The sequence below is a fragment of the Ursus americanus genome, chromosome 2 (genome assembly GCF_024610735.1).
Source record: "Ursus americanus isolate L20-20 chromosome 2, mUrsAme1.1.p, whole genome shotgun sequence".
NCBI lineage: Eukaryota > Metazoa > Chordata > Mammalia > Carnivora > Ursidae > Ursus > Ursus americanus.
The window spans coordinates 45705476-45978321 of NC_142128.1; the positions used below are offsets into that span (position 1 = coordinate 45705476).

Below are 272846 nucleotides of genomic sequence, written 5' to 3' on the forward strand. Positions count from 1 at the left end.
AGAGCCCAACGCGGGGCTCAACCCCAGGACCCTGGGATCATGGCCCAAGCCAAAGGCAGACCACCCAGGCACCCCAAGTGTCTGACTCTTGATTTCAGCTCAGGTCGTGATCTCAAGGTTGTGGGATTGAGCCCCACATCAGGCTGTATGCTCAGTGAGGAGCCTACTTCTCTCCTTCTCCCTCTGCCCCTCCCCTCTCTAAAATAAATAAATCTTTAAATGTTAATCTCATCCAAAATTCTTTCATAGAAACATCCAGAATAATGTTTAACCAAATATCTGGGTACCCCGTGGCCCAGTCAGATTGACATAAAAAATTAACCATCATAATCAATGACCAAACAATCATTGTGATTAATCTGTCTATTGGTTGGTTTTAAGAAAGCAAAACTTTATAATCTAAATATATTATGCAAGTGAATTACTGCAACTGTTTTTAGAAATAATAATCCATTTTTATTTTTTTAATAATAATTTTTCATTTTAAAATTCCTTTAAATTTTAAAATATCCCTACTCATTGACACAGTATTATCCAGTGTTCCCAGTCCAGGGCTCATCTTACTACACAGTCTGCTTTTTCTTGTTCTTTAGAAAAAGTGGAATATGCTAATCAGGGTCTGCACATTGATCTTTGCTTCCGCCCGTCCGAGTTCTGGAGTCCCACATTCCCCTTTCTCCTGAGAGGGTCGTCCTCCAGCTGTTATCTTTAGAACTCTGAAGGATATAAATAACGGTATGTCTTCAATCACCAAAAGTATTACAGTCACTGCTTGTGGGGCACAGTGATAGGTGATGATGAGGCCAAGGAAGAGTATAAAAGTTGGAGGGCTGCAGTGTGAGAAACAAAATTGAGCCTAGGGTGCCTGGCAGTCTCAGGCAGTAGACCATGCGACTCTTGATCTCAGGGTCATGAGTTCAAGCCCCACCTTGGGCATCAAGCCTACTTTAAAAATAAATGGATGGGGCATCTGGGTGGCTCAGTCGGTTAAGCGTCTGCCTTCGGCTCAGGTCATGATCTCAAGATCCTGCCCCACGTAGGGCTCCCTGCTCAACAGCGAGTCTGCTTCTTTCTCTCCCTCTCTTTCTGTGATCTCTCTCACTCTCACTCTCTCTCAAACAAATAAATAAGATCTTTAAAAAAAATAGATCAATCGATAGATAGATACATTTGAGCCTGCTGGAATGGAAAGCAGAGGGAATGGAATGTGTCAGCTAAAAGATGGTAAGGGAAGGAAAGAAGACTGGAGGAAGATTCATGACTCCAGGGGAATGAGGAGCCTGGGTTTGTACTAGATATAGGACCATGGAGCAATGTACTTCTGCAGTTCAGAGAAAGACCTAGTGTTTGTAAGGGCTGTAAGAGGAAAAGATATGAACCACAGGTGACAAAAACTGAGTCCTCATTACCCACTATACACTCCATGTTAATTATCTCATTAATTGCTCACAAAAACCTTGAAAGATAAGTACCATTAATATCCCCATTTTTCAGATGAGAAAACCAAGTTATAGCGGCACCTGGGTGGCTCAGTCAGTTAAGCAACTGCCTTCAGCTCAGGTCATGATCCCAGGGTCCACGGATAGAGCCCCACATCGGACTCCCTGCTCAGCGGGGAGCCGGCTTCTCTTTCTCCCTCTGCCACTCCCCCTGCCTGTGCTCTCCTGATCTCTCTCTGTCAAATAAATACACAAAATCTTAGAAAAAGAAAGAAAGAAAGAAAGAAAGAAAGAAAGAAAGAAAGAAAGAAAGAAAGAAAGAAAGAAAGAAAGAAAGAAAGAAAGAGGAAACCAAGTTACAAGCAGAGCTGGGATTTGAACCCCAGACTGAGCTGAAAGCCTGAGCACTAAACCATTAATCATGCAAACAACTGACCACATCAAAGGAACAGCTTGAAAATAAGAGCATCTTTTATCTACTTCTGCTGAGAAAATCAGGGGAAAGGAAAGAAAAAATGGGAGCAGGAGGCCTGAAGGGAGCCATTCCTTATCTTGCAGGCTTCTGGCAAAGCTTCCTAAGTGCAATGGGCCTATGGTGTTCATGATCAGGAGTAATGACTCCCCCACTAGAAGTCCCGTCTCCCGGGCTTGCTGAGAATCTCCACGAGAACTAGAGAAAACTCCGTGGAACCTGTTGACGAAATGCAAGAGTGAATCCCAGAGCCAGCGATAGCGGCTGAGCTGGATGGAGCTCCAGGCTTGTTTTCTGAGGACCCAGATCCATAAATTAAAAGAGATGCCAGGCTGAGATGCACAATGAAACTATCCTATGGGCATCCAGGAGACAGCAGGTGGGCACCTGGGTGGCTCAGTTGACTCTTGGTTTTGGCTCAGGTCATGATCTCATGGTTGTGAGATTGAGCCCTTGTCGGCCTCCATGCTGGGCATGGAGTCTGCTTGAGATTCTCTCTCTCCCTCTCCCACTGCCCCTCCCCCATCCTCTAAAAAAAAAAAGAGAAAGAGAGAGAGAGACACAGCAGTGAATACTCCCGGTTGACACTTAGGTGCTCCAGGTCTAGGGGTGACCGACTGACCACGATCAACGCCTAAGGCTCCGTAACCAATGAGTAATGAAAAAACGTCTATCTTTGATCCGCGGATGTCTGAGCCATCTGTGGACTTCTTCCCAGGATGCAGAGCCATCCAGGAGCGTGTCCAGGAAACCGGCTGTAAAGGAGGGATTGGAAAGGGTGTTCAAAGACCACCGGTGAGCAGCCAGTGAAAGGGGAAGTTCTAGTATAGGACTCCAGGAAAACAGGAAACATTCTCATTTGAAACTGCAGAAGAAAAAGAAAGCAGTAGTCACTAAATGAGAACTCATTGTCTTTGTTTCCCAAGCACCTGAGCAGTGTCTGGGCTTCTGAAGGCAAGCGTGGGGGGTGGGGGAGGGTAACAAGTACAGTCATTATTCTGGGCCGTTTTCTATCGGTCTTCCTCAGAAAGGCTACAACATTGCTTCTCCTTCTATGTATATGTATCTTCGTTGGGCCTTCCGTGCCAGAAGAAAGTCATTCAATTGTTCTTTATTTGTTGGCTGTGATGACTTTCAGGTTCAGGTTAAACTGAAGGAGGGCGATATTCCCACCAAGAAGATCGAGCCTTTTAAAAGCAATACATAGGACAGCAAATAATCTGCTGGAGCCCCATCTGAGTCAAGGACCCAAGCGCCAAAGAGTGCAATCCATAGCAGGGCTCATCTCAGGAACAAGGAACCCACTATTCTGGCTGCAGTGTGGAGAAGTAGCTTTAACAAGCAGAGAGCGGGAGGCTCGCTCCCTGACACTAGCAATGTGGTGTAGGAAACGGGGATCATTCTCTGCTTCTCTGCGCTGGAACAAGATTTTCTCCAGGGGCACTCGGCTGTCTCAGTCCGTGGAGCATGCGACTCTTGACCTTGGGGTTGTGAGATCGTGCCCTACATTGGGTCTAGAGATCACTTAAAAAGAAAATCTTTTTTTTTTAAAGGTATTTCTGGGGCACCTGGGTGGCTCAGTGGGTTAAGTGTCTGCCTTCAGCTCAGGTCATGATCCTGGAGTCCCAGGATGGAGCCCCAGATCGGGCTCCCCGCTCCGCCAGGCGTCTGCTTCTTCCTCTGACCCTCATCCCACTCGTGCTCTCTGTCTCTCTCAAATGAATAAATAAAAATCTTTTCTAAAAAACAAAAATTTTTAAAGGTGTTTCTACAGAAAAAAATGAATGATGTTTTCGCGAATCACAGGAGAAATGCATCAGTGAATTGTTTTATGCAATTGAAAGATAATTAAATATGAATTTGTCTTATTCATTAGTATCTTTTACTGTATAGTATAAATCAGAATCAGATTAGTAGCAAATTAAATACTGAGATTCTTATATTTGACGTATTAATATATCAAAATGCTTTGCAAAAAGGAAAAAGAAAGCAGAATGACTTCCAGGTGCCCTGACACCTTGTTTGTGAATTATACCTATTTTGTGAATTATAATATAGAAGATCAAAATCAAGGCTTTAACGATAAGGTGATTTGTTCAAGCCCATGTTCCCTCTAGCTTTTCAGATTGTGAGACATTGGCACCTCTAAAAGCACGGGCATGTGTTCACAGTTCAGTATTGTAATCCAAAACTTAAAACGGAGTCGACTTATCCTTTTAACGATATGGACATTCATATCTGACCATAAATCAAATTGTTTTGACACGGCAAACCTTCATCCTGGAGGATTTTATTCTATTTCACGCCATTGTCTGTCTTGTATAATCTGTACCAAAGTCGGCGATTCCCCTGCTTGTGTGGGCACACCTACCACACGGGCTGCACATGCCCACGGACCCACTCAACGCACCACAGAAGATGAAGAGCCTACATTGAATTTCCGGTTCCCCTCGGAGTTTCCCTTTTTCTTCCCCAATCCTGTCCCTCTCCCACCTCCCTACATAACTATTCTTGCAAAGTTCTCCGAGTCTTTCTGGTAGACCTGCCTTTGTAGGTGTCTCTGACGTTGCTCCTTAGCGCACCTGTGTGCTTTCTTCTTGCAAGAACGGAGCCCTGGAATCATACCTTTCACCTGCCCTTGCTCCACTCTCTTCCCTGATGCTTCTCTCGTGTCTTCCATCCCAGCCGTACAACCCAGCACAAGTCCAGGCAGTTAGATACACTACTAAATGTTGAAAATAGACCAACGTCATTCCAATGGAGGCTTTCAAAGCATCAATTCAGGTTTATAAGTCCTTAGCAGACACTTTCGTTGCCCTGTGGTTTGATTTTAGTAATTCTTCTCAGCCTCTATCAAAGGCCAACTTTTGGGTCTTGGACCCTAGCAATGTGACTCCCAATCCCTTTTTCTAGTCATAAAAATAACAGTTTATCTTTCACTTCTAGACACTTGTCTTTTCTAAATGCAGTAATTCCTCCCGCCCTGTTCTTCTTTTTGCTCTTAATTTGTCGAATCTTTTAAAATGTTGCTTCTCCTGGCTGCAGTTCAGCTGCCAATTCTGCATCCACATTTTTTTTAAGATTTTATTTATTTATTCGACAGAGATAGAGACAGCCAGCGAGAGAGGGAACACAAGCAGGGGGAGTGGGAGAGGAAGAAGCAGGCTCCTAGCGGAGGAGCCTGATGTGGGGCTCGATCCCATAACGCCGGGATCATGCCCTGAGCCGAAGGCAGATGCTTAACCGCTGTGCCACCCAGGCGCCCCCTGCATCCTCATTTTTTAGCACAGTCGTGTTTGTCACGTATCTAAAATACTTTTTTGTACATACGTAGAGTGTGTGTGTGTGTAGTGACACCAGCCCACACAACAGCAACACTTGCATAATTACTTAAAACCTTCCACCCCACTTGGAGTCCCACTAGCCTAAACCTCTAGATACTACCGACGAAATAACATGATCAATACACAGTGCTTCGTGAAAGACAAATGGAATTCTTGTTTTTCTATCCTTCCAACCATTACTGACTTTCCAAGACTTAGTTGTATCTAGAATGGAAGCCATTGGGTTCTTCTCAGAAGAAAGTGCAGAGAAACCGTGCAAGAGACAGAAACACAGTCTTCATGGCTGAGTTGTTTTTCCCATTCTTGAGGGAATTTGCTGTGGGGTCCTACAGTTACTCACTACCTTGAAATTTCAAGATAACGTGAAGAGAGATAGTAACCCTTTCACTCTCCTTCTCAACTTCCCTATGATCCCAAGATCTCAAACTTTCTTTAAATGTATTTGGCATATCCAAAAATAATAATAATAGTAGTAATAGTAATAATAATGAATGAATGAATGAATGAATGAATGAATGAATGAATGAATGAATTTGGCATATCCATTACAACAGTTTCACCAACCTCGTTTCTCTGAATAATCAAAATCCTGAGTGAACTGCTCTGACAATAAGAATTTTTCATAGTAAAACTCAGCTATTTCCAGCAAAAGGTCCTGAGCATAGGAAATATCCACAACGAATACAGACCACACACTTTGCTCATTTCCTAACCCTATGCTAATCATAAAAGGAAAGACCAGAAAAATCTTTGAGAGTTCTTGTTCCTCAAAAAATGCCATCGATAAGTAAAAATAAAAGATAGTACATTGAGAGAATATATTTGCAACACATATAACAAAAGATTAGTGTCAATTAATACTAATATATAAAGCATTTCTATTAATCAATAAAAAAGAAAAAGATAATCCAATAGAAAATTTTGCAAAATATATCGAGCACTCCACAGAGAAAGAGACACATATGGCCAATAAACACATGAGAACATATTCAACCTCCCTAGGAATGGAGAAATGCAAATTCAGAGAGTGTAATTGACAAAAATAAAGAAGCTTGATGTTACCAAGTATTCAACAGCATATGAATCGATTGAATAGTTATATATTGCTGATGAAAGTGTAAATTGGTACAATTTTTTTGGGAAAAAATGTGATGTTATCGTGTAAAGTTGAATATTCATAAATTCTAATGATCCAGGAATTTGACTTCTAGTCACATCCTCAAAAGAAACTTGAGCACATACGTACCCAGAGACACACCCAACAATGTCCCTGGCAGCATTGTTCTTCACTGGGGGGAAAAAATCTGGAAACAAAACAAATGCTCTAAAACAGGGTAGCGGAAAAAACGTGCTGTATTCATACAATGACGTACGTAAGTAGTATTGAAAATGAACGCATGAGGGGCGCCTGGGTGGCCCAGTAGGTTATGCGTCTGACTCTTGTGTCAGTTCAGGTCATGATCTCAGGGTTGTGAGATCGAGCCCCGTGTTGGGCTCCATGCTCAGCGGGGAGCCTGCTTCTCCCTCTCCCTCTGCCGCTCCCTTCCTTGTGCTCTCTCTCTCTGTCAAATAAATAAATAAAATCATTAAAGAAAAAAAGAAGAATTGAAAACAGACTCAGATACTACACACCAGTATTTACTGCAGCATTAGTCATAGTGGCCAAAACGTGGAAACAACCCAAGTGTCCCTCAGTGATGATTGGATAAATGTACTTTATACATAACAGTGGATAAGCAGGAATGAGGTTCTGATAGACACCCCAACGTGGAGAAGTCTTGAAAACATCACGCTAAGTGAAATAAGTCAGACACGAAAGGGTGAATTTGTAGGATTCCATTTATATGAAGCACATAGCAGAGGCAAATTCATAGAGACAAAAAGCACCATGGGCTGGGGGATGGAAGGAATGTGGAATTATCGCTTAATAAGCACAGAGTTTCTGTTTGGGGTGATGAAAAGTTTGAGAAATAAACAGTGGTGATCGTTGCACAACACTATGAACGTGATTCATACCACGGAACTATACACATAAAGATAAGATTAAAATGGCAAGTTTTATATTATATATAGTTTACCACAATTTTATTTTTTTTAAGATTTTATTTTATTTATTTGACAGAGACAGCCAGCGAGAGAGGGAACACAAGCAGGGGGAGTGGGAGAGGAAGAAGCAGGCTCCTAGCGGAGGAGCCTGATGTGGGGCTCGATCCCAGAACGCCGGGATCACGCCCTGAGCCGAAGGCAGACGCTTAAGGACTGCGCCACCCAGGCGCCCCAGTTTACCACAATTTTAAAAAATAACCTCCCAGAGGACAAAAACCTGATTGTCCTGCCTACTTTTTTTTTTTTAAGTAGGCTCCACACCCAGCATGGAGCCCACCATGGGGCTTGAACTCCCAACCCTGAGATCAAGACCTGAGCTGAGATCAAGAGCGGATGCTTAGCCAACTGAGCCACCCAGGCGCCCCTGCCCTGCCTATGTAAGCTCTTCACCACTCACCATGTGCCCTCTGTCACCCCTTTTTGATTTCCTTGCAGCCTGTGGGCAGAGATGGAGATGGAGAAGGATGGGCCACGTCTCGGGTACAGTAGTGACCGCAGCCAGCAAAGATGCTGTTTTGGTCTTCCTGCAGATTTGACCCAAGAACCAGCCTCTCCTTGCTTCTAGCCCCAAACCAGCCCACCTCTGCAGCAGGGCCTGAGTGGTGAGGCCTGGAGATAGCCAGCGTCGTGTCCACTCAGGCCCTCCAACACCGTGTCCAGCATAGACTGACTACCTGCCCCTTCCCGTACACCCTCACGCTTCCGCGAGGCCCTGCCCTGGGTACCGGGCCTCCAAGGAAATAAAGAACTCACATCCAGAGGGAGTTGCTGACAAGTCAACAGCAAATTATATTGAGAAGAATAAGTGATAAAAGACAAGCCCAGGAGAACAAAAGAAAGACTCTGAGGTGGGACAGGAGAATGGGGAGGCCACACGGGGGGCAGGTGGTTAGCCACATCTGAGCTTCAGTTCCCTCACACCTGAAATGCTAATAAACACGCCGTTGTAAAGCTCGAGTGAGGTGATATTTAGAAACACACTTTGTTCTTTAAAAAAACAGTGAATACAAGTCTTAAAATGCCATTGTTATTCTCATTGTGGAGAGAGCATTTCTGGGCACAAAACAGACCATACAGCTCCCTCTGGAAGTCCCAAGGCCAAAGTCACGGACGTGGGGAGTGGCTGGGAGGGGACACAGTTCTTACCAAACCTCCCCCCACCTCCCCCACCCCCCTCCCGGGCCGCACAGAGTCAGAGTCTGGACCCATTACAGGTGTCAGCCAACACCCTGACGACTACAGGCCAGACAACACGGGGGCAGGAACCAGCACGCAGCCTACGTGCTGGTTCACAGCAGGACGAGGCCTCCGTGTGTCTCAAAGACATCCGCTCTGGCCCAGGGGAGACCAGGACTGCGGGAGCTTGTTCCTCGACTGGGGGATTCGTGGACCTGAAGATCCCCAAAAGAAAATAGATGAGAAGACCAGGAAGAGCTGATATTGTTTGGGGGGGGGGTGTGTTTTTTTTTTCTTTGAAGATTTTATTTTTAAGTAATCACTACGCCCAGTGTGGGGCTTGAACTTGTAACCCGGAGATCAAGAGTCACACGCTCCACTGAATGAGCCAGTCAGGTGCCCCTTTTGTGTCTTTCTTACAAAATAAAAACATTCTGGGGTGTCTGGGTATCTCAGTCGGTTAAGCATCTGACTCTTGATTTCAGCTCAGGTCATGATCTCAGGGTCCTGAGATCCAGCCCCACATCAGGCTCCACGCTCAGTGCAAAGTTGGCTTGGGATTCTCTCTCTCTCTTTCCCTCTGCCCCTCCCCGTGTTTGTATGCTCTCTCTCTCATTCTCTTTCTCTCAAATAAATAAATAAATAAATAAATAAATAAATAAATAAAAATCTTTTTAAAAAGACAACAAAGTAAAAACACTTTGTTAAATTAAATATCTACCATCATTATCATTTTATTTAAAAAAGGAAATTTGGGGGCACCTGGGTGGCTCAGTTGGCTACGCGTCTGCCTTCAGCTCAGGTCATGATCCCAGGGTCCTGGGATCCAGCCCCATGTCTGGGTCCCTGCTCATCGGGGAATCTCCTTCTCCCTCTTCCTCTGACCCTCCCCCCTGCTCGTGCTTGCTCTCTCTCTCTCTCTCTCTCAAATGAATAAATAAAAAATCTTTAAAAAATAGAAAAGGAAATTTTAACAACAAAATAAGAACATGATCATTTCAGAATAAATATAAACCTTTGGTTGAATTAAATTTGGCTTCATAAAAAGACCCCATTTTGTCCTTAATTCCCTCATTTTGCCGCAAGCTGGTGAAAATCTACTACAGATGAACACCAGGCAGGAGACTTCATTTGAGAATAAGTCAGCACAAACCATCCCCCATGCCTCTAGCCTCTGCCCCACGGTCCTCCCTTCAGCTGCAAGAGAACTGAGCAGTCCCTCCACAGTGACACCACATACATAACCGTAATGTTATTAGAGCACTGATAATACTGCAATTCTTAGGGAAAGGTTGTCTCTTTTTTGCCAAGGTATTATTTTCTATCTTTGTAGGCTCTAGGTACTGATTTAAAGAAAATACATACGTTGATAAAAGAAAATAGAACAGAACCCAAGAAGAAAAGCTCCGAAGAAAATTGATGCCTCCTTTCATCCTTTTATTGATTCTAAGACACATTTTTTTCATGTTTTGACATCTTTAATATCATTGTGCATTTCCTCCTTAGTGGTACAATCGTGGAAAAATCCACATGGACAGTTGATGGCGCCTGAGAGTCCGGGAAAATGGCCGCTCTAACCTTAGGGTCATTGTCGCTTCTGATCCCTATCATCCAGCCACAACCCGTGACTGCGTCCCATTGATCTTACCTCCTATTTCCTCTTAAATCTGTTCCCCACACCACCTCCTCCAAATCCCACCTCCCTGACACGAATTTGGCTCAGGTCTGGGTCAGTTAGGATGCTTCCAGCTGTAATTAATAGAAATCCCATCTCAAAGTGGCTTAAACAAAAAGGAAGCAGATCTCCTCATGAGATGGGAAATCCAGAGGCACGGCAGCTCAGGCTTGATCTACTCATCAGCATGGCGATGTCTTCAAGGACCCTTTCGTTCTCTCTGCCCTGGCTTCCGCATCTGGCTGAGGGAGATGTCTGCCAGAGCTCCCAGCATCACCTACGAATCACTTCGCCAGGGCTGCTCTAACGAAATGCCCAGACTGGGGCCTTGAACAACAGAAATGCATTTTCTCATAGCTCTGCCTGCTGAAGTCCAAGATCAAGGTGTCGGCATGTCTGGTTTCTCCTGAGGCCTCTCTCCTTGGCTTGCAGATGGCACCCTCCTCTCCGTGGCCTCCCGTGGTCTCTGCACGTCCCTAATGTCTCTATGTGCCCACATTTCCTCTTCTCTTAGGCACACCCATCAGATTGGAGCCGCTCCCACTCAGATGGCCTCATGCTAACTCAATCACCTCTTTGCAGACCCTGTCCCCAAACTGAGTCACATTCAGATGGACGAGGGTTAGGACTCTGACATATGAATTTGGGAGAACGCAGTTCAACCCGCAACAATCTATATGTCAGATAAATGTCCGGAGGGAAGAGGGATCCTCTCTTCCTGTGGCTCCTTTTTAGAAGAGAGGAAGCTTTTCCCAGAGGCCCCAGCGTACTTTTCCTCATGTCTCATGGGCCAGAAATGGGTCAGATGCCCACTCCTGGGGCACCTGGCTGGCTCCGTCGGTGGAGCATGTGACTCTTGATCTCAGGGTCGTGAGTTACAAGTCCCATGTTGGGCATAGAGCTTGCTTAAGAAAAAAAAAATTCCCACTCTTGAACCAACCTCTGGCCAGGACGGTGGAACCACCCTGATTGCTCCATTAATCATCTGGGCATGGGATTCATGCTGGTGAGCCCTCTGACAAGGCCCTCGTGGCCCCCATTTCTGAAATAGCCTCCTGACCATTTCTAATCCTCTTCTGTGTCCAGTATTGGCCCACCTCCGCCCCTTATCCATACAGCTGTCCACAAAGATCCTTATAAAACACAAACCATCTCTACGGTCCCACTAAAACATCATGGGCAAGGGCACCAGGCTCAAACTCTACACCAGAGAGCACGTATCAGTGACCTATTGCCACATAACAAACCACTCCAAGACTCAGTGGCTTAAAACAGCATTCATTTCTTCCTTTTTTTTTTTTTTTGAAGAATTTTATCTATTTGAGAGAGAGAGACCATATGCATGAGTGGGGGAGGGGCAGAGGGAGAGGGACAAGCAGACTTCCTGCTGAATGCAGAGCTCCACGATGCGGGGCTTGATCCCAGGACCCCGAGATCATGACTGAGCCACCCAGGTGCCCAAAAACAGCAATCGTTTCTTTTTGCTCACGAGTCGGCAATGTGAGCAGAGCTCGGTGGGATGGCTTGTTTCTGGAACATGTGAACACCTTCCCTTTTCTTCAGTCACTTCTCCATCTTCCTCTCCTTCCTCCATGACCCTTCCCCTCAGCACAACTTTGCCACTCTCCCTCCCTTCCCTTCCTCTTCTGCTTTTCGCTTTCTTTATCTGCTGACCCTTCCCTCTGGCACACCCCTTCCTCTCTTCGCCCACAGTTGTCCCTGTTCCTCATACTGCAACCGCTCTCAGCCGCTCTCTCCCAGGCTGGAGATGCGCCACGGGACGTGGGGCAGACACTTCTCTGTCTCGGCCTCCACACCCTTGAAGGACCGGTGTAAAGAGGCAGTTCAGGTGACCACAAATCACGCAGTTTCTAATCGTGTCTCACCTCTCTTCCCTCCTTCTCTCATCCCCACCTCCCAGAATGTGCTCCTCTCAAGTCATGTTTGCACGGCAATCTTAGCCACAGGCTAAGACATATAGTACCAGAGACGGCTCTGGAAACAGGCTGTCAGGGTGGGATTTGGGAGTTCAATTGCTCACATGTCCAAAAGAAACAGCGGCCCCATTGCTGCTGGTCCATGGGATTCCTTTAACACCTGACGCTGGCCCTCCTCACCTTCCTCTTCCCCACTTTGGGCCTTTTATGCATTTTTTTAAAAGATTTTATTTATTTATTTGTCAGAAAGAGAGCACAAGCAGGGGGAGCAGCAGGCAGAGGGAGAAGCTGGCTCCCCTCCGAGCGGGGAGCCCTATGTGGGACTTGATCCCAGGACCCTGGGGTTATGATCCGAGCCAAAGGCAGACGCTTCACCAACTGAGCCCCCCAGGCGTCCCCCTTTTATGCATTTTAAGATCAACTCCTCTGATCACTGAACTTCCACGTGCACTGGAAGATGGGGGTCAGGGGGAGAAGTTAGGAGGGTAACAGGAGAACCAGCAAGGAATGTCACCGCGCTGGCCGTGAAGAGATGCTGAGGGAGTCAGGGAAGGGTTAAGGGGTAGCAACTGTAGCCAGCTCGTCTCCCACTCCACACCAGCCTAAATGCGGTGGCAGGCAGAGTCTGAGGCTGGGCTGTGGGTGCTGACAAGCTGGAAAGGGTCGGGACGTTGGGGAGGGTTGGTAAGAATGTAAAAGGAGGAATAAATAATTGGTTTTGAGAGAGTATTGCTTTCTGTGGCCAGTCCATGTCAAAATAACGCAAAAGGTGCTTGAGGCAAAATACTTCATGGTAAGTGTATGCCCTGAGAGGGAAGAGCATGGAAGAAAGTCTCCCCACAACCTCACATCCAGCCTAGCATCTCCAAGTATTTGTTTATGCCTTGCTGTTAAAAAGAAAACTTTAGGGCGCCTGGCTGACTCAGCTGATTAAATGTCTGTCTTCAGCTCAGGTCATGATCCCGGGGACCTGGGATCGAGCCCCACATCAGGCTCCCTGCTCAGCTCCCTTGCCCTCGGCCACCCCGCCTGCTTGTGTTCTCTGGCTCTCTCTAGTTCTCTGTCAAATAAGCAAAATCTTTAAAACGGCCATAGGTTTCTAAGGAAAAATTGCCATTGTGTTTGACATAGTCTATTACCTGTGCCACGTGTTTTCATGCACCACCTCGATGCCTCCCAGGAGAGGCCATTCTCAAGGCCCTGAGGACACGTGCAATTTCACCGTGATGCACCTTTTGAGGCACAGCTGCCTATTATTAACAGTAACACTGGGTTTTCTTCAATTCCTGACTCTTTCATACAAGTGACTGGATCCTGGCCTCTGGAAGTGGAAGAAAAATGTTCCCCCCTCAAACAGGGCTTAGCCAGGTCTTCCCGACTAGGATAAGAACTTTCCCTCTTTTGTCAGGAGAAGATAGAATCAGCTGAGGTGGGATACCTAAGAGAGACAAGCATCGAGACAAGCAGAGACCTATTGCCTAATACAGGCCTTCTCTGGACCTTGGAAAGCTGGCCGGCCTCCCTGCCCCCGTGCTGCAGCCGCAGCTGTGATTCCGGAAGAGAGACCATTTACCTCTATAATTCTATAGTTAGTCTGGCTCCTCTTGAGCTGGTATTCAACAAAACACACCTTGACCTCAACATTTTAAATGTTACCAGATAATTCAAAAGAGCTCCAACTCTTTCCTTGCTTAAGATCAAAAATCGTAAAAAATACTAAAATTGAATTAAAGACAAAAATAAACAAAGAGTAGAACCAGTTCAGTGTGATGTTTTGGATAACGACAAATTCCCAAGATGTTTTAGGGAGACAGAAGCTTCTGGATATGAACTTAATTTCATAAGACAAATGGGAGACATTTTTCTTGATTTAAAAGTAACAGTTTGTGCCTTGAATGAGGACAGGGAAACAGGTCAGAAAATGCCACTTTTTGCAGCTTATCACTCAGCACCTTCTCTCAGAGGATCTTTGCTACTTAATCTACGTTTCTTCATGTGCCAAAGAGCTCTTGTAATCCAAAATTTCATGATAACAAAAAGTATAGCAGTGATTATCTCTGGGCCGGAGGTTAGGGATCTGGGGTCAGTGTATATAGGGAGGGGCACTGGGAAGCTTGTGGGGACTGCTCAAGGCCATTTGTCAGCCACCTTCCTCTTCTCAGGGAGGCTGTTCCAGCACAATTGTCCCAAGGGGTGAGTGGGTGGCTCAGTCGGTTAAGTGTCTGCCTTCAGCTCAGGCCATGATCTCAGGGTCCTGGGATCGAGCCCCGCATCGGGCTCCCTGCTCAGTAGGGAATCTGTTTCTCTCTCTCTCTGTCTCCCTCTGTCCTCCCCTTGCTCACATTCCCTCTCTCTCTCTAAATAAATAAATAAAATATTATTAAAAAATAACAAGATTTTCTATGTAAAAAAATAATTTAAAAAAATTAAGTTAAAAGCTTGTTGTTTCTCGACCAGCCCAACGTGCCCACTGCGGGATGGACCCCCTGTACGCACAGGTGTCTCCTGGCCCTCCCCATGTCACTCTGCTGGAATTGGGACTCAGAACCAGCACAAGGCAATGCAGATACTCTGGCTGCTGCGAATGGCAAAGCCGTTTGTCCCAGTCTCAGGAATCTGCGTTCTGCCAGCATCCAGGAGACGGTGACAGGCTGTAACCCATTAACCCAAAATAGGGGAAAATCTCAGACTCACCACAGCTCCTGCCACCACCGTGAGTGTCACCAGGAACACGGCTCTCTCCCTGGGCTCAGGCCATGTCTGCTGTGGCTGGGTGGGTCACGAAAGCCTCAAGATTCCCACGAGAAACCTCCTCGGGTAGAAGCTGGAGCCAGAACAGACTCAGACCGTAGCGGCAGGTGCATTTCCCCCCCCACCCCCGGACCCCAGGACCAGCGCCATGACTGTGGCTTCAGGGAGAGGATGCTGCTTGGTTTAAGACTCACCACCGCTCTTCGGCAACTTTCGTGGGCTTCTTTGCCGCTTCTAGGGGAAGAAAGGGAAGAGGCACAGGCTTTGTTCCCCTGGGACACCTCATGAGAACAGGCTACTGCTAGAGGATGTGAGAATACATTTCGGTAACAGTCTGGTGCCTCGGATATCATCCCTCCTGGCCACCAGCTCCCAGCGGCCGTCCCCTCATCAGTCCACCTGGAGGCCATGAGGCCCCCGAGGTCAGCGCTCTCTCTGCTGAGGCTATCTGACCTACTCTCGAGCACAGGCTCAACGCCTGGATTTTCCTGCTCAACCAACTAAAGATGAAAACTATCAATATGCCGATTGTGAGAAATGGAATTGGCAAGATGGGGACCAGAGGACTTGAGGATTTGCCTGGATACATCACTGACCATGCAGCTCCCTCTGGAAATCCCTAGGCTAAAGCCTCAGGAGTGGGAATAGCCGGGAGGGCACCCAGATCTTACCATCTCACCCCTGAGCCCCTCCACAGCCACACACAGAGGCCCCAGGACACGCCTTAGCTACCTAACAGCCTGACTGCTTCAGACCCCAGGAGAGGCCAGTAGGCAACATCGAGACCAATCTCAAGCCGGCCGCCAAGTGCAGCTTCTGGGCATCTCTGCGACCGCTCCGCTGGCCCAGGACTTCAGCATGCAGCCCAGCTCTGCTCCCTCCACTCCCCTCCACCCTGAGCTCTCTCCACTCCCCTGCACCCTGAGCTGGTGAGTGACACGCCTGCACTCCACCTTCTAGTGGCCACAGGAACAGCAGGAAGCCGAATCTGGCCATTGTCCTCCAAGGGGAACGAGATGCCCATGGTCACTGGCTGGATTGTCTTTTCTCTTCCTCCCATCTTTCTGTGGATGGTTGTAAATCTTTTATATATTTTGCAAATGCCAAAGCCATGTTTCCACAACCATTCAGTGTTTACTTCAGTCAAAATTACATCGGATCCTCATTTGTACGGTTCTCTCTGTACACTCCCTGAGTTCAGTTATTATAATCTTGGCAGGAGACTTTAACCACAACCCCCAGCACCAAAGAGTGCTGTCCTTGGGCTACACCAGGGAGCCCCTTCCCCAGGAATGCCCCGCAAATATCCTTTTCTGTGTGGGCCAGGATGCAAAGGTTTGGAAGCCCTGACCCAGCAAGATTCAAAAAAGCGTTTTGAATTCAATCAAGTAAGAGTCCGTGAATGCATTAATGAATGAAATCGAAGTACCTGTTTTGTCTCTTAATAACTGCAAATCACCAGCCTCTCCAAGCCTTGATTTTCCAACTTCGAGAGAGAACAGGGCTTATTTTACAGGACTATGAGGATTACTACCAAGGGATGACGTAAGTAAAAGCTATAAAGCATTATGCAAATTTAATTACTAGCTTTGACATTAACAGTTACGCGACCAGTTCCCTAACTGCCCACTCGCTTCAACCTCACCTCTCTCCCTGCTCTCATCAACTAACTATTCTTCAGATGCCTTTGCCCCCCAAAATCACTCTCCACGTTAAAAATGTCGGCAGCTCCCCTTCGCCTACTCAGTCAAGTCTAAAGTCCCGCCACAAGGATCTCGGTCACCTGGCTGTCACTCCCTCTGTTTTCCGTGAACCCAATGGATGGGGGGCGGGAGGCGTCCGAGTCCAACCTGTCGGGTACACCAGCCACTAGGGGGTGTAAGGTCCCAAGGTTAGGCTGTATCAGGCAGAAGTATACCCAGAGAAGTCAGAAGCAACAGCACGAAGGGGCAAATTCAAAGGATGAAGCAGGGAGGCCAAAGTCAGAGCTGCAGAATCGGCATCAGAATTGGATTTAGGTGGGGCATCTGGAAGGCTCCGTCAGTGACACGGCTGACTCTTGATCTCAGCTCAGGTCTTGATCTCAGGGTCATGAGTTCAAGCCCCACTTTGGGCTGCATGCCCAGCAAGGCGCCTACTTTATTTAAAAAAAAAAAAAAAAAAAAGAACTGGACTTAAGGGCAAGTGAAGGATATAAGCCATGTATTTTAATAAGGATGGGATCAGTTACACTGTCCGAACAACCAACCTCCAAACCCCAGTGGCTTAACACAACAGAGATTTATTATTTGCTAATGCAAAGTCAGCGGCAGGCCTGGGGTGGGTGACAGGTGACTGTCTTCCATGGGGCAGTCTTGGTTGCAGAAGGGATGATACATCTGGGGGACGGTGCAGGCTTTTCTTTGCTTCAGCCTGGAAGAGAAACCTGTCACTTTTGCTCATACCTCGCTGTCCACAATTAGTCAAACCGCCCCACTGTATTTCAAGAGGACTGGTAATGTGGCTACGCTGGATAGAATCCAAAAATGTCACCCACTGGGGGATGGGCTAGATGGGGGATGGGCATTAAGGAGGGCACTTGTCATGATGAGCACTGGGTGTTACATGTAAGAGATGAATCACTACATTCTACTCCCGAAACCAGTATTACACTATATGCTAACTAACTAGAATTTAAATAAAAATTTGAAAAAAAAAAGTCATCCACAATCCCTCCCCTCCGTCTACATGGAGGTCACTCCTCCCATCAATAGGGCAGCCTGCTTCCACTCTCCCTAAATCTCGGCTGGCATGGTGACCTCCTTTGACCAAGAGAATGTAGCAGAAATGACAAAGGTGCAGCCCTAAGCCTAGCACCTTCTGTCTCTGCTGTCTTGGAACCCAGCCTCCAACACAGAGAGAGACACAAGGAGGAGAACTAAGGAGCCCTGTCGGAGTTCCCCGCTGAGTGCAGCGGCAGAAGTCATCTGTCTGACGGCTAATGATTTGCATTGCTCAGTCAACACCTGGAATCCAGAGAAACAACCCAAATGTCCATCTGTCACCAAACTGGCCCTTCAGCTCGCGGAGCGATAGAAATGGACAAGAGGCTGGGGCGCCTGGGTGGCTCAGTTGGTTCAGTCTTGATTTCGGCTCAGGTCATGATCTCAGGGCTGTGCATGAGATGGAGCCCCAGGCTGGCCTCCGCATTCAGTGCAGAGTCTGCCTGAGATCCTCTCCCTCTCCCTCTGCCGCCCTCCCCTCCTCACCCCCGCTCTCAATAAATAAATAAATAAACTCTTTCAAAAAACAGAAAAAAAGAAATTGACAAAAGGCCAATGGGTGTCCCAGGCAAGGCTTTCTTGGGGCTTCTGCTTGAGCCCAAGGGAGGCAGCACAGAGAACCCTCAGGCGGACTCCCTGAGGAGGTCAGGGAGAGCTTTCTAAAGAAACTTAGGTGAGGGGAATGCTGTCCATTTCTGTGTCAGGAAGGACGTTGGGTTTGAGGCTGGCATGGACGAGAATAACCACCGCCGGTTCCCAAGTTTAGATGAAACCTCAGAGGCGAGGCCATCTGGCCGAGGCCCTGTGATTTCACATTGTTGGAGCATTCGCTGTATCCCTGGGGGTTGCAACCTTCTCCAAGTTTGCTGTGGCCAAACCGAGAAAGAAGGGCATATATAGATTTCTGTAGAAATGATGGTTCCATGAAAGATTTTGGGGAGATGAAGAGCTGGTATCTTTCGGAGTGCAAAGCTATTCTGGAATGTAAAGAACTTCTTTGGGTTGAGTTCCATTGAAGTTTGTCACTGACCCAGGTTCCTGAACTATGAAATACGGATACTGGGTTATGGAATAGTTTCTCTTGATAAATAAACAACTAACAAATACTGTGGGCAGAACAGAAAAACAAGGAAGGAAGGAAGGAAGGAAGGAAGGAAGGAAGGAAGGAAGGAAGGAAAGAAGGGAAGAAGGAATGGAGGGAGGGAGGAAGGGGGAGGGAAGGAAGGAAGGAAGGAAGGAAGGAAGGAAGGAAGGAAGGAAGGAAGGAAGGGAAGAAGGAATGGAGGGAGGGAGGGAGGAGGGAGGAGGGAGGTGGGGAAAGAGTGACATGGAAGCACATAGATGTGGGGATTCATTAGCCCCTTAGCGCTTAAAGGTCATGCCCCTTCATGCATCTTCATGTCTAACTAGCATGTTAAATCTCCACCCTTGACCATGATTTTTACTATTATAATGAGGGGGAAAGTTGGTGAAAGGTCAGCAGTGGGGTCCATCTGGGTGCAGACTGGTCTGGTCCCATGTTCTCCAGTCTTTGTAGCCCACACGCCCCCCTTTCAGTAGCATCCTCCCTTTGCCCTCCCCCAAGATGCAACTCAAGAGATACCGAGTTTTAGCTTTTTTTCTTCCTTACGGAGGCAGCCACAGAATGCTGGATTCCGTGGTCAAGGTTGAGGGGACCTGAGTCCAGTCCCTGCTCTGTCTCACATCAACTGATGATAGATAAATAAAATATGGCAAATCCACAAAATGGAATATTATTTGGTGATTAAAAGGAATTACTGATACATGCTACAAAATGGATGAACCATTTATACAAAACGTCCAGAAGAAACAAATGCATAGAGACAGAAAGTAGATCAGTGGTTGCTTAGGCCTGAGGGAGTGGGAGGGGAAACAGGATGTGACCGCAGTGGGTATGGGTGTTTTGGGGGGTGGTAGAAATGCTCTAAAACTGACTATGGCCATGGTTACAGGACTCTGTGGATATACTAAAAACCATTAAATTGTACATTTTAAATGGGTGGGTTGTACGATCTGTGAATTATACCCCCCAATAAAGCTGCTTTAAAAAAAAAAAAAACAAGGTTGGGGTGCTGGCTGGCTCAGTCCATGCAGCATGCAACTCTTGATCTTGGGGTTGTGGGTTTGAGCCCCAGGTTGGGTGTAGAGATTATTTAAGAATAATTAAACCTTTTTTTTAAATTAAAAATAAAATAAAAACCAGGGGCAGGGCGCCTGGGTGGCTCAGTCATTAGGCGTCTGCCTTCGGCTCAGGGTGTGATCCCAGAGTCCTGGGATCGAGCCCCACATCGGGCTCCTCCGCTGGGAGCCTGCTTCTTCCCCTCCCACTCCCCCTGCTTGTGTTCCCTCTCTCGCTGGCTGCTTCTCTCTCTGCCAAATGAATAAATAAAATCTTTTAAAGAAATAAATAAAATAAAATAAAAACTGGATAGTTTTCAGTTACCGGGGAAGTTTTAAGTACGTCTTTAACTATGTTTGGAACAACTTTTTCAACTGAAAATTTTATGAAATCTAAATGTAGATCAACAGTTTCTGGTGAAAATTTAGCCTACAAATGGAGCTGAGCTGTGACTGTTAGATACACACTAGATTTTGAAGAGTTAGCAAGAAAATAAATTTTTTGTATTGACCACATGTTGAAATGATACTACTTCGGCTACACACACAAATGTATTAATTTCATGTGCTTCTTTTTATTTCTTTTGATAGAGTTAGTAGAAAATATTAAATGCATATGAGGTTGGCATTTTGCTTCTGTTGGACGTTACAATGTACATTGTTTGATTTGCTCATCGCCATTAATAGGCCTCAACTCTAAAGCTACATGTTAACTTATACATTTTTGCCCAGTAAAAATGCAAATGACCGAAGTCTACCCCAAAGGTGTATTGCACGGTTTGTCTCTAACTTAGTTGACTTACTTCATCATGCCATTCCTGACGCTACCAATCTCTACTCTGCAAATGCTCTTCGTTTGTTTTTTTTAAGATCTTATTTATCTATTTATTTATTTATTGATAGGGGAGGGGCAGAGGGAGAGAGAAAATCTCAAGCGGACTTTGAGCGCAGAGCCCACTTCAGGGCTTGATCGCCTGACCCTGAGATCAAGACCTGAGCCGAAGGCAGATGCTTAACCAACTGAGCCACCCAGGCGTCCCCATGTGTCAACTTGTTAAAAATTATATTTTGACAAGAGCCCACTGGTATGGTCTGACGTAATCAGATCATTTCTTGAATATAAAAATTATAATAAATATTTCAAATAAAATGTCTAAAAGAAAAAGCAATTCACAGCTTTGCTGCCTTAAGAAAATTGTGTATTCATTCTCGGCATGTCTCAATTTTTGACTATAACTTTTTTGGCACCGATGTCATTATAAAACGGATGCTGGGGCGCCTGGGTGGCACAGCGGTTAAGCGCCTGCCTTCGGCTCAGGGCGTGATCCCGGCGTTCCGGGATCGAGCCCCACATCAGGCTCCTCCGCTCTGAGCCTGCTTCTTCCTCTCCCACTCCCCCTGCTGTGTTCCCTCTCTCGCTGGCTGTCTCTATCTCTGTCAAATAAATAAATAAAATCTTTAAAAAAAAAAAAAAACGGATGCTATCTTGCATCCTCAATCAGTACATGCATAAAAATCATAAACATTATGCATGTTTTACATGTTCTTCATAATTATCATTTTTAATAGATGCATAATATTTCGTTGGCTTTTGTGTCCTAACTTAACAATTTGCAGATTGTTGAGAATTTGGCTGCTTTCCAACTTTTTACTCTTACCAAGCATACTCAGTGAGCACCTTCCACATACATATGTCTAGGACCTTTTGCTTCTGTATCATTATTTCCTTAGGGCAGATTCCCATGAGACGGATTACTGAACTTCAGAGTGTGAACAATTTTACGGTCATTGAAAGGTGCTGCTGTAACGCCGCCAACAAAAGGTTGTGACACGTATGGGACCACCACCAGTCCACTGATGGGCCGGTTTCCCAAAAAGTCCCCATCAGAAAAAGTGTAATTTGGGGTTTGTGTTTTGCTATAAACTAATCCATGCAAAATAGACTCTCAATTTAAATGCTACTTAAAATTTCCTGTTTTCTATCTGAAGAAAAACAGGCGCACTGGGGCACCTACACAAGGATTCCTCCCACGTTGGAACTGAGGGGCCCCCCAGTGGGAAGTAAGCTGCAGACTTCCAGAGCCAACCGCCTTTGCTGTCGAGAATTGGAGGAGCCCCAGCAAGGCCGGCCTCCCAACACAGCACCGGAGCGAGACACCGGCGAGTGGGTAAAGTCAGACTGAATGGAAACACGGAATACGGCTAGAGTACTTTTCCCGTAGAAGTTAAGAATGCGCTGCGTAGACACCACCCTTAAACACGCGGCAGTTTGCTGGAGCGGCCTGAACAGAATACCGCAGACGCGGGAGCTTAAACAGAAACTCATTTTCCCCCAATTCTGGACGGAGGCTGGAAGTCCAAGATCACAAGGTGTGGGCACGTGTGGTTTCTACCTGGGCTCTCTCCTTGGCCTGCAAACGGCCCCATCTAGCGGTGTCCTCACAAGGCCATCCCTGGGCCTGCATTCACGTCCTGATTTCCTCTTCTTACAAGAACACGAATCACATCGGGTTTGAGTCCGCCCTAATAATTGCATTCACCTTAATTACATCTTTGGAGAACCTATCTACAAATACAGTCATTTTCTAAGGGTCTGAGAGGTTAGAACTTCAATTTATGAATTCATGGATGGGGGAGGGGGCGACACACACAATTTAGCCTATGGCAGTAGTTTCCTGCTATATTTGCCGCAACTTTGTAGGCATAAAAGCTTAAAAGTTGGTAAGGTTAAGTGCCTTGGAGGGTCGTATTTAGAAAAACACAATTAAATAGAAACAAAATAATTAGAAAAAACATCCCTCTTTACATTGTCCTGCAAAGAACGGTAAAAGGAGATTAATCTCAGGAACTCTTTTCGTAATCCCCTTTTCTCCCACCACTCTCCGTCCACCTGCAGAAAGCCACCTGCGCACCCAAGTTCCCAGGCTGCTTCCCACCCTCCGGCCCCGGCGTTTTGTAAGGTGAATTCGGGGAGCTCCTCACGCTCCCAGAGCCGCCTTTCCGGATGGGCCCCTTCGGTACCGCCGCACGGCCCAGCGCAGAGCCGCGGGCCGAGGTGCACCGCCGGGGGGCGGCGGCAATGGGGAGCGGCAGGTGTCGCAGGCGCCGGAGGCCAACGGGCGGGAGGGGGCTGGCAAAGGACCGGATCCGCCCCGGAGGCCCCCGCCCCCAGGAAGCCGAGCATCCCGGGCGCTCCCGCCGCCTCCCAGGGGACCCGGGGGCGTCACGGGCCGAGCCCTCCTCCCACGCAGCCCGGAGCCCGCACCTTCTCTGTGAACAGATCCCGTTCGCGACTGTTGTCGGCACCGCGAGGAAAGGAAGCAAGACAAGCGGCCACTAGATGTCCCCATTGTCCCATCACAGCAGCGCAGGGCGCGGCCGGCCCCCCAAGTTTCATTCGTCCGCAGCTGTGGCCGGGGACAGGCTTGGCAGCCACGGGGGTTCTCCATGACCCACCCCAGCCGAGTGGAAGCAAGTTTGGGGGCGAGGCGTCCAGCGCGAGCCCCACATTGGGTGTAGAGAGTACTTTAAAAAAAAGTAAATTTTTACAAATAAATAAATTTGTTTTTTCTATTCTCATTTGAACCGGTTATAATGCCTGCTTGATTCTCCTCTATGAGTAAAGTAAAATCTTTAACCCGGGGTTGTTTTTAGATCTGTATGAGATTCACGATTTTAACTTTGTTCTGAAAATGATCTTTCAACAATGTTAAGAGGCAGATTCACTACAATGTGTAAGAAGTTTAAGCTTCAGGACCTCTTCCAAGGCCCTGTACCTAATGCATTATTTTTCTTAAAGAGCCCCCCCAACTTGCATAAACTTCAGGTGCACCAAATCTATACCCCCTCCCCCCCGCTGCTGACCGCCAGCTCCCTCAGCCCACATTAGGTAGTTGAAAGATTTTTATCTTTTTTAATTATTATTTTTTTAAGTAATCTCTACACCCAGCGTGGGACTCAAACTCACAACTCCGATATCAAGAGTCCCATGTTCTACTGACTGAGCCATACAGGACCCCAAAGATTTTTTTTTTTTTTTTAAGATTTATTTATTTGAGGGAAAGAGAGAGTGGGGGAGGGGCAGAGACTCTGAAGCCGGCTCCCTGCTGAGTGTGGAGCGGAGGAGGGGCTCAGTCCCACCACCCTGAGATCATGACCTGAGCCAAAATCCAGAGTTGGTGGCTTAACCGACTGAGCCACGAAGGCGCCCCGAAAAGATTTTTTTTTTAAGGTAAAATCATGATTCCCAAATATAAAATGAAAAAAAGAAAGAAAGGAATATAAAATGACCATGTTAACTACTCATTAATTAGTCCTTTAAAGCAAAAATGTAAGTTATGGAAATCACCTCCTTTCTACAGAGGAGAACCCAATCAGATCGGTACAAGACAAAAATCATTTGCATTTCTATAAACACGGACCATCTGCATTACCATCAGACTTCCCAGTTACTTCTTTCCCTACAGAGTTGCAAAACTGTCACAGGTAATAAAGACTATAGACCTCTCAGAATCCGAAAACTCCAAGTGTCCTCTAGTCTAGACAAATCCTAGTATTCCACTGGGAGGGATGCTCAGTATTGGCCATTTCAAAGTCCTTCACGTTTTTTCCTTAACTAATAGCAAGAATTCGGGTAGCAAAAGTCACAAGTTGTTTATTTCCTGGGTGTATTGCCTCCCACTGAGCCTCCCTCCCAGCCCTGTTCCTCTGTATCCTGGTGGCTGGCAACTTGTGGAAAAATTTCCCAAGGCCTCCAAAGCAGGGCTTGCTTTTGCCTGGTTGCAGATGCAAACGGGGCCACAAATCCTGTCCCTGTCCACCCATCACATGCTTGCTCTGGGGCCTTGACACCGCACTGCCCACAAGGGCCAGGTCATGAAGACGCTCTCTCTGACCAGACTACTGTGAGATACTCCCGAACCCGTGGATTGCTTTCTAGTGAAGTAGGGGACATCGAGTTCACTACTAAATTGTGTTTATTTTTGCCACTTGACACTCCTTACTTTCTAGTTTTTTGCTTCTCTGTTCTCCCTGGAGAAAGAAAAACCGAAGCCAGCACCTTCGAGACAAAAGGTCTTGGGGGACAGTCAGTTTCAGGAGGCGACCTAGAGAAGCACAGTAAACAAGAGTGAGGTTGTTATGCAGATTTACCTTGTGGCCTCTCCATTGGGAAGTTTCTAGAGATTAGGTCACCCCCTCTTCCTGGTACAGTGAGGGAGACGCCCTTACAAATGGAGATTTCCCTTATAAATGCAAATGTCTCTTACAAAAGGGTCAGTTTTCACAGCTTCTCTTCTGCATCCAATTTCTTTAAAAATAACCACTTTAAAATAATCAGTATGCCAGAGGCATACTTTGCGGTGGGGTATTCTGCTTCCCTTCAAAATTATTTTTTTTACCGTTGCATGGGATTTCATTGTGTGACTGTATCTAGTTTATTGAACCAAATTCTATGTATCTGAACTTTGGGGGGTGGTTTGCAATATATTGCAATTGCAAATAATGCGGCAATTGAATAACTTTGTGTACATGTATTCTTGAATCGTTGGAGCTCAAGCTTCAGGATCAGTTCCTCGACATGGGGTTGCCACGTCAAACGTTAAATGTGTACGTCGTTTCGTTAAGATACTGCCAAATTGCTCTCCGTCAGAGTTACACCTTTCTGTATCCCCACCAACGACTTGCCTCTGCGGCAAAAGGATTATCTCGAGCTGGACGTTTTAAGGAAACAGTGTCCGGGAAAAGCTCTGAAAACCAGGTAGAAGTAATCCTTTGTTAAGAGATATTTGCATTTATAAGGGAAATCTCCATTTGTAAGGGTGTCTCCATCACTGTACCAGGAAGAGGGGGGTGACCTATTCTCTAGAAACTTTTATCTCTGGAGAAGGTAAAGACTTAAATCTCCATAACTTCATCGCCCTGGATTGCAGAGCTTTACCTGAAAACCTCCTTTAACTGGCTCTCCCCCACCCCAGCATCTGTGTCTTTAGCTAGAGACATTATTCAAGATGATGACTCAGACCATTTGGGGAAGTTACTCAGTTTTGCTGGGTATCTCAGGCATACAGGAAGTATACATGTTATTAAACTTGTTTTTCTCCTGTTAATCTGTCTTCTAGTAAATGAGAGTCTCTGCCAAGAACCGACAAGGGTAAAGGAAAATTATTTTTCTTCCCCTACACAAACATTTTAACTTTTGTCTATCTGATGGGTGAGATGAGCTATTTTTATTCCCTCACGCTTAACTACCTCCAGCAAACCCGGCCTGTAACTTTGGAAGCCTTTGGAAGCGCCTTGTCAGACGGTCTAGCTCCACCTGGTGGTGGCGGCATCTAGTTGCAGGAAAAGTACCCTTTCTCCACCCATACCTGCCCTTGCTCTTTTCCTTACCTATTAAATTTCCTGCCCTTTCTTCCCTAATAAGGCTGCATCCTAATTCCTTTCCTTTGGGCGACAGCTCGTGCCACACTCCAAACTTTTTGAGTTGAGTACTAAACCAATCTACACTTTGACAGAGGACAAGGTGAGGACAAAGCACAAGCTGACACCCCTCGACCCCACCCCGACTCCCAGGTGGGATCTGTGACCTTCCTCAGGCACTCCTGGCTGCCCCAAAGCTAAGGAAAGGGAAAAACAAATGGTTAACTTAGATCACAGTCCAGCAAGACACGAGTCTCCCTCAGTTTACAAAATGTCTTAGCGATTTACAAGAAAATCTTATCAATAACCTAATTTCCAGAAGGAAACTCCCAGCTGTCTTCATTTTAATACTCTATGTGAGGGAGGGACGCCTGGGTGGCACAGAGGTTAAGCGTCTGCCTTCGGCTTAGGGCGTGATCCCGGCGTTATGGGATCGAGCCCCACATCAGGCTCCTCCGCTATGAGCCTGCTTCTTCCTCTCCCACTCCCCCTGCTTGTGTTCCCTCTCTCGCTGGCTGTCTCTCTCTGTCTAATAAATAAATAAATAAATCTTAAAAAAAAAAAAAAAACTCTATGCGAGGGAAAAACAACTTTAACTTGACAATGGCAAGGCCTCCCATATCTTGTAGGTCCTCCATAGCATATAAAAGGTCTTTTGAAAAACCTCCCTTCTTCCTTACCCTCAACTCCCAACTATATAGTCAGTCACCCCTCACCACCCCGGGGGCAGCAGCTCCCCCTGCTTGTTCTCCCTCTCTCTCTCTGACAAACAAATAAATAAATAAATTTTTCGAAGATTTCACTTACTTATTTGTGAAAGAGAGAGTGAGCCCAAGCCGAGCCGGGTGAGGGGCAGAGGGAGAAGCAGACTCCCTGCTGAGCAGGGAGCCGGATGTGGGACAAGATCTCAGGACCCTGGGGTCATGACCTGAGCCAAAGGCAGACACTTAACCGACTGAGCCACCCAGGTGCCCTAAATAAATAAAATCGGAAGGAAGGAAGGAAGGGAGGGAGGAAGGGAGGATGGATTTAGGACAGTGCCCAGCACTAACTGGACTCCAGGTTAACTAGTATTCCGGAAAGCACCGAGCAAATACAGCTTCGAGCTCCTGCCCTCCGACCACATTGTTGCTCCCCGTGGAACAGCTTCGGCTACCTCAGTTCTGTGCTTCCTAAATTCGCAGCTCCACACAGGGAAGATAGAAGATGACCACTTTTCACCTAAATCTGCTCATCTCAAGCTCTAAAGACTATACATCTTTTTCACATCTTTTTTAAATCTATGATGGTTTTTTTCTTAATATTTTTATTTTTTTAAGTAATCTCTACACTCATCATGGGGCTTGAACTTACAACCCTGAGATCAAGCGTCACATGCTCCACTGAGCCAGCCAGATGCCCCAATCTACTATGGTTTTTTTTTTTAAAGATTTTATTTATTTATTCGACAGAGATAGAGACAGCCAGCGAGAGAGGGAACACAAGCAGGGGGAGTGGGAGAGGAAGAAGCAGGCTCCTAGCGGAGGAGCCCGATGTGGGGCTCAATCCCAGAACGCCGGGATCACGCCCTGAGCCGCAAGCAGACGCTTAACCGCTGCGCCCCCCAGGCGCCCCCCAATCTACTATGGTTTTAACCTGACACTTAATGCCACCCTTCTCAGCCCGGACATCCTTAAGGATTTCAACCTGTGTTTCATGGAGTACTCCCCTCAAAAAAAAAAAAAAAAAAAAAAGACATTGAAGCATGGCAGAATATGCCACCCCAAATGATGCCACGTAGGCATATTGATAATTTTGAGCTGAAGGCAATGAATAAGGTGATACAAGAAAAGCTCTCTGCCCTTCCCCTATCAACCTAAAAGCAGGACATCAGTTTGCCAAGGCGTCTGTTCCATCTTCTCTACCAGGTAGGACAGAAGGTAATCACCCATGACAGCTCTAGACTCTTAGCCCAGAGACGGCACCAGAAGAAGCTACCTAACAATCCTCACAAAGTAGCCCTTCCTGGGGCTCCTGGCTGGCTTAGTCAGTAGAGCGTGCAACTCCATCTTGGGGTTGTGAGTTCAAGCCTCATGTTAGGCATAGAGATTACTTAAAAAACAAATAAGTAAAGTGATTACATAGGGAAGAAGAAAAAACTATTAAAAAAAAAAGTAGCCCTTATCTTCCATTCATTCTCCACATATATTTATTTTCCCACAATTTGCTCCCCTAGAAACTCCTTTTCCTTTGTCTCACCACGTCTCTAAAACTGTGTTATTCTTTTGTTAAGATGCTACAGAAGTCCAAGTTCTTTTTTTTTTTTAAGTAATCTTTTCACCCAACGTGGGGCTCAAACCCACAACCCTGAGATCGTGAGTCACATGCTCCACCGACTGAACCAGCTGGGCGTCCCCTATAGAAGCCCGAGTTACCGCTGCTTTGAGTTACTCATCTCAGAGTGCTCCTGTGTGATTTTGTGTTAATATACTTGTTAGTGGGGGGGCGCCTGGGTGGCTCAGTCGCTTCAGGGTCGGACTCTTGATTTCAGCTCAGGTCATGATCTCAGGCTCATGAGATCAAACCCTGCGTCAGGCTCTGCGCTCAGCAGGGAGTCTGCTTGAGATTCTCTCCCTCTCCCTCTGCTCCCCCCACCCCCACTCATGCTCCCTCTAAAGTATATATATTTACTTGTTAGTCTGTCTTTTGCATCTGAGTCATGGGTCCCCAACCTGAGAACCTAGGAGGGTAGATGGAAAAAGACTTTTGCTTCCCCTACCATAGACATCGACTGCAGGTGTTCTGCGTGCAAGTAATTAAAGTCACCAGCCTGTTTGGAATGTTGCCCAAACATTGGTGGAAAGGGATGAGGAAGGCCTGGGGCCTTGGGAGTCGTCCTTGCTCCGCTCCCCCCGCCAGCTACGCTGCCCCTGCCAAGCTCCTTCCCAGGGCAGGTAAAGAGATCTCATTCTCAGCACTTAGCTGTGTGTGTGTGTGTGTGTGTGTGTGTGTGTGTGTGTGTGTGTGTGTGGGTTGTCTCCCTGGGGAGTTTCAATGTGGTCCTTACTGGCCACTTCAGCGGGGTTCAGAGGTAGGAATAGCACTCGATCCGGGAGCCCAGCCACCTAGAAAGCACTCAGCATACCAGAGAGAAGTAAATGAGTCCACTTCATTCTTTTCTTGGCCCCGCACCCTGTTCTGCTGACTCCACTGCCCACACGCCAAGAACAAAATGTTCGTGGTGCCAACATTTAAAAATGCAGGGCCTGGGATCCTCTGTCCACCATTCCCCTTCTGCTTATTTTCATTTGGCGGCACACAAGTAACAAGAGGTAAGGACACGGACAGCCAACAGAACAGCTCCTTAGTTATCTCAACTTACCTCATTCAAATTTTGGAATGTGGTACTTAACCATTCACCATTTATTGATGGGCACAATGTACCGGACACTGAACACATACAATACCACGAGCTCCCGCCCTTACGGAAGTTGGTGACATCACCTAAGGATAGATAATAATAGATTTATGACTGAAAACTATTGCATTATTTCCACATAGTTTATTTGATTTTTTTTTAAGATTTTATTTATTTATTTGACAGAGAGAGAGAGAGAGACAGCCAGCGAGAGAGGGAACACAAGCAGGGGGAGTGGGAGAGGAAGAAGCAGGCTCCCAGCGGAAGAGCCTGATGTGGGGCTCGATCCCATAACGCCGGGATCACGCCCTGAGCCAAAGGCAGACGCTTAACAACTGAGCCACCCAGGCGCCCCTCCACATAGTTTAATAACCAACTAGGAATCAACGAGGAACAGAAAATGGATATAAGTGTTGGTTCTAAAATAACTTAGGTGGCCGGGCCCCTGGGGGCTCAGTCGGTGAAGCAGCTGCCTTGGGCTCAGGTCATGATCCCAGGGTCCTGGGACTGAGCCCCGCATCGGGCTCCCTGCTCAGCAGGGAGACTGACTGTGCTCTCTGTCTCCCTGTGTCAAATAAATAAATACAATCTTTTTAAAAAAATAAATAAGATAAGATAAAATAAAATAAAATAAAATGATTCAATGGGTATGGATCTCCACCAGTTAGTTAGACTTTCTTCCCCCATCACTTCTCACTGGCATACTGGTTTTCCCTTCACCCCTTTCTCTCCTGCACCCTCTGATGATTTCACTTTACACTCGTCCAGCTGCTACCACCCACTCTGTCTTGAGTTCCTTTCTCCCCAGAGAGGTTACAGACCTGGACCAAAGGAATCTTAAAACCAAATGGAGTTAACACAAGAACTGAGTGATGTATAGAAGTGTTGACTCACTGTATCGTACACCTTAAACTAATATAACACTGTATGTTAACTATACTAGAATTAAAATAACTTAATTAGAGGGGCGCTGGGTGGCTCAGTCAGCTGTGTCCAACTCTCGACTTCAGCTCAGGTCATGATCTCACGGTCCTGAGACTGAGCGTGGGATTCTCCCCATCTCTGCTTGTGCATGCATGCGCGTGCTCTCTCTCTCTTAAATAAATAAATACCTAAATACCTAAGTAACCAAAAATCATTTTTAAAAATAATAAATATGGGGCGCCCGGGTGGCTCAGTTGGTAAGTGTCTGCCTTCAGCTCAGGGCGTGATCCCAGGGTCCTGGGATTGAGCCCCACTCCCTGCTCCGCTGGGAGCCTGCTTCTTCCTCTCCCACTCCCCCTGCTTGTGTTCCCTCTCTCGCTGGCTGTCTCTCTGTCAAATAAATAAATAAAATCTTTAAAAATAATAATAAATAAAATGACTTACTTAGAAAAAAATGGGGTTAGATGCTTTCATTTAACTTCGAGTAAAATACGAATTGCTGGCCCATCACCTGTTTTTGTGCAGCCTGGAATCTAAGAATGGTTTTTACATTCCTAAATGATTGGAAAAAATCAAAAGGCCATTATTTCATGACATATGAAAAGTATGAATTCACATTTCAGTGTCCACAAATGAAGTTTTAATGGAACACAGCCACGTTCATTCACAGTCTATGGATGCTTTCTTGCCATACCAGTAGTTGTATAGAGACTGTATGTCTAAAAGTATAAAAAAATTTCTTTGAAGGTATCTTTGAACTTGCCAGGTAGACCCTCATCACGAGTTCAAAAAATTCACGGGCAAGAAGTTATCATTGAAATTAAATGGTAGCAGCTATGTCTAAGGAATATTGTGACTTGAGCCCTTTACGAATGTTGTGATGGATGAGCCTGTGGAAGGAGCAGCCCGTGGGCGACAGAGCAACATTGGAATGGTGATAATAGGAGGAAAGAGTATCATCACCATAGAAGCTTCCAGAGAGTATGAACAACAAAACCAGAATATAAACCAGAGAAATCCATGCTTCCGTGTCCTCTCTCAGAGCACGTTTTAGCGCAATATAAAAATTAGGTCATGCACATTTTCTTATTGAAACTTTTTGCTGAATAGACTTTTGTAATAGTAATAAAAATTGTATTTTCTGCTCATTTACTGTAAGTCTGCCAACCCCTGGCCTAAAACATCCAGTTTGAAAGCCATGGTGCACAGCTCTTGTGTGAGGTGACATAAGGTGCTTTCCAGATCTTCCCTCATTTGCTTCTAAAAACTTCATAGGGTGGGTACTGTCATCACAGGTGACAAGAGACTGACAGAAAACATTTTGCCGACATCAAAGACTGGAGTCAAACAAGGTCTGCGACTCTAAAGCTGGCCAGGTCTTTCCAGGACACAACACGCTCCTGAGAGCTCTGAAGGGCACAGTCTGAATTATAACCAGTCTTCTTTGGACATCCATCCATTGGTCCTAATTTTCTTCGTTGAGGCCATCCAGTCATCTTTAAAATATCCACAGGCTGTAACTTTGGATTCCTGGAGTCTTTGACTCTTAGCTGGACATTGACTCTCTTAGTCTCTTCACCACCCACCATGTTCATGAACCATAGAACCAGTTGGTCTATGGTCTAAGATCTTCCCGTGGGGCACCTGCACACCCTGATACAGGGGGCAGGAGCCATCCGCAGACCGCCTGTCTGGTTCTAGGTGTTCCACATCTTTCCATCTTCATCCATCATCGGCTGACTTTTTAGACCCAGAGGCAGAATCTTGCACTACTGAATTCTGGTAAGATGGAGTGTATCATTCCTGCCTGTTGAGATTTTTTTAGTTTTAATTCCGGTGTAGTTAACACACAGGGATGTATTAGTTTCAGGTGCACAAGATGATTCAGCAATTCCATGTATTACTCAGTGCTCAAGATAAGCAGACTCTTAATCCTCTTCACCTGTTTCACCCTAACCCCCCCATCCATCTCCCCTCTGGTGACCATGTTTGTTCACTGAGATGCTTTTGAATTCTCATTCCGCAGGCCGATGAGGTTGCTCTTCTCTTTGCTGTCCACAAATGCGTGTATGCCTTCTGATTTTCACCTGGGTCACTGGCGAACATGCAGTAGCTTTACCCTTCCTTCCTGAAGGCGGCACTCATAGGCCACTCTGTCCTGTAGATCCTGTTGGGATGGCCTGTTGGGATGACTCAAGTGACAGTCACAGTTGGGGGAGAAACCCAAGTGGACATATTACTTTCAACGCCCTCTCTCCTAACACCCACACAGCCACTTCTACAAAGAAAGTGAACTCTTTCCAGCACCTCCTCCTCTTTCTGCATTCTTTCCCATTGGGAACCTTCTCTCCCAGCTTTCTTGAATCCCAGACCTTCCACTTGCCTAGTACGGGGTGTGAATTTGGGCTTAGCTTTTGTGCCTCTTTTCCCCATCTGTGGAACAGGGAAATTAGTAATACCCAGGACATAAATTAATGGATGAAATTATCATTCAACAAGCTACCCCTCAAAAAAGACAAATTTCCATTTCAGTACGTTTTTACAGCTAATATCAAAGGGGTAATACACCAGAGGAGCTACAGAATTAGTTTTCTCCTTAAAGTTGCATTTTCTTCATTTATCCGCCTTAAGTTGTCCCCATCCCCCATAAAATATACTTGTCCCTTCATTCAGAAATGGACCAAACCTATTTCCTTCCCTCATCCTTGATCTGTAGATCCTGTTGTGGGTTTTTCTGTTTTTTGTTTGTTTGTTTGTTTGTTTTAAGTAGGCTCCACACCCAGCATGGACCCCACCTCAGCTTGAACTCAGGACCCTGAGATCAAGACCTGAGCTGAGATCAAGTCAGTCACTCAACCGACTGAGCCACCCAGGCGCCCCCAATTTTTTTGAAGATTTTAAGTAATCTTTACACCCAGCGTGGGGCTCAAACCAACAACCCCAAGATCAAGAGTTGCTTGCTCCAACAACTGAGCCAGCTGGGCACCCCCATCTGTAGAATCTGTTAACACATCCTGGGGTACCTGGCTGGCTCAGTCAGGTTAGCATCTGCCTTTGGCTCAGGGCGTGATCCCAGGGTCCTGGGATCGAGCCCCACGGCAGGCTCCCTGTTCAGTGGGAGCCTGCCACTCCCCTGCTTGTGTGCTCTGTCAAATACAATCTTTAAACACACACACATCCTTGACAATCATTTTATCCCCAGTCACACTGGGTTCATGTCTCAAAACGCGTCTCCATAGAATTGCTTCCCCCAGGTGTTACTTCAATGCAAGAAATGTCCATTTGCATCAACCCCATTCAGGCACAGGCCAACAGCAAGTTTAAGAAACATTATCAGGCTCTGCGGAAGGATACCTCATATCTCTTAATAAGACTATAAAGATTTTGAATATCCTTACACTCCGGAAGTCCCTCTTAACACAGACCTTCAGGATTTAAACAAACTCAATGTGAAAAATAAACATTTATTACAAAAATGAGTTTTGACATTTCAAAATGAAAACAGACAAGGTGTTTTCCAACTCAAAGGGGCTGTGGTAAGCTGCAGAGGTAAATTCCGAGACTGGTCATAAGGACTCCTACTCACCTCACCACAGTGACTGAGGGAGTGAGGCACCATTCACCTCAGACTTGAAGGAACAGTGAATCACCCCTGCTTCCCTGCGGTGTTTTCTCTACATCCCTCCCACCCCATCTCCCAAGCAGGATACAAAGCTGAAACATACTTTAAAAATCTCATTCTTACTGAACCGTTTCATAATCTCCACTTTTATTGTTTCATTAAATTTTATTTCCATCTGGAATATTTATTTTTTAATTGGTGCATGACCCTTAACTGGTGGTTTGGTTGGTTTTGTTTTTCCTTTTGGATTCTTTCTAGAACACTCGATTCTGTTAGGGATTTCCAGATAAGGGAATAAAACATGGCAAGTGGGGCTCAGCGTCCTCCACAGAAAGCAAGCAGCAAAATCTGCCCTAGAAAACCCCTCATTTGCCCTCTTGCTAGTTAATAAATAGACTGGGGGCTGTGATAGATGGGGAACACAGAAATCTAAGGGCAAAAAAGGGTCCAGATGGACAGAGGAAAGCAAGGAAAGGCAGGCCCACCTTGCTTACTCCTGCTCACTCCCATGCAGACCTGGTCTCAAACTGTCTTTTCCTTAAATAGCACCTTCCCCCTCCCCCCACCCCGCTTTAAAATATAAAGTAGTAATTCTTAAACTACCACTAAAGAAGGAGTTCTCCGAAGGGTTTGAGGAATCCTCCTGCCTCAGGCTCCGGAGCAGTTTCCCCACAGCCTTAGAGAAGTCTGCCAAGGCATCTGGTTGGCAGAGGTGGGAGGGCGGGCACCTTCTCTTGCTCCGTGTATCAGACCAAGCAGAACCCCTGAGCACAGCCTCAGCTGGGGGGGGGGGGGGCCTCCTCCAGAAGGCTCTCCTCCTACCGCCAAGAGGGCTCTAGAATGAGGGTCCAATGCTCAGACGCTCTACCTTGAGACAGGAACCAGGAAGGGGTGGGACACGGAGCCAGGACCAACCCAGGCTGCAGGGAAATGGAGCTTCAGGCATCTTCCTGTTTGTACAAAGGAGCCCAGAAACCTCATTTCCCCCACTTCCCACAACAAGAAGCTTTGACAAACCAAGTTTTTATTTCCAGCAACATCCAGCTACATACAAACACACACCAACAAAATCTCACCGAAGAGCTAAGAAGCCCTCCGACACACACTGGATTTCAGCAGAACTGAGACGCGAGGACACCACACACACACACACACACACACACACACACACGCTCACGCTCAGGAAAGAGCTGAGACCTACTACACACACTCGCACAGCCCTGCAGGCGTCCCTCCAGTGGTTCCAGCCAAGGGTGATGGTCTGACACCAGCTCCAGCTTCCTTTGCTTTAGATCAGCGGTTTTAAAACTCTTCTGCTCCGTGTCCCCCGAAAGCTCACTATGCCCTCCCTCACAAAAGCTCCTGGGTCTTTTTTTTTTTTTTTTTTCCCTACAGATGCAGCTGGTGTCAGTCTGCTTGTGTTGAGGACCGCGCAAGAGGACCCCGGCGGCACTTCCCATGGGAAGACAGAACAAAGTGGGCTGCAGAGGCAGGAGAGACTTGGCGCGGTCCCCAAACCACCTTTTCAGCTGCCTGGGCTCCAGTCCCCACTCCGGAACAGCTGCCACCTCCTTAGCATGGGAGGAAGGGGCTGAGGGACGACGCTCAAGATCAGTACTCAGGGCACGACTCACAGGGCGTGGGAGTCAATGGGTGGCAGTCAGGACTCCCGCCTGATCCCTCCTAGGGATGGGGGATGAAAGCTTTAAACAAGTCCCAGGCCACTCAGCAGTGGTCGGAAAGGAGGGGAGGGATGCAGGAGGAAGGGGTACACAGCCGACGTTATTAAAAAACACATCCTAACTACGAGAAAAGTGGGGACCGCTGTGGGGGCTAGAAGAGACATAAGGCGTCCTGTGAACGTACAGACGTCGTAGGCCAGAGTCTGGTAGCACCAGCGTAAGGCAAGCACAGGGGACAGGAGACGAGCCGGACCAGGGTCACACCAGGAATGACGAGGTCTGCCTGAACTCCCCCTGGGGAAATAAAAATGTCCAGATCAACCCTCTAGCCTCTTCTTTAGCTGACCATCTCCCGTACCTGCAGACACAGGCTAGAAGCCCCCTCCTCGTCCCAGGGTGGCACACTCACTTCGCTGCGAGCCGTGGGCTGGCTGTAAATCACCTTCTTACTCGAGGTCCTGCAGACAAGCCAGAAGACGGAGATGCTCAGTCCCTTAGTGCTCTCCTTAACCTCTGCTTGCCAACTCTAGGGGCTGGACTCAGAGCTTTACAGAAGCAGAGTGCCAGCAGGGACGTGTGGGTGGAGGGAGACAGGACAAATGCAAGGCCACAGGGAACAGGGAGAGGTAGAAACCCGGACGTCCACCCAACCGGGGCTGCCTCCACCTCCAACCCCTTCCCCTGGGCCCATCTCAGCTTCAAACCACAGCATCCATGTTCTCCAGCTCAGAGGTCCCCAGGACAGCACCTCACTCACCCTTTCTTTGCTCCTGAAAGAGAAGAAACGGGACCGTGAGTGTGAGCAGAACAGAAGAGAGCAGGGCACGGAAGGGTGGGGGCAACAGCACGCAGCACGTTAAGTGGTGCTCTCCCAGGAGATAACCCCGCACGTGTGGACTCCCTATCAGGCCAGTACTCAGATGGCACCCAAGAACCGTGCCCTGAAAGGAGGACAATAAAAAGGAGTGCCTTTGAGGGCAAATACTCACTGTCAAAGTAGCCTCGTCTATAGGCGAACCAGATGCCCAAAACCAAGACTCCAAGGAGAATGAGTGTGACGAGGACAGCCGCCACGATGCCCCCTACATTCAACTCCGCTATGAGACACAAACGAGAGGTCAGTCCCCTGACGGTTCACTCACACTGCTCACACCACCACCCAAGCCAAGATGAAAAGCAGACCCCCAATCCCCACCCCAGGTCTGAGCTCAAGCCCTGCTCCGCACACCCCTGCTCACCGGCTTCCATGTGCACAGCATCTGACCTCATGGGGGAACCATACCCATTCTGCGCCTGACACATGTAATCTCCAGTATCAGAGGCCGACACGGGATCGAAGACCTGAAGGGAAGAAAACAGTTGGCTTCCTGCCTGAAGAAGCCAAGTACCTTTTTTTTTTTTCAGTTAGCTCTACACCCAACGTGGGGCTTGAACTCACGACCCTGAGACCAAGAGTCGCACGCCCCCCTATTTTTGTTTTTTAATTGCACTAGAGTTGACATATACCATGTTACTTTCAGGTGTACAACATAGTGATTCAACAATTCTATACATTATGCAATGCCCATCCTGATGAAGTGTCCAGGTATCCATCTTTTGTCTCCTGACCCTGATGCCAATTCACCTTGTTGCTGTTCTTCTTCCCCACCTTCAAAGATTCTCTAACTGTGCCCCCCCACACCTTTCCTTGCTACCCCATCCCTACCAGCTCCCCTGTCTTGTGATCCAGGCTATAGGAAGAATTGCTGAAGGCACGGTTGCTCTTGGGCTCCGTAGGCATCAGGACCCCGTCCTTGAACCAGTAGAACTCAGAAGGGGGAGAGCCGTCTTTCTCTGAGCAAGTCAGCACTGCCCGACTCCCAATGGTAGCAGAGGAGGGGACGTTGACCGTAGGCTTGGATGGAGGCACTGTGAAGGGACAGAGGGACTGAGCACAAGGTCAGAGAGCGCTGCCTAGAGGCTAAGCTGCTGATACCCCCATACCTCAGCTCTAGCCTCCAACCCTCACCATGCCCTCAGCTTCCCCCTACCCAGGGGCTCATCCCCTCTCTGCCGGCACCGTGACTCTGAACCCCCAACCCATGAGCGTTCTCGCCATCACTGAGCTCCGAAGCTTAGCGGAGCCCGTGAGGGCTTAGGGAAGCAATGAATTCCGAGACCACACAGAAAAAGCGTAGCACATACCAAGCACAATGAGCTTGACGGTGACCTCCCCATAGGTGTTCCCGCCTTCGTCGGAGACCATACACGTATACATCCCCGTGTCTTTCCGGGTCACGGAATGGAAAGTGATGCCACTGTGTGAGAAGGTAACTCGGTCCTCATAGGAAGCTACCGGGAGAGACAGAGGAGAGGCTGAATGAGCTGGAGAGCCAAGAGAAGCTGATGACGGTGGCAGGAGAGGCCACGGAAGTCCACGGGACCGGAGCCCCAGGATGTGCCTCTCCCCTGGAATCCAGGCCAGTCAATCCCTCCACAGCCTAGGCCATGAGGAAGGAAGTGGAGCGACTCACCTGTGATCTTGTTGTTATAGCAAACGAGGCTGGTGACGTCCCCTTGGGCAAACTTCCACTCCACACGGGGAGAGGAGAAGCCGGAGTAGGAGCAGGACAACTTGGCGGCTGCAGACAGGACAGAAGTGAACACGAGGAAGGAGCAGCAGCAAACGGGAAGGGGAAACGGCCCCCACCGGCAGTCTGCGCTGGATGCCGGCCTGCACCTGCTCCCGCCGGCCCCAGACACCCCCCTCCACAGCTGCCCCGCACTCACGTTTGTTCTCAGCAACTCGGACTTCAGGTTCCGAAGTGTACACGGCACCCCTGCCCAACGCCAGGCAGCCTGAGGAGGACAGAGGCAGACCCATCAGGAGGGGACAGAAGAGCATCCCCGCTGACGGGACATCTGAGGCCGGGCCCCTCCCATGGCTGCTCCAAGGTGAAGAGATTCAGAGATCCGAGCTCCTCCTGGGTCTCATGCTCTCTCACCAATATCCTAAATATTTTCTTCCGATGCTTTTTGCCACAACTGCAGGCCAATACTTCCATTATCAATGGAAATAAAATATCTCTTTCAAATCTAATTTCTTTCACTTTTTATGCTTCCCTCTGCAACTCCCAATAATCTTTTTAATTTTTTTAAAGATTTTATTTATTTATTTGAGACGGAGAAAGAGCACAAGCAAGAGTAGCTGCAGAGGAAGAGGGAGAAGCAGGCCCCCCCCAAGAGCAGGGAGCCTGATGCAGGGCTCGATCTCAGGACCCTGAGATCATGACCTGCGCCAAAGGCAGACACTGAACCGAATGAGCCACCCAGGCACCCCTGCAACTCCCAATAATCGAATTAGATTCCTACTATTCCAAGAACAGCTTCCCAAATGACATTTCATGGTTCAGAGAAAGCTTCTCAACAAATAATTAATTGCAACCACTTGTCAGACACTCCTGGCAGGAAGCCAGCAAAGCTGGAGGCCAGGGAGGCAGGGAGGGAGGGAGGGTGTAAGGAAGGGGAGGGAGGGAGGCAGAGGGGGGAGCAATAATGAGGATAATAATAACACTCGACATTTGTAGGGCATTTTGTGCTTTTTAAAGTGTTTTCACATACATTACTCTGTTTGATCCTTGAAACAAGCCTGACAGATCAGCAGGACAAGTGTTATTATCCCAGTTTTACACGAGGAACCAAGCCAATGAGAAGGAAAGAATCGTGCCTAAGATCACACAGCTGGACCAGAACTGGGCTAGATCCTCTCCTGAGAATCTCCTCCTGCCCAGTGGGGAAGGGAAGGAATGGGTGGTGTGTACTGGGGGCAAAGAGATGGGCGAGGGGAGGCAGGGCTAACTGAGGGCAGCGCTGGGCGGGCGGGAGGGTCCAGCATTCGACAATAAACACCAGTGACAGGGCTCCGGGAGAGCCAGACTGCGCTGCAGACCCACACTTGCACAATCACCCCCATTCATGCTTTCCACCCTCAAATTCACCAAGTGTGCTTTATCATTCTAAGAGCCCGTGTTCCTTAGATTAACACAAGCCCGTTTTTCCTTTACGTAATGACTCACATAACAGAATATGGTCTTGTGACCTCTGAGGCTCCCTTTTCTCACCTGAGACATGAAAGGTTTGAACTAGATGTTCTCTCAAGTCCTTTAGAGTTTTTGGTTTTGTTTGGCATTAATATATTTTTTAAGATTTTATTTATTCATTTGACACAGAGAGAGAGAGAGCACAAACAGGGGGAGCGGCAGGCAAAGGCAGAGGGAGAAGCAGACTCCCCTCTGAGCAGGGAGCCCAATGTGGGACTCGATCCCAGGACTCCGGGATCATGACCTGAGCCAAAGTCAGTTGCTTAACCAACTGAGCCACCCAGAAGCCCTAGCATTAATATTTGAAGAGTATATTTATACAGGGGCGCCTGGTAATTCAGTCAGTGGAGCCTCTGCCTTGGGCTCAGGTCATGATCTCAGGGTCCTGGGATTGAGTCCCACATCGGCTCCCTGCTCAGCGGGGAGTCTGTTTCTCCCCATCCCTCATGCTCTATGTCTCTCAAATACACAAATAAAATATTTTAAAATAAATAAAATTAAATAAAAATTAAAAGTACTTTCATACATTTATTTCAATTGGACACAACAGTGTGAATTAGTCCAGGTAAGTACTCTCTGCCCCATTTTACATATGAGAAAATTAAGTGTCTAAAAAGTTAAGGGGCTAGCCCATGTTTTCATAGCTACAAAACAGCAGAGCTCAGATTAGCACACAGGTTCCCCCGATACCCTCTTTTTATTTTTTTAAGACTTTTGTATTTTTATTTTTATTTATATGAGAGAGAGACAAAGAGAGAGCTGGGGGAAGGAGCAGACGGGAAGGGACAAGCAGATTCCAGGCTGAGCTGGGAGCCTGACAGGGGGCTCGATCTCATGACCCTGAGATCATGACCTGAACCAAAACCAAGAGTCCGACGCTTAACTGAGCCACCCAGGCACCCCTTTTTCCTTTTTTATACCATACTTTTTTTTAAAAAATATTTTATTTATTTATTTGACATGACAGAGACAGCCAGCGAGAGAGGGAACAGAAGCAGGGGAATTGGGAGAGCAAGAAGTAGGCTCCCAGCGGAGCAGCCTGACATGGGGCTCGATCCCAGACGCTGGGATCACACCCTGAGCCAAAGGCAGACGCTTAATGACTGGGCCACCCAGGCGCCCCTTATACCATACTTTTATAAGCCATGCTGTTTCTCAGAAAAGCCGTGGCTTAATAGGGGCAGACTATGCAATAAATGTCATTCTTTTAAAAGTCAGGTCCATTTTACCTATGAATTATTTCTAATAGTACTGCATTGTATCTGCGTATTTGACATTACATTTTCCTGTCAAATTTATAACCAAATGTAGTAACGTAAGAAATTAAATCAAATAGCCCTTACTTAATTGAAATGTGAGCACATGGACATCTCCCACTCAGCTGTTACTGGGAATGCTGATAATGAAATGCTTTGATTTTTGTCCCAGTCAGCTTTTTCTGCTTGGATGATGGGAACTCCGTTTTTTTAAGATCCTCAAATTTTACAACTTGCTACCTTTGATGGGCAGCGTGAAGCTCGAACCAGATCTCCCTTCAGGAATGAGGGACTTGTTTTCCAGCTCCTGGGACTTCTGCCAGACAAAGGCCCTCAGGATCAGCCCTTTTGAGGACAGACCGAACACTGCCTGGCCCAGGGGCATGCCTTCCACCAGGGAAGGGGCAGGGGCAGCTGGTATCCAATGCCTCATCAATGAGAGGAGGACGGCAGCTCCAGGGAGCCCCAGCTCTACTGCCCCAATGCCCCAACCCCCCAACCTGGGACAACACATAAAGGCTGTTCCCGCCCCAAAGCTCCCCTGGGGAATAGGCTGAGGGTAAAATGCAACTCAATTTCTCCCTCCGCCCAATCCTGCTTCTTGTCCCTTCCCTGCCCTTCCCTAGGTGTGGATCCCAAGAGCACTTCCTAATAAGTGTCTTGGAACTATAATTGACATCTCAGAGTCAGCTTCCTTAGAACCCAACCTATGACACGACCCAAATAAAGGAGAGCTTCTAATCAAACTAGAAACTATTGTCTGGAATAAAAGGCCACCAAAAAAGAAATCACAGCATACGAATCTGGGGATTGTTTCTGCATCACTTCTTTTGCTGAAGTTCTTTTGAGACCTCTCAGACCTTGAGATCTAGAACATTCAAGAATAGGGGCACCCAGCTGGCTCAGTCAGTAGAGCATGTGACTTTCAATCTCAGGGTTTTAAGTTCGAGCCCCACATTGGGTGTAGAGATTACTTTTTAAAAATATTTTTTTTTTAATTAAAATTAAATCTTTAGGGGGTGCCTTTGGTGGCTCAGTCAGTTAAGCAGCCGACTCTTGATTCTGGCTCAGGTCATCACCTCAGGGTCATGGGACTGAGTCCAGCTCCGTGTACGACCAGGAGTCTGCGGGACAGTCTCTCTCTCCCGCTGCCCCTCCTCCTGCTCACACTGTCTGTCTGTCTCTCCCTGTCTCCCCCTCTTAAATAAATAAATAAATCTTTAAAAAATTAAATCTTTAAAAAATAACTTAAAAAATAAAGACAACATTCAGGAATCCCATCCCGAGGCACCTGGGTGGCTCAGTCGTTAAGCATCTGCCTTCGGCTCAGGGCATGATACTGAACGTTCTGGGATCGAGCCCCACATCAGGCTCCTCTGCTGGGAGCCTGCTTCTTCCTCTCCCCCTCCCCCTGCTTGTGTTCCCTCTCTCGCTGGCTGTTCTCTGTCAAATAAATAAATAATAATAATAAAAAAAAGGAATCCCATCCCATACAAACACAATCGTGCTGGGCTACAGCCAGCCTCCCCGGCTCCTCGACCGTCCTGACCTCCATGGCCTAGTCCAACCTTCTCCTGTTTAAAACACAGGGTCTACCCCCCAGTGCCATCCCACGTCCCTCGGCGGCAGGACTGCGGCTGACTGACTGCCTGTGGCCTGGGGGCCACTGCTCCAGCGCTGCGGTGCCTTCCAGTCCCTGCGTGTGGCCAGCCCCACCTCCCCAGCACACCCTCGACACCTCACCATCGTGGTCCACATTCCCCCCATCACTCCTGAACGAGCCTCCGGAACCAGGCCGCCTGATTCACATCCCAGCTCTGCTACCTCCTAGGCTGAGGGACCGGGGCAAGCTGCCTGAGTCACTCTGAACCTCGGTTCACCCATCTGTAAAATGGAGATAATAACAGTTCCTACATCAAAGCCCCATGGTTGAGAGTTAAAGGAGCTAATACAAATAAAGTGCCTACAACAGGAAGCACCAAGTAACTATTACATCTTCTTCTTATCATCATCAGCATCATCATCTGCCCATAGGTCCTTCTGTACACACTTATTTTTCTGACTTCAAAGTTTTCTTCAATAAGACATATAAATAGGGACACCCAGGTGGCTCAGTCGGTTGAGCATCTGCCTTCAGTTCAGGTCATGGTCCCAGAGTCCTGGGATCGAGTCCCGCATAGGGCTCCTTGCTCCACAGGGAGCCTGCTTGTCCCTCTACCTGCCACTCCACTTGCTTGTGCTCTCTCTCTCTCTCTCTATTTCTGACAAATGAATGAATAAAAATTTTTTTAAAAGACATATAAATAAATATAAATAAACTCTGCTTGAAAAATGCTTCTATCCCAGCCCACCAAACCACTATCCTCTCTCATGGTATCTGCCTTGGAGAGGCTAATTCTTTTCTAGAACCTTCACAGACAGACCAGCAGAGTGGAGAGCTTTCCCTCGCTGTACCCCATCTCCACCAGGACACCCACGGTCTCCCTGCCCACTGTCCTCATCTATTTTCTGTTTCCCTCACCTCACGCCCCCACCCCTTCGCGCTGAAGCTTGGACCTCTCCTTGTGTCACAGCGCACACAGAGACGACCCACTCACACACGTGCTAAACCAAACTAGAAGGAAAATTCATCCTTGTCACGGCGACACTTGATTTACTCTAAGTTCCCAACAAGAAAAGCCACAAAGTCGGAGGCATCAACAGATTTTTGGCGCTTTCACGTCCAGAAAGCCCGGCCTCCACACTGGGCTCCTCTGGAGCAGGACTCCTCAGGGTTTTCAGCCCAACACACTCACTCCCCGCTCAGCCGACTGCAGGTGCTTGGCGCTCACCCTGGAATCAGAATTGCTTTTACTAAGATCACCAGTTACTGCAGCCCTCAATTCTAAGACGCCCTGATTATAGGATACACATCCACGTAATAACAGCTTCTTGGGGGGACATCATATTAAATGCATACCTAGGCTGTAAGTGGCATCCCAATTTACAAAACACTGAAGTAGTCTTAGAATTAAGGATGTCCACAATTTGCTCTTTCAGTTCCCTTCAGTGGCTTCTGTTGACGCCAGGCCCCGCAGGCCGCTGCCTTCCTCAGAAGTCACTCGGGGGGCAGCTGGGCCACTCAGTCGGTTGAGCCCCCGACTCCTGACCTTGGCTCAGGTCCTGATCTCAGGGTTGTGAGATGGAGTCCCGCATCAGGCTCTGTGCGGACTCTGCTCGAGATTCTCTCTTTCCCTCTCAAAGTAAATAAATAAATAAAATTAAATAAATTTAAAGAAAGAAGTTGTCACTTGGCCCCTAGGTTTCTGTGTGCCGCCCTTCTGGTCGTCCCCAACGCCTGAGTTTTCTCATTCTCCTTTTTGAACCTTGCTTCCTCTGTCAACCCCTTAATATGTGTGATCCCAGCATTCCATCTCAGGCCTTTTTTCTTTTCTTTTTGTTTTTTAAGATTTTTAATTTATTTATTTGACAGAGAGAGACAGCAAGAGAGGGAACACAAGCAAGGTGAGTGGGAGAGGGAGAAGCAGGCTTCCCGCTGAGCAGCAGGGCTCGATCCCAGGACCCTGGAATCATGACCTGAGCGGAAGGCAGACGTTTAAAGGCTGAGCCACCCAGGCGCCCCCAGGCTTTTTCTCCTTTCCACATTCTCTGTAGGAAATTTCAAACACAGCCCGAAATTCCTGTGCGCGCACCCAGGGCCAGCTCGGGTCCCCCCTCCCACCAGAGCTGCAGAGGCCTGTGGCTAAACCTCCTCCCGCCCTCTCCACCAGGACCCACACCCCCTCCTGCACCTGTCAGCACCGCTCCTCTCGCTCCCCTCTCCAGGTTGGGGGATCACCATGTACTTGCTCACTCAAACCAGAAGCCTTCCCGCAGCCACCATCTCTCCCTCGCTCTTGTCAATCACACAGCAAGCATTACATCGTCACCTCCCAAACATTCCTCCAATGTTGTTCCACCACTTTCCAGCACCATCATTATCTGAAGAATTGCAACTGCTCTCTCAATTACACTTGCTTTCTCTGTCTTGTTTCAGCTGACCCATTCGAGTCCATCCTCCATCCCACTGCCGAAGGAAGAACTAATATTTACTGAGTACCCACTATGTGCCAGGCACTGCTACAAGCATATTACATGGACCATCATTTATCCCTACAACAACCTTAGGAGCTGGGTGATACTGTTACTATAATCTCTATTTTTTTTTAAAGATTTATTTATTTGAGAGACAGAGAGACAGAGAGGAAGAGCGAGAGAGAATCTCAAGCAGACTCCCTGCTGAGTGTGGAGCCCAATGTGGGGCTCAATCCTAAGTCCCTGAGATCATGACCTGAGCTGAAACCAAGAGTCAGGTCAATCACCGACTGAGCCACCCAGGCGCCCCTATCATCTCTATTTCCTACCCAGGGAAACTGAGGCCCAGAGCAGCTAAGCGGTAGTGCATATTCAAACCAAGGCAGCTTGATACCATACAGCCTTCCTAAAAATGCACGTCTAACACTTGCTTCAAGCTTTCAAGGACTCCACATGGCTCTCAGATAAAATCCAAATTCTTCACCAGCACTACCTGACCCTCTGATAAGCCTCTCCACTCGTGCAGTTTATCCTCGAGGAGGACAGACTCCTAAAACTCCGAGCAAAGGGCAGTTTCACAACCTCTGCTTTGCTCCTGCCATTCCAGCTCTGTGGAGCACCCTTTCCCCTCTTTCTTCATCTGCTCAGCAGTTAGGCATCCACATTATTTTCCAAGAAATGACCCACCCACACCTAATCCTACCAGAACCAACCTCCGACCTCTTTCCTAGACTTTAACTACCCCATGCAAAACAGGGTCAAAGCACTTCCCACATTATACTGACATCATCTGTGCACGTGTATGTTGCCCCTACCAGACAGTAAACTCCCAGGGAGCAGGGACCATGTGTTATTTATTATTCTGAGTACTCAGCACTTTAGCATAATGCCTGGTACAAGCTGACATTGAACAACATGGAGTCTTAACAAATTAGGTCATAGCAGACCATTCACTACAACATCTACTCGTTAAAGTTTATCTACAAAGATAAGCCCATTTTTCAAACTGGCAGACAGGGCACGCCCAAATGAAGAAAAACAAACGATCCATAGTTCAATCTTTCTAAAATTTTAATAAACTGTTCTACTTTGGGGGGGGGTGACTATTCCATTAATCTTTTTCGTTTTGTTTTTTGTTTTTTTTTTTTAAGATTTTATTTATTTATTTGAGAGAGAGAGAGAGCATGGAGGGGGACAGGGCAGGGGGAGAAGCAGACTCTTGGCTGAGCAGGGAGCCCAGTTTGGGGCTCAATCCCAGGACCTCAGGATCATGACCAGAGGCGAAGGCAGCCGCCCGACTGAGCCACCCAGGCGCCCCTCCATTAATCTTTTTTTTTTAAAAAGATTTTATTTATTTATTTGACACAGAAAGACAGGCAGTGAGAGAGGGAACACAAGCAGGGGGAGTGGGAGAGGAAGCAGGCTCCCAGTGGAGCAGCCTGATGCGGGGCTCGATCCCTGAATACCAGGATCACGCCCTGAGCCAAAGGCAGACACTTAACAACTGAGCCACCCAGGCGCCCCCATCAATCTTTTTCTTAAACTTAGCTTCAGCACTTAAAAACTAAGTGGTTTTTTTTTAAGATTTTTTTATTTTTAAGTAATCTCTACACCCAACATGGGGCTCAAATTCACAACCCGAGATCAAGAGTCACACACTCCACTGAGTGAGCCCGCCAGGTGCCCCCAAAATTAAGTGTTTTTAAATTTCATGGTTTTGAAACAGAATGAAACTTCTCTGCACACAGGCAATTTTCAACAGCCATTTTGCAGCAGGGACTGATTGCTGCCCCTGGGTCGCAGCGTGTCTGCAGGTGCCTGCACAAAGGTAAAATGCCGCTTTCTGCATCCACGGGGGTGTGCAGAGACAAAAGTCCAAGTGCCAGGAGGTTTTCTGATGCAAGATCTACCACAGCCAACAGAGCAGAGGGGCGCCTGGGCGGCTCAGTCGGTGAAGCGGCTGCCATTGGCTCAGGTCATGATCCTGGGGTCTTAGGATCGAGCCCCCACTGGGGTTCCCTGCTCAGCGAGGAGCCTGCTTCTCCCTCTTCCTCTGCCCCTCCCCCACTGCTTGTGCTCCCTCTCAAATAAATAAATAAAACCTTCAAAAAAAATTTTTTTAAAAGCATCCAACTCATGATTGCGGCTCAGGTCACGATCTCACAACCCAAGAGATCAAGCCCTGAGGCAGACTCTGCCTCGGTGGACCGCTTGAGACTCTCTCCCTCTGCCCCTCCCCCAACTCACACAAGCTCCTGCTCCTGTCCCAAGCAAATCTTTTTAAAAATAATGAAAAGTAGGGGCGCCTGGGTGGCACAGCGGTTAAGCATCTGCCTTCGGCTCAGGGCGTGATCCCAGCGTTCTGGGATCGAGCCCCACATCAGGCTCCTCCGCTATGAGCCTGCTTCTTCCTCTCCCACTCCCCCTGCTTGCGTTCCCTCTCTCGCTGGCTGTCTCTATATCTGTCAAATAAAAAAAAAAAATCTTTAATAAAAATAATAATAATAATAATGAAAAGTAAAATAAAACAGCAGCAGAAAGTGGGGAAAGATGTGAATCCATTTAAAACACCCCCACTCTCTTCATGACCGCAAGAACAACCAAGAGCCTCCAAGGAGGCCCAGGTCAGCTGAGGAGACCTGATCAAAGCACTGCCCCCTGTGCAGAGGTAAGCTTCAAAATGGTTCATGCTCCTTATGGACTGAATTGGGTTCCCCTAATCCCTGGTACCTCAAAATGTGACTGTATTTGGAGACAGGGCCTTTCACCAGATACTGATGTTAAAGTAAGGCCCTTAGGACACGCCCTGATCCAATCTGACTGGCAGCCTTTATACAGAGAGACACCGAGGGCGCTCCTGCAGAAAGCACAACCAGCAAGACTGTGGCTTCAGGGGAAACCGACCCGCCAGCACTGTGGTCTTGAACTTCCAGCCTGCAGAACCGTGAGAAAATGTATCACTGCTGGGGCGCCTGGGTGGCTCAGTCCGTTAGGCACCCGACTTCAGCTCAGGTCATGATCCCAGGGTCCTGGGACTGAGCCTGGCATCCAGCTCTGCGCTCAGCATTGAGTCTGCTTCTCCCTCTTCCTCCACTCCTCTCCCAGGCCATGCTCCCCGTCTCTCAAATAAACCAAGTCTTTAAATTTTTTTTAATTAAAAAATCTTTAAAACTTAAAAAGAAAATAAATTTACTGTTGTTGAAGCCCCAGTTTGTGACATTTTGTGATGGCAGCCCAGGCGGATGAATACACAGGTCCAAGTTGAACGTCAGCAGTGGGCATTCTGGCTGAACCCCCGGTGACTACGGCCTTGACTTAGGTAATTATGATGGCATTTCCACGCAGTGAAAAGAACCAACATTCTGCACAGCAAAGGAAACCATCATCAAAATGAAAAGGCAACCCATTGAACAGGAGAAAATAGTTTGCAAATCACATATCTAATAAAGGATTAATACCCCAAAAATTGAGAACATACAAAGAACTCACAACTCAATAGCAAAAAAACCCCACACACAATCCAATTAAGAAATGAGCAGAGGGGGCGCCTGGGTGGCACAGCGGTTAAGCGTCTGCCTTCGGCTCAGGGCGTGATCCCGGCGTTATGGGATCGAGCCCCACATCAGGCTCCTCCGCTATGAGCCTGCTTCTTCCTCTCCCACTCCTCCTGCTTGTGTTCCCTCTCTCACTGGCTGTCTCTATCTCTGTCGAATAAATAAATAAAATCTTTAAAAAAAAAAAAAGAAAGAAAGAAATGGGCAGAGATCTGAATAGACATTTTCCCAAAGAAGACACACAGACAGCCAGGAGGTACATGAAAAGATGCACATCACTGATCATCAGGGAAACACAAATCAAAAGCACAATGAAATGTCACTTCACGTTATTATCAAAAAGACAAGAAGTAACAAGTACTGGTAAGGATGTAGAGGAAAGGGAATACTTGTGTACTGCTGGAAGCAATGCAAACTGGTGCAGCCACCATGGAATACAGTATGGGGGTTCCTCAAGAAAGTAAAAATAGAACTACCATATGATCCAGCAATTCCACTACTGGGTGTCTATCCGAAGAAAATAGAACCACTACTTCGAAAAGATATGTGCACCCCATGCCAACTGCAGTATTATTTACAATAGCCAAGATATGGAAACAACCTAGGTGTCCATCGATGAATGAATGGGTAGATAGGTGGTACATACATAGAATGGTTTATTATTCAGCCATTAAAAAGAATGAAACCTTGCCATTTGTGTTAACATGCACAGACCTTGAGGCCATTATGCTAAATGAAACAAGTCAGACAGAAAGACAAATACCATATTATCTCACTTATATGTGGGATCTAAATTTCTTTTTTAAGATTTTATTTATTTTTTTGACAGAGAGAGACACAGCATGAGTGGGGAGGAATGGAAGAAGCAGGCAACCCGCTGAGCAGGGAGCCTGATGACACGAAGTTTAATCCCAGGGTTTTGGGATCATGACCTGAGCTGGGAAGGCAGGTGCTTAACCGACTGAGCCACCTAGACACCCCCATGGGATCTAAATTTAAAACAAAAACAAAACTAAGCGGGTAGACACAGAAGCAGGGGTGGGGGTGGGCAAAATGGGTGATGGAGGTGGAAAGGTACAAACTTCTGTGATTATAAAGGAAGTCTGGGGGTGTAATGTACCACATGGCAACTGTAGTTAACACTGTACTGCACACAGGAAAGTTGGTGAGAGAGTAAATCTTAAAGAGTTCCCATCTTTCTGTAACTATGTATGTGGATGGATGTTAACTAGACTTACTGTTGCGATTATTTTGCAATATATAAAAATATCAAATCATTATACTGTGTACCTGAAACTTATATAATACTATCTCAATAAAAAAAAGTAAATAGGGGCGCCTGAGTCCATCAGTTGAGCAACCAACTCTTGACTTCAGCTCCGGTCAAGATGGGGGGGGGAGGTCCTGGAAGTGAGCCTGGCCTTGGGCTCTGCACTCAGCGGGGAGTCTGCCTGAGGATTCCGATTCTCTCTCCCCCTCTGCTCCTCCCCTCACTCGCAGGCTCACTCTCTCCCCCTAAAATAAATAAATAAATCTTTAAAAAAAATACAATAAATTAAAAACTAAATAACTAAAAGGAAAGAATCAACAGAAGTCCCGAAGATCTTTACAAGATTTGTCCTATACTTTTAACTACAGTTGCCCCTCGAACAACACAGGTTTGGACACAAGTTTGAACTTTACGGGTCCACTTAACACGCCATTTTTTAAATCCAGTACAGCATTGTAAATGTATCTTCTCTTATGATTTTAACATTTTTTCTCCAGCTTAATTTACTGTAAGTATACACTACATAACACATGTAACAAAAAAATATGTGTTAATCAACTATTTATGTTATCAGTAACGTTTCCAGTCAATAGCAGGCTATGAGTAGTTTTAAGTCGTTGGGGAGTCAAGAAGTTACACATGGATTTTCAACTGTATGGGGCTGCCACCCCTCACCCCCAGCATTATTCAGGAGTCAACTGTAATCATATCTGAATTCTAGACACAAATCACTGAGCATGACAAAATGAATAAAATAGGAGCATGAATAAAATAATAATAGCAGTTAACATTTCTTGAATTTTTACACATGCCAGGACTCTGAGCCCTTTACATGATTAATTCATTTGACCCTCACAATACGGCTATGAAATAAATATTGTTGCTCCCATCTTACATTTGAATTAACTGGGACACATAAATCAAGTAATTTGCTCAAGTCACAAAGCTAATAGGTGGAACAGCCAAGATTCTAACCCAGGTATTCTGGCTCCAACACCATACATTCTACAACTACGTAAAAATACATATGGCCATCGCAAAGTCAAAGTAGATCAATTTGTACTAGCACAAGAATATATTCAAAATGTAAAAACAAAATGTAGACTATGAACCTATTTTTACAAATAATAAAAATAATCTGAGTATATGCATGACAAAATCTCTAATAGGCTCCAAGCACGCGACTGTGCGTATTATCTGAGACCACAGACAGCTTTTCTTTTCTACGTTCTATACTTAACGTAATGAGCAAGCATGTGTTAAGTGTTTTAATTTAGAGAAAAAGGAGGGAGAAAGGGGAATGAAAAGAGGGGGGGAAATCAGATCACAAGGAGGGAAGAATGAAAGCCAGAAAGGAGAGGCAACATTGATTAAACAAAACTTTAAAGGTGAAACGAGGTAACAGATAAGTAAGAAACAGGAGATTAGGGGCGCCTAGGTGGCTGAGTTGGTTAAGCACCCGACTCTTGATTTTGGCTGAAGTCATGACCTCAAGAGTCAGGAGATGGAGCTCTGCATCTGGCTCCTGCTCAGCACAGAGTCGGCTTGACATTCTCTCCCCCCACCAACTTGTGGCAGGAAGGGAGGGAGGGAGGAAGAAGAAAAAAAATAAGAAAATCTTTAAAAAAAAAAAAAAACAAGAAAGAAATATGAGATCACTGAACCACCAAGATCTTGGGACAGTGTAGGTGAGTCTAATAAATCTGAAAGAGAGAGAGAAAGGGCGACGGCACTCGTACCTGGGGGTAATGGCAGCTGACAACAGTGGGCAGGCAGAGTGGCTCGAGGGGGTGGGAGTGGAAGCAGAAGAGAAGGTGAATTGGGTAAAGAGAAGGTGAGGTGGTGACTTAGCCATTAATACCTAAATCAGTCCCTACATGCTTTCATACACTTCAGCAGAGAGTCGGTGGTGTAGAAATCTATAAGACCGAGTATATAATTCTTGAAAATCACTATGTATCTGAATAATATAACAACTGTGGCAAATTGTATTTTCCAAAATAGACATATGGATCTGTATGTTTATCTCATCCCCCATGCTTTTCTTACACTGTGACTGACGTACAGTCTAGGTTCCCTCCTCTTGCATCTAGGCAAGTGTCACAGCAGAAATGACACAGTGAGCCCTCCCCTCGAGGTTGGTGCCCTATGCATCGTCCCAATATTTTTTAAGGTTTTATTTATGTATTTCAGAGAGACAGAGAGAGCATGAATGGTGGGGAGGAGGAGAGGCGGAGGGAACAGCAGACACCCCACTGAGTGGGGAGCCCAGTGTGGGGCTCAATCCCAGGAACCCGAGATCATGACCCAAGCCAAAGGCAGATGCTCAACCAACTGAGCCCCCGCACATCTCCTTAGATTCTCATCACAAAAATGCTGTGAGACAAGTACTATTGTTACAATCCCATTTCACAGATGAGAACACTGAGCTTAGAACAGCTGCCCCAAATCACACAGCTATAAATTGCAAAGTGGGAAGGGAATCTTTTTTTTTTTTTTTAAAGTAATCTCTACACCCAGCATGGGGCTCAAACTCACAATCTGGAGATCAAGAGTCTCACACTCTGCCAGCTGACACAGCCAGGTGCCCCACGCTGGGAAGGCAATCTTGACCCAAGTGTGCCTAATTCTGGGGCTCCGAAGCTAAGATGGGGCATCTCCATCAGACAAGCAAGGAAAGCACACTCAAACTTCGAGATCCTGTTCAAATGCCCCTTGATCCATATGACTTTCCGCAGTCCACATTAAGTCCGTCCCCAACTTCTAGGAATGCAGTCTAAGAACAGAATCAAAGGTTAAGCTTAAAGATGTATGTACAGGGACAATTTCTTATTATTTAGCACAGCAAAGAAAAAGAAAACCTAAAAGTCCAACAGAAGGTGAATGGTTAATTTTGATATAGCCATGCAGGAGAAGACTATAGAATGGAGTTTGTTTAAAGCACATTTTGCTTAAAAATACATATAATTGTACATATATATATATACACACATATATACCATATTTTATACACACACACATCATATTATTCACAGAGGAAAGACTGCATTAAATATCGGTACTGTTTATCTCTTGATAATAGGATTACATATGATTTTTATTTTCTCTGTTTTCCCATTTTTCTGCACTGAGCACATATTGTTTCTTAATACAAATTTATCTTTTTAAAAAATTTATCTCTTTCCTTGCATGCTCCCAAAACATTTTGTACTTTGATGACAGTGCCTGGCACACTCCGCTCTGTTTTCTGCTTAGTCAATGTCTGTAGTTCCTTGGGAAGAGAATCCAAGTTGTTCGTTATCTCCCCAGCTCCTAGCACTGTGCTTTGCCCAGAGAAGTGCTCCATGAGGCCCGCTGAAGCACGCGGTGATGATAAGGTGGTCAGAGGGCGAAGGTGTCCAGACGTAGAGAACCCACCAGCCACCATGCCTGCACATGCAGATCAAGCCCACCACGGAAGTCCCTTCCTTCTACTGCTTTATTAAGAAACCTTTGTTTCCTCTATACATCCTGTTAATTATTAGAATGTGCCTTAAGTTGCTTTTGTGCCGTGAGTTTGTTTGAATTCCATTTTTTTTTTTTTTTTTTTTAGGGGAAGGAAAAGGAGGGAGATGAGCCAGCCAGCCAGCCTCTTTGGTTTTCTCTAAGAATTCCACCCAAACTTCCCCTCTAGGCCTACAAGCTTCATAGGACCCTCCAGCTGTAAGGGAGCAAAGAGCTGCAGAATGAGGAGGAGAAGCAGGGCCTCTGGCTCCAAAAGGGTACTCAGTTTACCTACCGTGGGCTAATTGTTCCAATACCCCTGGCTCCCCTCACAACTTTTTTTTTTTTTTTTTAAGATTTTATTTATTCATTTGACAGAGATAGAGACAGCCAGTGAGAGAGGGAACACAAGCAGGGGGAGTGGGAGAGGAAGAAGCAGGTTCATAGCGGAGGAGCCTGATGTGGGGCTCGATCCCACAATGCCGGGATCACGCCCTGAGCCGAAGGCAGACGCTGTTAACTGCTGTGCCACCCAGGCGCCCCTCCCCTCACAACTTCTTGATAGCAGGTGTTACTCACCGCTTTAATCTCTAGCACAGTGCTCAGAACACGGCACACACCAATGTTTTCTGGATTAACAAATGAACTTGACAAAGCAATACCATTAGAACCTGGACCTTCCACCCTGTTTGCCCTTGTTTTGCCCTTTCCTCCCCACCAGTCACCCGGTGAAGACTGATCTCACTCCTGGAGGTTAGGGTAGGATGGATAAGGAATGCATGGACAAGAGGAAGGCCCTGTGAGCCCAACAACAGGCGGGGCTGAGTCTAAACCGCCCTTCTTGGCTGCCTTTGCGAGACGTCAGTGGCTGGAATGGCCCTCAGAATGGCAGAAGGTGGGAACAGCAGTGGGGGGCAGGAAAGCTTTCACTCCGTGGCTCCCTCCTGACCTCTCTCCGCAGAATTTCCAGTTCTACCTGCTCCGCTCCTCCCTCTCCCCACCCATCTCCCCAGTACAAGGGAAGGTTGTGCCCCGCCCACCCAGGGCTCACTCCAGGGGCCTGGCATCAAGCTTCCGGTCAGCCAGCTGCTTCCTCCTGTCCAACCCCCAACATTGCGAAACTAATGCCACAGCCGGACTTTAGACAGAAACCCTGCTTATCAGGGAGTCCCAGACAGATGAACTCTTGAGTTTTCAATGCCTGGAAAAGCCCAGTATGCATCCACTCACATGGCTTCCCACCACGCTGCACCCTCTTTCACAATTACATCTGACAAGTGGTCATCCGGATCTTTCCTAAACCTCTGAAAAGGAAGCAAGTCTGAGTTTAGAGGTCCCCAAGGTCTCTCCTCAATACTAACAGATATGAAAAATAAGCTCCATTATTTCCTACTCCATCATGCAAAACGGGTGTAGCTTTTAAATCTATCTTTGAGCAAAGGTGTCAGCCCTTTCAGTGTCCACAAACACGTGGCCCTTGACCCGGTGACTTGGGGGGGTGGGTGGCAGTGGTGGGATCTTAAAGACCAAGACCCCAACGCCCATAATGCCAATATGGAAAGATCTCCAAGGTATCCAAAGTGAAATAAACAAGGTCTCTGACAGAGTAGAACGTCTTGTCTGCCTCCACATCAACGTGTCAGCCTATTCTAAATAAATAAAACTTTTTTATTTTTAATTACAGGAGCTCTACCCCAAACCAAAACTAGACTGGCGACCCCAGACACCCTTAGGTCACCAAGAAACTAGAGAGAAATATCGTGAAGTGAAAGTGTCCCCGAGCCAGGAGGTACAGATGGAGGGAGGCCCTAGAAACCCACGACTGCACATCTCCCAGTTCCTAGTTCCGGCTGGCTGCTGGCAGCCACTAGGTTTCAGGTTTCGAGGGAACTGTTCTTTCCTGGGAGTAAATTCAACTGGCGGGCAGAGGGAGGGGAAAGGAGAAGTGACTCACCAATGTGCAGTTTAAGTAAAGCTAGCAAAGCTGAACAGTGAATGTGGAAGGGCTTGAGTCAGAAACATCAGTCAAGAAGACCAGTCAGTACTCAGACTGATCCCGACGCAGACAGCAGCTCCTGCCTTCTGGAATGCCAGGTGCGGATCCCTCACTCAAGTGGGATGAGGGGAAGGAAGCAGGGTTCCAACCCAGGTTCCCCCTTCTTCCCCGTGCTTACACCAAATGTCATCCTATTCACACACGAATAGGATTCTGCTAAGTAGAAATGCTTCTCCCTGCCTGGGAGATTGCTGGAAACTTCTAAGTGGAGGCTCCCCAGGGAGAGGGAGACCGTGCTTTTGGTCACTGGTTGTGCTTTTCCCAAGCCCAGTTCCCTCAGTGTTTGGGCTCCAGTCCCTGTCCCGGCAGCTCAGGCTTTCCTCTCCACAGGCTTCCCAGGCTGGGGTTGGGCCTTTGCTTGACTCGATCATATCCTGCCCTTTCTTCTTTCTCCCTGACGGCAGAGCCCACGATGAGCAACAGCCATGGTGTCAGAAGAGAGAACACAAGGCACCCACATATGCTCCAGACATCCCAGGGCCAGAGGACAGACCAAGCACCCAAGAAAGAGCCCTTACCTTTACCTTTGCCTTTTGGGATCTAGCAGGGGGAAACGCTGCTTCCTCTGACCAACTCTCCTGGGGCAGCATTCCTTACTCCTCACAAAATCCAAAGGAGTTAACAGCTGCCCAATAATAGTCATCCCTTCGTGTACATGTAATGTCACTATTATCCTGGTCAACGCGCAGGATAAGCATTATTACTCCTGCTCCACAGATGGAAAGACTGGGCACTAGTCTAAGATCATAAATAAGGCAGAGAGCCACACTAGAACCCCAGTGAGGTCACCTGATTCCTATTTCCATCTTCATTGTACTAATCAAATCATCCCCCCCAGGTCTAGCTGGATTTAAATGTGACATGGTCAGTTTCCCCCATCCCCTGGGCATGTCACTTCCTAGGACCCACTGCCCTGTCAAGCTAATGCAACATCACCTCAGGCTCCATTTAAACCCCTGAAGAGACTAGAGGACATCCCCAAGCTCAGGAGGGGGCTATCCCAACTCTTCCACTGCCAGTATGTGCTATGGGGGGATGTCACAATGCAGAAAATGAGAGAAAAAGAAGAAAAGGAAGAAGAATGCTGGCTTCAGGAAGCTTGTAAGCCCAACACACATGGTCACAGATGGCATCACAGATGAGAAACTTGGGGGGGGGGGCACTGGTTCAGCAGGAGGTTGAGTACCAGTAGAAGCACCACACAGAACCAAAGAAGGACCATGGGTGTCATTAGCAGCTCTAAAACAAAGGCAACGGGGCGCCTGGGTGGCACAGCGGTTAAGCGTCTGCCTTCAGCTCAGGGCGTGATCCCGGCGTTATGGGATCGAGCCCCACATCAGGCTCTTCCGCTATGAGCCTGCTTTTCCTCTCCCACTCCCCCTGCTTGTGTTCCCTCTCTCACTGGCTGTTTCTATCTCTGTCGAATAAATAAAGAAAATCTTTAAAAAAATAAATAAATAAATAAATAAAATAAAAAAATAAAAAAAAAATAAAACAAAGGCAACAAGTAGGAAAGGTGGAGAATAGGAAAAGAATGGAAACTGAATCAAAGAGGAAAGTGGAGGCACAGAATGAAAAGAACAAGTGAGAGAAGGTAAGAAAGTGGCCCCGGGCGGGGCGGGGCGGGGCGGGGGGGGGGGGGAGGGCGTTATCCCAAACTGATGTTTGAGATCACGGTTCCTGTGCCACAGGGTGCTTGAGATACTGGATCTAGCAGTGGAAAAAGGAGAAGGGGCTCAGGAAACTTTGGTTCCATTCCCAGGTCCTTTCGTCAGTCTGGAAAAGTCATTTCCCCTCTTTGGACCTGTTTCCGCATCTGTACAATAGGGAGAGGATTAGACTTGCCTCTGGTCCGGTTTACCCCAAGGGCTTATGTTTTTGTGATAAGGGACAAAGGAGTTGTCAATCCATCCGTCTAAAGGCAGGGAATCCATTTCCACCCTTCAATAAACTGAGCAAAATGAACTGCCTTCTAACCACCGATGCCGATTGTAACTGCTCATTTCTTTTACACTTCCTAAAGCATGGACCTCGAGGGAAAAGCAAAGATTCCTACAGCTCACATACTGACACAAGAATCCACAGAAGCACACGCATGGGCACTCAAGAATCTGACACACTCAAGAATCTGACACATACACATCCAGCTGGGGACACCGGCTACCTAACTAGGTGGCCCAAAGCATACGCGCAGTCCGGCCCAAATCTATCTATAGACAGAGGCCTGCCCCAGCAAGCGAGCCTCATTGTTCCACAGGAAAGGGAGTTTACAAAGGAAGCAAACTCCCAGGAGCAGTGCGGGGAGGGCAGAGTCCTGGCTCTGAGAAGAATCCAGCCAACCAACAGGCAGGTCCTCCCCCTGGGAACACTCAGGCAACAACATTGATTAAGGGCTCTCGAGGTAGCTACCCCAGAAAGGAACTTTAAGTGCTGTGCTCTGAGAAAGGTGAGATTTCAAATTTATTTCTTCGGACTTTGCACCCAGACACTTTTCCCAGGGCAACCACCGCAACCCAAAGATCCCGGGAAACTAGAGAGACCCCTTCAGCAACAGCCAGGGAAAGAGATGTCCACCCCACCCGACCTCCACTAGATTTTCCCTGAGGACCCTTCAGGAGCAGGGCATTCAGAGGCCAAAGGAGTCAGGGGCGCGAGGCTCAGGCTTCTCTCGGGTTGTGCGCGGATGTTGGGTGCGTGCTGGAGGGCAGGATGGCCTTCCCAGGTGCGTGTGGAGGGGTACGCCTGGGTGGATGTGTGCAGAGCCCTCGCCAGTAAATGAGGCCAGGAAAAGTGGGGCTACCCCCTCCCTTGTTTTTGGCTACCTGCGGAAGCCGAGGCTCCCTCCCGGTGGGTGCGAAGGGAAAGAGGTGTGGGGGAGGGGAGCCAGCCACCGCCGGGTGAGGAGGAGGGGAAACGGGAGGGCCAGGGGTGGAAAGGGGGACCAGGAGGGTGAGGCTGGTAGGTTTCTCAACTCCTCCCCTCCCTCGGGCGAGAGGCGTGGGGAGCGCCTCCCTCCAACCTCTGACCCGACCCACCGATTCCTCCCGAAACTCCGGGAACTTACACAGGATGACCGATGTGAAGAGAAGCAACTCTCTCCTCCCGGTTCTCGCTTCTGTCCCCATGGTGATCAGAATCCCACCCGACACGGCTGCCGGAGCCCGGGCGATAGACAGAGCTTCCCCCGCAACCGCTCGGGGACTAAACTCCAGCAGGCAGGTTGAGCCCCGCCCCGCCCCCCCACGACGATTGGCCGGCGCCCCGCCCCTGCGCGTCCCGATTGGTGGAGGGAGCCGCCGGTCCGTTGAGTGACTCACCGTGGCCAGGTGCAACCTCTCCCACTACTCCCCACTCGGAGCGATTGGCGCCTTGCCAAGCCCGAGCCGCCTCTGATTGGCCCAGGAGCCTGTCGCGTAAGGAGACCGGGGCTCACCTTCTGCAGGTGAGGGCACCCTGATTGGGCGGCGTTCCTGAAGTAGGGACTTTCTGACTGGCTGGGTTCGGAGTGAGAGCCGAAGGACGAGGGGAATACCTCGAAGGAGGAGGGAGGGGAAGTAGTCCCGCGGGGCCGCGGAGACCCGCCTGGTTGTGTTTTCCGTGGATTGTGTGTTAGTTTGCATGTGAACCGCTGGGGGCTACAGAAACCTTGGCCTGAGAAAACCACGCATTCATACGCGAGGGTGGGGGGAGAGGCCCGGGGGAGAAGTGGAATGATACCTCGACCCGAGCCTCGAACCGCGATCCTCTGTCGACCCCATCCGCAGCATTAAGCTTTGAGGAGGGACTAGGCAGAGAAGGGAAGGGAAGGAGAGGCGAAGGGAGCCCGCAACCCAAGAGTGGGAAAAGCAGGATTACATTCTCTCAAGAACCTCAAACACCCAATATGTACGCCAAACACACCCAGGTAATAGAAACTGACCTACAGACCGACGTTGTGTAAACATCACTGTGAGTGACTGCATCTGTCCTTTACACACCGGCGGAGCCCTGCATTTCAAAATTGTCTCTTCTCTCTGTGACTAAGAGTTGGGTGCTAAGCCCCTCTTGCCATAGACTATATTAATACTCGAGCTTCCTGTTAATATTTATATTATGTGTCGCTTTTAATTGAAACAACACCTTTACTATTTCTAGCTTTTACAGTGATTTAATTTTAACTGATCTTGCTGTTGGAAAACTTCCTGAACGTTATTTCATTGCAAGTAAGAAGCCCACACCTTTATGTAAAACGGTAGTATTCCTCGACCTTTTGCTTCACGCACTTTTGCTCTCAGCCCTTCGTCCACTTCTAGATCGCTCAATTTAAAGCGCTGGTTATCAAACACCTAGTGGATACCATAGGGAAGGAAATACAGATGAATATAAATCACAGTCTCCTACTTCAAATGGCTTGCTATCTACTTTCAAGACTAATACAGGAAACAAGACAATATGTTACCAAAAGAAACCTCGTGTTACTAAATCGAAACAAATATTTGGGTGCCTGCCATGTGCAAAGTTCTGTTCTTTACCCTCAAAGGAATGTAACGCCTTGAAGAGAGAGGCGGATACAAGGGGAAGGAAGAGCCAGGGGAAGGAACCAACCACTGGGGGGCTGTGTCAGAGAAAACTTCAAGATGGGGGAACTTGAGCAGGAGGTTAGAGGAACTCCGATACTGATCAGTCTTTAGGAGGAAGGGTCATCTTAGAAGCTATTTGGGGCATCCTCTTGCCCTACATAGGAAGGTCCATACAACCACAGAGAGTTTATGCAGCCTCTGCTTAAACTCTTCTGAAAATTCTCAAGGCAGACCATTCTGCTTTTTGTACAACTTTTAACTTAAAATATCCTTTCTGGAATCTGCTTCCTGGTAACTTCCAGCCTCTGCTCTCTGGAGTTACACAAAATAATCTCATTATTCTTTGCCAATGACAGCCCTTCCTTCAAGTATTTTAAGATTCTTATTACGATCCTTCTAAGTCTTTCCTTCTCCAAGCTAAACATCTTTAAGTCCTTCAGAGTCTTCATCTGGTATGGTTTCACAAGCCTCTCCCACCCCCCACCCCCCTACCCCCAACACGCCCCACCCCCTGCCTGGAGATAATCCCTTCTTTTTTACTGTACCAAGATCTGAACTGGAGAAACTATCTCTCCATGAGGTGGACAGATCTCAATTCAAACCCAGTCCCCTAGTTTCTAGCTAATCCTTGGCCAGCTCACATCTCTCTGAAAATGTCTGCATCCAGAAGGTAGTTATGACAGTAATACCTTCCAGCAAAACAAAGATTAAATAATATAACACACATGATATCCTTAGCACAGCACCTGGTCCATTTTAAGCTCAGCCATGATGGGTATTTCCATCACTACTCACAGCACAAGAATGCATTCACAGATACAATAGCCATATCACACCCCTGAGTTAGTTACAGTCAACTTGTGGCAAACTAAAACCCATAAGCCTTTATTTTCACTTGGACTACTATTTTTTTTTTAAGATTTTATTTATTTATTTGACAGAGAGAGACAGCCAGTGAGAGAGGGAACACAGGCAGGGGGAGTGGGAGAGGAAGAAGCAGCCTCCCAGCAGAGGAGCCTGATGCGGGGCTTGATCCCAGAACGCCGGATCACGCCCTGAGCTGAAGGCAGACGCTTAACAACTGAGCCACCCAGGAACCCCATCACTTCGACTACTATTAAGTCAGGTCTCTCACACTTGTGTAGAGAATTGTGTAGTTGTTTCTTTTTTCTTTTTTTTATTTATTTATTTATTTATTTATTTATTTATTTATTTATATGACAGAGAGAGAGGAAGCGAGAGAGGGAACACAAGCAGGGGGGGAGTGGGAGAGGGAGAAGCAGGCTTCCCACTGAGCAGGGAGCCCGATGTGGGGCTGATGTGGGGCTCGATTCCAGGACCCTCGGATCATGACCTGAGCGGAAGGCAGTTGACCAAGTCACCCAGGTGCCCCATAGGCTTTTTAAAAAAGAACAGATTTTGTATCATTAGCCATCAAGGAAATTCAAATCAAAACCACACTGAGATACCACCTTACGCCAGTTAGAATGGCAAAAATAGACAAGGCAAGAAACAACAATTGTTGGAGAGGATGTGGAGAAAGGGGATCCCTCCTACATTGTTGGTGGGAATGCAAGTTGGTACAGCCACTCTGGAAAACCGTGTGGAGGTCCCTTAAAAAGTTAAAAATTGAGCTACCCTATGATCCAGCCATTGCACTACTGGGTGTTTACCCCAAAGATACAGACGTAGTGAAGAGAAGGGCCATATGCACCCCAATGTTCATAGCAGCAATGTCCACAATAGCTAAATCGTGGAAGGAGCCGAGATGCCCTGCAACAGATGACTGGATTAAGAAGTTGTGGTCCATATATACAATGGAATATTACTCAGCAATCAGAAAGAATGAGTTCTCAACATTTGCTACAACATGGACGGCACTGGAGGAGATAATGCTTAGTGAAATAAGTCAAGCAGAGAAAGACAACTATCATATGATTTCTCTCATCTATGGAACATAAGAACTAGAATGATCAGTAGGGGAAGAAAGGGATAAAGAAAGGGGGGGTAATCAGAAGGGGGAATGAAACATGAGAGACTATGGACTATGAGAAACAAACTGAGGGCTACAGAGGGGAGGGGGGTGGGGGAATGGGATAGACCGGTGATGGGTAGTAAGGAGGGCACATATTGCATGGTGCACTGGGTGTTATACACAACTAATGAATCATCGAGCCTTACATCGAAAACCGGGGATGTACTGTATGGTGACTAACATAATATAATAAAAAATCATTATTAATAAAAAAAATAATAATAAAAAAATAAAAATAAATAAAAAAATAAAAAAGAACAGATTTTGTAATTTTCAGAATGGCAAGTTTGCAAAGTAGAAAATTCTGGAAGGGATTATTAAACACAAATCTTGATTCTGTCATCCAATACATTAGCAGTTGTACCTGAATTTGTGTTATAAGCAAGTTTCATAAATATGCTTTCTATGGCATAATCCAATAGGTTAATAAAAATACTGAACAAGGATGGAGTTGAAAACAGAATCCTGAAGTGACCTCTTTCCACGCTGGCACCAACAACATTCCAGGTATTGATATTCCCAGACGTTCCTGTTGAGAGATGCCCCGTTTCTGTCATAGATTTGTCTTACGGATACCTTGAATTTGATAAGCAATCCTGTTAGTCATTTTGCTTTGGTCTCAAGGAAAACCAAATCCAAATCTTCAATTCAAGTCCAAAAATTGATAAGCATTCCTGACTCCATCTGACTTTATCCTGACTATGCTCTTCCATGTTCTCTTAGCCCTGACATATTTTTTTTAAATCCTTTATCCTTTTTGAAATGTAAAGTTTTGGGCACATACAAACATGCATAGTGACGTGCTTCCCTTCAGGAATAAGGACCAGTTGTTGGCTTCTTTGGGAGTTGTCTTCACTAAAGAGAGGCACCTAGTCTTAAAGCACACCCCCTCCCAGGGTCACCTTTATCTAATGACGAATCCCCAGGTGTCATTCATGGGTCATCTTGAAAGAAGTTTCAGTGGACAGTGGGGTGGGCAATAAAACCTGCGTGGAGTAGGCCAAGGAGAGAATGTAAATTAAGGAAATAAAGACAATGACTACAAACAGTTCAACGAGATTTTGCTGGGAGGACAGCAGAGAAAGGAGCAGCAGCCTGGAGGGCGGGTGGAGGAGGTCAGAGTCGGTATTTTGTTTGCAGGGAAGCACTGTGGGCTAATAGCAATGAAAAAGCACCCATGCTGTATGAGAAAGAGGGGACAGTGGTAGGACCAAGTTCTTGAGAGAGGAGATGAGACGCTCAAGTCGAGCATTAAGAGGGAGCAGAGCTAACCATCCTCATGGTACAGCAGGTTCGTTTGTTTGCGGGAAGATGAGTGATTTCTGTTCTCAGTGGAGTGTAAGGCAAATCATTCACAAAGAACGCAGAGGCAAAGGAAGTTCAGGAGATCTAAAGAGCGGGGAGAGCTTTCTGTGCCAACAGCACTCCCTCAAATATGGTGAGCGTTCCTAGAACCTGCCAGACTTTGTGACAAGTGCAGCAAGCACCAGCCCATAAAATGATGCGGTACCAGCGGGGCGAAAGATCCTCGGCAGGCTCAGGGGAAGCGGCATGGCGACAGGAAGCCGAGTGGCCACAGTGGGCAGAGGAAGCTCACTTCCCAGGGAAAGGCTATAAAAGTACAAAGGAGATAGCCCTGGTGCTTAATGTGTTGAGCCCAACTGCAGATCTAAGAGAATGCTGGCTGTTAGGTGACGCGAGCATTTTGAATTGGGAGGAGATAAGAAGAGGAAGGGCCCAGTGATCCTGTTCTCAGCTTCATATTTTGTTTTATTAGGAAGACAATGAAATCTTGAGGTGGTGTTAAAAAAATAAATACAGGGTGGGGAGAAGCGGAGGCAGGACTGAACACCCTAGGAAATTGCATTAGTACTGGTGAGCCATGTTAGCTGCCTACTAATATTTTGGACATAACCTTGAAGAAAGACCAAACTGGTGTGGATTTTACCCTAGCTGTTTGACCGCAGGGAATGATTAAGTGGTGAGTTGGGTTTGACCATAGTTGGGATTTTCCTAAGCCAGTGGATGGAGAAAGCAGCAAGGATGCTAAGAAGTTTGCATCTCTTACTAGTTCTCTGTCCTTCCAGGGTTTCTTTTTGCTAAACATAAGCAATTATGAATAAGCAAGCCAATAAATAAGAAAATTAACGTGTGGACACACACACACACACACACACATCTCCATGTTATCTTACTTTTTTTTTACACAAAAGATAGCATAGTACATTTTTTATCACGTAACAATGCGTCTTGGAGGTCCTTCCTGAGTACATGGAGAGTTTCCTCATTCTTCTCTAGTTACATAATATTCTGTTGCATGCTTATGATGTTTATTTAGCCAGTTTTAACTTAGAGACACCTGGATTACTTTCAGTCTTTTGCTAACATAGGTAATGAAATGAATAAACATGCACAGGTATCATTTCAGGTCGATGGAACCTTACTTGTAGGATAAATATCCGGAAATGGGAATGCTGGGTTGGTCAAAGGTATATGCAGATATTGACAAATAGTCCTCCCTACAGTTTATACCCACTTACATTTACATAAACGATTAGCGTATCTATTCTCCCATGGTCTTGCAAAAGAGTGCTTTATCAAACATTTGCATTTTTGCTAATCTGATTTATATGAATTAAAACCTCAGTTTAGTTTTAATTTGTATACCTCAAACTGAGCGTCCCCTAACTTTAAGAGTCCTGTGTATTCTGTGAATGGTCTCTTCATATGTTTTGCTCATTTTTTATCGGGGTAGTCTTTTTCTTATCCATTTGTAAGGTCTCTTTATACATTTAGGAATTAGACCTTTGTGTACACTGAGTTGATTTTTCCCCCAGTTGGCTGTTTGTCTTTTGACTTGATTTGTGTGATATTTGTCTGTCTTTGCCAGGCAGGCAGAAGGCATTCAATTGCTTGTTTTGTACTTAATCAGTCTTTTCTTTAATGGCTTCTAAATTTTGACTCAAGGTTAAAAATATATCCCCACTTTAAGATAATGAAAGAATTCTTTGTGTATTTTTTTAATCGAGATAGACTTGATACATAACACTGTTAGTTTCAGATGTGTAACAATGATTGGATATTTGTATATAGCATGAAATGACCTCAAATCTAGTTAACATCTGTTACCATATGCAGTTACAAATTTTCTTTTTCTTGTGATGAGGATTTTCAAGATCCACTCTCTTAGCAACTTTCAAATATACAATACAGTATGAAAGAATTCTTGATAGTGTCCATTTTTACTTTTAATTTTTGATCCATTTGATCCATTTGAAATTTAGTTGGTATGTGGTGCGGGTTATGGAACTCATCTGTCTATCCATGAGCATCGTTTTAATTACTAACAGTTGCTCCCCTTCATTGATGTTCTTTTTCTAGCTTCTCTAGCTATTCTTTTTTTTATTTTTTTTTTTAAGATTTTATTTATTTATTTGACAGAGAGAGAGCAAGAGAGGGAACACAAGCAGGGGGAGTGGGAGAGGAAGAAGCAGGCTTCCAGTGGAGGAGCCTGATGTGGGGCTCGATCCCAGAACGCCGGGATCACGCCTTGAGCCGAAGGCAGACACTTAACAACTGAGCCACCCAGGCACCCCTCTAGCTATTCTTAATTTCAACTAAACAGATATATATTTTTTTAAAGATTTTTTGTTTTTAATTTTATTTGACAGAGATAGAGACAGCCAGCGAGAGAGGGAACACAAGCAGGGGGAGTTGGAGAGGAAGAAGCAGGCTCCTAGCAGAGGAGCCTGATGTGGGACTCGATCCCAGAACGCTGGGATCACGCCCTGAGCCGAAGGCAGACGCTTAACCGCTGTGCCACCCAGGCGCCCCTAAACAGATATATTTAGAAGGTTGAGTTTTCTTATCCAAGAATCTTTGAAATCTCAGGCAGGCTCCACGCAGAGCACAGAGCCCATCGCCGGCTTGATCGTACCACCCCAAGATCATGACCTGAGCTGAAATCCAGAGTTGGATGCTTAACCGACTGAGTCACCCAGGTGCCCCATTAACTTTCTTGGTAAATTTATTCCTAATTATGCAAAGGAATGAGATAATGATGAACCATGCATAATCTACTGGATTAGGAGGAAAACAAAGGAATAGGTAAAATAATAAATAGCAAAATTTTGGTAAGGTCAATGAATCAGATGAATTGATAGGTTGAGGAATGATTAGGAATGGGAATACAAGCAGAATGAATGAGTGGAAAGGATATCCCACTGGGAAATCTGACAACTCAACTTTTTTTTAAAGATTTTATTTTTTTTTTTTTTAAGATTTTATTTATTTATTTGACAGAGAGAGAGGCAGCCAGTGAGAGAAGGGATACAAGCAGCGGGAGTGGGAGAGGAAGAGGCAGGCTCCCAGCAGAGGAGCCTGACGTGGGACTCAATCCCAGGACTCCGGGATCACGCCCTGGGCCGAAGGCAGACGCCCAACGACTAAGCCACCCAGGCGCCCCTTAAGATTTTATTTTTAAGTAATCTCTACACACAGTGTGGGGCTCGAACCCACAACCTCAAGATCAAGAGTCACCAGCTCCATCAACTGAGCCAACCAGGCACCCCGACAACTCAACTTTCTTGACTCATGTTCTCTTTAGAGTCTCTAGCCATGAGCTTAACTTATGTTTTCTTTCAATTTTAAAAATCTGCTTTCCTATAGTCCACTTCTTCTGTCTAACTGTGCTCAGTTTCTCTTCTTTGGTTAACAGGAATCCCCAGGAGATACGGTATGTAAGTCCCACGTAAGCACTGACCAAATGAAGCTGGTATACTTGTACTAATCTCAGACAAAACAGACTTGGAGGTGAGATGAAGAGGACATAGTGAGAAAAGGGTCCATTCAGGAGGCAGCATTACAGTTCTAAATGTGTAGTCTAATACCACAGTCTCCAAATACATAAAGTAGAGATGATAGAACTAAAAGGAGAAATAGACAAATCCCTATCTCAGTGACAGATTTAAACATACCTCTGTAGGAAGCTGCGAGAACAAGCAGACGAGAAAATTCTAGAGGGAGTTATAGACTTGAACAACATAATTAATTAGCTGGACCTAACTGACATTTAGAAAACAGTGTACCCCAAACTGCAGAACATACCCTCCTTTCAAGTGTTCATGGGACATTTACAAAAATTGACTGTACAATTGGCCAAAAAGCAAGTCGCAACAGAACTTAAATCCATGCATACAATGCATGTTTTCTGACCACAGTGGTGGTTAAAGGAGTGTGTCCACATTGTAAAACTCCAGCCAGCTGCACACTTTTGATGTCTGGCTCTTCTATTAAATACATTTTCTTTTTAATATGACATACATTCCCACAGCCTGTCACAAGTTCCCTCCCGCCAAGTATTAAAATACCTACGCTATTTTACATACCTCCTTGTGTTTATTACTCACACATATATATGTCTGTAAATCCACACGTTCTACGTGGCATGTACTTTACATGTTACCCTAATAAAGTTCCACAACTATCCAAAGAGATGTCTTTTTTTTTTTTTTTTTAAGATTTTATTTATTTATTTGACACAGAGAGACAGCCAGCGAGAGAGGGAACACAAGCAGGGGGAGTGGGAGAGGAAGAAGCAGGCGCCTAGCAGAGGAGCCCGATGTGGGGCTTGATCCCAGAACGCTGGGATCACACCCTGAGCCGAAGGCAGTCGCTTAACGACTGAGCCACCCAGGCGCCCCCAAAGAGATGTCTTCTAACCCCCATTTTACAGATAAAGAAACCCAGAGTTGGAACAGCTAAAAAGTAACTGGCGGTGACCACTACGTAGCCTTTGCTTGTTACATAATAACATGCTACCCTTCACAAGTATTATTCCCAACTCTCTCCCCTTGCAATTTTCCCCCTGAGAATTACTAAATATCTCAACAAAAATTCCACATCTGTAGAAGTCACCCCTCTAAGCCGGGCTCTGGTGGAGTTGTTGGCCACACAAAAATGAAATCAACAAAGCTGAAGAGCCATGAAAGTTACAACACAGCACGCTCAGTGCGTTAGCCCCTGTTCTCCTGGTCTTCGAGTCCTTCGTGGAATCCAGTTATATAATATTATCTGGTTATTTTTCTCCCTTTTTCTTCAGTTTAAAAGCCTTCTGGATGAGGACAGCAAGTGTCCCGCCAAATACATTCTTCTAATTCTTGTGAAATTCACAGTAATAACAAAAGAGCCTGGAAGCTTCCCAAACAGGAGAAATGGTGAGCAAATGCCAGGGTCAGGAGGGAGTCAAGTCTACTTAGGCCACTAAAGAAAGCAGCCTGGTGGTGGCAGGCGCGGAAGGAGAAGTTTGGAAAGGCGGGGTGACGCCACATTCAGGCTACAGATTGCTTAAAACGCCGGGCCAAGACATGTGTCTGAGCCACTAGGCAACAAGGACGTATTATAAATTATCAACTCTGACTGATAAGATAAAAATGTTATTTTTAATTTTTTTAAAAGATTTTATTTATTTATGTGACAGAGAGACAGCCAGCGAGAGAGGGAACACAGCCGGGGAGTGGGAGAGGAAGAAGCAGGCTCCCAGCGGAGGAGCCTGATGTGGGGCTCGATCCCATAACGCCGGGAGCCGAAGGCAGACGCTTAACCACTGCGCTACCCAGGCGCCCCTTTAATTTTTTTTTTTTTTTAAGATTTTTAAGTTATCTCTGCACCCGATGTGGGGCCCAAACTCACAAACCCCGAGATCAAGAGCCACATGCTCCACCAACTGAGCCAGCCGGGCGCCCCAAGAAATCAATTCTCTCTCTTTTTTTTTTAAGTAAGCTCTATGCCCAACGTTGGTCTTAACTCACCACCCTGAGATCAGGAGTTGCATGCTCTGCGATTGGGCCAGCCAGGCGCCCAAAAATATTACTTTGATTGCTCAGGCAGTGATGTTGCAAAAAGGCTGAAATTAGAAGATTCTGAAAGTCAACGCAGGCTGGTGAGGCTCAACATTACCTCCTGAGAATTCATGCTCCTTTGGGGCACCGCGGGTCAGGGAATGCCAGCAGGGGGACTGCCAGTGGTTGCTGCCTTCGAGGAGCTCAAATCACCTGGGAGGGCTTAACGACAAAAATGTTGCATGGGGGGTTTGACATGGGTATATGGGCAACACAACCTGCTGCAAAGTCTGGTGAGAAAGAAGAGCACGATGCAGTCTGGAAAGAAAGGCAGAGAAGGCGAGGGGACGGAGAGCTGGTAGACTAGCTCCCCAGCCTCCCCTGCCTCAATAGCTATGAGGAAAGGGAAGAACTTACAGGGCAAAGCAATGGGTTGGAACAGCCTATCAAGATTATGAACCAAACAGTTAAGGAGGGAGAAAGAGGAATGTTCTCTTAACAACGACCGGTCGGGTGGGTAGCAGGCCAGCTCAGTTTACCTCCGGGACCCCCTGACCTCATCGGCTAAACAGAAAAAAGCAAATCATGTAGGATGAAAGCTAAAAACCTAGTTTATGGTGATAGAAGATAGAAAAGATTAAGGATGAGGGCGGCTGGGTGGCTCAGTTGGTTCAGTGGCTGCCTTCGGCTCAGGTCATAAACCTGGGGTCCTGGGATCGAGCCCTACACAGGGCTCCCTGCTCAGCGGGGAGTCTGCTTCTCCCTCTTCCTCTGCCCCTCCTCCCAGCTTGTTCTCTCTCTCTCAAATAAATAAATAAAATCTTAAAAAAAAAAAAAGAAGAAGAAAAGATTAAGGATGGAACTGAGTGGAAGGGGGCCCCAGAAAAACTCTGGGGATTTCAGTGTTCTAGATCTTATCAGGATGGTTGTTACAAGGGAGCATACAATTGACAAAACTAAACGGACTGAACACTTAACTGTGCATTTTATTGTAGGGAAAGTATGCGAAAGAAAGAGAGAAAGGAAGGAAGAAAGAAAGAAAAAAAAGAAATGCTATAATTAAATTATAATACTTGAAGAGGGGGAAAAAAAGACTAGAACAGTTAAGATGCAAACAAAGATGGAAATTAGACCCCGGGAAAAACTTCCAACCAGTCTGAGAACAAAAGGGATGTGGGTATTTGAGGAAAGAAGAACAGACACCTACCATTTGCCAAACCTTGACCTAGACTCCCATATTTCAATCTATCTACAGACCCAGCACTACCCAGCTAAGTTCGGACGGTAATGTGTTGTGGTTTATCCAGGGAGAGGATGGGAGAGCCGTGACAGAGAAGCTGGAGTGCCCAGGCAGGCAGATGTCATGATGGTGCAGGGCGGGCTGTGACATGAAAGATGTAGGAGGGGCCTGGGTCCTCTGGTCCAGGAGGCAGAAGGGCAGAGAAAGGCAAGGAATGCAGGATATGTCTGAAAGGATTTCTCCAGAAACTTGAAAATTCAGAAAATTGGGTCCATCTGTAACCCAACTTTCTCTTCCACAAATAAAGGAATAAAATTTTATTTATTAAAGATTTTATTTGTAAGTAATCTCTACACCCAGCGTGGGGCTTGAATTTACAACCCTGAGATCAAGAGCTGCGTCCTCTGCAGACTGAGCCAGCCGGGCACCTCAAGGAATAAAAGCTTCAAATACCAAACTTAAGAATTCTGACGCGAAAATATGTAAAAGGTCTGGAAAGATACGCATCGTGCCCCACACTCGAGGGAAGTTACATACCTGCTGTGTAGTGCTGAATTTTGTCAGCAAGCACATGCTTTTTCATTTTCTTTACCAATTTAATTTTGTTCAATCCAGTGTTGGATCAAAGAACAGTGTTGATAAAAACTGGGCCCTGTCTTTGGTGGCGCAGGAGGCATCCTCACACCTGCAATCCTTGTTTAACCCACCTGTGGGCATGAAGAGTGACACCTGTCGCTCACTGCTGAGCACTGCCCTTCCATTTCCTCAAGCCAGTGACAGAGTCTCAAGGAGGTGAGGCTGGGGCTGGGGACCTGAAGGTCTGGGCCAAGGGGAGGCAAACCACGTCTATAAAGGACTAGATAGTAAAAATGTTACGATTCGAAGGACATAGAGTCCCTGTCACGCTATTCTGCCATTTTTGCACAAAAGCAGCCACAGACACTATGTAAAGGAACAGTCATAGCAGCCAGGCTAAGTGAAGCCTGTCACTACTACCCAGGTCCCACCCCCAAGATTCCAAATCTGGGACAGGGGCCAAACATTTTTTTATTTGTTTGTTTTTAGGTACCAGAGGATTCCCATGTGTATCCTGGGCTGAACACAATTGTTCTAGGGGCGCCTGGGTGGCTCAGTCAGTTAAGCATCTGCCTTTGGCTCAGGTCATGATCACGGGGTCCTGGGATCCAGCCCCGCATCGGGCTCTCTGCTCATTGGGGAGTCTGCTTCTCCCTCCCTCTCAAATAAATAAATAAAATCTTTAAACACACACACAATTGTTCTAGGAGAATATCATACTCTCAGGAAGCCGCTGGAGTTCGGGGGGTGGGAGTGGAGGGTGCAAGGTAGGGGCCAGATGAACGGAGGACTCAGGGCTGAACTGAAGTCTAGGTTAAGATTGGGACTATCTGCAGTCCACCTGACAAATTAAGTGCTTCCAATATTTTGATTAAATGCTCTTTATTTGATACTTGTGCGTGCACAGCACAGTAAGGAGCTGTCCAACCTGAGGAGTGAGCCCCTTCATCACTCTCAGCTTAGGTGGCGATGGGGGCGAGGGAGAAGGGGCCAGCAGGAAGCCACCCTAACCTTCTTTCTGGGACCATTCTCTATAGGCTCCTGCGAAGTTGCGAGCCCTGTGGAGACAAAGGGGGTGAGGAAGGAGAGGCCCGGGAGGCAGTCCCCAGTCCCTCCCCAGCTAGGGCTCCGCACCCTCCCCATACCCTGTGTATCCAAGGCCTTGGGCCAGCTGCGTGGCCTGCAAGCCCCGTCTGCCCATCTGACAGAAGAAAATGAGGTTCTCATCTTGCAGCTTCGGCTTCTCGGCGGAGTACAGAGCCTGGAAAGCAGCGGGCTCCATCTGCAGGGCACTCTCCAGCTCCGACACTGGGAGGAGTCGAGGGGAAATCTCAGGTTCAGACCGGGCCTGGAAGGACTGGGTCCCGGCCCCGACACATCTCCAGAGGGCCCCAAAACAACATACGGTGACCACTACCCCTCCCCTCCAACCTCAAGCTCCAGACAGGCCCACCTGCGCAGGAGGGCACCCCAACAGGTGAACCGGAGCCACTCCCCCAGCAGGGAGGAGCGGCGCGCGGGTACCCAGCCTGGGGGAGGTCAAGCGTAGAAAAGCGGGTCCGCCCCTTCCTCGCCGCCTGTTATCCGCTCGAACTGGAAGGACCAGTTCCGCTGCCAGGATCCGCCTCCCACCAGCCCTTCTCCAGCAAGCTGGAGTGGGGGTGGGGCTTAGAGGAATACAGGACCCCGGGGACCGTGCCTTCCCCACGCCGCCCTATGAGCCCCTCCTGGACGGCCTCTAGGCCACCCGTACGGGCGTCCTCTCTGTCCCATACCCGGGATATTGAGCGCCCCCGGGATGGTCCCCGCCGCCGCCTCCTCCCGAGATCTCACATCGATGAGCCGGGCCTGGCCGGAGGCCAGCAGCGAACGCAGTTCGGGGAGCGAGACCGTGGGCGCTGAGAAAGGAGGCAAGAGAGCCTTGAGCGGAGAGGGTTGCCCGGCACCTTAGCGCGGCGCCCCTCCACCTGGCAGCGTCCCAGCCCGGGAGCGGGGGCGTGCGGACCTCCGAGCCACGCCTCTCCGCTACACCTCCTCCCGGGGGCTCCACGCGCTCCCGGAGGGGGGGGGTCGCAGGTAGGACGGGACGAGGTCCCTGGTCTCTCTCGGCAGGTACCTCCAGCCATGGTGCGCGCCGCCACGGCGAGCCACAGGAATGCTGCCCCGGGCCGCCCCCTCGGTGCCTGCAGCATCTCCCCCGCCCTCCCGCATCTAGAACCGGAACCGGAAGCGAAGGCACCGCCTCCCGCACCGCCCCCGCAGCACCTGTTCGCGGACACCAGCTCGCTAGGGAAATCTTGCGATTGCCCAGCGCGGCGGCGGGCGGGGGGAACGACACACTGGTCTGGCCCAGGCGCTGGGACTCAGGTTAAGGAACACGGGAGCAGCACCCCACCCTAACCGCGGCCCAACCCTTACTGGGCAAAGTGCAATGCACCTCCCTCCCTTCCGCCCCAGGGCCCACAAAAGGAGGAAAACCAGGTGACAACAGTGGCTCTGGACGTTTTATCTTAAAAAAAAAAAAAAGAAAGAAAAGGAAAAGAGAAAAAAAGAAAAGGAAAAACCATCCCCACAAGGGGAAGGCCCCACGTGGGCCCCTGTCTGTTGTTCTCCCTGGCTCCAGAGACTTCTGCATAGGCCTTAGCTGCTTGCTGGTCGGTCTCCTCTTCCTGGGGCAGCAGCCACTGCGAAGCAGCCTGTTCCCCAGAGTCCTCGAGTGCACATCTGTCTGAGTCGAGCTCCGGGGTAAGAAGACCCAGTGAAGTGCCAGAGTCCTGGGGCAAGCCAGAGCATCGCTGGTCAGCAGCCCCTCTGCTGGCACTCTGAGCAAGCCCAGGGCAAGCCCCCTCGTCGTGTGTGTCCGGTATCCAGCACGGAGACAGCACATGCATCTGCAAGGGCACATGGGCCCGGGGGGCTGTGCGGTGGGGCCAGGCAAGGCTGTCAGTGTGTGCCCACATGTGTTTCACACCACTGCAGGCGGCCCCATGACAGGGCCTCGGTTCAAAGCCACGCCTTCTCAACTCCCCCTGGTCCCCCGCCAGAAGCGGGCAGTGAAGGAAAGGGGCACGGGGTTAGCCGGTTGCTCCTGGGCTACGTGCAGTTCTCGGAGAGGGGTGGTCGGGGCCCGAAGCTTCCAAGTCCCCGCAGTTAATTGCTGTCGTTCTTGATGACGACCTCTACCCCGTGGTGCCGCAGCTGAGCTCGGAGCAGCAGATTCTTGTTTTTAAGATCTTCCACCTGACACGGAAAGGAGGCCACGGAGAGAGTGAGCAGAAAAGCCGGCACAGCCGCATCCCCAAACGTGCTCAGACATCCGCTAGTGGGGGCAGAAAGATGAAGCCCTCTCTGCGGAAACCAGAGGCAGGCGTCCCACAGGGGCTCGCGGGCTGTGGGGTGGAGGAGGGCTGAACTGAGGAGGGGTCTGACCTGCTGTCGAAGCACATCATTGTCCAGCTGCAGCTGGTCAAGGCCCTGCAGTTCTTCAGACAAGCGGTGGTTACTCTGTCGAAGCTCCTGAATGTAATCACAGGCTTTGGACAGAATTCCACCTTTACTCTGCAAGAAAAGGCCAACGAAATGAGGACTAAAGTATGTGACACCTGGCTTGCCTTCCCAAAGCACACTCACACTTTGGACCTCATTTTTCCCCTAAGGAGAGTGGTAGAACATTTCACAGGGATACAGGAACCTTGGAGAAAGATAAGCAAAGATTACTGCCGTGTGTGCCCTCACTACCATTTCTGGAAACGATACCAGGAGACAGAATTCAGGCACCCTGCCCACTACCAGGGTCTTTCCGTGACCTGGCCAGACTTGGTGCTCTCCATGGAGCAGTCTGGGATGATCTTGGACAGCTGCACAATCCAGTTGTTAATCTTGTCTCGGCGGCGGCGTTCAACTGTGGGGCAACGGGGAGGACAAGGTGACTCCGTGAGAACTCACCACAGGCCCTGCAGGGCTCCCTAAGCTCTCCCGCTCAGACACCACGGCTGGCCCCAATCCCACCAGACAGTACTTACCTTCATTATGCTGAGCCCTGCGTTTCTCATCCCGAGTCGTCCTGGGAGCTTCTGACTTCCTGACAACAGAGCCCAGGGCGGCCAGAGTTAAGGGAAGGACTGAACATAAGATTGGAGGCTGGCGTGAGGAATGACACAGGGGGTGGCAGGGATCAAGACCACCGTGGCAGCCAAGAAGAACCGGGGGTTACTCACGGGGAATAAGGATGAGTCCTGGGGGCGATGGAGCGCTGGCTTCCTCCTTGCAACACTTCTTGTGGTGACATCATCACAAAGAATTGTCCTGTGAAGATGCAGGGCAGGTTGTGTCAGGACATGGGACTCAGGAGCCTCACCAAGCTCTGGGGTCAAGGTCCTAGGAGCCTCCTCTAAAAAGGAGCATACTTCCTCCTGCTGAAGGGCAGCCCCGGACTCACTGCCTGGCCAGGTCTCGGTGAGCGTTAAGGGGCCATGGGAAAGGCCCACCGCCCCCAGCCATGTCCCACAGCCTGTCCTAGCCCCTCGAGCCGGCACCCTCACAGAGCTCACCAGTGCCGGGAGGGGTCGCCTGCCCCAGCAGCGCCTCCGAGCCTTGGGTAGTGACAACAGCTGCTGTACTGCCTGATGTAGTGCCCCCTGCGCCATCTCCCACTGCAGTGCTGGGGAAGTAAGTATAGTGCGTCTCGGCGGCTGTCCCCTCTGTGTCAACTGCATCGTCACTGGTGAATGCACCCTGGATCACCGCCTGGGAAGGAGAACAACAGAACGGAGTCCAGGGACAGTCAAAGACATCTCACTGAGCTACTGTGCAGCTTCTACCCCCGGTGGGAAGGAGGGAGAAACATCCAGAAAGGGAAAACCTAGTACCTTGGGACAACGCAGCCTCAGATGCCTCGCCACCCCTAACCCCACCCCCATCTCATGGGTCCGGCTGGCTTCATCTTACTCCTCGGAGCTCCAGTCCCCTCCCCAGCCTAGGCCCTGGTACCTGGGTCATGGACTGAGTGGCAGGATAGCCACTGATGGCGCCAGTCCCCTCAGTCTGGCCGTCCAGCTGCCCCTCAGACACCTGGATCACCCTGTACATCACCTAGAAGCAGGAGGCAGGGGAGAGGTGGGCAGAGAATACAAGAGTCAAGGCTGGGGACCCAAGGATTCTTATAAAGCCTCTCTCAGACAGAGCCCCGAAACAAGAGTGCTTCAGAGACAAAGCTTCAGCCAGTCCCCCTTCTGTCCCCAGGGGTTTCAGCCTAGCCCTCACCCCACACCAACCTCTACTCCAAACCTCCTCCTCCCAGACCCCCCCCCCAGCCTCCCACCCCTGCGGGAATCCACATCTTCACCGCCTCCTCCAAGCCAGGTCTCCCCTTGACAGGCTCATTACCTCCCTCAACCCCAACCCAACCCCAGGTAGCACCTGCCGGCACCTGGCCCCCTCCCTTACCTGGCCCCCATTCTCAGTTCGGAAGACGTACTTGACGTTGGGGTCAGGGAAGGTGGCAGCTGACTGGATGCTGGCAATAGCCACGCTGGTGGGGTCCTCCCCCGTTGCCACTGCACCTGAATTAAAAGAGCAAAGGACAAGTCTGCGCCTTACTGCCTTTCTCCCTCTGTTCCACCTGCGTGTCATTCAGAAGGACCAGGGTGCACAGGAGACATGCCCATGGGGGAGGGGGAGAGGCCAGGCTGGGCCCTGGGTCTCAGGTCTGTTTCTACCACTCACCCTCCTGAATCTGCACTGTCCCCTCTTCAGCTTCAGCTGTTTTCTGCTGCCTGTTTGCGATGGGACGAAAGAAAAAGGGAAGGGAATAAAAAGCTCACTGACCCATGTGGCTTCCAAACTCAACGGCATCCCCAACAGACGTTGGGTTAGGTTAGAATAACAACAGCTAGTATTTACTGAGTGTTTACTGCGTGCGTAGCACTGAGCTAAGCACTTCACACGCGTTATCATTTAATACTAAGAACAGCACGACAGGGTAAGTAGCACTACTTGCATATTGTAGATGAGAAACTGGATCACGCAGCTGGTAAGTGATGGAGCTGAAACCAGAATCTAGGTCTGTCCGACTCCAGAGCCAGTGCTCTTAGCCACTGCGCATTCTCCCAGGCCTCCCATCTCCCACCCCAGACCCTACCTCTTCTGCACTCACCCCTTCATCTCTCTGTAAGGGGGCACATCCGAGGAGCTGGTCCTCCTTTGGAAGTCTTCGTATCTCCTGCCTCACAGGCCTGAGTGCTAAGTCCTGATAGAAATCAGGGAGTTTGCCGTGAGTCCAGGAAACTGAACGGCCTCTCTGTTTCAAGAAGCTAGGCTCCATGAAGACTCAGCCAAGAACAAAATCCAATCAGTCTACAGAGGACAATCCGTTTCCTCCATTCTGATGCTGAGAAGTGAGCTACAGTGGTTGAAAAAGTAACTCTACAGTGCTCCTTGGCCCTCCATTATCGCTCCAAGTCATGGTGGAGGGGGATGATTATACTTAAAGACTGAGAAACAATATCTTTCTGGATGGATCATGACTGAAGTTATCACGAAGGGCCACGACTTCGGGGTTAGGAAGGTCATGTTTAGACCACCACTATCAAAAACACAGGGCCGTTGGACGCTGGTGCTTCTTCCAGCTTCTCAGCCACATAACGTACCAAAAAATTTCTGTTCTCAAATCTAGGAAGGGGAAACCTCCCTGAACCATTAAGAACATACTTGGCCCTTGGGCCTCATTCTACTTGGCCCCTTGGGCTCCTGCTTTGGGGTGTCCAAATTTATGTCATTTGTTAAAGACCCCGAAGTCCAAGTGTATCATTTTCAAGCCTCTTCTATTTTCTTCACCAAGCCTTCCTGTAGAACAACACAGTTGCTAAAATGTTGCCATGACAACTCCAAATCAACTGAACCTCAGCAAGAAGGGAAAAAACTCCAGGCTCAAGGTTCGGAAGGAGAGACAATGGAAAAGAAACTCATTTGCAAGGTGCCCGCCTTGGGACCCTGACACCCAGCCAGAGGGCAGGAAAAACAAAGAGCTGAGAAGACAAATGTCTCCAGAAGGATACAGTTCCATGTACAAAGCAACAAAATTCTCCCCCACACGAACGGGTAAGATTTTGGCCAAGTCTCTACCCCTAAGGTCCCCAAACCTTTCCTATCTAAGGAAAACCTTCAGCGGATGAGCCTTGGAAAGTCCGCATTGAAGGAAACTGTTGACCAAAAAACCCCACCAAAACCCAAAACAAACAACAACAACAACAACAAAAAAGAACTGAAAGTGAAACTGTCCGGAGGAAGTAGCGCCGCAAGAAGATCCCAGTCCCTAAGGGGAAGTAGCACCAGCGTTTCGGTACCACCTACCTGTCCATCCTCAAACCTACGGAGGAAGTGCCCTCCGAGGCTTCTGCGCTGACTGCAGGAGGAGGCGATGGAAGAGACGGCAGGGCACAGGAGGCGTCTCTATCGCCCACAGCTGTCAGCCAGGGGCAGCCTCTGAGGACACCCAGCAACCGGGTCAGGCTGCTTATTCAAATCTTAGTTGGACATCCGGAAGCATTTCCTGAGCATTAGGGGATGCGACACGGAAACGCGGACAGGATGTTGTGGCGTGCACGCTCGGGCCAGGAGGGCCCAGCAAGAGCCCCTGCTAAGTCTGGACACAAAGGGGAAAATCACCAAGTCCCGAAAGAAGTCCGGCGCCCCGACCTTGCCCGAGAAGGCGGCGTCACCCCGCAGGGCCCGCAGCCAGGAGGCGCGAGCCCGCGAGCCCGCGAGCCCGGGAGCCCGGGCGGCCGCCGCGCTCGCCCCGCGGCCCGGCGCTGCGCCGGGCGGCCAGGAAAGGGCGCGGGGCTCGGCGGGCCCGCGGTCCCGGCCCGCGGCTGGCAGCGCAGGAGGGCGGGGACGCGCGCGCTCGGGGGCGGGGAGTGCGCTCTGCCCACAAAGGGGGGCGGGAGAGAAAGAAGCGGGCACGGCCCCCTCCCTCAAAACAAAGGCTTCCTCCCCGGGAGGTCCGCCACCTGAAAACGGAAACAAAATCCAGGCTGCCCTGCCTGCCGGCCCACCCAGACTCCAGACTCCCGACTCGCGTCCGGTCCCGAACTCACCGGCCGAGGCCGCCTCAGCCGCCGATCTCCCCTGACCGTGTTCTCCCTCTCCGGACTCGGAGAGTTCCATGGACAGCTGCTCATGCGCACTCCCGGCCTGCGGCCATGTTGGTGAGGGGCGGAAGTGTCTCTCTCGACCCGCCCAGCCTCCTCAGCCGCTGAGCCGCCCCACTTCCGGTCGTTCTCACTTGATGAGGCTGAAAGATCCGGATGGGTGGGGATGTTGCCTGGGCGGAGAAGAAGGAACTACCTGGGACCCGCGGAGAATGACATTGAAGTCTTTGTGGCTTTCGGCACGAACGGGAGAAAGACAACTAATGTGTGCTACCATCTTTCCGCTGGACAAGGCGTTTTTAGTGGTGGAAGGGAGCGAAGCTGACTTAGATCAAGGGAAGGAAGTCGGACGGAGACGCCATCTTTAACAAGGGCTACTTGGGAGGCCATCTTGGATCAGGACACTCTTTTGGTGTCCACTGGAGAGGGGGACGGTTCTGGACATACTCTTCTGTATTAGCGTCAGCAGTTACCCACCCAAAGATCTCCCAGGGCTTCCAGTTTTTGTGAGGCTTTCAGTTGCTGTGAGAAGGATGCTGATTCCCATTCTTCCCAGTTAAGACCTACCCTTAATGGATCTAAAGCAGTGTGGTGTGATGAGAAGAGTTTAGCCTCCGCAGCCAGACGAACTCGGATCTCAAACCTACCGCTCTCCCTTCTTACCTCTGAGATCTTTGGCAAGCCTTTGGCTTAATTAGCCTCCCTAATTGACCTCATTGTACAGGTGTCCCATCTGTGAAATGGAGATACCAGTACCAACTTCACAGAATTGTTATGTGGACTAAAATCAAAGGCATAGATTCTTTGCTTGTTGAATACCTAGCCTTCACTGGTACATAACGAGCATTATGTAAATAAAAGTTTCTCTTCCTCATTTCCTGACCGCCATGAACCTAGCTCTAGTTTCTAGCCACAGGTCTCCATGACAACAACTGAGGAAAAGCACCCAAGCAACAACAGCAAAGGGACATTTTGCCGAACATGAAAATGCGATCCCTATCACCTCAACTCTAATAAGAATAATGAGACTCCACGCTGTTTACATATAAAAGTACAACTTTTATTCTGAGACATCGCTTCTTACTATAATGGGACCTGTGGCCCCAGCCTGTCTGGAGAAGCAGTCCCAGGGCCTGAGTTATGCCATCCCCTTTCCCTGAAATGGGAGGAAGTTATTCCAAAGGACAAAGGAGAAGCCAGGGAGATCCCTACCAGACCTCTCTTCCTAAAGGTAACTGGAGGCAGAGGGTAGGGATGCTTGAAAGGAGGCCAGTCCCTCGTTTGAGGGCTTTGAGGCCTTCAACAAGCTCCTTGACATGTTCCTCCTGATACAGAGCTAAGAGGGTCAGGAGGTATCCAAGAGCAGAATTAGGGTGGGCAATTCAGAAGTGTTTATGTGTGATGGGCTCTGACCTGGCCCTGTCTCCCCTCCTCCACCCTGGGCTTCCATGAAGGGAAGTGCACAGCCTTCGAGGAGGCCAGGAACTTTGCTGGAGTTCCCTCTTCATTCTTCACTTTGAGAAACTCTAAGTATTCTGCCAACTCTTTATTCCCTTTGACCAATGACCCCACTCCCTGGTAACAGGATCTTGGTGACTTTCTTGGGAATATCCTAAGGGGTAAGTGCTTTGTGTCTGAGACAAACTCAGGTAAACCAACTGAGGCAATGCTTCCCACAGTCAAAAGGAGGAGCTGGAGGGTCAAAGCCTATGGTGTTGGGCACTACAGCTGCTCAGGCTGCAGAAGAGACAGCTAGTCTGGGGCCCTGGAGGTTGGAGACAACTTACTGTCCTCTTTGCCCAGTGCTATGGTTCTACTCACAGTCCCTCACCTCTCCCAGGGTTAGCCTGTGTTTCAAATGCGTATGATCGGCGCTGGGGGGACAGAAGAAGGTCAGGGGGCTGGGGTTCCCTGGGGGGCAGGCTATGCCGGCTTCGGTGTCCAGACCCTTCTGTGTCTTCAGGTGGGAGCTCCAGGCAGCTAAGTGGCCGAGGAGAATAGGCAGGAATCATACTACAGGGGGAGGTTCTGGGGATGAGGCTATAGTCCCCACCCCCAGTACAGGTCTGGGTCCGCCGAACTCCCTGAGCCTCAGTCCTCTGGCGGTCCCGGGCCAGGGCCACAGCAGCATCAAAAGAAAGACTGCCCCCATTCCTCCAAGAGGAACGGGAGGCTCGGGACCCCCAAGCCCTTTCCCCAGGAGTCCCATCAAGCCGACCAGGCCTCGGGCATGGGTTTGCAGGTGCCACATGAATCTTGCTACACATTGCACTAGGCATCTTGGCAAATTGTGGTTTGGGGGGCACCACAGGCACAGAGCGGACCTGTTGGACCTGAACCAGGGTGGAAGCCAGGCGCATGCTCACACCACTAGCAGAGCCAAGAGGACAGGGGCACAGATTGCAGCCCTCTGGACTGGGCTGCCCCTCAGGCTCCATCTCCTCTGGCTGGGGTGGCTGTGGGGCTGCCTGTTCTGCCTCAGAGGACTGGGAATTGCCCTCTCTGGCACCGTCAACCTCCAGGGACTCTACGTGTGACCCTTCAGGAAGGGAGTCCTTTCCTAAATGGTCACCTCCAGCCCTCTGGTCTCTCTCAGACTCTCCGTCCCCGCTCTCCCGGTCCATGCTGACCTCCCCTGCTTCTCCTCCAGCCGCTGCTTCTGGGCTTCTGCCATCTTCACCATCTCTTTGGTCTTCTCTGGCCTCTTGGTGCTCCTGCCCCTTCTGTCCTTTCCCCTCATCCTGCCTGCCTCCTTCCGTCTCTTGTTTGTGTACAACTTCCCAGCTCTCCTCAGCAACTTGGTTTTCCTGGACCCCATACTCTGGGTCGCTTCTGGCTTGTACCTGGCCTTCCTCTCCTTCCTCAGCCTCTTCCTCTCTCTCAGTCTTTCTTTCCATCTCCTTGTCTTTGCCCTGCTCTCCTCCTGTTCCCTCCATATCCTTAGCTTCCTCCACACTCTCATCCTCCTGCTGACCTTTGGACTCCTCTCCCTTGGCCTCTGTCTCTTCCCCGCTCCCTTCTCTCAAACTGACCACCATCTCTTGGCTTCCCCCGGCCTTCCCTCCTTCCTCAGCTGCCTCTCCATCCTCCACCTCACTCCCTGGACTCCCCTCAGCCTCCTCCCTGATGTCCCTTGTGCTTTCAGGCTCAGCCTCCTTGTCCTCCCCAACTTTGCAGCATGCCTGCCCTTCCTCAGCGTGCCCTGGAGCCCCCTGTCTCCCACACCCTGCTGTCTCTTCCTCCAGACTTTCTGGACCCTCCCAGGTTGGGTGTTTGGGTGTCAGAAGGGGACTTAGGTCATCGTAGGCACTCAGGAAGACTTCCTCCCCACTTTCCTCCTCTCCTTCAGGCCTGGGGTCAGCAGAGTCCGGGGAACAGCAGCTGGGAGCCAAGACAAACTGCGCCTCGTCCAGAGACAGGTCATCCACGGGTGGCTCCACAGAGAATTCCTCCACCTGTAGGCATAGCACCGGGGCTCAGGACCAGGTGGCCCTGTCCACCCTCTGGCTTCCTTGCCACCCCCAAACCCAGCACAGCTCCTCCTTACCTGAGGCCCAGCTCTCAGGAGCTCCTCCAGGTAGCCCATCCCAGGGTCGTCCTCCCCAGGGGAGAAGGCTGCTCCTGCTGCTCCTGCCTTGGCCACCTCCCCATCCTCCACCCCCACCCACTCAGGCTCTGAGCCGCTTGAGTCCTCTAGGAAGGAGAAGGAATCCTGCACCTCCTGGGACAGGCAGTCCTCCAGGGCAGGGGCCATGTCCTCTGGGCCACCGTCAGCCAGGGGACCTGCAGCTGAACTTGCCTCCAACTTCTCATCTGTTGGGAGAAAGGAAGTCTCAGGAACATAAAGGTCAAGACCAGCCTGGACCCTTTCCAATGTGGATCTTCCTAACACTGCTACCACACAGTCCCAATACTCCCAGCCTAGCTACTCCCTGTGGCCGATCCTCTCAGCTCCATATCCCGAACTACTGGCTTATAGCTGCCGGATTGAACTCCCACCAGGTGCCACGCTGTACATTTTACAGCGTGTTGTCCTGTTTTGTCCCCACAAAACAACTCTGTAATGTAGGGTATTTATCCTCATTTTAAATATGAGAAAAGCAAGACTCAGATTTGTCCAAGATCCCAGCTCTGCCACCTCCAACCTAAATCGACAGCAAATAGCTGAACCTAGGTCTCCGGTTCCAATGCAAGCAACAATTACTGTGTCGTAAGGTTATGAGACAATGAGACACGCTGATGCCTGCAAAGTCCTTATCACGGCGCCTGGCACAGAGTAAGCCTTCAGTAAATGGTAACTATTAGTATTCACACCATTATTATTATTATTATTATTATTATTATTATTATTATTATTATTATCTTCATCTACAATGTATCCTCACCTTGTACTTAGTAATCCCTACTGTATATGTCTGACACAGACTCCTATTCCTGGGTAAATCAGTGATCTGAAGGATACCAGAGTTCCTCTCTCCATGAATTCCACAGAACCTGATAATATTACTGGATCCCTCCAGCCTGGAATCCAGGGAGGCAGCTGAAGGTAACCACCCAAAGCCCGAGGCCTGAGGCCTCTGCCATTCCCAGGATGGATCCCTGGCATCAGAGCTTCAGCTTAGAGTTCTAGTCCCTTCTCCCAGTCTGGAAAATCCCTGGGTCCTCACCTGGGGGGCCAGGGCCAGGGCCAAGGCCAGAGGCAGGGCTCGGCCTGGGCTGTAAGGCAGGGCACTCAAGGCCACGGGTGAGCCTGGCCAAGGAGACGTTAGAGATGATGTTCGGCGGCACGCTGAGGATGGAGGTGATGTGTAGGGGGAGGTTGACATTGTAGGGGTCCGAGATGTGGACTCCAACACAGCGCTCTGCGCGGCTGCTGCCCCCGGTGCGAATCACTGACCGCCCCGCTCGTGGCGTGCCTGGCTCAGAATTCGTGCCCCCCAGGGTCTCTGCCTCAGGCTCCTGTTCACCTTCTGCTGCCTCCACAGAATCATTCTCCAAGCTGTCTGGCAGCAGCGGGCTTGGCCGGGGACTGCTGGGTCCCGCCAGCCCCTCCGGCTCTGTGGAGGAGAGAGAGGAGAACAATAACATCAGCTGCGAGGGGCCTGGACACCTCAGGAAGGCTCTGGAGAATGTCCCCTGCTTTCTCAAGCCCGAGAGCCAGAACAGCCTGGAAGGCCCCCGGCCCGGCTTCCCTGGGCCACTCCCGCGAATGCTCCGCAGCCAGCACTGTGCCTCCACTTACCTGGGAACCTCCTTCCCTCCCTGCAGTTACGGTCACTGGCCATCACTGCCCCCCACCCCACACAAACACACACACACCACTCTGAACCTGGTGATAAACTTACTACTCAACCTAGCATCTGGGACTGTGGCTGGTGTGTAATAGGCACTTGTTATCTATGTTTGAAATTAGTGAGCACATGTGGCCACATGTACACACACACAAACACACAGGAATGCACACACAACGCGCTCACCCATAATACTGTTATTCCTTTGCAGACACGTTCACAGACATGCTTGCACACAGGCGTTCACCGGCCTATGCATGCATGTACTCACACACCAAGTGCACACCTACACTCACCATCGCTGGCCCCAGCTGCAGCGCTCAGCGAGTCCATGCTCTTCGCTGGCCGCAAAGTCCCCTTATCGGATTTGTCCTCTGCAAGACATGGATGTCTGTAGAGCCGAGGTCTGGTACACCTTCGGCAGAGCTCCCCCTACATCGCTCCAGACTTACCTCTGTCCTCAGCCCCCCGCGGAAGTTTACGCTTGGTCTCATGGCCAGAGCGACCCAGATTGAAGATAGATCTCCACTTCCTGACCTTCAAAGACCCCTTTCTCCTGGAAGGAACAGAGAAATCATTAGGGCTGGAGCTTGGCGGTCAGTGCAGGGGAGGAGGGCCCCGGAAGGAGGCCTTACTTGTGCTCTGCAAACTCAATGATCGTGTGGTAGGGCCGCATCTGTGGGGGTCCATCGCCAGCCTGGAGGATGCTAGGCAGGTGGTAGGGCAGGGACCTGGGCATAAGGTCCTCGGGGCTGCCTGATCCCCGGGCCCCTGGAAGGGATCGCCATCCACTCTCCGTCTCCCCACCTAGGAAAAGAAGAGGAATTGGCCGGCCAAGAACAGAGATGAGAGAAGGCTTTAGGTATCCAGCTCCTCGTGGCTCCCTCCCACTCACCAACTAACTTCCAGGCTAGGGATGTACTCGGAGGCCTTTGGAGGCAGACTCTCCGTGTCTAGCTCCTCAAGAGGGAATCCTCAGGGACAAGGGGCAGGAGATCCCAGGACATTGGCCCTGTGGGCTCTGGGTGCGAACGATCAGTCAGTAGCCCCAAGAACCAGGATGGTGCTTAGGAGCTCAAGCTCTATGGGGGTGTGTGTGTGTGTGTGTGTGTGCTCAAGTACGGACTCCGACATCTGCCCAGCGTCTTCTCCAGGCGACCGTGAGCAGCATCCCTCCCTGAGACTCAGTCCCTCATCTGCAGACCCTGGAGACTGAGCTAGGTGACCTCTGAGGCCCTCTTTCACTCTGACATGACACTCCAGACGGAGTGTGGTGGCGTGGGGGGTGGGAGGGACACTGACCAGAGAGAGCAGCGCCCCCGAAGAGCTGGTCCACGTGCGTGAGGATGAACTCGACCACGATGGACTGTACACGCACCTCCATGAAAGCTGCTGTCCCGTTGAAGCCTGAGGCCTCTATGTCCTTAGACCTGTGGCGATGTGGAGTTATTCCCCTCCAGGCCCACCACACTTCCCCATCCGAATTCTCCCTAAAAATACCCTACACCTTCCCCCCTGCGTGCCCTTAACCTCATCTCCCCACCTCTTAAACTACATTCATGATTCAAGTCTCAAATGCCACTTCCTTCAGGAAGCCCTCTTGGACACCCCCTCAGAATTAATCTCTACTTCCTTTGCACACGAGACTGCCTTGTTATAACGAATATCAGGACTTCTCAGAGTCTGCCTGGAATCACAGAGAGTGATATGCAGGCCAGTTCTCAAGAGACTGTAAGATGTTTGCTCAACAAACATTCCACAAGGACTCTTCCTGCTCCAATCCCCGAGCTCAGTGATACAGTGTAAGAACACACAAAGGCCTTGTGTCCAGTGGGTAAACCCCATCCCACTCAATGTCCTTCTGAGCCTTCCTGTTTCTCGCTGGCCTCTGCGAGACCTCCGCAGCCCTCTCCAGTGCACCCGCACAGCCACACCCATTCCTGAGCAGCCTCTGGGCGCTCAGCTCTGCCCGGACCCCCACCCACTGCTCACCCGTGTACCCACCTCAGCAGGTTGGGGGCCCACACAATGGCCAGGTTGCGGGCGTGCATGTTGGTCTGAGCACTGAATGAGGCCATGTGCACCAAGTGTCGCATGAGGAATTCCAGGGTCCTGCAGAAAGGAGGCATCAGGGGCCAGGGGCCAGGCAGGAAACACCCAGGGCAGGGGTAGGGTAGAGGTGTGGGAGCCAGAAGAGAAGAGACAAGTCAAGGCCCCAGGGCTGTTTGGGGTGGTTGGGATTCTGGGAGCAGGGGAACCCCACACACCTATAGTTTGGGACAGGGAGTTCTCGAAGCACCTCTAGGATCTTGACCAAGCGCTCCGGCTCCAGTTGCACTCCCACGGCATCCTGATCGGGAGGAAGATTCAAGAAACAAGTCTGCGAGCTAGCACTGCCCCTGCTTACTCCTGGGAGCGCTGAGCCCGACTCTCGGAAACAATTCTGTGCTGTACCCCACCCCCCCCACCCCAGATCTTTCAAAGGACACTGACATAGCAGACAGAGCTCAGAATTTGGGGCCCACAAGGCCTGCAGCTGGGTCTCGGCTATGCCGCTTAATAGCTTCGTGACCTTGAGCAACTTACTCCTCGGGAGGCTCTGGCACAGGAACACCTCCGTGGTCCCTCCCCGTGGCTGCTCCGGGGGCTGTGGAGTTATTCCGAGGTGCCCAGGAAGGCCTACGCCCACCCAGTCTAGCCTGTGTGGGCTGAATGGTGTGGGCTGCTATTCTGGCTTTCTAAATGCTATTCTGCTCAATAAAATGCAACTTATTTTTAAAATGTTACTAAATTCAAGATAGCAGTTTTGTCATGCGTTTTCTTATTCAAAAAATGTTCAACACACGGTCCGCTCCTGGAGGCCATGCCTGAGAGTGTTGACTTCTAAGAAGGGTTCTCATTCTCTTAAATGTAAGGAAGCTCTGGTCTAGGTGATTTCCAAGGGCCCTCTGCTCTCCGACTGGATTCTACTTTCCCCTGGTCTCACCCCTGAACTGTGTGCGATCTGCAGGCCTCAAGGAGGAAGGGCGAAGAGAAGAGGGATGGGAGGGCGGAGCTAGCAGGCCAGGGGGATTTGTAGGGAGGGGGCTTTTCATTCTCGTGCGGTCTTGGTCACTCAGCATCACAGGACACTGGCATTGGACACACTTGGGAGGTCAAAACCAGAGCAGTCGCCCCTCAGCCTTGTCTCCCACCCCCCTTGCCTCTCAACTCACAGCAAACTTGTCATAGAGCCGGTAAGTGAGCAGGGGGTCCGGCAGTTCTCTGAAGTAGGCCTTGCACAGGGAGGAGACACAGTGAATGTCCTGGAGGTAAACATCTTTCCGCAGGTCTGGCTTCCGCTCTGCCTCAAACTCCTGCCTGGGGAGGTGCAGAGTGGTCAGGAGTGGTGGGGGCTGGGGGAAGGTGGGAGAGGTGGGAGCTGCGCACATGGGCCCAGACAGGGTCGAGGGTCAACGTGCATGGGCCTTGGAAGGAGGCTGTTGGGGCATGTGTCTACGTGAGGCACGCCACTGTGTGCCGTGGGTGTGAGGATGGGGGAGGGGCTAGGGAAGTGGGCTGCGCACGAACAGGGATGCAGCTGTGGGTGTGAGCAGCAAGGTTGGGGTACGTAAGACTCAATAGAAGTGGGGGGATGAATGTACATGTGTTTCTGGGTAGGTGTAAAACGGAGTGTAACTCTAAGAAGGAAACATTAGTGAAATCTTCATGACCTTGGGTCAGGCAACAGTTTCTTAGATAAGACACGAAAAGCACAAGCAGCCAAAGAAAAAATAGATACGTTGAACATCAAATGACAAACTTTTTTGTGTGTCAGAGGCCACTATCAGGAAAGTGAAGACAAAAAAGAAAAAAAAGGGGGGCGCCTGGGTAGCGCAGTCGTTAAAGCGTCTGCCTTCGGCTCAGGGCGTGATCCTGGCGTACCGGGATCGAGTCCCACATCGGGCTCCTCTGCTGTGAGCCTGCTTCTTCCTCTCCCACTCCCCCTGCTGTGTTCCCTCTCTCTCTGGCTGTCTCTCTGTCACATAAATAAATAAAATCTTAAAAAAAAAAAAAAAAGAAAAAAAAGGGGGGCGCCTGGGGGGCACAGTCGTTAAGCATCTGCCTTCAGCTCAGGGCATGATCCTGGCGTTCTGGGATCGAGCCCCACATCAGGCTCCTCCACTGGAAGCCTGCTTCTTCCTCTCCCACTCCCCCTGCTTGTGTTCCCTCTCTCGCTGGCTGTCTCTATCTCTGTCAAATAAATAAATAAAATCTTAAAAAAAAAAAAGAAAGAAAGAAAGTGAAGACAACCCACAGAATGGAAGAAAATATTTGCAAAGCATAGATTTGGTAAGTGTTTAGTATCTGGAATATATTGGGGGACCTGGGTGGCTCAGTCGGTGAAGTGTCTGCCTTCGGCTCAGGTCATGATCCTAGGGTCCTGGGATCAAGCCCCTTGTCCGGCTCCCTGCTCAGCGGGGAGTCTGCTTCTCACTTTGCCTCTCCCCCACCATCCCCGACTTCTGCTCTCTCTCTTTCTCATAAATGAATAAAATCTTTTCCAAAAAAATATCCAGAATACATAAAGAATTCCTGCAACTCAAAGGACACAAATAACCCAATTTAAAAACAATCGAGGGATTTGAATAGAAAGTTCTCCGAAGCTCTACAAACGGGTCATTTGCTTGATGCCTCGAGCTACTAGGGAAATGGGAATTTGGGTGAAGTGTCACCTCCCGCCCACTAGGATGGCTGTAATTCAAAGGACACACAGCGACAAGTGCCGGCAGGTGTGGAGGAATCGGGACCCTCGCACGGGTGGGAAAGGATGCGCTGCCCTGGAAAAGCGGTCTGGCCCTTCCTTAAAACGTTCAGCGTGGAGTAACCGAGTAACCGTATGGCCCCGCAATTCCACTCCTAGGTCCATACTCCAGAGAATTGAAACCACGTGTCCGCACGAAGACTTGTACGGGAGTGTGCACAGCAGCGTTATTCAGAACAGCCAAGAGGGGGAAACAACCCAAATGTCCGACGGCTGATGGGTGGATAAACGAAGGTGGTGAGGCCACACAACGGAAGGTGATCCAGCCGCACGGAGATGAAGCGCTAGCCTCTGACCCTAGCGTCTGAGGGCGTGAACCCCGGAAACACGCGGAGGGAAAAAAGCCAGACACAAAAGGTTCCAAGTATACGATTCCATTGACCCGAAACGTGCAGAAAAGGCACATTCATAGAGACAGAAAGTAGACTAGCGGTTTCGAGGGGCTGAGGGAAAGGAGAAACGTGGAGCGGCTCTTTGGGGTGTTTCTTTTGGGGTTGATGAAATGTTCTGGAATTAGATAGTGCTGATGGTGGCGTGACCTTGTGAATGTACTAAAAAAATCACTGAACTGTACATGTTTAAAGAGTGAGTTTTCTGGTATGTGAATTGTACCCCAAACTGTTTAAGCTGGGTGGTTGTAGGTGGGAGCGGAGACGCATGTGTCCGTGAGCACACGCACGCCAGCCTGGGGGGAACAGGTGCCTGTCTCCGCCTTTCCTGAGGAGACTCCAGAGCTCCTCCCTTAGACAGCACCTAGCACCCGGGTTTCCTTCTGCCCCCTCGCCCCTCCGGCTCCCTGGCCTCCGGGCCCGCAGAGTCCTCCCCCACTGCCTGACTCACCGGAGCTTCTGGATGTTCGAAGAGACCCCGGAGAGGCGGTAGATCCCATCCACCACTCCGTACTCTTCCACGAACTCCGCACAGCTCTTCAGCACCTGCGGCACTGGGGACACAGACGGGGCAGAGAGAGAGGGGTCAGGTCTGGGAGGTCAGAGACCACAGGGGACCTGAGAAATGGAAGCACCAGCGAAGGGGTTCCGGGGGACTGGCAGCGGAGCTCATGAATAAAAACCTGTCGGGAGGATTCTTAGAGGCCCTCAGCTCCAGCCTGCCAGTGTCTCTGCGATCTCTCTGCCATGGGGTCCCGAGCCTCCGCATAAATCCGCCCACGGGAGGGGGAGCGCTCGGCCTCTCCAGACGCCCATTCCTGTTAGAAAGCTCTGCCTTATACACAACTAATGAATCATCGAGCCTTACATCGGAAACCGGGGATGTACTGTATGGTGACATAATATAATAAAAAATCATTAATTAAAAAAAAAAAAAAAAAGAAAGAAAGCTCTGCCTTCGTTGAACTGAAATTTGTCGCTTTGTAATTTTTAGTTGCTACCCCAGAATTTTCTAAGGGGTAGCAGTCTGGTTGGAAGGGCACCCGGAATAACAGGACAAGTCTCGAAAGCACATTTATTTAACACTCTGTATAAGATGAAGGAACATTGGGGCGCCTGGGTGGCTCAGTCGTTAGGCATCTGCCTTCAGCTCAGGTCATCATCCCAGGGGCCTGGGATCGAGCCCCGCATCGGGCTTCCTGCTCCGTGGGGAGCCTGCTTCTCCCTCTGCCTCTGCCTCTGCCCCTGCTTGTGTTCCCTCTCTCTTGCTGTCTCTCTCTCTGTCAAATGAATAAATAAAATCTTTAAAAAAAAAAAAAGATGAAGGCACATTAGGTGTCCCGACCCAAATGGGGCAGAGCTGACAGGGACTATTGTGAAGCACCCCCTCTCGTAAGCAAGTGCGTGGGCGTCAGGTCTGTCATAGGAAGGTGCACAAAATTGGGACAGGTCAGTTCAGGAGAGAAACAGCTATGACACCTATGTGCCAAGCACTGTGCCTTAGGTATTCTAGTGCCCATTTTATAGATATGAAGACTGAGGGTCTAAGAAGTAGCAAGTACCCAGTATTATCCAGCTAGGGCCAGGATCCAAACCCAAGAGTGCGAGGAGTTGTACTCTCTCCGAACCCAGCCCCCTCCCCTGTTACTAGACTAAGCTCCTTAAGGACAAGCTCTAAACGTGACCAATTTTTTTTTTTTTTGGTGCCTTCTTTGAGGCCCAAACAGAGTGACCAATTTGATGTCTCTCGTATTTTCTGACATGGTGTCTCAGACACAGGAAACCCTCCAACACCAAGTGTGAATTCCCATCTTCACGAGGCCACATATTTATTCTTCTGAAGCCTTCCCTGCCTTAAATCCTTTGCTCCCTAAACATCTTGCTTCACCCCAATCTTCATTGCTCCCCTCGCAGATCTAGCGTGAAACATAAACTCCACACAGTAGGTTAAGACCGTTCACAAACTGGGCCCAGCTCCTATCCCAGCGTCAGCTCCCGTCAATTCCCTGACAAACCTTCATTTTTTTTTAAAGATTTTATTTATTTATTTGACAGAGATAGAGACAGCCAGCAAGAGAGGGAACACAAGCAGGGGGAGACGGAGAAGAAGAAGCAGGCTCCCAGTGGAGGAGCCTGATGTGGGGCTCGATCCCAGAACCCCAGGATCACGCCCTGAGCCGAAGGCAGATGCTTAACGACTGAGCCACCCAGGCGGTCCCCCCCCCCCGCCCCCGCCCCGACAAACCTTCTGACCAGCCCTTTGCTACTCCGTGCACAAGCCTTGGTACCATAACTCATGTTATCCCCTTGCCTGGAAATACCCTTCCCTCTGTCTTCGACTGGTCAACTCCTAAGACCCCTCAAAACACACTTCAAACATCACCTCCGGTTCCGAACCCTTTGCTTCTAACTGTATTACAGTACTTACTGCACTCCGTCATCACTGGTTTCTTTTGTGTCTACACCTCGGACACATAGTAACATTTTCCCCAGCAGGGAGCACAGTGTTGGAAGAGAGCAGTGCTCCATAATGGTTTACTCGGGACTCAGCAAAGTAATCCATCAGTTATGAGACTTGGTGACATCCCTTGGGGACTGAAATAGGCAGTATTGCCTAAGAAAAGGACTAAGGTCAATGAACCAAGATTCACCAAAGAAATACCTCTCGTGTATCAGTGTCAGAAAGAGCTGTTTCTCCTCAGCCGTCTTTTTTTTTTTTTCTGATGGGTTTTATGAGTCTTATACCTGATTATGTTTCTCTCTTCACTTGAATCACCAGGAAGCTCAGAGCCCGCGTCTAGAAACCACACAGCATCACTCGATAGGCATTTCCGAAGCTCTACAAACGGGTCATTTGCTTGATGCCTCAAGCTACTAGGGAAATGGGAATTTGGGTGAAGTGTCACCTCCCGCCCACTAGGATAGCTGTAATTCAAAGGACACACAGCGACAAGTGCCGGCAGGTGAGGAGGAATCGGGACCCGATCTTACCTCCTCCTCTCGTTTCTCCTTCAACCCAATTCCTTCAGTCATTTTATTCAATCTTTTTGTAAACTTTTGGGATTTGGGTCACAATTTTGTCACAGTTTTGTGTACCTCCCTGTGACAGACCTGAATCCCACGCGCTTGCTTACCCACACACTTCCCTTCCAAGTTCTTGGTGGAACTGAGTAATTAAGTAAGACGGAAATACAGAACGAAGGAAATAATCAATAAACCTATCAAGCATGATTTTAAACCCTCCTTGTATGGCCGGTGTCCACACCCTTTGCCCTCCTGCACCCCAGAGCCAGGACTTGGGTAAGACAAGGAAGGCACGAGAGTGTGGAATTTAAGCAGGCACCCACTCGGGGGGCTGTGCAAGTGCCAACGGTGCACACACACGAGTGTGTGTGGGGAGTGAGAGCCTCCTTAAGAAAGAGCCACCCAGGGGCTCCCAGATGGCTCAGCTGGAAGAGCATGCAACTCTTGATCATAGGGTCAGGAGTTCGAGCCTCACACTGGGTGTAAAGAATACTAAATTAAATAAATAAATTTGAAGGAAAGAAAGAAAGAAAAGGAAAGGAAAAGAAAGGAAAGGAAAGGAAAGGTATCAGAGCCCCAGAGGAAATGGGTCCAGGAGATGAGGGGAGAGATAACAGTCAGAGCGGGGAGGAAGAGTCAAGGAGCCAGAGATCAGAGCCCTGGGATGGGAGATGAATGTGAGAGACAGGGCTGAGGTGATGGAGTCAAGCAGTGGAGACATCAGGGGATGGGGGCAGGGCAGGGAAGAGGGCCCAGAATGTAGAGACCTGGAGCATCAGAAACCTGAACAAGGCAGCAAAGAGATAAAATTTAGGAAAAGGAAGAACTCAGAACAGGTAGGGCTTGGGGAAGGAAGAGACCCGCCTTCCTAGGGCCGGGAGCAGGGAGAGGGCGCTGAGAGGGAGCAGGGAGAGGGCGCTGAGGGGAAGGACGGGGAGAACTGAGCTAACCTGGGAGGATAAATTCAGCGGGACACAGATCTCCACTAGCACAGGCTTTCTTCTGTGCGGAGTCTTGGGTTAGAGGGAGAAGCCATTGCCTCTCTCTGTTCTTTCACTTCCCACCTGTCTGTGCCAGGGGAAGGGGGATGGGGGGCTGCCGCTACTGCTCGTGCCCAGGACCACGCCACCCTTGGGCTCAGGTAGAGTTCTGAGGAGGGGTAGGAGGGGCTTCTCTCCTTCTCTGGAATTCACTAGGACCAGGCTCCAGCCACCAGATGCCTTCCAAAGAACATGCCCCTCGCAGGCTGGGAATGCAGACAGAGGCCGGGAGGGGACACAGGAGTGGGGTCTGGGCGGGCTCAGGGGGGTCTGTGTTTCAACACAGGGCTGCCAGGGGCCACAGGGAAGGGCAGCACCGGGGTGAGGAGACCGAACTGAGGGTTTGCAGAGAACTGGGAGAACATCAGCCCCATTGAATCATGTGGCCCTTGGCCAAGAGTCCTGGTTCTCAAGAGTCAGCCGTGTGCCGGCAGCTGGGCTCTGCACAGGGAGAAGAGAAAGGCAGAGCAGAGCCTTCACAGTTGAAGCTGTGTAACACTCTTCTTTGGGGCCCCGGGGTTTCCCTTCACCGAGGCCAGTGGGGATGGGGGCCTCTGGAGGAGGAGAAAAGGGGAAGGAGGTGTTTGGGGACAAGGGGGCGGGGCTAAGGGCAGGAAATGAGCTAGGAACCACCATCACCCTCCCTCCCCTGCAGGAGCCACAGCCCAGAGCAGAGGAGAGGACAAAGAGGAAATGACAGATTGGGGTGGGGTGGGGTGGTGGGGGGGAAACGTGCCCTGCTCTGGGAGGAGCTCAAAGTGCCAAAAACAAGGCGGACTGGGCAGCCAGGACACCTGCGGTCAATTTCAAATCAAATCAAGCTACGTTCGTGAGTGGCTACTCCATGCCAGGATGAGCCCAGGGTTGTCCCTGGTCCCGCTGGCTTCCGAGCCCCTCATGGGAACCCAGGGAGGCAGAAGACAGGCCCCACAGATAGTCCCACATGCACCCCTTTGCACACTGCACCCCTATCCTCTAACCAGTTTCAGGGCATCTCTCTTACCCTACTCACGTCCCCCATTTTGGCAGCTTCTCCCCTTGCCCTGCACCTTGAACCCCTTCCTCCTGTGCACAGGGAGAGTCATGGAGACTGGGGGAGGGAGGTCCCACCCCACACCCTCACCTGTGGCCCTCAAGACTGTAGAGGGCCCAGAGTCCCACGACCACGCCCCTGGGCGCTCTGCTGCCACCAGGAAAGCCCCGTCCCCCCCAGTGCCGCCCTCAGACTCTCCTGGGGCCCTTCACCTGTCTCCTTCCATTCAGACCCAAGGACCATCCATGGGCCCTTCCATCACTTCTCTGCTGACCCTGTTGTCCCCCCAGCCTCCCGCTCTGTCCCCAGCAGTGATGCCGTCACCTCTCTTTTGCCTACTTCTCTCGGTTTCTCATCTCTCCCTCCTCACCCCCAACTGCCCCATCGCCAGGTAGTTACACAAGGGGGCTCCCCTGCCTTCCCCGCTCAGCCACATTTCCTGTCACACCTGCCCCTCAGCCTCCTGGGTGCTGACCCCAAGCCACTGCCCCTTCGCCATGAGCACCTGGGCGCTGCTTCTGTCCCTCGGACTGGACCAGACGGAGAAGCTCCATGCCCCCCACCCAGCAGCGGCCCTGAGCCGCCTCCTTACCCTCCTGGCCCGAACGCTGCAGCTGCTCCTGCAAGTCACACCCAAACACCCGCTCCTTCGAGCTGCCCTTCTTCTTTCCTTTCTGCCGAGACTTCATGGCTGGAGCCCCCAGGCCCTGGCCCGGCCACCTCTGCCCCCCCAAGACCTTTGCCCTACCAGTCCCCCATAGGATCCCAAGCCAGCCTCTGGGCTTGGCCCGGCCCCAGGGGGCAGGGCTCCGAACTGGGGGGTGGAGGGTGGCCTGGGCAACAGGCAGAGGCTCCTGCCTCTGCCTCTGGGGCCCCCGGATACACGGAAGTAGCTGTGGAAGAGGAAGCTGCCAGGACCCTGGCGAGAGGCTGTGTCTCGTGGCCCAGGCTGGCACTCGCCCCTCTGGCCCTGCTCAGCCCTAGGGGAGCAGGAAGCCGTGCAGCTCCTCCAACCCGCTTCCTGTTAGAGCATCTTTGCAACCACAGGGCCTGGGGTGGGGGAGGCAGCTGACATTCACATCCTCAACCCATCACTGGGACTTCGCTCATTGGTCAAGGCGAGGTGACGTCAGAGCCCTGGGGTGGGGTGGTGGCGCCTGGGGCGCGAGCAGGTGACTGACACCCTTAGAGACCAGAATTCGGGGGTCCGGGGTACAGACTGGAGGCTGGCCCGAGAGCAAGGTGGCACAGCGCCCCGCAACGCACCCCCCCGAGGGAGGATGCCCGGGCTCAGCCCCAGACGGGCCTGTGACCTCGGTGCAGTCACGTTACCTCGCTGAGCCTCAGAGTCCACACGTGTGACCACGGAGGGGATGAACTAGGTGAACTTTAATCCTCCAGCTCTTTCCGTGGAACACACTTGAGTGTCGGCTTCTTTGCAGAGTGCACACTGCCGTCCGCCTCCCGGGCCTGTTTTGGGGAGACTCCGACACGAAGGCGCTGGCTGTGCGGGAAGGAGCTCTTGGCTCTGCGGGCCTACCTGGGAGCTCCCAGAGGGGGCAGAGGGCATTTCTCTCCCCTTCACCTCCCAGCCGCAGGCATCCTAGCTCCTTCCCTATTTGGGGCCCGGGGGAGGATGGTGCTGAGAGAGCACTGAGGGCTTACACAGCCCAGGGGCAAGAGAGGAAGCAGGCAGAACAGCTTTTATCTGTTTATTTAAAAACAGAATATCATTTTATGTACAAATATGCACATATTTACACAAAATGTACAGACGAGGACCCCAATCGTTGGGCTCCACATTCAAAGTCCTGGGCTGGCTGGGGAGCAGGGGATGCCGTCTCTCCATTGGTCCAGAAATCTAGCAGATTTCAGGCAGAGTAGGGTTTGGGCATTCTGGCTGAGTGTGTTCAGGTGGGCCAGGCAACAATGCACCGTATCTAACCCCAGCCCAGACCCAAGAAACTTCCAGAAAAGCCCCAGGTTAGTGACCCCGAGGTCCGTAGGGGAAAGGAGACATTCTTGACCCCAGTAGCTCCTTCACCCCACCCAAACTCCCCCTCCCTTGGGCTGTAATCACTACCCTGTCTCCCCTACACCACAATCAAGCCAGGAGCCCTTGTCACCCAGACCCCGCACCCCCCCCCCCAACGGACCACAGACAACTGCGGATGCAGCTAGGAGGAGAGAGGCAGCTAGGGGAAGGGCCAAGGACCCCACCCCGTCCTCCTGCAGCCAGGGACCCAGGGGCTCACGCCCCAACTCAGACTCCACAGCACCAGACGGGCCTTAGAAGGAGCACCTTTCAGAAGCACAGGCACGAACCCCTGCCGGGGTCTGAGCGGGGTCCAGCTTTGCCGACTTCCCCTGCAGGCTGGCCTCACGCTAAGCAAACCAACTAATAACAAACATCCAGCTAAATCAAAAGTTGTGTTTTTTTGTTTTTTTTTAAAGATTTGTTTCTCCTATTAAAAGTATTCGGAGCAGTATTCCTTAAAGACACTCCCCCAGCAGGTTGATTTATAGAAAATATGCACATGCAGCAGGGCCCAGAGGCCACCAGAGGCCACCAGAGGGCCAAGGGCTTCTCCAGTAGGGGTGCTAGTCCCCGGCAGACCCCTGGGCCAGCTGCTTCACGTTCGCCCCTTGGCTCCCAAGTGGTGGGAGCCCGGCTCCCCAACTCAGGAGGCCAGAATCCAGTTCCAGCTATGCCTGCACACCGGGTCTGACCCACAGTCTCCACCTCTCACCTCCAACCTCTGCATCATTAATACTGCTCTGGGGTCTGAAGAGATAACCTGTGCTTCCGGGTAGGGGTCACACCGCCACGCCATACACAAGCCAAGCCCACCACAGTGCACCTGACTCTGACAGCAGATGTGCAGCGCAGGCACGGGCACCCCTACACACACACACACGCACACGCACACACACGCGCACACACGCCAACACAAGGGGGGCGGGGAGGACTCGACCGGCAGAGCCTCCCATCATCGAACAGAAGGGCTGGAGGAAAGGTCGAGCAGTCAGTGGGACGGGGGGAGCATCTTCCTCAAGAAATAAGATGTGGAGGGAGGGCCCCCCCGTGATGAGCAGAAATCCCCCAGGTCAGCAGAAGGAGCCAGGTTCAGGGGAGGGAGGCAGGCCTGGGTCAGACCAGATGCCCCCGCCCGTTGATGTAGATGCCATTGCCCGTGGGTTTGGCCCGCAGGGTCCCATTCTCTTGAACAAAATGGTTCATGGCCTGTTTGATGCCTTCATCCCGATCTTCCTCCTCCGCCCGCCCAGAGCCCGGAGACAGCAGTTCTGTCTGCGTTTCAATCTCCCTCACCGTGGTCAGCGTGGAGTAACTCCGGCCCTCCGGCTCTTCACTCTGGAGACCAAGGGCAGAGGGAGGTCAGGAACCAAGGCAGGGCAGCCAGACAGGAGGGGGGCCGGTTGGGTCAGGTCACGTGCAAGCTCAGGGGCTTGGAGCTGGGGGCCAGGAGCGAGTGTCAGGCATGGGGCGGGACAGCCAGAGAACGAAGGCACAACAGAGATGCCAGGGCTGAGACATGGGGACTGGTGCGGGGCCGCTGGCCGCCACATCTGGGATCAGGAGAGGGGCCTGAGGAGAGTGGTGGGGACGCCGGTGGGGCCGGGGGCCTCACCATCACAGAGCAGCTACTGTTGTCCTTGAGACTATCAGGGTGGCCCTCGGCTCTCAGCCCTACACTCTCCTCCGGCTGTGGGGCCCGGACACGGGGGAGGAGTCAGAACAGGGCTCCGCCTCCTCCCTCCTCCCCTCTCCCCCAGCCCCACCTGTCCGTTCATTCTCCCTGATGCAGTCGTCCTCACCCCCCCACCCAGCCCCGCCCTGGAACCGGGGCTGATGGTGGCTTCCCAGAGCAGCCCCCAGGCCCGTGCTAAAGGGAGCCAGGCGGAGGAGCCCCACAGACCCAAAGCAGCTGTGCCCCCAACTCCACCCTCAGCCCCAGCTGCGAATCAGGGGCCAGACCTGGTGGAAGGCTGTGCTCCTGTTCTGCAGAGGGACCCCGGGCCCAGGAATGCACCCAACCTTGGCACACACCTGGCTCCTGGGGTCCGTGTGATGGGAATGCAGCCTCCGGATAGAGTTCTCCCTGGTCAGGGTCAGCTCCTCCTCGCTAGGAAAGACCCGCCCTGATTAGCCGCTGAGGGTAGTAGCGGCCTCCCCAGGTGCGCCTAGCTTCGGCCAAGCTTGTGTGAGACCGGGCTGGAGGGGCCTGGCACCGTGCTGTCCCCGCAAGCGTGAGAGAGTGGCTGCAGGTGGCGGTGTGTGTGTGTGTGTGTGTGCACGCACATGTGCACAGTGTTCGAGTGTGTGTACCTGGTGATACCCGGGCACGTGGATCTGACCCTCACTCAGCAGTCTGGTTCTCCCCATTCAGCTGTGGAGCAAGCCCTTCTCACTCGCCGAAGGACTCTGCCCACCTCCGGTCCATCCGCTCCCAGTCGTGGCCCCCACCTCCCGCTCACGTCATCTTTGCTCCCAGCTCAGCTCTGCCCGCCCAGGAGCAGCCCGTACTCACTATTTCTGGGTCATCTGCTGAGCCTTGCGCCGATGGTATCGGGACATGAGCACCACCACCACCACCAGTAGGCAGAACAGGAGCGCGGCGATCACGCCCACGACCACCACAGAGGCTGACACCAGGTCCACCTGCTTCCCTGGGGCATCCTGAGGGTCTGCGGGACACAGGCCTCCGTCTGAGGGGCGTGCTCAGATCCCTGACCCACCCCAGCCCTCGCAAACCCTGCCACCTGGTCCCCACCAACACATCCGAAACCTCCCCTCAGCTTGGCCCTCAGGAAGGTACGTGCAGTCCCGCCCCTCCGAATCAGCACTCCCCCAATTCCCCCTCTCCATCTCGCTTGCTAATGGCCCTCCAAGCCCTGGGCCCAGGCCCCCACGTCTGCCCCGCTGCTTACCGAGAACATCCACGGTGACCTGAGAGTCCCTGGAGGACAGCTCATTGCTGACGTGGCACACGTAGATGCCACTGTGCTCCGTGGTCAGTGGAGGAAAGCCCAGCGTGTCCCCTTCCGCTCGGACCCCGCTGGGCAGAGGCCCGTCCAACCTGGAGGACAGGGAAGCTGGGGCGGGTGGAGGCTGCCACCACCCGACGTGCCCGGGCAGCTCTCCACCTCCCTCCCCCATGACGTCACCCAGAGCCGCTGGCTGTTCCCACGGTGCCCCTCCCTCCCCGGGGCAGGTCCAGGCAGAGGCCCCTTCTCCCTGCCGCCCAGCCTGACCCGGGCACCCCACACACACACCCGGGGAAGATCCACACGCGTGCCATCCCACCGGCTCCCACAGGCATCACGTCATCCAGCGCCGGGTACCAGGCCGGCGTGATATGAGGTCCACACAACGGGACACCCCTTTCCTATCTGGGCTCAGATATCCTTGGAAAATGTGACCGCACGCCCCGACACCCATGACGCTGCACAGCAGGGTGTGTGAACAGAGCCCGAGGCACGAGGTCACATGCACCGCTCAGCCGCTCACATATGAGCACACGCCTGTCGGGGGCTCGCACACGAGCACCCGACCCCTCCCTGAGGCCCCGGACATCTCCGATCCGGCGGAGGCACCCGCGAAGCAGGGGTGGTCGTAGTGTCGGTTTAAGAGCGGTTACAGCCAGCTGAATCTTTTTGTCTCATCTACTTTCGGCACACCCATAAAGAAATAAAATGCTAATATTGAAATACTGTATTATATTTCATAATTTTAAAGTTAGGGGGAAAAAACCAAGGACCTACTGGCTTATTCCCTACCAGTGACCACGTACGGTAAACTCCCTGGGGCAAGTCAGTAATAATCTTTGGTGACCATGCAGATTCTTGCATAGGTCTAAGCACGTGCCCCGATTTATTTGGGGTTCAGGATATATTGTCCCAGCCCATAAGGAGTACACGGCGGTCCTGCGAGGGCAGGGCCCCAGTCCGGTGCTAGGCCCTCCCCCGGGGGCCAGGCCCTTACCGTGTCCAGTTGTACGAGGGAGGGGGGTGCCCTTCACTCAAGCACTTGAGTGTAGCTCCTTCTCTGCCGACCTGCCACAGCTTTTGGTCTTCAAGGCCCCTCACAGAGGCCTCAGCGAGGACTGGAGTGGGAGGTGGGAGGAGAAAGAAGGGGGATGAGGCTTTTAATCGTGTTGTTTCTGATCGTGTTCCTCAAAGGACTCCTGCCCTCCCCCCTTCTCTGTTTCTCTGTCCTTCTCCTCTGCAGCTGAACCAAGCCCAGCCCATCCTTGCTGGGTCCTTGCCGCTTGGCTCCCTCCCCCTCTGAGCTCAGAGTCCACATTCATTGATCTGGACAATGAGCCTGTAAGTCCCTCGGGAAAGATTCACATTTTTTCTGAATCCCCTGTGGCCTCGAGCGGAGTAAGAGTCACAGAACAGGTGTGCAAAGGCTCCCTGAGTCTCCAAAGGCTTAACAATCCTACTCACTCACACATTTCGTTAACAATCATTTACTGAGGACCTACTTTATGCCAAATGCTGGGTCACTACGAATAGAAAAGAGTCCTATGCCCGAAGAGGCTCTGGGTTTAATGCCAGGAAATCTCTACCGCTTACTGAACACCACGTAATGCACGAGGCCTTGTGTGAGATGCTTGGTCGTCGTGGCTTCTATTTCCCATCAGAACCCTGTAAAGTTCATCTAATTATACTCCTTCTGCTGCTGGGCACAATGCAGACGGACAAGACTGAATAACAGCCGGTAAGTAACAGAAGTAGGGCTTGTCCAACCAGCACGAGGGCCAAGCGGTGGGGCCGGCAGTCCTCGGCAAGCCTGTCTGTCTTCGGGTATTTCAAAAGGTTCTTTCTTTCTTTCTTTCTTTCTTTCTTTCTTTCTTTCTTTCTTTCTTTCTTTCTTTCTTTCTTTCTTTCTTTTTTTAAAGATTTTATTTATTTATTTGACAGAGATAGACAGCCAGCGAGAGAGGGAACACAAGCAGGGGGAGTGGGAGAGGAAGAAGCAGGCTCCCAGCGGAGGAGCCTGACGTGGGGCTCGATCCCAGAACGCCGGGATCACACCCTGAGCCGAAGGCAGACGCCCCACAACTGAGCCACCCAGGCGCCCCACGACTGAGCCACCCAGGCGCCCCACGACTGAGCCACCCAGGCACCCCTCAAAAAGTGCTTTCAATCCCATGTTCATGCCCGATTCTCCCAACAGCCCTGTGCAGCAGGGCAATCTCCTTTGGAAACAGGAGGACGCTGAGGGTCAGAAGGTCAGAGGGGTCTGAGTGATCTGCTGAGGTCATCTGCGATGGGCTCCTGGTCGTCTGTCTTGGCACTAGTGCTCTCGCGGCCATACAAGGGGGCCTTGGGCATCCAGCCTGGCCACACTGGGGTGGCTCAGGGTCTCTCTGCCCAAGATCCAAGTACTCACAGGCCACTTGGAGGACGTGGGTGATCCTCTGGTCCTGGAGCAGGCCAGGGTGGGACACCACGCAGGTGAGCGGCTGCCCATTCATGCTGCGGCTGGGCACCAGGTGGAACTCTGAAGTGACAGCCGCTGAGCGGGAGTGCTTGAAGGCCCGGCTGGACGCTGTGCCCTTGACCTCCGTGTCCCAGGTCACGCTGGGGGCTGGGCTGCCTTCTGCCGTGCAGGAGGCTGCCAGCGTCAGGCCCTGGCCCTCTTCTAGCGCTGGCCCCGGGTTCAATGAGGGCAGGGGAGGCACTGCAGGTGGTGGGAGGCAGGGGTCATGGTCAGCACACCCATGAGGAGGCCCTGCCCCGTCCCAGCTCAGTCTTACACTGGCAAACATTTTCAGGCTCTTTTTCTTCTCTTATTTCACCAACATAGACACCAGATGAGGGGTAGAACTTCAGCTGACTTCGTACCTTTCTCTATTGTTTGATTTTTTTTTACCATGAGCATGGGTCATTTTTTAAAAAACATAATGAAGTAAATACAAAACTAACCAGACAACATCTATATCCTAATAATCACAGCCACCACCTGGTAAAGCCCTTACTATGTGCCAGGTATTGTGCTAAACGCTTTATAAATGTTATTTCACTTAATCCCGTCAACAGACCAGCAAAGTAGGGATCATTACCCCTGTTTTATAAGAGAGGAAACTGAAGCTTGGGAAGGCTAAATGATTTGTCCCAGACCATCAGCTGTAAGGGGACGAAGTCTAGATTCACACTCAGGACTTTCACCCCCAAGGCTAGTGTTACAAAGTTCCATGTGGATAAAGGGAAACTAGAGGCCTTTATTTATTTATTTTTTTATCTTCCTAACATGAACAGCTCAAGCACAGAATGGAAAACACTTCACTAGACCACAGGTCTGGGGCATCCATGGGCCACGAGAGCCCACAGTGCAAAGCAATGGTTTAAAAGTGCTTGTGATCTCCAATCCAACCACATTCATAGAAGGTCCAGGTCAAAAAAGGTATCAGCCACGCTGGTCAGAGCTGGGGCTGCGTGTCCGTATCTCAGCCCACGTTTTAAAACCATGGAACCCAGGATGGCGAGCGAGGCTGTGAATGAGTGCTTTCAGGAGAACTACTGCAGAAACTAGCCAGCATAGCTTCCAGAAGAGGGGGTGGGGTGGGAATGACAAAGATCCTCAGCCCTTTGAAAGGCTGGGGTGCAGAAGACAGAATGAGCCTGGGCCACATTGCTTCGGAGGGTCAAAGTGACCAAGTTGGGACGTGCAGAACGTTCTAATAAATGGACTCTTCCCCAAGGCTGACAGAGCTGTAGGTAGCAAGCTGTTGAGGTCACTTGGGGAGAATTCCTAGACTGGGTAGGAGGATGGCCTGGAGGAGACTCCCTCAACCCTGCAGGCCCTCCCTCCCCTCTTATTTGGGCTCTCCTCCGGGCCCGTGCATTTCTGCAGACCCCATCTCTGCGTCCACCCCGCTTCTGCCTTCGAAGGCCCGGGCGCGGCCTGGGGCCCCTGCACACGCAGCACCCCCCCTCCACCACAGCCGGCGGCCCCACTTACCTAGCACGCGGAGCCGCAGCCGCGCCTGGAAGCTGCCGGCGGGGAAGGTGCTGACGCGACACTCGTACTCGCCCTCGTCCGCCTGCACCGCGTTGCGCAGCAGCACCGAGCCGTCCAGGGGGCTCCGTGGGGGCGGCGGCTGCTCCACGCGGCCCTCATAGGCCTCGCCCACGTGCAGCCCGTATTGGAAATGCAGCAGCGCCAGCTCCCGGGGACCCTCGCCTGCGTCCACCCGAGCCCAGGCCACCTGCCCCACCTGCTCGCTGGAGTCCCCGCGGTAGACGCAGGGCAGCTTGGCGTCCTGGCCCAGCACCACCGTCACCAGGTCCGCGGTCTCCAGCTCGCCCGGCCAGCACCGGCCTGCAGGGGGCGGACAGGAGGGGCCAAGATTAGGGGTGCCGCAGAACCCGGGGGTGGGGGTGGGGGTGCGGGGACACTTACGCATGATGACAGCGAAGGCCACCAGAACTCCTGGGGCACTTTCTGCCTGCCAAGTATTTCGTCCATTACCTCATTAGATGCACAAAACCTTCCCAAGAGGTGGGCGTCATTATCACCATTTAAACAGATGAGGAAACTGAGACCCAGAGACAGGAAGCGCTTGCCTTAGGCCACCAGGTCGAGGGCTGCAAGAGTCACACCCTCTCCCAGCCCAGGACTGTGTCCTGGGCAATTGTGAGGTGGGAGGCTCTAACCAGAGGAGACACCCAGCCTCTGCCCTCAGGGAGTTCACGGTCCTCTCCGGGAAATGGAGTTTAGGCACACAAAGACCGGGAAAGCCAGGGACAAACGGTCACAGAAGGTTCAACCTACCAAGGGGGGTGGGGCAGGGAAGTGAATGCTTTCAGGAGGTGTGGCCAGGAGCCAAGGCAGGGGTCGAAAACAGTTGGCGTCTAGGATGGGGCATGTAGTGTGGGAAGGGTCCATCCCAAGAGGCCCCTCAGAACATTCTTTTCATGGCTTGAAGATGAGAGACCTGGATTCCCAGAGAGAAGAAGGTATCCATGTGGGAGGAATGGCACGAACCGAGGCTCAGAGACAGGAATGAGCAAGTCACTGAAGACAGGCCCCAGATCAGAGGCCCAGAGAGATGAGGTCAGGACAGACACACAGCAAAAGGGTCGACGGGGAGCCAGACGCAGAGGAGCAGAGAAAGGGACCAGCGAGGAAGGGCAAGTGCAACGTATGTCAACGGAGATAGCAACAAAGCGCCCAGGGCGGCTCTCGTGTCCCCTCCTTTTCAAAGAAGGATCCTTTCCTTGCCCTCATGGAACCTGAAATCTGGTCAGGAGGAAGCAATACATTTGCGGACAAACACGGAAAGGTGTGACGGTCTCGGATTTAGTGCTCAGTGGTGTGTGGCAGGCTAACTGTGGGATGGGACAGTCACTGGGGACCTGAGTCCTGCGGGAGGGCCTCATGTAGGAGCTGGGTAGGACCTGGAGGGGAAGAGACCCGGAAGGGGATTCCAGGTGAGGGGCCAGGGTGGGCAAACCCAAGAGGTGGAGAGGCTGGCTGGTTCAGGAAGCAGAGAGGGAAGGACGCACCGAAGGCAGAGGGTGTGTGTTGAGCAGGCGAGGGACACGAGGCCGGGCCTTCCACCCCAGGCAAAGGAAGTCATGGGGAATCACGGCAGCGAGGGGCCAGTGGGACGTGCCCTCTGACTAGAAAGTAGGGACCACGAAGACCCGAGACTCGCTAGGGACCCTTCGTGCTGTGGGACGGGGAGGAAGGGGACAGCCCTGGGGGAGACTTGGCAGGATTTGATCACTGACCAGAAGGAGAGATGAAGACAAACGACAGACAAATCCTGGGTTTCTGGGATGAGTGACTTAGGAGGGAGGCAGGGCCTGGGGAAGCTCAGGGTCGGGAAGAAATAAATGTGGAGCCATGGAATAAAGCGTGGGAAGCATAGGGCTGGGGGCGGAGTGAGGGCTCCCTCTGGGATGGCAAGAGCTCCTTGCCTTGGAACGGACACCTGGCAAGTACACAGCCCCAGAAGAGCAGGGCCCCTGCCTCTGGCCAGCACGCAGACGCCTCGCTCACACTGTGCCCCTCCTGGAAGGCCCTCCTCCCTATGTCTGGGAGCTCGTACTCATCACTGTCTGGGTAACTCCCAGTCATCCTTTAGGACTCCGCTTAGACATCACTTCCTCCGGAGTCCTCCCTCCCCCACCCCTCCCCACCTCCACCTCGGGCAGGGAGAGGTGCCCTTCCCCTCTCCTGCCCTAGCGCCCTGCTCTCACCTCACCATAGTACTTTATCCCCGGATGGTGTTCGCTCTTTTCTTGTCTGCTCCCCCCACCAGACAGAGCTCCCTGAGAGTAGAAACTGGGTCTCACATCACACAGGGAAACCTGGTTTCTGATTTAGTGTTCAGTGGCATGTGGTCAGCATTCTTGGCGTGTAATTGGTGCCCAATATATTTGACTGAATGAATGAATGAGAGAGAGAGAGAGGCAGAAGAAGGAAAGGGTAGAAGGAAGAGAAATGAATCTTTGGTTGGGCTGGGCAGACAGGGAGGGGGTTGGCATGGCAACCAGGGGCGGAGGCAGGATAGGCTGGCTACTTGGGTTCTCTGCCAAGGGAGCAGCTCCGGACAGCACATGGGGAGAAAGACGTGGACGGAGGGGGCAGTTATGGAGCGGGAAGGGGAAGGCCCCTAGAGTGGGCCAGAGGGTTCCAGGGAGGCAGAGCCAAGGCCCAGGGAAGGGGGTCCCAGGGCCTTGCTAGAAGGGGTGGAGGGAGGGAGGATGCTGTTGGGAGGACCCGAACAGGACGGGACAGACCTGCAGGGCCAGATACCAGGGCCCTGACCTGCCTAAGCTGGTCTTGGTCCCACCCAGCCCAGCCTGGGAGTCCAGCTAACTACCCATACCCCTCCCAGACACCTCCTCCTGGCGCTGGAGGGAGCAGGGCTGCCGAGGAGGGGCTGGAGGTGGGCTTGGGATCAGGGCTCATCCCTCCCCACACTTCCTCTGCTTCAGACACTGGTGTCTGTGGGCCCACGGATCCCCAGCCCTGCGCCACCGGGACGCTCAGACCTTCCTAAAGACTGTTTCTGGGACAATGTCAGAGGGCATATTTTCCATCCCTATCCCTACACCTGCCAACCACCTGCCCCTCTCCACAACTAATCCCCCACATTTTCCCCGACGTATACCTTCTTCAGGGCACAACAGGCATATGCCTGAGTCGCAATCCTCCACGTCCCTCCCTGTGAGATCCCCACTCCCCAGGGACAAGCCCAAGCTTTGCAGGATGACGCACCCAGGAGAAGAAGAGAGTCCCTTCAGGACCTCTCCCACAGCCCCCCACAGCCCCAAATCCACTATTCAGCGGGAGCATCTCAGCTGGGGGCAGCACCCTTCTCCAGTTCATGCACACACACACACACACACACACACACACACACACACACGTACACGCATGCACGTGTGCACAGGCTGCCAACAGAAGGAAGAGAGAACTTAGGCCCTAGAATCCCTGTCCTGGGCTAACTGGACCCAGAAGCCCTGACTTCCAGGCCAGGGCAGGCCAGGACTGCCTCCTCCTCCTCTCCCCCACCCAGTGCCCGCCCGGCGTCAGCATGATGATGTCACCAGAGCAAAGGAGACACACCGCCTGCCTGGTGAGGTCACCCTGCGGGCATGTAGTTGCCAGGCCGGGCCAAGCCCACGGACCCTTCTGCAGCAAATTGTTTGCTGAGGCCTGTGGACTCTGCTGGCTGGGCACTCCTCCCTCTGACCGTCCCCACCCCTCCTCCCGGGAGCACCAGGACGCTGGTCAGGAGCCCTGGTGATTCAGATGCTGCCGCACAACAGCCCGCCTAGCCACAGCCGCCACCAGCCACCACCTTGCGCAAGGGGAAGAACAGGCCCGACTGGCCGGACGGGATCCCTGCCCTCAGCCTCCCCCACCCCTGGCCAGGCCCCCTCTTTGGGGCCCTGCCCTCTGTGTACCCCGCCCGCTCCCAGACAGGCCCTCCATTCCGGGCCTGGGTTGGCCGCCTGCCCCCCCACCTGGGCCTGGGTCCCAACTTTCCTCTCGGGGTGGGGCCCGGCCTCTGATCTCAGAAGGGGACACTGAGGCTGGCAGCCACCGATCACAGCGTCTTTGGGGAAGGAGGCTGCCCTTTAGGAGGGGCCTTTCTCCATCAGTATCCCTGGTGGTGCAGAGAGGGGTCTGTAGGCAGGGCCTGGAGGAGGGTCTGTGAGGAGGAGGGAGGGAGGGAGTCGGTGTGAGCTTCCGAGTCTGAACCTAGGACCTCTTCGGGACAGGGCCTGGCGGCGCTCAGGGCTGGGCTCACAAGGGAGGCCGGCTCCATGCTTGAACTGGGGAGTGTTTCGCACCTGTACGCTCTCACGTCCTATCCTTAGGGAAGTGGAGGTGCTCGTCCGCGTCGGGAGAGAGGAGCCACGCAGGGGCGCGTGCGTGTGAGCGTGTGCATCTCACGTGCCCGCGTGCACGGTGCGCGATCCCGGCCCGCGGGACTCCGGACACAGAGTAAATGTTTTGATGTCGGTGTCTCCGGGCTGCCGCATGTCTGTCTGCCCCAGCTGCCCTTGGTCAGTGCCGTGTGGCTTTGTGCCTTCGCCCCTGCGTCCCAGCTGGAGTGTCGCCAGGCACCCCTCCCCACCTCACCCCAGACTTGAGGGCAGATCCATCTGGGGTGGAGGTGGTACCCGGGATGAGGTCACTGTCCCTCCAGGTGATGGGAAATTGCCATCCAGGGCTCCCCGGCAGAACAAAACAAAAGCTCACCCTACCCTTGCTCCTCAGGTTCCTACTAGAAGGACTCCCACCCTTCTCACCACTCCCCCCCCCCCCCCCCCGCCCCACTAGCGCCTCTGGCCCCCCAGGAGGCCTCTCCCTGGGAATCTGTCAGGCCTCTGCTGCTGCCACCACCAGAAAAACCAGCTCCAGCTCCAGGCCTGGGGTAGGGGCTGTCTGGTGTGGGTTTGGTGGGAAGGGGGGCATCTGGCCTAGGGCTAAGGGGAGGGGTCCAAGCTGGGGGGGGGGGCGCTCATTCTCCTTTGTTAACTCTTGCCTCCCCTCACCCCACAGCAGCGGCCTCTACCAGACTGAGCTGGAAGATGTGGGAGATTTTGGGGTAAGAAAGGACCTGGGAGGAGCCCTGAAGCCCCCCATTCAGGACAGGTGGCATTGACAAGCTGTGAGCCCGTTTTCTTCCACCCTTCCCCCCACAGCCTTGGCCTTGGAGTGCTAAGGAACTCTGAAAGCCAGGAGATTCTCCTTCTGCCTTCATCCCCGTCCCTCACTTAGCCCCCATTGTCCTAAGCCCCCCAGCTTAGTGAGAGCTTCCCAACCTGGGCAAAGTGCCCACCCACAGATTAGTGTCTGGGGAGGGGGGCCACACCAATCCCAAAGGGAGGCGAGAACAATGCAGGAGGACAGGCCTTGAGGCAGCCCGGCTCTGGCCCAGACACAGCTCCCAGCACAGATAAGTCCCCTAAACCCCCCGGAGCCAGAGTCTGAGCCTGGCTGAGTCACCACAACAGCCACACTGTGGGTGGGAGACCCAGAATTCGGCTTCTCCCAAACTCCTGAGATCTTAGCCACCCCCCCCGCCCGAAATCCTGCCAGCCAAACCCCCCAAAGTGGGGGCCAGCTCTGCCCCACCCCAAATCATTGCCTCAACCCAGCTCTCAGGACACACCAGTCTTAAAGGCAAGTGGGGAGAGGTTGGCCAGCAAGCTATGGGAAAAGCTCGTGAGGCCAGAGGCTCCCAGTCCCAGTGAAAGACCCCACCTCCTTCACAGGCCCCCAGCTCTGAACTTCACCTTCGACCTTCATGTTAGATTCAGTTTTCAGATCCAGCCTGGGCTCCTCTCTTCCCTTCCCTCCTGATTCAGCTCCTCACACCACTCTCAGCCCTTCTCTTGGCTAGCCTTTGGTCAGTGCTCGGGGAAGTTGTGGGGGCCAGAAAGTCGGGGCCTCCTCTCCTCACGAGGCCTGCTCCCGACAGTGGCTGTCCTCCTCAGCCTGGAGGGCTCCAGGGCCCCAACACTGTGCTCTAGAAGCTGGAACCGTGGGCTCTGTCGCAAACTCCTCATTGCCATCTCTGTAGCTGGGGTCCCCTTAGCCCCTCTGAAACACTAGGGTGGCGCCAAGGTCACTGGGGCCACAGGGTTTCCCTGGGATTCTCCTAGTCCCCGCCACCTTGGGTGGGGAAGCCTGTCCCCCTTTCTGGCTTTGGGTTGGTCCTACAGGAGAGGGCCTGTCCCCCTCTGTAAACAGGAGTAGAAAAGCAGGGATGGGGCCCCTCCCTTTCTAGGAAACTAACCTCAGGTAGAAAGCTGATCCTAATCCTTGGGGGGCAGACCACAGAATTCAGGGAAGCCCTCACCCTCTGGTCCTACAGGACCCAGTTGGGCCCAGACAAAGAGCTAGAAACTAGCATCGTACCCGGGAGGGGTGTCTGTAGATTTGGGCCCCTTAGCCCCAGGGCAGGAGATGGGGGAGGGAGAAGGGAGGGGACCTCACCCGGAAACTCATCCCATTAAGGAGAGACAAAGAGCTGTGGTGTCAGGCGCCTCCCAAGCCTGGGCTCCTCTCCCCGTCAGGGGTGGGGCAGGGCCCTGGGGCTCAGAGCTCTAATGGCCCAGGAGTTGGGGGTAGGGGGGTGCACTGATTTGCACCAGGGCAGGAGCAGAAGGCAGAATCCAGGGTACAGCCACCCTTGGTCCCCACTGAGAGATGGGCCAGGACCTTTCCCCTGCTATCACCACAGCCACACTGACCACCTCCTCCAGTACCCAGCACCCCGCCCTCCGTCAGGGGCTGGACAGTCACACAGCCATAGGACTGCCGGGCTGGAAGGCCCATGGAGATGGTCAGGTCCTACCTCCTGGTCTGCTAAAGTCCACACTCTTAGCTGCCCAAGGTAACCTCGCAAATTAATAGCAGAAATGGGGCCAGAATGCAAGACTCCTGACTTCCAGTCCAAGGCTTTTCAGAGACAAAAACAGTCCTGCTTCCCGGGGCCTTACACACAGAGGAGCCAGGGCGGGGGTGGCAGTGGAGGGGGCCGTCAGGCTGCGAACTGGTGCTGGGAAGCGAGCGCCAGGCCTCAGAGCACCCCGCAGCTGTGCACGGGTCCCGGCAGCCGCAGCAGAGTGCGACCTGGGGTAAGCCATGGCCCCTGTCCATGAGGCAGTGGGCAAGGTCAGGGTGACGCCCTAACTACGGGAGGCCTCCTCTCCCCTTCCCTGGGCTTCTCTTAGCAAGAACAGCTTTGTGTCCTGGAAAAAGAAGGCAGGAACCATGTCTTGTCCCCACTGCGTCTCCAGCACCTAGTACCCCGGCTGCACCCCGACGTACGAGCCTTTAATGGGCGAGCGGTTGGGACAGCAGGACACTCACCCTGGTTGTACTTCTAACACTAGCAATCTTTTTTTTTTTTTTTTTTTTTGAGGCTGAGAGAGAGAGAGGGAGCGCGCGCTCAAGCAGTGGGTGGGGGAGGGGCAGAGAGCGAGAGAGAAAGAGAGAGAGAGAGGGAGAGAGTCTTAAGCAGACTCTATGCCCAGTGTGATCCCAATGCAGAGTCAACGTGGGCCTTGATCTCACGACCCTGAGATCATGATCTGAGCTGAAATCAAGAGTCTGACGCTTAACCAACTGAGCCACCCAGGTGCCCCCAACATGGAGTAACCTTAAGATGTCACTTGCCTACCTATCTCTCTCAGTTTTTCCGCCTGTAAAATGAGGCAGTTAGAGCAGTGGCCTCTCTGACCCCTTCCATGTTCTGAGACCCCAGGGCTCCATTCTTCAGGGGTGGGTAGATCCCACAGAAAAGTGGCTGCCAAGTTCCCTGGCCCCAGGGACCAGACCCCACCCTCGGGGCCGGAGCAAGTGAGGAGGGTTGTCTGGAAAATAGAAATTGAGACAGGGGTGGGAGGCAGGGGCTGGAGCTCGGTATCCTGTGATTGGAGACTGGCCCACGACCCTTCCATCCTTCCCGCTGTGGGATCAGAGCAAGAGCAGTGCCCACCCACCCACACATCTCTGCCCCATTCTCCGCACAGCTTCAGCTGGGGACAGAGAGGGGAATCAGTCCTGGGCGATGCTGGACAGGAGACCCCCTTGCAACTGCACCTGGGCCAATCCAGATAGGGCTCTGTCTTCCAAGGACAAAGATTCCTCAGTCACTCATTACCCTGGAAACAGCCTAGGGAATCCCACTGTGCTCTCACTGTGCACACACAGGCATAGACACACACACACACACACACACACACACACACTCTCTCTCTCTCTTTCCCCCACTCCGAAGATTATAAATTCCTGTAATTTATACACATTAGGCAAGAGTGACATAAGGCATCTAGTTGAGAAAATAAGGGACGGAATAAAGAAAAGGAGGCCACACCCTATGGAGAAGTTACCCTACCCTAGACCCCCACTCATCTAAGTATCACGCCCACCTGACCACTTAATAGTGTGCCCAGGGAAGAAGAGGGGCCAGCGTGAAGGAGTTTCCGCCTCCCCAGTGTTTTCCCAGCAGGTGCTCGAGTCTCGGTAGGTACTCTAGGACATCACGGAGAGGGGAGGAGGAAACAGGAATGCCCCGTCCGCTGTCTGGGCATCAGGCTTCCTGCACCCTGATGGCTGCTAAAACCAGCTCAGCCCTGAGTCAGCCCAGCGCTGGTCAGCAGTTTTGGAGCCTGGGGGGTGGCGAAGGAGCCTCCAGGAAGCCCTGGGGTGAGAGGGTACCCACCTGCTCCACCCCCTGCTCACCTTCCCCAGGGTCAGCATGTCTTTTCCCCCAGAGGCGGCTGTGGCTTAGGCAAGGCTGTGGCAGGTGTGGTCGGGGACCCCAGACATAGTGACACAGCCTGGGGCTGAAAGAGGGCACGAAGCGGAAGAGTGACCCCGGCTCTTCTGGGGGCACTACGGGCAGCAGGGGTGGGAGAGAGAGATCGGTTCCTAGGTCCAGAGTCAAGGGAAAGAGAATGTTTATGTGTGTGCGTGTCAGTGCGTGTGTGTGCACGCGCGCGTGCGTGCGTGTGTATATGTGTGTGCGTGTGTATGTGTGTGTGCTGGCTTGGCCTCAGAAGCAAGGGTCCTGATGGTTCAGGCACGTCCTACCTGTAAATGATGCCAGCAGCAGCAGCAGCAGCAGGGCCTCGGGCCCCCACATCTCGGCTCCCAGGGACAGGGGCATCGGTCGGAAGGCAGAGCTGCCCAGTGTTTCTGAAGTTCCACCGAGTTCTCCCTGGGAGCCGGCTCTAGAGCTGGAGAGGGCACCGACCCAAGAGGCGGGAGATCACGGAGTCCTCAGGCACGGCCACCCCTGCCTGTCCCTCTGCGGTCTCTGCTAGGGGACCCAGGCCCGCTCTGCCCACCCAGCTAGAGCTACCCCCCAAAAAGCCGTGGTCGGGAGCTCCGAGCTCCCCCAGAGCTGCTTCCCACGCTGTGGCCAACAACGACGGCAGAAACCTGGGAACCTGCTCAGCAGGTCAGAACAGGTGCGTCTCCGGGGGTTGGGCCTGGCACGGAGACTCAGCAGCCACCGCCCCCACGGCCTGGGCTGGCTGATGGGCGCCAGGGAGGGAGGGAAGGAGGGAAGGACCTGGTGGGGGGATCCCATCGTCAGCTGCAGGCTTTACCTGGCAGCATGGAAGGCGTTGGGAAGGGAGAGGCAAGGTGCTGGGGGGCGGGGTAGAAGAAGGCCCAGGGTGGCTCAAAGTGGGAGGCACCGGGCCAGGAGGAACAGGGGCAAGGCCCTTGTAGGTGGAAAGGAACCCAGGTATCCCACACCCCAGCCAGCCTTGCTGCCTCCCCAATCTCCTGGAGGGGCTCGGCTTTGAAGCTGAGAATCAGAGAAGAGCAGAACTGAGCAGTACAGTACTGCCCCATAGACCTCATTCTTCAGACGAGAAGAGAGGCTCAGAGAGGGGAACGGGCTTGCTGGAGGACACACAGCTCTGACAGTAACACGGTTTGCTCGGACATCTCCATCCCTGAGACAGGGATCTAGTTCAATGACCCCAGCAAAGGAGCTTAAGGGACACCCTCCTCTATCCCACCATCTATAGGAGAAGCTTAAGGACTGACCGAGAAATTAGCCCCGCAGATTCCTGGCCTCCCTCGTGGGACCCTCTCTCAGCTTCAGCACCTCCCTGTTACCTGGCCAGGAGTCCCAAAAGTGCATCAGCACAACTCTCCATGGTTCCTTTTATCTTTTTATCCCATGGTCACAGGATGAGAGCACATGTCTGGACTTTGCAAAGATAATCTTCATTTCAAATACTCTGTCCCTGTATCCTTGTAAGTATACTCACACTCGTAAGACCACGTGCATAAAATGTCTCCCCAAGTCACACAAAACCTTACTGGCCAATCTGGGACAGACAGAGGAAGGGGGCAGGCTCTGAACTCCCTGAAAACTGGGGGAAGGGGAGGGACAAGCTCACAGACAGACTGGGGCTAAATAAAACAGCTAAATATGGAATGAAACATGAGAAAAGAAAATACAGGTTAAGCTTGGCAGCAGGACCCTTTTGTCTGGCCGGGGGCAGGAAGGACTCGAGAGCAGTAAGGGAGGGTCATCTCGTGAGGACTATTTCCCACACCCCACAGCCCACACCCCCCAACTCTGTCAAAATCGTATTCATCTTTCAAAGCTGACCTCAAATGCCACATCTTCCACGAAGCTTTCTCAGCTCCTCCCACCCAAAATGAATCTCCCTCTGTTCTCCCCCAGCCTCTGCTAGTCCCTTTATTATAGCTTGTGTACCCATAATTTGTGCACATCTTATCTCCTTAACTAAATGTAAGCTTCAGTTCACGAAGCATGGATCGGAGCCTGCTGTGTGCCAGGGACTCAGCAAATGTGAAGCTGAGGGACGGGACCAGAGCCGGAACGCCAGGATTGTTTTATGACCTCGTCTCCGTCACCCCTGCTAGGTCAGCTCGCAGCACTGAGTGGGCACAGAGCACAGTTTTGTCGAAGGCGTGAATCTGTGAGTGAATGGACGTCAGCATGGAAAGGGTGGCCCAGGAGGGTCAGTAAAGGGGAGATCCCGACTCTCCTGGCCCTGGGCCGTCACCTGGACTCTTGCCCCACCTCTGGACCATGAGCCCCACGCTGGTCTAGGTCCAGCTGTCAGCAGTGACCATGCTAGTGACCTCTTCTTCGAGGGCTATTTCCAGCAGGTCAGGGGTGGCGTCCAGGCCCAGGCCAGATGCCCAAACCCCCCAGTTTTCTCCACCTCCACCTTGGCAAACCCCTTCCCCTCCTCAGGACGCAGGTCCCCGCCTGTGCCAAAGGAGCAGCCTCACCCCGATGCCGCTTTGAGATCCTCTGTGGTAGGGGTGGAGTAGGGCCAGGGGGGATGGGGGGGAGCATCCTGTGTTATAATTATAATTATCACACCTTGGATCCTATCGCATGGTTTCAGAGGAGCTCCTTTCCTTCCCACGGATTCACCCCTCCTGGTCCAGGAAACTGGAGGAGAAACTGAGGCATGGGGGTGAGAGAGCAGTTAGGTCACAGGGTGGGCATCCAGCTCCTGTATCCCGTCCACCTTCCCACTCACGGTATACCCCCACCCCTCCACAGTGCCACCGGCCAGCAAGTCTGTGAGCCCCTCCATCACTCACCCCTACTCCGGCCATACGGAGGACTAAGGGGAGGCGGGACTTGTCAGAGCTGTTGTTAAGCCAGAATACACCCAGTATAGTCAGGCCAGGCAGCCACTCCTGGCCTTGGCTTGTGGTAGGAGTCTGGCCCTCCCTCATCTAACAAATATCCATCTCCAAGTTGCTCTCTGCCCTGTGTCCTCACCCTTGTGCGTCTCACGAGGGCAATGCTCTTGGGGGAACAGGTCCTCACACTTAGGCCTTTCCTCCCCTCCTCTGGGACGAGGCCTGGGGGAAGGCAGATTCCAGGGCTGGGCTGGAAGAAAATCCTGGCTGGGGAAGACCTTCTAGACCAGTGCCCGGTTTCCTGCGTTCTGTTCTTTCCTCATTGAACCCCCACTCCCCTCGTGCCTCACTAGCTGCCCTCCTCCCACCCAAATTCTGGGCCCTACGAATGGGAACAGTTCAAGCCCAGGTGGCATCTTGAGTGTGTGTACCTGTCTGAGCGCCATCACCGTGCCTGCCCACCTGCCTTAGTTTACTCACACTTAGTGAGCCCCACTTTGTGGCAGGCTCCAGGGAGGGGACAGGGACACCTAACACACAGTCCCTGCCGTCGGTGAGCCCTCGGTTAAGAGAGGTGGGAAACAGGAACGACAGGACGCCGTGTCCCACCAGCTTGTGTTCCCTTCGTGTCTCTGAGCACCCGCCGCGTCCAGACCCAGGGCTGTTCCTGCGAGCACAACTGCAGATGTTCACAATCGGCATGTGTCCAGGCATCTGCTTACAACTCACCTCTGTCCCCATGGCAGGCTGCACACCTAAGCCGAACCGGTTGGAGTGGGTTGTGCTGAAATTTTTGTTTGTGTCAATGGGACTTGGAGATGAGTCAGGGAGGGACAAGGATGGGTGGGGTGGGGTGGCGAGAAGAGTGAGAGTGAGGGTCAGACTGAGTGAGGGGGAGGAGGAGCTGGTCAAGGCGGGGGAAGGGCTGGGTGGGGGGGGTGCAGGAGGATGGGTTGGGGTAGGAGTAAATCAGAGAGCTCCTTAATGAGTAATATCCCTATTTGCAGTGAGATCCCCGGTCAGAGATCCCAGGAAGCAGGAGCCCAGAGGCAGAGGCCTGGGGCCGGGGGTGGAGGAGACCCTCGAGCTTTGGGAGAGATAATAGTGGGTTATAAGGGGCGCCTGGGTGGCACAGCAGTTGAGCCTCTGCCTTCGGCTCAGGGCGTGATCCCGGTGTTATGGGATCGAGCCCCACATCGGGCTCCTCCGCTAGGAGCCTGCTTCTTCCTCTCCCACTCCCCCTGCTTGTGTTCCCTCTCTCGCTGGCTGTCTCTATCTCTGTCAAATAAATAAATAATAATTTAAAAAATCTTAAAAAAAAAAAAAAGAGTGGGTTATAAATCAGAGTAGAACTAGGTAGAAGCCTGAGTGTGGACAAAATCTCTGCGACCCCTGTCTATCCAGCTTTGGGTCTCTGTGTGACAGGAAGCTATTTCTGATCCACTCGTTGCCTCGGTTTCTACAGTTCGTACAGAAAGGGGGTGCTGATGGACATTATGGTAGGAGATTGCTGATATGGGACTTGATGCTAGCCCCCAGACCCAAGGCTGTTTCAGGTAGAAGCTTAAAGCTCACTTCTGCTCCTTCCCAAGGTGCCCCCCACATCCAGAGCTCCCCAAAGAGAGAATGGGTTCCAGCAGCTTTTCCTCCACTGAAAAATACCTTTGCCCCCTGTGGCTGGAGCGTCCCTGTGCCCAATATTAGGACGGCGGCATCCTGTTTTCTAAGAGATTCCATCTGAAGCTTCCATCTGACACGTGCTGTGCTGTTCCTATCTCCCCGTGCTGCAGGCCCAGTGACACCCAGTCGCCTGCCCCACTCCTTCACGACAACCACACTTCCTGGTTGCCTCCCGACATCCCCCGGAGCTCAGGGGGCTGGAGTTGCTTGTTCCTAAAGAGGTCTACAGCTGGAGTGACCCACCAGGGGAGATGGCTCAGCAAAAGGCATGTGTGGGCCCCGTTCCTCAGAAGGCCGTTGGGTGCAGAATCCCCTCCTCCTTGCTGTCACCCCATGGGCTCCCCAGGCATCTGCAAACACATGACCATGAACTCAGGGACCAGAGACAGATGCCTTTATTCTTTGGCCCTGTGTCTCTGGATGGGCTGGCACTTTTAGAAGGCTCCAGAAATAGGCTGTGGCAGGTCTAGGACAAAAGTGGGAGCCCCCATGGAAATCAGAGTCTTCCAAGCGATGACAGTGGCAGCAGGAGATAAAGCAGCGAAGAGGAGTAAGAGCAAAGGCAGGCAGGGTCCTGGGGCTTGGCAAGAGAATAGATTCTGGTGAGGACCCCAAGCTGTGCCCCCTGCCTTCTCCCAGTCTCCGTCCCAACCACAGAAGGCGCCTGCTCCTCCCAGGAAGCCCACCTGCAGCCCCAGGGGCCCGCAGAGCCCGCAGAGCCCCAGGCGCCTTCCGGAAGCAGCCGCCTTTGGACCTTCTCGTGCCGTCCAAACATTCACCTTGGATGCCGGGAGTGTGGTGCCCTCTGCCAAACAAAGACAGCCACTTCCTGGCCATCAGCCTGAGCCCCTGTCACCCGCCGCCCCACTCAGCTGCCCCAGGGGAAAGAAAGCCTGCTGAGGCCCTAAATGAAGCCTCAACCTGGGACCACGCAGTGGGAGTAGCAGGACAGCTGTGGAGGCCAGGAGACCAGGAGGCCCAGGGCTGTGGGAAGCCTGGAAGGGCTGGGAGCCTCGGCAAGAGTGGGGAAGGCCCTGAGGGGAAAGGCAAGCGTTCCCTGAGGGGAGACCTGAGAGGAGGGGGCAGAAGCTGAGAAGACATGAGGGGGAGAGCAACACTGGGGTGGGGGACTGGGGACTCCCGTAATTTGAGGTCAGATTTTCTTTTGAAGTATGCTGGCATATCTGCCCTCCGTGTGGCCAGGGAACATTCGCCCGTCCGTCTCATAAACCCAAGTTCCCTCCTCCTCTCCTCTCCAAGACCCAGGCCCCCTCGGACCTGCGGCTCTGTTCCCCTCGCCAGCACGTGGTTCCGCTGTAGAGGGGCCCGGGCCGAGGGGCCCCAGGAAGCAGGAGCCCAGTCTTCCAGTTCCGAGACAGCCCCCAAGGCCCTGCTGCAGCACAACTGGCTCCCACCGCGCTTGGGAGACTGGGCCCCTATCCCGCCTCAGTCTGCAGCCCCACGGACAGCGAGGCTGGGAGAAGTCCCCGTCTGTGTCAGGAGCAGGGGTGCAAGCCGAGCAGGGCAGGCCCCTGACCCCCTCCTGAGCATCTCTCCACACCCACCCCAAGAGGCACTGCAGGCCTTCCTTGCAGGCAGCCCTAGGCGCTGCCCTCCAGCATCACCTTAAAGCCTTTTTGAACCTGTTTCTCCTTCAATTCTAGAAGTGGCATAAAAAAAAGGGCTAGGGAGCAAGAAACAGAGCAAGAGTTCCTTCCTGTGATAGTTTCCAAGATCAGGGAAGCCCTGGTCCATGAACTAGAAGGAAAGCGTAGAGGAGCAGTGGCGAGTCTAACTCCCCCTGCCAGCCTCCCTGGCCCCAGGCCTCCGTGCTCTAAGGTCTTCTGTGGGGAAATCCTACTCCCTGGAAAGGGCCCATACACTGAAGCTGACTCAGGTCCTCATGAGGAACCGACACCGCAGGACTGTGCCCGGGGACCGACTACCGTCTACAACACAGCCAAAGGGGAGAAGCCTGGCCCCTCCTGGAAGGTTCCAAGGCTCCTTGCAGGACAGTCAGATGGTTGGCTCTGTCCAGCAGGACAGGGAGAGAAAGAAGGGCAGACTCAGAGAGAGAAACACAAAAGTAGACCTGGTGAGACAGATCTCAGGGCACAGGGAGACAGGCAGACGCGTGGAAGAAGAAAGGAGCAGGGGGCAGAAATAGACACGCACGGAGGAACGGTGAGGCGTAATTCAGAGAGGCGGAGAAGCTGAGACAAAGTCTGAAACACAGACCCAAAGAGAAATTTCTGAACGCCTCCTTGCCCACGGCTGCCCCTTCCGCCTACTTTCCTCTCCTGCTCTCAATTTCAACCACCCAATGTGGACCCGATGACGTTTTCCACTCAGTATCACCAAGTCCCTCAACAATTCGAGTTTTTCCCCATCCTCAGCCCACCTCCCCACCGCTCTCCAACCCGCCTGACGCCTCTCCCCTCCACCCCGTCCGCTCACAGTTCCGCCTTTCTACCCCCACACTCCTTCCCGCTCACGTCTCAATCGGACGAGCTCTCAAGATCTGGCCTCTGGCCGTCTCTTTTCCCGGCCATTCCTCCGTCCTGCTCCCCCATGTCCTTATTCTGGCTGAACTAAGAGCAAAGAGCCAGAATTAGGGCCAGGAAGGCACGGGGCCAGGCAGTCCACTGGCCAGAACGAGCTGGGGGAAAACGCAGGTCAGAGGACAACACAGGAGGAGCCGAGAGGGTGGGAAAACCCTGGGGGCCGCAGGCAGAGGGGATGGAGGAAGTCTGGAGACAGGACTGAGAACCAGGATGGCTCCGGGGTCAGAGTGAAGTTAAGGGGAGGAGAAAACAGAGCAAGAGTTCTGTGAAGGGTTGAGAGAGCAGATATCGATCTGGGGCTGGGACGGACATCTGAGACTGGGAACCTGGGCTGTAGGCACGCTCGCTCACCGGAAATGGCCACCTGAGGCCAAACTCAGAGGACCCTGTCAGGACTGGGAGACTTTCAGGATGCTCTGCCGCCAACCCCCCCCCGCCCCCCCCCCCCCAGAGGTTCTCCCTGGATATTAGCAGCAGCCCTTCTGGCTGCCCTTCTCCTGTTCTCACACAGTCCCCTTTCAGGTCTACCCTTCACTTTATCTTCATGTCTCTTAGTTTCTGGAGCACAGACAGGGCCATCCGCAGACCACTTTAAATGGTGCTCTGGGGTATAAAGTACATGTCATGCCAAGGCAGACTGGCTTTTCTTTCTTTTTTTGTCTTGTTCTTCTCTCTCTCTCTCTCTCTCTCTCTCTTTCTCTCTTTCCCTGGATTCTTTTCTGCCTCCTCCAAGATATGGGCTTGATTCCAACTAGCCAGAGGAGGTAGGAGTCCCGAGCAGCTCCTCGCCTGGGTCTATGTAACTGATAAACGCCTCTAGCTACTAGATGGGACTGGAGGGGGGATGGCCAAGGAGCGCGTGAGGTCCAGGCTCGATGTCCAAGGGAAATGCGAACAGCTGAGGACGCAGAGTCAGAGTGGAAGCTGGGAGAAGGAACACCCAGCTGTGAGAGAGAAGCTGGAAAGGCCCCTGGGCTGGGCAGTTCCCTGTTCTACCCAGGAGAGGCAGAAAATGAGTCTGTCCCAGGGCGCCTGGCTGGCTCAGTCAGCAGAGCACGTGACTCGATCTCAGGTGGTGGGTTCGAGCCCCATGCTGGGTGTAGAGGTTACTTTGAAAAATAAAAGCTTTGGGGGAAAAAAAAAGAAAGAAAATGAGTCTGGCAAAAAGGGCATATAGGCCACCAAGGGCCACCCCCCCACGCAACTCCTTGCCTAAATCCTAGGAGTGTGACAGACCTGAGTCCAGCTGTTAGGAGGCGAGCTGGTCAGAGAAGTCTATGAGAAGGCTGGCTTTCAGACTTCAGTCAGGGACATTAGATAGAAGTTAGTGATTTGGGGGGCACCTGGGAGGCTCAGTCGGTTAAGCGTCTGACTCTTGTCTTGGTTTGGGCTCAGGTCATGATCAGAAGGTCATGAGATGGAGGCCCACGTCTGGCTCTACGCTCAGTGAGGGGTCTGCTTCAGATTCTCTCTCTCCCTCGCCCTCTGCCCCTCCTCCCACTCGTGCTCTCTCTCTCTCAAATAAATAAATCTTAAAAAAAAAAAAAAAGTTGGTGATTTTTTACGAGGTTTTGTTACCATGTTACCATGATCTGGGAAAACCAAGATCCTCTCTGTTAGACCCCAGGAAAGCTGGAAATAAGTGGGCAGAGACTGTCAAAGTTCTTACTGGGTCTCGGCTTCAGGAGCAAGTGGGAAACAGGTCTCTCTGTGCCTTCCTGCCCGTACTCTCTCCATGCTGTTTACTCTGAGGACCAAAAGTTAGGGTCAGGGGGCCTGTGCTATCAGACCCCTGAATTACTTGTCCGTCCCCACTGCGGCCTGGTCACTCTCTATGCCTGCATTCCTGGGGCATGATGGGGAATGAGCTGATGTGTAGAAACCAAAGGCAAAAGCAGCAGCCATCCCTCCCATTTGCAGCCTGGCACTGGGGACACATGTCCTGTTTCTGTCCCGAACCCCCCCCCCACCCCCACCCCAGCTGTGTTGGGAGTAGAAATCTGTCTGCATTTCCTCCTGTAGCTGAAATTAGTCAGCTTGGATCTGGGCCTCTTCGTTCTTCACTGGGTCCTGGAGGGACAGAGTTGGGAAGAGGCACAGGGACTTGGCTTGAATAAAAGGGAGATACCAGGGAGGGGCGGGACCCTGTAGTTCTCCCTCCACCTACTACACCCCCATCCGGCTTCTTAGGCTGGGCAGCTTCTGTCCTGGATCTTATCGGTGAAACTCCTTGCCCTTCATCTCCAGTACCAGATGCCACCGTACCTCAGTTTCCTTACACCGTATGAGCCTAAGAGGCGAGCTGAAATAACGAATTACTCTTCCCAGGACTCCGTAGTGAAACGTTCTCCAAGGCTTAAGCATTTCCCCTCACCCCCAACCCAACCACACACACACAATGACGGTGTGCCCTGAGAGGCGGGCTCTACCACCCTCTAGTGGCCAGAGCAGAAAGGACGCTCCCAGCAGATCCCAGGACCTTCGAGGCTCCAGCTGGGAACGTCTTCTGAAAAACACCCAACACATAAAGCCCACCGCACAGTTCATAAATGAGAAAGCTGAGGAGGCCTAGAGAGACTCCCCTTGAGAGTCAGCGGCACGGATGGGACCAGAACCCAAGTCTCCTGACTCCCAGCCCAGTGCTCCGGCCGTTCACGGCCTCCCCTCTGACTCATCGCTGGGGAGGGCAGGTGGAATTGGAAACGGGTGTCCCTCCTGCCGCAGCAGAGCCACACTTGCACCTCAAATCAGCTCGCAGCTTTGATAACGGGTCCTTCGGGGGACCTGGCTGCCCTGCGACTTCTGAGGTTAACAGTCTTTCAGGATTCTGCTGGCCCTCGCCCAGATGCCGTCACCACGGTGACCATTCCGGCAGCTACCCAGGTCTCCTGTCTCCACGGTAACCGGTGCTTTGCGACCTTCACTTTGCCGCGGTCGTGCTGCCGGTGGTGCGGCGGCGGCGGCTGGAGGCAGGGACCCCGGCGGTTCCGGGAGTGGGGTGGGGGGTGGGGGTGACATGGCGCTGGCGGGGCCCCCGGGGGGCGCGGGCTGGACCTGGCGGCCAGTGGCTCGGGACGCGCTCCTGGCGCGGGCCTTCCACTCCTGCACTGAGCTTCGGGGCCGCTTCTACCTGGTGGGGGGCCTCCGGGCTGGAGGGGCGACAGAGCCGAGCGGCGACACGGTAGTCTTCGACCCGGCCGCGGGCCAGGCCGTGCAAATGGGCGCCCGGGGCGGCCCGCGGCGCAGTCACCACGACGCGGCGCCTGTGGCCGGACGCTGGCTCTGCGTGGTGGGCGGCTGGGACGGGTCGCGCCGCTTGGCCACGGTGGCCGCCCTGGACACCGAGCGCGGGGCGTGGGAGGCGTGGAGCGCGGCCCCCGGCAGCCGCCTCCCCGCCGGCCTCAGCAGCCACACCTGTACCCGCGTCTCGGACCGAGAGCTGCGGGTGGCAGGCCGGGAGGGCGGGACCCGCACTCAGCGTCGCTACGGAAGCATCTACACGCTGAGGCTGGACCCCGGCGCCCGCACGTACTGGTATGGCACCCCCTGCCCCAAACGTCTCACCCTTCCTTCACCTGTGCTCTAGAAAAGCGAAGGCTCAGCAGAACCGCGGGCACCCTGTCCACGTCCTGACCCTCCTTCCCCGGCAGCCACCGTGGTGAGCGCCGCGCGCTCTCTGCTGGTATCCCCCTCCTTCTCCTCCGCCCGCGGTACAGTCCCTGCCTCCTTTCTGTGCTCGCCACAAAAGGGGCTGGGGAACAGGCAGTACCGCACTTCTGTTCTCCGGAAAACCCAACTCAGGCCCGGACTTGTGCATACCCACAGCTATAAGGAAGAGGGCTGCCACACAGCCTCCCGCTCGGGGCACTGCGCGGCCCTGCTCCAGACTGCGGGGCCCCACCCAGCTCACCAGCTGCTGCTCTTTGGGGGTTGCAACTCGCCTGAACCAGAAGTAGCTGGGCATTGGAGTCAGGGGAAGATTAAGGTATTATCTGCTCACATCTTGCTGAGGGTGGAAGGGGGCTAAAATGGTGAGGCCCAAATCCCTCCAGCCAACCCCTTCTTTCTCCCCGAAGGAGGAACCACCTGCTGCCCCCCGTTTGATGGAACAGCTTGCCAGGCTTGTGAGCACTGGGCAGGGGTCCCGGCAGGGGCCTCGGGGACTGCGGCATCACTCATGTTCTGTGGTGGGGCCCTTCGCTGTGCTGTTTGGTGGAGAAACTCTGACCAGAGCCAGAGACACCATCTGCAATGACCTCTACATCTATGATACCCGTGAGGGCTGGCTGGCTGAGGAGGGGAGAAGGGGGGGAGCAGGGGGGAAGACGGAAGAACCTGCAGTCGCAGAAAGAGGATGCAGTGATGGGGTAGGGAGGGGCAAAAATTAATTGCCAAGTTAAAGGAATACACAGACTAGTAAACTGTGAAGAGGCCCCCAACCAAGTGAGGAGAAAAGAAAGGGCAAACCTTTGGTCTTGTGAGGAGCGGAAGCCCCACGGAGCCAAAATGCTACTGCCTCCAAGAGCACTTTCTTACCCAACAGGCAAGTCCCCTTCTTTGTGGTTCCACTTCCCCTGTGCAGACCATGGGCTGAAACGCGTGGGCCATCGCACCTGCCTTTGGAACGATCAGCTTTACCTGGTTGGGGGTTTTGGTGAGGATGGCAGGACACCTAGTCCACAGGTCTGCATCCTGGACCTATTTATCTAAAGCGTAGTTCAAGACACAGTGCCCGGCCTCTGTTCTGCTGCAGATTCACAGCACACTACCACCAGAGCTATCCGCCTCATTTCAAGCGCTGATTAAATTTCAATCTAAGAGTCAACATTTGTCTGTCAATCTTTTTTGTGGGAGGGCAGTCAACAAGTAGCCACATTTTTATTTGCAAGGGAAAGGATAAAATATGGGACCTCCTCTGATATCGTGAGCCATTAGCCTGATGGAACCAAACCCACCAGTCATAGGCTTTCCACGCCTCATGCAGATCCCACCCCTAATACTGGAAGAAAGCTTCAGGCTAGAGCTAAGCATTCTGACCAAAACATTTAATTAACAAAAAAATATTACAAGAGCAGAGAAAATAATAATAATAACAATAAAGAGAAATTAGAAGAAGTGGGAGTCAGGGTAGAAAAAAAAAATGCAAAGGCCTTGATCCCTAGGAGACCAACACTCCGGCTGAGCTGGACTTAGCCCCAGCCCCTTCCGAGTTCTCCTTGGCTGCTGGCTTCTCATCTTCCCCCATGAGGCGAATGTTGTGCTTTTCCCGGAATTCATTTAATTCTCTTCCCTTTGCCTGAAGCTGCTGTGTGAGTGTCTCAATGATCTTCTGTATCTGGAGGGCAAGAGACAGGGATTAGATGAGGATTTCAGGACTCCCTTCCCCTGCCTGGTATGGACTCTGACTGGGGGAGGTGACGGAGGGATGGCACCTCCAGCCTCACCAAGTACTGATATGGGAGCCCGGACACTAAGAGTATGCCTTTCTCAAGCACAGTGATTTAGAAACTTTAATGCACGTAAGAACCACGCGTGGGCTGTTTGTTTCTAAAATGCTACTCCACAGGGTGCCTGGCCAGCTCAGCTGGTAGAGCATGCGACTCTTGATCTCGGGGTTGTGGGTTCAAGCCCCACGCTGGGCGCCGAAATTACTTTAAAAAAAAAAAAAAAAGCCACTCACAGGCCCCACCTCCTGGGTCCAGGAAACTGCTTTTTAAATCAGTCCTCCGGGTAACCCGGATGCAGGGATCCATGGACTACACTGTGAGAAACACAGCTCTCCCCACCGCCTCTCCCCCAGATCAGCCAGGTCACAGAGCGCAGGGAAAAGGCCTGACAGCCCGCAACGACTCCTGCCTGAGTCTAGACTTAGCATAAGCAGCACAGGCTAACAGGCTTTTTATGCTGTCTTCAACATGGGTTCCTACCCACTTGCCTACACCACGTCCCCGACATGTCGGCTCCCCTCCCGCACCCCTTGGCTGCCCAGCGCTTCTCGGGCATTCCTGCTCACCTGCTCCTTGTTGTTCTCCAGGGCAGGCAGCACCTCTTTGACTGTCCGCTCCACCAGCACGCCTCCAACCATGCGGTAGCACTTGCGGGCCTCATCGACCTCCTTCAGGGTGTCGATCACGAGGCTGCGGCAGGACGACAGGCGGAGCTGAGGGTTCGGCCCCACCCCACCGCACCCGTCCGGCACAAAACGGCCTGGCCAACCCCCACCGTTTGCTGCTCCCCAACCTCCTCACCTGTGCTCATTCAACTCCATCTCCAGCTCAGCTGCTTTGGATGCCAGGCCCCGCTGCTCCTGCCGAAGGCGGTTGAAGCCAGCAATAACCTTAGGAGACGAGAAACAGTCAAGTGCGAGAGGAGGCGGTGGGCAAGGCAGAGGCTCCAGAAACAACACGGGAGGGCCAGCTCTTGGAAAAGGAGTAGACTCCAAGTTTGTGATTTCCACCTTTAGCCTGGAATGCCATTCACTGCACTTACGGAGAGCCTACTGTGTGTGGGAACGCTGCCCTCCCTCCTGCCGCCTCCGCGTGCTGAGGGACAGGCGTGTGGACTACAGGGCGGGCGGAGGGCTCCGAGCGCCCGCACCCGAGCTCAGACTTGCAGGGAGAGAAAGCTGCCGGCCAAGGCTTTGTAGTGAGTAACTCGCTCGGGTCTGCCCAGCATTGCCGCCACAGGGGAACTGCCCTTCCTGAGCTCGGAGGGGTGCCTGTGGGGCTACTATTCGCAGGACCCATGCTCCCTGACCAGGGGGGCAGTAACCTGTTCTATACCAGAGTCTCTGTACAGGAACTGATTTTGGGGGAGAGACAAGCAGGGACAGAAGACAGCGGGAGCGAAGACGACGAGCTGTCCTGCAGAGAAGATCCTCCGTCCCTCTTCCTGAAACCCCCAAAGCTGCCCTAGTTCTTGAACTTGGTGTGACCCAGTTTTTGAACCTTTCTTTTCGTTGTGTTCAACTCTCTATCCACTATCCTTCCAAAACACTACTTAAAAAGAAACAAAACAAAGTTGGCCAGAGTCCGTTTCCGTAGCCTAGAAACCCTAACTAACACAGGCTTGCGGAGACACACTGCCTTCACGAAGCCTGAAGGACGAGAAACTGGGGGAGGAAGGGGTGCAAGACAGGCGTAAGAAGTAACATATGTAAAGGCCCAGAGGAATGATTACCACCAGCTCCCTGTTCCCCAGAAATGGAGCAGGAATTAAAACGGTGTGAAAACCAGACTGGGTCCTGCCATTGCCACCACCGGGACCTCCAGCACAGGGCTCTGAGGACTGGGTTTGGAGAGAAACATCAGATGAAAGGTAGAGAATGTAATGAGGAAAGAAAACTGTGGGGGTAGGTGGGGTGGGAGGAAAAAAAAAAAAGGAAAACCTGGGGCCTGGAGACAAAAGACCAGGTTTCAGGTTTTGTCTCTGCCACATACGGGCTCCATGGCCTCGGACATTTAACCGTATGGTTCCCAACCCTGGCTACACATCAGAATCCCTAGGGGAGCGTGAATAGTGGCGCCTCAGAACAATTGCACAATCACTGGGTGAGGCCCAGGCCTCAGTATTTCTTTCTTTTTTTAAAGATTTTATTTATTTATTTTTAGAGAAAGAGAACGCGAATGCGCGCGGGGGAGGGGCAGAGGAGGAGAGAATCCCAAGCAGACTGGCACTGAGCCCGGAGCCTGGGGCTCGGTCTCAGCACCCAGAGATCACGACCTGAGCCGAAATCAAAAGTGAGACAAGTGGGACACTTAACCCTCAGCCACCCAGATGCCCCACGCCTCAGTATCTTTAAAAGCTCTCCCACATAATTCTACTGTGCAGCCAGAACTGAGAACCACGGGGCTCCTGTCTTTGAGCCTTGGCCCCTCACCTGCGAAACGCACACAGCACCTACTCTGTCGAGCTGTTGTATCATGTGAACCAGTTAGTACGAAAGGACTTTGCAAGCAGTGAAGTACGTTAACTACTATCACGGCCTTCTCTCCAAACCCACAGTGGCCCCCACTCCGGCCCCTCCTGTTCGGCCCCAAGCGGTGAGCCCACCCACTCAAACTGCTGCCGAATCTCTCACTCCATTCACATCACGTCCAGTCTCACTGCCACTAATGACCAACCACCTCATCTTTACTAGGCTCTTTTATCTCTAGCTCTCTCTGCAAGGCTCATCTACAGCTAGTAAGATCCTAAGGGCTGACCTGTGCCACCCCTACATCCCTCTACTGCTCAAAGAGCCAGGGAACAGGTCTGACTAGGATCTGCCCCTCGAGCGGCGCGCTGCCTTCGCCCGGCCCCCACCCTTCCAACTCCGTCCACTCCGTCCACTCGTTCCAACAGATGCCTTGAAAATCTAACCTGTCTATAAGCCAATCTTCCTTTGCCTCCACTGCCTATACCAAACTATTTCCTTTACAGTTCGCTTTTCCTCCATTGTCAGTGTCACAGACCAAAATAATTTCACCCAAGAAAATGCCGCAACTGAACCAGATTCTAGATGCTCTCCTAGCACCTAAACTAACTAACTCTTCTGGATGTATGTTGTTAGATACACGCCAATGAAATCAGCTTAAGAGAGGCCTGAGCTTCTTTTCCTTAGTAATTAGTAAGACTCTCCTTTTCGACCACGAATTTAACACAACTAAAGGCAAAAAAGATATTTTTTTTCATTCCAATTTTTCTTCAAACATTCTTGCTAATTAACAACCCCTATTTCCTCCTGGTCCAGTTTATGAACTTGTAATCAAAAGTCAAACTAGAATAAATCTATTTAAATGTATGAGTTATCCACAGTTATTATGGAAAATTTCAGCCACTGGTGCGCTTAAAGGAAATGAAATCTCTTAGCAGCGAACTGTAACCTAACCGGAAGTTAGATGCAAAATAAACTGATATTAACCTGCCACCTCTGGGGTCTGCTACATAGTGAAGACAGAAAGGCTGTGATTTATTCCCCCATTCTTCCGGTTAAAATACAACTTTTCTAATGGTCTTCTCCCCTGTGGCTAGAACTAAATTTCCTTCTCTTTCCCTTATTCCCTGCTCTCCTAAAGTTGTCTGGTATGAGCACGGATGGCCAGGCCAGTGTTGATTCTCTCAGCCCTACTAAAATCATCGTCTTCCATGTAAACATCCCTACTGAAAAAGAATCCAATTAAATTAAAATACCAGCTGTTTATCCTGTTCAAAAGTAAATTCAATCCGGGGCGCCTGGGTGGCACAGCGGTTAAGCGTCTGCCTTCAGCTCAGGGCGTGATCCCAGCGTTCTGGGATCGAGCCCCACATCAGGCTCCTCCGCTATGAGCCTGCTTCTTCCTCTCCCACTCCCCCTGCTTGTGTTCCCTCTCTCGCTGGCTGTCTCTATCTCTGTCTAATAAATAAATAAAATCTTAAAAAAAAAAAAAGTACATTCAATCCTAGTAACTATATAGAGCTCCTTACATTCTCATAATTGGCACATACAAACAATTTTATACAGGACATGGCTTTCTTCTTTCCCCCCCAGCTTTACTGAGATATAATTGACACATGACACTGTGTAAGTTTAAGGTATACAACATTATGATTTAATACATGTACATATGTGAAATGATTACCAAAATAAAATTAGTTAACACATTCCATATGTTAACTCCTTCTATGTGCTCACATATAAATGCGTATCATGTCTGGGTGGTCTAGTCAGTTAAGTGTCCGACTCTTGATTCTGGGTCAGGTCACGGTCTCAGGGTCGTAAGATGGAGCCCCACGTCAGACTGTGCTCAGTGTGGAGCCTGCTTAGGATTCTCTCTCCCTCTCCCCATCCCTCGAGTGTATGTGGCACCATCTCTCTCTCTCTAAAAAAATAATAAAATTAAGCATATCGGGGCACCTGCATTACTCAGATGGTTAAACGTCTGCCTTTGGCTCAGTTCGTGATCCCAGGGTCCCAGGATCAAGCCCTGCATCTAGCCCTGCATCGATCCCCACATCGAGCTCCCTGTTCGGTGGGGAGCCTGCTTCTCCCTCTCCCCCTTCTATGCTGTCAAATAAATAAACAAAATCTTTAAAAAAAAAAATAAAATAAAGCATATCAATTTCTTAATTTTTTTAAAGGTTTTATTTATTTATTTGGGAGAGAGAAAGCAAGAGACTGAGCACAGGTGGAGGGGGAGGGGCAAAGGGAGAGGGAGAAGCAGACTCCCCGCTGAGCAGGGAGCCCTACACGACACAGGGCTCCATCCCAGGACCCTGGGATCATGACTTGAACCAAAGGCAGACGCTTAACCGACTGAGCCACCCAGGCGCCCTCCTTAAATTTTTTCTGACAGAAAATTTTTCCAATTTTATTGCGTTCCTAATTTTCAACCACGCAGCCTGCTTTCTAATCTTTATTGTTACCTTCTTTGAAATTTTAAATATGGCAAATGCAACCTCTTTTAAAATACCTGTTTTTTCCACAGTCCTACATTACTGCACGTTCCTCCCACAGTCTGTAGTAAAAGAACACCGCTACGTGCCAGGCACTCTGCTACTCTTTATCTCATTTAATTCTAAAACAAACAAAAACACATTATAAGACATGTACCTTCACTTCATACATCAGTAGACCAAGGCTGGTGGGGTATGGGGTGTGTGTGTGTGAGAGAGAGAGAGAGAGAAAGAGAGAGAGAATAACAGCAAACTGGTCCATCTACCCAGGTTTCTTGAACTCTAAGAATCCATTTTCTACTGATGTATTATTACTGGTTTGTCCTATATCACCTCTCATCAAGGTCAAACTAGGGGGCGACGCCTGGCTGGCTCAGTCAAAGAGTGTGCGAGTCTTGATCTCAGGGCTGTGAGTTCCAGTCCCACACTGGGTGTAGAGATTATTTAAAAAATAAAATCGTTAAAAGAAAAAAAAAAAAAAGAAAGTCAGGGGTGCCTGGGTGGCTCAGTTGGTTAAGTGGTTGACTTCGGCTCAGGTCATGATACTCAGGACCCATCAGGCTCTGTGCTCAGTAGGGAGTCTGCTTTTCCCTCCCTTTGCTGCTCCCCCTGCTCATGCTTTCTCTCTCTCACTCAAATAAATCAATAAAATCTTTTTTTAAAAAAAAGTCAAACTATTTCTGTATGATTTATTTTTCTGTTTCCTTCCTTCCTCCTCCTTTCTTTCTTTTTTTTTAAATTTAGCTAATACCATATAGTGTTGATAACTTCAGGAAAAATCTGCAATCATTACCTTTACCTCCAAAATGTCCTTTGGTCTTCTTACCTACATGATGTTTACTCTTATTGGGTTCAGTGAAGAACAGAACAACAGTTAAGAATTATGATTGGATGCATCTGGAAAAGCATTTTCTGGGGTGTCACTCACTAAATACCTTCCTTTCAGTTCAGCGCCCCCTTTCCTGACAAACATACTCAACTATCAAGAAAATGTCTTTGACCAGGGGCACCTGGGGGGCTCAGTCGGTTAAGAGTCTCCCTTTGGCTCAGGTCATGATCTCGGGGTCCTGGGATCAAGCCCCACGTCATCGGGCTCCCTGCTCAGTGGGGAGTCTGCTTGTCCCTCTCCCTCCGCTCCTCCCTCCTGCTTGTGTGTGCTCACGGGCTCTAATAAATAAAATCTTTTCTTAAAAAAAAAGACAAAAGAAAACGTCCTTGACCTTACTACTCCAACAAATAACAGTTCTCAGCCCTTCTCTTCATTTTCCTTTTTTAGGACGAGTCTGCACTCACTGCCTCTACTTCCTCACCTCCCATTCACTCCCAACCCACTTAAAATCGTCTTCTCTCTATACTAGCTATTCAACTACTACTACTTATTAAACTATCCTCTCAAAGATCATGAATGGCCTCCCGATGTAACTGTTACCGAATTCCACCATCTTTTCTCAATTTTCACTCTGCTTCTTGAAACTCTCTTCCTTTAAGCAGCAACATGGTAGGGTGGGAAGAGCCCAAACTTCTGAGTCTGACGTGGGTCCACAGCCTAGTTTCACTCTTCACTTGCTATATGACCGAGTTACGTAACTGTTCGCTTGGTTTCCTCATTTATAAAATGGAGTTCATATATCATACAGCAGGGTTTCTTTTTTTTTTTTTTAAGATTTTATTTATTTATTCGACAGAGATAGGGACAGCCAGCGAGAGAGGGAACACAAGCAGGGGGAGTGGGAGAGGAAGAAGCAGGCCCATAGTGGAAGAGCCTGATGTGGGGCTCGATCCCATAATGCCAGGATCACGCCCTGAGCCGAAGGCAGACGCCTAACCGCTGTGCCACCCAGGCGCCCCCATACAGCAGGGTTTCTAAACATCAGCACTATTGATATTTTGGGCAGGAAAATACTTTCTTTTGGGGGGCTGTCGGGTGCATTGTAGATTTAGCAATGTCTCTGCTTCTACCCACTAAAAGCCAGTAGCAGCTCCTACTGGTGACAACCAGAAACGTCTCCAGGCATTGCCAAATTTCTCCCGGGGTGAAATCACAGCAGGATGAGAACCACTGCCTCAGGGTAACAATGAGAACTAAACTGAGGGAACATGTCCAATGCCCAATACAAGGAAAGTTCCTCTCTCTTTTAGCTTCCAGGACCCTTTGGTTCATTGGTTCTCCTACCTCTCTTAACACTCCTTTCCTCTTTCTGAAGTTTTCCTCTCATCCCCATAATGGAGACAGGATCTAAGATTCTTTTCATTGTACTTCTCCCTTTATTACCTAGACTATTTCAACTGGTATCTTAGCTACTTCAATGGCTTCAACAATTGCCTTTACTCTACTGCCTGCAAACCCAGGCCTTCTCAAATTCTAGACCCATACTTCCAAGTTAGAGGAAAGAGCTCTGAAGTCGGTCAGAAACGGCTTCACAGTCTAACCATGGGCAAGTTACCTCTTTCCTGAATCTGTTTCTTCACCAATAACAAAGATAATATCTGTCTCCTAGGATGTTGTGAAGATCAATTAGTTACCTCAAGGACTTAGGACAATATCCAGTATACAACAGATTGTCAATAAATAGTAGCTATTGGTACAGAACATTTTCACTTAAATGTCCTACGGATACCTTAAACTCAGGTCATTTGAAGCTGAACTCATCATCTTTTACCCTGTTTTAAACTGCTCCTTTTCTTGTCTCCCCTATTTCTTCTTTTTTGGAAAGATTTTATTTATTCATTCAAGAGAGACAGAGAGAGGCAGAGGCAGAAGCAGGCTCCCTGTGGAGCAGGGAGCCCGATGCGGGACTGGATCTCAGGACCCCAGGGATCACAGCCTGAGGCGAAGGCAGCCACTTAACCAACTGAGCCACCCAGGCGCCCCTGTCTCCCCTATTTCTGTTAATGACACCACTCTACCCTCCCGGTAGGAAACCCTGGTTTCATCTTTGAACACACCCTCATCCCAACAACTGCCAAACTTGTTGCACCTACTTCAGCAATTTTTCTTAGGCTCACTGACATCACCCTAGTGCAAGCCTTCATTACCTATGGAGTCTGCACTATTCATGTAGTCTTCTAAATAACCTCCCTATTTTGGGACTCTCCAAATTCATCCTATACACTGCTGATAACCGAATTTTCCTAACACTTGGATGACACAGAAAAATGTTCATGATATATTAGACTTAAAACACAGATTACAGGGACACCTGGGTGCCTGAGTCGGTTAAGCGTCTGCCCTTGGCTTAAGTCATGATCCCAGAGTCCCGCATTAGGCTCCCTGCTCAGCAGGAAATCTGCTTCTCCCTCTGCCCTTTCCCCCTGTTCATGTTCTCTCTGTCTCACGCTCTTTCTCTCTCAAATAAAATCTTTTTAAAAAAAAGAACACAGATTACAAAATGATATACACTGTATAATACTAATATTATAAAGTATATAAATATGTAAAGAAGACATGTCCTCCCTTTTCCTCTACACAACATACAAAATCATAAAGGGGGGGGAGAAACCTCCTTCGGAGTGTATCAAAGGATATATTCCAAAATGGTAATAGTAGTTATCTTTGGATACTAGGATCACGGGCAATTTACTTCTTACTTTGTACTTTTTCCTGTGTTTTCTACATTTCCACAATGAACACGTCTTGTTTTATGTAACAGAAAAACAACATTAGTATACCATACATCCTTCTGTGACTCCCTCACTGCTTACATTAAAAAGTTCCGAATTCTTTGCCATGCAAAGACTCATCTTTCTTATACCTCATGATTTAGCTAAACTAACCAGTCACTGCACTTCATGTCAGCCTGTGCTTTCCCTAGCTCTCCTCTTCTTATCCTATTCCCTATATTCTATTTCCATTACCACCTGTTCAAATCTATTCAACCCTTCAGGCTCAGCTCAAATATCTCTAATATGATCGTGTATAAATGGAAAAATATGTCTGTCTGATTCTCAAATCATTCACTCAACTGAAAGCCCTGCTCTTCCAGTTACTGACTTTGGGTAAGTTAACTAACGTCTCTGAAACTCAAATATTCTTACCTTTAAAGGGAGGACAATATAACTTACTCCAAATAGCAGTAATTAAATAACAGAAGACAAAACAAGTAAAATGCCTAATAAATGTGTTACTTCCTTCCATCTTGTTTATAAGGGACATATGTAGATCACATTTGCAGGAGTGATAGATCATATATATATATTTTTTAATGTAAGCTCCAGGCCCAACATGGGGCTTGAACTCGCAACCCTAAGATCAAGAATCACATGCTCTACCTACTGATCCAGCCAGGCACCCCAATAAATCTTATATTTTTTACCCGGTGTTCTCTCTGGAACACAAAGGCCACACAATGTTAAGCAAGAACAGCCTCAGAACTCAATTATCACAGCTGCTCAGTTTGAGGGCTTCTTCTCTTTCTCCAAACCCCTTAAATATTGGTTCCACCCTTCTTCTGCTTCTTTTTTCACTTTCTGTACAAACCCTAGATGATTTCACCTATAACCATGACTTCGTCTACCATCCATAAGCTTACAATTCTCTAATCTGTATCTCTGACTCAGATTTCTGTAACTCAACATTTATAAGTTAAACTGACTACTAAAATGTCTCTTCTTGAATGTCTTACAAGAAACCCAAACTCAAAACCCCAAAATAAACTTATTCCCCACCCCCAGACATTTCCTATCTTCCTACATTCCCTATGACACCAGCATCCATCAAAGACAGAAATCTGAGAACATCCTGGATTCCTATCCTTTTTTCTTCACATTGAAGGCTTGCATTCCATCCCATACTTTAAGTCTACCTGCGCCCTAAACATGCCAGACAGGTTCATGCCTCAGTGCTTTTTAAGCATATGAGTCCCTCTAGGTAGGAAATTCTCCACTTCCTTCTTTGCTTCACTAACTTCTCTCATCCTTTAGAACTGAAGGATTATCTCTTCCAGAAAAACAAACAAACATACTACGTTCCAGTCACTGCGCAAAAACACTCTGCGTCTATTTCTTGTCTAATAATCAAAATAGTGATGAGGTATGCACCATTATATTTTTACAGGAGGGCAAGGTGAGAGAAGCAACTCATGGGAGGTCATCTACACATAATAAAAACACAATCTGCCAAACCCCAAAGCAATTCTTAGGCTCTTAGCCACCCCACTATACCACAGCTCCCCTTTCCCACCCACTCCTCAAATCCCATAACCTCCTGCTTAGTCAGAGGGTCCCTCCTCTAGCTACCATAAAGAGGGGCCTGTGTGGAATATTGTACATCTTTACTGTTTGATCTTTTCTCAAATGAGTCTGTGAGCGATCTTTAAAACGAGGTCTATTTCATGTATCCATCTCCCTGTATCAAGCAGAGGGCCTAGCACATGGTAGAGCCTCAATAAGTGTTAGGTCCCTTCTCCCTTCCCTTCCACCACAACCCCCCCACCACCACTTGGGGGCAGAAACTGTCCTTTACCGCCTCTGCAAAATCCCACAGCACTTTATACCTGTTAAGACATTCATCCTACGCCTCATGTTAGCATTTTGTAGATCTTATTTTACTATGAGCTCTTTGACTGAATAGGGCAATGTGAAAAATCTTTATGCAGATACCTTTGCCTGTAGTAACTGTTCAACAAATAACTGATAAGTGAACCTGTAATTAAAACAGCTGTTATGTTTTCCTTTCTGTTATGCAGATTTCTTCCCACCTCTATTAAAACACTAGCCCCACCATTAGCAAACCATGGCTCCCATGCCACAAAAGGCTTTCTGAGTTATTTATCGAACGTCTCCCGATTCTAGACACTGGGGGAAATGCAAACGCGAGTCAGAAAAGGGTTTCTGGTCGCTAAAGAAATTCAATCTAATAATGACTTGCGAGTCAAAATAGTATGAACACTAGACTGTTCAAGTACGTGAGTCACGTGGCTCTGCAGAGTGAGGGCGATTGTCAACGTGGTTTCAGGGTCACGTAACAGACCACACAACCAGCCCGTTGACTATCCCCCGGGATTCGTTACGAGCTGCTTAGCCCAGCCTATCCTGTTTGAGGGTGCGGAGAAGTGGGGAAAGAGACGACCTATCTCCCCTCACAGCTGTGCATCCTCCCACATCCCGCAGTTCGGGGCTCTGGCCTCCTGCTGGCTCACCCAACACCCCAAGGGAGGCGTGGCCTTCACCTACCAACCCTCCCGCTCTCTCCCCGGGGGCTCGGCCAGATTCTCCAAGGACCCTCCCCTCTCTGGGCGGCCTCGCAAAGGTGGGACCGGAGGGACGCCTGCACCAGCCACAAGCTCCACCCTCTCCTCTCACCGACTCGGGACCCGGCCCGGTTGCCCTCCCTCGTGTTCTCCGCTCCTCACCTGCTCTGCCGACACCGCCCCTTTCCCCGCGCCGCTGCCGCTGCTCTTGCCGGCACGACCGCTGCTCTCCGCCATCTTCGCCGCCTGCTGGGCTTCCGGCGTGCGCAGCTCCGCCCCGCCGTGCGTCACATCCGGCCTGGAAGTTACCGCCCACTCGCCCCGGAGTCTCTGCTTCCAGGCCGCTCTTCGGTTCGGATCCTGCGGATGGTTTTGGCTGTATCTTCATGTAGGACCTACTTCCTATCGCGTCGGCCGCAGTGAACTCCACCTGCGGTGCTTTAACTTGTGCAACAGAGACACTGCCTCTGGGAGAAGCGGAAAGGACGGGTTAACCGGAGAGTGGGGCGCGGGCGGGATCTGTCTGGGTGCCAGTGCCCTCTGCCCCCCACGGGGTGGTGAGGAACGAGGGCAGGTGAACTTCCCGTCAGAGATTTTGGGGTAAGGGGGGAAGTATGTTTTGAGCAGCAAAGCTGTGCAGGTGTACAGTCAAGAAGAGAGGCTGGGCAAAGCAAGGAAGTTTCTTGGAGATGACTTTGAACCGCGGCTACGTTCCGCAGGGGAAAAGGGCTTCAGTTTAGTATGAGATCACTGGAAGTTGAGGTATTCAGGTGCCGAGCAAAGCCCTTTCTAACATCTTCCCACTTTATGATATCTTCCTGTAGCCCATAATTACTTACAGTAAAGAGTGTTTTGAAGACATGAGGGGTTTTACGGGGGGGGGGGGGCTGATTCAGCCTCACAGTAGGAAGAGAGAAGTCGGAGAATCCTAGAAATACACTGCTTGAGGGAACGGTTGGTGTCCTGATTTCTCACCTTCCTCAGGCTGGGCTTCATCATCAGGCCTCCTCACGAGCTCCTGTCCCTTCTTTTGTGTCCTGGACTCCGGATACCTCGACTCTCAGTACTTTGTGCACAGCCCAGGTAACATGTTTTGCTCTGTCCTCGGTGCCTGGCACTTAGTAGATGCTCAAGAAATGTTTGTTAAATGAATAGATGGTGGGAAACATTGGGGTGCCAATCATCCACAGAGTATTTCATCAGCGGGTGCTCCAAAGAGGAGAAATCAAAGGGCTGTGCAGCCCTCCTGCCTCCCCATTGGAGACCCTTATCCATTTCCCCAAGCTGGGAAATCTGAGTCCTGCCTGTGCCATTCACAGGCCCAGAGCCATGGCTATCTCCTCTTCTTCCTGGGAACTGCCGCTGGTGGCTGTGTGCCAGGTAACATCAACACCAGACAAGCAGGAGAACTTTAAAACATGCGCTGAGCTTGTTCGAGAGGCTGCCAGACTGGGTGCTTGCCTCGCTTTCCTGCCTGAGGCATTTGACTTCATTGCAAGGGACCCCGCAGAGACACTACGCCTGTCTGAGCCACTGGGTGGGAACCTTTTGGGAGAATATACCCAGCTTGCCAGGTATTGGGGAAAGGGGGAGGGAAAGGTAGTTTCTTTGTTGGCAGTGTCCCCGAATTGCTGGATAGGAGGGTAGAACATTGAGAAGAGTTGTCAGTGTTGCCTTCTCCCCCCTGCCTTCCTTTCCCCAGGGAATGTGGACTCTGGCTGTCCTTGGGTGGTTTCCACGAGCGAGGCCAAGACTGGGAGCAGACTCAGAAAATCTACAATTGTCATGTGCTTCTGAACAACAAGGGTGAGACTTCATAACTCTTTAGCCATCTCTTCCCAGGCTCTTCTTCCTAAACTAACATTTTCCAAAATTGTTTCTCAACTCCATTTCCTTAGTCAAGAGTTTGTGTTTGTGCTGATGATAGCTTATAAGCTAGCTCCCTGGGAGGAGAGGAACTAAGCTGGGCTTCTAGAGCACCAGCACTGAGTATTCCTTCTCCCTCTTATTCCAGGGTCAGTAGTGGCCACTTACAGGAAGACCCATCTGTGTGATGTGGAGATTCCAGGACAGGGGCCTATGCGTGAGAGCAACTCTACCAATCCTGGGCCCAGTCTTGAGTCTCCTGTCAGCACACCAGCAGGCAAGGTGGGAGTTGTGAAGGGATGAGGTGGGGAAGAGGAACAAGAGGGAGACTAGACATACCTTGAGTAATAGAGGATGGAAAGCCCTAAAGAGTGGGGAAGATGGTGGGTATGACTAGATGCTATGACAAACAGGACAGGGGCGTTAGGCTGTTTTTCCTTCCAGATTGGTCTAGCGATCTGCTACGATATGCGATTTCCTGAACTGTCTCTGGCATTGGCTCAGGCTGGAGCAGAAATACTTACCTACCCTTCAGCTTTTGGATCTGTTACAGGCCCAGCCCACTGGGAGGTAAGTGGACCCTCTTCAAAACATAGGGCCTTCAGGGCGCCTGGGTGGTGCAGTCCGTTGAGCACCCGAGTCTTGGTTTCGGCTCAGGTCATAATCTGGGGGGTGTGGGATTGAGCCCTGCGTTGGGCTCTGTGCTCAGCACAGAGTCGGCTTGGAATTCTCTCTCCCTCTGCCCCTCCACTTGTGCTCTCTCCCCCTCTCAAGTAAATCAGTCTTTAGGCACACGCACAAACATACAGGCCTTCTTTTAACTTCATTCTCCTCCCTTGGCCCTATCAGCTGAAGGGTTTTCTTCCCCTCTCCACCTAGTGGGAAAATTCATTCCCTAGATTGTTGCCTCTCATTATGTTAAAGAATAATTAACAGTAAATCATTCCCAGGCAATTATCAGAATGGTCACAATGAGTAGACTGGCCTGTAATGTTCAGCACCTATCAATTTCCCACTAGATGCTACCTACTTAGGTGAACACACATCTCCTCGTCCCCAGGTGTTGCTGCGGGCCCGTGCCATTGAAACCCAGTGCTACGTAGTGGCTGCAGCACAGTGTGGACGCCACCACGAGAAGAGAGCGAGCTATGGCCACAGCATGGTGGTGGATCCCTGGGGAACAGTGGTGGCCCGCTGCCCTGAAGGACCAGGCCTCTGCCTTGCCCGAATTGACCTCAATTATCTGCGGCAGTTGCGCCAACACCTGCCTGTGTTCCAGCACCGTAGGCCTGACCTCTATGGCAGTCTGGGCCACCCACTGTCTTAAGACTTTGACTTCTGGAGTTGAGACTCCCACCGTGAGCTGGTGTGGCTGTGACTTGAAGGCAGGACCCAGGTATGGCTCCCCTCACTTGGAGAACCTTGACTCTCCTGATGGAACACAGGCTCAGCTTCTTGGGAAAGAAGAAACTTTCACCTGAGCTCAGATTTCAGTTTCAGAAAGGTGGAATTTTATATAGTCACTGTTTATTTCATGAAAACTGAAGTTATGCTGAGGGCTGAGCAGCACTGGCATTGAAAAAAATATAATCATCATAAAGTCTGTGTCCGGATATCTCCTTTGGGAGCTGAAAGGGGAGGTGGTGGTGGACCAGCTGGACTAGGCTCCAGCTCTAGGCCTCCTGGCTCATTTGACATGCCTCCCTACCCAAATAAAAGTGCAACACTCAGTGCGTGTCCCAGCCGCACGCTCCGAAGCGTGGGAGTGGGAGTGGGGTAGAGAATGGGGAAGGGAAGAGAAGACAGGAGGTGATACTGAATGACTTCACTTTCACCTGTGTTGCCCTTTGCCCAAGCCAGAAGAAAGCCAAGGGGAAAGGGCTGCAGGGTACATGATTTATTTTCACTTGAACATGGAAGGGAAGTCTCACACTCCCCCTTCCCCTTCTCAGGGGGAGTGTATTTTAATCAGCACCCCCTTCTCCGTCCACCCTGTTAGGAGGGGCAACTCGGCTGACCCAGTCCTCTTACCCAGTCCTCCCTTTAGGAGGGTTTGGCAAAGGGGACAAAGGGCAGAGCCGTGCCAGGCAGAGGTCTGAGGCCCTGGAACAGAGGGAACGGGGCAGACAGGAGCAGCACCAGAGGCCGGGAGAGAGCGGAAGGGGCCACAGCTTCTTAGTTTTTTAAAAATTCTATAATTTGGGAGAGGGTGGTGATTCATTTCCAAAATACACTTCAGAGTCCCACCTTCCACACAGCTCCCTTACTCACAGCCCTTTGGTTTTTCAGACAAAATTGAAGAGCCCTCGTAAAGCCAGAAGTACGGATAACCCCACAACGCGCCCAAAAGCAGTGTTCACTTCCATCCCTTACAAAGACTACGTTCTGTAGCCTTTGCTTCTCCCTCTACGTTTGTCTTACGGCTCAGTGGCAAGGTGGCTGTAGAGACACACATTAGGAGGGTATGTGGAAAAGGAAACAAAAGGGAGGCCCAGGCACATGGGTGCAGGGAGGGGTGGGGAACACCACTTCCATTTTCGTCTTTTCCTTTAAAAAAAAAAAAAAAGGCAGGGGTGTGATTGGTCGGAAGGACAGAGAACAAACCCCAGAACAGTATGTAAGCTCCAGAGGTGGGCGGTGGGAATAGTCCCCCGAGAGGTGAGAGGGGAAAGGTCAGGGCAGTGCCTGCAGCATCAAGTTCCTCAGGAGTTTCTGCCGGCCCAGCTCGTAGTCCTCCTCATCCACGTTCACCAGCAGCTTGATGGCTTCGTGGCCCACAGCCTGCTTGAGGGAGTCTGTGATAAAGACGCCTTTAAGCGCCTCTAGTAGCGAGCCATTGATGTAGTCGCGCCAGAATGCGTCGAGGTAGGTGAGCTCAGAGAACTTGATGTCACAGATGATGGAGCCCAGGTCCCGAGACTTGAGGATGGTGTTGGCCTGGTTAAAGCGCTCAAACTGGCGCTCGAGTGGGTCCTGCTTGTTAGAGAAGACGTTGCCTTGCAGAGCGGTCTCATGCTGGCAGTACTCAGCCCGAACCCGCAGTCTGATGTCTGTGGAGAAGAGAAGACACGCACAAGTGGTTGCAGTGGGGGGGGGGGTGCGGGGGTGGACAACCCCCGCTCGAAAGGGGGAAACGAACGGCTGAGTGGTGACGCTGGGCGCGTGACCTGCCAGCTTTTCTACCTCTCCCCTGGCACTAGTTCTTTTCTATGTACCCCTGAAATCCTGGCCTGAACACAAGAGTTTCCCTTAAATGGGTCAAGCCCAGGTCAGATTATTGCCACTGCTCACAAGCAGCACCTCACTTCTAGGAGATCCTTTCCAAACTAACAGGCACATAAGTACATCTTCGTATTCCATCACGCTTGGTTCATCCTATAATAAGGACGTTGTAACGGCACCCCTTTGATGCCGTGTTAACTAGAAAGAGCTGGAAGGTACTCTGCCACAAAGAGGAACTCCCCCCTCCCCAGAGACTAAACCACTGAACACGAGCCTTGCACTGAATAGCATAAACAGCCCAGCATCTCAGCAGTTCTTGCTGGCTCCCCCTCAGGTCTGCTCCACCTCTAGAACCCTTCAACTTCCTCACCACATGTCTGCTTTTCCTTGGGGTCTGGTGTTACTGACTTCCGGCGTTTTCGTTGGCTCCCAAGTGTGGCTCTCCCTCGAGTTGGCCGCTTGCTACACATCTGAGGGCCTGAAGTGGGGCAGCACACCACAGGATAGTGGGGAGGCACTGACCAGAGGGTGAAAGGGGAAAAAACATAGTAGGGTAAAAGCAGAAATGCAAACCCTTTCCTTGGAATGAGAAAGGAATCATTCAGACTTAGCACTAAAAGCCGTATCAGTAACGTGACCTGAAAAGAGAACAAAATGTGGGGACAATTACAGGACCCAGGTAAAGCATTAACACCTCACCTGATTTTCATGGAGCTAGCAATTGGGGGGTGGGGGGGTGGGGAGCAGTGAGAGAGACACAGTATCCTTTCATTCAGGCTGGCAAAGCTGGGAAAATGACAGGTTCGGTGTCTTTTTTTTTTTTTTTTTTTTGGTTTATCTATTTGAGAAAAAGACAGGATGTGTGCAGGGAGGAGGGGCAGAGGGAGAGGGAGGAGGAGAGAGAAAATCTCCAGCAGACTCCCCACAGAGCAAGGAGCCCAACGTGGGGCTTGATCCCATGACCCCGAAATCATGACCCGAGCCAAAATCAAGAGTCGGACATTCAACTGACCGAGCCACCTAGGCGCCACTCCCCCCCAGCCTTTTTTGAAAGATTTATTTATTAGAGAAAGAGAGGAAGGAGGGGGAGAGAGAAAAAGCGACTGCAGGAGCACGTTGCGGGGGCGGGGGGGGGGGGTGCGGCAGAGGGAGAGAAAATCCCAAGCTGACTCTGCTCAGCATGGAACCCAACACAGGGCTGGATCCCAGGACACTCAACCGACTGTGCCACCCAATCACGCCCTCCTTTATTAAAGTAAGTTCTACAGCCACCATGAGGCTCAAACTCACAACCCCGAGATCAAGGGTCGCATGTTCTATGGATTGAGCCAGCCGCGTGCCCCTGGTATCTCCTTGATTACAAAAATTAGGAGGAGTTAATATTTTTTACCTGTTTTGGGGGGTTGTGGAGGCCTCGGTTCCGGATCACTGAGGGCTCGGGGGGTCACATAGCGAATTGACGTCTCCTCCAGATACTTGTCTACCAGATCGGGGCACACTATAGGACGGGAGGGAGTCATTCAGAAGAGCCACCCCTCCCTTCTCAGCGCCCCCTCCCCCGGGCCTCCCGACCCGTCCTGGGCACCTGCTAGGGTGCACACCTCCCCCCGCCTGGCCTCCCCCCCCTCTTCCCGGCCCCCGGCCCCCTCACCCGCGCGCCGCCTCTTGAGGGTGACGTAGGGCAGCAGGTCGTGCCGGGTGATGATGCGCAGCAGCTGCAGCACCTGGCGGAAGTTACTCTCGTCACAGCGGCCCTGGCGCTCCAGCGCCAGTAAGAAGTCACGTCCGTTCCGGATGAGGCCACGCTCGTGGTCGTCAATGACATCGACGAAGAGGAAGGAAAGAACGCGCACATCTCTGTGCGTCAGGTGGGTACCCACGATGTCGAACATGCGGTGCAGGCTATACAGCCCGTGCTCCTGCTCACCGTGCTCCTCGGGCCACACCTGGCTTGCCCGCCGCTTCAGGCCCGCCATGCCGGGGGCTCAGGTGCGCAGCGCTTTCCAGAATCCCTGCTCGGCAGCTGCGATCCCCACTCTACTGTAAGGACAAGGAAAGAACCTGTGAGCGACTCGATGGCAGGAAGCGGTCTCATTCACTCTTCTGTCCCTGGTGCCTAACACCGTGCCTGGCACAGAGTAGTGCTTAGTAAGGGTTTATTAAATTTTAAAAAGCATTAATTGAAAAATAAAGCCTAGAGCTCTCCACATCCAACAGATGTTGTCCTAAGTCCAGACCCTACTGGAGAAATAGTCACTTTCCGTAAGTGAGAATGTTCTATGCAATCTCAGTGCTGCGATATTCAGATATTACCCCAAATGTTCTCCTGTCCCCAAAATATTGCTTTTGGTCCCTTGTGCTCTCCCTCCCACCCCCAACCAGCTCACCTCTTCAATGTAGGCAAAATTGAGAAGAAGTAGAGAATTCACTCTTAACTAATATGAAAGCTGAAGATAACCTTACAGACTGACAGTAGGGAAACTGAAAATCTTTAGGGTGAGAACTAGTTTCAATTCTGCCTGTGTCATTAACAAGCCATGTAGCTGTGAGACCTTAAGCGAGTCACTTCACTTCAAAGCCTCACTGCCCCCATCTACAACACACGAGTGAAAGAAACTTCTCTTCAGACTTGTTGAGGACCCAATTCGAAAATACATGTGAAATTGCTGTCAACAGAGAGATTTCAGAGAGATAAGCATCCTTCTTAATCTCTGCAGCCCAGACCCATCCCGCCACAATCCTATCCTCATTTTTCCTACAATCCAACCAAGTTCAGAAGCATAACTGCACAGGTTAATCAATAATATTCACCAAAACTCATGGATTTGAATCAACAGACATTATTAAGCTCCTGTGTTGAGCATTCCTCTCCTTCTTTGCCAGATGTACTCCCTCGATGTTCCACATGGACATACTCCTAACCTTTCCTCCTGGTTGTCATCTGCCCATTGCCTCACAATGACAGACAGCAGCCTGACATTCATTCTATAATCTGGCGTTTGACTCCACACGTAATGTCAATGACCAGCCAGTAACCAAGCCTCAAGTCCAGGGGCTGCCATGTCCACGCTAGTCACACACACGTGCTGCTCTGCCAGACAGTGTCACCCAATACCGCTCCACCCAGGACCACAGCTCCAGTCATTCAATTCATTATAACTTCCTGTTGAAGCTACTTCTAAATGGTCTTAAATCGCCTCACCCTTCCACTGCCACTGTCCTGGTTCAGGTCCTAATAATCTCTCACCTGGATTATGGTAACAGCCTCTTCAATGGCTCTCCTTACCCACAATCTTAACCAACCTAAATCCATTCTCCGCATCCAGCTGAATTAGCTATCTAAAATGCACAACTGAGGGGCGCCTGGGGTGGCACAGTCCGTTAAGCATCTGACTCTTGCTTTCTGCTCAGGTCATGATCGCAGGGTCCTGGGACAGAGCCCCACATTGGGCTCCGTGTTCAGCACAGAGTCTGCTTGAGATCCCCCCCCCTAAAATAAATAAAATCTTTAGAAAAATAAATAAATAAAATGCACGACTGACCACATCACTTTTCTGCGTAAGACCCATCTACGCCCTCCTCCTCACCTATAAGAACCCTGGTAAACTACTCACACAACACACCAAACTGCTGAGATCAGGCCTTGCCCACCTTCCCAACCTCATAACCCACTTTTTATTCTCCTCATCAATTTGTTTACAGCTCAAATACAGCATGTGGTTCATGTCTCTGTCCCTTTCTTCAGCCTATTCCTTTTGCCTGAGTGCCCCTCTCCCTTCACTGCCCCATATATGCCCCATCACCGCTCTTTTTCAGATGGCTAACTCCTACTCATCCTTTAAAAGTCAGCTCAGATACCATCTTCAAATTCATTCTCCACACCTCCATGCTGGGCTAAGTAGTCCTCTGCTCCTACAGAACACCGTGCATATTCTCTTTAAACCCCTTATCAAAGTGTACTAAAATTATCTGTGTATTCATTATCCTAGTAGATCTTAAACAACTCACGTAGACGAGGACTAAGTCATAGTCGTCTTTATATCCCCAGTGCCTAGCAAAGGACAGAGACTGCCACACAGTACTCGCAACCTACTGAACTGAACTTGGTGTCCAAGACACCATCACAAGCAACATCAATTAAAAAACTCACCACACAAGTCCAAGAGAGGACTTCATTACAAACGGATACACACAACCTAGTTACACGCATACACTCTAGCTAGCTGCAGCCTCCCCCACACTGTGCAGAACCACCCATATCACACACCCTACTCAGCAACAAGATAGGGTGCCCTGTCTATTTTATACACCAAGAAACTGAGGCTAAGTTCAGAAAGAGAATAAAACGATAAGCTGCTTTAGAAGAGTCAAGCTGACAGGCTCTGAGAAAACTAAAGAGCAAGTATGACCTGACCTGGTCCTCTCTTCCTCAATAATCCTAAAACGGAAGCATAGACTCCTTCCCTTAAGAAAAGGGGTCCACCCTGGAATCACTTAGCCACATATCATGATACGTGAACAAGAAATATAGCTCATATCTGCTTATGAGAACCCAGATGCCCCCAGCCCACCCCCACCCCCAAGCATGGGAAACAGCTGGGAAAACAGCTACCCAACTACCGGCTGCTTTTCTCTGCCTCTTCCTCTCGTTTCACCTGTTGTAGTTACTGGGTACAAATGGGAGGGGGGGGCACTGGAGGAAAGTAACTCCTTGCTCATAGCAGGCAACACGAGAAAACTGAGCCTCCGTAGACTTCTCCTTGTTCCCTATCCCACCTGTTCCTTTTGGCCAGCTGTTGATTACGAGGATCCCAGAAAAGGCAGATGGGCAGGTTTCACATTCAACCAATCCAAAGAGCAGGTTGCTAGAGAGCTCCCAAATTCAAAGTGTCCTGACTATAAACCCCCCAGGAATGAAGGAATATTGTCCCTACATACCTTCCCACTGGAAAATGAGGCCGAATATAGGAAAGCACTATGGTCCTAATTATGTATCAACGGCTGCAATTCTATAACAAGCCTCAGTCCTCTGAGGGTTAACTCTCTAGATATGAGGGGGGGGAAATGCCACCTTTAAGTCCTAGATCCCAGGCTGGATCATTCAAAGTGCCAGGAATTATCATAGCTTCTAGGTCAATGGTTCTCAACCAGGGAGGATTCTGCCCCCCAGGGGACATGTGGCAATGTCGGGAGACATTTTAGACTACTATGACTGGAGGGGGCAAGGGATGTGCTACCAGCATGTGGTGAACAGAGGCCACGGATGCTTCTAAACATCTTATAATGCACAGGACAGCCCCCACAGCAAAGAATATCCAGCCCAAAATGTCAATAATGAGGGCGCCTGGGTGGCTCAGTCAGTTAAGCGTCTGCCTTCAGCTTGGGTCATGATCCCGGGGTCCTGGGATCAAGCCCTGTGTTGTGTCGCGGGCTCCCTGCTCAGTGGGGAGTCTGCTTCTCCTTCTCCCTCTGCCCCTCCCCCTCTCATGTTTACACGTGCGCATACATGTGTGTGCACTCTCTCTCAAATAAATAAAATCTTAAAAAAAAAATAATGTTGATGATGAGAAACCCTATTGTAGGCTGACCATGATGAAGGGTCAAAAGAAGACGGACAGCATGTCACTTTCCACCCTAGATCTAGAGAAGGAAGCCATTGGGTCCCTCCGACCCAAACCCATCAAACAGTATTCCAGAAGAAAAGAAAAGCCAGTCAGACATAGACTTATTTAACTCCTAAGTTCAACGGGCACTAAGGAGTTCCATCCCACTCCAGCCCTAGCTTCTCTATCACCTGCTGTTGCCATTCAGGTGAGCAGCAAGTGGTGGGGCTGTACTCTCTTCTGCCCCATCCAGGGAGGGCGAATGGGACCTAGTTCACTCTGGACCACCGTGAAGATAAGACAGATACCATCCTCCGCAAGACAAACAAAAAGGATCCTGCACTCAACCCTCACAGCCATCTTGAAAGTCCTGAAACTAGACCAGCTGCAGACCCTTCCTTGTTCGACTGCTGATCAGACATTCTGCTTATTCAATGAAGCAAAATGTAGAAGTTTAAGTTTCCCAAGGCCATGTCCTTGAAAGAAATGTCAGGAGGCTGACATGCATGCTAACAGGCAGCCCCCCCCAACACTTTCTTATCATCCAGGATGGTGAGTTCCCCCACTTAGTAATCCAGATGGGGTTCCAAGAATCTAACTTCAGCATTAAAAGAACATGGCCAACTTCCTCTTAAACCAAAATATACTCAGCTTTCTGTGGCAGTGAAGCTTGGGAACACAGCTTAAAATATACAGAGATCCTAGATGAAAGATATCAGAGTAGTAAGAAGAACATACCCCCTGTAAACAATAGATTAAAAAGAACTCCTAAGTCCTGGTGTCTGAAATATTGCCAGATATCAAGAGACAAACAAAACACTCCAAAGGGTACTGATCCTGCTGGCTGGTTTGGGTCTGTTTGAGAACCTAACATGAGTCCCCCCCCTTACAGTTTCCCAAGAATGAAAATATATACATAAACATATATTTACCCCCAAGAATAAGTCTTTATTCCCAGGAATTGCTGCATTTCCTGGAGTTGTAGTTTTTTGTTTGTTTTCTTTTGAGAGCTCCAAACCAGCTAAGCGCCAATAGACAGTCTACATGTATCCACAGAACTGCCTATCAGGTTTCTACTTCCAAGTAAAGTCTAGTCTCATCCCAACCAGGAATGACATCTGTATTTTTTGAGATTCTTGACTCTCTCAGAAGCCTGTAGAGGAAAGTCATGTGTAAGAAATACAAAAAGAGAGGTGCCTGGGTGGCTCAGTTGGTTAAGCGTCTGCCTTCAGCTCAAGTCATGAATTTGGGTCCTGGATCGAGCCCCACATTGGGCCCCCTGCTCACAGGGAACCCGCTTCTCCCTTTCCTCCCTACTCGTGCTTCCTCTCACTGCCTCTCTCTTCTTCTCTAATAAATAAAATCTTTAAAAAAAAAAGAAACCACACAAAAAGAATGATTTCTTGAAATGAAGACGAAAGTCTAATTTCATCTCAACAGGGATGACATCTATATTTTCACTCTGAAGCCCTTAGGGTGGAAAGTCATGTGAAAGAAGTAAAAAAGAGTGATGTCTTGAAACTTGGCATGAAAATGACATGGAAAAGCTTCAAGATGACTGAGAGAAAGTGAAGAGCTTTCTTGCTGGTGGGACAGGGAAATGTAACCAAATATCTGGAAGTCAGAATTACATAGTATGTTTTCAACAGGAAGATTCCAGGAACCCTGAACAACTAGAAGAAAGAGTAAGCTAGAGGAAAAGCCTTCCCATGGAAGGTGCCTCAGCAACCCCCAAGGGTAACATTAGTAGCCGTTGGATTAAGAGTACAATGTTCCATATGTTAAACAATGTTTCTCTCAGAGCTGACCAAAAAGACTAGATAATAACAAACCAAAGCTGGGGGCTTGCCCCCAAACACCTAATTTCTGTTCTCCTTTCCTCGCTACCAACCTCCAGTTACTCAGAAAGACAGTGACCGCAACAGATCTTATTACTCACTCAGCTGTGTAGGTGAAAATTCATTTTCCCTGGCATCTAACCCATTACTGGGCTCAACCGCAAATACATTTCTCATGCCATTCCCAACCATTCCCTTCCATTGTTCAAAAACAATAAAAAGTTCCAGACTTACCTTTGCAAAAAACTTAATTTCCCAGGTCTCTTCCTAGCACAAGGTTGGAAGCCAGCAGCAAAACAAAAACAAATAAGGAGGGGAGGGGGAAAAGAGTCAATTTTCAAGCTTTATTTTGAAACATCAAAGGCCCAAAGAGTTAGTCTCAGTTGAAAAAAAAATACACAGACACGCCTAAAGCCATTTCGATTAAAATGATCCACTCTGAGCTAAATGAGAAAACTCACCCCCAACCAAGTCCCCAGGCTTCCCCAACTCTCTACTAACCAATTCACGAAACAATACCAACTCCAAGAATTTCCAGCCTCAATGGCTCATGGCAACTTGCGGGAAATTCAACAACTTGTGGCAAAACCAATTATTCTCTGATACCTTCCACCTGACTCCTCAATTCCTTATGAGACTCACCTACTTTGTTAGAATATTAACATTGACTTTCAACTTTAGGGAGAACTGGGGGCGGGGAAACAGTTACAGCCAAGGAAGGCGCTATCACTTCACTTATCAGACCAACTATCCTCCAAATTCTCTCTTCCGCCCTTTCCCATAGCACACAGTGAGAACAAAATATCCACTGGGGCTGCATGCACTCATACATCTACCTTCCACCAGGGAACGTTTTCTATATGTGAATACTGACCCCTCCCTCTTAGCACTTAAACAGCAAAAGAAAGGTCTGGAAAGTAAAGCACTCATTTAATTATCCAGGTTGCCTAGATGCCATCCTGTTTTCTGTTCCCTTTCTGACTTCCAGAGCCTCTACCTTAGCATATAGGGGTCCAACTCAGCACGGATGTTTCCCCATTCTTACACTGCTAATTGCTAGAAACTAGAAAAGTCCTTTACTCCTTCTACACTTTGGCGGCGGTGACACCGTCTTCCCCATTTCTCCTTCTTTCGGTAACCAAGAAAAACAAGGGAGCAGTAAGTCAGGGAGCCTTTGGAAAGCAAATCCAGTTGAACCCTCATCCCACCCCAATTCTCTGAACCATTCCCTTCTGCCCTTCCCACCCTATTAAAAGCTAAAGGCCTGGCAATTAGAATTGGTTGCAACTGATGCTGCTTAACTCTGCTCTCTCTTCCTTTCCACGGGGGGGAAAGGGAAACCCCCAACCTCTATCACCCATGCAGCTCCACTGTCCTATCTCCCAGCCCATTCCCCTTCCTCCCAAACTTTCCTCCTAGTCTCTCACTTTCCCCATTACCTCGTCACACCGCCACGCTCTCCATTCCCCCAAACCTCCGTGCTCTCCTTTTCCACCCAAATTCTCCCTTAGGCCCTTCCCCCTCCCACCTCCAATTTAACACTTTCAAAACCTCCCCCAAAACGTCTGAAGTCCCCTCCTCATCCTTTCCCATCTCCTCACAACACAGCTCTCAAGAGTCCAGTCCCTCCCACCCACATGCCACCAGCCCCTTCCCCTTCGCACCCTCGGCCGCTCCCTCCCGCGCCCACCGCCCTCAATCCGGCGGGATCGCAGCCCCACTCCCACCTCGGCCGCGCCAACACCCCCGGCCCGGCCCGGCCCTTGTTTACGCCCCTCCCCGCGCCCACTCCCCCGCCTCGCCCCTGCCCTCTCCCACAGTTGCCACCTCCCCCGCACGCCCCCTCGGCCGCTCCCCTCCCCCACCTCGCAGCGTCCCGTCACCTCCCTCTCTCGAGGTTCTCGGGCTGGACGTCGCCTCCGCCTCCCCCTCCACTTTCCTTCCCCAAGCCCTCCGCGGCCCCGCCCGGCCCCGCCCCGTCCCGCTCGCCTCCCCCTCCCCACTCCGCCGCCCCGCCGCCTCACTCTCGGCTCAGGCTCGGCGCCGCCATGTTGGATCCATCCGCGCCGCCCTCCCGTCCCGTCGCACGCCGCCGCATCCGGGCTCCAGCCGCCGCCGCTGCCGCCGCCGCCGCCGCCGCGGGCGTGGGGGAGGGGGGGCGGCCTCGTCCTGAGCAGCGCTTCCCGGAACCTGGCCGGTTAGGAGCGGCTTCGAGACCATAGTGAGGCATGAGCCGGGGTGGCCATGCTAGGTGAGGGCAGCCTGGCAGCGGCATTAACCGGGGCGTGGACAGCTTCACTTTGGGAAGAGAGACTAGGGACTGGCAGCCATCTTGCTTTGGGGCAAGCGGGCACCGCAAGTTGTTCCTGACGGCGGCTTCAGGGCCCTAGTGAGGAGAGAGTGAGGATTGCATTCTCGTGTATGAAAACATTGGGGGCGCCAGAGCTAGCTGGTGTCGACTTCAAGACCCATCGAAAGACTGGGACTAGCAGCCATGACTCATAAGGGCGGAATATCGCAAGGGTAGGACTGCCCTGCGAACTTCGGGAAAGGTTCATGGTCGGGATTTGACCTTTGCCCTGAACTTCCGGCAAATCCGGACGTTCCGTAAACCTTAGTCCGGAGCTGAAAGCGCTGCCCAGATGGCCCCTCGGATTTCATTCTTTGAGCATTTGCCTTTTAAGCACCCGCTTCCTGAAGGAAGTGTCGCCTGAGCCGAATCCTGGACTGGTGGGAAGTGGGGCTGGGGGGCCGGGTACGTTCTGGAGCTGTCAGCAGCCCGTTGGTTAAGGGAGAGGTAATAAATGAGGCCCGTGAGAATGGGAGGGACCGATTACGCAAGGCCTTGTAAATTAGTTTATTTTTTCCGAAGGGCAACGAATAGGTTTGAAGAGCCTTGGCAGAGAAATGAACAATTGTATTTGCATTTTAAAAAGATCGCTGCTTGAAATGGGGAGAATGGATAGGAGGGAACGAAGTTAGAGGGCAGACAGAACAATTGGGAAGCTCTTCTCCAGGCAAGAGACGGCAGTGGTCTGACCTAGAGGAGGGAGAGTGCGAATGGGAAAAAAACATCGGAAATGGGGATGAGGCAGAGGTTATTTCCCAGTACTCTGAGTTGGGTAACCGGGGAAAAGTGATGCCACTTTCTCTTTGGTTTGGGGGGAGAGAATGAGTTTAGGTGCCTGTGGGATATCCATTAGACAGTTGAATATTAGATCATGGGGGTTGGAAGCCCAAAAGTTTGAGGTGTGTGCGCGAGCGAGCGTGTGAATATAGGTAGTTGTTGAAGCCATGGAAGTGGATAAGACGGCCTGGAGAATGAGATGAGGGAAGAACAGAAAAAGGGACACTGAGAACTCAGAGGCAGACAGAAGGGAAAGAAGTAATCCAGGAGTGAAGTACCAGGGAAACTGGCAAAGTATTCGAGGTAGCAGATTAGGTAAGGTATGGACTAAAATGTGTCCATTGGCTGTTGTAAGAGGAAGTCCTTTGGTAATTTTGGAGAAAGTTGTTTCAGAGATATGGTGGGATAGAAACCAGAGGGAGGTAAACTGAGTGACTGGAAATGGACAATGCGTAAAGACCCTTTTCTCCTGGTGCTGACTGTAAAAAAGAGGCTAGCTACGTAGGGTGTAGCATGAGGCAGGATTCCAAAGAAAGGTAAGGACTTTAGATGCCTGTGGGACAACCAGACCTACCATACCAATGGCAATTGAATATACAGATCTACATGTAGAAGAGTTAAATGTAAATTATTAAATGGGAAAAAAGCATGAGTGGAAGAATATGTGTGGCACATTTACACAGGCATTTGAAAATTAACCATGGGGGTGCCTGGGTGCCTCAGTGGGTTAAGCAGCAGTCTTCTGTTCAGGTCATGATCCCAGAGACCTGGATCAGGTCCTGCGCTCTCTTGTACTCTCTCAAATAAAAAGGTTTTTTTTAAATTAACCATGATGAGTGGGCCTAAGAAGGATGAAATTTCTACTTTTTATTTTAGATCCATCTTTACTGTGTGAATTTGTTTTACTATGTACATATATTACTTTTATAGAAAACTACATTTTAAATTTCCAGTGATGTATAGGCCAGAAATTCTGAATCATTTCAGTGGCAGTTGAAGCCATAGATTTGGGCCAACTCCAGAGAACAGCAGAGGGCTAAGAAGAGTACTCTGGGGGAATTCCAACATTTGCAGTATGCATAGAAGAGCCCTTGGAGAATCTTTGAAAAGGAACAGCCCATGAGAAAGAATAAAAATTAGGTGATGATTCTTAATAGAATCTGAGGGAAGAGAGTGTTTCTTTTTACTTTTTTTTTTTTTTAAGATTTATTTATTTGAGAGAGCGGGAGAGGGAGAAGCAGACTCCCCGCTGAGCAGGGAACCCAATGCCAGGCTCGAGGCTCAATCCCCGACCCCAGGGATCATGACCTGAGCTGAAGGCAGATGCTTAATCGACTGAGCCACCCAGAAGCCCAGGAAGAGAGTGTTTCAAGAGGATCAGAGTTGTTAAAAGTGTCACATGTACCCAGAAGGGCAGCTAACAGGAAAGGTGCTTTTAGCTACAGACTAGTTTTCCTGGAAACTTGGCACAAAGGTCAAATCCGGATCATGAACCTTCCCCCAGTTATTACGTGGAATTTGATCCCTATGCTGTTCCACCCTTATGCATCATGGCTGCCAGTCCCAGTCTTTGAAGGGGCCTTGAAGCCAGCTCTGGTGCCACCAGTGCTGTCTCTCCCGTTCCTTACTGTGGCCCTGAAGCTGCTATCAAGAAAGCACCTGGGTGGCTCAGTCGGTTGAGCGTCTGCCTTCAGTTCAGGTCACGATCCTGGGGTCCTAGGATGGAGCCCCACATCGGGCTCCCTGCTCAGCAGGGAGCCTGCTTCTCTCTCTCCTCTGCCTCTCTCCCCACTCGTTCTCTCTCTCTCTCTCTCTCTCAAATAAATAAAATCTTAAAAAAAAAAAAAAAAACAGCCTGTGTGGGCGTGCCTGGCTGGCCCAATGGGTAGAGCATGCAGCTCTTGATCTTGAGATTGTGAGTTCAAGCCACACATTGGGTGCAAAGATTACTTAAGAAAATAAAATAAATTGGAGGTGGATTATCTCTTTAAAAAAAAAAAAAGGGAAAAAAAACCTGTGTTGCAAGAAGTGGTGAAGATAAGGAACTGAAAGTAGGAGTGTAAGTTGGAGTTGAGAAGGTCAAGCAGTAACTAGGGAAAAATGTATGTATAAATAAAAATAAACTCATTTAAAAAAAGAAATAACTAGGAGTCACATGAATTTTCCTAAAACCACCCAGAATGAGAGAGCTGTCTGAGAGAGGTGCTGATGTCAACAAGTATGAGGACTAAAGGGTGGTAGAGCCAGTGGCATTAGTTTCAAGGAGGAACGAGTTTTTGCAAGAAAATGAAGCCACAATCGTCTGAAGATGAACAGCCTCTACTTTAGAAGGTTGAAGGGAAGAGGTTTCCATTAGACAAAGTCAAAATTTCTACCCCACTCACTTTCCCCCTGAACCTAAGGGAGCTCTTCCTTTGTACACAGCCTCCGGATATCCTCATTTTCTTCGCAGAATGCTCCCTGGCTTTTGCTAGAGGAAGACTCATCAGGACAGAGGTAGCTGTGATGTTCCTTTACATCCCTCCTTGGAGCCTCAGCCGAGAAATTGCCCCTCCAACTTTCCAACACTGGCCCCTTCAGCTCGACCTCGATTCCCCTCCTCTTCTGCTTCTCAACACTTCCCACAGCTGTCTCTTCCTTCGGTGGAATCTTTAACCTGACATCCCTTAGCCACCTTTCACATGCTCCCGTTTCCACCATGTCCTGCCCTATAGTTCTTAACTATATGCTCAGTGACTGGAAAAGCATTTTTTCTGAACTTGGAAAAATCTCTCTCTTTGTCACTTCTGCTTATTGGTCCTATTTTCCCCGCTCTGGGTCAACACAGCACAGCTACGTATCAGTGCTCCAGATAGCTACCGTGTCCCCACTAAATTTTTTTTTTTCCAAATCAATGATCGCACCAATTCAAATAGATGTCGTATCTTTGTTGATCTGAATACTCTGTTAAGACTACTTGTCCCCATGCATGCTGTTCCCCAGCTCTGCCAAAATTAAAATCTTTTTAATGACAGACATGTCCTTAAAGAAGCCTGTACACTGTTAACAAGCCACTGTTAGAAGTCTCCTCTTGACTCTTCCAGGGCCATTCTCATTCCTGTATCCCTGTCCCCTTTACTCTTGAACTTCATCCTACAGCAACTCGCTGACCTGACAGTTCTCTCTAGTTCTTGGGTCCCCATTAATGGCAAGCTGTTCCTGTTAGTCATTTTCACCCAGCATCTTACTAGCTCCGAACTTCATTTGAGCTTCAAGCCCAACTGTAAGTCCTTAGCTAGAATTGCAATGTCTCCTGGCTCCTGAATAGACGAAGAGGGACCACACAGTCACTGAATCCTAATGATCTGTCTAAAAGCCTCCTTAACCTGTTCCCTTTTTTTCGTTCCCCGGCTGTGACTTTCACCAATAGGACTTTGGGCAAGTTCCTTAATTTCTCTGAGCTTTTCTCATCTGTAAAGGGGCAAATATAACATCCACTCCATAGGTCATTGTTTTAATGATATATTAAACTAACATATATGAAGTGTTAGCATACGGCCTAGTCCGTTGTAAGTGCTGTATAAATGTTACCTAATATTTATGTATTACACTTTTCACCAGATTTCAGAAATCTCCAAGGTTCTTTATCAGTGCTCTCTGCTGCCCCCGTGGGGATAACTTTTTCTGAGTGATTGAGTATCCTACAGGCCAGGCCCCAAAACAGCCCTGTTACACCAACCTCACCAGCTAATTAGAGAATCAATTCTTTGGTTGGTTGTTCAATCAAATAAAAATGCTTCTATATTCCAGCCCATTCTCTTTGTCTTTTTTTTTTTAAATGTGTATTTCTGAAAAGATGTGTATTTCTGAAACCTATGTATTTCTGAAATCAATACATACTGTCTATGACATTCTCCTAGTTTCATTAATTTAGTAACACTGGCAGGGCACCTGGGTGGCATCAGTCAGTTAAGTGTCTGCCTTCGGCTTGGGTCATGATCTCAGGGTGCTGCGATCAAGCCCCGCGTCAGTTCCCTGCTCAACAGGGAGCTTGCTTCCACCCCTCCCTCCCGCTCATGCTCCGGCTCGTGCTCTCTTAAATAAATAAATAAAATCTTTTTTTTTAAGATTTTTAAAAATTTATTCATTTGAGATAGAGCGAGAGAGAGACAAGCAGGGCAGAGGGGCAGAGGGAGAGGGAGAACCAGGCTCCCCGCTGAGCAGGAAGCCCGATGTGGAGCTCGATCCCAGCACCCCAAGATCATGACCCGAGCCGAAGGCAGACACTTAACTGGTGCCACCCAGGTGCCCCAGTAAATAAAATCTTATAAAAGAGAGATTTGGTGCAACTGGGTGGCTCAGTCAGTTAAGTATCCAACTCTAGGTTTTGGCTCAGGTCACGATCTCATGGGTTGTGGGATTGAGCCCCGTGTGGCTGGCAGGCTTCTTGCTCAATGGGGAGTCTGCTTGAAAGATTCTCTCCCTCTGCCCTTCCCCCAACTTGTGTTCTCTCTCTCTCTCTCTCTGAAAGTAAATAAATTGTATTTTAAAAAATCTAGTAACACTGGCAAGGAAAGTCATTCAGTCATTTATTTGATACATGTATGATAACCATCTACTAATGTCAGATGCTATGATAGGCTTATAGGAGAGGCTACACAGTGGTGAACAAGACAGACATGTCTTCATGGAGCTCATTAAGAAAAATATTCTAAATTGAGATAGGTTCTCTGAAAGAAAAGAACAGACAGAAAAATGATCAGGGAAAGTCTCTCTTTGAGGAGGTGACATGGAAGCTGAGACCAGAAGGCCAAGATGGAGCCAACCATCTTGCAGAGAATGGGGAGGAGTATCCTAGGATGAGGACACCTGCAAAAGGTCCAAAGGCAAGAAAGACACGACACCCTGGGGGCCTGGATCACTGTAGGCATCTGGTGATCACAGCCTTCTTTCTCATTGCTCATAAATCACTGTTTAATAACTCCTCTATAATTTTACTAAGAATCAGTAATCTGTTTTTTAGTTTCCAGAACTCACCATCTAGAATTTCCCTCCTGGAAAATGTGGACATTTGCTGTATTGTGAGTTCTTTAAATTATATAAAGGGAATACAATTTCACTTACATAATACTTCTGATTTCTAGAATACCATGTGTCCAGGCCCTGAACTCATTAAAATGCTAAGAATCCTGTTACTGTTTTAGTTTATCATTAATGAACTTATAACTAACCAAAAGAATTTTCCTCCTCGTATTTCCTCATTTCTTCTTTTTCCAAGCTGTAGCTAATTATATACATTTTTGTATGGCTAAAATAATAATGTAATTAGCTTTATTGCAGATGATATCTTATTTACCTAGACAACTCATGAGAATCCACTTTAAAATTACTACAAATAATAGTAGAAGTTAGTTAAGTGGGAGGAAAGTAACATGCAGAAATAAATATCCTTTATATATATAAACAGTAAGTTAAAGATGTAATTAAAGAAAAGACTCCATAGCAACAAAACAGATAAAATGCCTAGGAATAACCTTAACAAGAATGTGCAGGATCTGTCTGAATTTTAAAATGCTACCCACATAAAAGAAAACTTGAACAAATGGAAAGTAACATCATGTTCTTGGATAGAGAGAATGAATATATAATGATGTCACTTTCCCAAAGTTGTCTATAAATTTAATATGATCTGTAGAAAAATATTGGCAGGATTTTTTAAAGTAATTTTTAAAGAGTTTATTTATTTGAGAGAGAGAAAGAGAGCACAAGCTGGTGGGGGGGAGGGGCAGAAAGAGAGACAAGCAGGCTTTCCACTGAACAGTGAGCCTAATGTGGGGCTTGATCCCAGGACCCTAAGACCATGGCCTAAGCTGAAGGCAAATGCTTAACTGACTGAGTCACCAAGGCATCCACTTGGCAGAATTTAAAAAAATAAAACAAGCTTATTTTAAGTTCACATGGAGAAATAAAGAAGAATTGAAAGGAAAATCCTGGGAATGAAAGGTAATAAATAGAAGCTAGCCCAACCAGATAGAAAAACATGTATTACATGGGGCGCCTGGGTGGCACAGCGGTTAAGTGTCTGCCTTCGGCTCAGGGCGTGATCCCGGCGTTCTGGGATCGAGCCCCACATCAGGCTCCTCCGCTATGAGCCTGCTTCTTCCTCTCCCACTCCCCCTGCTTGTGTTCCCTCTCTCGCTGGCTGTCTCTATCTCTGTTGAATAGATAAATAAAATCTTTAAAAAAAAAAAAAGAAAAAGAAAAACATGTATTACAAAGCTACAATAATTAAAACAATGGGATAACGCCCTATAGACAACTTGATGGAACAGAAGTGAAAAGACCTAAATACATATAGAAATTTTGTATTGATAAAGGTGTCATCTCAGATCAGTGGAAAGAATTTGTGTTATGGTGTTAGGACAACTGAATCAACATCCAGGGGAAAAATGTTGAATCCCTACATGAAACCCTTCACCAAAATTAATTCCATATACATTCATAGCCAATCACAATTAATGCAAAATACTAGAAACTAAAACATAAGGGCACAAAAATGTTGAAAGTAAAAGAATGGCGAAAGATCCACCATGGAAACAGAAACCAAAAGAAAATTATGTAATAACAGATATAGTAGATTTCAAGGCAAAAACAGTACTAGAAATAAAGCGCATTTCATATCAATAAGCTCAACTTACCAGAAAGCTGTAAATTTGTATGCATGTAATCATAATCTCAAATCACGTAGAGGAACAGAGCTACAAGGAAAAGATAGACAAATTTACAGTCGTTATAGGAAATGGAACACACCTCACTGTAAAGAGCATGCCTTACCTGATAGAGAGTATTTCTTTTAGAATCTACAGACAAAAAAAAAAAAATCAGTAAGAATATAAAAAACTTCATATGAGCAGCAAATTGAATTCAGCAAGCATACATAGTTCACTATACCCAACAACTGCAAATTACAAATTATTTTCTTTTTCGTTTGTTTCAAGTTTTTATTTAAATTCCAGTTAGTAAACATATATTGCAATATTGGTTTCAGGAGTAGAATTTAGTGATTCCTCACTTACATATAACACCCAGCGCTCATCACAGCTTCCCTCCTTAACACCCACCACCCACTTAGCCCATCCCCCACCCGGCAAATTATTTTCAAGCACACTTGGGACATTTTAAAAACTGACCATATTGTGCTATAGAAAGGATTTCGATCTCAAAGGATTGAAAATATACAGTGTTTTTTTTTTTAAGATTTTATTTATTATTTATTTGACAGAGAGAGACAGCCAGCAAGAGAGGGAACACAAGCAGGGGGAGTGGGAGAGGAAGAAGCAGGCTCCTAGCAGAGGAACCTGATGTGGGGCTCGATCCCAGAACCCCGGGATCACACCCTGAGCCAAAGGCAGACGCTTAATGACTGAGCCACCCAGGCACCGCTGAAAATATACAGTGATTCTTGCTCTCATTACAGTTAAGCCAGAAATCAGTAACATGGTAACTAGAAAGTCTACTTAGAAATTATGAAGTACACTTCTAAATAACCGCCCAAATTACAACTGAAGTTAGAGAATAACTTGAACTGAATGATAATAAAAATACTACATGCCTTGGGGTGCCTGGGTGGCACAGCGGTTAAGCGTCTGCCTTTGGCTCAGGGCGTGATCCCGGCGTTATGGGATCGAGCCCCACATCAGGCTCCTCCGCTATGAGCCTGCTTCTTCCTCTCCCACTCCCCTTGCTTGTGTTCCCTCTCTCGCTGGCTGTCTCTATCTCTTAAATAAATAAATAAAATCTTAAAAAAAAATACTACATGCCAAAACTTACAGGATGGGGCTAAAGCTATGTTTTAACAAGAAAACGTATAGTCTTAAGTGCACATACTAGGAAAAAAGAAAAGCTGAAAATGCACGAGCCTTGCATTATCTCGAGAACCAAGAACAGTAAATTAAACACAAAGAGAATAGAAGAAACAAAGTGTGCACACATAGATGCTTGGAAGGATATATACTCAAAATGATAGCAGTTTTTAATCTCTTTTTTAAATTAATTTCATTTTTCTATATCATTTTGGTAAGGTACAACAAACAAAGCCATTTTCATTATAGGAAAAAAAGTAGTAGAGGAAAACATGGGATAATCTTTTTGTTGTTATTGTTGATGTCGTCTCTACACCCAACGTGGGGCTTGAACTCATGATCCTGAGATCAAGGATCGCTCACTCTAAACAGCGAACCAGCCAAGTGCCCTGAGGGTAATTTTTATAAGATGATCTAGACTGTTGTGACATACCAGTAGCAATTAGCAAAAAGACCGATAAGCTCAACCTCATATGTGAAAAATTTATACGTGGTTAAAGATACTGTGAAGGGCACTAGAGTGGCTCAGTTGGTTAAGCTTCGGACTCTTGGTTTCGGCTCAGGTCATGACCTCAGGGTCCTGGGATGGAGCCCCATCTTTCCGGCCTCCTGCTCAGCGGGGAGTCTGCTTTTCCCTTTCCCTCTGTGCTTGTGCTCTCTCTCTTAAATAAATAAATAAATAAATAAATAAATAAATAAATAAATAAATAAATAAATAAAATCTTTTAAAAATACTGTGAAGGAAAGCAAAGAATGATATTAAACTGGGAAGATTATTTACAGCTCATCACAAATGTCTAATTGCTTTGATAAAACAACAACAAACTCTCACACAATCACTAAGAAAAAATGAATAGTAATTTAAAAGAGGCAAAGGATATAAGAATTTATAGAAAAGGGAAAAGGAAATACTAACATTTATACAGTGCTCAGTTGGTTAAGCACCTGCCCTCGGCTCAGGTCTTGATCCAGGGGTCCTGGGGCTCTCTGCTCAGCAGGGTCTGCTTCTCCCTCTGCCTGCCGCTCCATCTGTGTATGCTCTCTCTCTGTCAAATGAATAAATAAAAATTAAAAAAAAAAACATTTAGGGGTGCCTGGGTGACTCAGATGGTTAAATGTCTGCCTTCGGCTCGGGTCATGACCTCAGGGTCCTGGAATCGAGTTCCGCGTCAGCTTCCTGCTCAGTCTGCTTCTCTCTCCCCACTCCTGCTCTCTCTCAAATAAATAAATAAATAAATAAATAAATAAATAAATAAAATCTAAAAAAAAAAGTGTTTCTTTTTAAAAAGAAGCATGAGAGACTATGGGCTTTGAGAAACAAACTGAGGGCTTCAGAGGGGTGGGGGGTGGGGGAATGGGATAGGCTGGTGATGGGTAGTAAGGAGAGCACGTATTGCATGGTGCACTGGGTGTTATACGCAACTAATGAATCATGGAACTTTACATCAAAAACCAGGGATGTACTGTATGGTGACTAACATAATATAATAAAAATATTATTATAAAAAATATATATAAATAAAAAATAAAATAAATAAAAGCAGATATTTTAAAACCACATGTATGTAAAATTTTGTGTTCTGATGTTATATTTATTTCACAAGTATTTTCATATAGCATATAGCATAGAATTAATATAATATCAATTGTTTCTAGGAGCATTTTCCCCCTTCTGTTATAAATAATGATCTGGATATTTGCTGTTAATGTGATATTTTCTCATGCCTTCCTGCCTCCCTTGTCTGCCAAGAATGCCGTACTTCCCTGCTCTCTCCTTGTCTGGATATCCCGTGTACTCAACCTAGGAGTTCCGGTTCGAACGCCATCAGCCTTACCCTATTCTCTCAAGCATTGTTACTCAAGCAGGACTTTGTAGGCTTCCAGAACAGAGATTTTTTAGTTTATGGTGATTGTCTGCATATTAGTTTCTCCTCCCCAAAAACTATGTCTTTTCTTCTTTGTTACCCAAATCCTCTGGCACCCCAACCCTTGCCCAGATCTTACTAGCGAGTAGGTACAAGTGAAGTCCCATGAACAGTTAAACTCAAAGTCCATAGTTCCAAAGTTCCTGCAAGTCCCCATTTCAGCCCATTTCAGGGAAGAGGTTGGTTGTCTCATATATGTGCCTGCAGTTCTGCCATGCTTGGCTCAGAACCACAAAATTCTCTTTGTGTTTCCAGAAGCCTGAGTTTACTACTAATAGCTGCTCTTTTGGAGTCATCAATAGCCCCCTGCCACCACCTCCAGTTCCTCATATCACAGTTAATTTTATTTTGGCCTGGAAATGGTAGAAAGACAGATCTGTTGGTTTAAAGACATGATCTCTGGAGCCAGACTAGGCAGGATTGAATTCCAGCAGGTCTCCCATTTACTGACTACATAATATAGGGCTTTTTTCATTGAGCCTGACCATGCCTCAGTTTCTTCAAATGTAAATGAGGATAATGAGAGTACTTGCCTTAAGGTTGTTGCCAGATTTAAATGCTTAAATGCTTAGGACATTTGCAAAATGCTTCGGACAGTGCCTGGCATATAGTAAGCACAGTATAAATGTTAATTATTATCATTCTCTTTACCCAGTGCTTCTAAGTGCAGACCTGATTTCCCACAGCATAACAGAGACCAAGTTATAATTTACTATAATTCTTTGCTGAAGAATCCAGAATAATTAAAGCAGTAACAGAAAAATTTTCAAGATTGGCTGTCCATCTATACTGATCTTCTTTAGGGTGACTTCTTCCCTGTAATAGAGCCAGCATTTCCCTCACCATTCTGAGGTATCTTCCAGCATACTGGAGTCTGGATCAACCCCTTAAAGACCAGAATAGGGGAAAATTTCAATTTTTTCCCTAATCCAAGATTTATTTCTCCTTTTGTCCCAGGAGCTACATTTTCCTATGATGACTGACAAAGTGACTTTCAACTACTTTCAAGGGCTCTCCCGCATACCCAACTGTACTATCCCATCAAAATAATGATGTGACATCAGTACATTTTCTAGAATTGAGTTATCCAATCAATCCTGTTCAATTCCTTTTTGTAGGTGTTTTAGGATAATTTCCATGAGGGCAAGGACTCTGCCTGCTTGTCCACTGCTGTATTCCCAGTGCCTGGATGTAGGAGGGATTCCATAAACATTTGCTAATGAATCAGTTCTTCCTTTGAAAAAAGAATTTCAGGGGCACCTGGGTGGTTCAGTCAGTTAAGCATCTGCCTTCAACTCAGGTCATGATCTTGGGGTCCATCTGCCCCTACCCCCTGCTTGTGCTCTCTCTCTCTCAAATAAAATCTTTTAAACATTTTATTTATTTATTTGAGAGAGTACGAGCAGGGGGAGCAGCGGAGGAAGAGGCAGAAGCAGATGCCCCACTAAGCAAGGAGCCCCATCTCTGGATCCAGGACCCTGAGATCATGACCTGAGCCAAAGGCAGATGCTTAACCAACTGAGCCACCCAGGTGCCCCTAAATAAATAAAATCTTAATTAAAAAAAGAAAGAAAAAAAGGGGGGGGCTCCTGGGCGGCTCAGTGGTTAAGTGTCTGCCTCCGGCTCCCCCTGCTTGTGTTCCCTCTCTCGCTGCCTCTCTGTCTGTCCAAATAAATAAATAAAATCTAAAAAAAAAAAAAAGAAAAAGTTCAGACCTACATACTTTTCTCTCAGTTTTCTATCTTAGCTTCTGATTTCTTGTCAGAATTACATAAAGCAAGAATGAGCTAAATCTATAATTTAAAAATAAATATTCCTCAAAAAGAAATATACTCTACAGAGATGCAACTGTGGCTACAATAGAGATCGTCCTTTTACAGTATCACATACATTATGAGCTCTGCTTTACTAAGTGGTCTAATGAGGTAATTTTCCAAAAAATGAAACAAAAATAAGATGCAGATGCTGGGTGTCTCAGTTGGTTAAGTGTCAGAGTCTTGATTTTGGTTCAGGTCCTGTTCTCAGGGTCCTGAGGTCAATCCCCATGAGGAGCCCTGTGTGGGGCTCTGCTGAACACAGAGCCTGTGTGGGAGTCTCTGTCTGCCCCCTCCCCCAACACACCCACATGCTTTCTCTCTCTCTTAAAAAATTTTTTTTCAGATTTAAAAGGACAGCTTTTTTTTTAATTTTTCTTAATATTTTATATATTTATTTATTTGACAGAGACAGCAAGAGAGGGAACACAAGCAAGGGGAGTGTAAGAGGGCGAAGCAGGCTTCCCACCAAGCAGGGAGCCCGATTCGGGGCTCAATCCCAGCACCCTGGGATCATGACCCGAGCCAAAGGCAGACGCTTAACAGCTGAGCCACCCAGGTGCCCCCAAAAGACAGCTTTTTTGGTGCTTATCTTACCCACTAAGATTTTCATTTATTTTATTTAATTGTATTTTAAAGATTTACTTATTTAAGTAATCTCTACACCCAACACTGGGCTCATGCTCAAACACTGGGCTCATGCCCAAGATCAAGAGTCACATGCTGGGGCTGACGCTCAAGAGCTGAGCCACCCAGGGGCCGCAGAAAGGAACTTTCTTAACCTGATGAAAAGCATCTACAAAGAGCTTACAGCTAACATCATACTTAATGAAAAAAAACAAAACAAAACGATGCTTTCCCCCCCTAAAATCAGAATAAGACAGGGATCTGTGCTGTCAAAACTTTTATTCAACATTGTACTGGAAGTTACAGCCATTAGAAATTAAGATATAGTATGCTTATAATTAAGATACAGCTTTGTAGATGGACTATAGAATTTGATGATTAATAGAATCTGATCCAAAATTACTGCCAGAGGCTGGATGATTGACAAGTAAACATGACATAGAAATTAAAGCCAAAATTAATGTGTTTAGGTTGAAAAAGCAACAGGAAGATACAAAATTCTGCAAAAGCATTACCAGGTACCTACTGCGTGCCATGCAGTAGAATGCACTAGAATCCTCACTAGGTGATTTGATTCCAGACCAAAAAAATGTCTAGGGTGGACTAAGGCAAATTTTCCCGCGATCTCTACACTCCTTTGGCGCTTATTAAGAATTCTCTAACTCGACGGTGTTCATTCTTCAGGACCGAGGCTGTCTAGTATACTTTGATTCTCCACGGTTTCCAATAATTAGCACGAGTTTAATGCCCTTCTATTGGATGACTGCTTTGTCTCTGCTACCTGAGCCAAATTACAGAGAAGCTAAGGAAGCTTATTCAAACATGTGAACAGCGCGTTTCAGAAAGGCAGTGTCCGGCACGGTGCCTACAACAGCCTGAAAAATCTAACAACTCTCCCAAGTTTGGGAAGGCGTCCGAGTTTTCAGAGAGTACTTCTCTGAGCATGAGCGGAAGTTACCCTTGAGCAGTCTGCGTTTTTTTCAAATGACAGGTACCACATTAAGGAGCAATCAGTTTCATTCTGCTTTTCCCGTTGTACCCACAATCAAGTGACCAGGTGGCAAATTTGTCTTCGTTACAAGAAAATAAAGACCGCACTCAAAGACTTCATAAGGCAGACCAACACCCCATCTTCCCATAGTAAAGATGGCGGCCCCCAGAGCGTAGACTACAGGCAGGACCACTTCCGCGTTTTTCTTGTGCCCTCGTCCAAGATGGCGGACGAGGCCACCCGGCGTGTGGTGTCCGAGATCCCGGTGCTGAAGACTAACGCCGGACCTCGAGATCGTGAGTTGTGGGTGCAGCGACTCAAAGAGGAATATCAGTCTCTTATCCGGGTTAGTTGTGCTTCTGCGGCCGACCGCGTCGCAGAAGGGTTGCGGGTAATCAGGTGTCTTAGGAATAGGCTCCGTGTGGAAGCCGTTTCCGGTTATAAAATTTAACTCGCAGATTCATAGAAGCTGGACGATTGTGGGGCTGGGGGACTTTAGGGAGGTATGGTGGGAAGGAGGCAAAAGAAGCTCGTTTAGGAGCCCCAGTGGGACCAAAGCAGCAGTTATTTTAGGGATACGCCTTCCCGGAAGGTGACGTGTCCCTCTGGTTCCAGGTGTTTGCTCTCCTGGATGTAGGGGAGGTGGTCAAAAGGAATTCCTGGGGCTCTAAGTCCCAGTCGCTTCTCTCTGTTCTTTCTTTTACTCTTCCTGAGGGAGGAACGGACGCTAGGGCTGAAAATTCGGGTAAGCGTTAGTTGCGGAGAGTTGAGGAGTTAAGCTCACAGTTAGGAAAGAGCCATCTTCTCAGCAAATCTCCCTTCTGTGGAAAGAGAAGACGGTTTATCTTCCTTGCAGTGGTCTCTGCCTGTTTCAAAGGCCAGCAGGTCTCCTGACACACGTATTTATTTTCACTAGCCACCCCCCCCCATTTGTACACCTAGCACCTGACGACGCGATCCAAAGCCGAATAAGGCGGAGCCTACTGAGATAGATGGAAACAAATCATGGTAACATTAAGCTGAGGGAGAGGGAGAGATTGCTGGGATGTTTTGAGAGCAGAAGGTGAGATACCTAATCCACCTTGGGTCTGGTCGGGGAAGGCTTCAGAGAAGAGGCAGTGCTTGAGCTGAGCCTCAGAGGGTAAAGGTAAGTTAGCCGGATCAACATGAGGATAAGAGAGGGATGTTCATGCAAGAGGAACAGCATGAACAAAAGCGTGGAAATTACAAATGGCATGATGTGTATGAAGAAACATTAGTTCAGAGTTGCTAAAGCATCAAGTGTATGGCAAGGAATGATAGACAAGGCTTGAGAGAAAGGCTTGAGTACTTGAATTTTATCTCGGAGGCACTGGGATACCTTTAAAGTATTTTAAGCGGAGGAGTAACATGCTCAGATTGGATTTAGACCAATCACAGGGAGTAGAGAGAAAAATAGAATTAAAAGAGATAAGATGGAAGGCAGGAAACAAATTAGGAGGCTGTTATTGATCCAGGCAAAAGAAAGGTGATGACCTAAACTGGATAGTTAAAGAGAGGGTAGAGAGAAGAGGTAGATTTGAAGCACATTCAGAAGGTAAAAGCAGTAGTACATCATGAAGGATTGGAGGAGAGGAGAGGAGAGGGTCAAGGATGATTCCCGCCGTTTGGCTTGCATTACTGAGTGAATGCTAATACTGTCATCTGAAATTGATGTAGTGGAGAAAAGATCTGAAGAACTGAGGGAAAGCTGAGTTTGAGGTACCTGTGAAATGAAGCTAGAAATTGCAGTATACAGTTGGATACTAGAGTCCGAAGCTCTGAGAAATGGTCTGGATTAAAGTAAAGATTTGGAAATCAACAGCACATGGGTACTAGTCAAAACCAGGACTATATGAGGTCCTCCATAGAGGGAGGATACCATAAAATGAGTTGTGGGCTGAGGGCAGACACTATCAGAAGTGGGAAGCGAACCCAGGCAATGTCATTGAGTACTTTGTCCTTGCTAAACTGAGTGGGACCCAACCGTTCTATTCTCTGCTCTGAGCAAGTCTCCTACTTACCTGTGTAACTTTGTCTTCAGCTTTGCTTATGTCAGAAAAGCTGGGTACATCCTAAGAGAGAAAGTAATCACACGCTTTTCTTTTGAGGGAAGAGGGACTGCCTTTGGCCTCAACTCCCCCCTCAAAGACCTCATTCTCTGCTTTTAGTATGTGGAGAACAACAAGAATGCGGACAATGATTGGTTCCGACTGGAGTCCAACAAGGAAGGGACTCGGTAGGCAGACCCTCTTGGGTGTTTGGGGGTGGGAATCTTATGTGGCTTGAGCATTTTATTGTCCCAAAGCCCACTGCCAGGCCTTCCCTGCCTCCTGTTAGCTATCTCCACTCCCATAGCTCCAGAGTTCCCAGTTCCCATCCCATGTGTCTCCAAGAAGAATGTGCAGATTGGACTGAGGTTTGGTCTTTGTTACAGGTGGTTTGGAAAATGCTGGCACATCCATGACCTGCTCAAATATGAGTTTGACATTGAGTTTGACGTGAGTATGAGGGAGTGGGAGATATGGAGGTTAGTAGAAGGGGAGGGATTGTTAACAAGCTAACCTTTCTTGGAGGGACCAAAGAAAACTTTTAAAATGGGAGGGAAATGCTGAGGTTTGAAGCAAGCATAGATTACAGCTACTCATCTCCATATCCAGAATGCCGGTGTGTGCATGCTGCTTGGGGGAGTTTGTCAAACATTTCAGTTCAACCAAGAAATGGGTATTGATTAGATTAGTGCATTTCTGTCTTGCTTCTGTTTCATTAAGGCCTTATAATTTCTCCAGATTCCTATCACATATCCTACTACTGCTCCAGAAATTGCAGTTCCTGAACTGGATGGAAAAACAGCAAAGATGTACAGGTAGGACTCAATAGGAGCTGGGAAAAGGGCAAAAAGGACTTAGGAGAGAACTCTGGGACTGGAATTTTCCCGGAGTGGGCTTGCCTCAAGGACCTCCAGGCCTCCCTCTGCCAAGTCTGGGCAAAGTACTTAGCTAGCCTTGTGCTCAGTTCTGATCACTAGTAGTTATCTTGTGCTTCCCAGAGGCTACTATACTTTATGGTACACTTTGCATGTCAACACCTTCTTCCTCTTGTCCCTCCCATAGGGGTGGCAAAATATGCCTGACTGATCACTTTAAGCCTTTGTGGGCCAGGAACGTGCCCAAGTTTGGACTAGCTCATCTTATGGCTCTGGGGGTAAGTTTGGGGTATTTGATATATAAGGGGAGGGGGAGGAATTAGGTATTTAGCAATATAAGAAAAGTAACTGAGAATAAACAAGGAATGACAGTGTTTTCCTTGGCCATGTTCCCATAGAATCTCTCTGGGAAGGAGCTTCTAATGGAACAAGAGGCACTGACCGGGTGATAGTAATCTCACAGGGTCTCCCTTGTATTGCAGCTGGGTCCATGGCTGGCAGTGGAAATCCCCGATCTGATTCAGAAGGGCGTGATTCAGCATAAAGAGAAATGCAACCAATGAAGGATCAAGCCACTGAGGCAGGACAGAGGGACCTTTGATAGGCTACATTCCTGCTTTCTGTGCATCACTCTTCCTCATCCAGCTGCTTCCCCCATACCTCTTCAGCCATAATTGTTACTAAGTAGCTGCATCAGGCATTGCTGAAAAAAAGAAACAACAGCATTGCTACTGAATTTCTAAGGCTACGCAGGGAGGGGAGAGACTGGGGCTTTGGGGAACCGAAAGGCAATTTATATCCCTTCCCCAGGTGAAGCAATGTGAGATCCAGGAAGGATGGGAGGCCTGAAAGTGGGTGCAGAGTCTTTTTGGTTTCTGGAGATAACTCATCAATAAAAGCTGCTTCCTCTGGTGGGCCGTGGTTCTCATTGGTGGCTGTTAAGAGAGGGCGAGCAGGCTAAGACCCAAGGCACATGTACAACTACATTAGTTTGGGAGGGAGGGGAAAACGGAGGATGCTGTGGTCCGGAGCTGGGAAATGAAAGGGAATCTTGGACTGTTCTCCCTCCTGCTGAGATCTGCTTGCAGAGATCTGCTCGTGTCCTTTAGCGGGGTGCCTACTGCTTTGGTCTGCAAGATAGTTGAGGAATGGTTTTGCAGGACCAGCATTCCCCACCCTCCAGGGATCTTCCCATCCATATGTGGAGTGCTGCATGCTTCTCCACTGGTCTGCGGGCTGGACCCAGTCATTGAAGCTTCCCACACTCGCACCCCCGCTCCCTGGGAAGGATCTGTGCTGCAAGCCTGGGGGCCATACTACGATTATCAGATCTACATCCCCATGGTTTGGAGCGATGGTTTTAAAACAATTCAGGGCAGATCTGGGAACTGGCGGTCCTAAAGTTGGCTGCGTTTCCATGGTGTCGGCGGCGGAGCCAAGGAGGCGGGCTCACGCAAGCGCCGAGGAAGCAGGTGGGTGGATTCCGAGTGTGGGTGCGCAGGCGCTGTGAGAGGCGGTGAAGCCGGTGGCCGGTGGCCGGGCGGGACCAACAAAGATGGCGGCGGCCCCTGCGGCGGGAGAGATCTGGGCGACAGCTGCGGCTAAAGCTGCAGCCCGGCCCTCGGGGGGGCTGCACGGGGGTAGTAGGGGGTGGCCCTGAGCTGGGGCTTGGCCCCGGCTGGCCTCCCCCGCCGCCTCTCCGGGGGACAGGTACGGGCCGGGGCGCTATGGGGGGGGGGAGGGGGGCGCGGGAAGACTGCTCCGGACCCGAGAGGACGCCCTCCACAAAGGCAGGGCGCGGGGGGCCCAGCAGGCCTGGGGGAACTGGGCTGGAGGGACAGCATCCATGGACCTCAGGGAATACGCCGCCGGACCCCGTAGCCAATCAGCGGCCTCGGCCTTTCTGCCCTCGAGGGGGGCGGACCCGGCTGAAGCCCTGCTGTGGTGGGAGAGGTGCGGCGATTAGGGTCGGGGGAGTCGTTCGACCTCCCGCCCCGCCACTGCCCCTGAGCCCCGACACCTCGTTGGAGCTCTGGGGTGGGGGAGGGAGTGATTCGCAAGTCACCCATTTAGTCGGCTTCATTTGGAGCCCGGAGGGACAGGGGTTTGAGGGTGGAATGCTGTCTTTTGGGTTGTTTTTCTTACATCCACACCCTCATTTGTCCAGAGATTCTAAGTGACCCAGGGCACATCCCACTTGATTAGCCAGATATGGGGGCCCTTGTCATGGGCGTTTAGATTATAAAGACAGCCGAGATAGAGACTCATTGGCTTTTCAGTAAAGCTGTGTTCTGCAGGAAGGGCGTGAGGAATTTAGAATCAAAGCGTAGGGCTGCTATCATTCATTCATTGACTCAATGGATACCAAGTATTTACTTTGTGTCAAATACTATGCTAGGTACTGGGGATATAATTATGATAGACATGGTTCCTGCCCTCAGTGTCTGTAGAAGCTAGTGTGGTAATGTAGGTTCCCACCTCCCTCCACGTTAAAATGCTGACCCTCTCTTCTCCTCCCAGGTCCAGCCTGTGGTGTCCACAATGCCCCAGGCCTCTGAGCACCGCCTGGGCCGGGCCCAAGAGCCACCTGTTAATGTCCAGCCCCGAGTGGGATCCAAGCTACCATTTGCCCCGAGGGCCCGAAGCAAGGAGCGCCGAAACCCAGCCCCTGGGCCGAACCCCATGTTAAGACCTCTGCCTCCCCGGCCAGGTCCCCCTGAGGAACGGCTGAAGAAACTGGAGCTGGGACGGGGACGGACCTCAGGCCCTCGTCCCAGAGGACCCCTTCGGGCAGATCATGGAGTTCCCCTGCCTGGCTCACCACCCCCAACTGTGGCTCTGCCTCTCCCTTCCAGGACCAACCTAGCTCGTTCCAAGTCTGTGAGCAGTGGGGACTTGCGTCCTATGGGGATTGCCTTGGGAGGGCATCGTGGCACTGGAGAGCTAGGGGCTGCACTGAGCCGCTTGGCCCTCCGGCCTGAGCCTCCCACTCTGAGACGTAGCGCCTCTCTCCGCCGCCTCGGGGGCTTTCCTGGTCCCCCCACCTTGCTCAGTATACGGACGGAGCCCCCTACTTCCCATGGCTCCTTCCACGTCATATCTGCCCGGCCCTCTGAGTCTTTCTACTCCGATGACAAAATGGTGAGGACTTGCCAGCACACGTGGCCTTCTATGCCCATGTTCCTCTATGCCCCCACCTTTCGTGCCATCACATGGCTTTCTTTTCCCTCTTTTCTCCGAGTTCCTTTCTCAGTCCCTCATTACAACAGCTTGGACTCTCCACTCCCTTACTTAAGTACCCTTGAGCTTCATAGACCTTTTTCGGGGTTTTCTGTGACTCCCCAGCATGGTGTGCCATTTCAGTCCCCAGGGAATTAACCCAACCATTTGGAATTCTTCTCCAGGTCCCCAGGCCCTTGCTCTCCCTTGCTTCACCTTCTCTCCTAGGATGCTGCCTAGGCCTAATTAATCTCTGGAGCTGAAGAGGGGCGGGCTCAGAGCATCTGAGTTAGTGTGGTTGTCCATTTCCCGAGCTGAGTGAGCTAGGCTGATTGCAGTTGGAGCCATCAGGAGAGGGTTCAGGAAGGGGCCACGGGGGCGGGAGGGGGCTTTGGGGGAAGCAAGGTGGGTGTGGGGAGCAGCTGGGCAGCCATGCCAGTGCTTGGGGAGCTGCCCCAGGAGCTGCAGCGCCGGCTGGCTGGGCAGAGGAGTAGATGGGGCACAGGTGGGACAGTCATGGCTGAGTCCGTGGTACACTCGGCTGTGGTGGGCTTACTGCTCATGGCCAGTGAGGTAGGGAGCCCCCAATACCCTATGAGGGAAAGAGGGTGGAGTTTGGGGGAGAGGTACGGGGAGGGGGTGGGAAAGCAGCGGGCAGCATGCTGTTGAAAGGTTAAAGTGCTGGGTGGGATATATGGGAACGTGCTCACTTGCCTCTGACCTTCCAGGCTCATCACACACTGCTTCTGGGCTCCGGTCATGTTGGGCTCCGAAATCTGGGGAACACGGTGAGGGCCACTCTCCTGTCCCTCGCCTCTAAAAGGAATGTGAAATGGTGCTGGGGGCGGGGCACTGACATGGGGAAGTTGGGGAGGGTGAGGAAGGAGAGCCCTGAAGCTCTTCTAGGCTTCCTGCCCCTGGTCTGCAGAAATAACGGCACCTCTCTCCTGCTCGCCAGTGCTTCCTGAACGCAGTGCTACAGTGTCTGAGCAGCACTCGGCCTCTTCGGGACTTCTGTCTGCGAAGGGACTTCCGGCAAGAGGTGCCCGGAGGGGGTCGAGCCCAAGAGCTCACTGAAGGTGCGCCAACCACTCCTGCTCCCCCCTTTCCAGTCCTCTCCCCAACCTCTGGGTCCATCTGCCAGTCATGGCAGCCCCAACCCTTTAATCTGGCGGTTGTCCCTGTTTTTGCTGGTGCCTGCTTCCCTAGAGGTTGCTTTCCGCCCTCTGCACCTCCTCGGGCTTGCCTCTTCCAGTCATTAACCTCTGTTTCCCCGCACCCACCCCAACAGCCTTTGCAGATGTGATTGGTGCCCTGTGGCACCCTGACTCCTGTGAAGCTGTGAATCCTACTCGATTCCGAGCTGTCTTCCAGAAATACGTTCCCTCCTTCTCTGGATACAGGTGGGAGAGCTAGAGGGTATGAGATTCTCTCTGGCCGTGTCTGGGGGTTGGGCCAAGCAGGGGCCCCGGCAGCATTGTTCGGAGCCTTCAGATGATCTTCATCCAGGAAGTGGGGACCGATGTCTGGGCAGGAGATATTGTCTTTGGACTGGAGGGGGGGTCAGTTGCCCACTGTCTGTTTCTGGCTGTAGCCAGCAGGATGCCCAAGAGTTCCTGAAGCTCCTCATGGAGCGCCTACACCTCGAAATCAACCGCCGGGGCCGCAGGGCTCCGCCGATCCTGGCCAGCAGTGCAGCTCCGTGTCAGCCCCGCCGCGGAGGAGCTCTGCTGGAAGAGCCTGACTTGAGGTGAGGTCCCTCCCCGTCCCTTACCTTCCCGGTGGTTTCTCGGCGGTGCGCAACCTTCACAGAACCGAGCTCCTCGAGACTGACGATGTAGGGTCCAGGGAAACGCTCAGCCTAGAAAATGGTTTGAGAGCAGTGCAGGAGTAGGAGGAAGGAGGCCGAGGGGTGCGGATGGGGGCAGAGGATAGGGTAGGGAGGTCCCTGGGCTGAGGGAGCCGGGGTAGCTAATTTACAGCCAGGTTCCTAACGGGTTTAAAGCCCGGGGAAGTCAGCTGTTCTTCCCTTGTTCCTTTCTTTTCCTGTCACCTTGGATTTCTCCCAAAAGTCTTCTGAAGCGTTATTCCTTTGACACTTCTTTGAAATGTCGGGAAGGAGCTGGAGTATGGGTGGGGTGCAGGACTGTGTGGGTCATTTCCATGGTGCCGGGGGTGCCCAGTGATCCCTCTGTCTCATGGGTGCCCCCCACTCCCCTTGATCTGCGGTAGTGATGATGACCGAGCCAACCTAATGTGGAAGCGTTACCTGGAGCGAGAAGACAGCAAGATTGTGGGTACGGAGCGGGCAAAGCCACGCGGGACGATTCGTGTGGGGGGGTTGCAGGCTTGGAGGAGGAATTGACACTGTGGAGGGGTGTGGGGACAAGACTAGACGATGGAAGTGTGGGCAGGGGTGAAGGGTTTGTTAGGAGTGCTGGGGTTGGGAAAGGAAGGCTCGGGCAGAGGGGTGGGAAGAGACGGGAACCCAAGGAAGCATCTCAGGCATCCCACAGTGACTGTTCTCTCGCCTCTTCGCTTCTATCTAGACCTGTTTGTGGGCCAGTTGAAAAGTTGTCTCAAGTGCCAGGCCTGTGGGTATCGCTCCACGACCTTCGAGGTTTTTTGTGACCTGTCCCTGCCCATCCCCAAGGTGGGATTCCAGAGGATTCCAGGGGTGGATGGGACATGGGTTCTGTGACCCATCCCTACTCACCCCCAGAGCGTGGGAGGGAACCCTGTGGGTCTCTGGAGTAGAACTGAAGCCTGGATTGGTTGAGAAGTGTTTGAGAAGGAAATTCAGCACATGCTGACCTTTCATTCCCATCCCCCCCCCCCAGAAAGGATTTGCTGGGGGCAAGGTGTCTCTGCGGGATTGTTTCAGCCTTTTCACGAAGGAAGAAGAGCTGGAGTCAGAGAATGCTCCGGTATGTGGGGTTTCACAAAGGATACAGTAAGGGTGGGAGACCTGGGTGGGGGGTGCTATGGGTAAAAGCGGTTGCATGATGCTCTAATATGGAGAATAATATTTGTATGCCTGGGCTTGTGTTGGAGTCTCAGATATGTCCTAGTAATCCTCGGGCCCACGGGAGTAGCTCAGAGCATACAGAAGTCACAGGGAGCATAGTGAATTTGTACATGAGTCAGGGGGTCAGAAAAGCCAGTCAAGGTGAGGAGAGCATTAACATGACATTATTTGACATTTATTCAGGTGTGTGACCGATGTCGGCAGAAAACACGAAGTACCAAAAAGTTGACAGTACAGAGATTCCCCCGAATCCTCGTGCTCCGTATCCTAATCGTCAAATTCTTACTTCTCCCATCCGTTTTCCCGCGTGTGTTCCATGTGTGCAGAGGCTGGGCATTGGGGAATTGGGTTTTCCTAGGAAAAGCCTGCCACCCCACCTTTTCCTACCGTGCTTCCAGGGTGTATTCCCAGAGGGGAGTGGACAGCAGTCCAGACCTCAGCCCCCTTCAAAGGCCCTCTGCCCCCCAAATGCTCCTTAACTAGGGCTTAGATCTTAATCGGTTTTCCGCCTCCCGAGGCTCCATCAAGAAAAGTTCAGTAGGTGTAGATTTCCCGCTGCAGCGACTGAGCCTAGGGGACTTTGCCAGTGACAAAGCCGGTGAGTCTGGAAGGGAAGGTCCTGGAGCGCTCCTCTGAGAGGGAGGGAGCGTGGGAGTGGGCACAGCTGTGACGGTAGAATTCGGCGACTCTGACCCACAGGAAGCCCCGTCTATCAGCTGTACGCCCTTTGCAACCACTCGGGCAGCGTCCACTACGGCCACTACACAGCCCTGTGCCGGTGCCAGACTGGCTGGCATGTCTACAATGACTCTCGGTGAGAACGGCCTCCCACGCCATTCCTGCCCCATTCCTGCTGCAGCTCCGACACTTTCCCTCGTATGAGCAGAGCGCTGGTCCCAGATGCTGGGAGGTTGATCTTGTGGGAGGAGGGAATATACGGGAATGATCACAACCCCCGCCCCACCTCCCTTCTTTCTAGTGTCTCCCCTGTCAGTGAAAACCAGGTGGCATCCAGCGAGGGCTACGTGCTGTTCTACCAGCTGATGCAGGAGCCGCCCCGGTGCCTGTGACACCCCCTTTAAGCCCTGGCACCTGTGAAACCCGTTCAACACCCTTAAGCCCCAGGCTCCCCATTTACCTCAGAGACGTCTATTTTTGTGTCTTTTTAATCGGGGAGGGGGGAGGCGGTGGTTGTAGCTCCCATTATTTTTTTTATTAAAAAGTACCCTTCCACCTGGAGGCTCCCTTGTCTCCCAGCCCCATGTACAGAGCTCCCCAGGCCCCTGCCCGTGTACAGTCCCCTAGCCCCTCTACAATCTCACTTTTTGTGAATAAATTTATTAAGAAAAAGTGATGTCCTTATTTGTATTTGTGCTTAGGGGGTGGATACACAGCTGGGCCGAACCGGGAGTCCTCCTGGGACCCAGTTCCCTCTCTGAACGGACGGGGCGCTCTCGGGGCCGGGTGGAGGTGGGGGTGCCGGACCCGGACACTCGGGTGCCGACGTTTGCCCAAGCAGCGAAGGTCTACGTTGGGGGTAAAAAGACGAGGCGAACCCGGGCCTCGCGAAGCTGCGGGGAAGCCGGTGCAAGCCCTGGGGCCCCGGATGCTGCTCGCAAGGGGGCTGCCCCTCGAGGGCGAGGCACCGAGGACCCCTGTTGACAAACACGGGGCACGTTGCCGGGCGGCCCCGGCTCCCGTAGGCCCAGGCTGTTGCTAACATCAAGGAGCTGTTTACGGCGCCGCCTCCCCACGGAGCAGGCCCAGTGTCCCTACCTGCTCTCCCTACACCCCGCGCTCGCGGGGCCTCCCCCAGGGCCGTTACCCTCCCCGGGCCTGGTAGGCCTGCGCCGGGGCCCGCTGACCGGGCTCCAGCCCCCGCCGCCGCAGCCCTGCGCGCGGGCGGGGCCGAACCGGGCGCCTTCCCCCGCCAGCGCCGAACCAGTTAAGCGCCGCTGGCCGCAGCAGCCGCACGCAGCGGCCGGCCTCCGCGGGGCGGGAGGGGCCGCCGTCAGATCTATGCTTTCATTGGCTGACGTGATCCGGGGCCTCCCGGGGGCCACCAATCCGGAGGCGGGGAAGCGCGGGGCCGCGAGAGGGCGTGGACGCCGGGTCGAAGGGCCCGAAGGGGGAGGGCGGAGCGGGGGCTCTGAGCCGAGGGCCTTGGGGGGCCCCGTGGCGTCCCGAGCCCTGCGCCGGCAGATAGTGAGGGCGGGGCGCTTATCCGCCTCCCCGTTGAGCGCCGGCCGGAGGGCCGGAGGCCTCTCCCTCCGGTTCCCTCGGCCCCCTCGTGGGTGAGTCCTGGTCCCTCGGCGGGAACCTCACTGGCCCGAACTCGTCCGCCGGCTCTGCCATAGTTTCCCCAGAAGCAGTGAGTGGCCGGGAGTGGAACGTGGAACCTGCGGGGGACTTCTGCAGAGCAGGGTGCCCCCCGCTCAGGCTGTCCGATCGCCCCTCTGCCCTAGGCATCCCAATGGGCCGGACCGTGGTCGTGCTGGGCGGTGGCATCAGCGGCTTGGCCGCCAGTTACCACCTGAGCCGGGCCCCTTGTCCCCCTAAGGTGAGTTCCCCATCGTGCCAGAGGGAGCCTCCTTTAATACTCTCCTCCCGTTTCCGGCTAAAGGGAGCGCGCCACCGTCTTTCCCTGCAGACCCTTTACCCTGCGGCAGTAGGCCGTGCAGCGTGTCTCCCTCCTGTCCCCAGGTGGTCCTGGTGGAGGGCAGCGAGCGTCTGGGAGGCTGGATCCGCTCGGTCCGAGGGCCAGGTGGTGCTATCTTTGAACTTGGACCTCGAGGAATTCGGCCGGCCGGAGCCCTGGGAGCCCGGACGCTGCTCCTGGTGAGAGGATTATGGAACGCCCAGGAGGGCTTACGGAGGGGCCTTCGCTAGAGGACAGGCTTGGGAGGAAGTATTGGTGGGCCAGTCCTTTCCTTAGTTTCTCCTCTTCCTGAGGATGTATGGAGAGCAGGTTTCTGAGCTTGGCTTGGACTCAGAAGTGTTGCCTGTCCGGGGAGACCACCCAGCTGCCCAGAACAGGTTCCTGTATGTAGGTGGTGCCCTGCATGCGCTGCCCTCTGGCCTCAGGTAACGCTGTCACCTCCTTACGGTGCGGTCTTCTACCTTGCCCGCATCCTCTCACCCCTTCCATTTCCCCATCTCCCAGTCTGTCAGCCCTCCCGGCAAGAGGAGCCAGATGAACGGAAATGACTATGCCTTCCTCAGTGCAGGGGGCTCTTCCGCCCTTCACCTCCCTTCTCCAAACCTCTGTTTTGGGCTGGGCTGAAGGAGTTGACCGCGCCCAGGGGCAAAGACCCTGATGAGACTGTGCACAGTTTTGCCCAGCGCCGCCTTGGACCTGAGGTAAGACGGCCCAGAGGCCCCCAGATCCCTCTCCTCCTCACCAGCAGCAGGGCCCCCTACTCAAACTTTCCACTGAGGGGCGCTTCCGTATCATTTGGGAACATCCTCTCCCTCTGTTCACACCCAGTAGTCCCCAAAACTCAGTGTTGAGAGCGAATGCCTCCACTTCCTTCCCGTTCTTTTGTTATAGTGGGACTGCTCCCCATCCCAAAACCTACCCCACCTCCAATCCCTACCACACAGGGGCAGTGGAAAGAAGTCTGCGCTGCTTCTTCCTTGGCCTCTCAATCCCAGTCTCACCCTTAAGGTGGCGTCTCTAGCCATGGACAGTCTCTGCCGAGGAGTGTTTGCAGGCAACAGCCGGGAGCTCAGCATCAGGTCCTGCTTTCCCAGTCTCTTCCAAGCTGAGCAAACCCATCGTTCCGTTTTACTGGGGCTGCTGCTGGGGGCAGGTGAGTGGGGGGTTGGTTCAAGGGGTGAAGATACTAAGGACCGCCGGAGTCAGGGATTGGAGGCCAAGAGTGCTGATTTAATGATCCCTCTTTGGCTCCTTGTCTGCAGGGCAGAGCCCACAGCCGGACTCAGCGCTCATTCGCCAGGCCCGAGCTGAGCGCTGGAGCCAGTGGTCACTGCGTGGAGGGCTGGAGACGTTGCCCCAGGCCCTTAACACACACCTGACTAGTAGGGGTGTCAGTGTTCTCCGAGGCCAGCCTGTCTGCGGACTCAGCCTCCAGGCAGAAGGGCGCTGGAAGGTAGGAGAGCCCCCTGGTGTGTAACAGGTGTGTTAGTTTCTATCTTTACCTAGATGGCCAGGGTTGGCAGGACTAGTAACTCATTGTTTTCCTGCTCTAGATGCTATTTAAACAGGGGCTACCCTAGGGTCTTAGGCCTTATTTGTAGACGTTCATCCAGGACCTGTTTGATCCAACTCTGGATACAAGTGGTGCTTGTGAGTGGCTTAGGTAGGGGAAGGGACAGTCCAGCTCCGGTGCGCAGCTCAGAGTGGCCACACGGGCTTCTGTCCAGCCCACTGCCTGGAGTAATGGCGGGGGCGGGGTCCGTGCCGGCCGCAGAGTGGCTCTCTCACCCCGGGGCAGCTCTCAGTCTCTCCTGCCAGTTTGGTGCCTGGGAATCTGAGGCAAGTTCCCATTATCTGTGTCTCTCACCGGTTTTCATCCTGTCAGGTGTCTCTAGGGGACGGCAGTCTGGAGGCAGACCACGTGATTAGCGCCGTTCCGGCTTCAGGTAATGGGGTAGCCCCCTCGCCATCCCCAGCCAGAGTGAGGCGAAGTGTAGCTTCCTGGGCCAGTAGGACTGTGCTGTGCCCCTGAGCGGTCATCCCTGCGGGAGCCCGATGCCAGGGAGGGTTGGTGAGTCTCCCCTGAGTGCCTCCCGAAGCAGGCCTCTGGCTGCTCTCCCCCAGTGCTCAGCAGGCTGCTCCCCGCCCAGGCCGCCCCTCTGGCTCGTGCCCTGAGCACCATCGCTGCTGTGTCTGTGGCTGTGGTGAACCTCCAGTACCGAGGAGCGCGCCTGCCTGTGCAGGTGGGTGTGGCACAGACACTCGGGAGCCGGGCCCCCCGGGCCCTTCCCTCCTGACCCCGCCTCTTCCTTCCTCCAGGGATTTGGACATTTGGTGCCATCCTCAGAAGACCCAGGCGTCCTGGGAATCGTGTATGACTCAGTTGCTTTTCCTGAGCAGGACGGGAGCCCCCCTGGCCTCCGAGTGACTGTGAGAAGCGGCAGCTTTGCTTAGTGGGGGGTTTCCAGAGGGCTCCTCTGTGCCCAGGGCAGGTAAGGCCAGGCTGGTCAGTGCCACATTCTCTCCCTAGGTGATGCTGGGAGGGTCCTGGTTACAGACGCTGGAAGCCAGGGGCACTGTCTTATCTCAGGAGCTGTTCCAACAGCAGGCACAACAAGCAGCTGCCACCCAGTTAGGACTGAAGGGGCCACCAAGTCACTGCTTGGTCCACCTTCACAAGGTGAGTTGGGGAAACGCCGCTCAGCTCTCAGTGAGGGCAGGGACGGGTTTATCTGTTGCTGTCTACTCAGGCTTGGCCATCACCAACAGAATTTCCCCATATCCCCTCTTTTCTCCCCAGAACTGCATCCCCCAGTATACACTGGGCCACTGGCAAAAACTGGGTGAGTTGGGAAAGCGGCTGTGCTGAAGAGGGCAAGGAAACCAGACCCCCAGCTGTAACAGTCCCTTATCTTCTCCTTCCAGAGGCAGCGACCCAGTTCCTGGCTTCTCAGAGGCTGCCCTTGACTCTGGCCGGAGCCTCCTACGAGGGGGTTGCTGTCAATGACTGTATAGAGAGTGGACGCCAGGCAGCAGCCCGGGTCCTGGGCGCAGAGCCTAACAGCTAATCCCCAACTTCCACCTCCTCCTGGCCCTGCTGATGGCACCTCTTTACCCACGAAAATAAAAGTTGCTGGAGCTTGGCTGGGTCTGGTTGTTTGGTCACCTCCAGGCATACGGTGGCGGGGTGGGGGTGCGGGTGGAGGAGCAGGTCGCGAAGGTAGGCACGAGGCGCCCAGGATGCAGCAAGCAGGAGCAGAGGCAAGACAAAGTCCTTTATTAGAAAATATATCAAAATCCCAGCCCCCTGAGCCAGGTCCAGAAGAGGAAGCTACTCCAGCACTGGCAGAAAGTACCCAGGGAGGGGGTTCCTTCACCAAACATACTTCCTCGGAACCATAAATAGAATAAATATTCACAGAGGTCCCAGGACAAGCCAGATCACTCTTCTCTCCATGGAAGAGGAAGGGACTTGGGGTCCAGCCCTGCTCTTACCCCAGGGGCCAGGGACTCTCAGGAGTCATCACATAAAATCATGACATCAAGGATTCACAGTCATAAGCCCTGGCAGGTGACCCTAGAAAGAGGGGCCCCCAGGTCTGAAGGAGCCCAGCTCCAGTCCAGCAGTGAGGAGAGGCCCTTGCCTCCAGCGCAGGCCTGGAGTTCAGTCCCCCCACATTCCTCTAGGAGCAGTGAGGAGCTGAGGGTGGGGAGCGTACAGCCCCTCTGATTCAGTTTCATGATTGAGGTGGGCAGGAAGGAGAAGTCAGTGCGAACCATGGGGGGCTGTGTGGTTGGCAGTAGGCAGAGGGCCAGGCCTGGCTGGGGGCCGGCGCTGCAGCATCTCTTGACGGAAGGCCTGGGAGGAACCAGGAGGGTAACGGGGACCAGAGGGAGTCCGGGGACCCCGAGGGTCAGTTCCAATGTCTGCTGTGATGTTGGTATAGAGAGGGCCCAGCTCTCGAGCCAGCAACCGGTACGTCAGTGAGTTCATCCCATCTTGCGTCCAGGAATTCTGGGTACGGACCAGGAGGTCAAATCTGAAGGTCAAAGGTTAGAGAACTAAGGCCCAGAAAGAAACAACCAGGAACCTAGGGAGCGTTAGGAGTTTCCTGGCTGGGATGCAGAACCCTGAGGAGCCCGCAGCGATTCCCAGGTAGTCCTCCCTACCTGTGGGGGTTTTCCTCATTGCCCTTATCTCCTCGATGCTTCACCATCTTGTAGTGCCCCACCGACGTGGGGGGGCGAGAGATCTTCATCCCAGCCAGCCGCACCCTGCGGGGAAAGTGAGGGCACCTTGGAGGACCCCGAGTGGAAGAAAGCCGCTGACGGGTGAACAGGAAGAGCTACGGCCAGCAAGGAAGCGACAACATGTTTCTGCACACAACTAGTACGAGTTAGGCAAAAAACACGCCACGTACTGAGGACAGAAAGTCAAACAGAGAGAAGGAAATGGCGGGAGAGAATGTAAAGGCCAGACGCAGCCAAGTCTGGGCGCCCTGGGGCCTCTTGACAACTGGCAGGTAGGTCTGTACCTCCCATCTTTGTTTTCTAAGTGGCTCCCAGGAACTGCTCTGGCATTTGTTCAAAAGGACAGGACAAGCCTGGGAGCTGCAGACCCAAGCTCAGCAATTCCTCCCTAGAACAGTGGCTGAGCTGCCTCGACTCCCTCACCCTGCACCCCCGCCCCCCGCCTCTATGTTAGGAAAAGTATGGAGCCAAATCATCAGGACCCTGCCACTGACACCCAGAAGCAAGAACCGGAGATGGCCTGGGAAAGTGCTGAAAGAACACATACGTTTAGACATTGCTCGGTCCTTTACACACATACAGAGGACAAGAATTCAGAGAGGTCAACCCGGAGGACACGAGGGGGAAGGGAGGCAACGGGTCCAGCACAGCAAGCCCAAATTTTCACACACCAGATAGGAAATTAGGTCAGCTGAGGCTGAAGGTCAAAATGTTTCACATGCTAAAAATGAGCTGGCATCATGCCAATGGCACAGACTTAAAACCAGAAAGTGATTCTGGGCGATACGGAGCAGAGCCCCTCCTCCCCAGCCCCATAGGACATGGTCTGGAGGCAACGTTAGCAGAAGGCAGGACTGAAGTGTTTCTAGGCCCCTTTCCAGCTCTGGAATCCCATGATACTACAGCCTATTGATCTTCTCCTCTCTCCCAGAAACAGAACTCACCAGATCTAGGAGACTGAAGGGTGACAGAATGGGGAACAGCACGAAAAGCCTGACCTGGGCAGACGGGAAAAACTAAGGGAGAGGAATGGGCATAGTGCAGGACCAGGGAACTAGGACTGGTGGTAAAGGGCTAGAGCCAGGGGTGGTCTCAGAGAACGGGGATCCAGGCCGAGGTGGGGGTGGGGAGTGGTGGCAGGAAGTCTGACCTGGTAGCAATGTCGTCATCCTCACCACCCCAGCCCCAGTATTCATTGGGGAAGCCATTCATCTTCAGGTACTGGTCAGGAGTGAGCGCCGAGACTCCTCCAAAGTACTGGGGGTACGGGAGGCTAGGGAGAGAAAGATCCTTGGGTTCCACGAGTCTTTTGGGGAGACGTCCTTAACCCACAATCCCCTTGGCTCTCCTTCCAATGGATGGTGGGTACCCCTACTTCCCAGCACCCTCTCATGCCCTCTACCTGTATCCAAACTTGTTCATGGCAACAGCAACATGCCGGGGTCCCCGGGGGTCACACACATACAAATTGTGGTCGTTCTCAGGCAGGAGGTCCACGTCGTGCAAGAATAGGCAGTCCCACTCCTCATCACGCAGGGCCTCCCGCACCCCAACATTTAGCAGCTTGGCCCTGTTAAATGTTCCATTTCCAGCCTGGAAGGTAATGGAGAGGAACCAGACCACATCTGTAGGTAGCAGCATGGAGAAAAGGGGGCAGAAGTATCAAAGTGAAAGGAGGGGAATCGAAGGGGAAGTGGGGCAAGGAGAACGCAGAGAAAGCCAAACTCTCAGTTGTCATCCGACAAATCGCTCCTGAGCGTCACTGTGAGCCTGATTACTGGCACGCTGCCGTTCGGCACCGAATCGGACAACCAACAGCCATGGAAAACAGGTGTCTACCAGTGTTCACTCTCTGCCTCATGTTAGGGGGTTAAGAATCTTGTCCAAGCTATGAGAAACAAACTGAGGGCCTCAGAGGGGAGGAGGGTGGGGGAATGGGATAGGCCGGTGATGGGTAGTAAGGAGGGTACGTATTGCATGGTGCACTGGGTGTTATACACAACTAATGAATCATCGAGCCTTACATCGGAAACCGGGGATGTACTGTATTGGTGACTAACATAATATAATAAAAAATCATTAAAAAAAAAAAAAAAAAAGAATCTTGTCCAAGGTCACATATGGGACAAACTGCAGGACTGATTTTAGTCGAAGTCTGTCCACTTCCAAATCCGTACCATTCCAAATTCAGCCAGGGAAAAGTCATGGAGAGTACAGGACAGTGGGGATACCCTGAACAGAGTAAGGAGGGTTAGGGGCTAACGAGCCGGCAGAGCAGGGCCAGGTGCTTCCCCACATTCAACAGTCCGACCCTCTTAAAATTGTTCCAGGGACCCACTGTCGGAGAGCGGAGTGCCACTGCCGCGAGGCTTCCTTACCAGAAAGTCAAGTGCAGTAGGGCTGGGAGTACCTGGTGGATGACGTAGATGCCGTAAGCCAGCTGCTGGCGCTGCAGGAAGGGGTGCAGGTGGTACAGCAGCAGGCGCAGGTGGTGCTCCCGGGCCCGGTGGGGCACAATGATGGCTGTTCGGGAGCGGGCCTCACACCCCGCGGGCCGGTACCGGCCCCCCGGTTCCACCCGGGGATTCCTCTCCACAATCTCTGCCAGTGACGGCACTGGGCTAAAGGACACGGACACGGGACCCACTGTTGGGAAGGAATGGCAAGGTCAGGAATTAGAGCGGCAATGAAAAAAGAAGGACCTCCAGGGCCCTGGAAGGACCGCTGGCCCCGGCAGTCTGATTCTGGGGCTCTGCTCCCCCAAGGGCTTACTCAGAAATCTCACGCACCTTGAGTTTCCCATCACTGGGACAGCTTTGTAAAGTCTGCAAAGCGCAGGCTCTTTTCTTAGCCTACCTTATTTTGGGGTTCCCTAACTCCTGCCTCGCTAGGTTAGAAGACGGAGAACACCGAAGGACTCCCAACTAACTAAACCGGGGCTCATCTACAAAGGAAGCAATCCCCGGGCCGAGGCAAGAAGAGCGCATGAATGGCCGGGCGATGAAAAGTTGTGGCTCAACCCAGGAGTCCGATCTAAATTCCAAATCCAGAGTCCGCTTATCTCAACCTCAGCTCACCTTCGGTTACCTTAACCCCAGGTTCTAAGTCCCACGCCTGCCCCCCCCAGCCCTGTCCCCACACCCTGGCGGCCTTCCCTTTACTTCCTCCTTTCTGCACTCACCTAAAAGAGGAGATCGTTCTGGACAGTAGGGCAGACCTTGAGGAGCTGGAGGGGCCCCTGGGGCAACAGGGGCCCCAGGTAGGTGACTGAGGTTACTGTAGACATCATGGGGATGAGAATAGTCAAATGTCGGCCCCTGCTCTCGGCCAAATAGGGCACTGAGGCTTCGGAAGCCCCCCAGTGACAGGTACATCATGACAGCCAGCTGGGAGCCCACAAGCAGGGCCAGTGTGCAGGGCCGCTCCAGCAGCCTCCGCAACATCCTGGGCTCAGGTCTGAGGAGGAAGAGAGGAGAGTTCTGGGGGCAGGCAGGCGAAGAGCAAGCCAGCAGAGAGATCATCAGTTAAGAACCAAAGTGGTGCCAAGAGTAAAGAGGAAAACAGGCAAAGAGCAAAGTCACAGAAGGGAGCACACAGGTGTACAGTCATGCGCGGAAAAGAAACAGAACGTAACCACCAGCAGCCCTACCACCTGCCATTTCCAGCCTAAGTTTCACTCTCCACCTCCTCCCCAAACCACTCAGGCCAACTACCCTCAGTCCCCACCCCCAAGGATGCTTACATCATTCAGGTCCTTCTCAAAGGAGTCTCTGGAGAGCCTCCCTCCCAATTTCAGAGGGGGGTGGACTCACCTAGGTTCAAGCTGTCTTCTTCGGGATCATGGGGACTTCAGGGGGTCCCGGGGGGGCAGAGATGTGAGGCATTATCTGAAATTGGAAATGTCACAGAGGACAGAGAAAGGCTCCATCCAGCACCCCAACAGCGATCCTGGGACCAGCTGGAACAGAAGTGGTCAAGGATAACCACCCACCCAGCTGGGCAGAGATCAAGATCAGGGTGAAACTGGTTTCCCAGCAGGGGAAGTAAGGGAAAGTGGCTGGAAAGAAAAGGGGAGGACCCAGAGATGCTAGGTCCCCGGCCTCTCCCCCAGCCACCCTGGAGTGTCAGGTTTACGTGTACTTGACCATACCCCACCCCGACAGGACCAACCTGTTTGGGGAGTGGGGACGGGGCTGCTAATGGAGACATTATTTTCGCCAAGGGGTGAGGTAGTCATGACAGGATTGTGGAGTGGCCTCAGGAGAACCCAGGGCGGAGTAGGAAACAGGTTCCTTTCCGTTCTTCACGTGCCTGGGAGTTAGCTCCGCAGGTGCAGGCAGTGTGACCACCTGGGAGCCGCAAGCAAACAGCCCCGGAGCGTGGCGGGGAGCAGGATGGGGGTGGCGTCCTCTACCTTTTCTACCCTATCCCAGTCCTAGCGGGGATAGGGAGGAGCGTTACCGCTAAAAGTGAGACAGGGAGTGGGAGGGCTGGGCAGAGCCCGTCGGGGGTACCTGGGCTGGCTCACCTAAGAGGCGTGGTCAGCGCTCTGCTGAGGGTCACAGCCCAGTTCTTTCGGAGCACCCCAACCTTCCACCCCAACCTCCTCTTGCATTTGCAATGTGAGCCCACCGGCCTCTGTCCATATTTCCACCCGGGACCCTCTCCCTGCTCAAGCTGGTCTCCAGCCTTTACCCGAAACTTCTCGTCCTCCCAGTCGCCCGAATCTTTCTCCCGGCCTCTCACTCCATCATCTCCAGCCCACATACCTGCTCTTCGGCTTCCCGTCGTCACCGCCACCCAGACAGCCTGGCAGGCATCGTCACCGCCATCTTGGAAGCGGGCGCCGCTGGGCGGGGCCTCGCGTCACGGGGCGGGGCCTCGCGTCACGGGGCGGGGCCTGGGTGGAGCCGCCTGGGCAGGCGGGGCGCGGGAGGGACCGAGGCCCGAGCTCCGCCCGGAGGGGCTGCACCGCTTGGGGAGCTGGCGGGGGGCTCTCCCCTCTGGTTCCACGCCTGACGGGGTGGCGTTTCCCACCCCGCAGACTGGGAGGACAGCAGCTCAAATCAGGACTCTTGCAGGGCCGAGCCTGGCCCAGAGGCCCGCGCGACAGTTTCTGGCGCGTCCCAGGACCTGTCACCGCGGGCCAGCCCCTTCCCGGAGTGTCCGCGGTGCCCCCGCAACTTACTGCCACTTAGTATCAGAATTGTTTCTTGCTCAGGGCACATCGTTGCGACAGCTCTGGCGCATTTTTGTATCTCCATGGTGTCCCGCAGGCCTTGAATAGAAACGGTTAGTTAATAGAACAAGGAAACATTGAGTGAGGAGGGAAGGGCGGCGTCTGTTTTAAGGTAAAACTGTGTTTTCCCAGATATTAGAGAAAAATGGACGCTCCATCAGTACGCAATATGTGGATCTTGCGGCTTCCACTACCCTCTTAGCGTGTTGTTCCTTAGAACAGATGTTCACTGCCAGGAATCTCAGAATCACTCAGCGTGACTCCAAAGGGAGGGATAGAAACACTAGAGTGCGGTCAGTACGACTGCCCAGAACCTGCAACTCATTCACACGTAGAGACTCGGGAAAGACTTCCCAGAAGTGGTGCTTCTATAGCACATCCTTATGAGATTATGGGATTGTTTCCGAGGGAGCTGTTTCACCACTCCGCGTAGGTAACGGGGCCACATGCAAATTCTGTGCGGAGGGAGGTTCAGTGAACCCCCTACTCCCTACATCGTACCAAAAAACCCAGTTTTTGCCTCCATGTTCGTATTCATTTCTGTCTTCCTGATCCGTAAATGTGTGTTCTTTACATTTCTTTTAAACTAGGTATCACACTGTATTGAATGGACAAAGGTTCCTATGATCTGTTCTGCATAACCCACCGCCAAGCCCACACGTTGGCAGCAGGCAGGCTAAAGAATGCTGTTTGCGTGACACACGTCACCCAAGGAGCCTGGTTAATTGACATTAGCTGGCCTCCAGGTCAGAACTGGCCCTTCTGGTCTGGACGCCAAGAGCTATAAAATCTGCCTACACCCCCTCCATCTCCAGGCTAGGCTGCCCCCCCGCCCCCCACCGCAGGGGAATCTGGAGGGGAGGCAAACACACCTAGCCCAGGCTCCTTGACTATGTAAAGACATGATAACAGAGGAATGCAGCTTGCTCCAAACTGCAGGTAGGCAGACACATGTTGAACTTCAGACCCCAGTCTTTGCCCTACCAAGACGGCCCTTAGGGGGATGGTCAGTTGGAAGTCTCAGCCGCAGGAGCTCTCCATCCGCACTCCAGCCTGGCTGTCTCCACGGGGCTCCCCCCACTGATGAGGTTGTAGGTACCCCGATTCAATGTAAGTCTGTCTTATTCTCCTTTACTGCTTACGATTGCCCAAATCTATGCACAGATTTGCCTTTTCTTCGGTTTCTATTAGATTGTTATAATACCAATAAAGTGTTTTTTTCCCCTTCGAAACTGAAAGTACAGCTGCTGTGAATCTTTTCTTTAGAGCACACATCTGTAACACATGTTCATTTTTATTTGGGTATTGACAAAAACTCTGTCCTTGGCCAGACTTTAGACACGCTCCGCTGAGCCTTCTTTTCGAATAAGCCTCATCCTTGGACCACTAGCCACTTTCAGCAAGAATCCTGCTAAGTCAGGTTCACCAGAATCTCCTCATCCCTGATGTAATTTTCCACCCACTGACCCTCTCATTTCTCTCATTGGCTATAAATATCCCCTTGTCCTGATTGTATTCAGAGTCAAGTCCCACCTCTCTCCAGTTGGGGTAGTCTTCACACGGGTCGCAATAGTCCTAAAAAAAAAGGTCTTCCTTATCTCTTGAACAAGTGTCAGAATAGTTGTCTCTTCAGCAGCGGGAGAGTCGTAATTTCACCTTTTTCTGAACATTGTATTTAATATTTTTAAAGATTTTATTTATTTCCTTGAGACAAAGAGAGCATGAGCAGGGGGTATGGGCAGAGGGAGAGGGAGAAGCAGATTCCTTGCTGAGCAAGGAGACCAACGCGGGGCTCAATCCCAGGACTCTGGGATCATGACCTGAGCCGAAGGCAGACACTTACACAACTGAGCCACCCAGGCGCCCCAGAACATTGTATTTTAATAGATGGCTAGTGTTCTGGACACGGGAAGCCATAAGTGCAAAAGTCTGAAAATGAGGAGAAAGGAGGGAGTTTGGGAAATTCAAAATGGATCAGTAAGCCTAGCCAATCGGGTGAAGGGCATGGTGAGCCAGGAGACGGGAGAGGTGAACAGGTGCCAGGTAGTAAAAGACTCCATAAACTACATAAAAAGAGTGGGCTTTATCCTGGGGGAAAAGGAAGGCAGGAAAGTGCTCGAAACGGAGAGTGCTACTGTCAGAACTCTAGGAAGTTCACTCTGGTGGAAACACACAGCATTCCCTGGAGTGGTCAAGACTGGACGCAGGGACACCATTTCAGAGGTTGCTGCAGAAATCCAGGAGTGAGATGAGGCTCAGGCAAAACAAGGCAATATCAGTGAGGGGGCGCCTGGGGGGCTCAGTGGGCTAAGCGTCTGCCTTTGGCTCAGGTCATGATCCCGGGGTCCTGGGATCGAGCCTCGCATTGGGCTCCCTGCTCAGCAGGGAGTCTGCTTCTCCCTCTGCCTCTGCTTGAGCTCTCTCTCTCTGTCTGTCAAATAAATGAATAAAATCTTTAAAAAAATAAGGCAATGTCAGTGGGACTAGAGGGAAGAGATTGTCTTTGAGAACTTTACAAGGCCAACAGGGCTCGGTGATTGAATGAATGTGCCTACTCGAGTCAGAGGAGTCCCTGATTCCTAATGCGGGCCCCTGGGTGGATAGCGGCTCCTTTCGGTAAGAAACAAAACTTAGAAAAGACACATTTGGGTGAAACAGTAGAGATGACAAGTTAAACTTTGGACTTAATGAGTTCAAGATGCCTGTGGAGGCTCAAAATGAGACAAAACTGGGTTTTGGTATAATCGGCTCTGAACCCCCCTGGCTATGTGATGTTGGATAATACACTTTCTGGGTTTCATCTGTAAAATGGGCCCCCTCTTAAGGGGGTTTGTCCCATAGAACTATGGGACAGTGTCGGCAGAAGTTAGTCAGTATATCTGAATTTCGAGCACAAAGTAGGAACCAAGTTAAAGCTGTTATTTTAAGGAGCTCACTGGGTAGTAGAAAAGACCAACATAAGAAAATGGAGGGGCGCCTGGGTGGCTCAGTCGGTTGAGAGTCTGACTCTGAATTTTGGCTCAGATCATGATCTCAGGGTAGTGGGATCCAGCCCCCCGAGCTCCACGCGTCCAGCTCTGCGCTTAGTGGGGAGACTGCTTGAGATTCTCTTCCTCTCCCTCTGCCCCTCTCTCCACTCTCTCTCTAAAAAAAATAAATACATCTTTAAAAAAAAGAGAAGAAAATGGAAATGTGGTTCCCCCAGAGGAACTCTGTTCCTCCATGGTGTTCAGTTCTTATAAAACTGGCCTTCATCTTTTTTTTTCCCTCCAGATTTTATTTATTTGTTTGTTTGTTTGTTTGTTTGTTTATTTATTTATTGAAAGGGTTTTTTTGGGGGGGTGCAGAGGGAGAGGGAGAGAGAGAATCTGAAGCAGTAGCATGGAGCCTGACTCCACGACCCTGAGATCATGGTCTGAGCCAAAATCAAGAGTCAGATGTTGAACTGACTGAGCCACCCAGGTGCCCCCACCTTCATCTTCTATCCCAGCTCTCCATCCGCACGTGCTACAATTCCCCTGCTTTCATTTGTAAGCTACCTGTTTTCAAGAACTCACACCTCCACTCCATTTCACCCTGGCTACTCTCTGGACTTAGTCATCGCCTAGAACTGCTGCATCTCCGAAAACTTAAATTTTAATATGCTGGTTTTTACCCCAATATCCTGTCTTTCTATGTTCTGAAAAAATCCTGGGGCTCCTGATGGCCCAGTCACGACACACAATGCAATAGAAGAAACCCAGTCTAGTACTCAAAACTGATTTAGAATAATTTAAATCTCTATTTAGTTTCTCTAGGAAACATTGGAGGTGGGGGTGGGGGGAGGAGGAGAGCATGAAGCAGGAGTACATTTAATGCACAGCCCGATGTCTCTGAAATCCTCTCTCCCATTCAACACCGTCCATTGAGATGGTAGCTTCTCCCCCAAACTCTCCCTTCCAATCCTACTGGCTCCTTACACTATTATCCTCAGCTTCAAGTCTGTTCACTTCACATCTCTTTGGTTTTGCGTAACAGAGGAGAACCCTGGAGCTGACTTAGCAAGCAGAAATTCTTTCTTGCTTCATCACCATCCTACTGTCCTTGGGGCCCTACAGCCTTACAGCCTACTTCTAGAAGGGGAGGCAGACACCTCCTCTGTGACCCCGTATTCTGTGCTAGGGGCCCTTCATCTTTCATGGCATCTGTCACATTGGTCTGGCATTTTGGTCTCAGCCACCAGACTGTGAACTCTGAGGACAGGGACCACATCTTCCCTTTTATCATCCCCTGAACGTGACTGAGACCTTTTAGCACAAACTGGACAAAACTGCCCATTTTAGATCCGACCTAGACAGTTGCTGGGTAGAATTATTTTCTCATGCCAATGCAGGAGTGGGAAGGGGGGCTGGCAAGGGAAGAGATTCAAGGGGACGAGAATCAGCATGTACTGACACTTACTAGAAGCCAGACACAGGGCCAAGCATTTACGCTATTACATTCTTTTTTTTTAAATATTTTATTTATTCATTTGACAGAGACAGCCAGCGAGAGAGGGAACACAAGCAGGGGGAGTGGGAGAGGAAGAAGCAGGCTTCCAGCGGAGGAGCCTAATGTGGGGCTCGATCCCATAACGCTGGGATCATGCCCTGAGCCGAAGGCAGACGCTTAACGACTGAGCCACCCAGGTGCCCCCTATGCTATTATATTCTTAAGCTCTGACAACCCGTCCACAAGGCAGGCAGTAGTAATACCCATTTTACAGATAAAGAAACCAAGGCTCACAGAGATCAAGTAATTTAAGATCACATCATTACAGGTAAGTAGCAAAGCTTGGATTGAGTCTGACTCCAGAAATCTGTGTCCTTTCCTGATGCTGTGAGGCATGATTTGATTCCAGTGTATAACCCAATGGCTTTATTTATTGGACAAGCAAATATGATAAAGTCAATTCTCCTTGGGAAACTGGGTCAATTAATACATTTTTCTCTGATCCATTTTCAGACCAAAATTCTCATATTTTCAGCTTCTTAATGCTTGTTACCTTATCAAGAGAGCGTGCTGGGGACCTTCGTGAAGTTGGACCGGTGTATGACTAAGTGTGTCCCTGTTTGTGTACCTGTGTGTTACTGGTTTGTAAGGCCTGTTGTTGGTTTCCCAAAGACCGTGAGGGATGCCTTAAATGTACTTCCTCCCCACGCTTTCCTTCCTAAGGCTACTTAGCTACTCTGGGCCTGTCCCTCTGTAAGGTTCTTTCTGGGGAAATTGTTCAGTATTGTTGCTCCCAACCTCCCAGGCCCCCCCCACCCTGTGCCCCTCAGCCTTTCTCTGAGCATTTGTAGAACTGGTGGTTTCCCTCAGCTGTCAGCTGGTCAGGTCTTGTTGCCGATGATGTTGGCTTCCCTTCTAGCAACAGTCAATGGGGAAAGTATTCAATTGGTTCAGAAGCATTCTCTTAGCCAATAAAATATTAATACATCAAATTCCACTTTCTTCCCCCACAAGCCCTGACCAATGAGGTGCTGGCATTTGTCACTTATTGTCAGTCTCACCGGTGTTTCAGAAGACACGATACTGTGTACTACGTGGAGATTAAAGAAGTGGGGCTAGGGATGCAGAAATGCACGTGAGTAGCTCTTCCCCAAACCTGACTTTCCCACCCCCACCACAAAAATAGAGGTCGGACAAATGCCCAGATTTCCTCTGCTCTAACCACAGAGGCAGAGAATCTGAGGGGCAGAAAGAGCTTAAAGAAATCGGCTCGGCTCGCAGTTATTGTTCAAGCTCTCCCTCCCCAAACACACAGGCGCAACACTTACCATCCCATAAAATGGTTGTCCAAACTGCTTGAACTTCCCTGGGGACAGGGCACTCGCTGCCCGGCACTCCCTGACTGGTCTTTCTTGAGCTCATCATTCTTCCCTCTTTTCCCCGCTAAGACCAGATTCTTGAGCTGTCTCGGTGCCTGCTTCCTTCCTGTTATTCCTGTTTCTCCTCCTGATTACACACCCACACCCCAGCACAGGCCCGTGAAGTCAATGAGTAGGCAGACTGGGGAGACAGAGCTCCTGGTGGCTCTTGCAGGGAGGTATGCATTCCCCCCATTCCCAGCAAGAACTTGTTGGACCCCTGAGTTCAGGAGATTAGGCAGAGTCTACATCCCAGGTATGGGAAGGGGAGTATGGGGGAGAGCATTCCAGAAAGGGGTCGGGCCTCGCCTGGGATGGAGGGCTGTGATGCCCATCCCTTCTCTTCGGGTAGCCAGCTCTCTCCGTCCTCCTCTCCCACAGTATGCCTCCACACACCCACCCAGGCACAGTCCTGGCCACTAAAACTTCTTTATGCCAGTCAGAACCCTCTGTGAGTGAAGACCTTCCGGTTCAAAGAATACATATGAAAGTGATTTACGAGGCGTGAATTAACCACTAGCCGGATGGGAAGGGGGGAAAGCCATCAGGATGACTTGTTCCTCAGCCCAGCCTGAGACTCACCCTCCTTAACCCTCGTGGCCATTAAGTCTGGGCTCGGGCTCGGGCTCCCCACGGTGGATCTGGCCCTCACCATGCCGTTCTTTGTATCATCCCATTGTTTCTCTTTGTGGGGGTGCAGCGGGCACCCTCCCCGACGCAGCGGGCACCCTCCCCGACACAGCGGGCTCCTTCAGTTGCGCATTGTTTGTGTCTGTACCTTGCATGTACTTGGCACAGAGCTCCGCTTATTGGCACCATGAGCTCATAGTACTAAGATCTGTAAACACGCTCTCGGTGGCCCAGCTTTGCTGACTGGATGAAGCAGTTGATCGCTCTGACCTCGGCTCAGACTCCTGGTTGCACCTCCTCCAGGCTGGCCGGTAGGAGGACAGGAGGGAAAGCCAGGCGCCAAGCGGTGGGGGGCCGCACATGGGGGAGAGAAGAGACCAGCTCTGTTCCTGTCCCTGCGGCCGAGGGAGGGGGTGCCGAGCGGGGCAGCGGAAAGTACCGGGCGCTGTGTGAGGCACCGCCTGGTACAGAAGTTGGTGAGCAAAGCCCAGCCCCAGTGAGCACCGCGCACACGACCGCCCCAACCTCCATGGCCTGCCTCGACCCGCAGCCCCGGCTCCGTACCCCAAGCTATGTTTGGAGGCACCGCAGCCGCCGAGTGAAGCGCCTCTAGCTCCACCAACCTCCCCTCTTCCACCCCAACCCCAGGGTCTGCTTTACCTGCAATTCCTCCCTCATCTCCATATTCAGTCCCTTCCCCAAGTCCCCAGCAGTCCTACGACTGCCACTGCCGTTCTTGCAGGATCCACCTGCCGCCCCTTCCCAACCCCGTGTCCTTCCCAGGATTACCAAGCCTGCTCAGAAGGAAAAGAAGAGCTGTGTCTCGTGCCCTGCTGCCCCTCGAGCGTGCTCCCTCCAGTGAATACCTGCCAACCCCCAGAGACTCGCCTCTGTGCCATTCTTCTCGCCCCCTGGGCGATCCCCCACCCACCCAGGTCCTGCTCCTCTTTATTAAATCCCACTCTAACCTCACACCTGCAGCGAAGTCTGCTGTGTGGACACCGGTTGATTCTGGGGGCCCCGTCCCAATCACTCAGTAGTCATAGGGTAACCTCTCACATGGTTCAGCCTTTACTGTTTTGAAAATATTGTGTCATTTGTTCCCAGAACAACCCGGTGGGGACAGGCATCATCGGCCCCCGTACACACATGAGCCACCTAAGGCTCAGCGTCAGTGACTTACCCAATACCACAGCTAATAAGACACTGAACCCGAGGTCCGACTCGGACCCACAGGCTCCCCTCTCCATCACTCTCCCTTCGAGGACGATGGCCCCAGGGCCCCCCTAGAGCTCTCATTCCTAAATGCCTGTTGGCATGGACGTAGCCGGTCCTGTTTTCTTTACACTTTCTTGTTCTTATCAGTTGTGCCTGGAGCCCAGTATTTAGGACATCTCTGTTGATTGGAGGTCTCCAGTGATCAGGGATGCAATTGTCCTTTCTCCGATGGTCCCTCAGAATCCAGGACAGCGTTCTGCCAGCCGGAGGAACTCGGCCTGGGGCAAGGGCAGGCACCACTGGCGAGAGCTTAGCCACCTTCAGGGGCGCTGCAAACCCCACGGGCAGCGGAGCGGGCAGCAAGGCGGTCCTAGTGCTGACTAAGGGCGGCTGCCACGTGCTGGGCGCTGACCCAGGGCCAGGCATTATGCAGTTCTTTATTTACACTATTTAGGCCTCACAACACATTTCCAAGGGAGGTACTGTTATTGGCAAACGAGGAAACTAATGTTCAGAGACGCGGAGTCAGGGTGCAACCCACATCTGTCTGAGTCCGAAAGGAGCACATAATTAGCAAAGTCAATATATATTTTAAAAATATGATAATCCCTTACTCCCTGAAGGCTTATTCTACCCTTGACTCTTCCTTTCCCAGAAAACAGAATTCTGGGAGAGGAAAGCAAGGGCAAGATGTACCTCATACATGAACACACACACACACACACACGCACACGCACACACACACACACACACACACACGCACAGATCAGTTATGCCTATCACCGCCACCCTGGATTTCCTAGCCAGGGTGAGGGTTATGAGGGGTGGAAGTCAGTTTCCCCAGGACCCTAGCCCTCATCCCCTTCCCTGGTGCTAAATAAAAGTGAATAAATACTAAATAAATACAACGGCCCCCCCTACTGGCTTCCCCCTCCCTCCTGTGACCCGCAGGGCAGAGGGGGCAGTTTAGATGGGGACGGTCTCCCAGCCCCTTCCATCCACCACCCGTCCCTGCCGTCCAGGGCAGGAAACCAGGGCAGGGCCAGCCTGCGCATCGCATGGAGCGGGGAGGAGGGAAGGCCTCATCCTCTCAGCCCTCCCCGCTGTGTCCGTGTGTCCGTGTGAGGCAGCCACAGAAGCCCCCTCCTTCTGGAACTCAGTCCGAGGCCCCGGTGCCCGGGAAGGGCAGCGGGGATGATGAGGCTATTTCCTGCCCGCCCAGGAACGCCGCCGGAGGATCTCCAGAATCTGCGCCTTGCGGTGCAGCCAGTCCTGGGGAGGGGCACGCGGTGTGGACGGGGCTGGCTGGGGCACGAAGAAGCTGTACCGCAGGCGAGCCTTCTGGGGGTTGCCGGCTACCAGGACCTGCAGCGTTAAGGGCTGGGCCAGAGGCCCGTGGCCTGACAGTGTCTCAGAGGCGGCAGTGGCCCCGCTGTAGCGCAGACTGACCGCCCCGGGCAGGACCACGTCCGTGGGCGAGGGCATCAGCGTGTATTCACCGTTGAGGGCGTAGGAGCCATCTGGAAGCTTCAGGGCCAGGTAGAGGCTCCGGACACCAGGGGCCCCCTGCTGCCGGACGAGGATATGCGTGGCCCCCGCAGGGATAGTGACCACGTTGTTGTATCCGTACCTGAGCAGAAAGAGAAGATGGGGAGCTCAGCATCTTCCTGAATCCCCTCAGCCTTTCTGAGCTGTGTTCGTACGACTGTATGTGTGACTTTGTACGGAGGGTTGTCTCCCCCAACCCACGTGAGGGGCCCAGCCTAGGTCTGAGCTACACGCCAACGCACCCTCCTCCCTCCCCTCTCTAGACCCCTTACTGAGGTGCCCTTCTGAGCCCGCCTCTTCGGTGCCAGTGCCATGCCTGCTCTCCCTCCAGGAGCAAGTCCCCCCCACCCCGGGGAAACCCTCCCTGATGCCCACCAGGGCCCTCCCAGCAGCCCCAGGCCGACACTGTTGAACAGGTGCGACACTGCTCGAACTCGTGACTCACCTGTCTCCCCCACTAGACTGTAAGCTCTTTGAGAGGAGAGACAGTATCAAGTTCACCTCTGTGCCCCCAGGGCCAGGGATGAGGAAATAAATAGTGAACAAACCTGAATTTTCTGAAGGAGCCAGACTGTTTAGTGCAGCTAGAACCGTCCCCACCGCACACCATGCACTTGTCAAACTTCTTTTTGGAGCCAATGACACGGTCACAGCCAGCATGGATGCAGCGGCCTTGAACACAGACGGAGGAGCTGTCCGGGGAACAGGGAGTCCCATCGACCACCTGCCAAGAGAAGGAGCAATCGATGCAAAGGGCTCTTCCTAAGTCAGGATGGGTTGGTGAGCCAGACCAGACCCATATCCCGGCAGGGAGGGGAGGCCTTAAAGACTGGGCGGAAGGGTGAAGATCGGGTGCGGAGTGAGCCCCCGCCGTACGAAGGGGTAATAATCCTAATGGCAACAGTAATTTTAAAAGCCACCATTTTCAGAACATTCACTCTGAATGAGGCACTGTGCTAAGTGCTTTATAAGCTAGATATAAGGGACGCCCGGGTGGCTCAGTCAGTGAAGCGTCTGCCTTCGGCTCAGGTCAGGATCCCAGGGTGCTGGGATCGAGTCCTGCATCGGGCTTCCTGCTCCGCAGGAAGCCCGCTTCTCCTTCTGCCTGCTGCTCCCCCTGCTTGTGCTCTCACTTTTTCTGACAAATAAGTAAAATCTTTAAAAAAATAAACTAGAATATAAATCTCACAACCACTGTTTGAGGTTTTTAGAGATGAAACACTGAGATTTAGAAAGACGAAGAAACTCTCCCAAAGATCAGACGGCCGGCAAGCAGAGGTGCCAAGATGGAAAGGGCAGGTCTGAGTCTCAACACCAGCCCTGAACCTTGACGGTAGCAACCCAGACGGACGCTAGAGGGCGGCCGACGTGTAAGAATGCTCCCCAGGGGAGGGCCAAAAATTCTGCCAGGGCTTGTTCTTCCTTGGCCTTCGACATGCCGACAAGCTGCCCTATCCCAGAGAGGGACGCCACTGTCTCCAAGAGGCCTGCCCAGTGAGGAGCTGGTCTCCCATGAGCCGATCGAGGCCACCCCTGTAATGGATAGAGGAGCCCACGGAAAGGGCTCAAAGACTTGCCCCGAAGGCCACGCCCGTTCTCACGCAATAGAGGGACGGGAACTAGGAGATGGGAAGAGAGAGAAAAAGAACCCAAAGGAAAGGGGATGGGCTGGAGCTGCCTGACTGGCAACGTATCCAGCGTCTGGGGCTTGTTTTCCCGATACCCGCGGACAGAGATGCGTGAGTGCACCCTGGGCGGGCCTGGCAGGGCTGCGGGAGCGCCAGCGAGGGGGCTACTTTGGAGGACTGCCATCAGAGAGCAGGGGGCTTCGGGAGAGAGCGTGAGCGCAGCCGGCCCGGGGAATGAGGCCCTCACCCGCGGCTCCAGCACATAGTAGTAGCCCAGGGCGCGGGCCTGGCAGGTCAGCTTGCACTGGTCCCGCGGGGCCACGCCCGTGTAGCGGGGCACCCAGTCCATGGGCCCCGGGAAGCTCTTGAAGAGGTCAGTGCGGTGGTTGTAAGCAGAACACTGCTCCTCACGGAAGGTCAGTGCTGTAGGGGAAAAATGCCCGTCAGTCCTCTTTCCTCGCGACATCCCACCTGAGGCCCTCCGCCTAAGCCCCTCGGAGCTCTAGACAGCGTGGCACCTCTCTCCTCCCCAGACTGCCAGAGAAGGTTCCCGAAGGGTGAAGTGACTCCCCTCAACAACAGGGACAGCCCCCCCCCCCCAACTCCAGGGACTACCTTACCCCCCGTGGCTTCTGTCCCTCCCACTCCTCACCTGAGCCAGTGGGGCAGTCCTGGGTGTTGCAGGAGCGGAAGCGGGTGCGGCGGCCCTCACAGTACTTGCCACCATTCCGGGGGACCGGCCGCGTGCAGTCCCGGGAAGAGAACTGGACACCGCCCCCACAGCTCCGAGAGCAGTCGCCCCATGACCCCCAGGGGCCCCAGCCACCAGCCTGTGGGATCTGCAGAAACACAGAACGGAAGGGTGGGATCAGTACACTCTCTCCTGAGCTCAGGGCCGGCCTGCTCCTCCAGGCCCTCTGCTCCACCCCTGCCCCCGGATCTCACATTGAAGTCCTGAAGCTGGTCCACGTGGAGGCAGCGGCCCCCCATGCAGGCCTGGGCCGGCCCGCAGGGGGTGCCATCAGCCCAGGGTGAATGCTTGGTCTGGCACATGGCGTGGCCATTGAGGTGGCCGGAGCACCAGAGGGCAGCACAGGGAGGCGGCAGCTGTGGACAATGGCGTGAGTCGGGCCCGAAGGTCAGCTGGCACTGGCGATCAGCGTCATAGTCCTTGCCAGGGAAAGTCACAGGCAGATGCAGGGGAGCTGCTGGCTTGTCTAAGAGACAGTGCCCTGGGAATGAGGTAGGGATATGAAGTCAGCAACGGGCCGAGGGAACATTCTAGATTGCTAGCTGAAAGCCTGGACTCTCTGGGGCCTGATGGGTCCAAATCATGGGGCTGGAAAAAGTTTAAGTAGCAGATGCAATTTATTGGGTGCTTATTACATGATGAGCATTGGCTAAATGCCTGACCAGCCTTTCTCATGTAACCATGGCCAACGCCTACGAGGTGGTTACCATTCACGCCTGTTTCACAGATCGGCCACACGGATGTGAAGAAACTTACAGCCACACATCTACACACGTCTGAAGAACAGAATCAGGATAGAAACCCGAAGCCCTAAGTCTTCCTACCTGTTCTAACCGTCTACAGAGCTCCTGAACCTGCTTCATCTCAGCAACCCTGCCAGGCTTGCACACCTCCGGTCACAGGTGACTCCCTTCACAGCCAGCACACTCACGCAAACAGTTTTGACCCTTAAAAGGTCAGCTCTCATTCTATTGCACCAAAAGTTGCCTCCCTTGGCTATGCTATTTATGCTAGAGGAAGTGGGAACCACACAAACACAGAAGCATTTCTCACCCCATCCCACACTGCAGAGGAAACCCATTTGAGGCAGGCAGTTTGGTCCATGCAGAATGCTGCAGAAGAGCAAGTACGGTGGGGGGCAGGAACTGAGCGCCGCCCAGGGAGAGGGGGCTGCCATCTGCTTACCGTAGCCATTGTCCAGGAAGTCAGTGATGAAGCGGGCACTGCAGGGGGACCAGGGTTCCTCGGGGTCCACATGAGCCATCACAGGAGCCATGACGTGGCGGGAGGTGCTCCCAGGCCCATTCAGACCAACACATGGCTTTGAGTTGTCATGGAGCATGTTGAAGACGTGACCTGTGAGAGCAGAGGCCTTGCTAGGGTCCAAGGGTCCCAACTCTGTGCCCTCAGGGGGCTTCAAGCCCATAATAACCTGGCTGCAGCTGGGGATGGTCAGATCCATTCCCTATCCCACACTGCCCCCGATCTCCTTCTGGTGCTCTAGGGCTCATCAATAGGGAGCCCCCTCTGCTCTGTCTCCCCTTCCCCCCAAACACACTCAGGGCACCTCCCGACCCTCTTTTCCTTGTAGACAACATTCCTAACCCTGAACCCACCATTGCATCACTGATTCTTATGAATAACATCTTTTTCAATCCACACACACACACACACACACACACAGAGTTCACAGTAAGTTTCTACACACTATCTCATTTAATAGAAAAATCTAAAAGTCTACGCCCACAGCAGAGAAAGGTAACAAACGGCCCTGGACCTAGGCCTAGGGAGGAGGAAGCACCACGTTGTGACCCCTATCTGCCTTCTAGTGAGCTCCCTGTCCCCTTACCCCACCCCCACAGCTCTCTCATGCATCCCAGTTGCCCCACAGCCCCACTCCCACATTACCCAGTTCATGAGCTGCAGTGAAGGCCGACTGGAGCCCATCATCCTCCACAACAGCACAGCTCCGAGCTGGGTCACACACAGTGCCCACATCGGCCATGCCCAGAGTGTCACATGTAGAGACCCCGCACAGGTCCTGTGGAGAGAGATCATGGAAGATGCATGAGGAACCCAGACACCAGGGCCCGTTGGGATGAGATCTAGCTTCGTGGGGACCCAGGCCCTGAGTAACCAGCATCGTCAGGGCCCGGATGGCACTGGCAGTGTGGCTGGGGCCAGGTGCCCCGGGAACACCTCCAGGGGCACCATTTCCAGACCAGTGTACACGTGGTGCTTCTTGGAGCTCCGTGGCACGTGGCCTACGGGGCTGACTGGGGCCTCACCTGCCGGGTGAACAGAATGGCCGTGTCAAAGTGGTCAGGGTCCGAGTCCTCAGGGGTATTGAGTCCTCGCTGCCAGGTGCAGAAGCTGCGCAGGGTCTGGGCGGCACTGGGCCCCACCTGGGGCCCTTCCTCGCCCGGCCCCAGAATCACGAGCCGAGTCACCACCAAGCTGACGGGGTTGCGGATGCTTGGGTGCTTGAAGGCCTTGGCGGCCGCGGCCATAACAGTCAGCAGGTAGCGCTTCAGCCCTGCGCCATGAAATGCTGCCATCTTGTCATCAGCCACGACCAGAGTCTCCACAAATCTACTCAGCGAAGCAAAGCGCTGGATTGGAAAAAGGAGGGGAGCATCCTGAGGGAGCCTCCCAGACCCATGGCTTCTCCCCCCCCCCTTAGTTCCTGGGTCTGGAACTCAGCAGAGCCAGCTGGGCCGCACATACCCCATGGGATTCCAGACGGGTCTTGGTTGGGCCCTCCCCCAACCCCAAGTTCCAGGGCTTTTGTGGTAACTCTAAGAAATCAGCTGTTGGTTCTGAGAAGGGGAGGGGAAGGGGGTGCCACGTCCCAGGGCTGCGTGAGCCCCAGAGGTGAAAAGCAGCTGGGACTGCCTCTGGGAGGGGCTTTGGGGTCCCCCAGGCCTGAGTGCGCTGGGGCCTGCAGGACTGGAGCTAGAGGGCCGGGCTGCAACGTGTCTGCCCTGTGTGGTTGCAGGAACAATTCAGTCAGCAGCTAGGGCCAGGGCCAGATCTCAGCGTGGCGGGTGTGGAGGGATAGCGGCTGGTCTGGATTAAAGTGAGAGAGGGAGGGAGGGAAGAAGGGGGAGGCCGGGAGTGGGAGGGAGGAAAGGATGGAGTGTCAGGCAGCCTTGCAGTCAGTCCACAGTGTGGGAAGGGGAATGACCAGAGGAGGTATGGGATGCCTTTCCTCCCCATCCACTTTTGCCCTACTTTGCACTTTGCCAAAACTATTTTGAAGGCAGCACCAGAAGCCAGAGGCCAATCCCTTGGGCTTCAAACCTCACTCCTTTAGCTGGCGGTGGGGGTGAAAATCAAATTTGGGGCACAGAAAAGAGTCAAGGCCCAGGGGGCTGTCGGAAAAGCTTTCTTGTAGGAGGTGGTGCCAGAAGAAGGCCGTGGCCTAGCAGGGCTGGGGCGGGCAGAGGGGTGGTCATTCCCAGCATAGAGTCTCTGACCCACCTCTGGGAACCCTCCTTGGGAACAGCAGCCTGGCCAGGAGAAGGGCTGGAGCAGGGAGAAACCAGAGCCTTCCTGAGAAAGGAGGCTAGCGGAAAGAGGAGAGGCAGGCAGAAGGCAGGGAAGAAGCAGAATGGCCAGCAGTGGAAGTGGGTGGGGAGAGGGTGAATGGGGGTCAGTAGGACAGACATGGCGGGAGGACGCCGCAGGACACAGACTCCAGGGCTGCCTACCTTGGCTCTTCGAGGGCTGGGGCTGGGATTCCCGGGAGGAGCCTTGACGTTGCACATGGGGCCCTGGCCGCTGGCAGGACTCTTCCGGCGTAAGATGTGAGCCCCAGGCCCCCCGGCAGAGTTAAGGGTGCCTCCCTCCAGGGGCTGGATGTGGAGTTCGGTCCCCTGATACTGCAGCACCCCTAACAGGGCTCCCCCGTCCCAGTGCAGAGATGCCACCGACTCTGGATCTCCGTTGATGGTGCCGGTGAGGTAGGTGCCTGGCTCGGCCCCTCCCAGCAGCTCAGGTGCTTGGCCCAGGTACTGCACCGTCAGCCCCTCGACCTGCACGCCAGGGTCCTGCTCCAGCTCTAGCAGCAGCGTCTCCCCAAAGGCTGGCAAGCGGTACAGAAGCCTGGCAGGGGCGCCCAAACCAGGCAGGACGCTGCCATTGAGCTTCTCTGGAAACACGATCTCCTCCTCCCGGGGGAGGGGGCTGGCCGGCTGGGCTGAGGGCAGGAGGGAGGCCAGCGGCAGCAGCAGCAGCAGCAGCCGCCCCACCAGCCCGGAGATGGGCACGGTGGGATGCAGCAGGCGGGGTTGGACTCCCCACAGCCAGCACCCCGCCAAGCCCCTCCTGGGATGCCGGTCCGTCCGGGACATGGCACTGGTGCTGCAGCTGGGAGGGATTGAGGCCGTCTGGGCACCAAGTTCTGCCCGCCCTGGCTTTGGAAAGCTCATCTCTGCAGCCTGGGGGCTCGGACTTGTGCCAGGGTCAGAGGCAGAGTTTTCGGAGGGGCTGGGGACCTTCAGAGGAGATGGAGAAAACTTGGCCCTTAGGCTTAGGAGAGGCGCCTAGTGGCCTGGCTCCTCCAAACTCTCCTCTCACACCCCCTCCTCTCCTGGGTCTTTGTCTCTCCCTGCCCGTGTCTTCTGCAGCTTCTCTGGTCTCTCCTTCTGGGCTCCCTCGGACTGTCTGGCTTTGCCTCTGTGCCTGCCCTGTCTCTGGCTCCTTCCGCTGTGCCTTTGTCTCTGTCTCTCTCCTCCTCTCTCGCCCGTGTCTATGTGTCTGTGGGTCTCCCTGTGGGTTCTTCCCAGCCTCTCTCCGCGCCAGCTCTTTTAAGCATCCCGAGCTTCTGCGATTGGCTGAGCTATAAGCCATTCAGCCAGGAGCTCTGTTGGTAGGACTCAGATGGGTGTCTCATTGCTTCCCAAAAATCCTAGTTTTTGTTTTCCTTTAAAAAAAAAAATGGGACTTGCCCAGGGGAGGGAAATCTCTAGCAGCCGGATGGATCACAGGCACTGGGCCAGCTGATGACATAGCCTTTCCCCAAACCCCACAGTCGGCTCTCAGCTGTCTCTTTCCCTTTTTGGTGGGACAGAGCCCCAGGAGGGGTAGGAAGTCAGGGAAAGGGCCTGGTCAACACGCACAGAAAGGCCATGGTCCCGGGAGGATTCTCTCTCTCATTCTCTAATCTGGCATGGCCTCCCTTTTCTCAGGGCTTCCTCGTGCTGCCCTCTGCCCCTAGAGGCTGGTTTCCAGAGCTGAGGCAACTGAGTAAACTGCCAGGGAAAGACCGTGGGGAACAGGTAAGGAAGCACCAAGAGGGCAGAACAAAGAAAGGAGGTGGCTGGACTTGGCTCAGGACGGGAATAAGCAGTGAGAGAGAGAAGAGCTTGCAGGGATATGGGGCAGGCGAGGAGACAGTGATCAGGGAGTTTACTGCCCAAAGGCAGGATGGGTCTGCTTAGAATGGGCACATGGAGCAGGCAGGGGAGAAGGCAGGAGGGGTTAATGACTTTTCCTTTTACAGAAGGAGGATCCAGGGTGGCACCTCCTCTTAACACTCCTCTCCTTCAGGCTCCCCCGTTCCTGAGTTACCACCACCCACCCCCTCCAAAGCCCGGAACAGCCAATCCGCCTCCATTCCCCCCAGGCTCCCCCTCCCCACTTCCTGACTCCCCATTTCCCTGGCCCAGCTCCCAGTAGCTTCCCCCAGGCTCTTGGCCCCATTCCTACCCACTTCCAACTGCCCTAAACCCTCCCCCAGCCTCAAGTCAGCCAGCCCCCAGCACAGGAGGACTTGCTCTCTTAGGAACCCAGATGCACCCAGTCAGTCCATCCTAGGGAATCCCCACCTGGCTCCCTCTTTTGGCCCCACCTTGCCCTGAGAACACAGTCGTTCCTGGAATATCTAGTAATTTTTTATTTCTCATTCCCCATGGGACACGGAGAAGGTGGAGGCTGCACTGTATGTATAGGGAAATTAGAGTACTGAGAAGTGGGAACCCAGCACCTGAGGCGGGGAGAGTGCCTGGGGAGGAAGAGGTAGTGGTAGGAGAAGGAAGCCAAATGATTCCCTTGGTTTGGTTCTGGAAGGGAGAACACTCAGCAAAGAGGTCTTGGGGGTGGCCTCTCGAGATAAGGAAGTAAAGGGTACAGAAGTAGGGGCAATTTCTGCCCACTCCAAGCTATGGCCACTCCTTTCCCCAGGATATCCCCAGGAAAGAGAATGCAGTCAGCGGTCCCTTTCCTTTCCCAGAGGTACATCGCCTGCCCCTACCCCCATTCCTCTACCCACTCTCTGCCTTGTCACCTCCTGTCTCCCAGATCATATCCGCAGAATGCTTCCTTTCCCCCTCCCTTCCTGCTCATGTCATGAATACCTGCCCTGGTGCCCACAACGTCCTCAACTGCCCCCCCACTGCCAGACCTACCTCTTGACCTACCACATGCCCTGACTCTGGTCCTAACTCTGGAGGGGGCTGGGGCTGTGGGAGTCGGACAAAGGACAGGAGACCAGAAGGGGCAGGGGCAAGAGGAGCTATCACCAGAGGACTCTTACTGTCCCTTTCCAACCCCCCATCTGAGATGAGGACAAAGGGGGTGACTAAGCAGTGAGAGACAAAGCGCCTTAGAGTCACAGCAGCAGCATGTGGGGGTATTGGCCGCAGGGAGAAAGCACAAAAGATGCAGTGTCCTAGGTACCCCCCCAGGAGCCCTCATCCCGGTCCCAGTTCAAGTTGCCTCCAGGGCCAAGCAGCCCAGACTCTATCCTGACTTCTCCCAGGCTGGATTAGCGCAAATAAATGCAGTCCCCCCACCTCCAGCATTGCCCTGCCCCCTCATCACGTTCACTGTGTTCCAGCTACTGGAGAGCAGGCTCAGGGAAAGGATGGGGGGGGGGGTGAGGGAGGCAGGGAGGCAGAGCCTCTGCCTGGCTGTGGGGGCTGCCCAGTCCACCCCAGTCCCAGTCAGTTCCCACAGCCAGGGATATGGCCCCACCCTTTGGTACGGTTCCCATTAGGTCAACTCCCAAGCTAGAAGTCTGGCTTTCCCCTCTTTCTTCACAGCTAAGAATTCCCTGTCTCTGCCACTTTCCTGGTCTGTCTGCCCCACCCTGCTGCACCGCTGGTGGGCTGTCTCAGGGACCCTGTCTGGGGGGGATCTGGGGACGGCCTCTTTCCAGGCTCAGAGTGGGAAGCATGTCCAAACTCAACGGGTGGCCCAGCTGGAGCTGGGCTTGGAGGCAGAGGGAGCGAACAGGAACAAGCCTCCAAGGCGGCAAAACTCTTGGTGTCTTCCATACAGAAGTGGGATCAGACTCCTGGTGGCACTACGTTTCTGTGCCATTGCCACTGGCCAGGACTAAGGCAGAGTCAGAAAGACATGAGGGAAAGAGGACTTGACCCAGGATGGAAGGAGGGGATGAAACATCTCTAAGGGCGCTTCCCGGGTCTGTCATTCTGCAGCTTCTGGAAACCTGGCAGACATCAGGGTCACCCAGAGGGGACCTCCCCTCCTCATCTGGGCTGAGGTGGCTCCTCTACACCCAGCAGCCTGCTCCAATGCTGGTGGCCTTGGCGTCCTCCTCTTTTTTGGTTTTGGTTTGGCGGGAGCTCTCAGACCCGCCCAGCCGCGCTTGGGCCCCCGTTCCCTAGCCCACTTGGGCCATCTGGAAATTAGCTGGCTTTCTCCACTCCGAATCTTTTGGCAAAGCTTGAGGCTGTCCCGGGAGGGCCGGGCTCCGACGCCGCCACGCCACCCGGAGCGGGGCTCAGGCCGGGGGCGGGGGAAGCAAGCGGGCGAGCGAGCGAGCGAGCGCCGGCCCCGCGGGAGCCGCAAGTTTCTCTGGCTCCCGCCGCAGACAGTCAGTCACGAGCAGCGAGAAGAACCGTGCCCGGCCGGCGCTCCGAGAGCGAAAGCTAAGCCCAGGCGCAGAACCCGGATGTTGTCGGCTCGCGGCGGCTGCGGCCCCGCCAGCTTCCAGGAGGGCGGCCCCGTGGTGCCAATAGGAGGGAAGCCGCAAGGCGGCGCGCAGGAGGCACTTCCGCCCGTTCTCCTTCCCGCAGTCCGCGGCGGGGCAAGATGGCGGCGCTGAGGGCTCTGCGCAGCCTCCGGGGCGTCGGGGCCCAGGCGCTGCGGTCCGCGGCCGGGGGCCGGCTGCCGGTTCAGCCCAGCAGGTGAGACTCCGGGCGGCCCTCGACGCGTTGCCCCCGACGCCAGGGTTTCTCGGGTGTGGCGTCTCCGCGGGCCCTGTGACCCCCTAGGAAAGAATGACCCAGGCCTGTGACCCCTCGCCCGGGCCTGCTGTGCCGGGCTCCAGGATGCAGTGGCGCCCGCTCCGGTCGAGGGCGGAAAGAGGGGTGAAGTCGTCTGGGGGGAGACCCTGCCCCTGAATGTTAGTGATAGTGTCACCTTTCTCTTGTGCCCTGCTGCTTCTCCCGAACCTCAGCATGGGTGGCATGCGGCTGTTGAAGTCTCCTTAGACGAGAAAAGGGACGCAGTCCCGATGGAGTTAAAGGAGGAACACAAACCCAGACACCTCCCCCAAACCCCCTCCTCCCCGTTGGTCCCCAGGACATCACTCAGGTCTCACCCAGGCTGAGCCAGGGAGCCAGCATGCTCCTCCCCCCGCCCCTGCACAGGCACTGCACACCTCTTAGTCTTCGGTTGACCTTGAATACACACACCTTGCGTGCATTCATACTCACCAAGATGGAAATACGAATGTGATGAGAAGTTGAAGGAGTTAGGATTCCCAACCTTGCATGCACAAAGGTGATGGGTGCAGTGCTTCGAAGAATAAGTTGTTAGTAGGAATGGAATGTCTGGAGTTTGAGCTTGTTCTGCTAAAGCTACACTAACTGTATGCCAGTGACTTGGCCTTGGGGAATTCGAGGCGCCCTTGCCTGGGCCCACCTGAGAGTGAGTGGGAACGGAGGAGCCAAGCACTGTTGAGGCCCTGTGTCTAGGATTTGTCTTTAACTCCCTAGAGGTGCTCGGCAATGGCAGCCAGATGTGGAATGGGCAGAACAGTTTGGGGGAGCTGTCATGTACCCCGCCAAAGAAACAGCCCACTGGAAGCCTCCGCCTTGGAATGGTGAGTTCCCAGAGCCCCTGTCCCAACTCACACTCATCCCCGCCCCAAGCCGATTTCGGAGTGCTCTTGAGCTCTCGGTCAAGTTTGTGCCCTTGCCCTTTTTGCTTCTTTCACCAGCACTTCAACAAACACAGTAACACTGATAATAGGGCAGGTATTTGTCAAGTAGAGAAGGAAAGGAAGAACATTCCAGGAGAAAAAGTAGGTCCTAATCAACCCTTGGAGGTCCCTACCAGATTTATATTTTTAGCCTCAGCTTTTTCTAGAGGTTCAATATATTTCCATCTTCCTTTGGTAGAAAAGGTGGTTTTTCCCACTGGTACCCAAATGAAATTTTCCAGACTACGAAGCATTTTTCCCCCATCAGAAGTAGCTCTTGTGACTTTTTGATTTTGCTCAGTGGTGCCCACATTCTCCTAATTTCTCAGGAATGAAACATTTTAATCCTCTTTGGCTCTTTTTCCTCTCTCGCCCTCCCTGTCTCAGTCCAAGAAGCCACCAAACCATGCAGGTTCTTTCATAGTGTTGCATATCACATCATCTTTTCCTTTCTTGTTCAGATCTGTTTCGTAGTAGACCTTAATTATTCAGGGGTGTATTCCCGGGGTTCCTGCCACGGATCTGGTCCGCCTCCAACTATGCAGGACAATGTAATCACCTTCCTCTTCCCCAAACATCATTTTACCATGGCATTCATTCTCTCGCTCAGAAACGTTCAGAAGCAAGAAAAGTGTACCAGTAACAGTAGCCAAATGCTTACCGTGTGCCAGGTTTTTGATACGCGTTATTTCACTTAGTCCTTGCAACAACTCCATGAGAGTGATACTAGGTCCCACTTTTGAGGAAATCATGGTGCAGGGAGATTAAAACTTGATCAAGGATACATACATGGATTTGTATTCGGGTCTATCTGACTCCAAAGCCCATGGTGAAGAATTTGGGTTGAGAAGTTAAGCTCTGGTTTCAATTCTCTGCTCTCCTATTTATCTGTGAATAAAGTGCTATTTCTAGCATCACTGTAAAGATTAAATGGGATCATAAAGTGAACCACTTAGTGTAGTGACTGGCACACGGTAAGTCCTCTGTATGTGTTGTTATTAATGATACTGATAATTGAACCACTGCCCCCTATAGCCATCAACACTCGTCTTCTGCCTCTTGGTAGGTAGAGTTCTGCAGATACTTCCTTGTCTCCAAGATTTGAGCTTTGTTAATTCCATAGCCTGGGATGCTCTTCTGTCTACCTGTTTAAGTCATTCCCTATATTCAAGAACCAGCTCAGATCCTGCCTTCATGAAGTCTTCACAGTGTTCTTTTCCTCCTTTAAATACTTAACGGCTAAGCCACTTACTTGGTAACTTGTAAATTTGGCCTCTGTTACTTGTTCCTCGCATGTACTTATTTCCCAGATTAAATTGTCTGCTTTTGGAGGGTTAACGCTGCCATTCGGTAGTAGTAAGAATTAAGTATGCATTTCCTGATTGATTGGGCATTCATCAGATAGATTTGGAGGGCAGTGTATCATAGTGGTTAAGAATGTGGACTGTGTGGGGCGCCTGGGTGGCGCAGTCGTTAAGCGTCTGCCTTCGGCTCAGGGCGTGACCCCAGAGTTCTGGGAATGAGCCCCACATCAGGCTCCTCCGCTGGGAGCCTGCTTCTTCCTCTCCTACTCCCCCGGCCTGTGTTCCCTCTCTCTCTGGCTGTCTCTCTCTGTCAAATAAATAAATAAAATCTTAAAAAAAAAAAAAAAAAAAGAATGTGGACTGTGGAGCTGAACAGGTTGAGATCAGTCCTGACTCTGCTGCTTGCTAGCTCTCTGAGAAGTCATTTATTCTCTCTGGCTTCAGTTGCACCAATAAAATAAGGATAGTAATAGTAGCTACTGCTCGTGTGGTTGTTAGGAGAATTAAATTAATTAAAATCAGTGACGTGCTTAGAATAGTGCTTGGCACATAATGAGGACTATGTGAATGTTATTAGTATTATCATTTTTCTTAAAGGTTTTATTTATTTGAGAGGGAGACCACATGTGTATGTGCACATGTGTGTGCTGGGGGAGGGGCAGAGGGGGAGGGACAGAGAGAATCCTCAGGCAGACTCCATGCTGAGTGCAGGCCCAGTGCAGGGCTTGATCCCAGGACCCTGAGATCATGACCTGAGCCAAAATCAAGAGTCAGACGCTTAACCGACTGAGCCACCCAGGTGCCCCAGTATTACCATCTTTAGAAAGGTATCTGGGAGACATGGAAAGCGTGAGGTTTGTGCGTGGTCCCTCTTGGCAGAAAATTTAGATCTTTCTCCCCTTTCTCCCATGTAATGGTCTTCTTCCTGGTTACGTTGGTGATTAGGGAATTAACAGGATGTGGAACGGTGACACGGAAGATCTCTAGGGAGAGGCTAACCCCTTGCTGTCTCTTGGGGGTTCTCTAGGGAATTATCATTTGGTCTGCATTCTTCCCCGCTTCTCAGATGTGGACCCTCCAAAGGACACAATGGTGACAAACCTGACCTTGAACTTTGGGCCCCAGCACCCAGCAGCCCACGGAGTCCTGCGACTAGTGATGGAGTTGAGTGGGGAGATGGTGCGGAAGTGTGACCCCCACATTGGCCTGCTGCACCGAGGCACTGAGAAGCTCATTGAGTACAAGACCTATCTGCAGGTGTGGGGGCGAACAGGGGCCTGCTGGCGGGACCTGGGGATGCCGTGGCCTGGGACTTTGCCAGTTTGCTGCCCCCAAAACCCCAGGGGAGGAGGGTGTTGAGGATATGAGGACAGTCTTGGTTGGGAGGATAGAGGGATGTCGCAGGGGATGTGTGACTGAATCCATCTAGATTTGGTTTTTCCAGGAGAAATGCTTGGCAGCCAGAGCTACACTCCCACCTTTTCTCCAGATGACTTTTGGCTGGCCCCTTTACCCTTTGTCTAGTGCCTCAGTTTCCCCATACTAGTACGTCAAAGCCGGTGTCCCTGGGGACAGGGGAAGAGGAGAGAGACGTCAGCTCCCTGGGATTAACAGCCGATTCTTGTATCTTCCGGCTGTCTTAAGTTTGTTTTCGAAACACTCTGAGTCACAGTGACCGGGAGGGAGTTTGTGGCAGTGTGCCGTTTTTAGGAGAGCTCCGTGACCCAAATGGTGAGGGTCAGATTGGAAGGAACTGGAGCTGGGACAGGCATGTGAAGTTTTTTCTTACCGTCATGAAGAAAGGTCTTGCTCACAGAGGGTGACGGGGGTAGGATACAACCAGCGGACTAGGACGTGACGCCCCCAGAGAGTCCAGGCAGGGATGGTTTCTGGTCCCAGAGTATGGAGCTAAAGCCTGCGGCATTAACCCCCGTCACAGTGACATCAGGACAAGAACTGGCTGCCCCAAAGACAGGCGTCCTAGCCCCGCCTCCTTCCTGGAAGCCGAAGCTGGTTCGGCAGACAGCTTGACTAGCTTTCTTGGCATTCTGGGGAAAGAACCATTTCTCCCCAACCAGAAGCCAGGCCGGTCCTTCTCAGGGCTCTGTCTTCCTTAAGTCCCTCACTCCCACCCAGTGCGTCCTAGGACTGGTTACGTGTCTCCTTCAGCGTCTCAGAGAGGCACACTTGCCTGAGACAGTCGTGGGCCGGAGCAGTGTGGCCAGAGGCGTGCTGGAGCAGCTCCTGCCGGCTGGCAAGAAGAGGTTGTTAGGTTTTCGGGAACTTTGTGAGCCGGTTGTTAAACAGAGGCATTATTAAAAGTTAAATTACGTTAGCTCACAATTTAATAAATGGTATTAAAAGCCAAGGTAAGAAGCACGCGAAGCTCATCCCTTTCGCACTTCGCTTTGCTGTGCTCTGAGGTGTGGTCATGCACGTCCTTGGCGGCAGCGCCGTACGATGGTGCGCTGCTGTGCCCAGCGCGTGTTCAGTTACGTGGCTTAAAACTGGCCCCGCTAAGTGGATTTTCACCATGGAAACTGGCACGCACAACACATCAGGGTTCCCTTTCACCCCTTCAGAGAACAGATTTTTAAGCATTTTCCAGTATGTGCTACTGGATGCTGCCTTGCTTAGCTCCTGAGACTGGAAGGCTTTATGCAGCACTGACTTCTGTTGCCCACGGAGAGCAGTGCTGTTGGCGGGCTGTCTGAGGGCTCCTGGCCCATGAGGGGTGACCCCGGTTCTTCCCTCTTCCAGGCCCTTCCATACTTTGACCGGCTGGACTATGTGTCCATGATGTGCAACGAGCAGGCCTACTCCCTGGCTGTGGAGAAGTTGCTCAATATCCAGCCGCCGCCCCGGGCGCAGTGGATCCGGGGTAAGCCCCGTCACCTCCCCGTGGCCCTCCCCGGCCTTTGCCCAGCTTAGGAGCGTCAAACCCAGCTTAGTGTGCAGACCCCAGGCTCTGCCCACAACTGCTGTGTCAGCGTCGATCCTTGGCTCCTCTGTCCTTCCCTTGTTGTCTTCACCTGTCTGCAGTGCTGTTTGGAGAAATCACGCGGCTTTTGAACCACATTATGGCTGTGACTACACATGCCCTGGACATTGGGGCCATGACTCCTTTCTTCTGGATGTTTGAAGAGAGGGAGAAGGTAAGAGAAAGAGGCTAGGATAGGCAAGGGGTTCAAGAAGTGGAGAAGGTTCTTGAAGGAGACAAGAGATTAAAAGGAGAGAGAACATAGAACATTTAGAGGAAGAAGGTCTGTTTAACTCGGGTTATGTTTTTTCTTTCTTTCTTTCTTTCTTTCTTTCTTTCTTTCTTTCTTTCTTTCTTTCTTTTTCTTTCTTTTCTTTCTTTTCTTTCTTTTTTTCTTTCTTTCTTTTTTTTCTTTCTTTTCTTTTCTTTTCTTTTCTTTCTTTTCTTTTCTTTTCTTTTCTTTTCTTTTCTTTTCTTTTCTTTTCTTTTCTTTTCTTTTCTTTTCAGACTTTATTTGTCAGAGAGCACAAGCAGGGGGACCTGCAGGCCGAGGGAGAGGGAGAAGCAGACTCCCTGCTGAGCAGGGAGCCCAACGTGGGGCTCGATCCCAGGACCCTGGGATCATGACCTGAGCTGAAGGCAGATGCTGAGCCACCCAGGCGCCCCGAACTTGGGTTCTGTTCTTAAGAAACTCTGTCGTGAGGGGTTGGTTGGTCACCAGAAGGCAGGGGGCAGGGGAGCGGACTAGCAGGTTGTTGGACTTGGAGCCCAGGATTTTGTCACTAATTCCCAGTGTATCCTATCAAGATGTTTGAATTCTACGAGCGCGTGTCTGGGGCTCGGATGCATGCTGCCTACGTCCGGCCGGGAGGTGTGCACCAGGTGAGCCTGCTCCCCTTTCTTCCCGGACTTCCAGCCCACGCCTGTATCGTCTGTGGCCACTGGAGGGCAGCACTGGCCGATGGAAACACTGACCCCATAGCCATGGGGCAGGGAGGCTGAGCCCGGCTCACTGTCTTTCTCCATTTGGCTTCTAGGACCTACCTCTTGGGCTTCTGGATGACATATACGAGTTTTCTAAGAACTTCTCTCTTCGAGTTGATGAGTTGGAAGAGGTAAGATAGGAGGCAGTGGGGAAAAAAATCCCTCTTTTCCGCTCAAGAAAGGCTTGTGGGGTTTTAGTCCTTAGTTGTAAAGAACCACAGAGGCATCTGAAGGGAGTTTTGAAAAGCGTTCCCATCCAGTTTTCTTGATCGATAGATGCTGACCAATAATAGGATCTGGCGAAATCGAACAGTTGACATTGGGGTTGTGACAGCCAAAGACGCGCTTAACTATGGATTTAGGTGAGAGGAATATGACTTCCGCGCTCGGGTATGGGGGTTCCAGCCTGATACCTCGGCTTCAGGAAGGTGTGGCACTGTCTGTGCTGCGCTCTGATTAGATCCCACACCCAGAGCTGGGGGGAGGGAAAGGGGAGACCAAGGAAGAGAGTGTGCCTCCTTTCCTGGTTCATGGAAATGGACCCTCGTTCCCGTTCCACTCTCCAGTGGCGTCATGCTCCGGGGCTCAGGCATCCAGTGGGACCTGCGGAAGACCCAGCCCTACGATGTGTATGACCAGGTGGACTTCGATGTTCCTGTTGGCTCTCGAGGGGACTGCTACGATAGGTAAGGCCCAGATCCTCTCAGCTCATTTTCCAGCTGTTTTCCCTGTCTGACTTTGTCTTGGCTACTTTCTTTATTCCCGTATTTTCCAGTAGGTGTTGGAGCTCTTGTGTCTGTGAAGCCAAGTGGTTTTTCAAAGCCATCTTCTTTTACCCTTCTGTCCTCATCTCTTAGATGTAACTAGTTTGGGCTGCATTTTTGTAGCTGAGAAAGCTGATGTGTAAAAGTTAGAGATCAGCCTGGGATTATCCTGTTAGTGGTGGTTGAGACTAGAATCCTCCTGATCCAGTGCTCTTTCCACTGGATTCTAGGCTTCACATTCCATTCCTGTGCACTGACCCTGAAAAAGATTGGCTTCTCTTTTCTTTTTGAGTCCGTTTGACCCTCACCCGTTCTATAGTCCAAGAAGTGTCTAGGAGGGTAATTAAAGAGGAGAGTACTACAGGACACGGGCTGAGAAGATCAGGAGAGGACTTGGGGCAGGAGCCAGCACCAGAGACTAGAAGTTTTACCTGGGTGGCCAGGCCCCGTAGAGATGCCGCACTGGGAGGAAAGAGGGAGGGAACACGTTAGCCAGCACCCTGGGCCAGCCAGGGGTGTCCTTGCCCGCCTCACGTCTGTTGCTCTGACTGAGCCTCTCTCGCTCTGAACGTGTCTCATCCCCTTCAGGTACCTGTGTCGGGTGGAGGAGATGCGCCAGTCCCTTCGAATCATCGAGCAGTGTCTGAACAAGATGCCTCCCGGGGAGATCAAGGTTGATGATGCCAAAGTGTCTCCGCCTAAGCGAGCAGAGATGAAGGTTGGCTCTGGGGAGAGAGAGACAGCCAGGGAGGAGTGTCCTTGGATTACACCCTTCTTCTCAGTTTTCCCTTTTGAAAGAATTCACTGTAGGAGTCTTAACCTCCCATGGCCACCTCTTCTGCTCACTGTGTGGGTTTTCGTCTCCCCCAGGCGGGAGGTTATTTCCTGTGCTGCCGGAAGGCCTGGGAGACATTTGGATCTGGCTCACTGCTGCTCCCTTTCTCCTCTTTCCAGACTTCCATGGAGTCATTGATTCATCACTTCAAGTTGTACACGGAGGGCTACCAGGTCCCTCCGGGGGCCACATACACTGCCATCGAGGCTCCTAAGGTGAGGAGGGGGGGAGGGAAAAGGCAGCCCAGGGCACTGGGGGGACTGGAGACAGATGCCCAAATAGATGCTTGATCATCAGCGAGAGGACAGGGGGTGAATAGAGAGGCTTCGCTGGCAGAGAAAAGTGTTCTTCCTGTTAACGGAGGCAGCTGACCTTCTTCCTCGGACAGGGAGAGTTTGGGGTGTACCTCGTGTCTGATGGCAGCAGCCGCCCTTACCGGTGCAAGATCAAGGCTCCTGGTTTTGCCCACCTGGTAAGAACCAACCCCAGTGATTCTCACTCCGTTCAGTGAATCAGTCCTTAGTGACCTTGGTTGGGATCCTGATGAACTTCCCTTCCTTCTCGTCCCGCCCTGCTCACCTTGCCTGACATGGGCTGTCTCCGTCTCTCCAGGCTGGTTTGGACAAGATGTCGAAGGGCCACATGCTGGCGGACGTTGTTGCCATCATAGGTACAAGGCCTGTTGTGTGGCAGAGATGCCGTGGACGAGGGAGTTTGGAACTCTGATGGGGGGGTGGTGCGGGCAGAAACTGAACACTTCCTGTTCAGCGGAGGCTGCGGGCATGGACTCAGATCGTCGGTCCACGGGGCACAGTAATGAGTTCTGGATTTTTGACGACACTGCTTTTTTTCTCCTCCTGCTGATCTCTTAGGTACCCAAGATATTGTGTTTGGAGAAGTGGATCGGTGAGCTGGGGAACAGCGTCTGATCCCCCTGCCTGCCTGCTTCCTCCTCGGAGCCCTTCTGTCACTGGACAGGGACCGTGTGTGTGTACGTGTGTGTACACGCCCGTGAACGCTCGGCCGTCAGGCTTTCTGTGCATGTACTAGAAAAGGAGAAATCCTAATAAATTAGCCGCCTTCCGGCCCCTCTGCCCAGACCTCTGGTATGTCTTTCTCAGTGTCTTACCATCTTTCACTTTGTTGGAAAAGTTAAGAATGTAAATTAACCCTCCAGTTCTCTATGAGACTCAGTTATCGCCAGTTTTTCCTGTTCATCTCCACCCCCTTCTCTGACTCTTGGCCTTTCCACTTCTCCATTCCCCATTTCCTCTTTTCCCCTCAGTTCCCCCTGCCCAAACTTGGCTGCTTACACAAGTTGGTAAACCTCTCCAATCAAAACAGGGGTAAAGTTCCATGTGGAAGGGCAAGGGCTATGGTGGGGTCTCAGGGACTCTGAAGGGACAGTTCATTCCAGATGTATCCGAACACAGGGTGATGGCCGATTTAGATGGCCTTTCTCAAGCACAGGTGTCACCCCCGTCCCTTGGTGCCTAGGGCTTGGTCGCTGAAGGACTGAGGCATGAGAGCCCAGATCTAACTCCCTTAGTTGGCCCTTCCGGGAGCCGCCCGGGCTCTGGTGCAGGAAGGGGAAGGGGCCAAAGCTGGGGGAAGGCGGGGCAGGAAGGGGGGAACTCTGTGGTCAGGGAGCCGCTGAGCACAGCTGCGCAGTGCTGGCTGAGCGTCCGATCCCCGCTCACGGCCCTTCAGCCCCCGGCCCAAGATGATTCCGGCAGTGGTCTTGCTCTTACTCCTTTTGGTTGAACAAGCAGGTGAGAGGGTTTGGTGAGGGCCCGTGAGCTGGGCCCCAGGGTGGGAATTGAGGGCACGCGTCTGAGGGCCGAGGCAGGGGCAGACGGGGAAAGGCTGGCAGGTGGGCGCAGGGCTCGGTCGGACACCGAGACCTTGAGGCTGGTCCTATCTGGTCCCCATCAGGGCACAAGCGTCCTAGTTCCCTCCTTTCATGTCTCCTTACTTTTCCAGGGTTGATCATGGTTGATCATGGGGAAGGTTTCAGTCTGGCAGGGGAGGGAATGGTTGTATGATATGAAAAGCGGGGCTGGGGAGAAGCTCCTTTCCTATGATCAGCATCTCCTGTGAGGTGCCTTCGGGCTGGTCCCCTGGGAGCTGGTCTCTAGCTGGGGGGTAATATTCATAAAGCCCTTCTAGGAAGGTGGGAGGCTGTCCTTCGGCTTGGGAGTGAGGCAAGGATGGTCAAAGTAGACGCGTTTTCTGCTTCGGTGGGTCATCGCTAGGCCAGACCCCTCTGCCAACAGCTGCTAGGGGTGGGGGGCAGCCCTCCATGCCCGGTTCTAGAGGCCTGAGCGCCAGCCAAGAAATGGAGGCACACACGGGGAGGTCTCAGCAGCTCTAAGGCTGCAGGCCCTCAGTTTCTGAACTGCCCCTTCTTGCTGGCTCTGGGCTGGCTCTGTGTGTTTTGATGAGGGTTGCGGCTGGGGGCTGGGGAGGAGGGGGTTAGTGAAACTTCGGGGAAGTGGGAAATTGAAAGAGACTGGCCAGGGAGCCCAGCCGCCCAGCTGTGAGGTGGAGGGAAGGATTCCGTGGGTGCCATCCTGCTACCACCAGATGAGGACGGAGCGGGGGCACCGGGGCAGAAAGGTTAGGACGCGAGCCCTGAAAGCGGAAAGCCTGGGTTTGAGCTCCAGCTCCGTCACTTAGCCCTCTGGCCCTAAAGGAGTTACTTAGCTTTTCCAAGCCGGCGTTTCATCCTTCGTAAAATGGCAATAATGATGTGTCCCCCCCCAACCCCCCACCTGGTAGTTTTTCAATTTATGCAACATTATGCGAAAGCGTGTCATGGCACCGAAAGTACCACACTGACATCAGTCACGTGCCTGTGAGCTCTTCAGATAGGGACTGGTGCTCAGACCCTATTTGATTTTTTAAATTGCACAAAACTTCCTCTCTCTGTGGCCCAGAGTGAGTGAGTAACAGGGCAGAGTGCCCGGAGACGGAATCCGGCTGTGGTCATCCCCCTTAACCCCGGGCAGAGACGCTCGCCCAGCCGTGTGCACAGCCATCAGGGTCTGTGAGGCCTAGGAGAGCAGACACTTGTTCTTCCATTTTTAAGCCCACTATAGCGGGCCCGAGAGTGATGAGACTGAGGCTCAGAGATGACCAATAACCGGGTAATTGCCTTCCCTCCCTTCCTCGGTTCACATCCTTCCTGTCCAGCCCTCAGCCACAGGTCACAGGACTTAGCAGAGACACTCCTGTGGTTTCTTCAGTGAAATTTGTCACTGCCTGTCCCTCACCCTACCCCTCTGGGCTGAGGTTTTGGTCTTCACCCAGTGAACTCAAATAAGTCCCTTGAGGGCTGTGAAGTGCTCAGCGGTGCCTGAGGAGCTGACAGGGCGCAAACCAGAGGGCTGGGGGCTGAGGGGGGCTGAGGGGCTCCCTCCTCGGCTCTCAGCACCTGTAAGTTCCATCACAGCAGGCACCAGAAACCCCACACTTCCTGTCCCAGCCCTGTCCCCGGTGAGGGAGAAGGGGAAAAGCTGAGAAAAATAGGATCCAGAGAGGAAGATCAAGCGTCTCTCCTGGGAGGCTCCCCACCAGGCCCCGTCCCACCTGCCAGTTCTGTCCTCTGAGTGCCAGCTCTTCCCTGACGCCCCTGACCCCGCGGGCACGCTCTGTCCCCTCAGCCGCCCTGGGAGAGCCTCAGCTCTGCTATATCCTGGATGCCATCCTGTTTTTGTACGGTATTGTCCTCACCCTGCTCTACTGCCGACTTAAGGTAAGGCTGGGGGAGGGGGCTGGCGGGAGGCATGGGGGGGCCAGCTTGGCTTTGAGGAGAGGGAATAACAGGGGTTCCCCACAAAGTTGGGAGGTACGGGGTTGGGCCCACTAACATCGCCCTTGCTGATTACCTTTCCCCTGCTCCAGATCCAGGTGCGAAAGGCAGCTGTGGCCAGCTACGAGGTATGTTCCCTTCCGTGCCTGGGTGTCAATGTAACAGACTCCAAGCTTCCGAGGTCCCCCTCCCACTTCCCCCTACCTGCCCCACCACCTAGCCGAGTCACAAGCACAATGTTCAGCAGGTGACAAGGGAGAGTGGAGAGTGACAATGAGTGTGTGAGAGTCGTATGCGGTGTGTACCTGTGCCTTTGCAGCCCCGTGGGCAAACGGGCATTCATGCCCGAGTCCCCATGTGAGTGCCCTCTGGCCCAAGTGGCCAGCCAGCCCCGGCCACATACCTCACCGGGTGGGGAAGAAGAGGCCGAGGGACCCTGAAGGAGGCGTGGATGTCTAATGCCTTGTCCCTTTTGCCTCCGCAGAAATCAGATGGCATTTACACGGTGAGTGAACCTGCCCCACCCCCACCCCAGACCTGGGAAGTCAGAAAAGGGTGGGGTTTTGTGTGATCTTTGGAAGACATGGGGTCGATGGGGGTGGGTGGGAGCCCTGTGATGGACTCAAGCTCCTGACCATCCTCTGACCTCCACCTCCAGGGCCTGAGCACCCGGAACCAGGAGACATATGAGACCCTGAAGCATGAGAAACCACCCCAGTAACTTTAGAACAGATGCCCTTGGCCACCTCCTTCCCCTCCTGGTTCTTCTCCTAGCCCTCCTGGTCGGCATCACATATGCCCCCCGTTAATGCCAGCTGACCCTACCTCTGTAATGATGCTATGCCCCCCATTATTGGACACCAGTGGTTCTTCCTTCCCACCAAAGACCTCTGCTCAGATGCTGATCATTAATGTTTATATTCTAATCTCACCGCCTTTCCCCACCCTTCTCTTTCCCGTCTCCCACTCCCCCTCAACAATGGAAAGAGAATACCACCAATAAAGCCGCCACAGCCTGGGCTCTATGCATTTATTTACCATGTATTTATTCAGTCTCTACTAGGCGCTAGGCTGGGGACTAAAGATGCCACTTTGAGTAACCAGCTCCCGACCTCACAGAGCTCACAGTCTGGTAGACGTCAGGGCAATGTTGCTTGGTCGAGGGGTGAAGGCTGACCGTGCCTGGGGCAGGGATGAGACTCTCGGCCCCAGGCCCGCTGGCCTGCAGCTGGAACAGGGAGTGAGGTGTCAGGAGTCTAGGCATATTCAGAAACATCGGAGCCTAAAAAAATGACATCTGCGCCCAGCTTGGCTTTCCGCGTCTGGCAGCTGAACCAAGGTTGGGTCGTGGAGTAGCCTGGCTCTCCAAGCCCAAACAGTCACCGATCTGGATCAGAGCGAGCTTCAGGGAACAGCATGGGGACAGCTCGCAACGCGCGCACATCTGGGCATTAGCGCAGCTGAGAAGCCAAACATGCAGAGCAGATGGCCTGACGAAGCCTCGAGCGATCTCCTGATGGAAGATTTTACGGGAACAGTGAGTTTTCGGTGGGTTCTGGGGCAAGAGGGATCTTACAGGGCCAGGTAAGTGTTGGAGGTGGGTAAGGCAAAGGGGAACAAATGGGGTCCAGATGGGAGTTCAGCTCCTCCGAGTGCTGGGGTGGCTGGCAAAGGAATCACCCGGTCAGGTGCACGCCTGTCCTGTTTGCGGCTCTGCCAGAGGCAGGATTGCCTGTGGGATCTGCATCCCATCAGAGGCTGCGGGTCCTAGCTCCAACCCAGCAGCCCCGGCAGAGTGGGTCTTGAGTCCCCAGGCCGAGCCCTGGCCACCCCCGTGCTGGGCAAGACTCCGCTGTGTACAGCGACTCACGCCGCCCGCCTCTCGCACCTCTCGCTCACTCACCCGGAGAGGAAGATCCGGCTCTTCGAAGTTAGTGAACCTGCCCAAGGGCATCTTGCAAGCAACAGCCTGAGCTCTCTTTGTCCCCACACACCTTGCCCCACGAGGCACGAACAGAAACTGGGGAAGAAAGGGAGGAATGTCGCCACAGGTGGTGAGGGCCTTGAAGGCCAGACTGAAGACTGATCGACACACGGAGGAAGTGGGAGCCGGGTCTGGTGTCCGGGACACAGTGATTTCGGATGAGCTATGACAAAGGAGCCAGGGTTGGGGGGTAACTGCTTTAAGTGTGAAGTGGGAACCAAATTTTCTTGGAAGATGCCTCCTCTTCCTCACACTCCGTTGTGGTATTGTGAGTCTCCTACATCAGCGCAGCCTGATTTCCATTCCATTTTGATTTAATCTGGGAGAACTGTCTGGCCTCTAGCTGGCCACCATGTCTGTGAGTTCCAGACCAGACTACCTGGCCAGGTCTGTGCTTAGCACCCAGATAATAGGCGGAGAGATTTGGAATGGGTGTTCAGACAGGGGCTCTAGGTGAGAGTTTATTTATTTGTTTGTTTTTTTAAAGATTTTATTTATTAGAGACAGAGAGAGAACACAAGCAGGGGGAGTGGGCAGGCAGAGGGAGAAACAGGCTCTCCGTTGAGCAAGGAGCCCAGTAGGGACTTGATCCCAGGACCCTGGGATCATGACCTGAGCCACAGGCAGATGCTTAACCAACTGAGCTCCCCAGGCGTCCCTAGGTGAGGGATTTTATTTTATTTTATTTTATTTTATTTTATTTTATTTTATTTTATTTATTTTATTTTATTTTATTTTATTAATATTTCATTTATTTATTTGACAGAGAGAGAAAGAGACAGAGAGCACAAGTAGGCAGAGAGGCAGACAGAGGGACAGGGAGAAGCAGGCTCCCCACTTAGCCGAGAGCCTCAATCCCAGGGTCCCGGGATCATGACCTGAGCCAAAGGCAGACACCTAACTGACTGAGCCACCCAGACACCCCTAGGTGAGGGAGTTTAGATGGAAGGAATGTTTGAGCACTTTTGTGGAAGAAGAGTGAATCCACGTCTTTTCTGTAGGATGGGGGGAGCGTTATATTCCCCTGGCTCAGAAGGGAAGCCAGGGTCTCAGGACACCTCTGGGTTCATTTATGGGAAGCCTTCTCCTCTTCATAGAATGATCAAGAGGAAGTTCGGGGGGCGGGGTTTGCCCTCCTTTCCTGTGACCTCTAGTAGTCTAGGGACTCAGTTTGTGAAACTTTCCTCCTTTCACCGTCCGTTGTGCAGTGCAGAGGCTGACCCTGTGCTGCAGAGCGGATCCCAGGCTGGGGGAAGCCGGTCGGGCATGGAGAGGACTCGTAGACACCACTCCCGTGTTGTTCCCACCATCTGCTCTTCATCCCTCCCTCTACTCCTCACACCAAACACCCCTCCTAGCAGGAGCAGCCCTCTCTGTCCTCCCCTCACCCATGCCCCTACTTCTCCCCGTCCCCCAAAGCACCAGGCTCACACCTGACTCCTTCAATATTTATTGTAGAAAACAAGGAGCATCTTGGGAGAGGGCTGTAGGCCGGGCCAGTGGGTGTTCTAGGGGCCAGCTGCGGATCGAAGGCAATGGTCTGGACACCTGTCCGGCTGTGTTTTGAGGTCCATGAAATTGCTCAAGAAGTTGATCACGTCAGTTCCGGCCCTCTTGACCACGGGTATTAGCTGCTCCTGTGTTTTCTCAACATAGGACCTGTATATTCAAAGGATGAGAGGTCAGTGTGAGAGACCCTAGGCACTGGCAGGAGCCTTGGTGGTGGTGGGAGGTGAGACCCAACTTCCCAGACTCTAGGGCCTGCTGCATCCTGCCATGGCAACGCTCCCAGGAGGAGAGGGAAGCTCTCCACTGGGCAGGGCGACAGACCCTAGAGACAGAAATTCAAAGCCTAGTTCCTGCTAGCCCTATCTGTCCAAGGGGGTCTATGGGATCCACAAAGTGGTGAAGGAATTTTTCTCTCCAACTTAAACCTCATGCTCCCTAACCCCCACCCTTGAGCTCCGACTCTGTACAACCTCCCATCTTTCCTTCTTTCTCTCTATAGCTCCCTGGTTCCTGGTTTCTTTCTTTCTTTTCTTTTTAAAAAGATTTTGTTTTTAAGCAATCTCTACACCCAACATGGGGCCCGTACTCAATACCCAGAGATCAAGAGTCGCACGTTTTACCAACTGAGCCACCCGGGGGCACCCCTTGAGCCCCTTTCACTGAGACTTACCTGGCCTGGGCCTGAAGCTCTGGGCTCTTGACCTTCTCGAACAGGTCCTTGCCGTAGTCAGTCACGGTCTGGAAGTACTTAGAGACCAGGTTCTGCAGAGTCAGCGCCTCCGCCTGCCTCCGAACGATAGCCCCTGTGCGTGCACACGCGCGCGCGCACACACACACACACACACACACACACACACACACACACACATCAGCTGGGTCCCCAACAATGAGTCCTGGCCTCCTGCCAGGACTCTGTCAGTAGCCAGCCCCGCTCTCAGCCCCCTCCCCAAACAGGTACCCAGCTCCAGGTTTTCGGATGAGCTTTCTGAGCTATAGAGAGGGAGTGATCTTTCTCTGGAGCAGTCTGGCACAGGAGTACAGACAGATGGGAAGCTAGGACCCCTAGCACCTTCTCCTTCTCGGGACCCCTCTCCATATGACGCCCACCTTCAAGGCTACCGATGGCGAGGAACAGCACAGCCATGGCAAGCAGCTTCATGGTGGTAACAGTGGGGACGGTGGCCTGGAAACAGTTGGGGATGGGGGAGAAATGAGCACCAGCCCCTCCCCAGAGACTCCCACCTGGGTGCCCAACCTGGTTCTCTCCCTCCCCACAATTAAAACCTGGTCTTCTCTGGATCCTGGCCATACCACTTGCTCCCTTACCCTACCTGGTCAGCGTTTCTGTCCGTGCTGTGTCCGGCCTGGCTGGGGAGACGGGGGCTATATACATTTCTGCTTCCCCACCCCCCTGTCAGGTGATAAGGACTGCGGAAGGGCCCCATGGGGCAGGCTCCACGTTGGAGTAAACAAGTTGGAGAAATGGGGGAGGAGAGGACAAGCATGCGGGGAATCATGGTGATGATGTGGGAGGCAGGGGGTGCAGGCCTTAGTGGAGGCCAAGGGGGTATACTTCAGGCTTATTCAACACACATTCTTTTGGGGTCTGGGGCTGGCAGTCTTTGGATTTGAATGCTGCAGGAAGCAGGATTCCTAGTTTTCTTCCGGAAAGCCCTGCCATATCAAGCTCTCAGCCCTTGGTAACTTTGTCCCGCTGTGGCTAGATGTCATCTCCCCAGCCCTACCCCCTTTGCTGCAGCTTGGCAGAGAGGTATTGGGGAACAGAAGAAAGGGGAAAGGAGTTGAAATCAGGGGCAGGGGGCAAGGGGATGAGGATTAGGAGAATAAGGCTTAGGGCCAGAGGGCAGGTGTGATTGAATCTGTCCTGTTTTCAGTTAATGTGTAACGAGATGAGGGAAAAAACATGAAAACCCAGAATGACCCTTCTGAGTGCCGATAAACGAGTACACCCTACCCCCAATAAAACAAATTTGGAAAAGCAGCCTCTGCCTTCCCCTTCCCAAATGGTGGGCTCTGGTAAGAGAGGAAGTGAATGAGAGTCTTCTACCAAGGATAAAGGTTGAAGTTCCCTAGCCACTGGATTACCTTATCATTCTAAGGTGATGGTCAGCCAATATGAGTCAGCGGGGGCCAGAGCATCCCTTTGACCAAAGCCTCAGCCCCTGTGCCAGCCCCGATTGTGAGGGAGGACAAAGGTACATTCCCCAAGCCCAAGGCATTTGGGTGAAATCAGCTAAATAGATACTAGAAGCATTTGTATCTTTTATCCTTTTGCCCTCAAAGTGTACATAGAACATTCTTGAGACATGGAGATGGAGGTATGAGGGCTAGTGAGGGAAGCGACTGGGGCCTAAAAAAAATCTTACCCCATCTTCAATTATTCCTATGTGGAGTGCTCAGTTCTTGAAGGGCACTGCATTGATGGTCCCTGGCTTTGGACTGAAGTGCATTTGGGGTCCAGAGTCCATATTCCTAGATTTTATTTGCCAACTATGCCCAGGCAATAAGGGAAGGATTAGCCGATAGGGGGCAGTTGTTTCAGGGAATCGTTCTGCTAGAACTAAGGCTGCAACCCCTGCTTCTCTACCCCAAACTCCCACCCATTCCCATTCCACCAAGAGAACTACAAGGTGAACTTTGAGAGGTGCCGACCTCCATGTCTCCATAGGGAGAGCTGTACTTGCGAGCAGTACTCATTCGTAGGTGTGCCCTGGGGTGTACTGGGGACGGCTGTGAGGAGTCCCTGAGGGGTTCGAGGTGGGGACACCTAGGAGCCATATGAACCGGGGTTCGAATGCAGTATTCACAATCATTCCCTCTGCCACCCTTCACAAAACGGAAGCCTCCAGGCTGTACGGCGAAAGGAGTTTCAGCGGCCCAAGCTCCAAGATGCTCCCTCTGGTGTCTACTACGTTCACAGCGTTTTCCCGACCTTGTTGAGGCCGGGCGATCTAAGGCCATCTACCTGAATAAGTCTGAGGAGCTACCAATCAAGTCCCGCCCGCCTCTGCAGTGCCAGGGTTGGAGCTCTCTGGACCTGACTCTGCCACTCCTTCGCTTCCTTCTCTCCCATTGGCCCCTGGGAGACGGAGGCAGCCTTTTTTTTTTTTTTTTAATCGGTTGGGCGGGGCCCAATCATGGGAGGGTCGGGTCTTTAAAGTCTTTTTCGCCCGATTCCAAGATGGCGCCCGTGACCACGCTGAGAATGCAGCGTGAAGCCGCAGTCCTGCCATCACTCAAGATGGCTGCCCCCATCAAGATGACCGGGGTGTGCCGGGGGAAAAGGGGCAGCATGATAGTCTGAGACGGTAAGGGCCATTGCTTCATTGCAAGCCTCACCTTGGGGTCTAGGAGTGAAGAGCAGAAAGACTGGGAAGCTGGGTGAGGTCTGTGATGGGAGCTGGGATTAGAGAATGGGGGAGGAGTCGGGGTGACAGGTGGGGGTGAAGAATCAAGGATGGGACGGGAGTGTGCCTGGGGTTCAATCTCCCCACCGGTACCCTCTCCCCACTCTTCCTGTTCCAGGTCTAGCATCGGACCATGTGGAAGTTTCTGGGACTGGGGAGTCGGATGATGGGGGGTGGGACCCGTTGGGGGTAGAGGGAGCAATAGCGTCCTTTCTCAGGCTAACCCCGGGCCCTCCCTGTTCTCTGGACTGAAATGGGGAACACATTGGGCCTGGCACCGATGGGGGCTTTGCCCCGCCGGAGCCCCCGTCGAGAGGAACCTCTGCCCAACCCTGGGAGCTTCGATGAGCTGCACCGCCTATGCAAAGGTGAGAACTTGGCATTTGGGTGTCTCACGTTGAAGGGGCAGAGGAGGGGAGGGTCTTGAATGCTGGGTGCCCAGTGATGGGATCCGGAAAGGGGAGATCCCAGCTGGGGCATCCAGCCTCAGGGAGGATCAGGTACCCGAATGGAGTGGAACATTTCATGGTAGGACTTGAAAGGAGGTCAGTTCCTCCAAAGTGCTTTCAATGGGACTGAAAAGGGGAGACGACTTCTTGGGGTAGAGGTTCCTTGTCTGTGCTTATTCCTCCCCTTCCCGTCCCCTCCACCCCCTTCAGATGTGTTCCCAGCACAGATGGAGGGAGTGAAGCTCGTTGTCAACAAGGTTCTGAGCAGCCATTTCCAGGTGCTCCCACTTCTCTGGCCCTCTTTACTATTCTTCCCTGCCTATCCCTGGATCCTCTCCTCCTTGCCTTTGTACTCAAGCCTTAACCAGGCTATGTGGGACAAATGAGGGAGGATGTGGGGCTCTCTTTACTTCCCTTGCCTGGGGGACTTGTTGCTTTTAGTTTTGGTGACCCTCTGTATATTTTGGAATATTTGGGATTCTTATAAGGCCTTCTGGATGGGGAGAAGAGGAAGGGTGGAACAGGGATTGAAATGAGCAGGAATGCTTTCCTCCATTGACTTCTCTTTCCTCAGGTGGCTCACACTGTGCATATGAGTGCCCTGGGCTTGCCAGGCTATCACCTCCATGCGGCCTATGCCGGGGACTGGCAACTTAGCCCCACCGAGGTGAGGACGCCTTACACCTGGGTCATCTCCCTAAAAGCCCACCCAGGACCCGGGTCTAGAGGAGGAGGAAGTGAGTGTGTTATGGGAAAGAATGTACAGGGCACCTGCTTCTCTATTTCCTCTGAATGGGAGAGAGTGGGGGAAGCATTTGTGTGATGAGCCGGAGTTTGTCTCTGTGGCCCCACTAGGGGGCGCTGGGTACTGTTAAAGAAATCCTGGATGGTTGGATGGAAGCTGAGCGGTGCCCCCCAGCTCAGTCTTGCTGTGTCCACTCTTCAACAGGTGTTCCCCACTGTGGTAGGGGATATGGACAGCAGTGGCAGCCTCAACGCCCAGGTCCTGCTCCTCTTGGCAGAGCGGCTCCGAGCCAAGGCTGTCTTCCAGGTGATCCATGGTTCCTGCCTCCATCCACTGAAGCATGTCCTCTTTCTCCATGAGTGTCCTGCTCTGGGGCGCTCCAGGGAGAAGAGCAGGGCAGGAGTGACCGTCCGGGGGCGGGGGGAAGTCCTTACTCCTCGTTCTCCCTACCCAGACACAGCAGGCCAAGTTCCTGACGTGGCAGTTCGATGGCGAGTACCGGGGAGATGACTACACAGCCACTTTGACCCTAGGGAATCCTGACCTGATTGGGGAATCGGGTGAGGAACTGGGACGGGGTGCTTTTTATCTTGGCTGCCCACTTGCTGGTGTTGGCTCTGCCTTCTTATCGTCTGTACAGTTGAGGGATTAGAAACTTCTGGGACAGGGTGGGGTGGGGGCGCAGGGATGCTGTCCCTATGACTGACCCCATGTCTCTCCACTACCCCCACAGTGATCATGGTGGCTCACTTCCTGCAGAGCCTCACCCATCGGCTGGTGCTGGGAGGAGAGCTAGTCTATCACCGGCGGCCAGGCGAAGAGGGCGCCATCTTGACGCTGGCTGGGAAATACTCGGGTACGGGGTGAGGAGGAATGGTGACAGGGAGGGGAGATTCTGAACTCGGTGAGGGTTCCTGACCTGTGTCCTGCTACAGTAACGCTCCTTGTCTCCTGCATTTTGGTTTTTACAGCGGTACACTGGGTAGCTACATTGAATGTGGGATCAGGTGGGGCCCATGCAAGTTATTACCACAGGGCAAACGAACAGGTGAGACTACCGATGCCGTCCCCCACCCCAGCAAGTCAGTCGTGAACTTGTGCCCCTGCAGACCTCCACAGGCCCCCTGCCCTGCAGGTCGTCCCACCCACACGATACAGAGATTTCACGCATGCCTCCGTTCCTCTGATCCCCCGTCAGGACTCCTCTGGTCCCCACTGACACAGATCCTTCTCCCATCCTTGCCCGTGGTTCTCAGGTCCAAGTTGGAGTGGAATTTGAGGCCAACACAAGGCTACAAGACACAACCTTCTCCTTTGGTTACCACCTGACTCTGCCCCAGGCCAACATGGTGTTTAGAGGTAAGGGTTATTAAGATGGCATTCGGAGGTGCTGAGGGACTGGGGGGACAGGGGGTGGAGGGAAGCTTACTTCTGACCTTGCTTCTGACCCCTGTCTCCAAACCTGTGAAATAACCTAGACTGTATCGTGTTCCCCAACAGGCTTGGTGGACAGTAACTGGTGTGTGGGTGCTGTGCTGGAGAAGAAGATGCCCCCCTTGCCGGTCACCCTGGCCCTTGGAGCCTTCCTCAATCACTGGCGCAACAGATTCCATTGTGGCTTCAGCATCACTGTGGGCTGAGGCTGTCCCAGGGCCAGCCCCGTGGACGCTGGAACCTCTGAGTCAGGGGCCCTAGGGCCAGAGACTAGGCCCCCTCTCCAAAGCCCACCTTGCCGGGTGACCTCTGGGTCCCAGGAGCAGAGTGGGGGACAGGACCGAACTGGAGCTGCCACAGGGGCAGCTGCTGAGGCAGTAGTGTGAGGCTCCCACCTCTGCCACCGGCCCCAGGGTCCTCTTCCCGTGCTCTTGTGGCTCTGGACTAAGGGAGAAGGATTAAGGGGTGTGTCTGGCCGACTTTCCTCCCCTCACTTCCCCCTTCTCCATTTCCCTATCGATTAAAGCTCCTAGCTTCTTCCTGTCCACAGCAGAACAGTCTGCATGGGATCAGCTCCCTATCCTGTTTTCCATCCCAGAGTCTCCCAGGGCTGGGAAAGTAGGGCTGAAGGGCTAAATCTTTGACCTCAGAAAGTGCCCCCCCCTTCCCAGAAGGAGCTTCTTTACCTCTTAGCCCTGAGGCTTCCTCCCCCATCTTCCGTGCTTCCAGAGAACAGTTCTGTCCCCGTGGTCATCCCTCACCAACCCCAAGACTGCATGAAGAGGCAGTTATTGCTTTAGTCTTTCATTGCAACCACTGGGCTCCCTTTCTACTGGTCCCCACCTCTGGCTCAGCATTTTCCCCTTTCCAGTCCAGTGCGTCCAGATGGGCTGGGGAAGGAGGCAAGCTGGGGCCTCAGCTGCAGATCTCCTGGAGCAGTGGCATCATGGCGGACAGTCCCTGGACGTGCTGGATTTGGTACCCATATGCGTTGTTAATGCTCCGGAGCTCAGCCAACAGGCCCAGCAGCTTCGCATACCGAAACCTTTGGAGGAAGTAGTGGGGTCACCAGGGAAAGAGGAAAATAAGGTAGCTTAGAGTCTCGTCTTAAGGTCCTGCCCCCCTGAACTTTCCCTCAGCGAAGCTGGGTCTGAACACTAGAGAAAATCGTGCAATGGTATGACAAATTTATCAAAAATTCCAAAGGTCCCCGAGGTCTTCTCTCACCATGCTATTTTTCTTGAATCCAGAGGTCCAAGGGCCAAGTGTGAAGAAAGCCCCAGACTTGGTCAGAACTTCAACTGTGTGGAATCTGTGCACCTGGCCTTCCAGGGCAGGTTCTAGAAGGGGGGTGTGTTCTGTGGTATAAAGCCTCCCTCTTCCGGCCAAACTGGCTCGTTGAGGAACAAACGAAAACAAGTGGGGTGTACCTCAGAGCCTGGATAGGTCACGGACTGCTGAGCCAGGGACTGGCTTTGGCCAGGAAACTGAATGACCATAACTTCGAGGGGGATGAAAAATTAAGGGAATGGGCCAATGGAGAGGAAGGGAAGGGCCAAGGAAAGAGAGCAAACAGGAATCTTGGAAGGCTGCTTTAGCCTGGGGAGGTGGGCGGGTAAGGTGATGGGTGTCATCAATCTCAGGAATGCTATTATACAGAGCCTGCGAACTACTACTTTGCATCTCTACTGAATAAAAAAAAAATCTGGAAAAAATCAGATGAAACAGCAGTAGGAGCGATTTGGATGCCAGAAGCATATGAGGTGTGAGGGAAGGACTAGAGCCCCCAAGGGACCTGGTTTCCCAGAGGAAAGGACAGTAAAAGCATCCCTCCTGAGCCGTGTTTCCCTCGCTTCCTGCCCTGACGCAGCCTCCAAGCCCCCAGGCTCCCCCATACCGATGCCCAGGCCTTGGCGGCTGGCCCTTGATGTAGCCGTGCAGAGTCAGTGCCATCACCTCTTGCAGACGATCGATCTCCTCCCTCTGGGTAACCCCAGGCCTGTCTGTAAGACGGGGGGACGGGAAGGACAGGTGGGGGCGGGCAGGGCCTGCAGCCACAGCTGGACCCAGGCCGGGTTTGAAGACAAAGCCGGAGGGATTCACGGGGCTGGGAGTTTGGGTGGAGGTGGAGGAGCAGAAGCTTCTGGGCTTTGGGGGACGCTCACCGGGAGAGAAGAGGGCCATGGCAGCCATGAGCACATACTCGGGCTCCTGGAGCTGGAGTCGCCTCAGTGTCGCATGGAAGCGGAAGAGCAGCTCTAAAAACTCTTCCTGGAACCCCGCTGTGGGAGATGCTGGTCTTAGCATCCTTCTGGTCACCCCGCCACGTACCATACCGCAAAGGAGGCAGGCCCGCCACGGTTCTAGCACCGCCTCACCGTGGACGCCGTCCTCCAGTGTGTAGCGGAGCGGCCCGCAGAAGAAGTTTTGTGTTTGGAGACAGAAAGTGGTATTGAGTGCGATATGACAGATTTCGACCGCTGCTCCCTTGAGAAGGGAGATCTGGTCCTCCATGGGCAGGGACCTGTGGGGAGCGGACAAGAGCATTTGAGGCTCTACCCCGAACTCAGGGAGAGGAGCTCCCAGTTCTGATGGAGGTACTTAGAACCACAGGAGGGAATTCAGGACCTGGTGCTTGGAAAGGCTGCAGGATGGGTTAGTGGGTCAGTGACTGTTTCTGGCGTGTGTGTGTGTGTGTGTGTGTGTGTGAGATTATAATTTACTGCAGTGTTTTCCTCCTGAAAGGTAAGGGGAGGTCACGTACCGGAAGAGGGGCAGGTCCTTGGTGAACTTGATGACTTGCTGTACCATGAAAGTGTTGACCTCTGCGAAGTGCACGAGCAGAGGCAGTACGGGGACCGTGATGGGCAGGCGCTGGTGGTGGGTGAACAGATGAGCTGGAGGCTGCAGAGATCAGAGCCTGGGTAAGAGGCCCTGGTCCCAGGGGTCGCTCCAGCCCTCTGTTGGAAGGTTCCGGGCTGAGGAGCCTGTCGACGCGGGGGTTCTGGAGGAGTCTTGTCCTCTGTAGTGAGGCATGGCATACCGCCCCCTCCCTCAGGTCACCTCCTCGGGCACCCCGTTGTTCCCCTTTCAGCCCAAAGCCCCTGTAAAGGCTCACCCTGAACTGCACGAACTGGTCAAACATGGTGCCCACGTGGCGGGTGTGGGCCCCCAGGAGTGTCTGGACCAGCTCTTGCTGCTCCTTGCTCAGCTGTGCTGGCGCTTGCTGTGCCCGCCGCTGGGCCTGCTTCGCTCGCCGCATTGCCAGTGCTTCTGCCGACAGGATCACTGTGCCCGGGGAAGACGTAGGACAACGCCATTGAGACCCACGGAGAGCACCTCCCTCTGCCAGCCCCCTGTCTGGGAGCCCTGGGGGACCCCGCACGGTGAAGGATGCGGGAAGGGAGGAGCATTCCTGAGGCCCCCTTGGGCTTGGCTGAAGCCCTGGAGCCTCCAGTGGCAGGGGATTCCTGCCCACTGTCCCCCACCCAGGAGGCCCGGTCCCGGAAAACAAGGCACCGTCGGGGGAAAGGACGGGTGGAGAGTAAAGTGGTCATGGTGAAGGGAGATGTTTGGCTTCTGGGCGACCACTGAAGAGGGAGAGTTCTTGGTTCCTAAAGCATCACCTTCTGTTTACATAGCCCTAAATGTCAAGGGTTCTGAGGTTAAATCTCGCTGGATGAAACAACCCTATGGGTAGAGGGCAGACAGGGCAGGTGTTATTATCCAGATTTTTCAGGTACATAAGCGGGCTGGCATTCCAGTGGCAGGTGCAAGGTCACAAAATACTAAAGTGTTGCAAGCCAAGAGGTTTTGACTTCAACAGTTCGCACTGCTCCATATTGAAAAGTAGTGTGCTATCGTGGGAGAGCAAGGGCTTGGGGGTCAGAAGAGTCTGAACGTGGACGCTGTAACTTTGTAGCTGAGTGAGCTCCAGTGACATCGTCTGTTGGGAGCAGCGCCGAATGACGTGGCACAGAGAAGTGGCATTCGATGATTCATTCAACAGTTGTCAAGTACTTACTAAGGGACATGCACTCTATGTGACAGGAAAGTCAGCCTGTATGGATAGCTAGGGGAAGAGCATCCTGGGTGGAGGGCAAGTGCGAAGTCCCGAGGAGGGTGTGCTGGGTGTGCTTGAGGGGGCATTGAAGTCCGTGTGGCTGTGAGCGAAGGAGCAAGGGGGGAAGAGGAGGAGGTTAAATCTGGGAGGCTGTATGGGGAGCTAGACCATGAGATCTTGGACTGTAAGAGAGATGAGGAGCCACTGGGATTTTGAGCAGAACAGAAACATCATCTGACTCGTTTCCAAAAGCTTACTGTTCTTGTGTGGAGGATATGCTTTGGGAACGAGGGCAAAGCAGAGAGACCTAGTCAGTGGATTCTTGTGTTGGTAGGGGGCCAACTCACTTTCCTTCTTCATGCCAGCTTCTAGGCACTTCTGCAACCTGCAGGCTGGGCAGTGGCGTCTCTGGGCCTTGTTGACCTTACAGCTTCCAGCAAAGGGGCAGGTGAGATCGGTGCTTTTGCTGACTGTTCGTCTGTGAGAGATGGAGACATTCGGGACGCTGGTCGCGGATGGCAGTGAGCAGGTGGCTGTGTGAGGGGCTGAGATGACATGGTCTACAAGGATCTGTGGGGACGTGGGCTAATCTGACCTGTGCCCAAGGGTCCCTAAGGGTGGGTAGGGTCCAGCACATCTCGAGCGTAGGGGCACAGGATCACTGGCTTGGTGCTTTGCAGGTAGTGGGCACAGAAGAAGTGCTCTTGACTGACGGGTTGTGTCTGCAGGACAAACACAGGCTTCCTTCTATTATTCTATCACCCGTCTATGCAGTGTTGGGGTTGGCAAGATGTAGCATGCTGGCCACAGGGTGGTCAGGCTCCGAGAGCCAGGAGTAATGTAGCTGGGCAGGTGCCATGGCTTAAAGGCTGCCCGGTGGGCAGTCTGGGAGGTGGTTTCTCCTGGGGAGAAGCCTCTTACCTGAAGAAGCCCTTGCAGCCCTCACAGGTCAGGGCATGGAAATGATAGCCTGTGGCTCGGTCCCCGCATACCATACAGCTCCTCGGCCCATCCTCCCCACCGGCCATGGCTTCAGATGTTGCGATGGCCATCACAGACCCCTGGATGTGGGAAGGGTTCGCAGTCAGCTGGAGGCCACCCTTGACACTCTTCTCCCCCTTCTGTAGAACCTCTTCCCAAACCTGCCCTGGGCCCAACCCTCTGCGTTATCTGTATTTTATTGCTTTAGTCTCTGGCCCCCCAAAGATTTCCTACCTGCTACTCTCAGGCCTGTCACTGGCAGGCCACAGAATGTGGTGTGGGCTGCCTCTCCCCAGACTTCCACTCTGCCCCCGCTTTCCCCTTGGCCTCAGGAACTGCTAGCGTTTGCAGTTAGGGATTATGGCCCTCCGTACCTGGGAAACAAGGAACTTCTGCTGTGTGTGGCCTCCAGTTGGTCTCAGCGACTACCTAGAGAGGCCACAGACTCTGGACCCAGGACAAAGGCCCAGGTGGGAGGTTCTCCCAGCATGCCCATGGTGTGGGTTGCTGGCACTGGGGAGGGACCCTGCTGGGTAGAGGCCTCATGACTCACCAGAAGCTGCTGCTTATCAGATCCACAGAGATCTTCCCTACTACTGAGCTTCAGGCTAGATCTGGAAGCCTCCTTTGAACCTGGATCTTGGACAAGCTGGGAAGAGAGAGGGAGAGACAGAGCAAGCTTTTTCACGTGCAGGATGACAATAGTAAAAGAACAGGCGTACCGATTGCATGAGGCTCCCAGAAGGAAGGTTCTTGAAAGAGACCAGGGTCTAATTAAGAGCTTAGGCAAAGAGCTAGTGAGGTCTACACTTCCTAACTAAGGAAGGCTGAGGAATACATCAGAGTGGCCTCTTAACAAATTAGAGGTAGTGGTTAGGATGGATTTGAGAACTCTTGCACTGAGCTGCTTCGTGGGCATATGACCTGTGCAGTCACACAGGACCCTGGCCCCAGAGGGCCCTTGGGTTTGGTTTAATACTCTGCCGTTGCTGTCTTGAAATTCTTAATGATTTTTTGAACAAGGGAATCTGTATTTTCATTTTTCGGGGGGCCCCACAAATTACATTCTTGGTCCTATCTGGAGCCAAGATGAAGGACTTCTAATTAATAGGTTTAAGAATCACAAGGATTAGGGGCGCCTGGGTGGCACAGTGGTTAAGCGTCTGCCTTTGGCTCAGGGCATGATCCCGGCGTTCTGGGATCGAGCCCCACATCAGGCTCCTCTGCTATGAGCCTGCTTCTTCCTCTCCCACTCCCCCTGCTTGTGTTCCCTCTCTCACTGGCTGTCTCTCTCTCTGTCGAATAAATAAATAAAATCTTTAAAAAAAAAAAAAAAGAATCACAAGGATTGTGTCTTAGTGCTTCACCAGGATTGTCTTAGTGCTCCATCAACACTGAATATTTTTGCAGGTGTGAGTGTGTGTGTGTGTGTGTGTGTGTGTGTGTGTGTGTGTGTATTTTCCCGATATCGATGAACAGGAAAAGTATCTCAAAAGCTATTTGGATGTTTTGGGGATGGACAATGTGTTCGTTACATCTCTGTTGGATAAATCTGATATCGCACACACACTGAATAAAGTCCAAAGCTGGTTCTTCTCATTTGAAAGGTCCTTCTCACTGCAGATCTCCCTGGGTGTTTGCTCTTTCTCTACTTGTACGGTCTTCTCCCACTAGAAGTAAGCATTTTCCTTTTCTTGGTCCTGTCTTTTTCTTCCATTAAGAGTTCAATTATAATTAACGTTGCCCTAAATATGAATTTAAAACCCACGGGCAGGTTGGAGTCATAAAAACAGAGAGAAGCAGGGGGAAGAGACAGAGCCTTGTTTAGGTCCCCAGAATGAATTGTATAAACTATAACATTTTGGAATAAGCGGAGTTCCAGAGAGCACAGGTGCTTAGATCGGGTTCTTGGGAGACGCTGAGCACATCTGTCGGTATGCTCGCCGGAGTGTGACTGTGAGATTGCGTACGAAATCATTTAATCAACAAATAGCGACTGGGAACACAGTAGGTTCCCTACTATGTGGTAGACAGCAGGGATGGAAAGATGAATGAGATGCTCTTCTGGCCTTACGGAACTTAAATGTGTTAGTGAGGAAGACAGACCTTTGCACAGATGCAAAGAAATATAATCAGATCAGGGATGGTGCTGTGCACACGGCATATGGGACCACAGAGGAGGGGCAGCTGATCCGCTTTGGCAAAAAGGTGTTGAGGAGGAGGCAGGAAAGGCTTCCTGGAGGAGTGACAACGGGGCTAATTTTGAAAGGATAATGAGGAGTTAGGTGAAAACACGATGCAGTCCAGGCAGAGAGTGCAACCTGAGAAAGTTCCAGAAGCCAGATACAAAAAGGTGTGTGTGTGGTGGAGCCACAAAGAAGCCTCTCCTGCTGGACCCCAGCACTTCAGATTGGGAGTGGGAGGGGAGGATTCTGGAGAGGTGGCTAGGAGGCCGAGATGTGGGCAGGGCCAATTCACAGGGGACCTCCTGTCTCCCAGACGAAGCAGCTTGAGTCCATCGGAAAGCTTTTGAAGAGGAAGCAGAGAAATGACATGGGCAGACCTATTCTGGATAGATCTATCTTATTCCAAGTATCTTACGTTGCTGGCTGTTCGGAAGATGGATTCGATGGCATAGGACCTGAGGCAAAGGGACCCGTAAGAAGGCTATTGTCGGGGGCGTCTGGGTGGCTCAGTTGTTAAGCGTCGGCATGATCCTGGGGTCCTGGGATCGAGCCCCATGTCGGGCTCTTCCGCTGGGAGCCTGCTTCTTCCTCTCCCACTCCCCCTGCTTGTGTCCACTCTCTCACTGGCTGTCCTCTCTCTCTGTGTCAAATAAATAAATAAGATCTTTAAAAAATTTTTTTTAAAAAAGAAGGCTATTGCCGTGCTGTAGTTGGGAGAAGATCACGCCTGAGCTAGCACGGTGGGAGGTTACAGAGGAAGAGAGAGTTTCGAGAAATACATGGGAGGTGCAATCATTGAAACTTGGTGGCTACTAGCATGTGCTGAGGAAGAGAAAGAAGAGTCAAACATGCCTCCAGGTTTCTAGCAAGAGTGATTAAGTGGATGGGGTACCATCCCCTGGCAGGGAGATGACAGGAGGAGGACGGCGTTCTGCATACACCCACCAGTTTATTAGCTGACTCCACTTGGATGTCGCATAGGCATCTCAAACTCAGTAGGTCTTACGATGGTGCTCTACGATACCTAAGACACAAGCAACGAAATTTTTAAAAATATACAAGCAGGACTGCATCAAACTCAAAAGCTTCTGCACAGCAAAGGAAAACCATCAACAAAATGAAAAGGCAACCTACAGCATGGGAGACGATATTAGCAAAGGACACATCCAGTAAGGGGTTAATATCCAAACTATGTAAGAGACTCCATAGCAAAGAGCAAAACCAAAAACAAACAACTCCCCCCAATAATCCAATTAAAAATGAACAAAGGACCTGAATAATCATTTTTCCAAAGATGTTTAAATGGCCGACAGGTACAAGAAAAGGTGCACAGCATCGCCAATCATCAGGGCAACGCAAATCAAAACCCCAGTGAGACACCACCTCACGTCCGTCGGAAGGGCCGTCATCAAAAAGACAAGAGGTAACAAATGGTGGCGAGAATGTGAAGAAAGGGAACCCTTGTGCGTGGGAATGTAAATTCACAGCCACCATGGAAAACAGTATGGAAGTTCCTCAACAAATTAAACATAGAACTACCATATGATCCAGCAATTCCATGTCTAGGTGTATATCCAAAGGAAACAAAATCCCTGTCCTGGACCGATATGTGAATCCCTGTGCTCCCTGTAGCATTAGTTACGATAGCTAAGACATGAAAACAGGCATCCATCAAGCGATAGATGGATAAAGATGCGAATACACACACACTCACACACACAGTGGAATACTACTCAGCCATAAAAAGAAGGAAATCTTGCCGTTTGTGACAACTTGGATGGACCTTGAGGGCGTTATGCTAAGCGAAGTAAGTCAGAGAAAGACAGATACTGTGTAATCTCACGTGTGGGATCTAAGACAAACTCATAGAAACAGAGATCAGATTTTTGGTTGCCAAAGGTGGAGGGTGGAGGAGGTGGGGGAATTGGGTGAAAGTGGTCAAAAAGAGGGGCACCTGGGTGGCTCACTCGGTTAATCGCCTACCTTTGGCTCAGGTCATGATCCCAGGATCCTGGGATCGAACCAGCGTCTTGGGATCGAGCCTCGTGTGTGGGGCTCCCTGCTTAGCAGGGAGCCTGCTTCTCCCTCTCCCTCTGCCACTCCCTGTGCTTGTGCTCTCTCTCTCTCAAATAAATAAATAAAATCTTTTTTAAAAATGTGGTCAAAAGGTGTAAACTCCTAGTTAAAAAATAAAAATGTTCTGGGGCGCCTGGGTGGCACAGCGGTTAAGCGTCTGCCTTCAGCTCAGGGCGTGATCCCGGCGTTGTGGGATCGAGCCCCGCGTCAGGCTCCTCCGCTAGGAGCCTGCTTCTTCCTCTCCCACTCCCCCTGCTTGTGTTCCCTCTCTCGCTGGCTGTCTCTGTCTCTGTCAAATAAATAAATAAAATCTTAAAAAAATAAAATAAAAATAAAAATGTTCTGAGGATGTAACGTATGGCATGATGACTCTAGTTAACAATATTGTATATTCGAAGGCGGCTATGAGAGTACATCTTAAAAATTCTCATTACCAGGGGAAAAATCATTTCACAATTTATACATATGTCAAATCATTATGTTTTATACCTCAAACTTATACGATGTTATATGTCAAGTGTATCTTAATAATACTGAAAAAAAAAATGCAAACCATTGTCAACCCCCCGCTAACTTCTGTATTACCTAACTTGGTGACTATCCCAGCTTGAGAAAGTGGAAAGCACATGAGTTTTGGTGTCATACAGACTTAGATTTAAATTCTGACTCAGGCTCTTGCTAGCTGAATTACTTTTGTTGCTCCTTCCCTAACTATTTGACGTCACTGAGGCCCAGCTCCGTGAGAGTCCGGTATCACCAGGCTGGGCCAATCCCAGACAAGGGAAGGGAGGCTGACTTCCTCCTCCCAGGTCCGTAGGACATGCTTAGGGAGGAGTTCAGGTTGGTGGAGAGATGCTCTGGCCCAGGGCTGTCCCTTCTCCTGGGGCCCAGGGATTGCCCTGAGCCGTGTTCTTCCTGCAGGTGCCTTTGGGACATGCCTCTCTGAGCACAGAGCGAGACAGACGTGCTGCCAGCCTTGGGGCACCCAGCTGGCTCAATCAAGAGAGCGTGCAACTCTTGATCTCGGGGTCATGAGTTTGAGTCCCATGTGGGGTATAGAGATTACTTAAATAAATAAAACTTGAAAAAAGAAAAAGAAGTGCTCCCAGTCTTAGAGTCTCTCCCACAGAGCAAGACTGAGGCTGGGAGGGCGCCTGGGTGGCTCAGTTGGTGAAGCATCTGCCTTCATTTCAGGTCATGATCCCAGGGTCCTGGGATCGAGTCCTGCATCTGGCTCCCCCCGCTCGGTGGGGAGTCTGCTTCTCCCTCTCCCTCTGCCGGCTTCTCTGCCTATTTGTGCTCTCTCTCTCTCCCTGTCAGATAAATAAATAAAATCTTAAAAACAAACAAAAAAGACTATGCTGGAAGCTGCTGGGGTACGCCCCTGACCTCCACGGTGAGCAGGCTTTCGGGATTAACTGGTGTTCTTAGCCTCTTCCCACATGCCTGTCCCAGGGTCTAAAAAACATCTGTGTTGGCTATGGCCCAGTGGGCTAAACTCTCTGAACTTCAGTTTTCTTATCTGGAAAAGGGGGTTAATAACACCCACTAGCCAGGTTTGTTGTGAAGATTACATAAAGAAATATATGTAAAGTTCCGTAGACAGTGTTTGGAACACGGAAGGAAGTCGATGCATATTCATTCTTTTACCCTCTTCCTTTCCTTCCTCCCCATTGCCACCTGCTCCCAGATGCCAAGCCAGAAGCTGGGGAGTCACCTAGCCTCCTTTCTCTCCCTTCCTCCCTGAAAATGATCAGATGTCATGCCTGTCGTGCCATCTCCCAACCTGACATGGCCACTACCTCTTAGCTGAGTTCAGGCCCTCTTCCATTCCCCACTTATTACTGCAATAACCTATTAAATTATTCTCCCTACGCCCAGCCTCATCTCCTTCCAGCCCATCCTCCATGCTGTTGCTATTTCTAAAATGCAAATTTGATCATGCCTCTCTCCAGCTTAAAATTCTTCATTTGCTTCCCATCACCTTCAGGATAAAATCCAATCTCGTTAGCATGTCACATGTAGTCCTTGGTGATCTGGCCCCGATTTATCACTCTGGCCTCTTCTATTCCAACCCCACTTCCCTCCCCTGATCCAACACGTCACATTTTGGCTCTAGACGTGCTTCAACATTTAGAGATCCCTGAACACGCGATGCTCACTCACGTCCGAACGTCAGCCCTTGTTACTCCGTCTGGTTGGAGTTGCCATACACACTGCCTCTTCCAAATCACCACACACCCCCTCCCCGGGTCCTCCTGATCCACTTGGCCCTTCAGGCCTGAGCACAGAAGATCGCCTCCGGGAGCCTGTGGGTCAGCGCCGCACCCCTGCGCACACACCTGCCACAACACTTACCACGTTGCAGAGCAGTCGTCTGTGTCTTTCCAACTCTTGTCAACCAACTGTGAGTTGTTGAAGTCAAGAGCTGCCTCTGTCACTCTTAGATCCTTAAGGTTTAGATACACTGGGCGCATAGAATACATGTTTATGGAATGAATAAATAGGCTAGGATATGCATTAAGGTCTGATTCCAAGCTCATGCCCTTCCCAATGTATCATATGTCATTATTTGGGAATGCATTCATTCATTCAGCAAGTACTTAATGGAGATCGACTTGGTGCCAGTCCTGTTCTAGCAGCGCGGGTTCCATGGGGTCACCTGGGTACATTCCTGCTTCCTTTAATCCCTCACGGTCTTTCAAAGCGGATCCTGATCCTTTGTCTTTCAAAGCGGATCCTGATCCTTTGCCATCCTGATTCTCTGACGGAATACTCATTAGTCCTCTAGTCTGATTCCTGACTCCATTCTGACTTCCCAACCAGCGCTCTCTGCCGTTCCTACCTGCCATGTTTGCATTTGACATTGACTGACCTCGCTCAGGTGTCCACGCAGCCAAATCTCCAGGCTCAGCCTGTTTTATCCTGCCCAGTCCCCCAAGTTCTGGCTCAAACACTTTCCTTCTCTTCTGTTACTTTCCCGCCACTCACCCCGGCTTTTATACCTTGTACAACTGCACTATTTCCATCTTGTTCTCCCTGCTCCTAATCTTTCCCTTGCCAAATCAGTCCTGTTTTCTCTGCAAGAATAAACTAAACACGCGGTTTGTGCGAGGGTCAGGTTTATATTCCTTGTTCTGATGTTCGAGGCCCTCACACGTCTCCTGCAGCTTCCCTGTCATCAACCACAATCTTATTTCATCATTTTTCTCTTGTTAACACCCAGAGGACAGGTAGATACATCTTTTTACCCTTCTTCCCATTTCCTTCTACCATTTGCCTAAATTTTATCCTTCCCTTAAGGCCCAACACAAATCCCATTTTCCCCAGGAAGCCTTTGACTTTTTTGGCCCAGGACCATGTCTTTCTTCTTTGATCTATTACCATTTACTCTTATACAACTGATACTTTATAGAACGCTTGGGTATATAATCATCTATGACCGGTGAGCCAAATCTGGCCTGCCGCCTCTTTTTGCAGAGCCTATGAGCTAAGAATGGTTTTTACATTAAAATTTAAAAAGAAGAAAAAGAATATTTCATGACACATAAAAATTATATGAAATTCACACTTCAATGTCCACAAATAAAATTTTATTAGAATTGAGCCACACTTATTGGCTTATTGTTTAGGACTGCTTTCAAGCTATAGTGGGAGACTTGAATCATTTCAACAGAGACCATCAGGCCTGCAAAGCCTAACATACTTACTGTTTGGCTGTTGCAGAGAAAGCTTGCTGATCTCTGATCTAGGATCTCAAATTCTCTTTGTAGTCTTTGCATAGCTGTTTAAGAACTTTGGAGAGGTCTGCTTCCTGAAAGACTTCTTTTCAATGCTAATTAGCCATTCATTAGAGAGGTGGGGGAAACCAGAGGAGCAGGCCGCGTGGAGTGAGTAAGAGCTAGCCTACTTAGAAACTGGCGAACAGGCAACTGCATCCCATTGGTAAGTGAGATTCACAAGATCCTAGCTGGATGGGGGAAAAGAGCTGATCTCGTCCCCTTCTCTGTTTCTGATCTGGCAGAGAAAGTGTACAAGCAGATTGGGTGATGTATAAAAGTGTTGAATCACTATATTGTACACCTGAAATTAACATAACGCTGTATGTTAACTATATTGGAATTAAAAAAAAATTAAATTTGTGGGGCGCCTGGGAGGCTCAGTTGGTTGAGCGTCTGACTCTTGGTTTTGACTGAGCCCCACCCGGCGTGGGGCTCCACACTCAGCGTGGAAGCTGCTCGAGATTCTTTCTCTCCCTCTCCCTCTGCCCCTCCCCCTGCTCAAGCATGCTCTCTCGCTGTCTCTCTCTCTCTAAAATAAATAAATAAGTAAAATCTTGAAAAACATTATTTTAATTACTAAGGAAAAAGAAAGAAAATGTAAAAGTACAGAGGAGCTAGCTAGAGAAAGGGTATTTGAGGTCTTATCTGAATCTGGTTGTTGAAAAGAGCTCAGTGGTTCTTGGCTGAGAGTAGCTCAGCTATTAATGACTCAGTTATTACAGGCCGTGAAGGAAATTATCAAAAGGGTGTCGTAGCCGAAGCCGAGGGAGTTTGGTTTTGGCTCACTGAAGCTTTATGTAGGCTAAGAGGTTTTACAATGCCTAGAAGTATCCCAGGCAAGAGAGTTTGAAGGATTTCCTCAAAGTAGAAATGAAGGCTAGATATTTAGATAAACAGGAAGAGCAGTTGAAGTTATCAGGGGAGTTCATGACTTTTCCCTAGGTGTTCTGCTTCTCATCTTGCTCTAATCATATTTTTTCCTTGAAACTTATATGACATAATTATTTAGTAAAATTCCATCTTCTTGAAAAATAATCTCTACAGATTGGACTGTGCACTTCATCTTTCACATCCGCCCCCAACACCCCGCTGGGTTGGTGGACTCTGGCACTCAAACAGGGACCACCAGGTGGGTCACTCCTTGCATTGCAGGAGGATGCAAGCTAGAATTTAGGAGACAGGACTCGCATGCAGAAACCCACTTGAATGGCAACAATAGGTGCAAAGTCATAATAAGCGTGTCTCCTTTTTTTTAATAGTCTCACCATTGTGCCTGGCACAGCGGAAGTCACGGAAGTCACGTTGTCACAGTGAGACTGAATGAAAAACAGTTGTAAATTAACTTTGAGGGGGAGCCCATTTCCTATACAAGTGGATGCTAAGGGACCATCTTTTTTTCCCCCCAGTATGTGGGATGTAAGGCTGATGAATTGTAAAATGTCTTTCTACTCCTAAGATCTATAATTCCCAAACAGGCACTTCACAATTTCCCTGTTCTTTGGCACGGAATACGGTCCACTTGCTTCTGTCTGTCTCTCCTCCTTCCTCTCTCTCCCTCTCTTCCTACCTTCTCTTAATCAAACTGCCAACCTACTACTAAATCTTAATCTGCAACACCTCTTGGCTTTACCCCTTCCATTCACGGTTTCCTGCTTCTCATATACCCTCTTGATTTCCTTCCAGCTCTTCTTTCTTCGCCCTCACAAACTCGCACACTCCTTCCTTCCCTCTCTCTCCTTCCCTCCTTCCTCTCCCTCCTCTGCTCCCGCTCCTTCATTTTCCGTGCTCTCATCCCCCGACGGTCTCCCCCTCCTTCCCGCTCTCTGACTGTCTTACCCTAGTTTGGAAATGCGGCAGACCTCTGGGCCTGCAGCCATTGGATGCGAGGGGCCGTCACTCTGCGGCAGGAGGAGCTCCTATTGGTCGGGCTGGAGGCGGGTACGGAGCTGACTATAAAAAGCGGGCCCGGAGGAGGCGCGCGGAGCGGCTCCGACAGGACGGGGTCGGAAGGGGACACCCGGCGGGAAGCTGGTCGCCGAGAGCCGCGGTGCGGGCTCTGGAGCCGCGGCTCCCCGCACTAGAGTCAGCTCTGCTCGTCAGCCGAGGCGCGCCCCTCGGAGCCCGGCCACTCGCGGCCGTCGCCCGCGGAGCCCCGAGGGCCCCTCGCCTCTCCTGCACGTGCAGCGCCCCGCGCGCCCCGTCCGGCCGCCGCGATGAGCGAGGTGAGCGGCGCTGCGGGGACCCCGCTCCGGGCGAGCTTGCGGCGGGGAGGCCGCGGCCCGGGTCCCAGGGAACGAGGGAGAGCGCGGCAGCCCGGAGCCGCGGAGACCTCCGGGGGCGCCCCACTGCCTCTCCGGGGAAGCTCCCAGCTCGGGCGCTGGGAAGCGACTGGAAGACGGAGGCTTCAAGCCCCGCACTGTGGAGGGAGCTTGGGGGGGGGGGCGGGGGGACTGCGGTCTCAGGTGATAAGTCTCCTCCTCGGGATACCACCCTCTGCATCTGTCTTACCGCTCCGAGGTCACTCGGGCTTCCCTTTAGTCCCCGGACTTCAGAGAGAAACGCTCTCCTGTATCGTCCCTCTCCGAGGGCTCTGTCGCTCTTGCAACTGGTAAGGTAGCCTTCAGCAAGAACTCCAGTCTAGCCCCCTGGGCTGGCCGCTTTTCCCCTTTTAGGAAGGGGGCATCCCACCCTCCACTCATCCAGACAGGAACTAACCATTGGAGGGACCATGTCTGATATTCTGAAGCCCCTGTAGCGAGGGCATGTTCACTCCTGGAGAGCTGTCCCCATCAAGAGAGACCTCCCTCTGCAGTGCTTGTTACAGCCGAAGTCTTCCTGTCAGCACCCACCGTGTTCATCTGAGCCAGAGCCAGTCCATCAACTGGGATTTTTCTCTTTTCCCAGAACACCACCCAAAGGTAGGGGTCAAAGCAGAGACTTGGAAAGACCTCGTCCGTTGTTTGAATGCATTCATAGGACCCAGAAACAAGGATCATCCTTCCCAAGTGAAGTCAGTATGGACAGTAACATTACAAGCTTGCTCCATCCAGCCCTGTTCCCAGTGCCCAGGATCTTGTGATAAGTCCAACTTCTTGGCTAGATGCCAGGGCCCAGCCCTACTACCTACTAGCTCTGTGGCCTTAGGCCGATTCCTAAACCTTCCTCTGCTTCAGCGTTTAATCTATAAAATTGGGGTAATACGGATTGTTCTGATTAAATGAGATAATATATGCAAAGTACTTAGGACACTGGCACAGAGGAGGCACTCAATCTATATTAGGTATTGTTTTTCTGTCCCTGTTTCTTCTTTACTGTTTTGGAATATCATGGAAAATGAGCACAGGAATTCTCAAGAATACCAGAGTAGTGGGGAGAGAGGACCCTGGAGCTTAGGTCTCAGTTTAGCTCTTAATCTTTAGTAGGAGCTCTGCGGGCTCCCACTAAAAGTTGTCGTCCAGGGAGCCAATTAGTGCCGACTGCTGTGTTGTCCTGGTTGCCATGTCCACTAAGTTTATCCCGGAAAATTCAGCCAATCTGGGGGCTGCAGATGAACTAAAGTGGTTTCTAGTCCCTCAGCTGGTTGTGACTGTGACCATGACAGGCTTTCGGAAAGAAAAGGAAAAAAAAAATATTGTTCAATCTTCTTTCCTCTTGCTTCTAACGTGAGCAGCTCTGATACAAGAAGAGAGGTTTTCTTTGCCCTCTTTTTCACTGAGGGCCAGAGTTCAAGGCCCCCTCTAGAGTTTCTAAATCTGAAAGTTGCAATTCAAGCCATCCCCTGGGAGTTTGTGATCTGAAGGCCAGGCCGACATGAAGATGTGTGGTTGGCCTGAGCTTTTTGGGGTAAGTTCACAGACTCTCTGTAGGACATGTCACAGGGGCCGGCATTTACAGTGGTATTTGGTGGGGTGACAAAGCTGTTTCAGTGACAAGGAAAACAGTTTGGTGTTCGAGGGGAAAGTCAAGTCTTGACTTAGTTACTGAACGTGGTTAGCCTCACTCAGGAGCTCAGCAGAATGATGACAATAGGATCCTTGGATGGGGACTAGCTGTCAGTGTGTGCAGGGCTGCCCAGCCTCCCAGGCTGTCAGAGTGAGCTGGTTCTAACTAGCAATTTAGCTGTCAAAGCTGCCTTCTAATATGGAGCTGAGCCTGGCTTCAGGGATGAGTATTTATAAAATCCAGAAGCATCCACCTGGGTGTATACAGAGACTAGCTCTTTCTGAACCAGCTCCCCAAAGGGGTTCTGCTTCCCTGGAGGCCAAGACCCAGCCTGTTTTCTTCCTCTTGAAAGAGCTCTGATAAAAAGCGGAAGTATTGCCCAGGGCTCTGGAGCTCCAGGGAGACTCCTGATCGCTTCATTTCTCTCAGTGCCTCCCCAAGGGGCTCCTTGCTTGGGCGGAAGTGCCTGGCCCAGGAAAGCCCTGTGCACCCTGAAGCTTACGTAAGCTTCACCTCCCCCACCTGCCTATTTTCTTGCTTCAGAGAAACTGCATGAAATGAGAGGCTTTGGATTTGGAATCTCATGAAGAGATTCCCATTTCAGCTGAAGAACAACAACTGGAGAGCAGTCTTCAGACCTGGCATGACCGAAGAGTAGGGGTGCTGGTGGGGCCGCTGGGGAGGATCTCCAGCTCCACTTTGCCTTCACGGCTGTTTGCTGTCACTCCGTCCTGCAGCAGAGCATCTCGCAGCCGATGTGCGTGTGTAGCCGTGCGCAGAGAAGCTGCAGGGACTCATCTCCAGCTTGTCATAGTCACAGCTGCAGGCAGGACGTGATGGCTGTGAATCACAGTCTGGCTCTGAGAGTTTCGTAACTTTTCTTCGCTAGTTTCAGCGAGGGATGGGAACGGAGGTGCATTCACTCCCCGAGGGCTCTTGCCTGTAATCCCTTGTCATGGGGTGGAGCTGGCTGCTTCAAAGCACACTTGCAAGCCTCCTGTGATCCTGTTGCATTTCTCAGCCGTGAGGAGCCCAGCTGGAGGAATCCCTTGGTCCGGCAGTCATTCTGTTGCAGTGGGGGTCATGGACGACTGGTCATGGTGTCTGTCTTGTGTTTGGGCTGGCAGGGGCTGGAACGAGGAACAGAGAAATCTCACTAGGAGAGAGCTTAGAACTGATACCCCCTCCTTTATTATTCTGCTTGCTGTCCTCTTAGGTAATAGGAATGCGATATCGCATTTGGGGGATCACATTGTCATTCCTGTGCCTATCTGTCAGAATCTGCCATGTGCCCCATAATGGAACTTTGGTCAGGTTGGTATCACTCCGTTGTCTTCTGTGAGCCTGTTTTTAGGGAACCTGGTAGGGACTTGGAGGAAATCCAAGTGTCTCTCTCTCTCTTTGGTATTTTATTATGATTACGGTCTACTTAATATTGGAATGCCTTCCACCTCTGGAAATAATTTGTCTTCCAAAGTAAGGGAAACCAGAACTTGGTTCTAGAACTTGCTTGTTCCTTTCTTAGTCACCCGTCCAGGTTGTTGGCTCTGGCTGCTTGATCAGGAACCTCTCACTGGTCCAAGTGGATGGCTGTTGTCTTCTAATCGGGAATGTGGACAACTCTTTTTCCTAAGCTGCAGCTGTGATCTGTTACCTCTCAGAAGGTCAGGTCTCTCTAGGGGCAGGCACCCATCAATAATGTGGCTGGAGTCCAGACATGCAAACCAGATGTGTCTTTCATGTCTGTCTGTGGAGGGTCTTAACTGATGAACATGATGGAGATGGGGCTGAAGGGGGAGAGGGAGGAAGAAGGATCAGGTCAGTAATTGTCTTTTCAAGGTAGTGGTTCTATGAATGGCTTTCCCCATTTTCTGTTTTTCTGTAGTTCCAAATTGTCTTTCATGAGTCTGTTTTATCATGGGGAAAAAAAATGAACTCCGTTTGCAAAAATTCTTTAAGATAGAAATAGAGGTATATCTTTCGCCAAGAGAATGTCAAATAATATATCCAGACATTTTAGTGATATAATTTTAGATTTGTTAAGAAGCCCTAAAGCTCATCTGATCCCATCTTCTCATCTTACAGATGAGGAAACTGAGGCCCAAACCTTATGTAAGTTTACACAATGCTAGAACCAAGACTAGGGCACAGACTTCTCACAGCAAAAGAATTCCATAAGCGTCCTTTAATGTGTTACCCTGGTAAGTATAGAATGCTTTAATTTATAGGCAGCTGTTAAGGAATCGATCACAAGTACTTTCTACAGGAAACCTGAGCAGTGTGGTTTAACAAATGCTGAACCAGAGGGTAGAGAGAGAGAAGAGAGACCAGAATGAGATCATAGTTATCCGCAGCAGACATTCTGGTAGAATACTAGGCAGGTCGAGTAATGTCCTTCCTGATGCAGGATGATGTCTGGTCATCCTGGAAGTGGGTGCCAAAGGGACGTGGAAGGCCCAGAGGCCCCCTTTAGTAGTTCTTAGTTCCTGGTGTCCATCACTGATCCCCATAATTGCGGAGCATCAAGGACCAGGAGGCGTGGTTTTCTCTCTGAAAAGAAAGAAATGAGAGCAATGCCCTTAACTCTAAAGTATTTGACTTGGAGGACCCAGTGAAGGAAAACGAGATATCTAAGTGAAGTTGGTGTCCCTGCTAAACCAGACAGGCGCTGACCATCGAGCCCTTCATTGGGCTCCTTGACTTCCAGGAAGCGTACAAAGGCTTCGGGAGGAAGATGCTAAGAAGGGGGAACAGAAGAATGTATTAGACCTGCCAAGTAAGTGATGGGAGCCTACTGGGATCCTGGGGTCCTAAGTGAGTGGTTTTCTACGTCCGTACCCCCAACCGGCTGCTCAAAATGCCTTGACTTGCCCCAGAATTATTTTACCTGCGAGAGTAAGCCACGTGAGAAGCGGATCCAAAACCACTTTTTCCAAGAGATCTGCATCCCTGCAGGTGCCTGTAAACTAGTGCCTCAGAACCTGGCCCTTGTCCCTTCGCCTCCCGAGGTCTGATGATGGCTTCATTCCAGGCTGGCTCCTGAAGGCCTGCCCACCTGGATTTCCCAGCTCCCCCCCACGCCCCAGGGAACAGAGGTGCCATTTACCGCCCTGTTGTCCTTGGTGCTGCCTCCCTCCCACACAAAGCCCTCCAGCTGAGTGTTTGCTTTGCAGGCTGTGGGGGGATTAATACGTTTATTTTGGGACATTAACGCCATGGGTGGGATGCACATGGAAGATTATAGTAATAAATGAGGCTTTGGCACTACTCGCTCTCCCCCACCCCCTGCCCTCAGTATGGGGTAGAAGGCACAGCTCCAAGCTGTGTGCAGAACACCACAAATAACCAGTCATTAAACCGTGGCAGCCCACGCTGGGGGGAACGGCGGGGCTGTTGACTCACTGCATACCATGAGCTGGCACGGCCAGGGAATTCTGCCTGGACTCCGGTGGGGGGTTACTGCTATTCCAGGCAACGGGGCTGGGGTGGCTGAGCGGACAGGGGGCTTGGGAGCTCGGACGCTGCTCGGGTTCTATTCCTGTCTCAGGAGGCATCTGAGTTATAAGGTATTTGGGTTGTAGTCCTTATTTGAGAAGAATGTGTATATAGAGCCTGAGGGAAGAATTCCTGGTTCTCCTTCTGTTATTCTCTGGAGGGTGACCTTGAACAAGCCTTTCGGAGGCTGTTGGAGGACTGCAGCTGGTTGCCGCACTAGAGGAATTGGAAGGGCTCCAGCAGCGCTCCAAAGAGCAGGCTGGGGTCTCTCCCAGGCAGCCGCGCGGCTCCCGGCCCCTCGGAAGCCCGGCAGCAGCAACCTTCATACAGCATCGGGGGAGGATATGTCAGCAGGGGGAGAAGGGTCCCTGGGGACCCTGTTTGTCCCCACTTGGAAGCAGATGCACTCACTCCCGTCCCCCTTCACTTTCTCTAAAGCAAGGCGGGAGCTCACGGAGCCTGGGATTTATGTCAGTACACACGCAACGAAGGGGCCTTTGGGGGCTCATAATTAGGACTTTTAGGATTCAGGCCCTTTGGAGGGGTCCTGCTCTAGGCTGCAGGACAGGATTCTGAGTACCTGTGCCTGTTCACGTGAGCGAAGTGACTGCGGCCGAACTGGAGTGTGTACGTGATGTGTTTTCACTTGCAAAGCATCCAAGCCGGGTCATGCAAATCCACATGTGCTGACGTGCTCCTTTGTTCCTTCTGCTGCCGCTTTTCGGAGCCCTGTGGGAACAGGGGTACAGGGCCATCTGGGTCCTTTACCTTCCCCAAGCTTACTTCCAACTTGCTGCTTGGAGCAGAAGGGGTGACACTGTCTTGCCTCTTCTAATGACACTGGTTGCTGTGGCAACACCATTAAAGATGAAAAAGACAAAGAAAGGAAGAAACACACCTGAGAAGGAGGCAGGGGGTGTCAGGCCTAACGGGAGAAGGTCCCTCTGCCCCAGTTACCGCTGCTTGACTGTTCTCAGGTGTTTTGCCAAGACAATTCCAACCCACCATCCCTCTGAGGCAACGGATAGATTTGCACAACCATCTTTATGATAAAAAAAAATGTGTGTCACGTCTTCGGGTTCTTTGAAATGAAACGTGAACCTTTACGGAGGTTGGGGACACCCCTCCTGTGCGCCGGGGAGGGGCTCCAGGAGGCTCCAGGCCCTGACCTGGGCAGGACCTGGGCAGCGGCGGGACGGCAGGTGGCTCCTGGCTGGCAGAGTATCGCTGGGCCCTTCAGCAGAGCTTGAAGGCCCTCGTCAGCATTTCTGGGGACAAACACAGGGAAGGTGAAGACCGATTTCTAGTGTTGGTTTACAGTGAGAAGAGATGGGTGATGAAGCTCCTTGGGCAGCAGAGAAGCCTCAAGGGCCCTTAGAGCAATCCCCGCATCTCTTCCCCCTCCAGCTCTACTTAGCGGAGACTGACTCTGGCAACTTTAGGCTTTGCGTGCAGGACCTTGACCGTGCATTACCCCAGGCACTGGACCGAGTCTTTTTTTTTTTTTTTTTAAGATTTATTTATTTTGGGGGGCTGGAGGGAGATGGACAGAGAGTCTGAAGCAGACTCTGTGCTGAGCAGGGAGCCCGGCGCAGGGCCAGTCTCACGACCCTGAGATCACGACCTGAGCCGAAACCAGGAGTCGGACGCTCAACCGACTGCAGCTCCCAGGCACCCCGTGACCTATTCTTATATATAACCCAGAGTTACATTACTGCAAAATAATCACTATTTCATATGCTAGGCATTTTACAGACATTGTTTTCAGTTCTTTTCAACCTTCAAAGTAGATATTCCCTCTTTTCTGCAGACAAGAGATCTGAGCACAGCAAGGCTGAGTGATTTAACCAATGTCACACAGCTAGGAATGGCAGAGCCGGGATTTGGAAAGAGACAGTGCAGATCCAGAACACGAAACGGGATCTGTCTAGCTCTGCCTCATATGCCATAATGCTCCTTCCAGGAATTTGAGACTTGAGAAATTTTCACTCACATAAATATCGAGTACCTACTCTGCAAGACGTAGGTTGTTGTCATCGTGGTACACAAATAAATGGTAACTATGGACTTTGCTTACAAGGGAATGGCAATCTGGTGGGTGGGGAGGGTGGGGAAGGAAAGGCAAATACACAGTCGCTCTTCTACAGCTAATCGGAAATGCGGTTCTAGAGAGGTTCCCCTTCATCCTCAGCTCCTTTTCAGGCACATAGGCTGACTCGAGGAGAAGCAGTGACCTGGCTTCCGGTGCTCTTCACCATCTCGGAAGCAGTGATGCCGAGGCCCTCAGCAATCTGGAAACAACTTTGATTTCAGAAACCTAGAGGAGGCAGCAAAGAGAGCAGAGTGGGAGCGCCTTTCATTCGTTCCACAGATACGGGTGTATATCGTGTATAAGGCCTTGTGCTAGACCCTGGGGGTCCAGCAGTGAAGAAGATAGATACAGCCCCTACCCGCATAGGAACTTGCACAGAAATGGAAGAGGACACATTCGGTATCTAACCACGAAATGATTATTAGTGCTACCAAGAAGAAATCTAGGTGCTATTAAAACATAATGAAGGCCCTAGCCGAGTCTGGGGAGCTGAGAAGAGCTTCCTGGGAGAAGGAGCCCTTGAGGGGAGCTCTGACAGATAAGCAGGAATTAACTAAATAAAAGGGAAGCAGGGATAAGAGAATCACGTGCCAAGGTCCCGAGGTGGGAAGGGACAAGGTATGTTCCAGAGACAAGGTTACTGAAGTAGTTAGAGGCTGCAAACGCAGGGCCCCTATGACCACATTAAGGATTTTATTTATCCTAAGGGCATCGGTAACCACTTGGGCCATGGCAGTGGTCCACGTAGGAAACAACTGTGTGAGGGCCGTCGCAGTGGGGAGAAGTGAATGGAGTAAGAGATATTTAGGAGATAAAGTGAACAGGAGTTAATACCGAACCAGATATGCAATGTGACGGGAAGAAGGTGTCAAGAACGCTTTCCAGGTTTCTGGCTTGTGCAAGTAGAAGAGATAGAGAATATTTACAGAAGATTAGGTTGGGTCAGTAGGGTTATGAATCCAGTTTGAGGCCCATAGAGTTTGAGGTTTCTTTCTTTCAAGATTTTTTTTTTTTAAGATTTTATTTATTTATTTGAGGGAGAGAGAGCATGCAAGCAGGAGCGGGGGCGGGCAGTGAGAGAGGGACAAGCAGACTCCACGCGGGGCTCGATCCCACGACCCTGAGATCGTACCTGAGCTGAAATCAAGAGTCGGTCACTTGGGGCGCCTGGGTAGCGCAGTCGTTAGGCGTCTGCCTTCGGCTCAGGGCGTGATCTCGGCGTTCCGGGATCGAGTCCCACATCGGGCTCCTCCACTGGGAGCCTGCTTCTTCCTCTCCCACTCCCCCTGCTTGTGTTCCCTCTCTCGCTGGCTGTCTCTCTGTCACATAAATAAATAAAATCTAAAAAAAAAAAAAAAAAAAGAGTCGGTCACTTAACCGACTGAGCCACCCAGGTGCCCCTAGAGTTGGGGTTTCTGTAAAACATCCAGGGGAGGTGTTTTAAAACACCAAGGAGAGGACAGAGGCGTCCACATGAGTCCTCGGTGGTATTGGGAGCTGTTCAGTACGGTGGCCACTAGCCACATGCAGCTGTTCTCCTTATTAATTATTTGATGAACAATGATTGACTTGTTAATTAAAATTAGATGAAATTATAAATTGGATTCCCTGGTTGCACTGCCACCTTACAAAGTATTCCGCAGCCACGTGTCTAGTGGGTGCCGTACATCAGACAGCACAGAGAGAAAACATTTCTATCATTGCAGAAAGTTCGACTGCAGGCTTTTCCTGTCATGGGCCAGATATTAAATATTTTTCGCTTTGTGGACCGTATGGCCCCTGTTGCAACTATTCAGCTCTGCTGATGTAGTGCCAAAGATAAGGTGTAAACGATGGGTGTGGCTGCAAAACTCTATTTACAAAAACAGGCTAGAGGCCAGATTCGGCAGTGGGCTGTAGTGTGCCAACCCCGTGCTACTGGACGGAGCCAGTATAAATGATAACTGAGTCATAAGTACAGATCGAATCATCTAGGAAGAGAGAACAGAAGGGAGGCTAGCTCGAAACCTGGAGAGTCTCTAATACTTAAACATTGGGTGGAAGCGCCCAGAAAGGTAGGAGAAAAAGCAGGAAAAGCCATGATGCCTCAGGAGCCAGGGGAAGAATATGTGAGAAGAAAGATGAAATGACTGGGCATCCAATGCTTCATGAGGTCAAGCCAGTGGAGCTCGCGCCTTTGCATTTGACTTGGTGTCAGAGAGTATCGGTTATCTAAAGAGGAGTCATTTCCGTGGAGTAGGAGGGGAGAAGAGGGGTTGAAGTGGGTTGGAGAGTGTGGGAGCTGAGGAAGTGGGAGAGAGTGAATGTTCAGAGAGCCCAGCTATGCAGAGAGGGGAGCCGGGAGAGCACCCCCCCACACACACCTTTCCCCCCTGCCTCTCTAAGTGCTCCTTCTCAGTCTTGGCCAGCCTGTTGACCTCGCCTTAACCGTTTTCAACACTTAAAACATTAAGGTATAACTTCTACGCAGTAAAATGTGCCCTCCTCCATGTATAGTTCTGTGAATTTTTTTTAAGATTTATTTATTAATTTATTTAAAAATATTTATATTATTTTTGAAAGAGAGACAGAGAGACAGAGACAGAGCATGTGGGGTGGAGGGGGCAGGGGAGAGAGAGAATCCCGAGCAGACTCCCTGCTGAGCACAGAGCCACCGTGGGTCTTAATCTCACGACCCCGAAATCATGACCGGAGCCCAAATCAAGAGTCAGACGTGTACGCAACGCAGACTCAGCCACCCAGACACCCCAGGTCTGTGAACTTGACAAACACGGAGTCAGGAAACCACCACCACAATCAAGATACAGAGCAGTTTCATCATCCCCAAATCCCCCACTTCCCCTTTGTAGTCACCCCTCTTGCGACCTCAGCCTCTATCAGGCGCTGAACTGATCTTTCTGCTTTCGCTGTAGTGTTGCCTTTACAAGAATGTCGTATAATTGGAATCATACGATATATATGTAGATTTTGGGGTCTGGCTTCTTTCACTTAGCCGCATGCTGCTGCTTTTTTTTTTTTTTTTAAGTAAACTCTACACCTGACGTGGGGCGTGAACTCACGACCCAGAGATGAGGAGTCACATGCTGTGCCGACTAAGCCAGCCGGGTGCCCCTAGCATAATGCATTTGCGGTTCATCCGTATTGCTGTGTGTATCAGTAGTTGATTCCTTCTTTCAGTCGCTCAGTAGTATCACGTTGTATGCATGGACCACACTTTATCCATTCCTCAGTTGAGGGACATTTGGGTTGTTTTCAGTTTTTAGCGATTACAAGTAAAGCTGTTACAAGCATTCACTTACAGGTTTGTGTAGAGGTTTTAATTTCACTTGGTAAATACCTAGGAGCAGGACTGGTGGTGTTGGCAATAAAGGTGTGCTTAAACTGCCAGAGTAGCCGCACCATTTTGCATTCCCAGCAACAACGTATGAGGGCTCCAGACATCCCGGGTCTTTGCCAGCACATGGCATCGTCATTTAAAAGAACCATTCTAATACGTATATAATGGCATCTCAATGTGGTTTTAATTTGAATTTCCCAAATGACTAATGATGTTATATATCTTTTCCTGTGCTCGTTGGTCATCCATGTATCTTCTTTGGTGAGATGTGAAATATCCTGCCCATTTTTACAAATTGGATTCACGCCACCAGGATTTGAAAGCTCTTTATGTATCTGGGATACAAGTCCTTTGTCAGATATGTGATTTGCAAATATTTTCTTCCAATCTGTAGCTTGCCTCTTCATTCTCTAAGAAGTGTCTTTCAGAGAGCAGTTCTTGTTAAAAATGGAGCTACCCTATGATGCAGCAAGTGCACTACTAGTATTTACCCAGAGGATACAAAAGTACAGATTCGGAGGGGTACGTGCACCCTGATGTTTACAGCAGCTTTATCTACACTAGCCAAACTATGGAGAGGGCCCAAATGTCCATCGGCTGATGAATGGATAAAGAAGATGTGGCATCTATCTATCATCTATCTATATCTATCTATCTATCTATCTATCTATCTATCTATCTATCTATCATCTATCTATCTATCTATCTATCGTCTATCTATCTATCATCTATCTATCTATCTATCTATCTATCTATCTATCATCTATCTATCTATCATCTATCTATCATCTATCTATCTATCATCTATCATCTATCTATCTATCTATCATCTATCATCTATCTATCTATCTATCTATCTATCTATCATCTATCTATCTAATAGAATATTACTCAGCCATCAAAAAGAATGAATCCTTGCCATTTTCAATGACATGGATAGAACTAGAGTGTATTATGCTAAGCGAAATAAGTCAATCGGAGAAAGATAAATGCTATATGATTTCACTCATATGGGGAATTTAAGAAACAAAACAGATGAACGTGTGGGAAGGGGGAAAAAGAGAAGGAAGCAAACATAAGAGACTCTTAATGATACAGAACAAACTGAGGGTTGATGGAGGGACGTGGGTGGGGGATGGGCTCAATGGGCGATGGATATTAAGGAGGGCACTTGTGATGAGCACTGGGTGTTGTATGTAGTGATGAAAAACTAAATTCTACTCCTGAAACCAATATCACACGATGTGTTAACTGACTAGAATTTAAATAAAAAGTTGAAAAAACAAACCAAAAGCAGCTCTTAATTTTGACAAAGTCTAATTTATAATTTTTTTTCTTTTATGGATTCTACCTTTGGTATATCTAAGAAATCTTTGCCTACCCCAAGGTTGCAAAGATTTTTTTTTCTATATTTTCTTCTAGAAGTTTTATAGTTTTAGGTTTTGTATGCATTTAGAGTTAATTTTTGTATGAAGTGCAAGGTTTAGATTGAGGTTTTTTGGTTGTTGTTGGGGTTTTTTTTGGATTTTTTTTGCATATGGCTATTCATATTTTTTTTAAAGATCCCCCTAACCTTTAAATATTGGGGTTCCTCAAGGCATGGTCCTAGACCTGTTTCTTTTCCCTCTAATGGTAGTTGGAAGAAGAATTCAGATTGAGGAAGCCTTCTTTTCTTTTTTTAAAAAGAAGGAGAGGTTTTATATATAAGAGAGTATGGGGAGTTGATTGTAAGGACTCCCGAGAAGGAGAAAGGGGGATGGGATCTAAAGCTCGGGTGGAAGGACAGGAATTCATCTGAATGCTGATGAGTGCCCTGGGAGGAGGTATCAGACAGGGAACAGGAGGCCGTGGCCATTTCAGATCCCTCTCTGTACTCAAGAAAGGAGACCCCTAAGCTAAAAGACCTTGCCTCTCCTTTTCCTCCTTCCACATGGGGAGGGAGAGTCCACAACTTTGAACTACAGAGGAAACAAGAGTATACTCACGGGGACCCGGCAGCCACCGCCAAGATGACAGAATGGAACATTGGAGTACGTCAGGCCCAGGGGTGAGGAAAGAAGGAATACAGGAAGGTAGGTGAGGAAAAAAAGTAGGGCCCTCTGGGGAAAGGCGAGAGCTGATGGGCCTCACAGTTGCTAATTAGTGTTTGGTGTGTGTCGAGAAGTGAGAAACACTTAGTCCTGTGTGTGCGGTGAGGCTGAACTGAGCCAAACTCCAAGCTCACTAGAAACGTGGAATAACAGACTTGAATGGGAGGGAGGGAGTCCTTTGAAACGGAAACCAGTGAGATGGTCCTACCCACGGGATTCTCAGAATCTGAAGGACTAGCTTCTGGCCCTGGGAGTGAAGAACATACCCTCAGGGTATAGCTGTCCCCCAGAGGTCAGCCTAGTGTGTGTCAGGAGGCCCACTGAACGTGGGTCGAGATAAAAGTCAGAATCAGGGTGGTCAGCTCAGCTAGCAGAGTAGGACTCTGAGTCAGGAGGCGTGGTCTGGGATCGGGTTCTGTAAGAACAGGTAAGATTTGCCCATAACAGGTGGACAGGACACTGTTTTCCATGTTCCCAGTAGAGCACATGTGAAGAAAGTGCTGGGGACTGTGGATTGAGAGACCCGTCCTTGATGGTGGGAATGGCTGGAAGTCATGACCCTTAGAACTTCCCTTCCTACCTTCCTTCCTTGGCTAGACTTGGAGAGATAGGATAGCATGGTGTTCAAAAGCATGGACTCTGGAGTCGGATGGTCTTTTTTTTTTTTTTTTTTTTTTAAGATTTTATTTATTGGGGCACCTGGGTGACTCAGATGGTTGGGCATCTGCTTTTGGCTCAGGTTGTGATCTCCAGGTCCTGGGATCAAGCCCCACGTAGGGCTCCCAGCTCAGTAGGGAGTCTGCTTTTGTCTCTCCCCCGGCTCATGCTCTCTCTCTGTATCTCTCTGTCTCAAATGCAAAAAAAAAAAAAAAAAAAAAAATTATTTATTTATTTGAGAGAGAGAGAGCACGAGGGGAGGGGCAGAGAGAAAGAGAGAGAAGCAGATTCCCTGCTGAGCGGGGAGCCTGACACAGGTCTTGATCCCAGGACCCTGAGATCATGACTTGAGCTGAAGGCAGACGCTTAACCGACTGAGCCACCCAGGAGCCCCATGGAGTCAGACTGTCTTGATTCAAATTCCGGCTTTGCTACTTCTTAGCTGTATGACCGTAGGCAAGTTAATGAACCTCTCTTACCTCAGTTTCCATACCTGTAAAATGAGAATAGTAACGATAGCCATCTTACAGGCTGTTACAACGACTCGAGTGCCAGTGTTTATAAAGCGTGTAGAGGCGTGACTAGCACATAGAAGGTATTACACATGTGGTTATTAACAAGGCCAGGAGAGGTGCCGTGCTGCAGTCCGGGACTTCTTCGAGTCCTCCCGCTGAGCCCCATGAGGACAAGGAAGGACTTGCTAACCCACTTCACTGCTGTTACTACAGGTCAGAAGAGCTCAGTGTTGAAAGAAGCAGAAGAGCGCCTGGGAGTTTATAATCCGTACCTGGCTAGGATGTGAGGCAGAGGGAGGCTGAGAAACCCTCCCTGGCCACAGCCCTCGTGGGTTAGCATGGATCCTGCGGAGCTGCGAGTTGGTGGGCGAGGCGCTCGTACGGACCAGGTGGTATCTGGTTCACCCGGAGCGGACCTCCGAGCCTCCTTGGTTTACCCACAGGACAGCTAGTCTGACTGCTTACAGGTGATGTACCAGAGGACCAAGATTCATGGAAAATCGCTGAGTTTCTGGAGAACAAACAGAGGGCTGGGGCGGAGACCAGGGACCGGTAAAGGGCCGAGTACTAGACAGAGTGTGGGAGCTAACAACCTGGGATCTAACCGTCCCCACCCCCAACCTCAGCAAATCACCGAAAACTAAATCTAGAAATCCAGCGTTCCGAGCGGCTATTTTGAGAGCTGGCTAGAGAGCCTGCAGGGAGGAGGGGCCGGAGGTAGAAGGCTCAGCATACAACTTTTCAGCAGAAGGTACGAGGGAGATTTCAAGGGGCATCGTGAGCAATAGCGGTTTTCTCCTCCTTAGAGTGCCCTTTTCTGGGCTCCCCAGTGCCCTCTCATACATTTACGCCAAGTGGAGCCGGGAAGCCCTGGAGGAGCAGACAGCCGCGGAGCCATGGCTGCATTCCAGGGTCAGTAATCTCAGGAGAGACTCGGGAAGGGGGACAGCTGGCCGGGCGGAGGGAAGCAGTGGCCTGGGTGGTTCTGTCCTGACACATATTCCCGCTTGGAGGATGCTCAAAATGAGCCAATCCAAGAAGCAAAGTAGAGGAAGAGACAGCCGTTGGAGGGGAGATATTTAGAATTGGGTCCAGATTTTCCTCCAAAGGGGAGGGGCTGGGGAGAGAGAAAAGAGTCAGTGGATTAAGGGAACAGGCTTAGAATCAGACAGAGGGATAACAGTTAAAGCAAGGATCAGAGTCAGGGATTTGCTGGCCATCGAGAAAGTAGGATTTCAAGTCAGAGATCACGGGACTATAGAATTCGCCTCTTGACCCATGGCCCTCTTGTCTGGACTATCGACTGTTAGCCTGTTACCTGTCCAGGGCCTACTTTTGCAGTGTGGACAAACTGCTTGTGATGACAGTGTACCGGAGCGGCCCATGTCGCGTAGGTGACTGCTGGGCAAATAAATCGATCGTGTGCAAATAAACAAATAAGTAAATCGTGAGTGTGACCACGGGAAGATCACAGGGGAAGACAGCAGTGACCGGCCAGTCTCCCAAGAATCTCAGGAACAGCCTTTCTTTTTCCTGGAAACTTTCTTTTGGTCAAAGGGGGTTTAGCAGGAATTCCGTAGAGTTTCAGGAACACTTTTGCAAATGTTCTTCCAGATTTTTAAATAAAAAGGGACATATATAGATAAGCAGTCTATAACTTTTGCAAAATTGAACCATATCAATTCATAACCTAGTTTTTAAAATACATCCTAATAATTTGTTTTACTTTAGATTATTATTTTCTTCCCCACCCCCAACTTTTTATTAGAAAAATGTATTGAAGTTGAAAGAATAATAGGTCAGTGCACATCCATATGCTTTTCACCTAGATTCGGTCGTTGTTAGCACATTGGCATATGTGGGCGACCGTGTGGCAATATTCTGTCCTGTGGAAATAGTAGAGCCCTGTGGTCGAATGTGGGGCCCGCTGCTCTGGGTCCCAAAGCCAGTTCCGCTGGATTCTAGCTGTGTGGCTTGACCTTGGACAAGATCTTTGACATCTCGAAGCCTGTTTCCTCAACTATAAAATAGGGATGACACCTCGAAAATTTCAGAGGATTCAATGGGATAATGTTGAGCACGTAATCAATTCTCAGTAAATGTTGTTCCGGAACTTGTCTTATCTCTTCACTCAGCCTGGAAATTAGGGACAATCTTTTAACTGGTTGCACTTTATTTATTTTTGTCATTTTTATTTTGTTATATTAGTCACCATACAGTACATCCCCAGTTGTTTTTTTTTTGTTTTAAAGATTTTATTTATTTATTTGACAGAGAGAGACAGCCAGCGAGAGAGGGAACACAAGCAGGGGGAGTAGGAGAGGAAGAAGCAGGCTCCCTGCGGATGAGCCCGATGTGGGGCTCGATCCCAGGACTCTGGGATCACGCCCTGAGCCGAAGGCAGACGCCCAACAACTGAGCCACCCAGGCGCCCCCATCCCCAGTTTTTTATGCAATGTTTGGTTGCACTTTAAATCCGTGTCCGCTGACCTCACGTGGGCCCTGAGTGCTGCCTGGTAATCCTATCTACCACATCACCGTTCATTCTCTTATTTACATGATTATCTCACTCACTCTCCTTTCTCCTCAAACCTTTATTTATTTTTTTTTTTAAAGATTTTATTTATTTATTCGACAGAGATAGAGACAGCCAGCGAGAGAGGGAACACAAGCAGGGGGAGTGGGAGAGGAAGAAGCAGGCCCATAGCAGAGGAGCCTGATGTGGGGCTCGATCCCATAACGATGGGATCATGCCCTGAGCCGAAGGCAGACGCCTAACCGCTGTGCCACCCAGGCGCCCCAAACCTTTATTTTTTTTTAAGATTTTATTTATTTATTTGAGAGAGAGAGAGCACAAGCAGGGGGAGCAACAGGCAGAGGGAGAGAGACAAGCAGAAGACTCCTCACTGAGCAGGGAGCCCGATGTGGGGCTCTATCCCAGGACCCCGTGGTCATGACCCAGCCGAAGGCAGGTGCTTCACCGACCGAGCCACGCGGGCGCCCCCAGCAAAGTGATTCCTTAAAAACAGGTCAAACCATGTTTCGCTGTGCCCCAACCTTTGTAATGCCGCTCCATCAACTCAGAAAAAAGTCCAAGCCTTTGCTCTGGTCCAGAGATATTCATATTGTGGCCGCCCACCCAACTTCATGTCTTCTGCTTTCGCCCTTATTTACTCAGCTCCAGCCGTGCTGGTTTTCTTACTCTTCCTTGAACATAACCAGGCACAAAACCTGCCCCAGGCACTTTCCACCTCATGTTTCATCTGTCTAGAAGGTTCTTCTCCCACACATTCGCATGGCTTGCTTTTATATGGCAGTCAAGCCTCTGCTCCAATGTCACTCATCACAGAGGTCTTCCTAGATGGCGCTGTTTTATTTTCCTTCTTGGCACATGTCACTCACAGGCATAGTTGTTTAATGAGTTCAGGACCTTTATTTTGCTTACTGCTGTGTTCCTAGTGTCTGGAATAATACTTGGCATGTATGAGGCACTGATCTATTGGTTGAATAAATGAATCTTGTCTTTCTTTCTATACTCTATTAGTGCCTAGAACCAAACACAAGTAAGTGGTTGATAAATATTTATCAAAATCGGGTCTAAATGGCATAATCTACATAACATAAACTGCATTCTATCAGCTTCTTAAAGCAGAGCCCTGATACCTGGCAGTCATTCAACCAAGGTTTGCATCAGTAAAATGAGGGAGAATGCTGTATACCCCACAGAACTATTCTAAGGATGAGATGACAAAACCTTCGTGAAAAGCCCTCAGTTCCTGTATTTTGGCAAATAGCAAGAACTCAAATTGTGAAATGAGGAAGCAGACTCCAAGGGTACCTAGGAGCCCACAGGCATGTCTCCGTCTCAAGATGACATGTAGCTTGAGACAGGAATGTCCAGGTGAAGCAGCCCTATTGATATAATTCCGACGAAGGGGAATTACTATTATTTTAAATTTAACTCTCCATCTGGACAGAGACGTTAGAAAAAAGCACACCTATCAGTTGACTAATCTAATTTCAAATTCATGGCCTTGGCCTTAGGAGGGTCGCCAGTGCTTCCCAGCAATGCTATTACCCTCCCCTAGTTCATTCATTTTCCTTCTTTCCTTAGATGAGAGTTTCATACCTTCTTTCCTCCTTCCTTCCTTCAAAGACCTCTTCCCTCCTCCTCTTGCTTGATGACCCAGGCAACCATTATCTCCTGCCTCGCTGTCTGCAATAATCTGCTAGCAGGTTTTCTGCTTCCTGCTTCCTGCCTCCTGCTTCCTGCTTCCTGCCTCTTGCCTCCTGTGCCTTTCTGCAAACTGATGGTCTCCAGTGCTTTCTCATCTCACTTGTAAAAGTCAAACTCCTTGAGAAGACTTCCAAGGCCCTACATCATCTGCCCACCCTCGTTACCTCTGATCTGGTCTCCATCCCCCTTCCTCCTGCTTCCTTCCTCTCTCCACTCCAGCTGCACTGGTCTCTTGCTATTCCTCAATAGGCTCGTCTCACTTCTGCCCATGGCCATAGGAAGCTCCTGCTGGGACTCAGGTAACTCTTCCTCCCTTATTCTTTTAGCTTTTGGCTCAAATGCCACTTCCAGACAGAATTCTCCTGACCACTGTGTGTAAAACTGTATTTCTCCATTCCCACAAGCACTCACCACCCGCTTCCCTGTCTTTTCTCTGTGAACACTTATCGCCACGGAACCTAGTATTTTATTAGTGTCTCGTGTACTAGAATGTAAACTCCATGAGGGCAGGCGTTTTGTCTGTTTTGTCCTCTGCAACGTCCCTAGCACCAATAAATGCTGGTCGAATGAATTTTGATGACTTTTCTCCCTCTCTCTGATCTTAAGACCCACTTTTTCAAAAGACTAAGGAGAGGAGGACTTGAAAGTGTTGATGCTGAGTCTAAGGGGATGGCACCTTAATACTTCTATGAAAATCTAATATTCTGATATTTCTTTTCCAGCTTAACACCAAAACATCCCCAGCAACCAACCAGGCACCTGGCCCAGAGGAAAAGGGTGAGTGGGGCCAGGCGGTGTGTAGAGTGGGTGAATACAGGAACGTGAGGACAGGTGGGGCTGTAAGTCCAGAAGCTCCTAGAGTCAGATGTAGTTGGGATGGGAATGTGGACAAGTGAAGCAAAGCACTAGGTTAGAACCACTATATGTGTAGGCTTGCTTTCTTCTACTTTTTCCTAAGAAGTAAATCTGCCAGTATTTACTCCTTGATTTTGGAAGCTGGCCCTGGAGTGCTTGGAAACAGGCACTGTGATAGGAAGGAGCTCAGGAGATCACCCAGCCACTGTCTCAATCAGAAACTGAGGGAAAGCTGGGGCAAGTCAGGATGCTCTGGGACTCGATCGACTGAGGAATAAGTGGTCATTTGTTGTCTTGGTCTTAGTGGCAAAGCTCCTAAGTGGCTAGAGTAGTTCTCAGCCTCAGTTCCCTGCCTCGAGCTTCCAGGAGAGTGATCAGGTGTTCCTGGTCCTAGCAAAGATTGGAGAACCTCCCGGAGCCCAGCAGGAAGTGGACCCTGACCCCTGTATTTGGGGCCTGGAGAAAGGGGCAGGGGCAAGGCCAGTGGACTCGTCAGTGAATCTCTCAACTGTCCGCAGGGAAAGCCGGCGGTGCCAAGAAGGCTGAGGAAGAGGAGGAGATTGACATTGATCTGACGGCGCCGGAAACAGAGAAGGCTGCCCTTGCTATTCAGGGCAAGTTCCGGAGATTCCAGAAAAGGAAAAAGGATCCTAGCTCCTGAGCAACCAGCCTTGCCCTTCACTCTCTCCCTTCTCTCCCCTTTGCCGCAGTTCTGACTCCCATGTCTCTTTGTCTTTTTGTCCCTCTAGGCTCTTGTTGAGGCAGGTTCAACCCTTATATATTATTTTCTCTGGTCCCCCTCAAGCCATCACAACAGTAGAGGCACAAGGAACGTGGGGCAAGATGAAGAATTCAGTTGGCAGCCCCTTGCCTAAGGGCGGACCTGCTCCTCCTTGGGATAAGCCTCCTTGATCGGTACTTGTGTCTGGCCTGTGAGGTTGCAGAGCAAGAGGCTTTGCGGTTGAGAGAGGGACCCCCGACAGTGGGGGGAGGGGGAGCCTTCAGAGTCGGGGGCCTGAGCGCGGGCCTAGGCACTGTTCCGCCAGTCACAACAGTCACACTTCGGGTAACATGTTCTGCTCTTCCCAGCCTTCTGCACCACCACATCCACCTTCCCTCCCGTGAGCTTAGCGACAGTGGGGACCGGAGCCTCCCTCCCCTCGAGGCAGACCCAGATCAAGCACCGTCCGCATTAGTGCATGCTGTGTAGACGAGTTCAAGCAAGGGAGCCTGGGACTGTTGGAGGCCACAGAAAGTCGCCTTCATCGTCCAGTCTAGGGCATCAGGGGCTGAGGCAGAAGAGGTTCGTAGGGCCGCGGGCAGGGAGACGGGCCTAGAGTAGATTTGGGAGGAAAGAAAAATAAGGGAGGGGAGCTTTCTGGAGACACATCTGCTGCTAGACGAAGGATTTCTGTCACCCTGCCTACCTCTAACCCCCCAAAGCTAGCCATCCCTAGAGGCCACACCAACAAGTGACCCCTGTAGTTCCCACCTACCCCACCGTGGAGTCAGAGCAGAAGTGATTTGAGCATGTTTCATGATGATTAAAAAAAAACCAAAAACCCAGTGGGGTCATTTAACCTCTACTTCTGTTTTTTCTTGGGAGGAATGCGAATATAAGCCTGAGCTGGCCTCGGGGAGGGTGGGAGACAGACCGCATGGACCACACAGCTGCACAGGAACCGAACACCGCCTGAGCAACGTGTAGACTGCAGCCCACCCCGCCTCCCTCCCACCCCCCACCCCCCCAACCTTGCCCTCACCTTGACTCACCACCCCCACGGTCTCTGCTGCTGTCACCACCCCCGTGCACACCTGCAAGGCTGCTTGCTGCCTTCCCGCTCGCCTTTGGCTCAGAGCACACTTGGGATCTATCCCTTGGAAAACAAACCCAGGCTTCCTCGCTCCCTATCCCTCAATGCCCCGTCCTCGCGGTCCCTCCTGCTTTGTCTTCCTCCCACATTCCCTCTCCCTCCCACTCTTTCTCTAACGTAGGGGAAGGAGAAGATGAGTCTGGATCAGTAGAGAGCACCACTGTCATGCTGAAGATCTTAAACCATGACTTAAATAAAACAATGGCATTCAAGGGAGCTTGCACTACTGAGAAATGGTCTCTATACATTGAAACCGGAAGCTGAATCCTGGAAGATCAAACAGGAAAAGCTCATTTTCACACACTCTCTTCTCGTCTTAGCGTTCACCCTTCCTTTCCTGATTCAAGAATACAGGAGCTGAGGGACGCCTGGGCGGCTCACTCGGTTGAGCGTATAACTCTTGGTTTCGGCTCAGGTCATGGTCTCACGGTTGTGGGATCGAGCCCTGTATGGGGCTCTGCGCTCAGCGGGGAGTCTGCTTGAGATTCTCTCTCTCTCCCTCTGTCCCTCCGCTTGCTCACATGCTCTCTTTTCTTGCTCTCAAATAAATAAATAAAATCTTAAATTAAAAAAAATTATACAGAAGCTGCAAACACGTAGCAGCTGAGAGTAGAAAGCAAGGGATAATATCCCTGGAAGGCAGCCTATATCCCAGAGTTGATCCTTGCCTAGCAAGCCCGCGGCTGCAGGATAATCCACGGACGTGAGGTGGGTGTTGGCTGTGCCTCCCCTTGGTCTGCCCCCGTGGACGCTGAGGTAAGACAGGCGCTCCCTGTTTGCAGTGACCTGGGCTTCTGAGAGCTGGGAGTGCTAAGGCAACAGCGGGTTCGCCACCAGCCCTCTCTTATCGGCTCGGCTGCTTGGAGGGTTATCTGCCTATTGGTTTTTTGACACACTGATCTGGAGCATGGTGCCGAAATGCTTTCCCCCTTCACCATTTCTTGCTCTAGAAGCATTACACTTGCTCTCATGCATCTTTAGAAAAAAAGGGGGGGGGCATTGTAGCAAAAATATAGTCTGTAGCTTTGGGAAAGATGGTTCTAACCAGAAAGCTTTGGGCCTCTTCCACGAAGCTGGTGGTAGTTCTCAGTAAAGGTTCTCAAAGCTAGTTTCTCTCTGCCAGTCCACTTACTCCTACTGTCTAGAACTCAAATTGACCCTCTTCTCTCTGGCTTATCTGTAGCTCCTCCTTGGGACCCTGGGCTTGGGCTGGGAGCTCTTGCTTAGGGTCCCAGAGCCCTATTTCTCTTCCCTGTCCCTCTGGTTCCTGCCACTGGAGACACAGTCCTGGAGTATTGGTCAGTAAAGAATTGTCCCTGGTACTTTGTTTTGCGGAGCAGACTGCAAGTCTTTGGGGACTGGTGAGCGTTCTTCTAACACGTGGCTTAACAGAAGAGACAGGCAGAAACAGTCAAGGGGAAAAAGCAAATTCAGTTGTCACATGTCTATCACTGACATGCCTTTCGGTGCTTTTCCATCTGTGTATGGAGGGGTGGGTGAGCTGGGAGGATTGGAGGGATGGGTGAGCTGGGAGGATAGCCCTGACGGAAGTGGAAGAGGTCTGGAGATCTGAGTGGGGGGTGGGGGGATAATTCGGAATATGTTGGTGAAGGTTTTGGGAGAAATTCAGGCAGCTAAAGGGGACAAGGATCCTGCTTCCCGGGACAACCTACTTTCAGGGGCTTGGAGTCCTTGCTGGGAAGGACTCTTGATGTCTCCTTGCTCTGGCTCCATGTCCATCTCTTTCTCTTGCACTTGACTCCTGCCCCAATGTCCTTTGAGCTGCCCTTCCTGCCCACTTCTGCTCTCTCTCTGCCCCTCTTGCCCTTGCCGTGTTTCCTTTATTTCTGGGGTTGTTTGTGGGGGAGGGGGGTGGCTATTCTTGGGAGCGACTTTGTTCCTGCTGTACTTGGTCCCTGAGACCCAGCGCTTACGGGATTCCCTCTCCAGTGAGCTGTTCCTTCCTGCTCTTCACCACCTTCTCTCCAGATGCAGCACGTCCGCTGCCTGTGCTCTGAGGACTGAGGGTTTGGAGGTCAAGACGTTTGTTCCTTTGCTGGTCGTTCAGGTAGCAGCTTGGTCTCCAGATCTACAAAGGCAGAGACTTACAGGCCATGCATGGTCAGAAAGTAAGCCCTTTCTCAAGGCTGCAGGAAATGCTTCCTTATTCCCTCCTTGCCCACGTCCCTCCTCTATCCAGCCTTGGCCTTGACAGCCCTCCCTCTCTCCCATTCAGTATTCTATTTTCCCCTTAGTGTGACGATGGTGATGACGACGATGATGATGATGATGTTGGTAACTGGCCTTTCTTCCTCCCCAGTCACCTGGATCTTCAAGAATGAAACAAGAGGAGCCGTCTCTGCTAGATTAGCTGCGAGTGTTCTTACTCGTACGTAACTCTGTCAGCTTCGGTTTCACCATAGTTAGGGTCCTTAGGAATGCTCATCCCCCAGCTTGGGGTAACTCCCCAGCCTAATGCTCCCTGAAGCGCATGAATGGTGATGACCATAATAATATCTAAGATTTGTAAGATACTGTGTGCCAGACACTGTTCAAAGCACTTTTACCTACATCAACTCACTTAATTCTTAGAACCCAAGACATAGATACTATTATCCCCATTTTACACATGAAAAAAACTGAGGCACAGAGAGATTAAATAACCTTCCCAAAGCAGAGTGAATGGTTGAGCGAGGACCGGAACCCAGGCAGCCTGGCTCCAGAATCTGGACCACCTGGATAAGGGGCTGAATGAGTGAAGGCAGACAGCTTGGAAGGCATGGATGCTGTCCAGCCAAGTTTGAGGACAGAGCCTCCCTTAGCTGAGCGCAGCCATACCTGCTTGGTCTCTCGTGGCCTGCACAGGTGAGATCTGGATCCTCTCCGGCTCCATCCTTCCAGGGAAGGACCAGATCTGGCTTTACCTGCTTGCTCTGCAACACTCCTTCTAGAATTCTATCGGTGCCTGATATCCAGCTGTCTCCCCTGGTGCTGGATGAAGTGAAATGGACAGAGAAATGGGCCTCAGAACTTGGGAGGTGGGCTGACAGGTGGGCCTAGAAGGAGGGTCAACAGACTCACATGAGGCATCAGGGTGAATAGATGCGGGCATCATGAAAGGAAACCAAACTCTCCCTTAACTCATGGGAGGGTTGCCGGTCACATTTAGTCCCCTCAGCCATTTCTCAACAGGGGGACGTACTGCCCTCTAGGGGACGTTCTGGAAATCCATGAGGGTAATTATTGGTTATCTTCGTATGTTGGGTGGGCATGGAGGAGGGTCTCCTGGTATTACTTCGTGTCTTGGGGCCAAAGATGCTAGGCATACTGCAATGACCAGGACAGTGCTGCACAAAATGTCCCACATCCCACGTGTCTTTTAAAAGTCCCGCCGGATTCCAACGTAGGTGAAAAACCTGTTATTATCCGAGGGAGCCTAGGACTCGGCTTCATTTTACATATGAACGCAAAATATTTTTTGAACCATTTTAAACACGGAATTTCCCAGAAATGCAACTAGTGCGTAGATTGAAAGAACTTATCGTTTGCTTTGTTCAGAATTTTTACCAAGCGTTGCTTACCGTTTCAGAAACCCGTGTCATCAAGGACACTGCTACTTGTGTAACTGTGGCTGCTGATACCTGTCTGTGTGCGTCTTTTGCTGTTGTCCTCCCAGGGATTCTAGATGGAGTTCAAGGCTCTGACTGCTCTATTACATGTGTAGTCATGCCGGACATTACATATTAAAATACTTTCCATTTTTTAATAAATTAATCTTTTATTCCACTTTCGTAGTACAGTTAGAGGATTAGATTTACTTTTTGAAAGTAGGTATCTAGCTTATATTGCGTATGAATATTGTTCAGGAGAATAAAAGGGTCACTGGATTGAGGGCGTTGGGAACTATGGCCCTAAGCCTTTGGAAACCCAGGCCCAGCACTAGCCTGAAGATTCAGGACTCTGTCTTTCTTCCGCTTCCACAACTTTCCTCTTTAAAAGAGACCCCCAAAACTTCCAGCTAAGCTGTAAGTCTTTACCATGGGCGGGGCACTCGGAGTGGGACCACAAGATAAATAGCAGGGGGCTCAGCGGGGATCCACGCTTAATGCCGAGAAAGGAAAGCCTTTGCAGGACAAAAGGACCATGTCTGCGTTGTGATGGTGTCTGAATCGTGGAGCAGACAGTGATAGACTGAGGTCCAGACCAGCGGAGTTAGTTAGGTCCGGTGAGTTAGGTCCTTCTCCCTGAGTGTGCTGGGGGAGAGGTTCCCCCGCTTCCTTCAACTGAAAAGAGGAAAAGGGAGGGAGGTAGAGAATAATGAAGCACTAGCATGGATAGGACTTCTACTCTACGCCAAGTGCCTAGTGACACGGCTTACATATATTCTCAACGTCTTCTTTGAGATGCTCCATAGGATAGATATTAAGTTAACAAAACTCCAGGTTTTGAAGTCAGGTCGTTTGTCCAGACCATTCCTAACTCGTGGTTCTTTCAGAATAAGCAAAGAGATATAAGTCAGTCGGATTCTGTTGAATCGTTATTCTACCTTAAAGCAATACTAAACATTCACATGCTAGAATCAATACTCTGCTTATGAGATTTTTCTGTCTCTCAGGGCGTGTGTGTGTGTGTGTGTGTGTGTGTACTGACACATTTGCTCAGTCCCGGACGTCCTGCTCTTGTGGGGGAAGCGCACCCGTTTGGCTTCATCCACACTGGGTAACTGTTCCTGAGGACGTGTTCTGATCCCTTTCAGTTCCTGGCATGCCTAACCAGGAGCGAGGAAAGCCAGTGAAAGGTACTGTCGTGATGGAGCCTGGCTCAATGGACAAGGCAATACTCTTTAGCTGTAATGTCTCGCAAGGTCTTTGCAAGTATCGCATGTTCCATTTATTTCAATACACGACAACTGTCTTCTGGGAAGGAATATAGAACATAGATTTTGATCTAACTTCTTTTTTTCCAGCTTTTTTGGAGATGTAATTGACCCATAACATGGGTTTAAGAGTTTACCTTTAAGAGTGTACAACCTGTGGTTTTGATACATTGCAAAGTGACGAGCACCGTAGTATTGGCTACATCCTCTTTACATAGTTATTATTTCTTTTTTGTGGTGAGAACATTTAACATCTATTCTCTTAGCAACATTCAGGTATATGTTTCAGTATTAGTAGCTATTATCACCATTCTGTACATTAGATTCTCAGACTTGTTAATCTTATATTGGTATAATTTTTTTAAGTAGGTTTCTTGCCCAGTGTGAAGCCCAACGTAGGGCTTGAACTCACAAAGCTGAGATCAAGACCTGAGCTGAGATCAAGAGTCTGACACTTAAGTGACCGAGTCACCCAGGTGCCCCTGGTATAATTTCTTAATGGTTGTTTTGTCAATTCCATTTTTCTAAGAGAAAAATACACTAAATTACACGGTGAGTATTAGGAGGGCTTCAGGACTAGAAAGATAGATCTGATTTAAAATCTAGATGACCCCAGGGGCACTTTGATGGCTCGGTTGGCTAGGTGTCCGACTCTTGGTATCAGCTCAGGTCATGATCTCGGTGTTGTGAGATCAAGCCCTGCATCAGGCTCTCTCTGGGTTTAGAGTTTGCTTAAGATTCTCTCTCCCTCTCCCTTTGCCCCTCCCCCACCCTTCTCTCTCTCTCTCTCCCTCTCTACAAAAAATAATTTAATTTAATTTAATTATTTTTAAAATGGGGTACCTGGGTGGTTCAGTCAGTTAAGCCTCCAACTCTTGATTTCAGGTCAGGTTTTGATCTCAGGGTCAAGAGATCAAGACCCATGTCAGGCTCTGTGCTGGGCTCACATTGGCTTAAGATTCTCTCTCTCCCTCTCCCTCTCCCTCTCCCTCTCCCTCTACCCCCTACCTCCCACATGCTTTCTCTCTCTCTCTCTCTCTCCTTAAGAAAAAAAAAAAGTAAAATCTTCTAGGTGATCCCAAAGTACTTTCTAAGGAAGGAAGCTGTTATTGAAGGCTTTTCTGAATCAGGCAATAACTTTTTATTCTAACACCAGTCTAATAATCTGACATTCAATATTTCTCTTATATGGGCTCAGCTCCCAATTCCAGCGTGTTTGTATTTCTGTGTGCATGGTTTCCCCATGCCACCAAGCAATTCTCTAACACTAGCTGGATACCCTACAATTCAACTCAGTTCTAACACTGTCTACTTGGGGATAATGTCGGACCCCCCAGGTTAAGGGTCTAGTCCTACAAGACTGCTCTCCACCCCCGTCAGAAGCCCATTGCAAGTCCAGGTTTTCACCTGTGCTTCTGACCAACTTGCTATGGGTCACAGGTTTCAACAACCCCGTCCTTGGATTTGACTAACTTGCTAGAGCAGCTCACCGGGAAACATTTTATCTACCAGATTGCTGGCTTATTATGAAAGGATAGAACTCTAACACGGCCGGATAGATAGATATACAGGGCAGTGTGCGGGGAAAGGGCGAGAAGCTTCCATATCCTCTCCAACCGTGCCACTCTCCCCACATTGCCAAGTGTCTGCCAACCCAGAAGCTCTCTGAACCCCATCCTTTTAGGTTTTTATGGAGGCTTCATTATACAGGCATGAGTGTTAACTCATTGGCTGTTGGTGATCGATTCAACCTCTAAGCACCCCCTCCCTTCCCTGGAGGTCAGGGGGACGGGTTATCTAGGGGCTTTCCATGGGGCACCTCACTAACATAACAAATGACACCTTTATTGTTTTTATCAATTAGGAAATTCCAAGAGTTTTGGAGCTCTATGCCAGGAACAGGACCAAGATCAAAGAAGTATTTCTTAATATAAACGTCAAGGTCGTACCTTGAGTCTCATGAACAATTACACGATATCACACTATTTAATAAATTCAGAGGGGTTCAGAAGGGTTAAAAAACTCCCTTGAAACTTCAGGCCTTTCTGATTCCCTAACTCACATTTTATTCTGCTCCCCTAATCGGTCTCCTGCATTCAGAGATCGTGCGAGATATACAGCCCTGGCTTACAGCCTTCAGCTCCCCTGAGTGCGCTAAGCAGGAAAAGACTAGAGAACATCAGGTGACCATGGGACCTGAGCTTCCCAACATGAACGAGCTGTGGTCTCATCCACCCAGCGCTGAGAGTGGGCGCACACAACAGCAGTCTCCCGTTCCTGGAAGCTGTGTATAAAGAACCAAGCTAGAGCAGGTGCAGAGGGAAGTTGTAAGAGCAGGTGGCCCTGGTTCCTTTGACACTGCTCCTGTTGCATTGCCTCTTCTTCCTCAGGGCACGACCAGTCGATGGCATTAAAACAAACAAACTCAGGGGCGCCTGGGTGGCACAGTTGTTAAGCGTCTGCCTTCGGCTCAGGGCGTGATCCCGGCGTTCTGGGATCGAGCCCCACATCAGGCTCCTCCGCTGGGAGCCTGCTTCTTCCTCTCCCACTCCCCCTGCTGTGTTCCCTCTCTCGCTGGCTGTCTCTCTCTGTCAAATAAATAAAATCTTTAAAAAAAACCAACCAAACAAACAAACAAAACCAAACAAACTCAGCCTGGTTTACATGCTGGTACCCAAAGTGAAGAGCTAAAGGGGGGCCCGGCTGTCTCACGTGGAATAACATGTGACTCTTGATCTTGGGGTGGTGAGTTCAAGCCCCACGTTGGGTGTAGAGATTACTAAAAAAAAAATAAAAATAAAATTAAAAAAAGGGGCGCTTGGGTGGTTCAGTCAGTTAAGCTTCTGACTGTTGATCTCAGCTCAGATCTTGATCTCAGGGTTGTGAGTTCAAGCCCAGCGTGGAACCTACTTTACAAAGATTCTTTTAAAATAAATCAATAAACAAACTTCAAAAGTGAAGAGCTATAGCATTCTAGCCCCCTCAGGAGTGACACTGGAGGACAATGGTGAAGGAAAATTCTCTCAGTGAAGGAAAAAGACTGGTCTTGGGGGGCAGTACGTTTGGTTGTCTACTCTCTGGAGTGAGAGATGGCTAGAAGGAAGATCCATCCTGTTTCAAAGGCACTTACTAACGGTTTGGCTGGATGGTCTGACACCAGAAAGAACAGGATTGGAAGATTGGTGGCAAGGAGGTCTGGGGAAGAGATGTGTGAGCGGAGCGCTGAGAATGGGCTCAGATGGTGAATGCCCACCAAAGGCCTCTCTCCCTGTTCACCCCAGTGCTTGCTCAACGGTTTCTTAAACAAAGCGGCCATGTTGGCAGGCCTGGAGGCTGTGAATGAGCTCAGCAACATAGATTTCTCCTTATCAAGGCCCATCTGGTTAATACAATTGCTGAATGCTACTCTGTCAACAGCAGAGACCAACACTGAGTCCCTGATGTGTACTATTCCCTGGGGGAAGCAGCCAGACATCTGATGGCAGGTTAATCGTATCAGACCTCTTTCATCACAGAGGGTGTGTAGATTTGCCCTCACTGGAATAGTCATACTCTGGACACGGATTTGCCCTCTTTGCTCATAATCCTTCTGCCAGCACTGGCACTGGTGGATTCACGGAATGCCTTACCTGAGGTTGTAGCATTCACTATAGCATTCTGTCTAATCAAGGAACTTATGTCATGCAAAGAAAGTGCCATAATGGGCTTGTGCTCATGGAACTAAGTGGTCTTACCATATACCCCATCACCTGGGAGCAGATGCCTATTTGAAACATGGAAGGGCTTACTGAAGACTCACAGCCCTGGTTGGAAGACAATACCGGAAGGATGGAGCTCTGTCTCACCAGATGCAATAGATGCTTTGAATCAGAGCCTTCGTCTTCCCCACAGCCAGAATATAGGATTCAGACATCGGGGGTGGAAGTGAGGTGGCTCTTTCACTATTACACCTGATAATCCCCTCACAGAATTTTGTTTCTCTCAGCAACTTTGAGCTCTGCTGGTTTGAAGGGCTTAGTCCCCAGAGGAAGCATGTTTCTATCCGTGAACACAATGGTTCCGTTGAACTGGAAGATGAGACTACCACCTGGTCATCTGGGAACCAAGAGGTTCAAGGATTACTCAGCCTGGGGCGTGATTGATCCTGATAACCTGGGGGAAATTTGGGTTGCTGGTGTACACCAGGAGGAGGGAGAGCTATTTCTGGAACCCAGGGGATCCTCTGGCCACCACTTAGCACTTCCATGCCTTACAGTAAAGGTGAACAGGAACACGGAGCACCAAAAAAAAAGGCGGGGCCACTGAGAGCTCAGACGTTGAGTCAGAAACGGAAGTTTGGGTCACTTTACCAGCTGAAGAACCCTGACTATCAGAGATTCTGGCTGAGGGCAGGGGAAGTATGGAATGAGTAGTGGAAGCAG

General features: G+C 51.1%; 20 protein-coding genes, 1 long non-coding RNA gene and 1 other non-coding gene across 50 annotated transcripts; 9 read left to right on the forward strand and 13 right to left on the reverse strand.

The window, feature by feature from the left end:
• Positions 1–28538: 28538 nt before the first annotated feature.
• On the reverse strand, positions 28539–28611 carry TRNAV-CAC (transfer RNA valine (anticodon CAC)). Its single transcript has one exon. It is a non-coding gene; the product is annotated as a tRNA-Val (tRNA).
• Positions 28612–33986: 5375 nt separating this feature from the next.
• F11R (F11 receptor) lies at positions 33987–58835 on the reverse strand. The gene is made up of 10 exons (XM_045784285.2): positions 58683–58835; positions 38616–38684; positions 38360–38467; positions 38031–38177; positions 37552–37754; positions 37085–37187; positions 36836–36943; positions 36604–36616; positions 36256–36304; positions 33987–36140 (listed from the first exon to the last, which is right to left on the reverse strand). The coding sequence occupies exons 1-10, from the start codon at positions 58741–58743 to the stop codon at positions 36105–36107; spliced, it is 897 nt and encodes a 298-aa protein (XP_045640241.1). The 5' UTR covers positions 58744–58835; the 3' UTR covers positions 33987–36104.
• Positions 58836–71732: 12897 nt separating this feature from the next.
• On the reverse strand, positions 71733–73088 carry TSTD1 (thiosulfate sulfurtransferase like domain containing 1). Its single transcript, XM_045783994.2, has 4 exons — positions 72984–73088; positions 72643–72765; positions 72013–72175; positions 71733–71925 (listed from the first exon to the last, which is right to left on the reverse strand). Exons 1-4 carry the CDS (start codon positions 73057–73059, stop codon positions 71874–71876), a joined length of 414 nt encoding a protein of 137 aa, XP_045639950.1. The 5' UTR covers positions 73060–73088; the 3' UTR covers positions 71733–71873.
• Positions 73089–73357: 269 nt separating this feature from the next.
• USF1 (upstream transcription factor 1) lies at positions 73358–79103 on the reverse strand. 7 transcript variants are annotated; one of them, XM_045783989.2, is made up of 12 exons: positions 78961–79103; positions 78218–78509; positions 77022–77114; positions 76592–76641; positions 76313–76428; positions 75857–75958; positions 75418–75613; positions 75085–75172; positions 74890–74948; positions 74674–74768; positions 74297–74425; positions 73358–74107 (listed from the first exon to the last, which is right to left on the reverse strand). In XM_045783989.2, the coding sequence occupies exons 3-12, from the start codon at positions 77027–77029 to the stop codon at positions 74018–74020; spliced, it is 933 nt and encodes a 310-aa protein (XP_045639945.1). In that variant the 5' UTR covers positions 77030–77114; positions 78218–78509; positions 78961–79103; the 3' UTR covers positions 73358–74017. The 7 variants fall into 7 exon arrangements, with proteins under 7 accessions (XP_045639945.1, XP_045639947.1, XP_045639948.1 ...); XM_045783991.2 differs by having other exon boundaries at positions 78218–78416; positions 78961–79091; XM_045783992.2 differs by lacking the exon at positions 78218–78509 and having other exon boundaries at positions 78961–79102.
• Positions 79104–80052: 949 nt separating this feature from the next.
• On the reverse strand, positions 80053–95595 carry ARHGAP30 (Rho GTPase activating protein 30). Of its 3 annotated transcripts, none has more exons than XM_045783987.2 (12): positions 95188–95595; positions 89950–90052; positions 87521–87665; positions 86573–86655; positions 86310–86417; positions 85608–85735; positions 84941–85112; positions 84758–84861; positions 84602–84679; positions 83682–84071; positions 82562–82827; positions 80053–82469 (listed from the first exon to the last, which is right to left on the reverse strand). In XM_045783987.2, the coding sequence occupies exons 1-12, from the start codon at positions 95282–95284 to the stop codon at positions 80832–80834; spliced, it is 3312 nt and encodes a 1103-aa protein (XP_045639943.2). In that variant the 5' UTR covers positions 95285–95595; the 3' UTR covers positions 80053–80831. The 3 variants fall into 3 exon arrangements, with proteins under 3 accessions (XP_045639943.2, XP_087711849.1, XP_087711854.1); XM_087855723.1 differs by having other exon boundaries at positions 82733–82827; positions 95188–95594; XM_087855728.1 differs by having other exon boundaries at positions 87521–87661; positions 95188–95204.
• A 704-nt stretch (positions 95596–96299) lies between these two features.
• NECTIN4 (nectin cell adhesion molecule 4) lies at positions 96300–113031 on the reverse strand. Its single transcript, XM_045784625.2, has 9 exons — positions 112699–113031; positions 103588–103947; positions 102016–102306; positions 100600–100720; positions 99546–99694; positions 99146–99302; positions 98665–98740; positions 98246–98320; positions 96300–97968 (listed from the first exon to the last, which is right to left on the reverse strand). The coding sequence occupies exons 1-9, from the start codon at positions 112772–112774 to the stop codon at positions 97747–97749; spliced, it is 1527 nt and encodes a 508-aa protein (XP_045640581.2). The 5' UTR covers positions 112775–113031; the 3' UTR covers positions 96300–97746.
• An 8969-nt stretch (positions 113032–122000) lies between these two features.
• Positions 122001–124329, forward strand: KLHDC9 (kelch domain containing 9). The gene is made up of 4 exons (XM_045783815.2): positions 122001–123038; positions 123330–123489; positions 123581–123779; positions 124048–124329. Exons 1-4 carry the CDS (start codon positions 122521–122523, stop codon positions 124212–124214), a joined length of 1044 nt encoding a protein of 347 aa, XP_045639771.1. The 5' UTR covers positions 122001–122520; the 3' UTR covers positions 124215–124329.
• Positions 124330–124528: 199 nt separating this feature from the next.
• On the reverse strand, positions 124529–136390 carry PFDN2 (prefoldin subunit 2). The gene is made up of 4 exons (XM_045783821.2): positions 136268–136390; positions 125753–125841; positions 125518–125641; positions 124529–124839 (listed from the first exon to the last, which is right to left on the reverse strand). The coding sequence occupies exons 1-4, from the start codon at positions 136340–136342 to the stop codon at positions 124663–124665; spliced, it is 465 nt and encodes a 154-aa protein (XP_045639777.2). The 5' UTR covers positions 136343–136390; the 3' UTR covers positions 124529–124662.
• Positions 136391–136397: 7 nt separating this feature from the next.
• NIT1 (nitrilase 1) lies at positions 136398–139576 on the forward strand. Of its 5 annotated transcripts, none has more exons than XM_045783812.2 (7): positions 136398–136493; positions 137090–137188; positions 137425–137679; positions 137808–137911; positions 138120–138253; positions 138416–138541; positions 139032–139576. In XM_045783812.2, coding segments are annotated over exons 1-7 (987 nt in total). In that variant the 5' UTR covers positions 136398–136491; the 3' UTR covers positions 139299–139576. The 5 variants fall into 5 exon arrangements, with proteins under 5 accessions (XP_045639768.1, XP_045639770.1, XP_045639767.1 ...); XM_045783814.2 differs by having other exon boundaries at positions 137425–137485; XM_045783811.2 differs by having other exon boundaries at positions 136444–136705.
• A 277-nt stretch (positions 139577–139853) lies between these two features.
• DEDD (death effector domain containing) lies at positions 139854–150947 on the reverse strand. Of its 4 annotated transcripts, none has more exons than XM_045783819.2 (6): positions 150659–150947; positions 148869–148901; positions 142845–143230; positions 142584–142691; positions 141564–141710; positions 139854–141021 (listed from the first exon to the last, which is right to left on the reverse strand). In XM_045783819.2, exons 3-6 carry the CDS (start codon positions 143167–143169, stop codon positions 140645–140647), a joined length of 957 nt encoding a protein of 318 aa, XP_045639775.1. In that variant the 5' UTR covers positions 143170–143230; positions 148869–148901; positions 150659–150947; the 3' UTR covers positions 139854–140644. The 4 variants fall into 4 exon arrangements, with proteins under 4 accessions (XP_045639775.1, XP_045639772.1, XP_045639774.1 ...); XM_045783816.2 differs by having other exon boundaries at positions 142845–143233; positions 150659–150941; XM_045783818.2 differs by lacking the exon at positions 150659–150947 and adding an exon at positions 150500–150592 and having other exon boundaries at positions 142845–143233.
• A 14060-nt stretch (positions 150948–165007) lies between these two features.
• UFC1 (ubiquitin-fold modifier conjugating enzyme 1) lies at positions 165008–168817 on the forward strand. Its single transcript, XM_045784397.2, has 6 exons — positions 165008–165305; positions 167149–167216; positions 167415–167478; positions 167767–167843; positions 168091–168181; positions 168386–168817. The coding sequence occupies exons 1-6, from the start codon at positions 165183–165185 to the stop codon at positions 168464–168466; spliced, it is 504 nt and encodes a 167-aa protein (XP_045640353.1). The 5' UTR covers positions 165008–165182; the 3' UTR covers positions 168467–168817.
• On the reverse strand, positions 165160–167054 carry LOC148110571 (uncharacterized). Its single transcript, XR_015721686.1, has 2 exons — positions 167002–167054; positions 165160–165780 (listed from the first exon to the last, which is right to left on the reverse strand). It is a non-coding gene; the product is annotated as an uncharacterized LOC148110571 (long non-coding RNA).
• A 97-nt stretch (positions 168818–168914) lies between the features above and the next one.
• Positions 168915–175496, forward strand: USP21 (ubiquitin specific peptidase 21). Of its 2 annotated transcripts, none has more exons than XM_045784394.2 (13): positions 168915–169613; positions 170424–171044; positions 171851–171910; positions 172081–172201; positions 172414–172525; positions 172717–172872; positions 173355–173419; positions 173672–173775; positions 173963–174049; positions 174334–174412; positions 174641–174748; positions 174850–174964; positions 175130–175496. In XM_045784394.2, the coding sequence occupies exons 2-13, from the start codon at positions 170445–170447 to the stop codon at positions 175218–175220; spliced, it is 1698 nt and encodes a 565-aa protein (XP_045640350.1). In that variant the 5' UTR covers positions 168915–169613; positions 170424–170444; the 3' UTR covers positions 175221–175496. The 2 variants fall into 2 exon arrangements, with proteins under 2 accessions (XP_045640350.1, XP_045640351.1); XM_045784395.2 differs by having other exon boundaries at positions 170424–170783; positions 175130–175495.
• Positions 175497–176250: 754 nt separating this feature from the next.
• On the forward strand, positions 176251–179952 carry PPOX (protoporphyrinogen oxidase). 8 transcript variants are annotated; one of them, XM_045784366.2, is made up of 13 exons: positions 176251–176521; positions 176616–176710; positions 176801–176988; positions 177103–177234; positions 177378–177510; positions 177818–177962; positions 178072–178262; positions 178695–178755; positions 178934–179052; positions 179129–179239; positions 179340–179489; positions 179610–179652; positions 179735–179952. In XM_045784366.2, the coding sequence occupies exons 2-13, from the start codon at positions 176624–176626 to the stop codon at positions 179875–179877; spliced, it is 1503 nt and encodes a 500-aa protein (XP_045640322.1). In that variant the 5' UTR covers positions 176251–176521; positions 176616–176623; the 3' UTR covers positions 179878–179952. The 8 variants fall into 8 exon arrangements, with proteins under 8 accessions (XP_045640322.1, XP_045640323.1, XP_045640324.1 ...); XM_045784367.2 differs by having other exon boundaries at positions 176251–176444; XM_045784368.2 differs by having other exon boundaries at positions 176252–176521; positions 176854–176988; positions 177086–177234.
• Positions 179953–180065: 113 nt separating this feature from the next.
• Positions 180066–185964, reverse strand: B4GALT3 (beta-1,4-galactosyltransferase 3). 3 transcript variants are annotated; one of them, XM_045784374.2, is made up of 8 exons: positions 185830–185964; positions 184873–184947; positions 184242–184516; positions 183471–183706; positions 182463–182653; positions 182211–182333; positions 180980–181084; positions 180066–180849 (listed from the first exon to the last, which is right to left on the reverse strand). In XM_045784374.2, the coding sequence occupies exons 3-8, from the start codon at positions 184501–184503 to the stop codon at positions 180576–180578; spliced, it is 1191 nt and encodes a 396-aa protein (XP_045640330.1). In that variant the 5' UTR covers positions 184504–184516; positions 184873–184947; positions 185830–185964; the 3' UTR covers positions 180066–180575. The 3 variants fall into 3 exon arrangements, with proteins under 3 accessions (XP_045640330.1, XP_045640333.1, XP_045640332.1); XM_045784377.2 differs by having other exon boundaries at positions 184873–185018; positions 185830–185920; XM_045784376.2 differs by having other exon boundaries at positions 185756–185831.
• Positions 185965–194454: 8490 nt separating this feature from the next.
• Positions 194455–203561, reverse strand: ADAMTS4 (ADAM metallopeptidase with thrombospondin type 1 motif 4). The gene is made up of 9 exons (XM_045784273.2): positions 201676–203561; positions 200251–200574; positions 199871–200003; positions 199148–199318; positions 198157–198443; positions 197864–198050; positions 197459–197634; positions 196132–196307; positions 194455–195665 (listed from the first exon to the last, which is right to left on the reverse strand). Exons 1-9 carry the CDS (start codon positions 202393–202395, stop codon positions 195239–195241), a joined length of 2601 nt encoding a protein of 866 aa, XP_045640229.2. The 5' UTR covers positions 202396–203561; the 3' UTR covers positions 194455–195238.
• Positions 203562–205961: 2400 nt separating this feature from the next.
• NDUFS2 (NADH:ubiquinone oxidoreductase core subunit S2) lies at positions 205962–215098 on the forward strand. Its single transcript, XM_045784274.1, has 14 exons — positions 205962–206118; positions 206932–207038; positions 209508–209698; positions 211202–211322; positions 211484–211596; positions 212229–212303; positions 212459–212536; positions 212682–212767; positions 212972–213091; positions 213758–213887; positions 214124–214219; positions 214393–214476; positions 214617–214674; positions 214877–215098. The coding sequence occupies exons 1-14, from the start codon at positions 206024–206026 to the stop codon at positions 214912–214914; spliced, it is 1392 nt and encodes a 463-aa protein (XP_045640230.1). The 5' UTR covers positions 205962–206023; the 3' UTR covers positions 214915–215098.
• A 532-nt stretch (positions 215099–215630) lies between these two features.
• FCER1G (Fc epsilon receptor Ig) lies at positions 215631–218851 on the forward strand. Its single transcript, XM_045784627.2, has 5 exons — positions 215631–215776; positions 217670–217761; positions 217911–217946; positions 218303–218323; positions 218477–218851. The coding sequence occupies exons 1-5, from the start codon at positions 215728–215730 to the stop codon at positions 218537–218539; spliced, it is 261 nt and encodes an 86-aa protein (XP_045640583.1). The 5' UTR covers positions 215631–215727; the 3' UTR covers positions 218540–218851.
• A 2385-nt stretch (positions 218852–221236) lies between these two features.
• On the reverse strand, positions 221237–222745 carry APOA2 (apolipoprotein A2). Its single transcript, XM_045784387.2, has 4 exons — positions 222643–222745; positions 222419–222494; positions 221982–222114; positions 221237–221461 (listed from the first exon to the last, which is right to left on the reverse strand). The coding sequence occupies exons 2-4, from the start codon at positions 222468–222470 to the stop codon at positions 221311–221313; spliced, it is 336 nt and encodes a 111-aa protein (XP_045640343.1). The 5' UTR covers positions 222471–222494; positions 222643–222745; the 3' UTR covers positions 221237–221310.
• Positions 222746–224484: 1739 nt separating this feature from the next.
• On the forward strand, positions 224485–228019 carry TOMM40L (translocase of outer mitochondrial membrane 40 like). 2 transcript variants are annotated; one of them, XM_045784385.2, is made up of 10 exons: positions 224485–224640; positions 224858–225107; positions 225399–225466; positions 225763–225855; positions 226138–226239; positions 226388–226493; positions 226667–226789; positions 226905–226981; positions 227190–227292; positions 227434–228019. In XM_045784385.2, exons 2-10 carry the CDS (start codon positions 224993–224995, stop codon positions 227571–227573), a joined length of 927 nt encoding a protein of 308 aa, XP_045640341.1. In that variant the 5' UTR covers positions 224485–224640; positions 224858–224992; the 3' UTR covers positions 227574–228019. The 2 variants fall into 2 exon arrangements, with proteins under 2 accessions (XP_045640341.1, XP_045640342.1); XM_045784386.2 differs by having other exon boundaries at positions 224958–225107.
• A 136-nt stretch (positions 228020–228155) lies between these two features.
• NR1I3 (nuclear receptor subfamily 1 group I member 3) lies at positions 228156–232887 on the reverse strand. 3 transcript variants are annotated; one of them, XM_045784384.2, is made up of 9 exons: positions 232786–232887; positions 232352–232491; positions 231778–231908; positions 230486–230655; positions 230132–230271; positions 229746–229891; positions 229533–229649; positions 229265–229370; positions 228156–228412 (listed from the first exon to the last, which is right to left on the reverse strand). In XM_045784384.2, exons 2-9 carry the CDS (start codon positions 232480–232482, stop codon positions 228283–228285), a joined length of 1071 nt encoding a protein of 356 aa, XP_045640340.1. In that variant the 5' UTR covers positions 232483–232491; positions 232786–232887; the 3' UTR covers positions 228156–228282. The 3 variants fall into 3 exon arrangements, with proteins under 3 accessions (XP_045640340.1, XP_045640339.1, XP_087711972.1); XM_045784383.2 differs by having other exon boundaries at positions 229265–229649; XM_087855846.1 differs by lacking the exon at positions 232786–232887 and adding an exon at positions 232646–232738 and having other exon boundaries at positions 229265–229649.
• Positions 232888–242447: 9560 nt separating this feature from the next.
• On the forward strand, positions 242448–263255 carry PCP4L1 (Purkinje cell protein 4 like 1). Its single transcript, XM_045784518.2, has 3 exons — positions 242448–242677; positions 261543–261597; positions 262194–263255. Exons 1-3 carry the CDS (start codon positions 242669–242671, stop codon positions 262334–262336), a joined length of 207 nt encoding a protein of 68 aa, XP_045640474.1. The 5' UTR covers positions 242448–242668; the 3' UTR covers positions 262337–263255.
• Positions 263256–272846: the final 9591 nt, after the last annotated feature.

Coding starts and splice junctions, on each gene's coding strand:
- F11R (XM_045784285.2), bottom strand. CDS start 58,743: ATGGGGACAGAAGCGAGAACCGGGAGGAGAGAGTTGCTTCTCTTCACA. Junction 37,188..37,551: donor ATCACAAGACAGGGGAGCTG/GTAGGGATGGGG, acceptor TCTTCCCTTCAG/GTCTTCGATCCCGTGTCGGC. Junction 36,944..37,084: donor TGCTGTGCACATGGAAGCCG/GTGAGCAGGGGT, acceptor TGTGTCTCATAG/CGGAGTTGAATGTAGGGGGC.
- TSTD1 (XM_045783994.2), bottom strand. CDS start 73,059: ATGCTGCAGGCACCGAGGGGGCGGCCCGGGGCAGCATTCCTGTGGCTC. Junction 72,766..72,983: donor GGCGCGCACCATGGCTGGAG/GTACCTGCCGAG, acceptor CTCCTTTCTCAG/CGCCCACGGTCTCGCTCCCC. Junction 71,926..72,012: donor CAAGGCCTTGGATACACAGG/GTATGGGGAGGG, acceptor TTGTCTCCACAG/GGCTCGCAACTTCGCAGGAG.
- USF1 (XM_087855735.1), bottom strand. CDS start 79,030: ATGGAACTCTCCGAGTCCGGAGAGGGAGAACACGGTCAGGGGAGATCG. Junction 74,426..74,673: donor AGAGCACCAAGTCTGGCCAG/GTCACGGAAAGA, acceptor CTTTTCTTGCAG/AGTAAAGGTGGAATTCTGTC. Junction 74,108..74,296: donor ATGATGTGCTTCGACAGCAG/GTCAGACCCCTC, acceptor TTTCCGTGTCAG/GTGGAAGATCTTAAAAACAA.
- ARHGAP30 (XM_045783987.2), bottom strand. CDS start 95,284: ATGAAGTCTCGGCAGAAAGGAAAGAAGAAGGGCAGCTCGAAGGAGCGG. Junction 85,736..86,309: donor TGGGCCCCCAACCTGCTGAG/GTGGGTACACGG, acceptor ACATCGCCACAG/GTCTAAGGACATAGAGGCCT. Junction 84,862..84,940: donor ATTGAGTTTGCAGAGCACAA/GTAAGGCCTCCT, acceptor TGTTCCTTCCAG/GAGAAAGGGGTCTTTGAAGG.
- NECTIN4 (XM_045784625.2), bottom strand. CDS start 112,774: ATGCCCCTGTCCCTGGGAGCCGAGATGTGGGGGCCCGAGGCCCTGCTG. Junction 99,695..100,599: donor CCCTCGTACAACTGGACACG/GTAAGGGCCTGG, acceptor CCTGTCCTCCAG/GTTGGACGGGCCTCTGCCCA. Junction 98,741..99,145: donor CAGCAGATGACCCAGAAATA/GTGAGTACGGGC, acceptor GGTCTTTCCTAG/CGAGGAGGAGCTGACCCTGA.
- KLHDC9 (XM_045783815.2), top strand. CDS start 122,521: ATGGCGCTGGCGGGGCCCCCGGGGGGCGCGGGCTGGACCTGGCGGCCA. Junction 123,039..123,329: donor CCCGGCGCCCGCACGTACTG/GTATGGCACCCC, acceptor GCATACCCACAG/CTATAAGGAAGAGGGCTGCC. Junction 123,490..123,580: donor GGAGTCAGGGGAAGATTAAG/GTATTATCTGCT, acceptor TTCTCCCCGAAG/GAGGAACCACCTGCTGCCCC.
- PFDN2 (XM_045783821.2), bottom strand. CDS start 136,342: ATGGCGGAGAGCAGCGGTCGTGCCGGCAAGAGCAGCGGCAGCGGCGCG. Junction 125,842..136,267: donor GGGCGGTGTCGGCAGAGCAG/GTGAGGAGCGGA, acceptor TCGTCTCCTAAG/GTTATTGCTGGCTTCAACCG. Junction 125,642..125,752: donor ATGGAGTTGAATGAGCACAG/GTGAGGAGGTTG, acceptor GTCCTGCCGCAG/CCTCGTGATCGACACCCTGA.
- NIT1 (XM_087855782.1), top strand. CDS start 136,472: ATGGTTTTGGCTGTATCTTCATGTAGGACCTACTTCCTATCGCGTCGG. Junction 137,189..137,424: donor GTACTTTGTGCACAGCCCAG/GTAACATGTTTT, acceptor TGCCATTCACAG/GCCCAGAGCCATGGCTATCT. Junction 137,912..138,119: donor TGTGCTTCTGAACAACAAGG/GTGAGACTTCAT, acceptor CTCTTATTCCAG/GGTCAGTAGTGGCCACTTAC.
- DEDD (XM_045783819.2), bottom strand. CDS start 143,169: ATGGCGGGCCTGAAGCGGCGGGCAAGCCAGGTGTGGCCCGAGGAGCAC. Junction 142,692..142,844: donor CCTCAAGAGGCGGCGCGCGG/GTGAGGGGGCCG, acceptor CCCGTCCTATAG/TGTGCCCCGATCTGGTAGAC. Junction 141,022..141,563: donor CAAGGAAAAGCAGACATGTG/GTGAGGAAGTTG, acceptor TCTTCTCCACAG/ACATCAGACTGCGGGTTCGG.
- UFC1 (XM_045784397.2), top strand. CDS start 165,183: ATGGCGGACGAGGCCACCCGGCGTGTGGTGTCCGAGATCCCGGTGCTG. Junction 167,217..167,414: donor TCCAACAAGGAAGGGACTCG/GTAGGCAGACCC, acceptor TCTTTGTTACAG/GTGGTTTGGAAAATGCTGGC. Junction 168,182..168,385: donor CTCATCTTATGGCTCTGGGG/GTAAGTTTGGGG, acceptor CTTGTATTGCAG/CTGGGTCCATGGCTGGCAGT.
- USP21 (XM_045784394.2), top strand. CDS start 170,445: ATGCCCCAGGCCTCTGAGCACCGCCTGGGCCGGGCCCAAGAGCCACCT. Junction 173,776..173,962: donor TGTCCCTGCCCATCCCCAAG/GTGGGATTCCAG, acceptor CCCCCCCCCCAG/AAAGGATTTGCTGGGGGCAA. Junction 174,413..174,640: donor CCCCCGAATCCTCGTGCTCC/GTATCCTAATCG, acceptor ACTAGGGCTTAG/ATCTTAATCGGTTTTCCGCC.
- PPOX (XM_045784366.2), top strand. CDS start 176,624: ATGGGCCGGACCGTGGTCGTGCTGGGCGGTGGCATCAGCGGCTTGGCC. Junction 177,963..178,071: donor GGGGCTGCTGCTGGGGGCAG/GTGAGTGGGGGG, acceptor CCTTGTCTGCAG/GGCAGAGCCCACAGCCGGAC. Junction 179,490..179,609: donor GCTTGGTCCACCTTCACAAG/GTGAGTTGGGGA, acceptor TTTTCTCCCCAG/AACTGCATCCCCCAGTATAC.
- B4GALT3 (XM_045784374.2), bottom strand. CDS start 184,503: ATGTTGCGGAGGCTGCTGGAGCGGCCCTGCACACTGGCCCTGCTTGTG. Junction 182,334..182,462: donor ATGAACAAGTTTGGATACAG/GTAGAGGGCATG, acceptor TTCTCTCCCTAG/CCTCCCGTACCCCCAGTACT. Junction 180,850..180,979: donor AATGAGGAAAACCCCCACAG/GTAGGGAGGACT, acceptor TTTGACCTTCAG/ATTTGACCTCCTGGTCCGTA.
- ADAMTS4 (XM_045784273.2), bottom strand. CDS start 202,395: ATGAGCTTTCCAAAGCCAGGGCGGGCAGAACTTGGTGCCCAGACGGCC. Junction 200,575..201,675: donor CCAGCCCTCGAAGAGCCAAG/GTAGGCAGCCCT, acceptor TTTCCAATCCAG/CGCTTTGCTTCGCTGAGTAG. Junction 198,051..198,156: donor ACCAGCTTCAGGACTTCAAT/GTGAGATCCGGG, acceptor GTGTTTCTGCAG/ATCCCACAGGCTGGTGGCTG.
- NDUFS2 (XM_045784274.1), top strand. CDS start 206,024: ATGGCGGCGCTGAGGGCTCTGCGCAGCCTCCGGGGCGTCGGGGCCCAG. Junction 212,304..212,458: donor GGCCGGGAGGTGTGCACCAG/GTGAGCCTGCTC, acceptor TTTGGCTTCTAG/GACCTACCTCTTGGGCTTCT. Junction 214,477..214,616: donor CTCCTGGTTTTGCCCACCTG/GTAAGAACCAAC, acceptor CCGTCTCTCCAG/GCTGGTTTGGACAAGATGTC.
- FCER1G (XM_045784627.2), top strand. CDS start 215,728: ATGATTCCGGCAGTGGTCTTGCTCTTACTCCTTTTGGTTGAACAAGCA. Junction 217,947..218,302: donor CAGCTGTGGCCAGCTACGAG/GTATGTTCCCTT, acceptor TTGCCTCCGCAG/AAATCAGATGGCATTTACAC. Junction 218,324..218,476: donor AATCAGATGGCATTTACACG/GTGAGTGAACCT, acceptor CTCCACCTCCAG/GGCCTGAGCACCCGGAACCA.
- APOA2 (XM_045784387.2), bottom strand. CDS start 222,470: ATGAAGCTGCTTGCCATGGCTGTGCTGTTCCTCGCCATCGGTAGCCTT. Junction 222,115..222,418: donor CGCCATCGGTAGCCTTGAAG/GTGGGCGTCATA, acceptor GTGCACGCACAG/GGGCTATCGTTCGGAGGCAG. Junction 221,462..221,981: donor GAGCTTCAGGCCCAGGCCAG/GTAAGTCTCAGT, acceptor TTGAATATACAG/GTCCTATGTTGAGAAAACAC.
- TOMM40L (XM_045784385.2), top strand. CDS start 224,993: ATGGGGAACACATTGGGCCTGGCACCGATGGGGGCTTTGCCCCGCCGG. Junction 226,240..226,387: donor GAGCCAAGGCTGTCTTCCAG/GTGATCCATGGT, acceptor CTCCCTACCCAG/ACACAGCAGGCCAAGTTCCT. Junction 227,293..227,433: donor GGCCAACATGGTGTTTAGAG/GTAAGGGTTATT, acceptor GTTCCCCAACAG/GCTTGGTGGACAGTAACTGG.
- NR1I3 (XM_045784383.2), bottom strand. CDS start 232,482: ATGGCCATCGCAACATCTGAAGCCATGGCCGGTGGGGAGGATGGGCCG. Junction 230,656..231,777: donor AGCTGGCATGAAGAAGGAAA/GTGAGTTGGCCC, acceptor CCCCGGGCACAG/TGATCCTGTCGGCAGAAGCA. Junction 229,650..229,745: donor ACTGGAGGACGGCGTCCACG/GTGAGGCGGTGC, acceptor CATCTCCCACAG/CGGGGTTCCAGGAAGAGTTT.
- PCP4L1 (XM_045784518.2), top strand. Junction 261,598..262,193: donor ACCTGGCCCAGAGGAAAAGG/GTGAGTGGGGCC, acceptor AACTGTCCGCAG/GGAAAGCCGGCGGTGCCAAG.